Source organism: Schistocerca piceifrons, chromosome 3 (genome assembly GCF_021461385.2).
Source record: "Schistocerca piceifrons isolate TAMUIC-IGC-003096 chromosome 3, iqSchPice1.1, whole genome shotgun sequence".
NCBI lineage: Eukaryota > Metazoa > Arthropoda > Insecta > Orthoptera > Acrididae > Schistocerca > Schistocerca piceifrons.
Genome location: NC_060140.1, coordinates 698,996,264 through 699,254,833, shown reverse-complemented (window position 1 = coordinate 699,254,833; position 258,570 = coordinate 698,996,264). Strand labels below are relative to the sequence as shown.

The following is a 258,570-nucleotide window of genomic DNA, read 5'->3' as shown; positions in this document are numbered from 1 at the left end:
TAAGCAAGGCATCTATCAAGCTTGTCTCTGGCATCTCAGTAATCTTCCTAGAATACCTGTTGTACTCTAGGATTTCTGTAGATTTGTGCAGTAAGTTGGCAGGTAAAGCAGATAAATGAAATTAAAAATTGACTTGTTACATCCTTTTGATATGGACTCCAGATAACTATCTTTGTGGCTCTGGTTATCATTCAAAAACTTTTTTAATTCCTCATAATTCACTAAGCATATTTGGAAGATTATTTAGATATCAGTGTAGTATCATCAAAGACTCTGAAAACAAAAAAAACTCATCATAATCTGTCTGACAGTGCTGGACATCAAGAACCACTTTCCTTCAGACTGTGACACATCCATATTTGAATGATGGTGGAGAGGAGGTGGTGCAGCACTTTCCAACATTAAACATACGTCAGTCAAAACGAATGACACATTCTGTAAATTTCCAATTCAAGCATACAGAGAGCTTAGTTTTGAATACCTATTGAGTTTACTGAAAGCACTCCAGGACATTTAAGTCTTCTGTTTCTTTTCTTGCCCCTCTACAATAATGTAGCAACTTTCTATTTTCAAATTTGCCATTTGGTTTGGGAAATGGATAGCTGATTAAAGTTCAGTATAGCACAACCTAAACAGACTAGTTTCCTTACTGCAGTTCTACTAACTGCTCAATCTCCACTACCTAAGTTTAAGAGTCAGATTTATTATCCACCTAAACAACAAGGGCCTGCATATCATTTGAATAAAAACTGTAGAAAGAGTCAAAAATCATTACTTGTAATCATCAGCTCACTTGCTGACACCTCAGTTCTGTTTGCTGGAAAACACTGCCTGCATGCAGTAATCCATAGAACAGTAAGCTTTTTGAGGAATACGGTAAAGCCTGAACTGGTAAAATTAACTACAATAAATCTTTTTACATTCACACTCTAAGCAATACAAACAGCAACAAGTGGCACATTTATGATTGGAAAATATGAGACTTTTACAATTTTTGATTCTATTAATTGAAATGATTGTTGGCTGGTTAGCCCAAAAGTAAATCTGCTCATCCTAAAAGAGGAAAGTTCTACAGGATTGCTGCAAGTTTCCCTGATTTCCACACAAGTTTTAACATTTTTCCTTGGCAAGTTTTGAGATCTCAAGGGTAAGTCAGGAAATAAGTTGACAATCTGTCTTTGCAGCTATGATACGAGAAGCAATAGTGCAAATAAGGAGATATCTGAAAAAAAACTTGCAAGCAGATGGTGTTTCACTATGTCAGCAAAAATCTTAAGTACTAACGTCAACATCTTTTGTAATGAACTGTTTTTAGATGGAGAAAGCAAGTCAAATGATATATTTGTTTCATTAAGACCATGGATGCTATTTTATTTCAGTAAAACGAAACACATTTGGAGTTGCAAAACGGATTTGAAATACCTTCACTGATTTAAGAAAAAACCTCAGAAAAAAGTAGGCCTCTTGAAAGAAGCGTATAAGGTGATGAAGAATTGTGTAAACCAACACTGTAGGTGACCTCCAATAAAATTTTGGTTCTGCTATGTCCATTATTGTAAGTTATATCTATTATTTTACAGGTATTGTGAGATTTTTCTTTCAAGGAATATATGAGTACATGGCATAAAACCTGTCAGCGACTAACAATATTCTTCTTCTTATCGTCCATACTTTCTAACATATAAACTACTTTTGAAGTACCAAAATGTACTAGAACAAATAAAATGTCCACACTGTACAACATTCCTGTGGTGAGACAGTCACAGTTCCTGAAATCCTTCACCCATGGTATCTGGCTTGCAGAGGAGCACTATAGTCCTGGCTCCACAGATAATCCATGAAAATCCACTGCATTATGCCATACACAAACAGACCCAGCCTGCAGGCAGATCAGTGAGACTAGATCCAATAGGCAGGGCCTGCACATTAGTGGGAACCAAATGGCTTCGTATCAGCAGGCCTGATCCGTTACAGGTACCCACAGAAACGGCCTCCGGTTTTGGCCCATCGTGGAAATACACTCATGTGGCCAGCTATTCACAAGCCACAGACAGCATGTTGATGAAATGAGACAACGGTGATCAATCCATGCAACAGATAACTAGCTCAAATACTCTCAGAATCAGTAACAATGAGGATAGGTAGCAACTCATTGAAAAGATTATCGCTGAGCCACAGACAGGCATGTAGAAAAGACAATCACACTCTCACAACTAAATTTTCAGCCATAGCCTTTGTCAGAAAACAAGAGCACACACATTCACACAATCACTCAGACACAACTCATGCACATGTGACCACCGTCACCGGCCGCTGTGTCTACAGTCTATGAGTATCATATCCAAACAAATCACTCCTCATGCCTCCCTGCATCTTGTCGGCAGCTGCTAGGCTAGAAGCAAGAAGTGGTGGCAGCACTGATTGCAAGCTGAGGGGAGTGGTAGAAAAGGGAGCAGCTGTAGGAATGAGGGAGTAGGGAGGTGGTGCACTTACTCAGCTGCACCCAACCAGCAACGATGCATAATATTGCAGCAAACAAAACATTTCATCTACTGAGACAAATTTCCCTGATATTTCCCTGACATGTTTGAAATTCCCTGACATTCCTTGATTTCCAGAACTTGTGGCAACCTTGTTCTAATACTCCATTTGCCATGAAGTTTCTCATACAGGCAGTGCACAAAAACTTCAAAAACTTAAAAGAAATCTGAGCTACATAAATCTGCAAGTCACTTCTTCTAGTTATAAAAACACCACTTGAAATAATCAATTTCACATAGTCCCTTCCACAATATGACATTTACCAAAGAACAGTCATTCAAGGCATGAAATTGAAAGTTCTACAATAACAACTTTGTGCGCACTAGCACGGATGGATTTCAGGTGTCTGGCATAGTTCGGCCAACTGCTTCAGAATGATTTCAGTGTTGCCCATGGGTGCAGACATGGGACAGAACACTCAATTTTCTTAAAGTAAGCTCTCTACTAGAGGCTAAGAAAGACACTTGCATCGTACAAAAATCTAAGTAGATCTCCCAGTTGCAAATATAAGTTCATGCCAAATTTTTTCAGTCGTGTGAGGTTTTCTTGATACCATGAAGGTTTTTATTAGCCTTTATTCCTATAATCTTGGAAGTTAAACTTCTCAATGGAACTGTTGCATTCTTTTACTTCCAAAAGAGCCATTTCAAAAGTCTCACACTATGAAGTTGTGCTGAAAAGTAACGTCTTGAAATTTTTAATGTGAAAACTCTTAAAGCTTTTTAAATAAAACAAATGCTATTAGTGTTTCACAGCTTTAGTCTTCATGTCTTTGTATTTATTTTTCAACAACATTATGAAAAGGATAGAGTGATACTCACCATAAAGATGACACGTTGAGTTGCCACTCGGCATGTCATCTTTACGATGAAGAACAGTCTATCCTTTTCATAATTTTGTTGATATTCGGAACTGGACTTAAATTGTTTTATTTGTTTCTCAATATAGTCACCCTGGCAATAAAGCATTTTCCCAATGAGAGACCAGTTTGTTGATACCCTCACCATAGAATGTTTGACTTCGTTGACAGAACCACATCACTTCTGCTTGCACCATTCATCAACATCAAACTGAAGTCCTCGAAGGTGTTCTTTAAGTTGGAAACTGATGAAAATCAGATGGGGCCAAGTCAGAACTTATGGAAGATGACTGTTGACAGTGAACCCACAGCATCAAATTGCTGCAAATGTCGCAGTACTCATGTGTGGTCTGGCATTGTCATGCTGAAGGAGTGGGTGCTCCATGTGTGGACAAACTCTTTAAATTCAAAACTCGATTACAGCATGCTATTTCTCATACCCCAACATAGCTATGTTACACACCGCCCTGTTATACGCTACAGTTTGGAGCTCTCTAGTGGCACAGGGTTGCAAATATGTCGACATGAAGAATAAAGATGTAGAATGAAAGTAACATTTGGTTCAATTAAAAAGCTTTAAGAGTTTTCACATAAAAAATTCACAGGAATCACATCACATGTTATAATTATGATTATGAAAATTAGTAAAGATTTCTTGTATTACTTAATAACAATAGTACTGAAATTTCTAATCTATATGGTAAGCCAAAATGGCTCACAATCTGTAACCTGCTTTTTCAATTTTCATATTGCACATAGATATTTTGCTACAGTAACTTGGAAAATACTAACTGAAAATAATTAATTTTGGTTTCAAAGCTGGTGTTTCCTTGCCAAAAAACACTTTCCATTAAGATTTTCTGTTTGCAGCATCTGTATTTTGTCAAAATTTAAAATTATGAAAGAAATATTTTTTCTTAAATCATTAGTTATTGTACTAGCTTCAAACTCGGAATATTTTACATTTGTACACACCTGAACATATTACATTGCCTTTTTTATATATGTTAATCAACTATAATTTGAAGGGTGTGGTATTGTGGAATAATTAAATGCCAAACCTGAGCAACATTCATATGGAGATTCCAGCAAATTGGAGGGGAAGGCAGAACCCCACTCTGTCAGCAATAAGGTGAATCATCATACTGATGATGCACTTAAGCACACTTGCTTCCCTACAAACTCCTCTTAAATTCTTCACTTAGTTCTATAACTTCATTGTTAATTCATTCAGTTTAATTAATGTTAAGGCCTAGTTTAAAACTTGCTCTGTTAAGTTTTTCTATTACTCATTGAAGTATATCTGTATTACAGGAACAAAGTAACTTAGAAGTAGTTATCCATGGTGTAGTGAAGCAGTTTAAAACTTTGATAAAGACAAGTCTTCTGGTCCAGATAGCATACCAATTAGGTTACTTTTGGAGTATGCTGATGCAATAGCCCCAAGCTTAGCAATCATAGACAACCCGCCACTCTACGAAAGATCCACATCAAAAGTCTGGAAAGTGGCACAGATCACACCAATAAGCAAAAAATGAAATAGGATTAATCTGCTGAATTACAGATCCATATCATTGACACTGATTTGCAGTAGGATTTTGGAACATACCTTGTGTTCGAACATTATGAATTACCTTACAGGTAATGGTCTATAGTTCTTGTGAAACACAACTAGCTCTTTATTCTCATGAAATAATGAATTCCATCAACAGGGGATCTCAAACTGATTCCATACTTCTAGATTCCCAGAAGGCTTTTGACACTGTTTCTCACAAGAGACTTCTAATCAAATTGCATGCTGATGGAGTATCGCTTCAGTTGTGCAATTGGATTCATAAGAGTAATTTCCTGTTGGAAATGTCATATTACATAGTGATAGATGCAAAATCATCACATAAAAGAGAAACAACATCCAGAATTCTCCCAGGGGTTGTGTTATAGGCCCTCTGCTGCTCTAATCTATACTTTTCTAAGCACCACTGTTTAGGATAGGGAAAATTAGCTTTGTGCAATATTCTGAGCACAAGTTACAGCCAGGTGTGGGCCAGATTGCAGTGAGTTACGCATACCAACAGTTGTGAAGTAGAATAGAGGCCATAGGTCAAATTGCTCAAAGAGTATACATAGTGGTTTTGCACGTCGCAAATCACAGACAGAAGGGGCCCACTGACCTACCTAGTGTGTTATGAGTACATGAAGTGAAGCAGCGCCTATGGCAAAAGACAGGTGCACAGCCACGTGTAAATAGGTGTGGGTTTCTAATGAGATTCATTCAAGTGTGGTAGTTCTCCTGGACAGTGGGGGGGGGGGGGGGGGGGGGCGGGGAGGGGGGGGGGGGGAGGTCACACCACCAGCCACATGCAGCAGCAGATGGGGCACCAGTGTTCCAGACCACAGCGGGTCACTGGTCCGACCCTCTGAGGCTGACGAGGGGTTCGTAGCCAGTCAGCGGCGGGCCACTCCACAGCTCACTACCGCGGGCAGTTGTCCTGGCTTCCAACACACACCGGAGGCATCCCAAGGCAAGGTCCACAGATTTGGACACTGGTTGTTGGTGCTTGTTGTCCCCACTATCTCAGCCACGCCGGTGAGAAGGACGCAGCTGGCTACCTGTGGCTCACACCGAGCGACTCTGAGTAGGCAGGGATGCCGAACTCAGAGTCGACTGCCAGCATCCTGATGACAAAGCAACTCCACTGGCATACAAGGCCAACACACAGGGTGTGCACGGATCACTGAGACAGCCATTCCATGCCAAGCTGTTTTCAAGACAGCGAAGTGGTGCCCTCAGCATTGCGGGATCCGGCGATGCAAACCAAGGGGAACATGGCACTGTAGTTGGAAACAATAAATCACTTGGAAAACTCAGACGAGTCTTAGTACGGTGCCTTCTACCTCTTCCCACTATATTTGGTGTTGCTGTTACATTCGGTGGCAGAAGATGCCACTACAATACTAATGCTTTTAAAGACAATCCGAGCAGCTCTCTCAGATTGCTTGCAGATGATGCTGTCACCTAACGTCTAGTAAAGTCATCCGACGACCAAAACCAATTGCAAAATGTCTTTAAAACAATGCCTCTATGGAGCAAAAAGACGACAGTTTTCTCTGAATAAGGGAAAGTGTGAGGTTATCTACATGAGTAAAAAAAAAACATTAAATTTCAGATAGACGATAACACACTCAATCTTAAAGGCTGTCAATTCAACTGAATACCTAGGGTCTACTATTCAAACAACTTAAATTGGAATGATCACACAGACAATGTTGTGGGGAAGGCAAACCAAAGACTGTGTTTTATTGGCAGAACACACAGTGGAAAGTCAAAGTTGGAACATCGACAATTATGGAAAGGATAGATTCTTACTCGCCGTGAAGATGACACATTGAGTTGCTGACAGGCACAATAAAAATACTGTTACACTTTAAGCTTTTGACCAAAGCCTTCATCACAAAAGAAACACATACACACACTCACACAAGCAAGCACATCTCTCACACAACTGTGTGAATGCGTATGTTTTTCTTTTCTGACGATGGCTTTGATCAAAAGCTTAATGTGAAACAGTCTTCTTGTTGTGACAGTCTGCAGCTCAATGTGTCATCTTCACTGTGAGTAGCAATATATCCTTTAAATAATTATTGGCAGAACACTCAGAAGATGCAACAAGCCTACTAAAGCGACTGCGTACACTATGCCTGTTTGTCCTCAACTAGAATGTTGCTGTGGGGTATTGTATTCTTCCCAGATAGGATTAATGGAGGACATCAAAAAATCCCAAAGAAGGGCAGCTCATTTTGTATTATCATGAAACAAGGGAGATAGTGTCACAGATATAATAAACAAGTTGGGGTGGCAATAATTAAAACAAAGACATTTTTGTTGCAGTGAGATCTTTTTATGAAAAATCGATCACCAACTTTCAAATCTGAATATGAAAAGACACTGGAGTCCAAAATTAAAGCAGCAAACGGAAATTTTGCAAGGCTGTGTTTATTTAGCTACAAAACACTACAAACAGATGATAGTAAAGTAGAAACAATGTAATGAATAAAGAACATAAACAACTGCAACATGCATAATGGTAGACAAAATTGTGCTTTGTTTTTTCCAACTTAACAGGCAATAACACACTTTCTTCCTGGAAAGCTGCTCGCGGTTTTGGAGAGTGGTTGGTGGAGGCCGACGTGATGCAAGCTGTTTCCCTAGTGCATCCTAGACATGCTCAATGGGGTTCAAATCAGGAGAGTGAGCAGGCTGCGCCATGCATGCAATAGCTTCCATTCCCAGAAAAACATCAGATACCTGTGCTCTATGACGTTGAGATGTATTGTCTATCAATACAAAGTCTGGGCCCACAGCACCTCACAACACCTGCAAATGAGGTCCCAAGATCTCATCACGATACCTTGCAACAGTTAACATTTGCCAAACCACCCATACAATTTCTTGAAGAGCAGTTTGAGTGGTAAACATAATCTCTGCCCACATCATTAGGGATCCTCCTCGATATTGGTCTCTTTCCACAATGTCTGGGTCCCAAAATCGAGTTCCACATTCCCCCCAGATGATGCAAATCCATTAAGAATCACTCTCCAGACTAAACTGGGACTCATCTGTGAAAAAAACATTGGCCCACTCTTTGACCGTCCAGATGGCATATTAATGAACCCACTCTTGATGTTCCCTTCTGTGAAAGCACATCAGAAGTAGACATAGAGCAGTCTCCGACTATAGAGGCCACTCTGCCAAAGCCTTCTGATCACCGTTTGCTTCAATACGACATGTCCAGTGGATGCTGCAAAGTCACATTCCAGTTGCCTTGCAGTACTAAGGTGGTACTGTCATGCCCTTACAGCCTAATAATGGTTCTTTTTTCTGAAGTCACACATGGTTGGCCCTACCCTGGTCTTCGGGATACATTTCAGTTTCTATACACTGTCACCACATCCGAGAAAAGACAGAATGATTCACACTAAACCATCAGGCCACGTCAGTTCATGACTGTCCTGGATTTCTTTCTTACTTTCTTTTCTGGCCCTCCATCTCAGAGTCTGGCAGGCATCTTCTCTGTCTCATACTGCACTGTCTGTGATTGTGTGCATTGCAATTGTGGATTTGGGGCTACCCGGCAAACACTATCTTGTTTCTTAGGTGCCCTGATGTCATCGGTGGCATGGTTGTCCGTTGACCGGAATGCCATCTTCCATGCAGAAAATGACCGTATGGACATCTGGTTGACAGTCTGTATGATTACATCATGAATTAGACACAAGATGGGGAAACAGTGGTTTTTTGCTTTAATTTTGGACACCAGTGTATTTTACAGTTTCCAATGTACATAGGGAGAAACGATCACCATAATAAAATAAGAGAAATCAGAGCTCATTCAGAAAGATTTAAGCAATAATTTTTCCCACATACTGTTTGCACAAAGCATAAATTAATCATAGCTAACACTTGGCTCAAGGATCATGAAAGAAGGTTGTATGCATGGAAGAACCCTGGAGATACTAATAGGTATCAGATAGATTATAAAATGGTAAGACAGAGATTTAGGAACCAGGTTTTAAATTGTAAGACGTTTCCAGGGGCAGATGTGGACTCTGACCACAATCTATTGGTTATGAACCGTAGATTAAAACTGAAGAAACTGCAAAAAGGTGGGAATTTAAGGAGATGGGACCTTGATAAACTGATTAAACCAGAGGTTGTAGATAGTTTCAGGGAGAGCATAAGGAAACAATTGACAGGAATGGGGGAAAGAAATACAGTAGAAGAAGAATGGGTAGCTCTGAGGGATGAAGTAGTGAAGGTAGCAGACGATCAAGTACGTAAAAAGACAAGAGCTGGTAGAATTCCTTGGGTAACAGAAGAAATATTGAATTTAATTGATGAAAGGAGAAAATATAAAAATGCAGTAAATGAAGCAGGCAAAAATGAGATCAACAGGAAGTGCAAAACTGCTAAGCAGGGGTGGCTACAGGACAAATGTAAGGATGTAGAGGCTTGTCTCACTAGGGGTAAGATACATACTGCCTACAGGAAAATTAAAGAGACCTTTGGAGAAAAGAGAACCACTTCTATGAATATCAAGAGCTCAGATGGAAACCCAGTTCTAAGCAAAGAAGGGAAAGCAGAAAGGTGAAAGGAGTATATAGAGGGTCTACACAAGGGCGATGTACTTAAGGACAATATTATGGAAATGGAAGAGGATGTAGATGAAGATGAAATGGGAGATACGATACTGCGTGAAGAGTTTGACAGCGTGCTGAAAGACCTGAGTCAAAACAAGGCCCCGGGAGTAGACAACATTCCATTAGAACTACTGACGGCCTTGGGAGAGCCAGTCCTGACAAAACTCTACCATCTGGTGAGCAAGATGTACGAGATAGGTGAAATATCCTCAGACTTCAAGAAGAATATAATAATTCCAATCCCAAAGAAAGCAGGTGTTGACAGATGTGAAAATTACCAAACTATCAGTTTAATAAGTCACAGCTGCAAGACACTAACGCGAATTCTTTATAGACGAATGGAAAAACTGGTAGAAGTCGACCTCGGGGAAGATCAGTTTGGTTTCTGTAGAAATGTTGGAACACGTGAGGCAGTACTGACCTTATGCCTTATCTTAGAAGAAAGATTAACGAAAGGCAAACCTACATTTCTAATATTTGTAGACATAGAAAAAGCTTTTGATGATGTTGGCTGGAATACTCTCTTTCAAATTCTGAATGTGGCAGAGGTAAAATACAGGGTGCAAAAGGCTATTTACAATTTGTACAGAAACCAGATGGCAGTTATAAGAGTCAAGGGACATGAAATGGAAGCAGCGGTTGGGAAGGAAGTGAGACAGGGTTGTAGCCTCTCCCCAATGTTATTCAATCTGTATATTGAGCAAGCAGTAAAGGAAACAAAAGAAAAATTTGGAGTAGGTATTAAAACCCATGGAGAAGAAATAAAAACTTTGAGGTTCACCGATGACATTGTAATTCTGTCAGAGACAGCAAAGGACTTGGAAGAGCAGTTGAACGGAATGGGCAGTGTCTTGAAAGGAGGATATAAGATGAACATCAACAAAAGCAAAACGAGGATCATGGAATGTAGTCAAATTAAGTTGGGTGATGCTGAAGGAATTAAATTAGGAAATGAGATGCTTAAAGTAGTAAATGAGTTTTGCTATTTGGGGAGCAAAATAACTGATGATGGTCAAAGTAGAGAGGATATAAAATGTAGACTGGCAATGGCAAGGAAAGCGTTTCTGAGGAAGAGGAATTTGTTAACATCGAGTACAGATTTAAGTGTCAGGAAGTCTTTCCTGAAAGTATTTGTATGGAGTGTAGCCATGTATGGAAGTGAAACGGACAATAAATAGTTTGGACGGGAAGAGAACAGAAGCTTTCAAAATGTGGTGCTACAGAAGAATGCTGAAGATTAGATGGGTAGATCACATAACAAATGAGGAGGTATTGAATAGAATAGGGGAGAAGAGTAATTTGTGGCACAACTTGATAAGAAGAAGGCACTGGTTGGTAGGGCATGTTCTGATGCATCAAGGGATCACAAATTTAGCATTGGAGGGCAGCGTGGAGGATAAAAATTGTATAGGGAGACCAAGAGATGAATACATTAAGCAGATTCAGAAGGATGTAGGTTGCAGTAAATACTGGGAGATGAAGAAGCTTGCACAGGATAGAGTAGCATGGAGAGCTGCATCAAACCAGTCTCAGGACTGAAGACCACAACAACAACAACATGGAAAGAATTTAAGAGAGATAAATTAAATCTTTAATATACATAAAGATTATACCAGACAAAAAGAAACAATCCATGACTAGCCAATAAAGATATCAGCCTTTAAAACCTCCACTACAAATATTGCTATACAAAGGTACAATGGTCTGCCACATAAAATAATAGTTATTTCTTGTTTCACTGTTTTATAATTCCTTAAGGGCATTTGTTTTAGATCATTGCTTCTATTCAATGGCAGAAACTTTAGACCATGTGAACCATAGCAGACTTGGAGCAAGAATATGCAAGAACTGCTACTGTTCCTAAAGTACCATTTAATAGAATTAATTTATTGCGTTATTACAATAAATTTTGATTTTAATTATAAAATTTGTGTGCAAAGGTGGAGAGAGGGATGTGTGTGGGAAGGAGGGGGATGGCCTTCTTCTGGATATAAAATGTGGATGCGTAGTATTGGTTTTATTGGCTGGTTGGTTGGTTTGTGGGATTGAAGGGACCAGATTACAAGGGCCATCAGTCCCTTTTTCCATGAACTTTAAACAGCCACAAAGGATAAAAACAAATTATGGAGATGACAAGAGATGACATAGGACAAAAAAAAGACACAGACAGAGACCAGCACAAACGTCTGCCTGAGCGGAGTTAGAAGCAGGCAGTCCAAGAAGATGTGGACCACCGTCAAAGCTAACCCGCAACAACATAAAGGAGGGTCCTCACGGCACAATAAATAGCTGTGCGTCATCCAGGTGTGGCCAATGCGCAGCTGGCAGAGGACAACAGAGTCCTTGCGGGAGGCTCACAAGGAGGAGCGCCACACACCAGTAGCCTCCTTGATGGCCCGAAGTTTGTTGGGTGAAGGCAGGGTGCGCCATTCTTCACCCCAGGTGCCTAGTACCTTCTGCCGCAAAACTGACCTGAGGTCACTCTCCAAACGGCCAATCTCCAAGGCTGGTGCACCAATAGCCTGTTTGGCCAGCGTGTCAACACGTTCATTTCCTGGGATGCCGACATGACCCGGGGTCCACACAAAGACCACGGAGCGGCCGCAACGGGCAAGAGTATGGAGGGAGTCCTGGATAGCCATCACCAGATGAGAGCAAGGGAAACACTGGTCAATAGCTCATAAACTGCTCAGGGAGTCACTACAGATAATGAAGGACTCACCTGAGCAGGAGCATATATGCTCTAGAGCGTGAGAGATGGCGACCAGCTCAGCAGTGAAAACACTGCAGCCAGCCAGCAACGAGCATTGTTCATAATGATCTCCCAAAGTAAGAGCATAACCGATGCAATGAACAACCATTGAAACATTGGTATAGTCCATGTCACATCCTCAAAATGCGGCAAGTATTGAAAGAAAGTGGTGGCAGGGGGCCTCAGGAGGGACTGACTCCTTCGGGTCCTGTGCCAGTTCGAGCCAAAGGCATGGGCGGGGCACACAAAAAAAATGGTTCAAATGGCTCTGAGCACTATGGGACTCAACTGCTAAGGTCATTAGTCCCCTAGAACTTAGAACTAGTTAAACCTAACTAACCTAAGGACATCACACACATCCATGCCCGAGGCAGGATTCGAACCTGCGACCGTAGCGGTCTTGCGGTTCCAGACTGCAGCACCTTTAACCGCACGGCCACTTCGGCCAGCCGGGGCACACACCACAGGGGTAGATGTAGAGGGGCCTGGAAAAGAGGTGGAAGAGGGAAAACCTTAAGCTCAGAGAGAAGAGCACTGACACGAACCGTGATTGTACACCCCGACCGAGGCCGCTGTTCCGGAAGAAGGACGATCGAGGTGGGGAACAGCAGACGGTAATTGGGATGCCCGGGCGAGCTACACACGTGGGCAGTGGAAGTGGCGAGTAATCGTTGGCGCCGGATCTGCAATGGAGGGGCATCAGCCTCCATGAGCATGCTGTTGATAGGGTTTGTCCAGAAAGCTCCAGTGGCGAGTCAAATTCTGCTGTGAAGGATGGGTCAAGCAACCACTATGCAGAAGGTGATGCCGAACCATAAGCCAGGCTCCCATAATCTAGGTGGGACTGAATTAACGCCTGATAAAGACGTGGAAGGGTAGACCGATCAGCACCCCAGCTGGCATGACTCAAGCAACAAAGAGCGTTAAGATGCCACCAGCACATATGTTTAATGATGCGTCTCCACCATAGCAAGGGGTTCACTGTCAAGATAACAGGTGAACAGCACATGCTGGCAGAAATGCATAACGCAGGTCTTGGCAGTCGAAAACTGGAAGCCATGCACTACAGCCCAAGACTGTGCCTTGCAGATGGCACCCTGCAGCTGCTGTTCAGCAGCTGCAATGCCAGTGGAGCTATAGTATAGGCAGAAGTCGTCAGCATACAAGGAAGCTGAGACAGACGTTCCCACTACTGCCGCGAGCCCATTAGTGGCAGTTAAAGAAAGACACTTAAGACAGATCCTTGTGGTATCCAATTCTCCTGAACTCAGGAGGAACTAAGGGAGGCCACAACTTGCATGCGGAAGGAACGAAGCAACAGAAAATTGTGTATGAGAATCGGGAGCAGACCCCGAAGACCCCAACCATGAAGCGTAGAGAGGATGTGATGTCGCCATGTCATATCGTACGCCTTCCACATGTCAAAAAAGACGGTGACCACATGTTGACGGCAGGCAAAGGCCGTATGGATGGCAGACTCCAGGTACACCAGATTTTCGGCGGCAGAGCGGCCCTTATGGGACCCACTCTGAGATGGAGCCAGAAGGCCGTGAGACTCAAGTAGCCAACTCAACCTCTAGCTCACGATGCGTTCGAGCAACTTGCAAAGAAGGTTGGTGAGGCTAATAGGGTGGTAGCTGTCGACCTCCAGTGGGTTCTTGCCAGGTTTCAACACAGGGATTATGATGCTTTCCCGCCATTGCAACAGGAACTCATCCTCAACCCAGATATGGTTGAAAAGGTCTAGGAGTTGTTGCTGGCAGTCCACAGAGAGGTGTTTGAGCATCTAACAGTGGATGTGATCTGGCCCGGGAGCTGTATCAGGGCAAGCAGCTAGGGCACTTTGGAATTCCCACTCACTGAACAGAGCATTGTACGATTCAGGGTGGCGCAAGTGAAATGAAAGGCTTCAACGTTCCAACTGCTCTTTCAGGGAGCAGAAGGCCAGCGGGTAATTCGCAGAAGTGGAACTCTGAGCAAAATGCTCCAATAAGTGGTTCGCAATTGTGTCGGAGTCAGTACAGACCACTCCATTCGGCGAAAGTGCAGGTGCGCTGATGGGGGTCTGATAGCCATAGAGTCGCCTAATCTTGCCCCAAACCTGCGATGGAGAGGTACGGAGACCAATGGTAGAGACATACCTTTCCCAGCACTCCTGCTTGTGTCGACGAATGAGGCAGTGGGCTTGCGCACAGAGCCATTTAAAGGTAATGAGGTGTTCCAATGAGGGATGCCGCTTGTGACACTGGAGAGCCCGCCTGAGATCTTTAATCACCTTTGACCTTAGCGATCACGGGCGACCACCAAGGCACAGTCCGCCGCTGAGGGGACCCAGAAGAATAGGGAATGTCAGATTCTGTGTCAGTAACGATACCAGTGGTGACTGAGTGAACCACTACATCAGTGGCGTCATTGGAAAGAGACTCAATAGTGGCAATGGAGGTGAACAAGTCCCAGTCAGCCTTATTCATTGCCCATCTACAGGGGTGCCCAGAAGAGTGATGCTGTGGCAGTGACAGAAAGATTGGAAAGTGGTCACTACCGCACAAGTCATCAGGCACACTCCATTGGACAGATGGTAATAGGCTAAGGCTGCATATCAAAAGGTTGATAGCTGAGTACATGTCATGCGCCACATTGAAATGTGTGCAGGCACCATTATTTCAAAGAGAAAGGTCCAGCTCTGCCAACACTTGCTAAATGACGCTGCCTCGGCCTGTTGCCACTGATCCACCCCAAAGAGGGTTATGGGCGTTGAAGTCGCCCAGTAACAGAAAAGGTGTCGGCAATTGGGCTATCAGCGCAGCCAGGACATGCTGCGGGACACCACCATCTAGCGGAAGATATAGACTGCACACAGTAACAGCCTGAGGCATCCACACCCAAACAGCGACAGTCTCTAAAGGTGTTTGTAGAGGAACACACTTGCTGTAAAGAGAGTGAAGGACATAGATGCAGATACCACCAGATACCCCCTCATAAACTGCCCAGTTCTTATAATAACCCCGGTAGCCACGGAGGGTGGGGGTTCGCATAGCCAGAAACAAAGTTTCCTGAAGAGCAATGCAGATGAAAGGGTGAAGGCTGAGAAGTTGGCGGAGCTCAGCAAGATGGTGGAAAAACCGCTGCAGTTCCACAGGAGGATGACATTGTCCATGGCCGAGGAAGGCGTGAAGGGACCGAGGAGCAGATTACACCACTGGGTCACCTGCTGCCACCGATTGAGGGTCTGAGGGACTAGCTAGATCTAGGTACTCAGCAGACGCCAGAATCTCCACCCCATCCTCAGACGCAGAGCTTGTAGGTAGCAGTGGGGTGGATGCCGCCACAATTTCCTTGTTTTTAGGGATCTTTGACTGCAATTTCTCATGTCGTTCCTTTGGTTGCCCTAGCTGGGAGGGCTTTTTTGATTCAATCTCCGAGACCGAAGAGGGCTGTGCAGCCCTATGACCAGCAACCTGTGGCTTCTTCTGCCACTGGTGGGTGTCTGTCACACTGTCACATGTGAAGGGAGTGACCCAAGGAATCCCTTCCTAGTGAGAGAAGCTGAAGAAGACTTACGCTTCTCTGGCTTAGAAGTGGGGACTGGTGTCCCCGATAGTGGTGGTGGTGGTGTTGTGTGTATGTGTGTGTGTGTGTGTGTGTGTGTGTGTGTGTGTGTGTGTGTGTGTGTGTGTGGTGGGGGGGAGGGGAGCTGCTCCCCCCCACCCCCACCCCCCCACGATCAAGGGGGCAGGTGTAGATTTCCAGTTCTGAGAGGTGATTGTTGGAGGTGGAGCTGATGGAGCTAGAACAGTGGTAGCAGCGGCGTAAGTGATAGTCATGCGAACATGATGGAGGCGTTCAAATTTCTGCTTAGCCTCAGTGTAGGTAAGTCAGTCCAGGGTCTTATATTCCGTGATTTTCCACTCTTTCTGGAGGATCCTGCAGTCTGGTGAGCAAGGTGAATGATGCTCTCCGCAGTAGACACAGATAGGAGGCGGGGCACATGGAGTATTGGGAAGTGATGGGCGTCGGCAATCTCTACATATGAGGCTGGAAGTACAGTGGGAAGACATATGGCCGAACTTCCAACACTTAAAGCTCCGCATCAGGGGAGGGGTATAGGGCTTGACGTCACATCAGCAGACCATCACCTTGACCTTCTCAGGTAATTTATCACCCTCAAAGGCCAAGATGAAGGCATCAGTGGTAACCTGATTATCCTGTGGACCCCAATGAACGTTCCAGACGAAATGTACGCCTCGCTGCTCTAAATTGGTACGCAGCTCATCATCAGATTGCAAAAGAAGGTCCCTGTCCAGTGTATACTGGACCATATTTAAACTCTTATGGGGCATGATGGTAACTGAAACATCCCCCAACTTATCACATTCGAGTAACCTTCATGACTGGGCAGAGGAAGCTGTTTTTATCGGAACTGAACCAGAGCGCATTTTGGACTAGCTCTCCACCTCCCCAAACTTGTCCTCTAAATGCTCTACAAAGAATTGAGGCTTCATGGAAGCAAAGGATTCCTCATCAGCTCTCATACATACTAGATAGTGGGGCGAATAAGCTACACTGTCATCCTTAGACTTGCGCTCCTCCCATGGTAAGGCCAGGGAGGGAAACGATTTGAGGTCATACATGTTCGCATTAAAGTGAGCCCTGGAACGCTTAGAGACTGCTGGCGGCTGGCCACCAGCAAGAGATGATGTACCACACTTCATTGCGTGTCAACCTAATGCCACCCACTCCAACCAAGGGCCCTCCCCACGGATGCTACCCAGCCACAGCAAGGGCCACCTGGCAGGATGGCCATTGCCGGACGTCCCGATGCCCCAGGAAGGTAGGCATCTACACCTTAGCATACATGGGGAGTTAACAGTGCAGGCATCAGTAGAGCGATCCCCGTGTTGTCAAGGAGCTACAACCAACAGGGTACATGGTGGCCCCACCACAACAGACTGGCTACCGTGCTTGATATTAAGTGCAACGAAGTCCATGGTCGTCGTCTCTGCAGAAAGCAACACTGCACAGTGCATGGTGGAAATCGCACCCAGGAATGTTTCCTCACCCAAGAGATGGAGAACGAGCGGGACTGCAATGCGATGATGAGAAAGCAGGCTAAAGGTCTCAATACACTATGGACACAATGCACCATTGAAGGCGCACTTCCCCAATTGGCTTGCTCTTCAGAAGAATTTGGAAATATGGAGGTCAAACTCGAGAGGGGTCCATCACATATAGGCCGAAATGTTTGAGACACCTTTTAGTCGTCCCTTACGACAGGCCTATTCTAATCCCTGAACCCACAGGGGGGGTGGGGGGTTATTGGCATGTCAACTTGTTGATTCTTGGCTAAAAGGAACATGTTCCACTATACATCCAGGCTCTTTGTGCTAGTCATGCACAAAATGGTAATGCAGATCACTCTTCAACTTTCTCCAGGAAAAAAAAAATCTTAGGCTTTTCATAATTTTCAGTGTTTAGGTTGCCAATACTCAACGTTGTATTAACCTTACTGGATAAAACCAGATCATCTCATTTTTCTTTTGGTTGTAAGCCACATTATTAATACCTCCAGATTCAATGCAGGAATGTCTTTCCTATCACCAGTACTGTTGGGATGTGGTATGAAAATACAGACACAAAACGTAATCACAAACAACTTTATTCACAACTCACTCTACAGAGAATCACACAGAACTCAGAATCACAGAACAACATATTTGAAAACGTGCATAGTGACATCAATAGACACCAAAGAAATTATGTAATGGTAAAATTTGAATCACAGCACACCCCTTCAGTTTTTACAGACAGGTATAAATTAATAATTGAGTCGTAAGTTCACGGCTCTGGGACTGAAGGCCAAGTCACATTTCTCATTCTTCAGGGCAGGAAGAGCCTTCATCAGTACATCTGCTATCATATATTCTGTTGGCCGATATACCAGTTTGAGTGAATGCTCTTGTAAAGTTTCATGTATGAAGTGGCATTTTATATGAATGTGCTTTGTGTCTGAGTGAAAAACTAGGCTGTGTGCTAACTACCGAGCTGACTGGTTGTCACTGAACAAGGTTATGTTTGAAAGTTTCCCTAAATCCAGCTCCTTCATGAATATTGACAGGTGAAATGCTTCCTCTGTTGCTTCAATGAGGCTCATGTATTTAGCTTCAATCAATGAAAGAGCAGCATTTCTGTGCTTGCATGAACACCATGAGATTGCTGTTATACATAATGTGAAGTTATATTGTGTATACGACTTCCTATCAGTATCAGAACTCTCCCAATCAGTATCTGTGAAACCGAAGATTCCTCCATTATCCTTGAAGTAGATCAGTTTCTTGTCTATGGTTCCTTTGTGGTACCTAAGGATTTGCTTAGCCACTTGCCAATGAACAAAATTATGGCTGTTTTTGTACTGGTTTAGCTTACTGACTGCATAGCATATATTGGGTAGAGTACCACTGACAATATACATCAGTCCTCCAACCAGTTCTCTGAATGGATAATGAATGCCATCTTTTGCATTCATAGCTGTGCATCCAGTTTGCTCCCAGTTGCCACGGAAGTGCTTAACTTCTTCCAGTCATCCCTACTGAATTGGTGTAAAACTTATGACATAGCCATTTTGACATAATGCAGTCTTGTCAACAGAGTTATTTACTTCAATATCCATATAGCATCTTGCAGTATTCTTGACAGCAAATATGGCAGACAACTCCTCCTTTATTTGTTTTGTCCTGCTGAAATGATTATAATGTCATCTACATAAATGAGTACAAAGACTAGTCATTTTCCTAAACTGTCTACAAATAAACCGGATCTGCATTTGTGGGTTGCAATCCAATTCACGTTAGCTTTACATTCAACTTGACGTGCAGTGTCAACCAGCTTGGCATAGCTCCTAAATGGCTTTTCAAAGTGTATGCACTTTATCATGGATTTCAATGTTAAGAGCATATCACTTGCCTTCTTGCCTACATGATTATCTTTCTCCATATCTTTCATATCTATTCTTGTTAGCCAGTCGACAGTGTCCAAGGTATCATTTTTCACAAGTAACTGATTTCATCACGTATTGCCTCGAACCACTCTGTATGAACTCAGCCACGTAATGCATACTGACATTGATCTCCACTGCATTTACAATGAAGTTTGTATCATAAATTTAAACATATGATGATTCTACATTCAACACAAGCTGTTGAGCAGGTGGGTGAATGTTTTAAGAATTATTTTGTCTTCATCACATGGTAAGTTATCACACGGAATGAATTATAGGCCTTTAGTGGTTCGAAGCCCATGTTCTTCAAAGCTGCATGAAATTATTCATCACCTGACGATGGCTCTGATTCAGTGTCTGTATCACCACTGAAATCTCCTTCCACAGAATTTTTGTTGGTGCGTCCACTTTGGTGATCATTTGGTTCATGTTCAAAGAAGCCTGCATAACTTTGTTTGGGCCCAAAACTGTTGTGGTCATGGAACCTTACTTCTCTTAAAATGTACTGCCTGTGATTTCTTGGTACCCACACATAATAGAGTTCCAAACAGGGACTAGTCTCCAAAACCCTTCTTTATCTTGTGGATTGAACTTCCCTTTGACTGTTTACCCAGTACAAGAACCTTTTCGTCAAATACACGATGATTGTTACAGGTCAGGTTCTCTCTTCAGCCACTTCTCATATGGGATTCTATCAGATAGTCCTCTAGTTAACCATAAATTTCAGATCTAGTTAGCTGTGTTGATGACTTCAATCTAAAATGACTGTGGTATTCTGACCCTAGCAGCATGCAATAAGCCACTTCGATGGATGGCTGATTCTTCCATTTGGCAACACCTTTCTGCTGCAGTGCATATGAGACTGTTAGACGCTACTGTATTCTTGTCTGTCTGAGGATGGACCCCATTCTTTCATTGTAATACTCCTTACCATTGCAACAAAGAATTTAATGTTTAATGAGCAGTCTGATTTTAACTAGGTTTTTAAATGCAACAAATTTGTCGACAACTTTTCTTTTATGTTGAATAAAACACACTTGACACCATCTGATGTGGTCATCTACAACATTGCAAAACAAATCTTGCATTACTTTGCAGCAGGTCCTTTAGATGAATAAATTTGTTCTAGTTTAAATTGTTTCTGATGTGATGTAAAGCTATCTTTTACTTTCTTCAGATCAGTGGGATCTTTCGATAAAAACAAGTCTTTTGCTTTTCTGCCTGTTTCTAGCCGTGCTTTGCACGCAGCTTCTGCAACAGCTAGCACTACACCTTCACTAGTCACTGAACATTGAATTAGGTCTCCAGATATGTGTACCCAAGTGTTTTTCCATGGCAAGTTGCAACTCATGCCCCATTTTGAGAGGGACCTCAACTACCCAGTGGGATCCAAAAGACCTGCTACTTTGTCTCCCTGTGATCATTTATTTGCTCATCTAGAAATTGCGAATGAGGTGCAAGATCTTCAGTAGCAGCAATACGCCACATAATGTATTTAAATTTTTCTTGAAATAACTTTTGCAAGTATTTTGCAGAAATGGCTTATTGATGCGATAGTTTAGTAATATTCACCTCATCGGCACATGCTTTCTTTGAAATTGGGATTATTTCATTCTTCTTGAACCAAAAGAGTATTTCACTTGTCCCAAACTGGAAGGGTTCTGTCATGATTGGTTTTTCAAAGATCTTACTTTTGAGGGCTTGTTGTCTACCTTAGATGTCTTCTTGTGAGATAGGTCTTTCAGTACTCAACTTCTCCTCACAGTATATCACCAACACAACTTCAATTACTTCATGTTCCCTCTCCACAATATCTGTTTCCTTTGTATAGCTCTTTTATGCTGAAGAGCCACGGAAATTGATACACCTGCCTAATATTGTGTAGGGCCCCCATAAGCATGTAGAACTGCCACAACACGATGTGGTATAGACTCAACTAATGTCTCAAGTATGAAATTACAATGAAATCCAGACCATTAACTGCTTAGAGGCATTGATAAATATCGATGAGGGCTGTTGAAAATTTGTGCCCCAACGAGAACTCGAACTCGAGATCATCTGCTTACAAGGCAGATGCTCTATCTGACTGAGCCATTGAGGACACAGAGGATAGTGCGACTGCAGGGACTTATCTCTGGCAAGCTCCCCATGAGACCCACATTACAAATGTAGTGTGTGGACAGTAAGTCTGAAGTGCCCCTGCCCACTTTACTCATAACTCATAGCAGTCAATCTACTGATTCCCATAAGAGCTTGAGCAATGTGAATGCATCCGCACTGAAGAAGATCATTGGCTGGTATGCGTTATCTATATGAAGATGATAACTGTTCTTTTGGACATGTCCAAAAGAACAGATACCATCTTCATATAATGTCTGAAGTAGTGCTGGAGGGAATTCACACCATGAATGCTGCAGGGCTGTCCACAAATCTGTAGGAGTACGATTAGGTGGAGATCTCTTCTGAATGGCACACTGCAAGGCATCCCAGATATGCTCAATAATGTTCATTTCTGGGGAGTTTGATGGACAGCGGAAGTGTTTAAACTCAGAAGCGAGTTCCTGGAGCCAGTCTGTAGCAATTCAGGATGTGTGGTGTGTCACATTGTCCTGCTGGAATTGCCAAGTCCATTGGAATGCACAATGGACATGAATCGACGCAGGTGATCCGACAGGATGCTTACATATGTGTCACCTGTCAGAGTCTTATCTAAACTTATCAAGGGCCCCATATCACTCCAACTGTGCACGCCCCACACCATTACAGAGCCTGCACCAGCTTGAACAGGCCCCTGTCGACATGCAGGGTCTATTGATTCATCATTTTGTCTCCATACCCGTACACATCCATCCACTTGATACAATTTGAAACGAGACTCATCTGACCAAGCAACATGTTTCCAGTCATCAACAGTGTCGGTATTGACCGGCCCAGGCAAGGCGTAAAGCTTTGTGTTGTGCCATCATCAAGGGTACATGAGTGGGCCTTCGGCTCCAAAAGCCCATATCGATGATGTCTCTTTGAATGGTTCCCATGCTGACACTTGTTGATGGCCCAGAATTGAAATATGCAGCAATTTGTAGAGGTTTGAACTTCTGTCATGTTGAATGATTCTCTCGAGTAATCTGCGATCTCATTCTTACAAGATTTTTTTCCAGCCGCGGCGATGGCTGCGATTGGACGTTTTACCGGATTTCTGATATTCACACGACACTTGTGAAATAGCCGTGCAGGAAAATCCCCACTTCACTGCTACCTCAGAGAAACTGTGTCCCATCACTCATATGTCAACTGTAACACCATGTTCAACTTCCCTTACATCTTGATAGCCTGCCATTGTAGCAGCAGTAACCGAACTAACTACTGCGCCAGACACTTGTTTTCCTATATAGGCATTGTCAACCGCAGCGCCATATTCTGCCTGTTTACGTATCTCTGTATTTGAATACACATGCCTATACCAATTTCTTTGGCGCTTCGTTGTACATATTAATTCCACCTTCCAGCCTCTCCTTTTTTACTCAGCAATGGCTTTTCAATGAAACTCTTAATATTCATACAACTGCTTCTCTTTTCTTTAAAAGGTTTCTGTAATTTTCCTGTAAGCGGCATCTGTCTTTCCCCTTGGCAGGAATGCTTTTACAGCTTCCATTGGTTGTTCTTACTTAACGATTTTGCACTTTCGGTCTATCTCATTTTTTAGACATGCGTATTCCATTCACTTGCCTCATCCTTGTACCAATTAAATTCAATATCCCTTGAATTATCCAAGAATTTGTACTGGTCCTTGTCATTTTACCTGTCTGGTCCTCTGGTACCCGCACTATTTCATCTGTCAAATTGATCTATTTGTCTTCTCTTGTATTCCTTTCCCATGTTTCGGTCAACTGTTGCCTCTGAAACTGCCAACTGCTGATTCTTTAGATCTATTCAGGTCCCCTACCTCCTTAATTCCATTTCTTTCTACAGTTATTTTGCAGTTGATAATCAATCAATTATTGACTGATTCCACATCTGCTACTGGAAATGCTTAGCATTTTATAATCTAATTTCCAAATTTGTCTTACCATTACACAGAGCTGGCAAAAAAAAAGTAGCGCAGAAAATATTTATACAACTTGGCATTGACCCTTGTTAATTAACAGGGGAACTGTCCATAACAGAAAATGCTAGACATCATGATTTCAATGCGCTAATTGGTTACTGCCAAGACTGCAAATGCACATGTCTCACATGATTTGTCTCAAAGTGCTTCACTGTGCCATTAAAATTTAAGTGAGAGAGAAAAGCAAATTGTCAGAGATCAGTTGACTGCAACACAATATGGTACTCAAGAATTTGTGTGTTCATTGTCAAGCGTTATGCAAAGCACCATTCATGGTAAATGTGTGGAGAACTTTTTGTGCAAGAGTTTGAGACTGAAAGTGCTTTGCCACAACCTCCACAAAAGTCTGCAATGCGTAACTTAGTGGCAAAATGGTGTGAAATAGGCTCTGTAGCTTAACTATCTGAAAAAGAGGTCAAACATCAAGAAACATCAGTCAAATGAAGGACAGCCTATAACAAAGTCTGAGATCTCTCCACTATATCTGTGTAAGTGAGAATTAAGAGGTCATCATGTCTAAACATTATCAAAAAGGAATCACATTCGTATCTTTACAAATTTATTATTGTGCATGAGGAAAACATCCAGACACACTTTTGCATGACAAGTTGAACTGGTGGTGTCCATGTGAAGTGGAATCAGGACCTTGTTTTCATTAAGAGAGAGACCTCATTAAGCCTGTCAGGGTACAAATGGTTCAAATGGCTCTGAGCACTATGGGACTCAACTGCTGAGGTCATTAGTCCCCTAGAACTTAGAACTAGTTAAACCTAACTAACCTAAGGACATCACAAGCATCCATGCCCGAGGCAGGATTCGAACCTGCGACCGTAGCGGTCTTGCGGTTCCAGACTGCAGCGCCTTTAACCGCACGGCCACTTCGGCCGGCGTCAGGGTACATGAAATAGCATAACATGCACCATTATTCATCAGAAAATAAAACTTTTAATGGTAACTGATATGTCCAGAAACTGCTTGTTCGTATATTGAATAACTCACATAAGGTAAATGACTGTATGGATATTTTAAGCAAGATGAAACAACATCTAAGACTACCTTGACAACCTTGTCAGCAGTGCACACGGTTTTCAGTGAGGAGAGGACAACTGGTGGAGGCAGTGAAATCTCCCTGTGGGGTGAACTAAAGTATCAAGTGTACTCATATACTCCCCCACATTGGAAGAGCTACAGCAGAACACTGAAAACACTATTGCTGCTAAATGTGTGTCACAGATAAATTGAGCACAGCACCGCATCAACATCAATGGTGGCCATTTCCAGAATCTCCTGTGATTAACAAGGGTCAATCCTTTATCAGTCTTACTGTAAATATTTTCTGGCCATTTTTATTCTCAGCCCTATACACTCTACCTGATTTCCGGTACCTCTATCTGCCAATATTTTTATGAAATTTCAAATGATAATTGTAACCATATGGCAATATGGTCATAACAATACATTTAGTCTTCAAGTAGCTCTTTTCTTCTAGTCTGCCAAGCTCTTTTGGCAATATTCTTCACCACCATTTCAGAACTAGAAACAGACATTATCAATCTCCTTCAATAGGTTTTCAGTGAAGCAACCTGCATCATATCTTAGTCGCATAAGAACCCGATTCTTCCAGTGCATCACTGAACATTAAGGCATTTGGTTATGGCATGAATGCTAATAGAATCTTCTTTTCACATTTCCCGCAACTTTCATTTCTCAGTATAAAAGGTACATTATTTAGTGAACCTTTGCAGATAGAAAGGTGAAATTTGCTACAGACAGTACATATTGTAAAATATTAACCTAGGGAACAAAATTTTTCAAAGAGCATTACTGCCAAATTTATTTAAATTTTTGTGAAGTAAAAATTCCTATGTATCCTACACACAAATTTAAAAAAGCATTTTGAGAATTGTAAGACTGATAATAAGAAACTGGTACACAGATGTATGTATCTAATTACTAAAAATAACCTATCATACAGGGAAAGTGATAAAGTATCATTTGAGAAAATGTTACTCATGTGTGTGACTCTAAATGCATTCAGCAATGTCCTTAAAAACCACATTATAGCCAACAACTTAATGAAAACCTGAGCAGATGCTTCTCTGATGGCAGGAAGTAACACAACATTGTAAACAAGAACCAAGCTGTGCAGGAAAGAGGGTTTGGCGCTACTACTTGTTATTATGGAGACAGACTTTATGTCATTTGTAGCATGAGTTGTTGTTCTTATTCCTCTTCCTCCTCCTCCCTGTGCCTTTGTCCAGCATCCACATATGGATAGCAGGGATATTAACAGATTTGGCATGGTTAGTTTAAGGTTTGGTAGGATACCCTTCTTGTCCTATCCCTGGGACAGAATGCGTTCCCCAATGTCTCCATGTAGTGTCACTCATGTGGAAGCTAGTGAAAGTTTCTCAAACGTATGTGAATAGTGGAACAGAGGCAGGACTTTGGTACCAGCCTGTTACTCACCTAGTGGGTTGTAGGAAACTGCCTAAAAGTTACATTCAGATTGGCCAGCATGCCAACCCCCATTCCAACATCTTTTATCAATTCTACTTACACCCACCCTCAACAACATATTGGCAAAAAGGGGTTCATATAAAATGAGACATGACTGTCAGGAGTTTATGGTAGCAGTTTGTGTATTGCCACAGTCTTGGGTTCACGTCCTCACCTCTGTGTTTTCTGAAAAATTCCAGGACTGTCTAACTAATTTAATAGAAGTATGTTCTGTGATAATATGTGTTATGTATGTGTAAGAGCTCTCTTGAGAAAGAGTGAGTTTGTACCATTGTGTAAAAATGCTAGAGAACATAGGCCATATCGCTGATTCGATTGCGTTTCAGTACTTACTTATTCATCTAAAAATCACAATCACAGCAAAAGATCCTTGACACCATGGAAACATCACAGCAACAGCATACAAATGCAAATACTGTGCACTGAATACACACAAAATTTAAATGTTTACAAAAATTTAGAATTGGAAACATGAAAAACATTAAGCATGCAGCGAAGCTTACATGCAGCATTAAAACTCTCTCTGAAATGCATTTTAGGACAATTTCTAGTCATAAATTGTCCAAAATATGCTAACTATAGATTTCTTTTTCTAGTTAGCTGTTGATGTTATTTTGTAGACTATGAAACAGAAAGAAGATACAATATGTAAACTTTTGGCTAAATGATACATGGCACTGGAATGAAAGTCACCATTAAGGGGCTCCAGAACGCCCTATACTTGCAATGTTAAAATAACGCTTATAAATTACATCTTTCCTCACAAAGTATTTGAGGTAGGAAGTTGAACTTTTTACAGATTATTTATTGGAATATGGGCTACAACTTAACACAGGGATTTTACAAAATTTTAGTTCAGTTATTAAAGATGATTTTTTTTCAATTGTAATGAAAATTCACAACATTTTTTTGCAATTTTTTATTTATATATTCAAAAATATACAGTTTTTTGGAAAAAGGCTGTGTTAAATTATGCAGAAGGTACTGTGTAACATTTACTGAAAGTTTGAAACAAATATGTTTGGAAGATCCTTAGAAAACATGTAATTAGTATGAGAAAATAAAAGTTTTGGGAATCGAGCGACAAAGATTGGATTAACTTTTTAGTGCATTCCAGGTCCATAGGATGGATTATCTTCATCCTCTGCAAACTCCTTCTCCAGCTTCCTCTTGTTCCTCCTCCTGTTTACTCTTGCTTGTATTTCTAGACTCTTTACAGCCCTGTCTGCAGCCCGAAGGCGTTCCTTGTCTAAAGCAAGCATCGCTCGTTGTTGTGTTCGTAGATTTTGCTACCATTTTCTTCAGTTGCAGTTACTGCAACACCGTTCCAAAAGGTGGTCATGTATGAACACTTATCACGTTTCAGTTGTATTTCACTAGCAAGTCCTACGTGCTTTATTATGGAGAGTTCCAGACCAACTTCACTACAATGAATACATCTTACACAGTTTGAAAAAATTCCTTTGAGAACCGACATATCAAATATTTCATTCACATCCGATTCGCCCATAAAACATTCATAGTTTTCACTCATTGAACCAAGCATCTTCTGTGAAGTATTTTCTTTCCCACTTTGACTGCTATGGGCAGGTGTACTTGAGAGGTTAGGTTCACTCACTTGGTTATCATCTTTATTGTTTACAGTAATAACACATACCTTTGGCTTTCCAACATTTCTCCTTTTCTTAAAAAGCCTTCAGAGGATTTCTAATAACTTTACTTTTACTCATTATTATACTTCAACAAAACAGAGACTCAAGAAACAGAATTAATTACAAATATTTTCGAGATAACGACAGAGTAAATAAACATGAAACAATCGACAATCACACCAGCGATATATATTGAACCATCACAGGTTAGCCACAACACATACTTTATCTCACATCACTAAAATGTACCTGATGAACACGGACGTTAATAATAACACCATTTGACAGCAGCTTAACAGCGCCACAGTGGGTCACGCCCATGTAGAACACATTTCAAAAAAAATTTAAAAATAGTTGTAGTATTCGGAATTGAATAAATTATATATCTATTAAAAGGTAATAGTCTGCAGATTCAGAAAACGCAAAAAAGTAAAAATTGAACTTTTCATGATTTTGAGCATTTCCAGAGCCCCTTAACTTTCTACTTCACATAATCTGCAAGGATTGGAAAGCAGAATGAGATGCCTACAGCTGATGACCCAGCAGCCATGCTAAAATGCATGCGACTGCCAGCCAACTAAGCCACTGTAATGTTAGCAATGCTCCTAGTGACTCAATCCCCTAAGTAGGAAAAGCACCCCCAAATCAGGCAGTTATATTAAGAGATGTATGAGAGCCTAGCTTATAGGGGAACCTCATCAACCTTGACATAATCCTTCAAATTATCTGTAACATCAGAATATGGCAGAGCAATTTGGATGGTGTCCAAGTTCTTGTGAACTGCCACTCCTCAAAAAGGGGACAGAGAAGAGAATTTATAAAGGAATTTCCTTCTTCAGTTGTTGCATCTCATGATGCTAATCAGTCAATAGATTGTCATGAGCCACTCTAGTTTATAATCCACAGAACATTGTAAACGAGTAAAAAAAGATGTACAGAAATAAGTTATGATTAGTACATGTAGGTACTTCACTGTGAAACTTCTCTAGTAGTATTCCCTCTGTTAGTGCATGCTGCTACTTTTCACACATGGGTTGACAGTATTCAACAAACTGATTAGCTGTTCAAGTTTTATATGAGGATTCTGGTGTACTTTCCAGCAAGTGTGAACAATTTGTTTACAATCTAATGATAAACATAACAGCTGTAAAGAAGTAAACAACCACATGAAAATTTGATAGTGCAAGCACATAACTGGATATAACTCTGAGATAATTTCTGTTTGGTTCTTTAAGAATGTGTGTATCCTTATTGTTGTGACTCGCCGATCATTCAAAGCACCGCCGCGTAATTAAACGCGTCCTCTACGTGCGGCGCTGTCTTCCAGCCATGCAGCAGCTGCGCCACCTAAGCGGCCAGCCGAGCAGCGGCCGCTAGACTGGAACTCAGTGCTCATTCGAATGCTAACATGTACACATGTCTTGCTTGTCAACTTACTCTGTGACTTATATGTGTTGTGTCGTTCTGAAACATATGGGTTAAACTTGAGATTGAACAATTGGCGACGAGGATGGGATTTTTCCTTTTCACCGTTGACCCACAGGGTTCCATGGCTACTGTCGAGCAACTATTGCAAAATCTCCTTGAAGAGCAAGCGCTTCTAATAGCGGCGATTCGCGATTTCGTCGCGGTGTCAAATGCGGGGTGTTTCTCGTCATTGGCTATACCTCCGTTTCCTCCTTACGACGAGATGGCGGAAGACTGGTCTGATTATGAAAACCGTCTTCGACAGCACTTCTTGGCATTTCATGTCACGGCTGAACAACCATGTAAGTCTCTGTTCCTTTCCTGGATTTCATCTCAAATGTATCGGTTGTCATCGCAATTGGCTCCTTTGAAGGATCCTGCGTCTTTGTCCTTTGCTGAAATGTGCTCACTTCTGTCTGTCTATTTTCAAAAGCAAACACATGTGGTAGCCTCTTGTGTTGCCTTTTATCGTTGTCAAAAACAGACACATCAATCCTATCGCGCTTGGGCTGCTGAATTTCACGGCCTCAGTCGAAAGTGTCAATTTGTTACTGACGTTCACAAAGAATCCTATGCCAATTCCATGGTACGCGATGCTATTATCCGGTCGGCGCCCGACAAAGAAGTTCGGCAACGTGCCCTTCAGTTGGTGAATCCGACTCTAGATGAAGTTCTCTCCATTGCGCAGCCTTTTGAAATTTCTCGCGCCGCTGGGGCGCAAATAGAGGCGTGGGGTGATGTCGGGGAAATACAACCTTTGTGCGCTGTTGATGACATGTGTAGCACGTCCCCGCCGGCTGACGTGGCCGCAGTGCGCTCCCACGCGCAACCTCGGCCTAGCCGTAAACAACCCGCTAAGAAACTGCAGCAAAATCCCCAGCAACATCCTTCATGTCTGCAGTGTTTTACGAAACATTCACGCAAGGTTTGTCCCCAACGTTGGGCTGAGTGTCACAATTGCAAAAAGAAAGGTCATGTGTCTTCCGTTTGCTAATCCGACCGCATACATGATGTTCATGAACATGACGCTGATTCTGTGTTGTCTGTCAATTGCACTTCTTCCCTTTCAGGGAAGTTATTCCTCACTGTCCAAATCCTTGGTCGAGATGTTCGCATGCAAGTGGATACCGGTTCTTATGCCATTATAATTAACTCTCAGACGTATCTTCAGTTGGGTTCTCCACTACTGTCACCTGTCACTCGGCAATTACAGACGTACAATAAACAGAAGATTTCTCTCTTGGGACAGTTTAATGCTGAGGTATCTTACAAATCCGTCGTTCGCACTGTACCCATATTTGTGGTCGACCAGAGCAACGCAGAAAATCTTTTTGGTTTCGATGCCTTTTGCGTTTTTCAGTTCTCCATAGATGACTCTGTCATTATTGTCTCTGATGCTATTCCTTATGCTCAACTGGATTCCTTGTCGACGACATTTTCGTCCCTTTTTTCTCCTGGGTTAGGCCGTGCAAACGACTTTGAAGCTCATATCACGCTCAAACCCACTGCTCGGCCTAAGCTTTTTCGGGCTTGGCCCATTCCTGTGGCCCTTCGTGATTGGGTAAAACGAACGCTGGATCGTCTCACTACTTCAGGGGTCTTGCTTCCTGTCACTTCCAGTGAGTGGTCCTCCCTGTCGTTGTCGTTGCTAAGCCAAATGGTGATACTCGTCTCTGTGGTGATTTCAAAGTCACTGTAAATGCTCAATGCCTCATCGACACTTACCCTATGTCCCGTCCTGAAGAACTGTTCACTAAAACTGACCTATCAGAAGCTTATCATCAACTTCCTCTCGACGCTGCTTCCCGGCAGTTTCTAGTCCTTAACACACCTTTAGGCTTCTATCAATACCAACGCTTGCCATTCGGGGTTGCTAGTGACCCTGCTCTCCTTCAGCGATTCTTGGAGCAATTATTGCTCCCTGTCCCTGGGTGTATCAATTACATGGACGACATTGTTGTTACTGGCTCCACCGCTGAAGAACATCTTCAAAATCTCCACACACTTTTTCATGTCTTACAGACTGCCGGTCTTGAATCACAATTTTTTCAGGCATCTATCACGTACTTGGGGTTTCAACTCTCTCGGGATGGTATTCGTCCACTTCAGCAAACTGTCGCTGCAATCGATGCCCTTCCTCGCCCTACATCTGTTAAGGAACTGCAGGCCTTCTTGGGGAAAATAGCATACTATCACAAGTTTTTACCATCTGCGGCTTCGGTGGCTCAGCCGTTGCATCGCCTGTTGCATAAAAACGTGCCTTTTCACTGGTCCACGTCATGCGAAGTGGCTTTCCAGAAATTGAAGACTATGCTGAAACAGGCCCCGTGCCTGGCTACTTGTCGACCTGGCCAACATCTTGTTCTTGCCACAGACGCCTCTCAATATGGGGTCGGTGCAGTCCTTGTGCACCGTTTTTCTGACGGTTCGGAACAACCCATTGCTTATGCTTCCAAAATGCTCACGGATGCCCAACAAAAGTATTCTCAAATTGAGAAAGAAGCTTTGGCCATTATTTATGCTCTTCATAAGTTTGGTGTTTTTCTCTATGGCTCAAAATTTCATCTTGTTACGGATCATAAACTACTTGTTTCCTTGTTTCATCCATCGTCACTTCCCGACAAGGCTGCACACCGCCTCCAGTGTTGGGCTCTTTACTTGTCTCGTTTCAATTATGAGATTCATTTCCGGCCAACGGCTCAACATGCAAATGCTGATGCTCTGTCTCGCCTTCCCATGGGTCCTGATCAGGCATTCGATAGGGACGAACTTTTGTGTTTCCACCTGGATGTCGCTGAGCAGCAGGTTGTGGACGGGTTCCCCATCACTGGGGACAGACTGGCGGCTGCTACGGGATCTGACCCTACCCTCTCCCGGGTTTTACATTGTATTCAGAAGGGTTGGCCAGATTGCCCGTCCACTAAGACTTCTGATCCGTTGCGGAACTACTACGCTTTGCGCTAGCGCCTCACGGCTAGGGATGGTGTTATCCTCCTCTCCACTGACAATGCTTCGCCGTGTGTTGTGGTACCTGCGTCTTTGCGTGCTTCAGTCTTGCGCCTCCTTCACCAAGGGCACTGGGGTGTGTCTCGCACAAAATCTCTGGGGTGCCGTCATGTGTACTGGCCTGGCATCGACTTTGAAATAGCACACATGGTCGCTGCCTGCGGCCCTTGTGTGTCACAGGCCGCTCCCCTGAAGTCATCTTTGTCACTGTGGCCTTCGCCTAAGAAGCCCTGGGAGCACATTCATGCTGACTTTGCGGGACCCTTTTTAGGTACTTATTGGCTCCTCGTAATTGACTCCTACTCGAACTTTCCTTTCATTGTCCGTTGCACGTTGCCTACCACCGCGGCAACCACCAGTGGTCTCGCCCGCATTTTTTCTTTGGAAGGCCTCCCCTCTACTCTTGTTACTGATAATGGTCCACAATTTGCCTCTTCCGAATTTGCGGATTTTTGTGCATGTCATGGCGTTATGCATGTCACGACCACGCCGTTCCATCCACAATCCAACGGTGAGGCTGAACGACTGGTCCGCACATTTAAGGCTCAGATGCGGAAACTTCTGACTTCTTCTGCTGCTGATGATGCGCTTCTCCAGTTTCTGGCGTCTTACCGTTTCACCCCCATGGGCGACCACAGCCCGGCTGAGCTCTTACATGGCCAACAGCCCCGTACGTTACTTCATCTTCTGCGGCCTTCCACCTCACGGCCGCGGGTGCCTTCACTTGGCCGGTTCACCGCCGACGACCTCATCTGGGTACGGGGATATGGCAGGCAGCCAAAATGGAGCCCGGGCCGCATCTTAAGACACCCTGGCAGACGCCTGTATGAAATCCAGACGGATACGGGTGTTGCAGTGCGTCATTCGGACCAGCTTCGGCCTCGTGTGCCAGCAATGCCTCTTCCGAATGCCGCTACACCACCTTTGGCTCTACCTGACGGTCGGGATCTTGGCATCTCTCAATACTCACAACGCAGCCCTCTCACCATCATCATCGCGATGCCAGCACAAGAATGGACGCCACCAGGAGACGTGCCCATGCAGGAACCGGATGACCATCCTTTGTCAGAGCAAATCTACTTGCCTCCTCCTCCAACGGACGCCGACACATCGCCCATGTCTCCTGTCATATCAACTGGACTTGCCGCAACGGGCAGATTGGTGCATGGGGCCCCAGCAGATTTGACCCCTACGTCTCCTGTCATCTCGACCCGTTATCATCGGGGACACTTCCGTCTGTACGGGAAACCTCCTCCTCGAGACTTTACGGCAAGTCAGACAACGCCTATGGACGTTAGCCATCTTCAGGACACCTCCATCAAGACCAGTGCAACAATTTCAAACAGGGCAAAAGTGTTGTGACTCGCCGATCATTCAAAGCACCGCCTAGCAATTACACGCGTCCTCTACATGCGGCGCTGTCTGCCAGCCATGCAGCAGCTGCGCCACCTAAGCAGCCAGCCGAGCAACGGCTGCTAGACTGGGACTCAGAGCTCATTCGAATGCTAACGTGTACACGTGTCTCGCTTGTCAACTTAGTCTGTGACTTATATGTGTGTCGTTCTGAAATATGTGTGTTAGACTTGACGTTATAACACTTATAGGCCTCAGTTTAAGCATGTGAGGAAAAGACCTTACCAGTAATCTTTTACAGCCTAAGGTGAAATGGTCATGGGAAAGGAAATTCATGAGAATATGTAAGTGACATTTCTATTTTCAATAGAATTTTTTCTTCCCAGAGTGGCACTTTCACCTTTCTTGAGTACTGTTGCAAAACATTTTGGGGACAGTACAAACTTATTTCATACTGACTGTATGGACTGACAAAATATACACAGACAATTTTCTTGGTTATACCTACATTTCCAACTTACCACACGAAATTCTCAATACTCCTTTGCCACAAAGCAAACATACAAATGAAGGTTGTACTTGAATTTCAAGTGCACGTCTAAGCCACTTTCCATAAATCCTAAATGTAAGTCCACTTTGTATCTACCTAAAAATGAAGTTATTTATTTAAAAAAAAAAAAAAAAAAAACTATCTCCCTCTGCAGCAGAGTTTACACAGTTACTACAAAGATTCCTAATGAATTAAAATTTAATGCTTCATTGGAACACAAACTGAGATCCCAATCTTTGAGGGCCATGCTCTTACCAAGCTACCCAAATACACTTTACATTGTTGACTTAACACTGTTTCTCATAGTTTTTGAACTCCGTTTTAACTCCGCTGAGGTTTTGGAGTGAAATCTTGAGCTGTGTTTTGAAAGCCATCAGCAAAAGCATTATCTGCAAAACACTAAGGTTTGGGTTTGAGTCCCAAACCAGTACATAGCTTTTATCTTACATGAAGTGCCACAATGAAGTTTGGAAATTGCTTTGGATCAGAATGATACGCTTTGCACACTGGATACCTTTGCATAAAGGAATACAAAGTTTGATCAGATGTAGTCATTAATGTTACTGCTTCTGATGTTACAGATTTATACTTCAAGGATATGTTGCATACAGTTTCTAATATATACATCTAACAATGACTGTGAGAGCTATGCCTGTTCGCTAATAATGCTGATCATAATGCTTTACATGTCTTTGTCTGGAGAAATTCTAAATAATTAAGCTGTGATAATATAACACCAAAAACAATCAATTATTGAGAAAATTATTTAATTGGACAGATAAAAACATCTACTCACCAAGTGGCAGCAGAACATACACACAACAAGACTGCTGTGATTGGCAAGCTTTCAGAGTCAAGTGGTTCCTCCTTCAGGCAGAAGGGTTGAAGGGAAAAGAAGAAGGGTGAAGGAAAGGACTGGAGAGGTCAAGGGAAAGGGATAGATTTTGGGAAAGTCACCCAAAACTGGAGGAAATGCTTTCCTTCTCATCCCATATGGTAAGTCTCTCTTGACCCATGGTTCTGGGTGACTTTCCCAAAGTTTATCCCTTTTCCTAGACCTCTCCAGTCCATTTCCTTGACCCTTCTTCCTTCCCCTTCAACCCTTCTGCCTGGAGGAGGATCCACTGGTTCTGAAAGCTTGCCAATCACAACAGTCTTCTATGTGTGTGTTCTGCCACTGCTTGGTAAGTAGATTTCTTTTATCTATCCAATTAAATAATTAAGTTATGAGTTATTTAAAAACAATATGGCATATCACTCATGAGGACAAGTAATTACAAAATAAAATGAGAAAATATTATCTTAGCTTTTCTGCTAGAGGAGTTGATACTTGTCATGGTTTCTTGCTGTGGTATCCCCTTGTGTACGAAGTAAGCATTGATAATACTGCTTCGAAAGAAGGATAAATATATGGATTTCCCAAGCCCTCCCACCTACCTGTTAGTTGTTTTATCACTTTGCCCCTGTGTACTTAAAGTGTTAGCTTTAACAATCTCTGGATTTTGATGAGGTACCTGAACAATTCCTCCAAAATCTTCATTACTACATGACCCAAAGACCAGTCACGAGATCACTGTATCTAAAACAACATGGTCTAAAAGCATTTATAAAGTCACTAGAAAATAACTCTTGTGTAAATGGTAGGATAGCATCAAAGATGGAAACCTGGAAGTAACTACTGTAATTGAAATAAAGCCAAAACATTGTTGCTGAGGGTGTCACATGAGACTTAAATCCTATTCAATAGTCAGACCTTAGAACAGGACAGGAAACTGAAAATTTGTGGCATTATGTACCATTGTGCTGACAAACAAGTGGGCAAAATGTATAATACTCTTGTGAAACTTACCACTCTACGTACTAAGCAAGAAAAAGTATATACAGAACAGCACAGAATAGATATCCCATGTGGGGTTGCTAGTCCCCCATCGGGCGCCTCCCCAGGTGGCGGATAGGGGAAAGCCTCCCAGATATGGGTGGCACCGGGGAAATGAAATACCCGGGGTGGACCAAAACTAGCAGTGTGGTGGCGTCTGTACTCTAGTGGAGCGGCCTACCAAAGGTGTCTGTACCCCATGTCAGGGGCGGCTTGGAAATTATATCGCCAATCCGTTCTGAAGCAAGCGTGGCGATTATGCTTCTCACCTTCGAGTTATGTTGTGTGACATTAATGTTAAATTTTCCGGAGTAATAGCCCCACAGTCGGATCTCCGGGTGGGAGCAACTTTGATGTCCCAAACACCAAGTGGTGCTGAGAAGAAGATACAGACTCTTCACGTCTGTACATATAACTGTCGCTCTCTAATAGGCAATGACAGACTAGAAGAGATCGAGAAAGAGCTTACAAAAATCAACTGGAGTATTGTTGGTTTAAGCGAAGTTCGCCGAAAAGGGGAAGACTGTCTCCGTTTGCGCTCTGGCAACTTGTTTTACTTTTGTGGCGACCCAGAAGGAAAACTCAATGGAGTTGGGTTCTTAATCAACAAGAATATTGCTGATAGAGTATCTGTCTTAGAAGGAAATTCCAGCAGGACAGCTCGAATGGTCCTGAAGGTGTTGAATAGGTATAAAATACAGATTGTTCAGGTGTACGCTCCCCACCTCAAGTGACCCTGACGAAGAAATTGAATCCTTTTATGAAAGTCTGGATAACACCTGTAAAAAAGGTAGCGATTGTCACTTCCAGATGGTCATTGGAGATTTCAATGCAAAAGTTGGCACCAAGAAACAAGGCGACACAGTGGTGGGCAACTATGGGATTGACGACCGAAACGATAGAGGTGAGAGATTAGTCCAGTTCGCTGAGTACACCAGTATGTCCATCATGAATACGTTCTTTAAGAAGCACCCTGACCGAAAATGGACTTGGAGGAGCCCAAATTTCAGTGTCAAAAATGAGATAGACTTTATTCTGTCAAATATTCCGCAGATTGTAAAAGACGTATCAGTGCTAAATCAGTTCAAAACTGGCAGTGATCACCGTCTTGTGAGAGCAAGGGTCGAACTCAATGTAAGAAATGAAAGGAGTAAACTTATGAAAGGGAAGAGAAGGGTAATCAACCTCAAAAACCTGGAAGAACATTCCTCGAAATTCCAAGAAGTCCTCCAAAGCAAGTTCCACGTAACTAAAGATTGTGATTTAGCGGAAATGATTGTTTCAAGTGCACAAGAAGTCAGTGGCCTATGCAAAAAAAATAAAAAACCAAAGAAATTCAGTGCCAAAACTGAAACCCTTTTACAACAGAGGAGGGAAATGAAAATCCAAACCGATCGTGACATGGTGGCGTATTCTGAACTATGTAAGGCAGTGCGAAGAGAGATGAAAACTGACATACAGAAATTCACTGAAGACACCTTACGAGCAAGCTTGGAGAACAAGACAAGTTTAAAGTCAGCCAAACGCAAACTCACAATAGGTAAAAAGCAGATTATCGCACTCGATGGAAATGACAGTCGAATCACTGAAAAGGAGGCGGTTTTGAAGTTCATCAGAGACTTTTACAGCAATTTGTATAGCAATCCAGGGGAAATTTTGAGTGTATCTAATTTAAATGATATATCTAGTGTTCCAGATATACTCCCATCGGAAGTCAAGTGTGCTCTAGATAGCATGAAGAAGGAACAGTGCCGGGTGATGATGAGCTCAGCATTGACATCCTCAAACTGGCAGGAGAGGTAACAATAAATCACTTGGCAAAAGTATTTACTTCCTGCCTGCACTATGCTTCAATCCCACTATCGTGGAACAAGGCTAAGATTATTTTGATACACAAGAAAGGAAGTATTCACAATATTAAAAACTACCGTCCTATCAGCTTGCTCTCAATTTTGTACAAAATTTTTACAAAGATCTTGTTAAACCGAATTAGTTCCACCCTAGACTCAGCCCAACCTATCGAACAAGCTGGATTCCGAAGCAATTTTAGCACTATTGACCACATTCTGACCGTTAGTGAAGTGATAAGCAGAGCGAATGAATACCAACTACCTCTCTGCATTGCCTTTGTTGACTTTGAAAAGGCATTTGACTCCGTTAGCCATGTAGCTGTCCTCCAAGCTTTGAGTGAGCAAGGAGTGGGAGCAGCATACATTGAAGTGCTCAGGAAAATCTACGAGAATTCTTCAGCTTATGTTAACATCGGCGAATCAACTCAAGAATTCCGCATCATGAGGGGTGTCAAGCAAGGCGATCCCATCTCCCCAAAACTGTTCTCTGCTGTATTGGAAATGGCTATGTCAAAGCTGAGCTGGGAAGGTAAGGGAATTAGAATTAATGGAAGAAGGCTTACCAACTTGAGATTTGCTGATGATATTGCCTTACTGGCCAAAGACTTCACAGAGCTCCAAAACTTAGTTACAGATCTTGCATCGGAATGTCAGCTGGTTGGCTTAAACATGAACCTTTCCAAAACAAAAGTAATATCCAACAAATGGGTCCCAGCTGGAGATGTGAAAGTGAAGGACAGTCTACTAGAAGAGGTCAGTGAATATGTCTACCTTGGCCAGATTATAAATATGAAGGGAGACATAAGACCAGAAATCTATCGACGCATCAAGCTTGGCTGGCAAGCATTTGGGAAGAATTCAAAAGTATTCAGATCAAAAATGCCAGTAAATCTGAAGAAAGCAGTATTTGATCAATGCATTCTTCCTGTGATGACGTACGGATGCGAGACATGGACACTGAACTCATTCACAAAAGGGAAACTTAGGACAGCACAGAGAGCCATGGAGAGATCAATGCTGGGCTATACAAGAAAGGACAGGAAAAGGGCAGATGACATCCGGTCTGTGACGAAGGTTAATGACATCTTAGAGAGAGTAGGTTCCTTGAAATGGCAGTGGGCTGGCCACGTCGCAAGAAGAAAAGACAACAGATGGACGAAGCTAGTACTGGAGTGGAGTCCGAGAGAGCACCGGAGGCCTAGAGGAAGACCACCAGACAGATGGGACAAAGACATCAAGAAGATCGCTGGTAACACCTGGCAGAGAACTGCCCAAGACCGTCCCACTTGGAGAAGACTTCTGAAAGCCTACCTGAATCCACGACTCGAAGAGGCCACATCATCTAATGATTGAATTGGCTGATGATGATGATGATGATGACAGAATAGATATACAGCACTAATTACACAGATGAAGTATGAATGAAAAAAATATGATACATTTCCTAATCAATCAGATTATATTAATGCAAACATGTGTAATCTTTGCTACTATCAAGTTTTACATGCATGATACAATCTTCTGTACTTTTGTAGATGAATAGTGTGACCTAGAAGATGTATTTCCTAAATTTGTCCTTCAAATTCATAAACAAATATTAACTGAGAGATGGTGAAGAAGCTGAGCTAGATTCTAATACAAGTTTACTTATTAAATGTTATTTGTATACAGGGTGTGTCACCTAACATTACCGCTGGATCTATTTCGTAAGCCACATCAAATACTGATGAATCGATTCCACAGACTGAACGCGAGGAGAGGGGCTAGTGTAATTGGTTAATACAAACCATAAAAAAATCCACAGAAGTATGTTTTTTAACACAAACCTACATTTCTTTAAAATGGAACCCCGTTAGTTTTGTTAGCACATCTGAACATATAAACAAATACGTAATCAGTGCCGTTTGTTGCATTGTAAAATGTTAATTACCTCCGGAGATATTGTAACCTAAAGTTGACGCTTGAGTACCACTCGTCCGCTGTTCGATCGTGTATCGGAGAGCACCGAATTACGTAGGGATCCAAAGAGAACGGTGATGGACCTTAGGTACAGAAGAAACTGGAACAGCACATTACGTCCACATGCTAACACCTTTTTATTGGTCTTTTTTACTGACGCACATGTACATTACCATGAGGGGTGAGGTACACGTACACATGTGGTTTCCGTTTTCAATTACGGAGTGGAATAGAGTGAGTCCCGACATGTCAGGCTAATAGATGTTCAATGTGGTGGCCATCATTTGCTGCGCACAATTGCAATCTCTGGCATGATGAATGTCGTACACGCCGCAGTACATCTGGTGTAATGTCGCCGCAGGCTGCCACAATATGTTGTTTCATATCCTCTGGGGTTGTAGGCACATCACGGTACACATTCTCCTTTAACGTACCCCACAGAAAGAAGTCCAGAGGTGGAAGATCAGGAGAACGGGCTGGTCAATTGCGGAATGCGCAGGTGCACCATCATGCTGATACCACATACGTCGACGCGTTTCCAGTGGGACATTTTCGAGCAACGTTGCAGATCATTCTGTAGAAACGCGATGTATGTTGCAGTTGTTTGGGCCCGTGCAATGAAGTGAGGACCAATGAGGTGGTCACCAATGATTCCGCACCATACATTTGCAGCCCACGGTCGCTGTCGCTCTACCTGTCTGAGCCAGCGAGGATTGTCCACGGACCAGTAATGCATGTTCCGTAGATTCACTGCCCCGTGGTTTGTGAAACCCGCTTCATCGGTAAACAGGTAGAACTGCAACGCATTCTCTGTTAATGCCCATTGACAGAATTGCACTCGATGATTGAAGTCATCACCATGTAATTGCTGATGTAGCGACACATGAAACAGGTGAAAGCGGTGGCGATGCAGTATGCGCATGACACTACTTTGACTCAGTCCACCGGCTCTCGCAGTGTCCCGTGTACACATGTGTGGGTTCATGGCAACAGCAGCTAACACACCAACTGCACCCGCTTCTCCTGTGACGGGCCTGTTACGGATCCGTTTGCGTGCTACGACCATACCTGTTGCATACAGTTGGCGGTAGATGTTTTGCAATGTGCGGCACGTTGGATGCTCTCTGTCTGGGTACCGTTCTGCATACACCCTGCAGGCTTCAGCTGCATTTCGTCAGCACTCGCCATAGATGAGTATCATCTCCGCCTTTTTAGAGTTCGAATACACCATGGTCACAGTTCCTACAACACTACACTATCAGAGACGTCTGGTGACACGGTGTGCTACACTTGGTCTGCGTGCGGAGATGAATGCAGAATAACAATAGCTGCAAGCGCTACATGCGGACACTGCGACAGCTAGACCAAACCACAACAGTGCACTACAGCCACACTCATAAACACGGTCGTCATCGTAAACATGTCCCTGCAGATGCTGCTCGCCGACCGTGGCCCGTGTTTGTTACAAAACGCAATTGAACGTCGGAGGTTTCAAGCGTCAACTTTAGGTTACAATATCTCCGGATGTAATTAACATTTTACAATGCAACAAACGGCACTGATTATGTATTTGTTTAAATGTTCAGATGTGCTCACAAAACTAGCGTGGTTCCATTTAAAAACACGTAGGTTTGTGTTAAAAAACATACTTCCGTGCATTTTTGTATGGTTTGTATTAAACAATAACACTAGCCCCTCTCCTCACGTTCGGTCTGTGGAACCAGTTTGTCAGTATTTGATGTGGTTTACGAAATATATCCAACGGTAACATTAGGTGACTCACCCTGTATAAATAAATGTAAATTAACATTTTCACTACCATTTCAAATTGTTTTGAGTATATTTCGTCCATTGTTTGTCCCAAACATTATTTATTTAGTCGGCACACTTCTCTTGGCCCACCACTAAAACACTATGTATAATAAATACACTAAAACAAAAAAAAAAAAAAAAAAAAAAAAAAAAAAAGTTAGAATCGTGTATCTTTTTAAGGAACATTGCGATCACCCCTATCAATAGATAGTAGGGAGGGGAAGTTACTGTATGCTTTCAATCACTTGCACATTCAATCTTAGACCGTAAACTAAAGCCCAGATCAATCTAAATTGTTGCATTTCTATCATATAATAATAATAAAATGTTTTTTAGTAACTGCTAACATATACAGGGTGAAGTGAAATTCGCGCACTCGAGTTTCACAGCATGACTCCTTACATGCCAGCGATAAAAATGCCTCACTCAAAATTTCGTCTGATGCCTACATCTGGAATGAAAAGGACGTTAAAGACTGGCAATCTGGCAACACTGTAACCACATGTATGGTAACTATCTGTCAACATGTATTAGTCATGCTCTACAGTTGGTCCAGAGGATACAGTTTTGGGTTAGCATGCAAGAGGTTGATGGTTCGATCCTGGGCTGAGGCATATGTTTTTTATTTGGTAAATGTAGTCCAGGTGGTACAGTATCTGGCATCTTAATCATCAACAGCGATTGCAGCGAGTCCTCTAGAAAACATTTGCACTTACATACAACAATCATAGAAATGGACGATTCGTCAGCTTTGACAGAAGCCCTTTCCCCGTCATGGGTGTAAATTTATTTGGACCACTTCATCTATGAGATGCAAAACCTGTTTTCTTTGTACCCTCCTTCAACGGTCCCAAAGATTAGTACAAACTATTATACTTGCCTCATTCAGGTCCATCACATTTCATTGGTGCCTTACATAACCACTGGGACTTGCAATGTGCTTTGCAAATAATGTCCAAACTTGGTTACTATTTGTATGTGTTATCACCATGGTCCCACTAGTTATCCCTTTCAACACTAAGTCTGGTAACTGCATACTATTTAGTATGTAATCTCAATGTTCAATGCATCATCATCATCATCATCATCATCATCATCATTACTATCATTATTATTATTATTATTATTGTTATTATTATGTCTTTCCTTTCTCAGACGTTATGTCTGGTTAAAAATGGAAAGTGACGCAGCTGTTGATCAAGCGTGACTTCCTTTTAACTGTATGGTATATGTTACAATGCACTTAGGAACTTTCGGGTAATTGAACATGTATCAATAATTACGGATTTCTGTAGTTGTATGTATAAGTTTGGATGTAGCTGTATTGTATTGATGTACTGGTGGATATTGTGTGGTATGACTCCTGTAATTGATAGTGTAATTGGTATAACGTCAACTTTATCCTGATGCCACATGTCCTTGACTTCCTCAGCCAGTTGGATGTATTTTTCAATTTTTTCTCCTGTTTTCTTCTGTATATTTGTTGTATTGGGTATGGATACTTCGATTAGTTGTGTTAATTTCTTCTTTTTATTGGTGAGTATGATGTCAGGTTTGTTATGTGGTGGTGTTTTATCTGTTATAATGGTTGTGTTCCAGTATAATTTGTATTCATCATTCTCCAGTACATTTTGTGGTGCATACTTGTATGTGGGAACGTGTTGTTTTAATAGTTTATGTTTTATGGCAAGTTGTTGATGTATTATTTTTACTACATTGTCATGTCTTCTGGGGTATTCTGTATTTGCTAGTATTGTACATGCGGTTGTGATGTGATCTACTGTTTCTATTTGTTGTTTGCAAAGTCTGCATTTATCTTTTGTGGTATTGGGATCTTTAATAATATGCTTGCTGTAATACCTGGTGTTTATTGTTTGATCCCGTATTGCAATCATGAATCCTTCCGTGTCACTGTATATATTGCCTTTTCTTAGCCATGTGTTGGACGCGTCTTGATCGATGTGTGGCTGTGTTAGATGATATGGGTGCTTGTCATGTAGTGTTTTCTTTTTCCAATTTAATTTCTTCGTATCTGTTGATGTTATGTGATCTAAAGGGTTGTAGAAGTGGTTATGAAATTGCAGTGGTGTAGCCGATGTAGTTATATGAGTGATTGCTTTGTGTATTTTGCTAGTTTCTGCTCGTTCTATAAAGAATTTTCTTAAATTGTCTACCTGTCCATAATGTAGGTTTTTTATGTCGATAAATCCCCTTCCTCCTTCCTTTCTGCTTAATGTGAATCTTTCAGTTGCTGAATGTATGTGATGTATTCTATATTTGTGGCACTGTGATCGTGTAAGTGTATTGAGTGCTTCTAGGTCTGTGTTACTCCATTCCACTACTCCAAATGAGTAGGTCGATATTGGTATAGCATAAGTATTTATGGCTTTTGTCTTGTTTCTTGCTGTCAATTCTGTTTTCAGTATTTTTGTTAGTCTTTGTCTATATTTTTCTTTTAGTTCTTCTTTAATATTTGTATTATCTATTCCTATTTTTTGTCTGTATCCTAGATATTTATAGGCATCTGTTTTTTCCATTGCTTCTATGCAGTCGCTGTGGTTATCCATTATGTAATAATCTTGTTTAGTGTGTTTTCCCTCGACTATGCTATTTTTCTTACATTTGTCTGTTCCAAAAGCCATATTTATATCATTGCTGAATACTTCTGTTATCTTCAGTAATTGGTTGAGTTGTTGATTTGTTGCTGCCAGTAGTTTTAGATCATCCATGTACAGCAAATGTGTGATTTTGTGTGGGTATGTTCCAGTAATATTGTATCCATAATTTGTATTATTTAGCATGTTGGATAGTGGGTTCAGAGCAAGGCAGAACCAGAAAGGACTTAATGAGTCTCCTTGGTATATTACATGCTTAATCTCTATTGGCTGTGATGTGATGATATTTGAATTTATTTGGATATTAAGTGTGGTTTTCCAATTTTTCATTACCACGTTTAGGAACTGTATCAATTTAGGATCTACTTAGTATATTTCCAATATCTGTAGTAACCATGAGTGGGGTACACTATTAAAAGCTTTTTGGTAATCAATGTATGCATAGTGTAGCAACCTTTGTTTAGTTTTAGCTTGATATGTCACCTCTGCATCTATTATCAGTTGCTCTTTACATCCTCGTGCTCCTTTGCAACAGCCTTTTATAATTTTGTTCTGTGTTGTATGTGTCAATAATTTCTGTGTAATGACTGAAGTTAATATTTTGTATATTGCTGGTAGGCACGTTATGGGGCAATATTTTGCTGGGTTTGCTGTGTCTGCTTGATCTTTAGGTTTCAGATAAGTTATTCCATGTGTAAGTGTATCAGGGAATGTGTATGGGTCTGCAATGTAACTGTTAAATAATTTATATCTAAAAACAAAGATGTAATGACTTACCAAATGAAAGTGCTGGCAGGTCGACAGACACACAAACAAACACAAACATACACACAAAATTCAAGCTTTCGCAACAAACTGTTGCCTCATCAGGAAAGAGGAAAGGAGAGGGAAAGACGAAAGGATGTGGGTTTTAAGGGAGAGGGTAAGGAGTCATTCCAATCCCGGGAGCGGAAAGACTTACCTTAGGGGGACAAAAGGACGGGTATACACTCGCACACACACATATCCATCCACACATACACAGACACAAGCAGACATATTTAAAGACCATATCGTTAAATAATTTAGTTAGATGTGAATGTGTTAAGGTGAACTTCTTTAGCCAGAAATTTGCTATTTTATCTTTTCCAGGGGCTTTCCAATTGTGAGTACAATTAATTGCTTGGGGGACTTCATGTTGCAAAATTATCACTTCAGGCATTTGTGGAATCATCTTGTATGCGTCTGTTGCTGCTTGTATCCACTGTGCATGCCTGTTATGGTGTATCATCATTATTATTATTATTGTTATTATTATTATTCTATTGATGGGGCCGTGGAAACATCACGTCTATTACCATTGGGGAAACTGTGTAATTTGAAATGCAACACTTCACAATTAGCGGTGTCAAGATCAATCATGCAGAACAATATCTGTCAAAGGAGTAATATGCCTTAGGTGGAACAGCACGTAGGACTGCGTATACTGCATGCGAAGTCCACCAGACGGACTAGTTGCAAGTGGAGTAACACAACTACGATGGACTCCAATGCACATGTGTACACACACAAAATTTACTCACTGTACACCTCTAAACCAGTGTGGCACACATATGGCATACACTAACGATGAATATGTGGATATGTTTCTGGTCCTTGGTGTGTCTGACAACCGGGCTGATGTTGCTGCTCATGAATATGCTGCTAGACATCTTTGTCAAAGTCATCCAGATAAAAATGTGTTTCATCGTCTAGAGCCACGCCTTCAGGCTTAGGTTATCTTCTTCCACCATCGCATGACAAGTCATCCAAGGACTCGTCGTACTCCAGCTACAGAGGAAGCTATTCTGGAGGTCATACACCAAGAACCTCAGCGAAGTACACAGTGTAGCAAGGCAGCTGTGTGTCTCGCAATGCACAGTCATTAACATGCTGCACGAGCATGGGGTGCACCACTATCATTATGCTTTCATGCAACACCTGCATCCTGCAGATTGCCATCAGGGGATGCAATTCTGTGAATGGTTACAACAACAACAACAACAACAACAACAGGAACTCAATGATGACTTCATGATCACTGTATTATGGTCGCATGAAGCAGCATTCACTTGTAAGGGTGTTTTCAATATGCACAATGCCGACCATTGGTGTGAAATTAACCTGAACATCACCCGCAACCATGGATATCAAGTTTGCTTTGGTATCAACGCCTGGGCCGGAATATTGGGCGACAGATGTTTGGGCACCTAATTGTTGCTGGACTGCATGAAGGTACCATGCATTCCTCCATAACTATCTGGCTGATGCACTGGAAGATGTTCCACTACATGTTCAGCAGAGGATATGGTTCCAACATGACAGTGCACCTCCACACTCTGGAATTAATGTGCGACAGTATTTGGACAGAACATTTCCAGACAAATGGCTCAGACATGGAGGTCCAGTTGTATGGCCATTGCATTCATTCACCTGACCTAAATCCCTTGCATTTCTTCCTGTGGGGACACCTAAAGGAGCACATGTACTCTACTCCGCTGACAAATGTGGAAGAATTTGTAGCGCATGTTCATGCTGCTCTTGTTACGTTGGACGCAGCTATGCTGCGAAGGGTCCAGAGCTGTATGATTTGGCGGGTTGTGCAATGTTTGGACATGCAGGGAGATTGCTTTGAGCATCTGTTATTCTGATGGCAACGTATACTGTTGTGAATGTCATGTGATCATTAATATCGACATTATTATTGTCGTCACTGGTTGCTAATGTGTGGCATCCGAGCACTTGTATTACATTTAGTATAAATGACAAATAGTGTTGTGTTATTGTACTGTGCTATAATCTTTACTATCTCAAAATTGATATTGTTTTTGTAGTCATTCTGTCCTATGACAGGTCATTTGTTTGAAATGTCTTTCTTATTCGTCTGACCATGTATTTGTTATGTTCAGCATTACAAAATGTTGTAAAGTTAGAAGACATGTGATTTAAGAAACTGTGTATATCACAGTATGAAATGTCAGAATGAAAAAAAAAAAAAAAAATCTAACCCTCGACCCTCTGCATGCCAACCAAAACTATCTACTGCACCAACTTTACAGCACAACTAACATGAGCTGACAGAGGTAGTTACCATACGTGGTTACAGTAGGTTCATATGAGCAGTTGCCAGCGGACTCGTGCGCATGTGCAGAGCTGATTTCGCGTATGAGCAGTGCCTTCCTCCCGCTTCTGGCTACTTGAAGCGTGGCTGTTTGGTGTATTAGCAGTAGCAGCAAGTAGCCAGAAGCTACCCGGAAAAATTTTCCTGGCTGCCAGATTCGCGCATGCGCGCAGAGCAAGATGAGTTATAGTGGGGGCGGGGGGGGGGGGGGGGTCGTTCCCCACGTGACCCGTGGCCGTGTATGTGTATGTGTATGTGTTTCGTGTCTTCGTTTACAGCTCCCATGTCAAATGAAAACAAAACAGATGTCTGTGGCCGGGAGCCATCAAGTGAATTAATACACATTCTCGTAACCACGAAAGACCAAAATAAGTTAGTAGTTTCAATTTTCTGATTTTATATTACTTCCACGTTATTAGCAATCAACCATTAATATCTTAATAAAGCTATTTCTGTCTGTTTTATAGAGAAATTTGCTTCAGTTAATTCTTTTTTTCCGCTGAGGCAGTTAGTTTATTTGAAACGAAGTGTTTCATTCCGCGCTATTGCCTACTTTCAACCTCGTTCAATTTAAAGTGCAAATTTTCACTTTCTGGGACGAATGACGTTATACCATAATAAAGAACCAAACATGAGAATACAGTACTGGACCTCCAAGAAAATTGGTATCATGAGAACCACATGAAAAGCTGAATATCAGGTACTTCAGATTCCATCTGGACATAGAAATGAGCAATTAGAGCGGAATGAAGCATTTTAGTATGGTTTATGAAATTCCGATGCTGCTGGAGTAGTCTCTGATTTCGTGTTCCTTTCATGACACTGAAAGATCTCTTAATGCTATATACGTACGAACATACGTAAACATTGACTTGAAGCTACGTAGGCAAATTTTGTCAGTAGTCTTGAACTAAATATTTTGTTTCAAATATAATGACAGCTGTAGCAGAATTTTATAGATCCGCCTTCTGTGAAAGTGTTTTTCGATCACAAGGCACTTGTCTAGTACTTCCTCTGCACCTGAAGGTATTTCTTAATTTGTGTTTACATCTTAAATTTATAGAATGCCATTCTATGCTAAATTTTAGACTGGCAGCATACCATGTTTTATTGTTTTAACTCCACACTTGGCTTCATATTTATTCCTAGAGTAGAATATAAACTGTCAGTTGTACAGTTTCTTTGCCTCACAGACAACCATGATAATTTTTTCACATTTTGAAATAGTAATGAAATTTATTGTCCTTTATTCCGGTGTAAGCTACACAAGAAACCGTCTTTTTTTGTTGCAAGTAATTTGTATTCCATCCTAGTAGCTTTTTGCAGTGCCGTGTAGATGTAAACCTTCCTTTATCTGTGTGGGATATGATAAAACAATTGCTGTAAGTACAACTCAGGATGTCCTATCAACAACATGCCGCAAGACTACACATGGTCACGTGATGCCTCACCAGAAATACGACGAAAAGCGTATGAGCAGAGCAAGCACCAAGCACGGGCTGCCTACGTCATCGTAGCTGCGCATGCACACTACAGCCTGTTGTCTGGCGCTTTCCGGTAACTGCTCAAACGAACCTAGTGTTGCCAGACTGCCACTTTTTCCTTTTTCTGCCAGATTTACTCGCCAGTCGAAATTTTGTGACCTCCCCCTTTCTTTTTTTTTTTTTTTTTTTTTTTTTATCGCTGGCGTGTGAGGAGTCTCACTGTGAAGCCCGAGTGCACAAATTTCACTTCACCCTGTAGATCGCTTCAATCAAAGTCTTCTATACACATTAGCCATTAATAGAAGATTTTGATTGATGTGGCCCAAATGTACAACAATTATCTGCTTATACTACAGGAAGCAGTAAACGCTTCTGTTCTCGATTTTTATTTGTCCAGTGAAAAACACTTAAGCCACATACTAGAAATAATGTAATAGCAAGCAGACCTCTCATTTGGTTATGAAGTGCTCAGATGCGACAGACTGGAGGCTCACAAACCCCATTCACTGTCTGTGATGTACTCCTGAAGAATAAGAAAACGAAGAAGAAGAAGCATTTATCAGAAGGTTAACGTTTTGCTAAAAAAAAACAGCAGTAGTTTTAACGAAGTACATTTATATTCACATTAAATAAGATTAAACCACATCTTTCAAATAAGCAATAAGCTAAATGGAATGCAAGTGTACTTGTGAGAGTTACGCCTGAGAATTATGGAATCTCCTCATCTTTCGTCTTTGACGTCTGCTGCAGAATATGCAAAAGTATAATTACATTTACAACTTTTATGTATCTTAAACGTGAAGGGGAAAAGCTAGAAAAAGGTTTTTTAGTAGCATATTTTATAGAACCTTCTCTTACTGATGTTCAGCTATTGCAGGCATATTATAAATATTAAATTAATCACTTCCAATAATAAACAGAACACATTTATTCAAATGGATGAATAGTTAGCTATGTAATGAACAACATCTTTGATAGACCAGCTAGTAGATGTCAATGTCTTAAAAACAAAATACTGAATTTAGTTTGATACTGGAATAAACAAAATTATAAACACCGAGTCTTCCCACAGAGTCCTCATCCAAAGATGCAATAATAAGACTAATTGGGAAAGATTGTGTGTGTGAGCTCTTCTTAAGCATGACTTGTCCGAAAGGTTAGCAGTGTCCAATTTGTTTGTGAGCTTGTCCAACAGTTCAGTGCCTCAACTTCACTCACCTAAGTGGTTATCTTGACTATTTCCATTATTTTCCATTGGCTCTAGTGATAAATGGGAGTACTCAAGTAAGTGTGGTTACAGAACACATTGTTGTGGCAATTCCACCTTTTATAAACTGCTGTCATATAAATCTAGTGAAATGATGTAATTCTTTTGCAGCCTCTGACATACTGCTACAATTAAAATGAAATGTGTTGCGAACAGCAGCATTCGTACAGACATTATGTCCCTTCTTCTTTTTCCTTCTTTATTGAAAGCCAAGAAACATTAGCACACATTATGAGAATGGACTGTTATCACAAACCAAATGACCATCACTGTAATGTGACTTAACAAAGGTTTGATTCTCACTCCCAGACCACACACAGAAACAAGATATATCAAATAAAAAATACAAAGACACAAAAAATTGTATACACTGATGTCACAGCCAATACAGCTGTGCATTCAACAAATTTATTACAATATAAAAATAAAAACTTATCACCCTATGCTGGAACTTTTTCTTTGAATGGGCAGCCTCCAGTAAATGTTACATTTGAACGTCCATGATCACATAAATGTACAACTATCAACACATACAAATTTACTAAAAACCAACATTGTAGGTTTGTCTGATGCTAAAATCTTAACGCCCATTTACAAGCTTCAAATGACAGCATCAATCTCAGTAAAAATATGTGCCACTATGATTTAGTAAAGACAGCACAATGCAGTCAAGTATTTACACAGAATTCTTACACACTAATTTGGCATATAACAAAACCAGTTATTACACTGGAATGTAAGGTAAATAACACAGTAAATTTATGGAAGCAAGTTGTCAGTCTTTTTTCCTTTAAACAAACAAACACACACACACACACACACACACACACAAACACACACACACACACACACAGTCAGATAATTCTAATATTAAAATTACACCACACTTTAAATATTTTGCAATTGGTGAATTGTACACACACACACACACACACACACACACACACACACACAGAGATAATTCTAATATTAAAATTACACCACACTTTAAATATTTTGCAATTGGTGAATTGTGGTAGTTACTCCATTTTTTTATTTTGTTATTGAGTATTTGTTATCTTCAAAGCAAATTATTCTATTGCTAAGCCAGGACACCTCACTTCTTTTGAAGAATTGAGTCATAAATTTTTGGCAACCAGAGATGTTACAAGAACTGTCACCTGAAAAGTACATAGACAGCTAATTGCTGAATGAAATTGTTAACGTCTGCCTTCTTTTACAAAAAGAAAATCATCCATTAAATTAAATGAAATTTTTAGCACTAAGCCACCACAATTCAACCTCAGCAACTGAATAAAAATTAAAATAAATAACATTTGCGGGCAAAAAAATTTACACATCAAGTGCATGATACAAAATTGATAAGCTCAGATTACTTTTAGGCATTATTTCCTCTGTCTACGAATGCTTTCGGTGTAGACGTTGCAACAGGTGACATGTTTGATGAACCATTTTCTTTACTTCTTACGAAGTTAGTATGAATGGGGCTGTTCTCTTTTCCCACAGGTACATGCCGTGCAGGACTTACATCACCACCATCTTTTCCCTTTGGAGGTTTCTTCCCGGGACTGTTATCCCTATTCTTAAGAATTTGCCTGGCTGCAGTAGTAGTACCCACTTTTTTACGGGCTGAGGCTGTCAATTCAGACTTCAATTTGTCCACTGTAGCCTTCTGAGCACGAGCCTGTGATCTCAGTTTTTCCACTTCCTGTAATTAAAATGATTTGCATATGATACAGTACACAAAAGGAAATGATCTGCTTATGACACTGTTTTATACCTTGAGACAATAAAATATAGCTTAAGCAGCAAGTGAACTTATCTATCTGCACACACCTTCACATTTTCATTGACCTAAATTTGTCGACGCCATTCACTGGAATTTATCACACACTGTGAGCCTGATATTCAGAGCTTCCTTATTCTTTAATTCCCCCATTGTTGGAACTTGCATTCCTCTCTCAACTCCATCTCACATGCATCCTCTCATCAGTCCTATTACACACTACGTATCACTTATTCCCTTTATCTTTAAGTGTTTGAAATTACAGACTAAAAGTTCATAATACAGAGGTTTCATTTTCTGACAGTGTCGGATTTCTAATTTTATCTGGTGATGCTGTAGATTGCTGATTATATCCTTCAATGTTTCTACGTGTGTATCTCTACTTACTTAATACAGCTTTGGGATACAACTTCATCTACTAAATTACTGAGAAGTCCTCACAAGAACAGCCACAACTTGCAAAGACATATCAAGTGGCATGCGTTTGCTGTAGACAGAGTCCAGAATGTATGTTCAAACACTGCCCAACAGATTCATAGTCAGTGTGATTCTTAAAAGAGCTCAACAGCAATGAAGGGTAGGGGGTCTGCATTGCTGGGAACCTAGTTTCCTGAAGGATCATACAAAAAGTGTGGGAAACACTTAGAGAGATATCATAGCCCAGCCAGGTGGAAAAAACTGCTACATTTCCACTGGAGGATCACGCTATCAGTATACAGTGAGGGCATGGAGGGACCAAGAAGGCAGGTCATGCCTCAGGGCCACCTGCTGCCACCACCTACAAAGATACAGTGTCAATGCACATTGGTTCTAAACCAAGGCTCTGTGTGTGTGTGTGTGTGTGTGTGTGTGTGTGTGTGTGTGTGTGTGTGTGTGTGTGTGTGTGGGTGGGGAGGGGGGAGGGGGGGGGGGGGGGGGAACGGGCACCAGTGATGCCATCTCTGGGATGGCATAGAGGCCACCGGGACCACCTCTTTCTTTGAGGACTACTACTTGTCCTTCTCATTAGACGATTTCGCTGTTTGCAAGAGCTTGTCTGCCACAGAGGAGGAACATGAAGTTCTATGACCTCCAAACTGTGGCTCCTCCTGCCACTGGCTGGCATGCTGTTGCAGATCAGTAGATTACTGGGAAGGGGGCATCCTGAGGGAACCCTTCCTCGTAAGAGATGTTGGAGGAGCCTGTTGCTTCTCTGGCTGGGAATGACATTCCCAGCAGGTGGGGAGTCAACATCCCCTTATTCTTTTCAGGAAACAAGTCACCTTCAAAGGCGAAGAAAGCTCCAGTATGAACTATTGTACATTGGCCCCCACTGCACACAATGGACAAAATCCATGCATTACCACTTCAAACTGCCATGTAACTCATCATTGGCCTGTAAAAGGAGATCATGGTTGAAGGTGATAACCTGTATCATACTGGGAATCTTATGGGGAGTTATAGTTACAGGAATGGCATCCAGCTTGTCACAGGCAAGCAGCACCATTCACTCAGCACTCAGCAAGGGAGACTGTTTTAATCAGAATGGAGCCACTTCTCATTTTTGAAATTGCTGCTATGTCCCCAAACCTGTCCTCGAGGCGTTTCTTGAAGAAAAGTGGCTCTGTAGTCAAAAAGGAATCCCCGTTGGTCCTAGAACAAACTAAATATTGGGGAGAGCGTCTCACCTTGTTCCTCAGCCATACGTTCCTTCCATGGAGTAGTCAGAGAAGGAAACATTTTGGGGTCATATACTCCGTGCTACAGTAAGTCTCACCTTCAGAAAAGACTGCTGGTGCCGTGTGGCCACCAAAAAGGAAAGAAGATTTTATTTGGTTCATGTAAGAGTCTTCCTCTATGGTGACACCCATTCCAAATGAGGGCTCTCCCCACAGGCGCCACCCAGCTACAGCAACAATTACATTGCCCAGGTTCCCCGCACCCCACACACAATGGGCACATACTCCTTGGCATGTGTGGAAAGTTTCCACCTCCGACACCAAAAGGGAGCGGGCACCAGACCTGTATGGTCAGGGGGCTACCACCATGCAGGTACTTTATCACAGCCCCAAACCCCCTTCCCACAATGGAATGGCTACCATGCTGGACACAGTATCTCAACAAGAAAGAAAGGGTGCAAAGAGAGAACAGAACTGAAGGTGAATGAGCCCCTCTGTTAAATATATCTAGTTTAGATCCCTCAAACAAAAAAAATTGTGCCTAGTAGTTAGAAGAAAGCACACATCATAACATCTACAAAAAGGGTAGCAGAAGTGATCCACAAAATTACAATCCAGTATCACTGGCATCCATGTGCTGTAGAGCCTAAGAATATATTATGAGCTTAAACACAGTGAGGTCTCTCTAATATAATGACCTCCCCCATGCCAACCAGGATGGATTCAAACAACATTTATCACGTGAAACCCAACTTGCACTTTTCTTGCCTTGCATACTGAAAGCCATGGATCAAGGCAGTCAAGTAGATGCAGTATTTCTCTGTTTCTGGAAAGCACTCGACTCAGTACCATACATTCACTTATTATCTAAAGTATGATTGTATGGCGTATCAAGGGAAGTTTGGCTGTATTTATGTTTTTCGCTAGGGAGGAGGCAGCAAGTAATCTTGGGAGGGTCGTCAACATACGTAGAAGCAACTTCAGTTGTGCACCAGAAACGTGTGTTGGGACACTGGTTATTAATGTTTTATATTAATGACCTTGAGTAACCTCAGTCTTTTCTCAAGCAAGTACAGTCTGAGAGAAGGAGCACAAATTTTCTGTTGGATCTTGATAAAATTTCAGAGTGGTCCAAAGACTGGCAACTTGTTCTGAATGTGTAGGAATATAAATCATGCACTTCACGAACTGGAAAAAGTAGTGTCCCAAGACCACAATCTCAAGCAGTCACTACTGGAATTTGTCAACTCGTACAAATACCAGAGTGTACCACTAGATAGGAACATGAAATTGACCAATCACATAGGCTCAGTCATGGGTAAGGTAGGTGACAGACTTTGGTTTATTGATAGAATATCATGGAAATTCAATCAATCTATAAAGGAGACTGCTTACAAGTCACTCATGTGACCCATTCCACAATATTGCTTAAGTGTGTGGGTCCCATACCAAAAGTACCAACAGGGGATATTGAACAGGTACAGAGAAAGGCAACACAAGTGGTCACAGGTTTTGTATGACCCACAGGAGAGTCACAGAGATGATTAAAGAATTGAACTGGTGGACTCTGAGACAAATGTAAAGTATCCTGAGAAAGCCTTCTTACAAAATTTCAAGAACGAGCTTTAAATGACAACTAGGAATATACTGCAACCGCCTTAAATATCGTTTGCAAAGGGATCATGAAGAGAGACAAGGTGATTGTGTTTCACTACTATTGTTCAACAAATTATTTAACAACGTTGTCAGGAAACGAGAAAAAGAATTTAGTGCAAGGACTTTATAAACCAATCAGGCTAGGAAGAAATAGCAAAGGACTAGATATTGACTGAATGGCATTCGATTTAACACCTCGCCGAACAGATAACATAAAAACTGAGGTAAAGTAAATGCAGATACTGAAAGAGAAGGCTGAAAAGGTGAGACTACAAGCAAATAGAATATCTGTGTCAAAACCAAAAAGATGCATGAAAAAACATTATGACGAAATATAGCAAGATCAAAAAGTTCACAAATTCAGGCACCTTGGGGAGATGATACAGGCAAATGGGATAGAGAAAGAAGCTCATGAACAAAGACATAAAGTGATGACTAAAGCATTCTGAAAGAGCGAAAGCATCTGCAACAAATCATACCAACCGTGTAAAATAAAAGCGAGATTTTACAACACTCATAAAACCAGAAAACTTATGTTAATCAGAAACATCAGTCATGGATTGGAAAGGTGCACTACAAAATATCAGAAAATTAATGGGAAGAATCATCAGAAAAATCCCAGGGCTACTGAGACAGGAGGAGAGACTGAACAGATACCTAACATAGTATATAATTTGAAGAAATGTCAGCTGAAATTTTATGGGCATGTCATGAGAATGTCCGACATGCAAGACACTAACCAGATATTTGACGACACAGAAAGCATTAAAAATGTGAGGTAGATCAACAAAGCCAGAAAATACTTTAAGGGTGCTGGCGTGACAGATTCATATACATAAGATGCACATGTACTTAAGTGGAAGGTGAGCGAAGAGGTTAAGAAATTCAAGACAGGAATAACATGCGGCACTATTATTATTATTTCTTCCTTGTCTCAGACGTTATGTCTGGTTAAAAATGGAAGGTGACGCGGACCTTGATCAAGCGTGACTTCCTTTTAACTGTACGATATATGTTACATTGCACTTAGGAACTTTCGGGTAATTGAACAAGTGTCAATAATTACAGATTTCTGTATTTGTATATATAAGTTTGGATGTAGCTGTATTGCATTGATGTACTGGTGGATATTGTGTGGTATGACTCCTGTAGTTGATAGTATAATTGGTATAATGTCAACTTTATCCTGATGCCACATGTCCTTGACTTCCTCAGCCAGTTGGATGTATTTTTCAATTTTTTCTCCTGTTTTCTTCTGTATATTTGTTGTATTGGGTATGGATACTTCGATTAGTTGTGTTAATTTCTTCTTTTTATTGGTGAGTATGATGTCAGGTTTGTTATGTGGTGGTGTTTTATCTGTTATAATGGTTGTGTTCCAGTATAATTTGTATTCATCGTTCTCCAGTATATTTTGTGGTGCATACTTGTATGTGGGAACATGTTGTTTTATAAGTTTATGTTATAAGGCAAGCTGTTGATGTATTATTTTTGCTACATTGTCATGTCTTATGGTGTATTCTGTATTTGCTAGTATTGTACATGGGGTTGTGATGTGATCTACTGTTTCTATTTGTTGTTTGCAAAGTCTGCATTTATCTGTTGTGGTATTGGGATCTTTAATAATATGCTTGCTGTAATATCTGGTGTTTATTGTTTGATCCTGTATTGCAATCATGAATCCTTCTGTCTCACTTTATATATTGCCTTTTCTTAGCCATGTGTTGGATGCGTCTTGATCGATGTGTGGCTGTGTTAGATGATATGGGTGCTTGCCATGTAGTGTTTTCTTTTTCCAATTTAATTTCTTCGTATCTGTTGATGTTATGTGATCTAAAGGGTTGTAGAAGTGGTTATGAAATTGCAGTGGTGTAGCCGATGTAGTTATATGAGTGATTGCTTTGTGTATTTTGCTAGTTTCTACTCGTTCTATAAAGAATTTTCTTAAATTGTCTACCTGTCCATAATGTAGGTTTTTTATGTCGATAAATCCCCTTCCTCCTTCCTTTCTGCTTAATGTGAATCTTTCAGTTGCTGAATGTATGTGATGTATTCTATATTTGTGGCACTGTGATCGTGTAAGTGTATTGAGTGCTTCTAGGTCTGTGTTACTCCATTCCACTACTCCAAATGAGTAGGTCAATATTGGTATAGCATAAGTATTTATAGCTTTTGTCTTGTTTCTTGCTGTCAATTCTGTTTTCAGTATTTTTGTTAGTCTTTGTCTATATTTTTCTTTTAGTTCTTCTTTAATATTTGTATTATCTATTCCTATTTTTTGTCTGTATCCTAGATATTTATAGGCATCTGTTTTTTCCATTGCTTCTATGCAGTCGCTGTGGTTATCCATTATGTAATCTTCCTGTTTAGTGTGTTTTCCCTTGACTATGCTATTTTTCTTACATTTGTCTGTTCCAAAAGCCATATTTATATCATTGCTGAATACTTCTGTGATCTTCAGTAATTGGTTGAGTTGTTGATTTGTTGCTGCCAGTAGTTTTAGATCATCCATGTATAGCAAATGTGTGATTTTGTGTGGGTATGTTCCAGTAATATTGTATCCATAATTTGTATTATTTAGCATGTTGGATAGTGGGTTCAGAGCAAGGCAGAACCAGAAAGGACTTAATGAGTTTCCTTGGTATATTCCACGCTTAATCTGTATTGGCTGTGATGTGATATTATTTGAATTTGTTTGGATTTTAAGTGTGGTTTTCCAATTTTTCATTAGTATGTTTAGGAACTGTATCAATTTAGCATCTACTTTGTATATTTCCAATATTTGTAGTAACCATGAGTGGGGTACACCATCAAAAGCTTTATTATTATTATTATTATTATTATTCTGTTATTCACTATGGGACTTTCCTTTAAGCTGCTGCGGGCGCTCTGCAGTACATTCTTTTACACAGTCATTTGGACATAATCTACTGATTATTCTTTCCATTAAATCTTTCAGTGTAATTGACAGTAACTGATGTTGTCTACATATTTGTATCTTTGTATTCCATATAATCCAGAATTGAAAGCAAAAAGAAATATTTTGCTAGCTACACATTTGCTTAAATATATCTACATACACTAGTATGGAGCTTTTATGGATAGTCATTCATTTGTTAAAATAATTGTATTTGAGATTACTATGAATCTTACTTCCTTTTTATTATGGGCACCAGATAAAGAGGGAGGAAACATTAGCCCTTCTCATTCAAGCATTCGAACAATCAGAATGAACGATTTCTTTTTCTCTTCCCTGCACTTGTCCCAGAAGGAATGATCAACATTCAGATATGGATGGAATGATTAGTCACAGGAAACATGTGTGGTAAATGGACTCAAATGCATACCTTAAAAGAGCTACGAGCACTTGTTCAACAGAAAAGATGTGTTTCACAGCAGCAACAACAAACGAGTGCTCACAGCTCTTGAACGAGTGCTCACAGCTCTTGAACGAGTGCTCACAGCTCTTGAACGAGTGCTCACAGCTCTTGAACGAGTGCTCACAGCTCTTGAACGAGTGCTCACAGCTCTTGAACGAGTGCTCACAGCTCTTGAACGAGTGCTCACAGCTCTTGACATATGCATTGCAGAGCGCATGTTTACGCCACTTTTTTGCTTTGAATGACACAGCCCTGAAAGCTGATCATTCTTGTTGGGACGCTTTGTATATTAAGAAGCTGTATATTCATGGATATTTAATATTGAACATTAAAATATTCATGAACATAATGTAGCAACTTTATGAACTCAAGATTAATGATCATCTTACCTCACGAAGTTCCATATTCTTCTCTTGTAACTGAACAACATATTTTACTTTCTGTTTGTGATTCTGATGACCAAGTAGATGAGCGTATTTCAGAGCTAGATTTCGCAGTTCATCCTCTGTTTCATCTTTTCCTCGTAGAATTTCCCCTCGTTCTGCCAGAAAACTCTCCAACTGCTTTCTGAATGGTCCCACTAGAGCTTCTAGCTGACAACACTGTCTCTCTGCACGTAGAGCTCTTTCTTCATATTCTTGCAACTGCCTGAAAAGTTAACACTTATTTTTGGAAGGGAATGAAAACATACAACCAAGAATTTACAATTCTCTGTTGGGAAGTGCATTATTTACAAATATTCTCATGATTCATGGTGACAATATGATACTGGAAAGTCTTGAATAGAATACAAATAATGCAATGAGTAAAGCTATCCACTCTAAAAAACTTTGAGGAACTGAGCAAATAGCCACGGATGTATACAAAATGGAAAACATTGCAGATCCTCAAGACAAAGTGACCCTTCAAAATTAAATGATGCAACAAAGGCATGCAAACATACACACGCTCACGGTATGTTTTCCTGCTGACCTGTTTTTTCAACAGTTAGCTCAGGAGGAAGATATTATCAAAGCTCAGCAACAATTTTCAGCCTTGCTTGTGCACCGTCAACTGCTCAAAGACTCAATAGTATGGTGACTGGGTATCTTTAATACTTGCCTTATCTATGAATAACACACGTAGGTATCATAAAAAAAAAAAAAAAAAAAAAAAAAAAAAAAAAAAAAAAAAAAAAAAATCATACAAACATCAAGTCTTTAATTTTAAGTGTCCAAAGCAAACAAAAAAGCATAAAAGTGTCAAAACAAACTTGTTCATCTGACATTTCAAAATTCTAATTAATTTATAATTACACAGAATAAAGTTCAGATACAGGTATGTTGAGTAACACTGATACATTATTGTGCAGTTATTTATTTATATCCTCGCTGACTCCCTTTCAGGTTTCTTCAGGGAGCAATTGCATCACCAACGTTACAAGAAAACGTCAAATATCTCAACACAAAAAGAGCATGAGAAACTTTTGAAGACAACATAAAGAAAGGTAGCCTATTGGAGACATTGAAAAGCATCAGTGGAGTAACCACGTATCTTTACAATTGCTTCAAGGGCTTATTGCAAGAAGGAAACCAACAGGTGTCAATTGTGAAAACTGTGAAAACAACAGATTATGTTTCTGGAATTCCATACGGCAATAATGTCTAAGGGCAGTTATTTGCCAGTTCCATGGATTGTAATTGTGACCTCTCATTAAGATGCCTAAGAAGTCAGATCTACAGTTAGTACGATCAGAAGACACTTTCTAGCCGAAGAAAATATGGCAACATGCTGACTATTTACATGATTGCCTTCAGCTACTCTTTTCTTTTTCTGAGGGGGAAAAAATAGGAAAGAAGTCATAGTGAATAAACATGATAAAATCAACACCTTTCACTTGGACGGTATTAATTAATTTCTGTACTTTAAATACAAGGCAGAATGAAAATGCCAACCTACTAATTGCAAACTGCAACACTGAACTTGGGTAGACTCATAAAGAGACAGAAAAGGCAGAAGTTTAATTATTGTGTAAATTAAAGGAGGAAGGGGGAGAGAGGAATGGAAAGGGAAAGGAAAGGAACTATTGATGCCAACCGGATTGGGACGTCATCCAGAATCAGCGACGACAAGTGAAAACGTGTCGTGGACCAGGATTTGAACCAGCAATCTCCTGCTTACTAGGTCATTGCATTAACCACTGCACCATCCATACAAAATGTTTATCGCAATTGCGTAGACTAGCTCAGCACACCTCTTGGCTGACCCACATTCCCACCTAGCACCACCAATCTGTAGTCCCCATCCATGACCTCCAGACTCGCTACTTTGAGTTTTCCGCAGAAGGTCAAATGAAATTGTGCATCTGCACTGACGGTGGTGGATTCATTGCCCATTGAAGCAAATCAATTTTATGAATGCGTGGCGTCTGTTCTTTTGGACTGCAGATAGGTGGTGCTAGGTGGGAATGTGGGTCGACCAAGAGGTGTGCCGAGATAGTCCACACAATTGCAATGAACACTGTCTCCAGATGGCGCAGTGATTAATGCAACTGGATAGTAAGCAGGAGATCCTGGGTTTGAATCCCAGTCCAGCACACATTATCACTTGTCATCACCGACTCCACATAAAGTCCTGATGCAGCTGACATCAATAGTTCCCTCCCTTCCCTTTCCTTCCTGCCACTCCTCCTATGTACATAATATGTATAACAGCTCCAGATTCCATATGGTTTCCATTCTTTCAGACATGTCCAAAAGAACAAACACCACACATACATATAAGAAGTTTGAATTCCTTATCTTAGAACCAGCACTTCTTTTTGAGAGTTGAAAAAGAAGACATGAGATGTAGAGCGTATCTATGTTGTAAAGGTGTAGCTGAAAGCAACAAATCATGAAAAAATCTTTGATCAAGAGACAAGGTACACATACGATACAGAAGTGACAGTTGGATTTAACAGGGGGGGGGGGGGGGGGGGGGGGGGGAAGAGAGAGAGAGAGAGAGAGAGAGAGAGAGAGAGAGAGAGAGAGAGAGAGAGAGAGAGAGAGAGAAATTTTTAGAATGAGCTCCAGGCAATCTATAGGGCAGCATATAGCTAACTCATAATTTAAAGAAGAGAAAAGGAATATCTAGAAAAAGGTAACAATTAGGAGGCAATAGACAGGGAAACAAGTATCAAATGCATGGAAAAGGTGGAAGTAAGATGTAATACAGCTGAAACATGAACATTTAATTTCAAGAAGTTGGCTAAAGTGACATTAATTGCTGTGTGTCCATAACAAAAGTGTATTTCATTTTATCTTTCTCGCTGTTTTAACACAATGACTACCTTCTTGATGTGCCACATATATTACAGAGGGCAACATGACCTAACAATCTTGCCCACCCTCATGTGTAAATCCTGACGTGGAAGCTGCAAAAAGCATATATAACTGACAAGTTACTCTGGCACTAAAATAGGTATTATACCCACTTTTATATTTATCACAGGTGTTTTCGGATTAGTTACGTAAAATTTAACTAAGCATGTTTTATTTATTTTGACAGAGTGAAAGGCATTTGAAATTTGAATGAAACCACGATGAAGTTTTCTCAGGTTATCAGCAGAGTCAAGGCATCACCCTGCAGCAATGTTTCAACAAGTTTCCTACTCGTCACCTTCAGGGCTGAAGCTGACAAGTAGCAAACTTGTCGAAATGTTTCATCAGAATGATGCCTTGACTTTGCTGATAACCCAAAAAAATCTCAGATTCGTTGAGAAAGCCTGCATTCTCATTGAATGAAACCAGTAACCACTACACAGACAAATACAACAATAGACCGCAATAAAAAACATTAAAATAAAGGTTTACTGGAAAATTGTAGTAGGGGTACCTGGAAGAATGGCTCTGTACAGGAAAAAATGTAAGTTACTGTTACGTACCAAGAATCTCAAACTGATATTCCTGTTTACAACAGGTTTCATGTTTTTATGCTACTGCCTATGATTTGCAGTGACACTCACTATCTTTCTTTACGAGCACCAGATTTCCAGTTTTGCTTCTGTTTTTCTTGTTTGCTATTGATGATGCATCTGACTGGTTGCCTACAATCCCTTACTTCTGTTGACACTCAAAGCATTCCATGTATTTTAATCATTGAAAATTAAATGGTTTCTTAAAATGAGAGGTTTTTTTCCATTTTTATAATCAGAATGGATCTCCTTTTACCAAAACAAGTGCAACAAAGAAATACAACGAACAATCCAACTTGGTCGAACCCCAATGTTTAAACTCACTAAGATCTGGCAGAACCAGGTAATATCCAAAACAATGAAGCTGCACCTGCTGGAATCGGTGTTTCCTGTGTTCTTGTACAGTTGCAGGACTTGGATCATGAAAGCTAGTGACAAGCCAAAATGACCATTAGCAAAGAAGAACAACAGGAGTAAAAATGGAAATGTGGCGCTCATAAAGAAAGGTGGGGAGTGCCTGTGAGAGTAATAGGCAGTACCATAAAAACATGAAAGGTATTGTTAATATTAATATAGGTTTGTGTTGGCAGAAAATTTTACACGTATCACGGACAGAAAGAACCAATGCTTCCATTACAGCAGAACTTAGCATCACAAGAAGTTTATGTTTCTGTATCACACTGCCAGTTCCTGTGGCACATTTTGAGAAGACATGGGAATAATTCAGAAGAAACTACCTTGCAACACAAACTCAAAGGCAGAAGACCACAGTGAAGAATGGTATGTAGATGGTTGGATAACGTGAAGAAGATTACCAGGCTATTACTTCACGTCACATTAAAGAGCTGGAGATCACTGGATGGAGATGTCTAGTTGAAGATTCACTTACTTAAGAAATGATTACAGAAATGAGATCATGACACTCACAAATGAGTTAACCTACAAATGATGATGACGACGACGACTAAAACATTCGACACAAGTAGATGAGTTTTAGCATTAAAAATACTTTAAAAAAAAGCTCACTCACTGAAGAAACAGATCACAAATCCTGGAAGGGAATACACACATCTGATATCCCAAATAAATACACTGATTATGATGACAGAAAAACTAAGACAAAAACAAGGATCCACCACAAGGGAATTATCCAAATGGGATGGAATTCAATAGATGTGATGTAGATGTGCAGGCAAACAAATGATTATAATTTCAGAAAAAATGGATGATTATTCAGGAGAAAGAACTTCACAAATTGAGCAAGTCAATAAAGCACTGGTCCCCCTCTGGCCCTTATCCAAGCAATTACCCGACTTGGCATTGATTGATAGAGAGTTGTTGGATGTCCTACTGAGGGATATTGTACCAAATTATGTCCAACTGGCATGTTAGATCATCAAATTCCTGTGTTGGTTGCAGGGCTCTGCCCATAATACTCCAAATGTTCATAATTAGGGAGAGGACTGGCATACTTGATGGCCTAGATACCGTTTGGCAGGCACGAAGACAAGCAGTAGAAACTCTTGCCCTGTGTGAGAGCATTACCTTCCTGAAATGTAAGCCCAGGATGGCTTGCCACGAATGGCCACAAAATGAGGCATAGAATATTGTCAACATACCACTGTGCTGTAAGGGTGCTACATACGACAATCAAAGGGTTCTGCTATAAAAAGAAATGGCATCCCAGACCATCACTTCTGATTTTTGGTCCATAGGGCAGACGACAGTCAGATTGGCATCCCACCACTATGCAGAGCGTCTCCAGAAACGTCTTTGACCTGGAATCTCTGACTGGAGTAGAACTGTCTTTAGTGATGAGTCCCACTTCGAACTGAGCCACAGTGACCACCAAAGACCTGTGTGGAGAAGTCCCAGACAGTGGTTGGATACCAATATGACTGTTGCTAGCCGTACAGCCCAACAATCTGGAGTGATGGCCTGGGATGCCATTTCTTTTAACAGCAGGACCCTTTGGTAGTCATCCGCAGCACCCTAACAGTACTGCGGTATGTCAACAATATTCTACACCCCGTTTTGTTGCCCTCCATGGCAGTCCAAGCACGGCTGACATTTCAGCATGATAAAGCCCAAAACGAAATACACACACACACACACACACACACACACACACACACACACACACACACACACACGCGCGCGCGCGCGCGCGCGCACGCACGCAAAGTGAGAGTTTCTGCGGCTTGTATTCATGACTTCATAATTATTTACAAACCTTACCTTGGCCAGCAAGGTTGCTGGATATCCCCCCCTCCAAATGAGAGCATTTGGTGCATTATGGGAAGGGCCCTCCAACCATCTCGTGATTCTGATGCTCTAATGTGTCAAATTGGACAGAATTTTGCACAGTAGCCCTTGGGAGGACATCCAACAACTGTCAGTCAATGGCCAGGCCAGTAAGTGTTTGGATAAGGGCCAGAGGTCGACCAGTGCATTATTGACTTGATCAATCTGTAAAGTTCTTTCTCTTGTATAATCATCCAATTTTTCTAAAACTGAGATCATTTATTTTCTGTACATGCACATCACATTCACTGATTTCCAAAGCATTTGGATAATTCTTTCTCGGTCAGTCTTTTCTTCACTTTTTTTCTTCTTCTTCTCTCTAACAGCATACTCCAACATTAAATATCAGAGTATGCAGTAAACTTCAGTTTCACTGCAGAAATAAGTTCAAAACAAAAATACTTGTGCAGATCACAACTGAGGTTAACCAGTACAATTTTATTTTGATAAAATATTTAAAATACTGTTCCTGCACCAAGTCCAATTCAACAACTTATAAATAAAACTTTGTCAAATCAGTTTTCTCTTATTTTTTATGGTGGTTGGCATTCTCATTTTGTTACCCATTTTTTCCTGGGAAATCACTTCTGTTTCAGTTGTTTCTGAATGCAGGAGAGAATATCATTGTCCTGCGAAGTTCTATCTGAACCTCACAGAGAGACTTCTTCACCTTCAGCTCACCACTTGCCACATAATCAGTGCGAACAACGAAACAGAAACTGTAACACAAGAAAGTGCCTATTGTTGCATGAATGTTCGTAAGGACAAACTCCAACTAGAACTAGGTTTACGTGCCATTAAATTCCTGCTCAAAGAGATTACACAGGGACGTAAAATTGATTGTAAGATACAACACACAAGTGGTAGGACCTGCAAGTGACAATTTGTGTGTGTGCGGTTTCACAGTTCGTGCGTGACATTTGTGCTTGATTTGGCCACTAGAGACCCCCTGGCCTGCTAGTAGACAGCAGTTATGTGCACAGTTTGTCAGCTGTGCCCCCTGTTGCAACTAGTTACTATACAGGCTGGACTGCAAGGTTCTGCTGGCCACTTTTGTGTTGTCTGTTGTATATACTTTGTCTCTCACATGTTTTATGATTTTTCGTGTAATAAAGTTAGTGTTTTTGGGTTAGGACACTTTGGCGATGAGGACAGGATTCAATTCTGCATGTTCCACTTCCACCATTGGTCCTTTGAGTTTAATTTGGAGGCAGTGCTTAAATCTCTTCTTGAGAAACAGCAAGCACTGACAGTTGCTATTTCCAGTTTAACAACTACACCAGTACAACATGTAGTGCCACCAACAACACACCTGTCACCATTCCCTGCATATGACTACCATAATAAAACTGACGATGAGCTAAATGTACTTACCGATCTTGGATCATATGCAGTGACCGATACCATATTGAAGACAGAAAAACCAAAAAACCACTACCATACAGCTATGTGAAAATGTTGAAATGTCAACTTTTATATACATTTAATGTAATTACAATGATGATTATGTACTTTTAAAAAAAGATAAACAATTTTTCAGTATTTTGTGTATGAAACTTATGTTCGAAAGATCATTTTGCAAAAATAGATCAATATATGATGATAATTTCTTTGCTACTTGTTGTTAGAGGTAAATCTTTGTTTTTTAATTCAGTTGGTTATATAAGTTTGAAGTGCGAGGATGGAGTACAGGTTGTGCGTGTTTTGCTGATTCGTATTGTGAAGTGAAATGCCTGAAAATATGTGTAATCCTCCAGAAAGTCCACCAGTGTACACACAACTTTCATAGAAGCAACCCAATCATCCTTTTTAAAAAAGAAAAAAAGCTAAACCAAAGAAAGGAAATAGATATCGAGCCATCACTCCACAACAAAGAAGAGCAACGAAAAAGATGAGTATTATTAATAAAACTTGTTATTTAAATTTGACCGTCACTATCTCTCACTGCAGTGTCTCACTGTGGCACTTGCTGTGAAAATGAGACCAGCTGCCCAAATTACTAACTTAATTAAAAAATTAATAAATCCATTTTGGGTAACAAGAGGGTGGTGATGATCAGACCATGCAGCAGAAGACTGGGATGCTTATGAACAGTGCACGTGACAATGTTTCCAGACATTTAAGGTAACGAATGTAAACTTGTGCAAGGCTGTTTTTTGTCACGCATCTCACCTCGTGTGTATCAGCTGTTGTGTCAGCTCACCCCCTTATAAGAACCTTCAAGTCTCTCTTGATCAGATGTGCAAGTTACCTTCTATCTATCACAAAGTACTCATGCTACTGATGGTCGTGTGGGGTTTTACCATTGCCAAAACAGTCATGCAGGGCACAGACAGTAGAACTACATGGACTTAGTCATCAACAACGTAATCGTAATTTTGTGACAAATGTTCATAAGGAATCCTACAGAGATCAAATGATTCGAGATGCAATCTTACATCTTTCTCTTGACAGGGAGGTTCTAGAACAACCTCTCACGTGAAAATCCTATGCTCACGGAGTAGTAAATACAGCTCAGTCATGTGAAGTTTCACGCACTGCAGGTAGTCAGACAGGAGCCTGGTCCACAGTTTCAGAAAACAGTTCATCTGTCCCCTTCCAGCAATGAGTCGGTTCACAAAGGAACAGACACACCATTGCAGCAGTCCCTGAGACATCTCAGCATCATACAGGTAATCGTCGTCCGCAACAACAACAGTCCGCATCATAACAGCCACAGCCTCGTGCTCCGCTGCCTTCGTACCCATACAGTTTCATTCAACACGAATAGATCACATGAACCAAGCACCTGGAAACTTATAATAGGTGCCATAAAAAAGGGACACATTGCTTCTGTGTGTAACTCTTCCAAACCTGAGTGAGGATGAAACGAACATGGGTGTGAACTGCATGTCAGCAGTGATTGTGTCTCCAAGCAAGTGCAAACTGAAGGGTGTGTGTTTAACAAACCACTAAGAATGCAGGTGGACATTGGTGCGGTAGTAATTTTCATGAATTCTCAAACTTATCTGGTTTCTCCCCCTCTGGCTCCAGTGTCACAGGGCTGGTGAGTTATAACGAACAATAGATTCCCATTCTTGGACAGTTTTCTGCACCTGTGACTTACAAGACTGCGATTCGTTTATTAACATTCCTAGTTGTGGACTATGCTTACACTGAATATCTATTTGGTTTGGACACATTTAAACTTTTTGGGTTCTCCATCAATGACGAAGTGCATCTGGTTTCTGGTCAAGTTTTATATTGACATTTAGATGCTCTCTGTGCAGAATCTCCCTCCCTATTTTCTCTAGCACTGGGTTGTGCAACAGAATTTCAGGCTCGTATTACAATTAAATAGTTTGTCCGCCTCACTTTTTTCAGGCATACCCAATACTAGTAGCTTTATAGGATCAAGTAAAAGCAGAATTAGATCATCAATCCCATGATGATGATGATGATGTCCCATACTCTGAGGAGCGTAAGGGACGATGCGGTAGACCCGCAACGCTGTACTAGGCAAGGTCCTAGTGGAGGTGGTTTGCCATTGCCTTCCTCTAACCGTAATAGGGATGAATGATGATGATGATGATGATGATGATGATGAAGACGACACAACAACACCCAGTCATAACGAGACAGGAGCGGAAAAAAAAAAAAAAAAAAAAAAAAAAAAAAAAAAAAAAAAAAAAAAAAAAAAAAATCGCTGACCACACTGGGAATCCAACCCGGGACCTCGTGCACGGGAAGCGAGAACGCTACCGCAAGACTACGTCTTTCAAATCCCATTGATGTTATTAGACCTATTTCTTCCAGTGGATGGTACAAAAACCTACGGGTAAATTACACCTCTGTGGAGATTTTTAAAAATCAATTAATGCAGTGTCAATCATTGATACATATCCTTTACAGCGCCCTGACGAGCTGCTAGCAATATTATCGGGGTCATTATTTTTCAAAGATTGACCTGGCAGTTGTATATTTACAGCTGCTGCCAGATGAGCAATCTAAACGCCTTCTACTGATCAATACATCATCTGGGCTTTATCAATACTAGTGTTTACCTTTTGGCATGGCAAGCACACCAGCTTATTGCTTCCATTCCTGGCTGCGTCAACTATTTAGATAACATTGTAGTGTCTGGTGCCCCTACAGCAGAACATTTGCAGCATCTTGTGTTAGCCAGGCATATCTCAGTTCAGCCTTGGCGCCATCCTTGCTAATAAGTATGTGGAATGATCAGAACGCCCTATTGGATACACCTCCAAACCTTAAATTCAATGCAACAAGGTAGATAAAGAAGCTTTAGCAATCTAAAAGAATTTCATGTTTGCTATTTGGGTTGAACTTTCACCTGATCACAAACCACAAACCACTGGTGTCTCTTTTTAACCCTTCTATATCCTTGACAGACAAAGCTGCACATAACCTACAGTGATGGTCTCTTTTATTGTCAGGATACAATATGATGTACATTTTCAACCTATGGTGCAACATGCAAATGATGATGCTTTGTCACATTTGCCAATTGGTCAGGATTGAGAATTTGATAAAGAGGAACTGGGAAGCTCAAAAATGATGGTGAAGGTTTTCCTTTTACTTGCACTAGAATTGTAGCCGTGGATCCAGTTTTAAACGAACTTGTTTCCTTTGTGCAACATAGATGGCTGGTCAAACCTCCAGCCATTGCTTTTGATCTTTTACGAAATGATTTTGTATTACAATATCGTTTTTCTGTTTGGGACGTAGTTCTGCTGCCACCTACAGTGGACACCACTCTCTGGGTTGTATTCCTGTCCGCCCTTTGGCATGAGGTCGTGTGTTTAATACTTTTGGACCTCTGGGGTCACACAGGCATGTTTTTTGGCCAGGAATTAATGATGAAATTGCATGGGATGTTACAGCCTGCCCACAGTGTACCATACGTCAGGTGGCCCCCATGCATCTTTGTCACCATGACCAGCTCCACAGCAGCTTTGGATGCAAATTTATGCAGATTTTATGGATTTTTTGGAATTTCTGCTAGCTTGTTATAACTGAAGCATATTCTAAATTTATGTATGTGGTGCATTGTCTGTCTATTTATGTATGTGGTGCATTGTCTGTCTATTTATGTATGTGGTGCATTGTCTGTCTATTTATGTATGTGGTGCATTGTCTGTCTATTTATGTATGTGGTGCATTGTCTGTCTATTTATGTATGTGGTGCATTGTCTGTCTATTTCTGCGGCAACAACAATTTCAGCTCTATTGAAAAATTTTTGCAATTGAATGTCTTCTGTATACATACGTTACAGACAACGACTCCCATTTCGTATCTCAGGAATTTCAAAATTTATGCAAAGAGAGTGAGAGAGAGAGAGAGAGAGAGAGAGAGAGAGAGAGAGAGAGAGAGTTCATCTTGTCATGGCTCTTGCTTTCCATCATGAATCAAAGAGAGAAGCACAACAATTAGTACACACATTTAAGACTCAGATAAAGAAATACATTTTGAATGTGTCACCAGAAGTGGCTCTTTACCACTTCCTCCGTTCTTATAGGTTTACTGCTGCTTGAAATAAAGAGTCCGGCAGAGTTTTGCACAGCTGTCAGCATCGAACTCTGCTACATCTGCTTAACAGGACACAGGGACATCTACCAACATCAGAGCCACAATGCTTCTGGCCTGGCATAACCATTTGGTTCGCAGTTTTGGCTACCAACCGGACCGGGTACTGGCGATGATCAAGAGTCGCTGTAGCCTAGAGCCCTGCATCATCCACACTGCTGAGGAGAGGGCATTGTGAAACTTCAACCAGTTATGACCTGGGCAGCTGCATGCCAGGAGCACCCTGCCACCCTCACATCCTCCATCTGCCTGGCCGTCTCCTACATCGTGATTTGGTGCCTTCGCCTTCTCTGCTGCAGGTGCCTTTGCAACTCTCTCCTCTGCCATGTGTGCTCCCTTCAGCTGTTGGGGGCCAAGGCAGGATCCAGCTCCTGTTCCGTCGCAGTGGACGCCTCTTCCGCTGCCACCTCCATTGCAGCCTTCTTTGACAGAGTTGGACTAGGACTTGGAAATGGAAGCCGCAACATTATTACCTGTCCTACCATATGGTCTCTCACAGTGGAGCATGTGCCGCACCTGTCCACGCTCATGTCATTTCCAGTCCTACGTATCGATGGCAGCACGTTGGAGAACTCAACAACCAACTTCGACAACAGAAGAATGGCCATGAGCACAGTGCACATTTCTTCACAAAAGAAGAGGACTGCTGTAACTACTAAATTTGGGAGTGTGCCACTTCATAGTTCGTGCATGAAGGTTGTGCTCAATGCAGCCACTAGACACCCCCAGCATGCTAGTAGCACAGCAGCTGTCTGCATAGCTTGCCAGCTGCACTCCTTGTTAGAGCTAATGACCACATTTGCTGCAGCAAAGCAAGTCTCTGCTGAACACTTGTGTGTTGCTGTCATATGTACTTTGTTCCTCATGTGTTTTCTGCCGTTTCATGTTATAAAGTTAATGTTCCTGGGTTAGAACAACAATGTCATGTAACTTTCAGAATCTCACTTACAAAGTGTTTCTTCTGACACATATTCATAGCAACCTATTCTTCCCATTATAAATTTGTGTCATATTTTTCCATCAAGTAGTAAAGGATATAGTAATCATAAACAACAGATTGCTGTACCTTTTACTACTTGAAATAAATACATTCCCTGGGCACAACTGTTTCATTATGGAATCAAACCTAATATTTTTCTATTTCTCCCAAGTTTCCAACTTCATAAAAAAAAGGGTTTTAAAAAAAGAAGGGGGGGGGGAGGTGGTCTGGAAGTTCAGGATTAACATGAGGTTGCTGCCAGCCTCGTATAAATATCTTTTATAAACCCATGTTTTGTGGCCCTTGTTTGGCATTTTGCATTTTGGTAATTTGTATGTGTTAATCTACCAACTCACATGAACATAGTATCTGACATTACTGTTTCAAACTGCAAAGTTGCTTCCCACAAGCTATGCTCTTACTGACTGAGCTGTCGAGAGCTGACTTGTTTGCCTCTAACTCGCATAAAATCTCTCTACTACATTACAAATTTTACAGATTTCTCCTGCAGATCTTTAAGCCCAGGCTGTGTCTCCTCAAACAAGATTTTGTATTCACTCACAATGTTGATTTCACTAACACTGATTTATATAGATTTTTGTATTTTGTGAGTTGTGTGTTGCTAACATCTGAATAGACTGTTCCCACATAAATGCTATCACATTCACAAACAACAAATAAAAATAAAAAAAATTAAAAAAACAGTCAGCAGCTGTGACTGTCCTCATACACAACTATCTCATCTGCTTAGGAAGCAAAGATGTATAAACGTATAACAGACAATGTAGCAGCTGCATGGGACTTTTTACTTTAACTGCACCATTGTTCTGCTAGTGGATCATCAAATACAGAAATCTAAATAATGCAGCAGTGGTCAAACATAGCATCGTACGTAAGTACAAGATCTCATTTGGAGAGAGATGTTACATCCAACACTTCAAATTACAGGTACAAGGTGTCATCAAAAGAGGCCATGAAAATTAGATCGAGCAACTGCAACTAACAGATGTGGGGCTACAGAGACAGCAGCACATGGAGGCAGGCGCTTGATACTGGGAGGTTCAAATGGCTCTGAGCACTATGGGACTTAGCCACGCGGGATTAGCTGAGTGGTCTAAGGCGCTGCAGTCGTGGACTGTGCGGCTGGTCCCGGCGGAGGTTCGAGTCCTCCCTCAGCGCACGTGTGTGTGTGTGTGTGTGTGTGTGTGTGTGTGTGTGTGTGTGTGTGTGTGTGTGTGTGTGTGTGTGTGTGTGTGTGTGCGCGCGCGCGCGCGCGCGCGCGCTTGTCCTTAGGATAATTTAGGTTAAGCAGTGTGTAAGCTTAGGGACTGATGACCTTGGCAGTTAAGTCCCATAAGATTTCACACACAGTTGAGCAAACAACACTATGGGACTGAACATCTGAGGTCATCAGTCCACTAGAACTTAGAACTACTTAAACCTAACTGACCTAAGGACATCACACACATCCATGCCCGAGGCAGGATTCGAATCTGTGACCGTAGCAGTCGCGCAGTTCCAGACTGAAGTGCCTAGAACCGCTCGGCCACTCTGGCCAGTGATCCTGAGAGGCTACACAGGAGTATATACTTTATTTTCTACTTTGATGAGAGCAATGACACTGTTGACAATGTATCATGATTGGTTTGACATTAGCAGGTCAGTCTGGGGCCATATTCAGCTGTCTGATCATATGCACTACCCTCTTGGAAATATTATGGAGAAACCGACCAATACTTCCACCTTTCCTTTTCAGGTTTCTCACAACAGCAAAATCTTATGCAAACAATATCAAACACTTCTTGCAGCTGTAGCTACTGATTCACCGCACACAAATCATGCGTGTTCCAACTAAGACAGTACTTCCAGTTGGTCTGAAAGACTTAGCAGGAGTCGCACATTTACAGTACAAAGCTGAAATGGTGAAACTCAGTAGCTTTCATCCGTGTGACCTGCTTGCTATCTGCAACTAAAACATCACTGATTCTTCGCTGCTAAAAAAGCAGTCCTTATAAACAAACAATGGAAAATACACGAAGGAATGTAACAATATTATGAAAAGTATAGTTGCTACTCACCATATAGCGTAGATGCTGGGTTGCAGATAGACACAACAAAAAGACTGTCACAACATAAGCTCTCAGTCGACAAGGCCTTTGTCAAAAAAAGACAAAGGTGCACGCAAGGGGGGGGGTGGGGGGGGGGGGGGGTGGGAGCATCACACACCACACACGGGGGAGGGGGGGAGGGGCACGGCACGTTGGCACGGAGTACTGTCCACAAAAATTTAAGTCTCACAAGTGATGTGCCCACTGTGCCAAATTCACTGACAGAGTATCAGATGATCAAGTGATTGGACAAGTGGTAAAGACAGCTAGAAAAATTCAGTAAAGTGCACAAAGAGCCCGCACAACAGTTTTTGGCAATGAGACAAGGTCATACACTATGAACCTAAAACAACATAAGAATACGTTGTCACACTTTCCTAAGAAAGGCCTGCCCACCAATATTAAACACAATTGCAGCTGTGGGTTCAAAATGGTAAACACCTACTTCCAGAAAACTAGTGACATCTGACCATCATTCCTGAATGAAATTCTGCAAGAAGCTTGGACTGACTGATTCCAAGAGTGATTCCAAAGAATGGAAAAGAGCCTCAGTGTTCTTGGGAATCCTTTTCTCAAGACAGTGTCCAATTTATTTTAACTGGTTCACAAAACAAGCTCCTGTCATGACCTTCATATCACAGCACATACTGCAAGAACACATGGAACAAATGAAATGACTTAAGAAAACATGAATAAACCATTTTCTTAGAAAAACAGTCGAATGTCAGAAGTACCATTCTGTTCATCTTTACATGAAAGAGCAAATGTCACATAGAGAATGCAAAATGCAGTCACAGAGACCTGTTGTTTCACCTCTGTTAAAGTGTAATCTTGCAGCTATTAAGTTTCTAGTTTTGTTGCACATTAAATTGATTTTTCTTGCTAGTGTTCAGCATGTCATATTGCCTGAAGATATGTTTTGGACCATCCACCATGAGCAATGGAGGATAATTCTTTCATACTTTGAAATTTCACCCAGTGTCTGGTATTCTCAATCTAAAACCCAACAGTCTAAGGACACTAAACTAACATCAGCAGTACATCAAGAACTGGCTGTGAAAGTCTCAGTCATTACGTAACTTTCAGCTTGAGTCAACTATCGATCATTTGAAGTAAGAGTAAGTTCAGAAGAGACTGAGAGCTTGATTTAATGAAAGTTTAACTGATCAAGAAGGAATCGTGAGGAAGTTGAAATAAGGCTATCCCCTCAAAAAAATGGAGTTAATAATATTACTGTAGTTTCAACAACATTCATCCTACTTCACTAAAAAACAAGTAAAATGCACAAGGAAGTTATTTTTTGTGTGTTTTATTCAGTTTTGTTTATTTTAACCTTTCAAACGAAAGGCGTGTAGAAATGTCAAAATATATTAAAAAAAACTTCAATTACATTTTGCACAGAATGCTGATCTTTTCCTGCCTTAGTGACTTCCAGTATATTTTGTCAAGCACATTTTCAGTTGCTACCAAACCCAGAAGACTGCAGACTCGCACATGATTGTCAAAATATATTAAATCATCACGTCACGTTTTCTCCTGAGTCAGGAAGAAGGTCTCGGGTATTGAAACTAGTCCATTTCTCCACCCTCCTTTTCTTGCAGTTGATTGTATGGCTCCATGATGAAGCCGCATTTCGTGAAACAGTTTGAAATCGTCACCTGAGTAACATTCTTACTTGCTTTATCAGGCATGGATATCACTGCTGAAACTGTTCTGTTAGGCCTCTTAAATGCCATCTATCACGATCACCACAATTTCTTGGCAGTACAAAGTTTTTGAAATTCTATATTACCTCTTGGTCAAGCAGTTATAATTTTGAAGTGATGTTCCCCAGGGTAAAAAAAAAAAAGTATATATTTTATAAGGTTCCACATAAACCAGGCAGTGGGGTATAGCGAATATATTACTGTCCAGAAAAAGTACCCTCTTTACCTTGTTTTTCATGTCTTTTTACAAGTTCAACAGACAGATATGAAACAGTTCTGTTGCCAAACACTTTTTAGTTGCATCATTAAGACCCAGAAAATGATCTGGTACCCTTGAAACATGAGCATTATTCTTTCCTTGCTATGTTTTCCACCAAGACATTTATCATCTTTAGAGGTTGATATACAATCAGGAAGTCACTTGAAAACAGTTCCATTTCTTCAATATTTAAATCATTGTGTGTATTGTAATTTGCCAGTAGGCTTCTTAGTTTCCAAGCCGGATAACTTGGGTCATCAACGCTCTCACTTTCTCCACAAATATTCTTAAAAAGTATGTTATGTCTTTTTTTTTTCTTTTTTAAAGAAAAAAGAAAGAATAAGTGTTAATGGCAACAAGTCCAGTAACTGAAGAGTCTGTCGCAGGGGAGCCAAAGGAGGACAGCTCACCGAGATACGTGTACAGTGGGGGCCTGATACTGAATGAATTTAATAGTATAAAATTTGATTTTTATTTTTCGCTTGATGCCTATCAGTGCCTTCTGCCTGGTGGCCAGTTGCCGCAGATCAGTCATGTTCCAAAACTGGACAGAACAACTTTGAAGCTATGTGTTGAACCATCAGCAGCTAAACTCACGTGTTGCTGATGAGGTAATGCTACCGAACGCGCACCTACAATTTGGCCGACCAATAAGGAGGTTTGGAGGTGGTCGCATGGGGGTGGAATCACGACCAGCCACCGGGAGCGGACACGCTGTCTGCTCTCTTCTGCTGGCAGTTTCTGACCCGACCAGATGCTCTCCTCTTCTGCAACAGCCCACTCAGTTTCGGCACCTTCTCTAGGACTCATTTTCCTTTTTACAGAATTAAACATCCATGCATTTAAAATATGTTTGATTTTTCACCTCAAAGGGTGCCCACTGCTTTCCCTTCCTCGCCAATCCTGACACGTTAACACCTGGTGTCAGGGAGGGGAATAGCTCACCGTTAGGCCCGTCTAACTGCCATACCCAATGGAGGTGCCAGTAGTGCTTCATGCCTGATGCGACAGATGCAATGTGCAATAAGACACGCATACGTGTTTGCCACGCAGTCTTTAGCCGTCTCTGCGTTCTTTCAAACAGCTGCCGCAGCAAACCTCAGGTCGCTTGCGTGGCCAAGCACTTCGCTGCACCACACAGCCAGCCGCAGCGCTTCCAGGCAGTCCGGTGGTACGCACGGCGCGGGTAGTCGGCGTTCGAGCCGCTCCCATGTAGTGTGGGGGCATGTTCTGGCCACGTGCCGCCATCCAGGAAACTTGCATGTTCCGGCTGACTACCCGAGGCACATTACACAGCTGTCAACACTGCCAACATCACCTTCACCGCTGTTTCCTGCCATTGTCATCCAACGATGTGCAGCCATAGATGACCTACCACTGCCGCAACTATGGCTCCTGTAAGTTCGTCACTCAGTTTTTCTTCGTCGCTGCCTCCTTACTGTCGAGTATAGGCCCTTTTTTTTGTGCTCTCATTGTAAAGTTTTTGGCGAGCACCACATGTCCTAAAATTGTAACCATGCCTCAAACCCATAGTACCGCCACTAGCAGAGGGAACTCCCCACCTACAGAAAAACCAGACACAGTAGCTACCCTCCAAGCAGAAACAGAGAGATTAATGTTAAGGAAGATAGAATTAACAGAAGAATTTCAAAAATTGGCTCAAACCAAGTTTGCCAATATAAGTCAGAAACACACCCTGCTGCGCCACAAATGATGGCTACAAGCACCTCCAGTAGCATAGTACCCCAGGCATACATTGCAACTTTGGCTAACAGTTTCCCTGCAGTCAACTTTATCCCGACGTTTTCCGAGAAACCCAATGAACAAATGGATTCCTTTCTATAAACTGTCCTAGATGGTGGGTGCGCTTGCACTTGGCTAAACGATTTCCTATTAACTGTACTCCGCCTTAAATTGTCAGGTGACAACTGTACCCATATCGAATCAGTTCACACCCTTAGGGACACCAACTCTTGCCACGTTAGAAGCTGGGTTGAAAGAGAGATATTTGGACAGACGTGACACCCGCTATTACAGGGACAAGTTGTTCATCCTCTGCCAGAAACAAGGGGAGGATGTAGAGGCATTTGCTGACCAAATCCGCACTGTGGCTTGCCGCACTTACACTCTGGATTCGGATCCCGTCCATAATGAGGTGTTAATTGAGCAGGCGGAAGCCCACTTGATTGACTTATTTATACATGGAATAGACCCATATGTTGGAGGAGAGGTAAAGATACCATCACCTGCCTCGTTGCATGATGCCACACAACTCGCGAAGTTGCAAGAGGAGGTGGTGCATTTTATTGCCAGTTCGGTGCATCCAAACGAACAAACGCATCCAATTTTTTAATATGAGCAGGCATGCCAAGTTGAAAATTGGACCCTTTTGACATGAATGTAATTCGAAAACAAAGGCGAGATTTTGACGTCATCCTGGGGAGTGATTTCTTCCACCACTATCAGAGTGTAGCAGATTACAGAATGCAAACCATCCGTCTCGATGTGGAAACCCACCATTATCAGGGTGTATACGTGGACAAGGAAAAAAAATTCCCGGATTTCCCGGTTAAAAACACACTTTCTCCCGGGTGAAAATACACTTTTTTCCGTGTTAAGTGACAGTATACTCTTCCCGAAAGGTTTACCAGAAGATAGAATCCTATGAATGTTTATGGTTTTATATACCGACGTAGAATTTCTCGGCACTTTAGAAAACGAAACTCAGGGCGAAAAACACGCTTATACCTTTGATGTGCAGCAACATGTACCCTGCATATTTTTGTATTACAATGGTATAAATTTGAATTCCAACAAACAACGCATGTCACTTTCCGAAGCATTGAAATCGAGACTGCGATGCGCTTTAGTAAGCGTCATAGCTCATTTACGTGATCTCACCAGCTGATGACAGCAATAGACACATGATGTAGTCAGCCAATAGCAAGATCACTCTTAAGTAGTGGGAATACACAAATAACTTAATGGCTTAAATTAATATACATAGCATTCACATATAATATTGATCTCAAAGATTAATAAGTTGGAAGAGAAGCTAAGCTTCCACATATAATGTTGATCTTTTTTGCACATGTTACACTTTAAGATACATCACACAAATGTGCCAGTAAAATTTTTAATAACGACGCAAATGTCTCATCTTCTGGGCTATAAATTCTTCTAAATGGTCGTCCTCAAATAGTTGACTTTTAAATGAGAGTCAAGCGCTTTGTGATTTAAGAAATTCATCGTACATTCTCGCACATAGTTCATCTTGCGTAAAAGAAATCTGCATTTAATGTAACGCTTTTCAAACCACCATTCGCAATATCTTCCCGCGACCTGTTAGAAATAGGTTCATTTCAGCAGTTGCAAGAAAGCGCCAGATAACTGGCATCACCACGCTTGCGCAGCTACAATGACGCAGGAAGCCCATATGTTCTTATGTGCAGAACATTAGAAGATCTTACATTATGTCATAAAAGAAACAAGACATCAAAGGATACTTCAAGAGCGTCGGGATTTCGCAAACCATACTAAAATGCATAATTCGGCTTAAAATGTACACCCGTATGTAAATTTTCTTGGAGTACCAGTACTCATGTTTGGTTCTTTATTATAGCATAATGCCATACGTGCACTTGAAATGCAGGGAACAGTTGAAACTAGCCAATAATGTGAAATTAAACACTTCGTTTCAAATAAATTGACTGCCTCAGTAGAAAGGATTAATAAAAGCCAAATCTCTTTAGCAAATAACTTCATTGTTCTGTAAGGCGATTAATGCCTGTCTGTCAAAGGTGGAAATAAAATCTGAAACTATTAACAATTTTAGCCTGCCATAATTATATGAATGTATTTTAATTCATTTGATAGCTCCCAGCCACAAAAATCCGTTTTGTTATAATTTAACGTGAGAGCAATAAACGAAGAGGAAACAACAAAATCACTCAACATAAATACAGGTCATGTGGAGACGACCCACCTCCCCACCACAACTCTGACTGTTCTGTGCATTAGCCCCGGATCTACGACATTTCCGAACAGGGGCAATATTAAGTAGTGGCGCCCAGTCACACTATCGCAACCAGAAGCAGGAGAAGGTACTACTCATACGCGAATCAACTGCGCATGTGCAAGAGCCCGCCCGCATCTGCTCAAACGAATCTAATTTAAACAGTTGTCACGTCACGCTCATCGAAGGCAATTTGATCTTATAAAGCATTGTATAGTGTTCCTAAAGCCTTTGACACATTTTACTGTTGGCAGATGATTGTATGAGCACTGTGTTGTATACGGCGCATTTCCTTTGGAACTTAAATTTTATTTTTGTTGCCCTCCCCCCTCCCGTTCATGTTTTGTTGTTGCAGTATTATTCTGCAGTTGCGGGATACAATAATATCCTCTGTAAGTGTATTGGTTCTTACCATTCAAAATCACAAAAATTTAACTGAAAACTAAAACATTGAAAAATTCCCGGAATTCTAAACAATTCCCAGATTTTTCCCAGTTTTCTCGCGGATGAGAAAATTCCCGGGTTTTTCCCGGATCTCTCTGGTCGTATACATCATGCATTATTGACAGAGAGGAAATACCAATTGGTTATGCATCCTGTCAGCTGAACGAGGAAGAAATAATTACAGTTCTGCGGAGAAAGAATTGCTGTTTGGAGTCAACTATTTTAGATGCTATCTTTATGGGAGAAAGTTTACAATAGTAACAGATCATGCAGCACTTCAGTGGCTATTAAGTTTAAAAGATCCTAGCAGCCCTCTCACCCGCTGGGCTCTGAAACTGAGGGAGTATGATTACCAAGTGCTACACAAAGCTGGAAGATTGCACCAGAATACTGACACCCTTAGTACGAAAGTGAGAGTAGCTCAAATAGGTGATGTGTTAATTGATGAATTAAAAGACTCACTGGAGAATGACTCAAAATATCACCAGTATCACTCCCACTTGTATTTTGTTACAGAGGATGAAATTCTATACTGCAAGACACCCCAAGGGTAAACGTATATTAATACCTAAAGACTTACAATCCAGAATTATTGCCCAATGCCGTAACAGCATCCAAGCTTGCCCTAGTGGAAAAAGAGCCACAAACATCCGCATTGCCACAAAGTATTGGTGGGATGGCGATATGTTGCCAAGTATATAAAAAAATTGCCTACCATGCGTCCCGAGAGCACCACCCCCACGAATCAAAATTCCCTTACAATCTCTTCCTGAGGCATCAAAACCCTTTCAGTTTGTAGCTTTGAACATAGTCAGGCCACTTTCCGTAAGTACTCAAGGAAGTAAATATATCCTATCCATTATTGATCACTTTTCCCGATACCTTATTTTGGTACCCATCGCTGACATTTCTGCTGAAACAGTAGCACGAGCTTTTGTAGACCATTTTGTCCTTCTTAGAAGCCCTGAAGCCATCATAACCAATCAAGGAACCAATTTTATGTCTGCCTTATTTGTTCAAGTTTGCAAATTGCTGAGAACTAAAAAATGAAGAACCACCCCTTTTCACCCCCACGCAAATGGCTGCATTGAACGTGTCCATCGCAATGTGAAACAAAATGCTTTCCTATTACATCAACTCAGTCCAAAGTGACTAGCAAAGATACATTAGGTATGTGGCAAGTGCGTTTCCATTAAGCCACTGAATGTACCCCTTATGAAATTGTTGAGGCTTTCATGGCCACTTGTTGACAAACTGCCTGTTGGCTTCTGTCTCGGGTTCTTCGGCCGACGTTCATCTAATGATTTTTCTGACGTTTCGCCAGCACGAGTGGCTGGCATTGTCAAAGCTTCACCCTCCATTGCCGGTGGTGAACTGGAGCCGAGCTCGCGGCCGCAGACTATATGTACCTGGCGCGCCAACGTCTGAGGGCTTCTCCGCGGTCATTTCCGGTGCGGTTCTCCTCTTGCTACCTGCGACGGTCGTTCGCTGCAGTACGGGCAGCCAGCATCCGTTTACCTTAAGGCTTTCCTCTTTCTTGTTGAAACTGTTCGCGTGTTTTTGGATTTCTACAGCTTCTCTGAACAAGCGCGTGTGATAGTGCTTCTCTACAGCCAGAACTTCCGTGTCAGTGAATTTTATTACGTGGTCGGCCTCACTCAGTGCGTGCTCTGCCACGGCCGATTTCTCCACCTGCCCCAACCTGCAAAGTCGCTTATGCTCTTTGATCCTGGTGTAAATTGATCGTCCAGTCATTCCGACAAACTTTTCCGCATGTGCATGGTATACGGTATATTCCCGACCTTGCAAGTGGGTCTCTTTTCTCCTTCGGCCATCTAAGACACTCTTTGATCTTCCTTGTCGGTTTGAAAATAGTCTTTACGCCGTGTTTGCGCAATATACGGCCGATTCTGTCCGTCACTCTGGGAATGTATGGCAGAAAGGCCGTACCCGACATTTCTTTTTCTGGTTCCTTACTTCGCCGAGTGTTTGGCTCTGTTACACTTCTAATGTAATTTGTGGAGTACCCATTGCTCCACAGAACAGTTTCCAGGTGTTGCATGTCTCGTTTGAGGTGTTGAGGCTCACATATTCGTCCTGCTCTCGTTACGAGCATACTAATCATGCCTCTTTTCTGGCTCTGGTGGTGGTTTGACAGATTGTGCAGGTATCGGTCCGTGTGTGTCGGTTTCCGATACACGCTGTGTCCCAGGTTTTCGCCGTCCCTTGTGACTAGCACATCTAGAAATGGCAGTTTCTTGTCCTTTTCTACTTCCATGGTAAATGTTATGTTGGCATGGAGGCTGTTCAAATGTCTCAGGAATTCACCGAGCTGTTCTTCACCATGGCTCCACACCACGAAAGTATCATCGACGTACCTGTACCACACCTTAGGTTTGCAAGTCGCCGAGTCCAGTGCCTGTGCTTCGAATTGTTCCATGAAGAAGTTGGCCACCACTGGACTGAGAGGACTACCCATGGCGACACCTTCCAGCTGTTCGTAGAAATCGCCATTCCACGTGAAATAGCTCGTGGTGAGACATGCATGGAAGAGCTTTTTGATGTCTTGCGGGAACATGGAACCGATGTGCTCCAGAGCGTCACTGAGGGGCACTTTCGTAAATAACGAAACAACATCAAAGCTGACCAGGATGTCGTTTGGTGCAAGTTTCAGTTTCTTCAGCTTCTCAGTGAAATGTCCTGAGTCCTTAATGTATGTGTCGGTCTTCCCCACGTGTGGCTGGAGCAGAGAGGTAATATATAGCAATATTTCTCAAAGATTAGCTACATTTTATATGCAGCAACATATGACTTAACACACACCAAACGCAAATTCATAGCAACCTCTATTTTTCACTGCAAACTTTCCGAAATTCTTGCAGTATTTTACTTAATTCTAAAATATCACAATAAATATGCCCACTAACAAAAATGACAGACAGTTCATCATGAAGCAATGATATGTGGAAGAATCAAATTTTTTACCACAGTTTTTTTATTTTTTATTTTTTACAGTAGTTTGAGAAAGACTGCGGTTTGGCCAGCTTGGCACCTTACCATTCATGGAGTCACACCAACCAGCAAGCTTCTGCCCCATATCATACACCATGATAGAGATTCAGCATGTGAGATGGCCGTCACCCCCATCTGCAAGCCGACAGTCGCACCATCTAGCAAACTTGCAGTGAACCTTACCCTGTGTGAGAGGGTCTTAACTCACCCTCCTACAGATTCATAGCTCATGGTGTTACCTATACCTGGCAATGCTGAAGGAATACTTTTGAACAGATGGACTCACACTCCAGTAAGGCAAGAATAGCAACAGCCAGCCCCAGCCCACCAAACATCGCACAGACAACTATTATTATTATTATTCTTTCTTTTCTCAGGCGTTATGTCTGGTCAAAAATGGAAAGTGACACGGACCTTGATCAAGCGTGACTTCCTTTTAACTGTACGGTATATGTTATATTGCATTTAGGAACTTTCGGGTAATTGAACATGTATCAATAATTACGGATTTCTGTAGTTGTATGTATAAGTTTGGATATAGCTGTATTGCATTGATGTACTGGTGGATATTGTGTGGTATGACTCCTGTAGTTGATAGAATAATTGGTATAATGTCAAATTATTATTATTATTATTATTGTTATTTACACCAATAAATGCAAGGAACCTTCACTTGCGACCATACACAAAGGGAGGTGAGCGCACTTCAAACAGTTCTGTGATGTTCAATGAAATCTGACACACAGGATTGGCAGACTGTCCCTACCACATGTGAAGCTGAAGAGATTCCTTGCCTATAAAACCCTACATTTTTTGAACGGAGTGTAGACTCGGGACAAGTCATGCGAATGTCAAACCAGTGACTATCTCCAATGCAGAACTTTGGATTTCTGCAGCTTTCCTCCCTGCAATTAGGCCTGGTAGCACTACGCCTCTCATAGGACTTTAATCTTTTTGTGGAGTCCCTCTGCACCACCTATACTCTCTTAACAGTTGCTGCACATCTACTTAACTTCAGTGTTTGTTCCTTGGTATTTCCTTTCTCTGAAGGTTCCTTTGATAGCGTAGTTCAACATGTGTCCCCCCACCATAGAACACTTGGCCATCTCAGTTTTCAGCACTAACTTCACAGTAGTTAATAGGTGATTACCACTTGCACTATCTAAAGGTGACATGCAAACTGATTGGTTACAACAGACTGCATCTATTACAACTTCAATGTTAGCAACTGGCCTTCCACATCCATACAAAAATTTCCTTCTAAACAAGCAACAAAACTGAAATACTGTGAAATTTACAGAACATGTCAGCAATAACTCAAAATAAAGTCAGTGCCGAATGGCAGAGAACACTGTCATGCTAAAAACATAGCTCTTCTGTCTATTTTCCTGAAACTACTGAAGCCCTTGAAACAAATTTATTAGACAAACATTTACTGTTATTTTGTGGTAAATTTATTTTGTTCCAAGACAACTCTGGCTATTTTGCATGTCATAGTTGCTTATTAGTATAACTGGTGAAAAATAAAATTCATAACCCCTAAAACAATGTTTGTACATATGGTTTGAAATTCCAACTTACCAGTATTATTTGACAAACAAGAAGTTTCCACATTCTCTCCTTTCAAAATATGTAAACAGGTTCACAAACAGAAATACAATCTTACATGACACTCAAAGAAGATTTTAACCTAATTAAAATTAAGTGTAAACAATTACATGACAAACTTGTTTGCCCTTTTTGTGAATTACATTGGAGTGTTGCAAAATGCTCCAAACCCAAATCACTGTCAATTGTCTAACGAGTGACGATTTAACTAACGAGATCAGGAACCAGAAGCCAACTTCCATTAGTAAGGTAAGTGGTTAACTTGTTTCAATCATAACTGTGATGAAAACTAGGCATAACTCATCAATAGCTACATTGTCTTTCAGAGACAATGTGAGTATATGAATTAAGCTGTCAGTTGAGACAGTGTCCAGTTTGCTTTCCAAGTAATTCAATCACTGACATATCTTCAAGTTCAATATATTAACTGTGCCCATATCTTAAAACAACAGTAAAAGCTTTAAATCCATGTTCTTTGAACATTTTGTCCTGGGCACTTGCATTAGTCATTAGTAACATTTATATTTTCTGTGATGTATTTGGGTTGTGTTGTGTTAGTCCGACATTCTCTGCAATGTCGGTTCACTTTTCGGTGTTGGTCGAAATTCAAGTACAAATACTCTGTGATGGGCACTTCACTATAGAGGCAAGGCAACTGTGGGAGAAGCTATATGCCTATTGTTACTGGACTTAAGCGAACACTAAATTTAGCTGTTATGAACATAGCAAATACTTCGTAATCTGTTTAGAGGAGAAAAGAAGGGGGAAAAAGATGTATTTTGCATCCTTGTCAGTGGCTAGTCAAGTGGTCTTGAGAACAAGGGCTCCCCAGGAAGCAGTCAGAGCTGTGCACAAAACAGGTAAGCAAGTGGTTTGTTACTCTAATATAAGAAAGAATGTACCATTTGGCTTTTACTGAATGACAACTGCTCAATTTCTGCTTGTACTGGATGGTTACAATTAAAATGTAGCAACTCACAGAGGCCCAGTGTGGGCTGTAATTATTGTATGGCAGCAAAACTTGGTATATATGCTAAAGCATTAATGTGCAACTGATTTATGCTGGGAAAAAAGTTAGTCCCAATTTTGGTCACCAGGTGCAAGTCTGGCACTGTACAAAGTTTGTATGACAGTACGAAGTCCATGCCGTCATTTTACACACCATAAATGAGTGAACAATATAGCTACAGAGAAGAGAGACTGTGCACTGTTAGTGATACTGTTGAGTGAATGGCAGCAATTACAGTAATGCACTGATAGAGTATTGCCGACTAATGTTAATAAACAGTTTAAACAAACAATCCTGTTGGAAGAACATACGCAACTGAGCATTATATCAGAGGTTGAAAATACTGCTTCAGTTGTAAATTTCTTTTATAAAAGAAATTTATAACAGAAATTTACAGCTGAAGCGGTATTTTCAACTTCTGAAATAGTTTAAAGAACATGGTAATGAAATTTGAATACCCAGGTGAGCTTCATGAGGCACCTAGAAGAGGAAGGCACCCTATCCTGGTGGAAGTTATTGATGAGGTTGTGTTTCTGTAACTGACTGCGAAGCATGTGACCTGAGGAGTACTAGTGATTGCACTGTGTCACTAGAATTGTCCATCCAATGGTCAATAGTACAGACAGGTTTATGAGCTATTTTACACTGGTACCTGTACAAGATCCAGACAGTGCAACAACTGAAATCCCATGAGCCGCAGCAACATTCTGAACTTCCTGTTTGCTTTCTGGTACAGGCTGACGTTAATTACATGCGGCTAAGCAACATTTTATCGACTGACGAAGCACATTTTACACAACAGGCTGCAATAAGTACACAGAAGTGCCAAATTTGTGGTACTGTTAAAGTACTTGTTGTGCACAAAGAGCCACTGCACTTGCAGTATGTGACTGTAGTGTGGATTCATAAGCACCTTTATTCTTGGTCCATTCTTCCTTGAGATAATACACCCAGAGCACCTGTCAGGTGTACTGTGACATCTGCACATTATCAAGACCTTACTGTACAGCATATGATTACTGCTTTGGAAAAGTGCAACTGTGTGGAAGCCACCATTTTCATGAAAGATAGGGCAACACCTCTTGTCAATTGAACAGTGAAAGATCTGCTTAATATAACCTTCCACAAATGTGAGGTTATCCGGTTGCATGGTTGCAAGGTCACCTGATCTGCATTTTCGTGACCTTTCACCCCAGGTAAGTAACAAAGAATGCATTTACCAGGGAACATTCAATCTCTACCTGATCTGAAGGAAAGTATACAGGAACACATTGCTCAGATTCTACCAGAACTGTTGCGAGCAACTGTTGATTACAAACAATGGAAACTCCATGTAGGAATATTAACAATGCAGGAAATGACAGATTGCTACTTACTGCAAAGAAGACATGTTAAGTTGCAGACAGACACAATTAAAAGTAACTTATACAAAACTTCCAGCCACAGCCTTCATCAGCAAAAGAGAAACACACACCATGCATTCTGGCCCGACATGCTGGAGTTGGCAGTTGTGGCATGAGACGTGCTTGCTTATATGTATGAATGGTGTGTGTTTCTCTTTTGCTGATGAAGGCTGTGGCCAAAATTTTTATGTAATTGTCTTAATTGTGACTGTCTGCAACTTAAAAAGTCTTCTGTCTTGCTACATTGTTGGACCGTTGATTATGTTGTTTTAAGAATAGAGCATCTCATTGACCTCTCTGGTGATCATACTGAACAAACTAGATAAGTGGCAGTTAATAATAAAAAAAAAATCAACATTATGCCTTTGTCATTTGTTTGACCTATCCTGCCCACATCCTGTTCCTAATCCATTACATATGGAAACATTGCCATACATCTTTCTTGCATTAACACCACCAGATTTGCACCTGGTGGATAAAATTGGAGCCAATTTTTTTCCAGCCTAAATCAGTTCAGCATTAACACATTAGAATATCTACCATGTTCCACTGGCATATAATAATTACAGCCCTTAATGGAGCTATGTGGATAGCTGCACTTTAATTATAACCACCCATTAGCTGGCAACACGGCTGAGTTAGAGTTGCATTGGTAATGAGGGCACATGGGAAGAACCAACGATGAAGGGTGTGACTGTTAGTGCAACACTGTCAGTAATTGCAACCAAATATGAAGAAACCACAAAGTGTTGCTGGCTTTTTTAAAAACATAACAGTAAACCTAAGATGTAAAAATTTTGACTGTCTAACATAGCAACAGTAACCCTACATTAGTGCAGTAAAAAAATCCAGTCAAGTGTCGAAATATGTACACAGCTGTGCCTGCATTGAGTAGAAATGAAATTTCCGTATCTCAAAGGAGGCTTTGAACACAACAGTGCTTTACTAGGCCTGGTTCTATGGGAGACTATACCTCACCCTGTCCCCCTGAAAGAGAAATGACTGGCCAAGTGAGTTGTAGGAGTAGGTGTCGATGGGGAGGCAACAGGTCTGTTTAATGCGGTATCGATTTTCATGGTGCTTGGTTTTGCCATTATATTTTGCTATAAGTGAAATCATAACCGCCACAAATATATGTAATCAAACACTTCCTTAAGTAGCAGTCGAGACTCCTTATCTGAAATGATTTATACTGCAAAAATAACTGCCAACCTAGATCCTGTCAGCAACCTTATTTGGCAAGAGTACCAAATTTTGCTTACACACTCCCCTTTCTTTCCTCTGCAATTCAGTAGTCCACGTATGAGGAGTAAGAATTTTTTTGCACAGAGAACAACAACTTTAATGTCTGCAGTGAAGGAAAAACAAGAACAAGTCTCAAAAATACCTGTTAAATTGGTCCTCTGCAGTCGTCAACTTCAATCTCAATTCCACCACAGTGTTTTCAAGCTCAGCAAGTTTACATTTATCAATATTATTTTTTGTTTCTGTTTCAAGTTTCTTAACTGACAATTTCAGAAACTTTATTTCTTGTTCTGCTTTTGCCAACTCTTTGTCAGCCAAAATCTTACACTGCTGGAGGTCATTCTTCTCTTGGCTAAGGCAATCAATTTCATGCTGCTTGTCATTCAAAATATTTTGCATATCTTGAATTGTCAGTTGCAGTTTCTCAAGCTCTTGAGATTTTTCTTCGAGTAGTAACTTGTTTGTTGAAAGCTCTGACAGTGAACCTGAAATTTCATCTTTAAGCTGCTGAATTTGAGACATCAGCTGTGACTTAGTATTTTCTGCTTCAAGAAACTTTTTTTCTGCAGCTTCAAACTTTTCTGGACTGTATCTTTCTTTAAATTCATCCAACTCTGATTTCAGCTCTCTAATTGCCTCATCTTTTGAAGCAACTTCACACTGAAGTCTGACTATATTACTCTCAGCTGCTTCTATTTCCTTTTCTTTGATAATCTTTATATTTTCAAGATTAGATATTTGCTTCAAACGTTCTTCACTGCATTTTTTCAGTGTTGATAAATTTACTGTGATTTCGTCTCTCTCCAGTTTTAATTTATTAAGTTCAGTCTCACACTGGCTTTGTTTTAGTAAGGCACAGTTCAATTGAAGAGTTATGTCCATTATTTCATTACCACTAACTTCCACATTTCTTTTAAGATCCATGTTTTGCACTGACAAATTATCTACACAAGCTTGAATATCTGCATTTAATGCTGTTAAATCAACTATATGCTGTGCTGATTTCTGAGAAAAGTCTCTGTTTACTTCAAGTTCCTGCATAAGCTGACCAATCTGTTTCTGAGCACATTCTTTGTGGTGATCCAATTTTTCAGCAATAACATCAATCTCTGCTTCTGACCGCTTCAGTGCATCCTCTAGCTCGGATATGCGTTCTTCGTAGGACTTTGCCTGCAGCTCCAAAGAACTTTGGGTTTGTAAGAGTTCTTTTTCACTTGCCTGCAACCGCATCTGGAGTTCTTGAATGTTTGCATCTTGCTCTTGTGATGCAGTTTCTAATTGTACAACATATTCATTTACTTGATGCAATTTTTCTGTAAACATAGAAAGTTGACCAGCAAATGAATCTACGTCATGTCTCATACTCTGCATATTCTGAGTTTTCAGTACTGATTTACATTTTAAAGTATCTATTTTCTCAAGCAGCTCATTTCGGATTTGTTCTATCTGCCTCAGATTTTCTTTTTCGATCTTTTGTAATTCTTCCTCTTGTGTGATCAGTTTCTCCTTGTAGCCTGCCACTTCTGCAATTAATTCTTCTTTTTCTGCTTCAAGCTGGTCCCTTGTCGCAGTCAGTTGCTCCACATCTTTCTCACTTTCTAAAAGACGAACACCTAGAGCCTGCAAGCTGTCTCTAAGATTTCTATTGCCAACTTCAAATTTACGATTCTGATCCTCGGATGCTTCTAAGGAGCATTTCAGAGTTGCCATCGATTCTTTACACAAGTTGTGCTCCACACTTACAGAATCCAATTTGTCTTTCAGTTCTGCTATTGTTACCTGCTGCTCAACATTTGAAACTCGAAGTTCATCTCGTGTGGCTGTAATCTGACCTATTTCATCCTGTAACACAGCTAAAGCAGCAGATATTCTATGGAGTTCTTCAGTTTTCAAGGCTAACTTGTCCTCAGTATCGACTTTTTCTTTCTTTAACAGCAAAACTGATTCCTCTAAATCAGAAATTGTTTTTTCTGAGTCTCTCTTCATACCTTCTATCTTCAAGTCCATATAATTCTCCAGCTCCTTGACTTTATTGCTATGCAGTTGCAAAATGTGCTTTATCAATGTTTCATACTTTAAACTTATTTCTTTTAGTTTCAGTGCACATTCCTCAGAAAATCTATTTATATACGAAAATGTATCGTTTAAGTTCTGAAACTGCTCTAATAAGATCTTAAAATCTTTATCATGTTTCAGTTTCATGTCAGCATACTCTGCTTTCTGGATTTCACACTCTGCAATCAACTCTGAGACCTCCATTTCCTTGGCACTCAGCACAGCTTCCAAACTAGTTTTTGCCATCTTATATTCTGTGCAATCTGTCTCCAAGTTCCTAAGCTGTTCCTCAAGAGCAAGCTTTTCTACAGAATGCCTGCTTTCTATCTGTTCTATCTGTTTTTCAAGCTTTTCAATATTTTTGCTATATTCACACAGCAATGCAGCCTTTTCTATGTTATGCTCACTGACCATTTTATCACGTTCTGCTTTGCAGTCCTCAAACTCAACTTCCAATGATGAAAGTTCACCCTGTAACATAAGTATCATCTGCTGTTTTTGTGCAACCTTCGATGATAAGTCAGAATTTATAGCTTTCTCTTCCAACACTTGAGATTCCCAGTCACGTTGCAATTTTTCTGAACCCTGTTTAAGATCATTGAAAGTTTCATTAAGTCTCCTGTGGGATTCTTCCAGCATCCTGTACTCTTCATCATGTGAATTCTTGAGTTCCTGATATTTTATCTTTTCGGCTTGCAATGTTTCTTTCATCAGTTCAAGCTCATTATTCAAAACACAACATTTATCTTGACTTATCTGTAGGGACAATTTATTTTTGGATAACTCTTCAGTCATTTCATTTTGAATACTGCTTAAATTCTTTTTGTCAATTTCCAATTGAGAAATTGCAACCTCTAATGACAGACACCTACTTCTACATTCTTTCAATTCTCTTGACAATTCCTCAATTTTTTCACTGGTAAATGATCTGTCCATGCTATCAAATCGCAGTCTCCTTTTGCCATCACAGTTGAAGCAGCCATCATCTGACTGTGTGTCAATGTCTTCTGTATCTGTCGCACTGTCCTTTTTACCAGCATGCTGCAATCCAGTGGTTTGGGACCTGGATCTCTGGGAATTCTCTCTTAGTTTCCTTGGTGGTTGTGGCTGAAAATAAAGAATTCAGTTTAGAATAAATGCCTGCACTAAAATACCAGCTGTGATTTATTTCATGTCCAAACACAAATCTTTCAATATTGGTCTGAACAATACGAATAAAATATAGTAACAGTGAAAGCTTGAAGCAGAAATAATAATGTGTGATATGTACATAGATGATCAGCTGAGTCTGTCCATAGAGTCTTAATGTATTAGTATTGTATGGGGTGATCCAAGTGAGTCAGATGATTTCCATCATATTTCTCACTATAATATTTCTGACATTGTCTTGTTGATAAATTACAAACAATATTCCCACAAGATGTTAATAAACTGTACCATCAGTAATTCTACTCACAGACCATTGCTTTAAATTGACTGCATTGCAAAGGTTGGGTGTTGAAATATGTGACACTTCTTGCATCATGGATGACTTCAAATTTGGAAGATTAGGCAAGAATTCTGTGAACAGACACATTTCTTAATGTTTGGTGAAGCGAACCCTCATCAAGGCATTACAATACTCTGAGTGCCCCATTGCTTCTTGGGGAAGAGAGAAAACAGACAGTAGCTCAAACTTATAGCAGGGAACACTATTGTTTGTTCTGACGTGCAATCCGAAATCTGCTCAATGAATAAAATCCATTCTTATAAAGTATATTTCAGAGTATGAAGATATTGGCAAAAAATGAAGAAAGAAAAAGCATCCAACCCAGACATTGGCAAAAAATGAAGAAGAAAAAGCATCCAATCACAGTATTGATGCAGACCAGAGGAACATATATTACTCTGGAGCATGAATCTCCAGCACTAAAAAGTTTAAGGATTTACTGACCTAACAAAACATAAATGATAAATTTATTAAAACTCTCAATTTAAAACTCTTGTTTCGTGTACAAATGCAAGGCTCCATGAAATCTTATAATGCTCAAATCATCCACAAATTAAGTAGCAAGCACAAAGACTGCAATAGTCAACAGAAACTACATAGTTCAACAGAAGGGGTAGTTCCATGAACACATGGTAAAAAAAAAAATATTAATTTGCAATTAATAATTATGTTATAAATTGTATTACATTGTTTGTTTTGTATGCGACAACAAACCAAAGTCTGTACAAAAACTTGAGTTCACTGAGACAAGCTGTTGAGAAAATATCTTAACTGAGACAAGTGTTCATTTTGATTAATAAGGTAGGTGTAATTTCGAAATCTTTAAAATTTCCCGATTGGTTGTGCGATTAGCTGATGGTATTTATAAAGAAACTAGTCTCTAGAATCACCACAAGACCAGCACAGCCAAGATGTTTTAAAATGTCATTGAGATTATCTAAATGATAACGCTTCCATCATATAAAGGAAATAAAATTCAAATGGTGAAAGCATTATCATTTAGATTCCATTTTACTGTGACTCCATATAATATGAAAATCCTCTTCATGGATTTGCCACTGGATCACATTGTGCAAATACCACAATATTTCCTTGGAGCAACTCCCCAACATCTTCAGGTGGTTCAAGCTTGCTGGTGGCTAGGTACGACTGATGGTATTTGCACGTTGATGCCTCGTTTCTAGAACATGCGCACGAAGAATTCACAGGTGCAGAAATCGTGCATGTGCAATGATTTGCAAATAGATGGTGCCATACTTAAATGCCCTCTGCCGAAAATCGCAAAGCGGCTCTCCTATACGTGCACTGTACGCTGGGGTTACTAACAGTGTGGCCAGACGTTACTAGTCTTGATTTAATAGCAGCCACTGCAGGGTTCCAGGCTGTGATCAGTTGAGATCCTGCATCCCTGTTGACGAGATTATTGGCTGTATGCATATGTATTGCTTCCTTAATAACGCAATCCCAGAAAGCTGATGCCGGGGATAAAACTTCTGCTTTTTCATAAATCATGTGATGTCCTGTACTCAGACGGTGTTCTGAAATTGTTGACTTTCCCAGTTGACAAAGGCGTGTATGACGCTGATGTCATTGCTGTGTTCTTTTACTGTGCGACATGTCTGGCCTATATATGCTGCCCCGCACTGACAAGGAATCTTTTACACACCTCATTTCCTCAGGCCAAGATCATCCTTGACCAAACCCAACAGGTTTCTCAGTTTTGCAGATGGTCGAAAAATCCACTTAATACCATATCTTCCGAGGACTCTTCCGGATCTTGATGACATGGCACCAAAATATGGCAAAAAGACCAACGTGGTGGGTACAAGATTCCTTGTCAATGTGGGGAAGCATATACAGGCCAGACATTCTGCACAGTACAAGAACACTGCAATGACATCAGCCTGGAACCCTGCATTGGCTGCTATTAAATCACGACGTGAAAAATCAAGATTTTTCAATGACAGACCCATCATTGGTCTAGTACGATTTCTTACTGAGAAACGTCTGGCTGCACTGTCAATATACACAGTGTCAAGTGCACGCACAGGAGAGACGAGAGACGCTCTGCGATTTTCAGCAGAGGGCATTTGAGTACGGCACCATCGATCTGCAAATCATTGCACACGCGTGATTTTTGCACCTGTGCATTCTTCACACACGTGTTCTAGGAACAGGGCATCAACGTGCAGATACCGTCATTCATACCTAGCCACCAGCAAGGTTGAACCACCTGAAGATGTCTGACAGTTTCAGGAAATATTTGCACAAAGTGATCCGGCAGCAAACCCGAGAAGACTATTTACAACATATCCGCCGGGAAAGCTTGAAAAGCCACAATATGAAAATTGTTGAGATTAGTTTTCAATTCAATTTAAACCAGATTGTGAAACATTTTGTCAATTATTTTGGGTGGTTTGACACCTCCAGGAAAGGGCTAAAATATAAGAAACACTTGTTTCAGATTGCTCCTCACTAACAACTGAAGCTCACCTGCAATTTTTGACCTAATTGTTACCAATATGTTAGTGCTGGTAGTGCACTGGTGTTTTGATCCTGGCCAATGTTTTAATAACCAACTGTTTGCTTTGAATTTCCTTTCATCAAAGCAAGTAACATAAAAGTGTGAAACTAGAGATTCAGCTGTTTCTATATTTGTAGACTTGCTCACCCTGCTACAATGGTTCTTGTGTCCATCTTGTTTACCTTTGCTTAACGTGGTAAAAGATAGCTAACAGGATGAAAGATTAGAGTTATCATCTCATCGACAATTTTATCATTAGGAAAGTAGCAAAACCACATACTGGAAAATGACGTGAGAAGGAAATTGGTTGTGTCCTTTTCAAAGTAACCATTTAAAGATTCTGAAGTAATTTCAGGAAACCATATAAATAAGTTGCTGAAATTTCTTGATATTATTTCATTTATAGTGACTTAAAACATTGTGAGATGAGGGTTTTGCAAAAGTAATATGTCACAAAAATGCAGTGTGTAGTTACAGAAAGAAATAAACTTTTTATATTTCGATACAATTTAACAACACAGTATAAGAAATTTATTAACAAATGATTCAGAGTCAATAACCAATGCAAGATTGTTCAATATTTTAAGTCAAATACCTTTCAACAAACAGTTACACACAATTGAAGTATGAAGTTTTAGTGAACGAGAATATAACAACATTTGTTTTCTAAGCATTATACATTGTAGCATGTTCTACTACTCTCAGAACACACTGAAAATCTGCAGATTCATAATGAGTATAAGTAGAGCACAACTATTTAGAAAATTATTACTCCATCTTTCTCAACATTAAAAACCCGTATCTAAACAATAAATAATCCAAATAAAAATAAAAATTTGTCACAGAATTGTTATAAAATTCAAATTGTGTCTGGTTACAGCTGTCACATAACAGCCTCCGTTTTCCTTGAGTATCATTATTTGACGAAGTACCAAAGAGTGGAATATTCCACTCTGTAACTGCCTTCAAGTTTCATTTGATCACCAGTGAAGCAGATTACACCAATTACATCATACTGCTCACAGGCACCAAATCTTCACCATGTCAATTTTTATGACAGTTTACTGCTGTTCTTCTGCAATATAAAACTGCTGCAATAACTATTAACAGCACTCTAGAAGGGCACCAAATTTCCTATCTTCACAGGGCATACTAACCTCTACAATTTCCAGACTTCCATATACTACTACAATACATATGCCACTTCTTTCTCCTGCAATATCGTCACATATATTGGCCCTGCCCTCACAACTGTCGCAATATTTACTGAACATCTAAAATATGTGTAGTCCTAGGTCACAACACTGTGTGTACGCAACCATTCACAAAAGAAAACCAAGACAAAAAAATCCTGACTTTTCATATCTGTGTACAAGAAATCCATGCAAGACAAAATTCTATTCCGCAAGCAATGGTGAAAGAAAAATTCAAAAAAATGGTTCTAATGGCTCTGAGCACTATGGGACTTAACTTCTCAGGTCATCAGTCCCCTAGAACTTAGAACTACTCAAATCTAACCAACCTAACGACATCACACACATACATGCACGAGGCAGGATTCGAACCTGCGACCGCAGCAGTCACGCAGGTCCAGACTGTAGCGCCTAGAACTGCTCGGCCACTCCGGCCAGCAAGCAAAATTCCTTTGGGCTTTTGGGTGCCAGGGCAACTCAACATTTCTAGGGCAACTCAACATTTCTAAGTCTTCACATCAATTGCATCCATAGGGTGCGGCCTCATGCCATTGCTATCTCTCTCTCACAGATACACTGATGACCCAAAACATGATTACTGCCCACAATGAGACTGAATGCTGCCTGATGACACTGCAGGTACATGGCATGGTAAGGAAAGCATGTAAGAGGAGAACATACAGAGAATCATTCTAGTAGTGACATGGTCTGCAAAGAGGGAAATCCACTGGCATAAGCAATTCACATATGGCAAAATCAAAAATCATAAAGTCTAGGATGGAAGGACAATATTGCGAAATGATAATAAATAAGAATTTTTGCAGCCAAAATTGCATGTCGAAATATTTTTATTTCCTCAATGACCACTTCTGACAGAGCCTAGCCAATAGCTTCAGATCATCTGGAAATAATATTACTGTTGTTTCCAGAAGATCTGAACATGACAGACTGTTTTTGACAGTCATTGAGGAAGCAAAGACGTTTCAACATGCAATTCTGGCTTCAAAAATGATATGACTGTTATTTCCAGAAGACCCAAAGACGACAACTAGACTGTCAAAACCAGTCATTGAGGAAACAAAAATATTTTAACATGTGATCCTTACTGCAAAAATTCTTATTTATCATCAAATATCACATTGCACCCAACAACATATGCAACTTATTACGAAAAGGATATATTGCTGAAACAGGCACAACAGAAAAACTGCTATACATTTAAATTTAAACTTTCAGCCAAAAGAACTTGTTCCAAAGTAGAAATACACACACACACACACACACACACACACACAACCACAACCCCACACACACACACACACACACACACACACACACACACACACACACACACACACACAACCACTGTTCAAAGTGGCTGGACTACCAGCCCACACGCACACGCGCACAAAAGCACTGTCTCTGGCTGGACTGGAAGTCTGGCCACTTACGTGAATGTGTGTGTTTTCCACTTTGAAATAAGGCCTTTTGGTTGAGAGCTTAAATGTTTACCAATCTTTCCGTTGTGCCTGTCTGCAACCCAACATCTCTTCTGTAAGGTGAGTAGCAATCTGTCCTTTGCATAATATTGTTATTTCAGAGGCCAGACTGTTATGGCCTGACTTCTGGGAACAAGCTTCTCTGAAAATGCAAAGATCATCAGCTGTTCATGTCCTACTGTCCTGAGCATCTGTGGAAGGTGGTTTAAGAACAGTGAATTCGTGGTAGATGACAAGGTGTTGGATTTCCGCATTTCATCACACAATATGTGCAGTTGGAGGCTTGTCAGCTCTGTAAAGCAAGCCAAGCAGCAAACTGTGGTAGATCTGGTGACAGAACTTGTGCAGACACGCGCATTTGGAGTTCACATTGATCAGAACACATTGTTGAACATGAGGCTCCACAGCCTCTACTTGTTCCCTTGTCAATTCAACAACATCTTCAATTATGACTGCAGTGCACTTGGGATCATCAAGGTTGGATGTTAGATCAATGGCAGCATGTCCCCTAGTCAGATAAATCACATTTCTTATTACATTAGATCAATTGTATTGTCCAGATATTCAGTCATCCAACACAACGGCTGCTCAAAACATGCACTGTACTATGGCTGTAGGTCAGTGGAGGAAGTATTACAGTGTGATCAGCATGATATGAAGGACATTTGTCTGACTGTCGATGGGAGCTGTAGCAGAAATCTAAAGCAACCCATCGGCGGTTAACTATGTGAACATTACTATAGACCATCTGCATCCCTTCATGCTTTATGTCTTCCTCAGTGGTGATGGCACCTTCCAGCAATAGAACTGTCCAGAAATTCTTGTGTACCTGATAGCTGTTTAGCTTTCCTTACAGCTGATGAGTCATGTGACAAAACATTTATTAATCTCCACAGAATCTGAAAATAACAAACAAACATTGCGACTTTCAACCAAGTACCCCATCTAGTAATGGTGGGGTAGGTGGGGAAAAAAATTCTGAAATCTGAATGTACTTTTGTATACTGACAGTAATTTTCATAATTTTCTAAATGGAAGATACAAATTTCTTCACATCGGAATATTTCTCTTTTAATGTTTCAAAATTATGAGTAGGGTGCAAATTGCACGTCATGAAATTTCAGTTATAGAACATGCACTTTAAATTGGAAAAAAAACAAGAAACATGCAAGAAACTAGATCTATATGCTCTGGCTGAACCGATCATATTTTACTCCATCAGGTCACATAGCAAAATATGCACAACCTAAACATGGGCCCATTGCATGTTTTCAGAAGAAAGTAAGTTATCAAGTCCATAAACATGAGTTTTTCTCCATTCAGAGGTCTCACTAAAATATTCAGTAGATACCTGTTCTACCCGTCAGCGCTTTCTTCCAGAGGAAAATACTCTAGGTCATCAGCTACTATTCATCTGATGCAGTACGTTTTCTTTCCACAGTGGCTGAAGTTAGTAAGTTTCTCCAAGTATCCTCACTGCGAACATACTTCTGAGTATGTTTCTCCAAGTATCCTCACTGCGAACATACTTCTGAGTATATTTCTCAAGATACTATTTCCCAATGGGATTGCTGCATTTGGAAACAGGAATACCAACTGTTTGAAATACCATCACAGTGTCAAAAATTTCATTTGCCCCTTTTTAACAAAAACTCCAGAGCTGCACCAATAAACTGCTGTCTCACTTACAATTGCAAGCTGCCTGTGAGATGGACATCATCTACACCTACATCTACATCTTGCAAACCACTGAGAAGTGCCTGTCAGAGTGTACATCACATCGTACCGGTTATTAGGATTTCATTCACTGATATAACACAGGAAGAATGATTGATTGAATGCCTGTGTGTGTGTGTGTGTGTGTGTGTGTGTGTGTGTGTACAGTACTTATTCTAATCTTATCCTCACGCTCATTATATGAGCGATACACAGGAGATTATGTATATTCATAGAGCCATAATTTAATGTCGGTTCTTGAAACTTTGTTAAGAGACTTCCCCACGATAGTTTACGTCTATCTTCAAGAATCTGCCAGTTCAGTTCCTTCAGTGTCTCAGAAACTTTCCCACCAATCAAACAAACCAGTGAAAATTCATGCTGCTCTTCTCTGTATACATTCAATATTCCCTGTTAGTCCTATCTCGTATGGCCCCCAGACACTTCAGCAATATTCTAGAACTGGTCGCATGAGTGGTTTGTAAGCAATCTCCTTTGAAGACTATCACCTGCTTTACGCATTACTGAGCCTATTTGATTATTCCATTTCATATCCCTACAAAGTGTTAACCCAGATATTTGCATGAGCTGGTCGATTTCTACAGTGACTCATTGATATTATAGGAGACTATGCATTGTTTCCTTTTGTAAAGTGCTCAATTTTACATTTCTGAACTTTTAAAGCAAGTTGGCAATCTTTGCACCACTTTGAAATCTTATCAAGACCTTACTAAATATTTATGCAGCTTCTTTCAGTCAGCATTTCATTATAGATAACTGCATCACCTGTAAAACCCTGAAGTGGCTATTATTATTGGCTGCAAGGTCATTAATAAAAATTTACTGGCAGATTAAAATTGTGTGCTGGACCGAGACTCTAAGTCTAGAACTTTGCCTTTTGTGGGCAAGTGCTCTACCATATAAACAAGGTCTGCAGAACAACTTCTGTTAAGTTTGGAATGTAGGAGATGAGGTACTGGCAGAAGTAAAGCTGTGAGGACAGGTCGTGAGTCGTGCTTGTGTAGCTCAGGTGGTAGAGCACTTGATTGCAAGAGCCAAAGGTCCTGAGTTCAAGTCTTTGTCCGGCACACAGTTTTAATCTTCCAGGAAGTTTCATATCAGCGCACACACTGTTGTACAGTGAAAATTTCATTTGGGTCATTAATATACAGCATGAACAGCAAGTGTACCAACACATTTCCCTGGGACACAACTGAAGTTACTTCTACATCTGACGATGACTCTGCATGCAAGATAATGTGCTGTGTCCTTCTTACCAAAAATTCTCAGTCCAGCCACAAATTACACTCGATACATCATCTGATCGTACTTTTGACAATAAGCATAGGTGTCGTACTGAGTCAAATGCTTTTCAGAAACCAAGAAGTGGTACATCTACCTGACTGCCTTGATCCAATCAAAACTTTCAGGATGTCACAAGAGAAAAATGCAAGTTGAGTTTCACATGATCAACATTTTCTGAATCAATGCTGGTTGGTACGGAAGAAGTCATTCTGTTTAAGATACCTCCTTATGTTTGAACAGACAGTATGTTCTAAGTTCTACAACAAATCAATGTCAAAGATACTGGATCCTAGTTCTGAGGACCACTTCTATCACCCATCTTGTAGATGCGTGTTACCAAGCTTTTTTCCAATTACTGGGCATGGTTTTTTGTTCAAGAGACCTGCAATGGAATATACAGGGCTATTACAAATGATTGAAGCGATTTCATAAATTCACTGTAGCTCCAATCATTGACATATGGTCACGACACACTACAGATACGTAGAAAAACTCAAAGTTTTGCTCGGCTGAAGACGCACTTCAGGTTTCTGCCGCCAGAGCGCTCGAGAGCGCAGTGAGACAAAATGGCAACAGGAGACGAGAAAGCGTATGTCGTGCTTGAAATGCACTCACATCAGTCAGTCGTAACAGTGCAACGACACTTCAGGATGAAGTTCAACGAAGATCCACAAACTGCTAACTCCATTCGGCGATGGTATGCGCAGTTTAAAGCTCCTGGATCCTCTGTAAGGGGAAATCAACGGGTCGGCCTGCAGTGACAGAAGAAATGTTTGAACACGTGCGGGCAAGTTTCACGCGTAGCCCGCGGAAGTCGACGAAGCAGGGAGCTAAACGTACCACAGCCGACGGTTTGGAAAATCTTACGGAAAAGGCTAAAGCAGAAGCCTTACCGTTTACAACTGCTACAAGCCCTGACACCCGATGACAAAGTCAAACACTTTGAATTTTCGGCGCGGTTGCAACAGCTCATGGAAGAGGATGTGTTCAGTGTGAAACTTGTTTTCAGTGATGAAGCAACATTTCTTCTTAATGGTGAACAGACACCATGTGCGAATCTGGGCGGTAGAGAATCCTCACGCATTCGTGCAGCAAATTCGCAATTCGCCAAAAGTTAACATGTTTTGTGCAATCTCATGGTTTGAAGTTTACGCCCCCTTTTTCTTCTGCGAAAAAAACGTTACAGGACACGTGTATCTGGACATGCTGGAAAATTGGCTCATGCCACAACTGGAGACCGACAGCGCCGACTTCATCTTTCAACAGGATGGTGCTCCACCGCACTTCCATCATGATGTTCGGCATTTCTTAAACAGGAGATTGGAAAACCGATGGATCGGTCGTGGTGGAGATCATGATCAGCAATTCATGTCATGGCCTCCACGCTCTCCCGACTTAACCTCATGCGATTTCTTTCTGTGGGGTTATGTGAAAGATTCTGTGTTTAAACCTCCTCTACCAAGAAACGTGCCAGAACTGCGAGCTCGCATCAACGATGCTTTCGAACTCATTGATGGGGACATGCTGCGCCGGCCAAGTGTGGGAGGAACTTGATTATCAGCTTGATGTCTGCCGAATCACTAAAGGGGCACATATCGAACATTTGTTAATGCCTAAAAAAACTTTTTGAGTTTTTGTATGTCTGTCCAAAGCATTGTGAAAATATCTCAAATAATAAAGTTATTGTAGAGCTGTGAAACCGCTTCAATCATTTGTAATAATCCTGTAGTTACAAGAGGAGCTAACTCAGCCACACATTCTATACAGAATTTGAGAGGAATTGCACGGGCCCTGGAGCTTTATTCAGTTTTAATGATCCAGCTGTTTCTCAACACTACTGGCACTAATATATATTTCATTCATCATTTCAGTGGTACAAGGTCTAAATTGGGGCAATTCTCCTGTGTCGTCCTTTTTATAAGAACATTTGAATGGAGTTAAGCATTTCAGATTTAGCTTTTCTCCTCGCAATTTCAGTTCCCATTTCATTAGCTAGGGACCGGACACTAACTTTAGTGCCACTAACAACCTTTATGTACAACCAAAATTACTTTGGCTTTTGCGAAAGATCATATGACAACATTCTGCAACAGTAGTTATTGAAGGCATCAGGCATTACTATCTTGATAGCCAAACAAGTTTCATCCAGCATTCCTATCTATAGCACTACACTTTGTTTTATGGCTGTTATTGGGTAGTTTCTGCTTCTTTAGTATTTTTTTCCAGTGTGAAAAAAAAACTAGGGTTATATGAGCCCATGTCAGAACTGTAAAACACGAAAACGAAAAAGGAGTTAAAGCGACTACACATGAAGCCCAATTGACGGAAGGAAAGACAGCTAAAACCAAGGGCTTTCTCTTGCAAAAACGTCCATAAAATAAGCTGCAGAAAAAACAAAAGTCTGAACTAAAGATTAAATGTCCTTCGCCATATTGCTATGATGGATAAAAAGTAAAATGTGGTCGACAGCCCAAGTGTTGGTCGCTAAAATGGCTCATAACTCAGACAGCAAACATAAATTAGAACATAAGTGGTTAGAAAAATTGCATTCTGTTACGAAATGGTGAACCATCAATGGTTGATGACAATGATCACAAGTAGTGGGGGATCAGCACTTAAATTGTGATGGCTAAAAAGAAAGCACCCAATATGCAATCTAGCTAAAATGACCTCCCATGAAGGGAAGACCAGTGGTGATGCCACGGTGACATCTGCTGACAGACAGCAACATAGATAATATCGGAGGGAATGGAAGAAGTAGCAGGCTGAGGTACTAGGACTGCAGCAGCATCAGCAGCCTCGTTTCCAGTCAGACCACTGTGACCAGGGACCCACAGTAACATCATAGTTGCTCCATCAAGAGTGAGCAATTGAAAGCTTTCCTGGACTCATTGCACTAAGGGATGGCTGGTGTACAGCTCACAGAGGCTGTAAAGGGCATTGAGAGAGTCGGATGACGATAACAATTGAAAAGCCTGTGTTGCCGGATGTTCTGCATGGCCTGATACAGGGCAAAGAGGGGTGCTGTAAATACTGAGCAGTGTTCTGGAAGCAGATACCAAAAACTGTCGGTGCCAATGGTGAAGGCACACCCAACAACAGTCAGTCCGAGAGACATCAGTTTACACAAACGTACTATCGCGAAGTTCTGAGAAGCTTAGGGCGATACGGTGAGTCTGGAGTAGTGTCCTTAGGAAGCAAATGAAGTTCAAGGTGAACAAGGGCCACCGCACAAAGAGAATGTGGTCAACGGTTCACGCCCATTGGAAAAGTGGCAAATAGTGTACAGTTCTGCTGCCAAAATCAATAGCCAAAAGCAAATTCCAGGAGGTAACAGAGAAGAGGGGCACGCCCCCTCCTGGGAGTTAAAGGACTCATAGGATGGGTGGCCAGGCATGGCAGACAAATGGCATGCGTAATTGCTGACGAGAAAGTCGAGTCAGTATGACAGTGGTATTTGACAGCTTCTGCATACAGACTCTCAACTGTACTAGTGTACAAGGCGCCAGTGGCCAAACGGATGCCACAATGGTGGATTGTATTTAGATTGTGCAAGATGGAGAGACGTGCAGATGCACAAACAAAACACCCATAGACTTGTAAGGTAAAGGTGAAGTGTGAGGAATGGAACTTTCTATGGTGCTATGGGACCTAGATCATGCTCTCCCTTCCTCATGATCTTCAGCCACAGGGACAAACAATGTTCATATTCAGATTTTATAGAACCTTTCTCTTGTGGGCAAGCATTTTCTCCTTCATACCAGTAAAAAAATGGAGCACGGTGGTCCAAACCACTCCCCAGGAAATACTGCTCAGGATACACAGGACATTCACGGACCATGTACAGAGGACCAAGAAAGTTTCCTATCAAGCATGGGCATAGAAACAGTTTTGTCAGTGGAAAAGAGAAAGCCACTGTTGATTCTCCACAAATAAAGACTATCGAGACATTGCTGAAGATGCCACTCAAGCAGACAATTGAGTGGAAAACTGCAATAAATCACAAAATTGTGAACAAAAAGGGAACCGGATGCGGGTGACAGGTCTTGTTAGGGTTAATGGCGATAGCAAATTGGATGATGCTCATGACGGAAACCTGAGGCACAACATTTTCCTGGATAAAGGTGTGCGACGAGGAGAACCTACATGTACCTTAAACTCTCTTAAAAATCCCTGAAGAAAATGGGGCAGGCCGCCTCTGAAGCCCTGTGTGTAGAGTGTACAGAGGATACCAGTCCTCCAGCAGTCGTCACAGGCTTTCTCTAAATCAAAAAGCATGGCCACAGTATGGTATTTCTACAGAAAACCATTCGTGACATGGATTGAGAAAGTTATGAAAAGCTCAACTGCAGAACAGTACACTCTGAATCCATGTTGGGCAGTGGTTAGTAGATCATGTGACTCGAGTCACAACACCAGCTGGGTGTCTAATGTTCCATCACCTTGCAAACACAGCTGGTGAGAGAAATGGGGCAGTAGCTAGAAGGAAGGTGTTTGTCCTCACCAGGCTTAGGTATGGGTATGACAGTGGCTTCACACCAGGAGAAAGTGCTTGCCCACAAGAGAAAGATTCTACAACATCTGAATGTGAACGTTGTGGCACTCTCTATTCTGACAAGAAAGGGTATTGCCCGAGCCTCCTATATTCATTTCCAAAGGAGGAAACCAGGGTGATAGTTTGTGGAGCTCGAAATCTCTGCATAACAGCAACCCAAGGTGTTGGACATAGCAATAGGGCCCACTATGACAACATCTGCTATGGTCAGGCCAGAAATTGGGGAACAGACCTTGGTCACAGAGAGCTGTCCGAGGTTTGCCCATACAATGGGAGACAGATTGGAAGTATTAAAAGAACTAATAAATGAAATCCAATTAGCTTTTTTGCTATCCTAAAGAATGCAACAACACTGCACAGACAACTGTTTATGATGAATGCAGTTCACAATCGTAGGATGACTGATAAAAGCATGGAGAGCACTTCTCCGCACACGAACTGCTTTGCAGTATGCCTCAGTCCACTAAGGGACCAGAACAAGGCACAATAGAGATGAAGTACAAGGAAGGGAATACTCTGCAGCAGTAACCATAACATTGGTAAGGTATTCTACTTGGTCTTCAAAACTGGGGAAAAGCTGTTCCCTGAATGTCGCCCGCGAGGAGTAAAGCCTCCAGTCACCCTTAGAAAGCTGCCATTTGGGTTTGCATGTAGGTGGGGTAGGAGTCAGCAAACTGATAGCACAAGGGAAATGGTCACTCAAGTACATGTCAGAGAGAATAGATCACTAGAGAGAATAGGCAAGCTGGGCAGTGCAGAAAAAAAAGAGGTCCAAATGGGACTAGGTGTGCGTGGAGTCAGATAAGAATGTGGGTGTTCCAGTGTTAAGGCAGATGAGGTTGAACTGACTGAGGTCAGCCAAGAGGGCATCTGCCCGACAGGTTCTCTGAGAACCCCAAAGGGGATGTTGTGCATTAAAGTCACCAAGCACCAAAAATGGGTCTGGGAGTTGCCCAATAAGCTGGAGAAAGCCTGCCCTGGTGACAACGAATGACAGAGTGATGTAGATGGTACAAAGGGAAAAGGTGAAGTGAGGAAAGAAAATGCGGACTGCAACAGCTTGCAGCCGGATGTTCAGCAAGATGGTATGACTATGAACGTCATCCCAGATGAGCAGCATGACTTCCCCAGGACAGGAAATGCCGTCCTCGGGAGGGAAGGTCAAAATGGACCAGAGAGAAACGCAAAAAGTCAAAGTGGTAGTGAGGATGCAATTCTGTTTCCTGGATGCAGAGAACAAATGGATACTGTGATTCCAAGACCAGCCGTAATTCCTCCTGGTTGGATGTAAGGGCACGCATGTACCATGGGAGGAGAGCCATGACGAGGAAAGAGGAGAAGGGAAAAAACGAAGGGGGTCACCTCGGTGGCTGCTGAGTGCCGGCCTTCAAAAACACTCTGCTGCAGGGTGCACGGGCCAGAGGATCCTGCTGCACGAGACCTACAGAGGGACCAGCTTTCTTCCTTGGTCAGTCTGCGGATTCCAGGTCGGAAAAATGATTGGCGGTGCACACCGTCGACAAGGATGTTGGCCAGGTGCTATAATGCAGCGACACTGTTTAATAGGATCTCCAAATCAGTAAAATAGACGACCATTTGGCTGTGTTTGATTTCTTGGAGCCTTTGCGGATGGCAGATGAAGACTCAGATATTTGTTGGCTGGAGATACGTAAAAAGTGTTCGCGGAAGTATTCTTTCCCCTTCCCCTTCCCCTTCCCCTGCCTTTCCTTTCCTTTCCTTTCCTTTCCTTTCCTTTCCTTTCCAGCCTGCTGGTTGTGTAGTAGGAGATTTTGCTGTCCGTGGCAAAAATTTAGTGGCACGTTGCGCAGCTGGAGGAGGAGAAGCAGGCCGAAATGCTACTGTGACACTGGGACATTTTACAACCGTGGTGCTGAATTTGAAGTCGCATGTCGGCATGGCCATGTCCTTCATGGAGTGAGATGTAGGAAGAACAGTACTGTGTCAAATGGTAAAATGCAGTGTTTCCAACTAGCCAAAAATTTGTGAGCCACTGGGTAGGGCATTTTTTTTTTTTTCCATCCAGATCTCCTGGATGGCGCGCTCATTGAGATACGAGAGACAATCTCGGGAGGAAGTTGTATGGTTGCCATTGCAATTAATGCAGCAGGGAGAAGGACGTCTACAATCACCCTTGTGACCATCCCTACCACAAGTTACATATTTGGCCGAGTGTCAACATGACATTCGAGTGTGGTTGTAACAATGACACTGGTAGCAGCGCATCGGGTTTGGAATGTATAGTCAGACCATGATAACTTCATAACTTGCTTTTGTCTTTGATGGAAGCACTACTATATCAAATGTGAGGAAAAGAGTATGTGTGAGCACTAAGGATGCATCTACCTTTTTCATCACCCGATGGACGGCAGCAATGCCATGATCTGAGTAGTAAGTTTGGATTTCTGCCTTGGTCAGACCATCAAGCACCTAAGTGTAAATAACACAAGAATTCACTGTTCAATGGACCTTGACACGAACAGGATAGCTGTGGTGGAGTGAAGCTGCCAGCAGCTGTGCTCGAGAATCACAAGTAGTCTCCAAATGCAAACTGAACTTGCATAAAAGAGAGCAGGATTTTGCAGGGTCTGCAAATGCGTCAACACCTTTCTGAATAATAAACAGACAAACCGTAGCAAAAGACTGACCTCCTTCAATACGTGAAACCACAAGGAACCAAGGTGCAGCTGGGAGATTCTTGGAATCTTTAGCCTCATTCCATTTACATTTAGTAGATGTAGATTGAGATTGTGATTCATTGTGAGAAAATCCCACATGATTGACAGCATCTCCAGTGGCATGCTCCTTCCAACTGCTCAGAGAGGTGAGCATTTGCCTTAGATGATTGTTCACACATCAAGTCACACCTCCCGAATACCTGAAAGCATGACCAATTGGCAATTTGGGAACGTAAAAGCTCAGGCAATCATCCTTTCCTGGGCCAGGCCTATACTGGGGGTTATGTGCGAACCCTACCTGTCGACCCGAGGCTGGGAATTACAAATTATACAGTCACCTGTTACACGGCAGATGAGTGGGGCGACCTTCAAGAGCGCATAGAGAGAATGAAGAAAAAGACGTACCTCAAATGCCGGTGCGGAGGAAGGATACAAGAAGGGCAAGAAGAAAGAATAAAGAACAAAAAACAGTGGAGTGACTTTCTAATGTCATGATAGTGTACATGCAAAAACACATTCCCAGAAACATCCCAGTCATTTTCCCCAAGGGTGGGGAAAAAGAATGGCAAGAGGGGAGACATGCAGCATGGAAAGGAAAAGATGCTGCAAAGGCTGTGGTCCCATGGTAGCCAAGCACAAACTCGCCGAAGAGTGGTGAGCATCTGGTGAGAGGGCGGGGTCCTTTATGGTGCTGTATACCACAGAGGTGCTCTCCCATTATGAACTGTTCTAGTGGATCCATCTATCCAGTCCACTGTCAACTATTCTTTTAAATTTGAGCCATAGTTCCACCGACATGTTCCTGCCCTGTGCTGAGATATTTTTTTCTCTCTCTTACTGAACATATTTATCTTTTAGCTGGTTGTAGTTGTCCTTTGTGCTCATTATTGCCAGAACTGTGTAATGATCACTGATACCAGTTTCAATGTCGATCCTCAAAGACATGTTTGAGGGATAGACTAATGTTATTTTGATTCAATGTATACGGAGGGGTCAAAAAGCACTTTAGAATGATATAGAAATTTATTGGGGTAATTTACAGAATCGTTGGAGGTGTCCTTTTGTAGCAAAGAACCTTATGTTGCACATAAGTGTCTATGTCAGTTTTGTTCAATGTGAACACCATTTGTGACATGGCAAACATCCCACTGGTAATCAATTTCTTCCCATAATCGTTGCACCAATTTGGAATAAGACAACAGTCTTAAATGAAACCCCGGAGAAGGAAATCCAGTGTAGTTAAGTCTTTGAAGCAAGGCGGCCATGCGACTGGTCCTTCATGGCCTATCCACTGACCTGGGAAGCGATTATCAAGGTAACCTGGAACTTCCATGAGGAAATGAGCTGGTGCACCATCAATTTCTACCATCTTCATCAACCTGTGGAAATAAAAAGTTTTTGAGCATATCCAGATAGAAAATACAAAATACCAATGCCAGTTTTCTCATGAAGAAGAAAGGGCCATACACACTTTCAATTTACGAAGGATAGAAAACACACTAACTTTGGGGCTCTCACGAACGTTTTCCAGGGTTGCATGTGGATTTTCGCTGCACCAAATTCTGCAGTTGTGGGTGTTCACCATGCCACTGATTTTTGTGGACTGCAGGCAAAGCTCTCCTTAGCCTGTTTGACTCAATAATCAACTCATGGATGACCTGGTGATTTCTCATATTGCATTGAACAACCTGTCTCAACAAAGTGCTTGTCAGTGCCAATAGTAAATTGTAAACCTACTTTCTTCAAGTTCTTTAGCAAATTTGGTGCAAAATTTACTCCAAACAGTTGTTGCAGAATTAATTACATGAAACAAAAACACATTACCAGCACACTCCGCACCGGTGAAAGTAGCCATTTTAACAATACACTACACTGGCGCTCCTGGTGGAGAAATGGGGTACTGATACACTACACGACTCGAACTTGAGGTTGTCTGTTACAAAATGATGCATCTACCGATTCTGTAAGTTATCTCAATAAATTTCAGTATGATTCAAAATTTGTGAAGTCCTTTCTGACTCAACCTATATACAGTGAGTAGTTATTTTGAAAAGTTTGTTAAAACGTGCAAATTCAATACAAAGATATTTGCAGCATTTTATTCATAGTAATACGTATAACCAAACATGACACTGGATTTTTTCCTTAAAGCAGGAAATGTGCCACAAGATATGCTGTGCCAACGAGAAACATTGACATATCCACAAAGAAGAAGAAGAAGAAAAAGAAAAAGAAAAGCTACGTAGAAAAGAACTATTACAAGTGTTGAGTGTTTTTACCAAGAAACATCTAATTTATCCACTTTTGTGTTCTCAAAACACTGATGATTTCTTTAATGAAGCACACATTGTTCCATTGAGGTTTGTGAATCATCACTGTTACCATCAAATTTTACTAGTTTTATGCTAATACAGAAGAGAACATTACAACCTCTAACTGCCCTGGTTATGAAGTGATCACGAGACAGGCACCCTACAAATAGTCAGCATGGCAACCATTGTTAGAAATAACATACTTTAGTAGTATGCCTTACCAGGTTTTTAGTAATTTTCAAACTTTATTCAAGTAGATAGTATGTGTGGGCATATTGTGCTGTTCCATTTGGTTTTATTGTGATTGATTTACTTACAATTTTATTGGTGTTCCATTAATTTTCTCTTGCCCATTCTATTTCAGTTTTTATTCACAGTAATGTGACAATACTATCTTACATTTCCAAATTAGATTTGTTTCTGCATTATGCATCAAGTGTCAGAACATTTCTGCTTGGAAGCTTAAGGTTTATTTTCTGCTCCTGCTGGATCAATAGCTGAAGTGTACACAATAGGTTTTTCAGTGGAAGTAAATCACTAGAAAGATAAGAATATCCTTAATATCTCTCCTCTTTTTCTGGGAATGAAATGACTTAACAAGAGGGCGATGAAGAGACAGCAAATGAGTTTTTACGCTTTGGAGTGACGAACAGCGAGCCCAATGAGGCTGAAAATCCTCAGCGGAGATGTACAGACATTTCAAATGAAGAATTTCAAAAGCAGGGATAAAGAGTTAGTCAAAGTGCCTCGAGATATGGTGTCACTTTGAGAATATAATCAAAAAAGAATGTACTTAACCGCTTAACATAAAATCCTGAGTATACTCTTTTTTTTTAATTCTGACGAAATAATAAAACACCGAGTATACTCAGGCTTATCATTTCCGACTGGCACAAGTTTTAAAAGGCCGAATTTACTCATTCCATCTCGTGTTTTGGCAGTTCCTTGATATTTTCGGTAGATGTCACTGTGGTGTGTTACTCTGAAGTGTATATTTCTGGCAAGAGATGTCTCTGAATCAGGCAGTTGTACTAGCGGTCACTCTACAATCTGTTCTTGCAGTTTGCCTGTTATTTCCTCACGTTTTATGAAAATGGAGAGTGAAGATGAGTTTCATATTGAATTCAGTGAGTCTGAGAGTTCTGAAGATAGCTATGAAGAGAGTTCAGAAGAAAGAAGTGATGAGTCAGTTTCTTCTGAGTGTAGTACGAGATAGATCCATCTAAGCCACTCCAACCTGCTCCACCACGTTTTCCTTTTACAGGTGAACCTCATATTAATTGTGAACCCTGTATTGAAGATGTCTTGCATTATTTTAGAAAGTTCATTGATGATGGATACATGCAAATTTTGGTTACTGAGACCAACAAATATGCAACACAAACAAACATGCCAGCATGGAAGCCAACAACAATTGATGAGCTGCACATATTTGTTGCTGTAATATTGTTACAAAGCATTGTGAAAAAACCCACATATCGGATGTACTGGACAAAAAGAGCTACATTAGCCACACCAATTTTTAGAAAGGTTCTACCATTCAAGAGGTTTGTCAATTTGAAGAAGAATTTGCATTTTTCGGACACTGCAACCTATAATGCAGAAAGCCATCCACAACCCAAACTGAATGAAGTATGGCCTATTGTGAGCTACCTGTCGGCTAAATTTAGAAACAGCTGTGTTCCAGAAAAAGATGTCACGTAGATGAAAGCCTGTTGTTATATAAAGGGCGACTGGGATGGATCCAATATTTGCCGCTCAAGAGAGCTAGGTTTGGCATAAAAACATTAGTGTTGTGTGAGTCACAGACTGGATATGTTTTGTCCCTAATTATTTACATTGGCAAGGGCACTACATTTGAAGAAGAATACAAGGATCTGCCAATGTCGTCACAAATTGTAACGACACTAATGCAACCCTTGCTAAATATGGGATACTGCTTGACTCTAGATAATTATTACAGTTCTCCCCAGCTTGCTGACCTTCTACTAACAAAAAGAACAGATATGTATGGCACTGTGCTTCCTACAAGAAAAGAAATACCACCTTCTTTCCGGACCAAGAAACTGAAGAAAGGGGAGGTTGCAGCATTCCAGCGAGGTAAACTGACTGCACTGAAATGGAAAGATAAGAGAGTATTTTTGCATTGTGGATAGTGGACAGCATGCAGACGTCGAACACAGAAAGTAAGAAACAAATATATTGCCAAACCAGTGGCTGTATTTGCTTATAATGACACAGTGGGGGGTGTGGCTTCAGATGGAATACGAGCACCACAGATGCAATAGGGCTCCTATGAATCTTGGGAGAAAGGTTTATTGAAAAAGGAAGAGGCCTACATATGTGCTTCATCGACCTAGAAAAGGCATTTGAAAATGTGGTTTGGGACAAGCTGGCAATTGTAATGAGGGAAAAAGAGAGTGGACTGGAAAACCAAAAGACTTGTAAACTCATTTTATCTTAATCAACAAGCCTCAGTTAAAGTGAGAGGAGAAAGTACAAAATAGATCGGACTAGGAAAAGGAGTAAGACAAGGATGCTGTCTATCACCTACTCTTTTCAATCTCTACTTGTAAAATATGATTGACCAATGCTCATTAGATGACAAAGGAGTAAAAATTGGTGGAGGAGGAAGAGTAGGGTGTTTGAGGTTTGCTGATGACATGGTCCTTCTAGCAACAAGGGAAAAAGAATTACTGGTTTTGGTGGACACCATTGAAGCTAATGGAAAAATTATGGAATGAAAATTAACACAAAGAAAACAAAAGTATTGGCACTAGGAGGAAATAAAGAAATAAAAATTATGCTGAATAGAGAAATACTAGAACAGGTGCAAAATTTTAAGTATCTTGGAAGCAGGATAGACACCGACTTGTAGTGCACCACAGAAATTAAAACGAGGATAGCAATGGCAAAAGAGGCGTTTTAGACGAAAAGGAGAATTTTCTGCAGCAGTCTGGACAGAGGACTCAAGAAGAGACTCATAAAACGTCTTGCACAGAGTGTTCTTCTATATGGTGCTGAAACATAGACTTTGAGGAAGAAAGACAGAGAAAGGCTGGAGGCTTTGGAGATGTGGACATGGCGGAGGGTGGAAAGAATATGTTGGATGGACAGTGTAAAAAATGAAGAGGTATTGAGCAGAGTGGGAGAGAAAAGACAGGTACTAGATGCAATAAAAAGAAAAAAAAGAAATTGGATTGGGCATATATTAAGAAAGAATGACGGACTGATAAAAAAAGTTTTAGAAGGTTATTTAGAAGGGAAAAGGAAGCAAGGCAGGAAGAGATTCCAGATACTGGATGACATGATGGACATTACAACATACAGCAGCCTTAAGAAGGAAGCAATGGATCACAGAAAATGAAGAGGCAAAGGACCTGCTATTATAGCAGATAACTGATGATGATGAGGTACGTAGATCACACACTGCAGCTAATAGGGGTTAACGATGATGTCATCAACAGTGCAGTAGCCAAACTTAATAACTTGCATCAAACGATTAAATTTTCATGTGAGACTGAAACAAATAAATCTATCACTTTTCTAGAGCTATCAATTCAGAATGAAAATGGCAGGCACACATTTGATATCTTTCACAAAAAGACTTGCACTGATGGCATTGTGGATTTCACTTCAAACCATCTGGTTATGTTGGCCAAACAGGAAGGAGGCTGGAAATTAGGTTTGGGGAACACATCGCGTTGGGCAGAAAAGATACCACGGAGAAATAGAGTATGGCTGCTCATTTACTTACAATGAAACATAAGGTGCCAACTTTGACATCTAATATGAGGTTGCTGCATAAATGTGAGAAGAGCAGGTTCCTCGACCTCCTAGAAAAGCTGGAGATCTTCTGCCATCACAAGATTGCTGACAATAAGCTGATTAATGATCAGGTTGTTATGAAAAAGGCACTGTTCTGGGAACTGTTTGAAAACTTGTTGCTAGGAAACAGCATAAGGTTTGACCCAGGGGGAACGAAGTAGCTCCTGCCATCATGCCAATAAGTAGCAGCCATTAACATAAGACTGTACGAGTATGATGGTTATAACACTGAAACTACAGAACTTACTCCATGGTATGTTATGCATGTACATCTTTAATAACAGCAATTCAGTATATTGGTTTTATTGTACTTGAGTATTGCTCATCAGTGTGGGATCCGCACCGGGTCGGGTTGACGGAGTAGATAGAGAAGATCCAAGGAAGAGCGGCATGTTTTGTAACAGGGTTATTTGGTAAGCGTGATAGCGTTACAAAGATGTTTAGCAAACTCAAGTGACAAACTCTGCAAGAGAGGCACTCTGCATCGCGGTGTAGCTTGCTGTCCAGGTTTCGAGAGGGTGCATTTCTGGATGAGGTATTGAATATATTGCTTCCCCCTACTTATACCTCCCGAGGAGATCACGAATGTAAAATTAGAGAGATTCGAGCGCGCACGGAGGCTTTCCGGCAGTCGTTCTTCCCGCGAACCATACGCGACCGGAACAGGAAAGGGAGGTACTGACAGTGGCACGTAAAGTGCCCTCCGCCACACACCGTTGGGTGGCTTGCGGAGTATAGATGTAGATGTAGAAAAGCATCCACAGATCCACAGTGTTTTGGGCTTTGACATCTAAATGGAAACAACAGTTTCTCTTGACCAAATGCTAGATCAGGGCCTATCAGCAATTGAGGAAGAGCAGCTGTATCAGCTTCTAGTGCTGTGGGTCGGAAATGAATCCAACAGTTATAGCGTGACAAAAACAGAATCCAGTATTGCACGTGATGGGCTGCTTTGTCCAGTAAAGATGCTGAAGGATTGGAAAGAGCAACCAGAGGTTTAAGATCAGTAGTCACATGGAACTTAGAACCATATAGGGAAAAGTGAAATTTTTTGAGCGCGCACACACACAACAGCAAGGGCTTCTTTTTCTATCTGCAAGTGGCGATGTTACGCCTGATTCAGAGTTTTGGAAGCAAGCGCAATAAGGTGTTCGGAACTGTCCGCATATTTGTGTGCAAGAATGGCCTCAAGGCCATACTGGGAGAAGTGTGAGGCCAAACGAAGATGTTGGCCTGGTTGGAAGATAATCAAGCAAAGCGCCGAGGGTAATTTTCATCTTGATGATGTTTGGTTTGCGGGGCACTCAACTGCACGGTTATCAGCACCTGTGATCTTAATAGGGCAAGGGTACACTCACAGGTGGGCTACTAGTGAAAAGGAACATCTTTATGTAAGAGAGCATTAAGTGGGTAGGCCAATGAGGATATACCAGGAGGAAATTTATGGTAGTATGCAATCTTTCCAAGAAAGGCTTGTAATTCTTGACACTGGTAGGACATGACAAAGCCTCAACATGCTGGCTTAAATGCTTGATGTCAACGTATGAGACTCCAAAACCGAGCTACACAGACAGCTAAAAAAAAATAAAAATGTGATTTGTGTAAGTTACATTTCAAACCAGCAGCCTACAGCACCATGAACAAGGCACTACGGTTCTACAAATGTTCATCTACTGAGGAACCTGAAATCACAGTATCCACCCAGGTAGTTAATGCATTCCCACACATGTGAGTTGCTCCAAAAGTTGCTTAATACATTGCATAGGTGCTAACCACACTAAAAAGCAGGTGCTGGTATTAATATAACCCAATGGGAGTGCTCACAATGAGGTCACATTTGGAATTATCACCCAAACACAGTCTTAAGCAGACTTCTGACAAGTTATTTTGGAAAAATGTTGACCCCAGAAAGCCGTGGAAAGAGTCCATCTGGACGGGGTAAGAGATATCGACAACAGACTGTGAATTTACAAGCACTTTAAAATCACCAAAGAGCCGAAGGTTGCCGTCAGATTTTTTGACAACTATCAGTGGAGTAGAACATTCACTCAACAGGACAGGCATGATAGGACCCTAAGACGCAAGTCGATCTAGTTCCAACATGACTTACTCCCATAAAGCCACTGGGCCTGGGCAAGCATGAAAAAAATGGGGCTGTGCCGTCGGTTGCATGGTGATGTGAGCCTCGAAATCAGTAGCACCCCCAAAAGCTTCCAAAATTAGGGAGGAATATTCTGAGCTGACCATGTTCAGTTGTTGGTATAAAATTAAGCAAATACCAGATGCATTTTGTCATTAGTGGAGAAACCAAAAATTATGAAGGTTAGGCACCTTCATAATTTTTGTTCTCAAATAAATTTTCAGTGTCGGAATCATGCACTGCGAGAAAGGTCAAAAGTTGAACCACTGTTTTGTACATTATGTAAGTAGGAAACTGTCACAATATTAGTAGTTAATGTTTGTTGTAACTCATCAACTAATGAGCAACAGGTACAAAATCAGTAAGCCCAGATTCACATAGGTTTGAGACTTTAACAAAGTAACAGCTGCCCTCTTGTCCACTAGCATTTTTGACGTCTTGTCCATAACATGTACTTCAATGTAGGGTTAGTTTGGGGTTACCATCACTTGGGAAACATTGATCACATCCACGTTCACGTCTGGTGAAGGATGACCGAGCTTTGCACACAGTCGCAGCATTGTCCCTTTTTTTTAAAAAAAAAATAATGGTTATTCACTGCCCAGAACTGGGCATGCGGTCCACTCATATTGAACAAAACAAAAGGCCGCATTAACATAGCCGCAATATCGTGTTACCCACCATGAGCTTACTGATAATGGTCAAGAAGGAGGAGAAGCAACAGTGGTTACTTTACACCACACTTCTACTTGATTTCCTGTTGTCCTAGATACTTCAAAAGGCTTATCAATGTTCAGAACATCTGTGGGAGAGAGATTTTCACATTGTGAATGGTGGGCTCCATGTGGTTCCCAAGTCGTGCAGCGACCATAAACCATAAAATTACCAAATATGCAGCAACCAGTCACAAAATCATGTTTTATTTATTCACTTTTGCAAATCGATTTCAACTGATTAACAGTCATCATTGGTGCTTTCAACCAATATGTGCCCTGATTTGCAAAAATGAATAAATAAAACATGATTTTGCGACTGGTTGCTGAATATTTGGTGATTTTCATATTGAAAAGCATGTTCACAAATTTCCCTATGTGGGGCTAGGTGTATTATATCATCATGAATCCTAGAATCAGCATGTGTCCCAGTGGATCTCATAACAAACTAGGAACAACAGCTAAGTTCATGAAGTTTCGCTGCCAAAGCTCTGTACGACTGTTGCAGCCATTTTTAACAACGGTACAACTCACCACAAGCAGCAATTACTTTTGTACATTTGCAATGAAAATTGGAGAACAACCGACACATTTCATCAAAAGAGAGACTGGCAGGTTCCTGAAGAGGAGCTAGCTGACACAGAAGATGATAAACACGAGGAGAAACCCTTGACAAAAAAAAAAAAAAAAATCTTACCCAAGTTGGTGTCAGTGATTGAGAAAGCTTGAAAATGTTGCCGATGGTGTTTTTCATATGAATCCCAACCTTCCGCAGAATAACCATATAGAGGAAATGTTGGGGGTTGTGTCAATGATGGTGGAACCTGGAACATTGATGAGGCTGACAAAGTGTATAGTGCCATAGAGCCAGCTTACTGCTGGTCGGAGAGAGCTCATTGTTGTTAAACAAGAGATTGAAGAATTTTTTCCACTGACCTGCTGACTGTATATTGAACCAAGAAATGAAACATGAGGAGAATAACACACTTGTCACCAAGTATTTTGTATCATTTTACAGATACAATATCAGAAGTACACATACAAGTTTTATTCTGCTTCCACATGAAGAGATTCACAATAACACTGAACGAAGTGTGAAACAGTACAAAGTCTCAAATGTAGAACACGTCAATATACAGTCTTGTAGGTGAACATACAATAAGTAAGTAAACGTAACACCAGGCTCATACTGGGCTTTTGTGCACACGACACATCGCTTATTATGCCGTCTGTCCAGGTTGTAAGGAAATGTCTATAGGCCAGCCATTGAGGCACATTTATCACCTTTGATTAAGTCTACTCACACTATAGGGTTAGAACAATTTACCTGTTAAATTGTCATTTATGCCTGTCATTGAATACAGGCCAAACATGCTGGTGAATATTATAACCACCTGAGGTTTTAAAAATACTATGGAAAGGAAAGTTGCTATTCACCATACAGCAGAGATGCTGAGTCGCAGATAGGCACAACAAAAAGACACTCACAATTGTGATAGTCTTTTTGTTGTGCCTATCTGCATCTCAGCATCTCCACTATATGGCGAGTAATGACTTTCCTTTTCATAATATTGTTACATTCCATTCTGGATTTTCCATTGTTTGAGCTTTTAAAAAGTAATATGTACACACAACACTTTTGCAAATCATCTCATAAAAATCACCATACAAATATTAAGACTTATTGAAGAGCCTCAGATAACAATAGTTCTCATCAAAATCTCACAACAGAACAGAACTTCCACTTTACAAAAGGAGTGATAACAAAAAATGTAGGATGACTAAACAAAAGTGTGTAACCAAACATTACTTGTCACACTTTATAAATAATAGACATCTGCAATTCAAATTATCTTCAACATTCTTCACTCTTTTGCCCTCTCCCTCTGCTTATTTGTTCATTTCATGTTATGTGGTTATTTGCATGATTAATCATAATGATGTGGAATGAGACAATTTACATTCACGTTACACGTTCATTTGTAAATATAGGCACATGGTTACCACTGAAATTATTTCCCTCTCTCTTTAACAGAACAAAGACATATTAAAAATGACTTAGTATGTCAGATCAAATGTTGTCAAACTGACTATGTAGTCCAATTAAGAGTAGGCCAACGTAAATGTTGAATATATCACATTCATGAACAGTTTTCTTACCTGACACCACTGTAGAACCTTATGTACCGAATCGCAACCTATTTATTTATGAAATACATGAACTAGACATTAGTGCCTGTAGACATTTTAACTTCTAGATCACAGAATGTCAAAAACATTATGAGAGAGAGCTGTTATTCTTAAGAAGTACATATGATGTACTTATTCCATCACCTCCACACTATGATAAGGAAATCGATTTTTGCTTTAAATGAGTATTATGGTATGAGCAACAATAATGTCAAAAAATTCTGCACACAAAAAGCTCTTAACCAGTATTCTCACTTCCATGACATTACTTACAGTACGAAACACAGGCAGTGAGGATGAACTGCAGTTTTTTATTGAAGTGTTGGGATTTTCAGCTCCTGCAACTTGTGGTTTGAGATCAGTAAATCTTTCACTTTTCTCTATGACCAACCCCTTGACTTTAGAATCAAATTTTGGATCATAACTTCCTGGTGGTGGTGCACAACCTGCAAATATATTACAAAGTTATACATAATTCTCCCATAGCTATGCTAATGTGATAATAAATAAGCATTTAAGGAAAAGCAATACCACTCAGAAATAAGACATTAAACAAAATAAAATTAATGGAAGTGAAAAAAAAAAACCTGTCAGGAGATCTTTATGGAGATAAAGCAATATGACACATGACAAATAGAAAAATAGCAGGAAATGCCAGATAATAGATACAGTTAAAAAGAAAAAGATCTAGTGAACATGAAATAAACAATTATTCACATAACATCTATTAAAGCAAGTAATGCTCAACATTTAGAGCAATATAATTATTTTAATTCACAAGAATTGGTAAGGTGTAAAGAAGCAATAAAATCAATATCTCACATGAGTAGTCTTCAATATTTTTCACAAGCTGGCCAATTGAAAAGAGAATAAGAAAAATGCACAAAGCATTAATTTCAACAACAAACATTAAGTTGGTTTAAAAAGTTAGGTATAGTAAGAGAGTATCTAGTTTGAACTAACCGAAGGGGACTAAGAGCAGCAGCAAGTGAGTAGTCTACCAAACAATCCCTTATTACAGGTTTTGTTTTGTTTTGTTTTGTTTTAGGGGGCAAAAACAATTAAGCTCATACGTGCCCCTGTCAGAAACTTGGAACCAAAGATGAAAAAGGAGCTAAAAACAACTAAATGTTAATCCCAATCAACGGGAGGAAAGACAGCTAAAACCAGGGGCATTCTCTCGAAAAAAGTCCATAAAATACGCTGCAGAAAAAACAAAAGTCCTGAACTAAAGATTAAATGTTCTTCGCCATATTGCTACGATGGATAAAAAGTAAAATGTGGTCAACAGCCCACGTGTTGTTCGCTAAAATGGATCGTAACGCAGACAGCAAATATAAATTAGAACATAAGTGGTCAGAAAAATTGCATTCTGTTACGAAATGGTGAACCATCAATGGTTGATGACAATGATCACAAAGTGGTGGGGGATCACCACTTAACAAATGGCGATGACTACAAAGACAGCAATCTAACTAAAATGACCACCTCATGGTGAATGGCCCAAGATGAAGTCAGCCAAGCCACTGAGAGAGGTTTAATTCCTTGGAGCTTGTTCCCATGAAGGGAAGACCAGTGGTGATGCCACGGTGACATCTGCTGACAGACAGCAACATAGATAATATCGGAGGGAATGGAAGAAGTAGCAGGCTGAGGTACTAGGACTGCAGCAGCATCAGCAGCCTCGTTTCCAGTCAGATCACTGTGACCAGGGACCCACACTAATATCACAGTCGCTCCATCAAGAGTGGGCAAGTGAAAGCTTTCCTGGACCCATTGCACTAAGGGATGGCTGGTGTACAGCTCACAGAGGCTGTAAAGGGCATTGAGAGAGTCGGATGACGATAACAAATGAAAAGCCTGTGTTGCCGGATGTTCTGCATGGCCTGATACAGGGCAAAGAGGGGTGCTGTAAATACTGAGCAGTGTTCTGGAAGCAGATACCAAAAATTGTCGGTGCCAATGGTGAAGGCACACCCAACAACAGTCAGTCCGAGAGACATCAGTTTACACAAATGTACTATCGCGAAGTTCTGAGAAGCTTAGGGCGATACGGTGAGTCTGGAGTAGTGTCCTTAGGAAGCAAATGAAGTTCAAGGTGAACAAGGGCCGCCGCACAAAGAGAATGTGGTCAACGGTTCACGCCCATTGGGAAAGTGGCAAATAGTGTACAGTTCTGCTGCCAAAATCAATAGCCAAAAGCAAATTCCAGGAGGTAACAGAGAAGAGGGGCACGCCCCCTCCTGGGAGTTAAAGGACTCATAGGATGGGTGGCCAGGCATGGCAGACAAATGGCATGCGTAATTGCTGACGAGAAAGTCGAGTCAGTATGACAGTGGTATTTGACAGCTTCTGCATACAGACTCTCAACTGTACTAGTGTACAAGGCGCCAGTGGCCAAACGGATGCCACAATGGTGGATTGTATTTAGATTGTGCAAGATGGAGAGACGCGCAGATGCACAAACAAAACACCCATAGCCTTGTAAGGTAAAGGTGAAGTGCAAGGAATGGAACTTTCTATGGCGCTATGGGACCTAGATCATGCTCTCGCTTCCCCATGATCTTCATCCACAGGGGTAAACAATGTTCATATTCAGATTTTATAGAACCTTTCTCTTGTGGGCAAGCACTTTCTCCTTCATACCAGTAAAATTGGAGCACGGTGGTCCAATTCACTCCCCAGGAAGTACTGCTCAGGATACATAGGACATTGACGGACCATGTATAGAGGACCAAGAAAGTTTCCTATCAAGCATTATCATAGAAACAGTTTTGTTAGTGGAAAAAGGGAAAGCCACTGTTGATGCTCCACGAATAAAGACGATCGAGACATTGTTGAAGATGCCACTCAAGGAGACAAGTCAGCAAGAACTGCAATATATCGAAAAATCGTGAATGAAAAGGGAGCCGGAGGCGGGTGACAGGTCGTAATAGGGTCCATGGGGATAGCAAAGTGGACGACGCTCAGGACGGAAACCTTAGGCACATCGTTTTCTTGCACAAAGGTGTGTGACGCGGAGAACCCACAAGTACCTTGAAAACTGTCTTAAAAATTCCTGAAGGTAATAGGCCAGGCAGCCTCGGGAGACCTGTGTGTAGAGAGTATGGAGGATACCAGTCCTCCAGCAGGTTTTCTTGGCCTTCTACAAATCAAAATACATGGCCAGTCTGGTATTTCCTCAGAAAACCATTCATGACACTGGTTGAGGAAGTGATGAGATGGTCTGCTGCAGAATGGTGCACTCTAAATCCACATTATGCAGTGGTTAGTAGATCGCGCGACTCAAGCCACCACACAAGCCGGGCAAACACAGCCGGTAAGACAAATGGGCAAGTAGCTAGAAGGAAGGTGTTTGTTCTTACCGGGCTTAGGAATGGGTACGACAGTGGCTCCACACCACCGCCAGGGAAATGAGCCATCTGCCCAGATGTGATTGTACATATGGAGGAGGAAGTGCTTGTGCACAAGAGAAAAATTCTACAACATCTGAATATGAACATAATTCGTCCCTGTGGCTGAAGATCATGAGTAAGTGAGAGCTGCTCTAGCTCCTGCACTGTAAAGGTGGCATTGCAGCATTCACGATTCGCAGACAAGAAGGGTATCATCCGAGATACTTCCACTCATTTCCAGTGGGGGAAAGCAGGGCGATAGCGAGTGGAGCTCGAAATCTTTGCAAAATAGCAGCCAAAGGTGTTGGAGATAGGAATAAGATCCATAATGACATAATCTGCTACAGTCAGGCCCGAAACTGGGGATTGGACTTTGGTCCCAGTGAGCCGCTGGAGGTTGGCCCACGCTACTGAAGAGTGAATGGAACTGTTAAAAGAACTAGTCAATGAAATAAAGCTAGCTTTTTTGCTATCCTGAAGAATGCGACAACACTGTGCATGCAACTGTTTATAACTGATACAATTTGCCGTCTTAGGATGATGTTTAAAAATGAGGAGAGCATGTCTCCACATGCAAACTGCGTCGTGGCATGACACAGTCCACCAAGAGACTGGGACACAGTGCGGTGAAGTTGAAGTGCAAGGAATGCAACATTATATGGTGCCAATGGTAACATTTGTAACATATTCTACCTGGGATCACAACTAGCGAAATGATGTTTGTCAAAGATTGCCAGGGAGGAGTAAAGCCTCCCGCCAGTCTTACGATACTTTCAGTTGAGTTTACGAGTAGGTGGTATAGGAGTCAGCAAATGGATAGTACAAGGGGCATGTCACTCGAGTACACTTCAGAGAGAATGGATCACTTGAGACAACGTGCAATCCTGCACATGATGTCCAATTGGACTACGTGTGCATGGAGTCTGGAAAGAACATGGGTGCTCCAGTGTTAAGGCAAATGAGGTTGAGTTGATTGAGATTGTCAGTCAAGAGGGCACCTCTCTGACAGGTTCTGGAATAGCCCCAAAGGGGATGGCGTGCATAAGTCACCAAGCACCAAGAAGGGTTGTGGGAGTTGCCCAATTAGCTCAAGAAAGACTGCCCTGGTGACAATGAATGACAGAGGGATGTAGACGGTACAAAGAGAAAAGGAAGTGAAGATGGAAAAGGGCAACTGTAACAGCTTGCAGCCAAGTATTCAGTAAGATGGTTTGACTCAATGTCAACCCAGATGAGCAGCCTGACTCCCCTCTGAGATGGAATGCTGCCCTCAGAGGGAAGGTCAAAAAAGACCAGAAAGAAATGCGAGAGGTCAAAGAGGTTGTGAAGACAATTGCATTTCCTAGAGGCAGAGAACAAGTGGACCCCGCGATTCCAGGAGCAGCCATAATTCTTCCTTGTTGGATCTAACGCACTGACCATTCAACTGGAAGAGAGTTATGATGGGGAAAGGGGAGGAAGGATATAACGAAGGGGCATCATGTTGGCAGCTGCCGAGTGCTAGCCTTCAAAGACACACTGCTACAGGATGCAGAGGCTAGAGGATCCTGCTGCATGAGACTTACTGAGGCATCGGCTTTCTTCCTTGGTCAGTCTGCCGATTCCAGGGCAGAAAAATGGCTGGTGCTGCTCACTGGGAAAATGGCAGTCAACCGGGGAGGCTATCACACGGTGACACCGTTGCACAGGATCTCCAAGTCGTTGATGGAGAAGACCGTTTGCCTTTGTATGATTTCTTGGAGCCTTTGCAGTTGGCAGATGAAATTCAGATGTTTATTGGCTGGAAAGTGTAAAAAGTATTTACACCAGTATTGTGCCTGTCCTCTCCAGCCTGCTGGTTGTGTAGCAAGGGATTTCACAGCACAAGGCAAAAATTTAGTGGCATGTTGCACAGCTGGAGGAGGAGGAGGAGACTGGAATGCTATCGTGACACTGGGAGACTTTCAACCACGGTCAGTTGCAGAAGCCAATCTCCATAAGCGGTTTCCGCATAGCCTGTTTGGCCAGCTTGTCAGCAGGTTCGACGCCTGGGATTCCAATATGACCTGGGCTCCAGACAAACACCACTGAACGACTGGACCGTTCCAAGGCATCGATGGACTCCTGGATGCTCACTACCAAAGGATGATGAGGGTACACTTGTCAATAGCTTGTAGGCTGCTCAAGGAGTCAACAAAGAATAAAATGACTCCCCAGGGCATGAACGGATGTGCTCAAGAGCACGAAATATAGCCACTGGCTCAGCAGTGAAAACACTGCAGCCATCGGGCAACGAATGCTGTTCAATATGTCCTCCATGGGCATAAGCGAAGCAGACGTAATCATCAGCCATCGGTGTAGACCCCTTCATGGCCTTAGTACTTGTCAACAATCTAGAGGAAGTGGCAGCGGAGAGCCACGGGGTTAACTGAGTCCTCAAGCCATGTGAAAGGTCCAGGTGAAGCCACGGCCTAGGTGTACACCATGGAGCCTCAAGTATAGGTGGTAAAGGCAAAGACTCCAGTTCGGAAAGAAGGGATCAGACATGAACTGCAACTGGAACCCCTGACCTGGGCCGCCAATGCAGGATATGAACCGGCTGTGGGTGGGAAAAGGAGACCATAATTTGGATGGGCAGGAGAACTATTAACGTGTGCAATGTAACTGGCCAGCAGCTGTGCACGCCTAACCTGCAACGGAGGAACTCCAGCCTCTACCAGGACGCTGGTCACCGGACTCGTCCCAAAAGCTCTTGACATAGGCGAACACCACAGTGGTGCTCTGGGTAGAGTAAACGCAATGCGGAGGGCACCACTGAACCATAAACCAGACTCCCATAGTCAAGGCAGGAGTGAACAAGGACTCTGTAGAACTGCAGCAGCATTGAGGTATCTGCACCCCAGTTGGTGCTGCTCAAGCAGCGGAGGGCATTGAGGTGCTGCCAGCACTTCCACTTAAGCTGACAAAGGTGAGGAAACCAAGTCAATCGGGCGTCGAAAACTAGTTTTGTAAATCAATAAGTCTCCACTACAGACAGTGGATCATCATTAAGGTATAGTTCTGGTTCCGGATGAACGGTAGAATTCTGAAAGAAGTGCACAACACATGACTGTGGCCGAAAACTGGAAAACATGGACTACAGCCCATAACTGCGCCTTGTGGATGGCTTCCTGCAGGCGTCGCTCAGCAACAGCAGTACTGGTGGAGCAGTACGAAATGCAGAAGTTGTCTGTATACAGAAAAGGTGACACGGACTGCCCTATAGCTGCTGCTAGATCATTAATGGCCACTAAAAACAGTGATACCCTCAATACAGATCCCTGCAGGATCCCATACTCCTGGATATGGGGGGGGGGGGGGGGGGGAGGGGGGGAACTATGGGAGGCACCAACTTGGGGATAGAAAGTACTAAGCGACAGGAAATTTTGGATAAAAATCGGGAGTGGGCCTCAAAGACCCCACTTGTATAATGTGGCAAGGATAGGATGGCGTCTGGAAAAGGATGTTCGGATGGCAGACTCAAAGGACACAAGATTATCAGTGGTAGAACGACCCTGGCAGAAGCCACTCTGACATGGAGCCAGTAGGCCATGTGACTCCAGGACCCAACCCAACTGCTGACAACATACATTCCAGCAGCTTAGAAAGAACGTTGGTGAGGCTGATGGGCAGATAGCTATCCACATCAAGCGGGTTTTTATCAGGTTTGAGCACCAGACTGATGGTGCTCTCCTGCCACTGCGATGGAAAGACGCCATCACACCAGATCTGATTGAAGACCACGAGGAGCTGTCGCTTGTAGTCAGATGAGAGATGTTTAATCATGTGACTGTGGATCCGATCTGACCCAGGAGCAGTGTCGGTGCAATTTGCAAGGGCACTGAGTAGCTCCCACTCTGTAAATGGGGCATTATAGGATTCACTGTGGCATGTAGTGAACGAGAGGACTTTCCCTTTCAGCCGCTGTTTGAGAATGCGAAAGGCTGGGGGGGGGGGGGGGGAGGGGGGGTTAATTCCCTGATGGAGAGGCTTGAGCATAATGCTCAGCAAAGTTCTCGGCAATCACGTTTGCATCGGTAGATAACACGCCATTTATGTTAACACCAGGAACCTGGTACCTGAAAACACGTCTGACTTTTGCCCAGACTTGGGAATGTGACGTATGGCACCCAATTGTCAAGACATATCTCTCCCAACATTCCTGCTTCCGTCGTTTGACAAGTTGACGAATGCGGGCACGGAACCGTTTTAAGGCTATGAGGTGCTCCAGGGAAAGGTGCAGCTTATGCCACTGTAGAGCTTGCCGACACTCCTTAATTGCTTCAGTGACTTCCGGTGACCACCAAGGGACTGCCTTTCACCAGGGGCACCCTGAAGAGCGAGGGATCGCGTTTTCTACCACAGAAAGGATTTTTGTAGTCAACTGCTCAACCATCACATCAATGTTACCGTGTGGGAGAGATACAACGGTGACAGCAGATGTGTAAGTTTCCAAGTCTGCTTTGTTTGAAGCCCATCTGGGCAGCCGCCATGTGCCTGATGATGGGGCAGTGACAGGAAGATGGTAAGTGGTCACTACCACACAGGTCGTCATGTGCTCTCCAGTGGATAGAAGTCCTGGGCTGCAAATTGATAAATCAATGGCCGAGTAACTACCATGAGCCACCTGAGATGTGTGGCGGCTCCAGTTTTTAAGAGGCGAAGGTCGAACTGAGACAGTAATGTTCTGACATCTCTGCCTCGGCCACTAGGCATGGTGCCACCCCTCAAGGGGTTATGGGCATTAAAATCTTCCAAAAGTGGGAAAGGTTTAGGAAGTTGATCAATCAGTGCAGCTAATACATTCAGGGGTACTGCACCATCTGGAGGGAAATATACATTGCAGACTGTTACTTCCTGCGTCGTCCTTATTCTGATAGCCACAGCTTCCAGAGGGGTTTGAAGGAGCACAGTTTCACTACAGACTGAGTTTAGGACATAAACGCAAGCTCCACCTGACACTTTATTATAGTCGCTACTGTTCCTGAAATATCCCTTATAGCTGTGGAGGGCAGGGGTCCGCATTGCCAGGAACCAGGTTTCATGTAGGGCAATGGAGGAAACAGGTAAAGCTGAACAGCTGCCGTAGCTCAGCCCAACGGTGGTAAAAACCACCGCAATTCCACTGGAGAATGACATTGTCATGAGACTGGGAAGGCATGGAACATTCAATGAGGCAGTTTACACCTCAGGGTCACCTGCTGCCACCAAATTATTGCCTGAGCAGTCTATATCCATTGTGTCTTAGGGTCTGGCGAGATTCAGGTCCTCAGCGGACGCCAGAATCTCCACCTCATCTGCAGATGCAGAGCTTGTAGGCAGCGGTAGTGTGGACACCACCACACATTCCTTGGTCTTGGGAATTCTCGTTTTGGATTTCTCTCACTACTCCTTCGGTTTCCCTGACTGGGAGGACTTCACTGATTCAATCTCCGGGACTGAGGATGAGCATGAAGCCCTATGACCAGCTGCTTTTGAGCTCTTCAGCCACTGGCGGGTGTCATCTTTCCCACTAGCAGAAACCTGGGAAGGGAGTGACCCAAAGGATCCCTTCCTACTGAGAGGAGCCGGAAGACTACTTATGCCTCTACGGCACAGAAATGGCGACGACTGTTGTTTCCAAAGTAGGTGGTGCAGGAGGTGACTGGGGTCGGTGGAGCCAATGGGGCTAGAATTATTGTAGCAGCGGAGTTAAGACGATGTCTTACGTACAGGATGTGGGCTTTCAACTTTCCTCTTAGCCTCAGTGTAGGTCAGTCAGTCCAGGGTCTCGTACTCCATTATTTTCCTTTCTGGAGAATCCTGCAAACAAGCGAGTGAGGCAAATGGTGCTCTCCGCAGTTGACACAGATGGGAGGCGGGGCACATGGAGTATTGGGATGTGATGAGCATTCGCAATCTCGACATGTGACGCTGGAAGTACAGCGGCAAGACGTATGGCCAAACTTCAGGCACTTAAAGCACCGCATTGGGAGAGAGACATAGGGCTTGACGTCATAGCGGTAGATCACCACCTTGACCTTCTCGGGCAATGTGTCACCCTCGAAGGCCAAGATAAAGGCACCAGTGGCAACCTGATTATCCCTCGCTCTCCGGTGGACATGGTGAACGAAATGTACACCTCGCCGCTCTAATTTTACGTGCAACTCATCGTCAGACTGCAAAAGAAGGTCTCTGTGAAATATGGTACCCTGGACCATATTTAAGCTCTTACGGGGTGCAATGGTAACATAAACATCCGCCAGCTTGTCACAAGCGACTAATGCCTGTGACTGGGCAGAAGATGCTGTTTTGATCAAGATAAACCCAGATCTCATTTTGGACAAGCTCTACACCTCCCCAAACTTGTCCTCTAAATGCTCAACAAAAAACTGAGGTTTCATCATCGTGAAAGATTTCCCATCAGCTCTCAAACGTAGAAGTTACTGGAGCAAATAAGAGCCGCCATCCTTAGCGTGACCTTCCTCCCATGGTGTGGCCAGGGAGGGGAACAATTTGGGGTCGTACTTCTGTGCATTGACCACCAGCAAGAGATGATGTACTACGGTTCATCGCGTGTCATCCGCCCTGATGCTACCCACTCCGACGAGGGGACCTCCCCAAGGGCACCACCCAGCCGCAGCAAGGGCCACCTAGCAGGATGGGCATTGCCGGGAGTCCTGATGCCCCAGGGTGACTGGCATCTACTACTTGGCATACGCAGGGAGTTAACAGCGCAGGCATCAGCAGAGCGATCCCTGTGTGGTCAGAGGGCTACAACCAACAGGGTACATGGCAGCCCAACCACAACGGACTGGCTACCATTCTGGATATCAACTGCAATCAAGCAAACAAGTCCTTTATCATCATCAGCGTAGAAAATGATATTGTGCAATTGATGGAAAAACACACACCCAGGAGATTGACCTCACCCAACAGTCGGAGAATGAGCAGAAGTGCAGATACACGTCGATGAAGGATGAGATAGGTCTCAGCGCATGATGGACACGATGCACCATGTAAGGCACCCTTCCGCAATTGGCTGACTCTTATGGAAAATTTTGAAAAATGGAGGTCAAACCCTACAAGGGACCATCACAAAGGCCGAAATGTGAGAGACTCCTTTCAGTTGCCTCTTACAACAGGCAGGAATACCTTTGGCCTATTCTAAGCCCCGGACCCACAGGGGGAGGTGGTAGAAGTGGTCCACAAAACTAATGTCCAATATCTTTGACACTGATTTGTTGTAAAATCTTATAGCATATTGTCTGTTCAAACATAATGAGGTGTCTTCAAAAGAGCAACCTCCTCCATATAAACCTGCATCGATTCAGAAAACAGCCATCATGTGAAACCGAACACTTACTTTTCTCACATGACATCCTGATGTTTTGAATGGATCAAGGCAGTCAGGTAGATGCAGTATCTCTTTATTTCCAAAAAGCATTTGACTCAGTATCACACCTACACTTACTGTTGAAAGTATGATCATATGGGGTATAAAGGTAATTTGTTACTGGACTGAGGACTTTTTGGTGGGGAGGACACAGCATGTTATCCTGGATGGAGAGTCATCATAAGATGTAGAAGTAACTTCAGGTTTGCCCCAAGAGAAGTGTGCTGGGACCCTCGCTGTTCATGTTGTATATTAATGACCTCACAGACAATATCAGTGGTGCAAATAGTGCTATCCCTAAAATCTAAGATATCAAGCAAGAGAAAAGGGAAAACCACGTCTACAGGTAATTAAAATGAAGTAAAAGAGGGATGACCAAGGCAGCTCGCAGAGGAGGTAGAGTCAATAGTCTGCCCAGACCCAGCACACGGCAGGAGGCACCCCAACCTTAATCGCCCTGCCCCCAACCTGAAAATATTAAAGAACCTTGTATCTGAGAATAAAAACCACTTTCTTAAAAAAATAAAAAACCATCAGTATGTTTCCTGCCAGTATTAGAAGTGAAGGCCACACTTAACATGCAGAATTATACAGAGGTCCTGGTAGAGAGACTCAAGGCACATTCCAACTGGTAATTCCACCAATGGGCAGGTATCAGGCTTGATACCCCTTGTATGGAAAAAGAAAAAAAGAAAAGCTCAATGAATAGGAAATTATTGTATGGTGATTGAGTGAGTGGAGTTGATACTAACTCGACAGAAGAGGTACGATCCCCACTTCAGCAAGGAGACTACAGGACCAGTCTGGAAATTACCAGTGGCCAGTCTTACTCCACAATATGGACTACATCCAGTAACTTCAAAGGCAAAGGTACCACTGAGCCATAAATGTGGCGACCATAGTCCTGTCATGAGGAGATCAGAATTCAGTAAATATGAAGTACAGTAGCACAATCCAAACACAAGAGGTGTGAACAAGGAAGCAGACTGGGTTCAGGCTTCACACTCAGTTAATTTTGACGAGTGTCATTTCAAAGTTTTGCACATTGTAAGATAGGATTGAAGAAAACTATCTTACAATATGCATTTACAGGCATTCTGTATAATATCCACTCTTGTTTATGACAGCTGCCCAGTATTTTTGCAACTTCTGTATTCCAAAAGGGGCACCTTCATTGCTGGGTTGTCTGATTACTCAGCTCACTTCACTGGAAGCTTCATTAATTTTATCAAAATGTGTTCCATGGAGTAGTTCTTTCAAATTGGGAAAAGTCTGTTGGGCTCACATCAGAACTGTATAGTGAGGGAGGTAAGGGGGGGGATCTTTCCCATTCATATTTGTTGAGTCTAGTGCAATATGCAGTCTTGTATTATGATGCAAAATGAGGACACTAGCTGCAAGTATGTCAAGTCTTCTATGATAAATTTTCAGCTCCAAAACATTCGGCAGAAAGAGATTGTAGCATATGCCTGTTACATATGTCCCCTGGGGGCACTATTTGTAGCTATAGCTATGACTCCATTCATGTCATACGCAATGATGATTATTTTCACCTTTCATTGTTCGCAGAATTTATTCTGGCATGAAGAGTCAGAACTTTTCCACTGTGACGACAGATTCCAGTTCTCGCTCAAAATTTTATGTCCAGGTTTCTATCAAGTGCAACAATCCTTTTCAGAAACTGTCCTCCTCCTGTTCGAGAACACTGAAGCAATTCTCGTTTGTTTCTTTTGTGAGCTGCTTTCTGGTCTTCAGTCAGCTCATATGGAACCCATCTGGCAATAGCTTTTCTCATCTTTAATTTTTCAGTTATGATTCTGTCAACCGAAGTGATAGACATTGTGGCCTCATATGCAATTTCCTCATACATTTCTCATAGATCCTCTCTCAAACCATCAGTAACAATGGCCTGGGAGACATAGCCTGTTGCAGTTGATGGCCTTCCAATTCATAGAAACAGGGAGCAAACCACCATGATACTGTGTTACGAGCCACTACACTATTCTCACACACCTCTCCAGCACTGAAAATTTCTGTTGGGTTCTTTTCATGTAGGGATTCAATTTTGATGTAGAAAAGCTGGTCACTACATATACTCAAACTTGACGGCTTCAGCTTCCATTTTAAAACTGAATTATTCATGACACAGACATGCAAACCAGCATCCACATATGAGATTGTCACATGTAAGGTCTCACTCACAACTGACATGAATTTCAACTTGATCACGCCACCGTAACAGTTGTGCAAGCGCACTGTGCAGAACTTTTGAAACGACCCTCGTAGTTGACTAATGTGGGGTAGCCGTGTCAGCTTTTCATCAGAGAGTAGTTCCAAAAGTGGAAATTGCACAACAATGTCCAAGAACTGGGTACCCAAGTAGATTTTTTTTGACCAAAATATGATGACAGAAATGAAAGCCATGGGAGAGAGCTAAGGCAGAGGCCCTTTGGACGGCATTTTGGAACTGGGGCTGCAGATTGGGAGCTGTACCAAATGCAGTGAAATGATCGACATAAAAAACAGTACAGGCATGATCACTGGTCCGACCAAAGAAACTAGCCCACTGATGGCGATGAGGAAAAGTAACATCAGAATGGAGCAATGAAGCATGCTGTTCACTTGGACCCATGGGATGGGGACTGAGTGATGTACCAACCCTAACCTCTAACAGCAAGTGTGATGAATGCTAACAAAAATTAGTACCGTATTTACTCGAATCTAAGCCGCACCTGAAAAATGAGAATCGAAATCAAGGGGAAAAAAATTTCCCGAATCTAAGCCGCACCTGAAATTTGAGACTCGAAATTCAAGGGGAGATAAAAGTTTTAGGCCGCACCTCCAAATCGAAACAAAGTTGGTCCATTGTAATATGAGACACAATTTAGGTCAAATGAATGACGATACAGCTACAGTAGTTTGGTTTGAGTAGTAAGCTTAGCAGTTAAGCTTTACCAGGTGGCCATTGCTATGCGTCAGGCACTCCGTCCGTATTTATACGGGTACCCTTCCTTTTTCACATGCTGCATCTGGTTTGAATTGATTGCTTATTTTTCTTCGATAAGTGCCGTTCTCTTTATTATAGGTGTTTACGTCACTCTAAGCTGAAAATGCATCATTGTACTGTGTCATGCATTGTTTGTCGCATTCTGATAATGAGTGTTTACGAACTGTCGCCGCTCGCGGCATGACTTGCTTATGTGCGCGCTACTGCCGCTTCCAATTTAAAAAAAAGCGAGGAATCGTCTCATTAGCGAAACAATGGCAAGAGACTGCTATTTGTTGTTACTTACACTGCTGCTTTCTTTGATAATGACCAACAAGAACCAAATAATAGACTGCGTGTGATAGAAGATGTTGTGAGGGAGAGTTTAGCGAAAATTTTTCCCCATTTGAAAATCTTGCAGACGCCTCTTTGGTACATTACATTCTGCACAGAAATTAGTCATCTTAGATTTAAAAATCTAGTCAGTTGCCGTGCTTCATTTCTGACTGTATCACTATTCAGCATAAGAATAATATGAATATAAACTTGACATGATACGTATATTCTTCTGCATTTGCTGTCGTCTCACTCTAGTTTCTTAGTTCATTAGGCAGACAGGATTTAATGAGATAGCAGCAAACACGAAAGTATACGTGGCAAAATGTTTATATTCGTATTATTCTTATGGCGAAGATAATACTGCATGTGATTCACAATTCATAAAAGTTACTTTTAGCAACCATCTCTTGTCACAGGTAGGAAAAAATTCAGAACGTAAAGTTGGCCATATTGACCAACATCCCAAATAGTCTTGCCAGTCGGATTTTCGTAGTACATTGAAAGGCTGCTACATTCGATGATGAATAATACGGAATTTGTATTTACTTTGTTGGATAATGTATGAAAATGCAGTGGTCGAAACTCGGGGCGGAGAAAAAAAAGCTTGTCTTCCACCTTTTTTTACATTTATTTACTGACTCAGAGGTTTTGGCGCCATTATTTATCTTTGTGCCTGCAAAGCATGCCTGTGTAGCGCTACATATATTCGACAGCAGAAGTTAGTTGTGGCGGCACCTACCAACATTTTACAGAGCTTCCGCTTACTTTGCACTCGATTCTAAGCCGCAGGCGGTTTTTTGGATTACAAAAACCGGAAAAAAGTGCGGCTTTGATTTGAGTAAATACAGTAAGCAGCCTCTAAAGCACCAGTTGTAGAAGGTAAGCAGTGCCATATGCCTCATGTGGGGAAAAAATGACTGCAATGAGATGTCAGCATTTAGAAAAAGCCTGTCAGATTGCTGTTTGCTGTTTCCAGCGTATCCAGATGATTAGTTTTAGACTATCCCTATCACAAAGTGAATTGATAAGGGGACAGAAGGCCCCATGATTTGAGAACCCGGCATAATCGATAGGCCACCCCCCTTTCAAGCAGTTTTCAGTGTTTGTTGTTGAGGCTCATTGGTTCCGAACACTGAGTTTTCATCTGGTTTCAAGACTGAGATGATGATACTGTCTTGCCACTGTAAAGGAAAACAGGTACCCAAATACAGTTGAAGATCCTGAGCACATGCAGTTTTTGAGTAACATTCAGATGTTGGATCATCTGATTATGCGTCCAATTAGGGCCTGGGACCATATCATGTGACGAATTGCAGCGGCGCGTTTCTTTCCCTCCCTTTACTACGAACCTGCACCTACCTGTGAACATTCCCTCAGCATATCATCAGTAGGTAAGCCGAGCAAAACCTACTGTACTTCGACATGAACCAGGCTGCAATTAAAGTCACTAATCTACGTTTCGGGAGAGTTTTCACACGAAATGAAAGGTTGGAAATTTTGTCCTCAGTTAATATATTCTGAAACTTAGGTGAACAAGTATCACTGCCAGACCCGTGCTAGTCTTAACACAGTCACCCACAATCCCTCTCTCTCACGTAAGCAAGTTTATGGTGTTTCATTTCCCGAAAACGTAATAGCTACAAAAATACGGATTGTTTTTGATTGATAATGCTCGCCAAATATTAAGTCTGTCTGAACCAAATGCAGTCACAGTTTTCAGCCACCGGCCTGCTAAATATGCCATGCGGAATTTATGTCTTTTCTCGTCACAAAATTCACTTAGAAATACTAAAATTTCTGCACGCCCATCGGAATAATTATGTCATCACTTTACCACACTTCTGATGTATGAAACACTGCTAGATCGGGCAACTTATTGTTTTCATCAGAACTACTACTACACACGTCCGAACTGTTTCATGGCTAGGCTCCCACTCTTCTCTAGAATACTCTAAATTTTCTCTACCACCAGAGAAAGACGCGCGAAGAATATTGCTTTACCATTGGTCAGTTTACTCAACAGCCAATAGCAAAACAACATTCTCCCGCGTCAGTCCGCACTTTTCATCAATAACCAATCGCAAAATAGTAAACCTAAAGACTGCACTTTTTACCGACATAATGATCTAATATGCTGAAGTTTTGTTTACGCATAAAGTTATTTACTATTGTTATTTATACCTGAATTAACTTTCCCTTTACCATAAACTTACTTTACAAATCTATTCTACAAAAATTCCCTTTGTCCACATCCATACTTCTTCGAAATGTTCCCACATAAAATCCCACTACATAACTCATTAAACAAGTATCTTCATATTAACCTTAAACCACACACACACACATCATTCATACTGCTGAAACACATTTATAGCATTTTACATACACAAAAAGACATAACGACACTTTATGAAAATACTAGAACAGTTTATTAAAAATATTCTATTACTTTAGTGCACTCTAGTGGGCACAATCGAAACTAAAATAACAGTCCCCCTATCCAATATTTTCCTCTATCGGCTGATACATAAACTACGTGCGCGTCCAGTCTCGCGTCACCATCTGTCACTATCCAGCTCTGAGACACATCTCCCACTTAACCGCCCCCAAGGCAGGATCGGTATACGGCGCTATGCCTCAGAATCAAGGGCCTGAATGAGTTTCCAATCAGAGAAAGGTTCATTATATGATTTGGTGTGATGGGGGTAAAGGATAGGGAGACATCAAACTTGTTGTATGTGTTAAAAAAAATAGCCAGGTAAGAAGCGCACACAGACACTGTCACAAAATTGGTCACAATGTATTCACCAGAACCGACCCAAGGAGGATACCCAGAAGAGTTTTTTGTGCTGTCGTAAGCTGGATCAAGCGCGCCTATCAGGCCAAAGACAGACTCGCAAGTACTACACCGCAAATGCCTTCTGAACCACAAGTATTTAGATCAACACCACGGATCAGTGGGCTCAGTCACTGGCGCACTAACTCTAATTCTAGTTTGGCGTTCTTATTTATCGCATAGCAAGGACTTTTACTTCACCAGCAGTGAGGCTAACGTGGACTATCAGTGAAAAGCTTGTACCACAACACATGGACTCAAAGTTAAGTATCTTCCTGTTTCCATAAATAAAGAACCCTGTGTGCAGTTGTGTAGCAGAAAGAGGATACCGGCCACCAAACAACATTCTCTCCCTCAGTTCCTATGGTACAAGACTCTACAGTGTCAACAAGGACACAACACTGGCAACGAGGATAATTCAGTGCAGATTGAAGATTATCAACTTGGCCTAAGATTTTGCTTGCTTCTGTTGTGTTTTAACTTGCAGGGGTGATCATTTTGCTAATTTTTTGTTGTATTCTTGCACGTATTCCACAAGGGGAGCTGCAGAACTAATCAAATTTCTCTTTTAGAGGCTTTGCTTACCTTTTTGCTGTAACATATTTGTGTAATCCATGATTACCCCACCCCCTCCACCCCCTGCCCACCACCTCAGCTGCAGCTGGCCACTGTGATGGATCTAACAAAAGCTTTTCAGTTTCAGAACCAACAACTTGCTGCTTTACTGATGACAGTACAACAACTACTGGCTGCACAATCTGTGTCGACCGCACAACCAACCAACCGACTAACCAGCTGAACTAGTGCCGGCGACCAGCATATCGCCATTCCGGCAATTAGCAGCACAGAAGGAGAATGGCTCAAATATATGACTCAGTCCCATGCACGTTGTCAAGTTCATCATGTTCAAGGTAATGTAGAGTTACAACACTTCCTTTCAGTTGCCGGGTCCACAGTGTTCAGGTTAATCCGAAAACCATTTCCAACGGCATCTCCCAACTAACTGAGCTATGGCGAAGCAATTGTTGCATTAACTCAGTACTATGACCAGCAAGTTCAAGTAGCTGCAGCCAGGTATCAGTTCTTTCGTTTGCAGAAAAAGCCGGAACAGACATACCGACAATGGTACACCGAATTAACGGCCACGACTAGGAAGTGTAAATTTAAATATAGTTGTGGCAATTTTTACAGTGATTTAATGATAAGGGATGCAGTAATATTCAATGTCCCACACCGTTGAATATGGGAATAAATCTTAAAGTACTCCGATTCATGACTTCCTCAAGTACTGCAAATCTTAGAGAGAAATATGAATCGGGTGCCATAGCAGCCGAGAAGTTGGACAAGGCCCCGATTTGTCAGGTCGAGTTGCTCCTTGCTCGTGACCGCCCCAAGCAGCCACAACGAGTGCACACACAGCCGCACAGATCGCCACATAGACAGGTAAACAGACCTGTGAACTTAGTGAAGTCTTGCCCATCACGTAATGCAACATGTTACACGTATGGGGAAAAAGGCCACGTCCAAGCAGTTAGTTTGCAGCAGCACAAAAACATCAAGTTTCCCCGCTCCCAGAATAAACAGGGTTGCGCACATGCAATGAACACTGTGTTTTCAAAACCTATGGCAGGTTTTGACAAAAGTTAGATTAAGGTTGTGCCACCTCCTTGACCTAGTGCTGTGCAAAACCATTCTAACAAACTATTTGTCTCATTAAGAATTCCTGGCTGTAATGTGAACTTTCAGTTACACACAGGTGCCTCAGTAACTTTGCTTAATCATGCCACATACAAACATTTAGTCTCACCATGCCTTTCTAAATCTAGTAAGCAGCTCACTGCTTACAATGGACAGGAAATTCCAGTGCTTGGACAGTGTAGTTGGCTGCCACTTACAAATCTCACACTAGGAAAGTGAATTTTACTGTGATGAAATCAAGAGACAGTGAGAACATATTCGGTTTAGATGCCTTTGATTGGTCTTAACATCCAAGACAATGTACTTTCAGTATCGGCCTGTTCAAATGGTTCAAATGGCTCTGAGCACTATGGGACTTAACTGCTGAGGTCATCAGTACCCTAGAACTTAGGACTAATTAAACCTAACTAACCTAAGGACATCACACACGTCCATGCCCGAGGCAGGATTCGAACCTGCGACCGTAGCGGTCGCGCGGTTCTGGACTGAAGTATCGGCCTGTGTACCAAAAGACACTGTCACTAGCTAGCTTACAAAATTTCCTGAGCTATTTCCGGAAGGCATGGGAAAAGCTAAGAACACTGTAGTGCATCTTACATTAAAAGACAATGCACAACGTAAGTTTTTCCGGGCCTGCCCCGTTCCGACTGCTTTAAGAGACAAAGTAGCCTGTGAACGGAAAGAATAGCAAGATAATGGTGTAGTTGCTCCCATTCACACTAGTCAATGGGTAAATCCTCTCATTTTGTTGCCTAAGCCTTCTGGTCGCATTAGCATTTGTGTTGACTTCAAGTCAACAGTCAGTCCACAGACTGTAGTTGACACTTATCCGTTAACTCGCCATGAAGAACTCATGAACAGGTTTGGTGCAGGCCGTTACTTTTCTAAGATATATTTACGTGATGGCTACTTGCAAAATCCATTGGATGAAAATGACGGAAAGTGTTGGTGTAACTACATACTTAGGACTGTTCAAGTATTTGCATTTGACCTTCGACAGTGCTTCCGCAACAGCCATTTTTCAATGTTACTTGGAACAGCTGACTGCAAAAGTGCCATTTTGTTCAAACTACCTTGACAATATTGTCGTCTCAGGCCATACACCAGAGGAACACATTGCGAATTTGCCTGTTCTTTTTCAGGTGTTCTCAGAAGCAAGATTCAAGTGTTGTCTTGAAAAGTGTGGCTTTTTTCAAAATGAACTACAGTACTTAGATCATGTGATAGACAGGGTGTGCACTCCCTCCAATCTCATTTGTTTTCAATCTGTGAGCTGCCTGTTCCTCGCAATGTGTCTCAACTGCAGTCAGTACAAGGCAAGATGACACACTACATTGGGCTCATACCGAATGTCGCTCAGATCGTGGCTCCATTGCATCACTTGCATCACAAAAATGTACCTTTTGTGATGACTAAAGACTGGCAAAATGAATGTCAGAAACTCAGGAATGCTTTGCTCAGTGACCGATGTTTAGTGCATTTTGCCCCTGCCAAGCAGGTAGTTTTGTAAGTTGACACTTCTTCCTACAGAACCAGTACTGTGCTTTCGCACAGAATTTATGCACAAGACAGACCTATTGCTTTTGCCTCAAAGTTGCTCACTCAAACTCAGTGCAATTATTCTCAAATAGAAAATGTGGCTCACACTATTGTGTATGGTGTGACAAAATTCTATCACTATATGCATGGTCACAAGTTCTTTTTAGTGACAGATCACAAACCGTTGCAGTCCTTGTTTCACCCGTCAAAGCCATTTCCTACACGAACTGCTCAAAAATTGCAATGGTGTGCTTTGTTGCTTTCGCTGTATCAGTATGAAATGCTGCGCAGACCTATGGCAAAGTATGTCAATGCAGATGCCCTAGCTCACCTTCCAATTGGGCCAGACTGATTTTTATGCATCTTGTTGCCAAATTGATGGGCAGAACTCTGAATTGCTGGAATCTTTTCCCTTGTACTACAGAAAAATTGTACAGGCCACAGAAGTAGTCCCAGATCTCGTGATTTTGCTGCATTACATTGTATATGTAATGGCCTAGTTCATTGAACAGTATCCAGAACTCAGCTGTGCACCGATATTTTGCACGTCAACATAACATTTCCGTTCAACAGGGTATGATTCTAGTTTAAAATGAAAGCGGACAGTCATGTGTGCTTATTACCAAAGTACTGCAAAAGGATGCATTGCGATTGCTCCACCAAGGACACTGGGGAACCGTTCGCACTAAATAGCTAGCGTGACGGCACAGTACTTGGCAGGGCATGGATAACCATAATGAACACATGACGTCACTGTGTCGCACACGTGCGGAAAACCAATCTGCTCCGCCGCAGACATTTGCAGCTTGGCCTACAATTCAATTGCCATGGCGACAAGTGCACACTGACTTTGCAGGACCATTTTGGAACACTCGTTGGCTCATAGTGGTAGACTCTTTTCGCATATTCCTATTTGCAGTGCCTATGACTTCTACCACATCACGTAGCACCATTCAAGCACTGTCCTCCATGTTTTGCATAGAAGGTTTGCCAGAAATACTTGTGTCGAACAATGGACCACAGTTCACTTCATGTAATTTTGAACAGTTTTGTGAACAAAATGGCATTTGTCATCTAACAAGTGCTCTGTTTCACCCCCAGTCCAACAGAGAAGGAGAACGCTTTGTACGCACTTTCAAACAACAGATGGCCAAGCTTCACACCACCCACACACAAGAACAGGCGCTGCAACTTTTTGTCACCTCCTATCGCCCCCACCCACGAGACAGACCATCACCAATGGAAATTCTGCATGGCCACCACTATCTTGTTCGTTTCAGGTTTTATGGCTACTGCGGTTGTTGGGGAAGAGGTGTGATCCAGGAACGCATTGGCACTTACATACTTTTGCATGTCCTGATGATTTGCAGTGCTGCCACCAGAACCAAATTCATGCACGTCATTTGCCCCATGATTCTGCTGCTTTTCTTCCCCCAGATTCACCACCTAACCGGACTGCGTGGCCCTTACAGCTGCTCAGTGGTGCCACCAGGGCATCCCAGGTAGAGGGGATTAACGCTGCAGCCTCGCCCCCGCCGTCCTCACTCACCGACCCATTGAACTTGGACCCCACCATCACCGTCATTGCCCTTTGACACGCCCTCAGGTCTGGACATGTGCCCTGGCAGCAGTTTTCTGGAGGATGTTCCTGTTGTCTCGCAAGCCAGATAGTGGGGTACGGTAGGGAGCAGGCCGTCCTCCACAGTCATGGCTCCCAATTCATCTCTACAACCAGCGTCCTCCCTCCCTGTTGTCGTTCGAATCCTCCCTACAACACATCGGCGCAGCATTTCGGGGAGGGGGGAATGTGCTGGGGTAAGCTGTTGTCGGTACACTGGTCCACAAAGATGTAGCATGAAGATTGATAGTAGGCACTGATCAAGGAGAGAGGCCAAAGACAGACTCAAGTAATACACCGCAAATGCCCTCTCGCCCACACGTATTAAGATTAATGCCATGGACTAATGGGCTCAGTCTCAGTTCAAAAATGGCTCTAAGCACTATGGGACTTAACATCTGAGGTCATCAGTCCCGTAGACTTAGAACTACTTAAACCTAAGTAACCTATGGACACCACACACACCCTGCCTGAGGCAGGATTCGAACCTGCGACTGTAGCAGCAGTGCGGTTCCGGACTGAAGCGCCTAGAACCGCTCGGCCACAGCAGCCGGCCTCAGTCTCAGTCACTGGCGCATTAACTCGCATTCTAGTTTGGCGTATGTCATTCATCGCATAGCAGGACTTGTACCTCACCAGGTGTGAGGCTAATGTGGATTATTAGTGAACAGCTTGTAGCACAACACATGGACTTGAAGTTAAGTAGCTTCCCGTTCATGTAAATAAAGAACAGTGTGCAGTTTTGTAGGAGGAGGATACAGGCCACCAAAAAACATCATATCCCTTTGTTCCTATGGTACAAGACTATCGTGTCAACAAGGACACAACATTTTTTATCTCTAGCAGAATAGTAGACTAAGGAGCTTGGCCTACACCTGTTATGAAGAGGTATTCATTCCCAAGGAGGAGACTTTGCACTCCCAGCATTCACTACTACTGTGTTTAGTTAGATAATGGACCTCAGCATGAAAATGCTTAAAAGTGACAAGGGAAGTCTGCGAAGGATGTCACTTCAGATGTTGCATGGCCCTTCGAAGATCCTGAATAGCTGTCGCAATTTCTTGAGTCCACTATGGCACCAGCTGAGAATGGAGAGGGCCTGTAAGAAGAGTGATAGAAGTTCTAACAGCAGAGGTGATCAGGTGGTTGCACTGGAGAAGTCTCTCACAAACTTGTCAATTCAGTTGACAGTCATACAGGTGACAGCAGACGTATACAACTCCCAGTTGGCTCTTTGAAGAGCCCAATGTTGTTTGAGAAGGAAGTGACTGGATCGCCAGAAAGTGATCACTGTCACAAATATATTAGTTCAGTGAGCATTTTAATGAAGCCATGAAATTGGGTGGTGAGACCGTATGGTCACTAACCAGAAAGGTGTCATGGACAGCACTGAAGTGGGTAGGAGTATTGTCACTGAGGAGACAAATCAAAATCAGAAGGAAACTTGTCAATCAAAAGACCCTTACCATATGATGCGTACACTGAAATCCTGAAGGATGAAGAGGAACGGGGAGAAGGGGGGGGGGGGGGGGGGGGAGATTAGTTGGATTAAGGGTGGTAATCTCATGGTACTTAATTGCCCTGTCTGAAGTTAAACAAATATGTCAAATGGTGATCACTGTGACTGTTCACAGTTGCATTGTATTGCTTCCAGTGTGGTGTGAAGGTGACCTCACTCACTATATGAACCAATGTACAGACCCCATCACACACAATTAGGACCAATAACATCCTGACGAAGTGCTAGGTAACCTCAAAGACATGGAGAATTGTTGTTAGTGAAATGTGTGTGCTGGAGAGCAAAACAGATCTAGCAGAAGAGGAGGATAGGTCATGCGTAGGGATCACTGTCACCAGAAACATCATGGCAACATCAATGAACATTGGTTTGGAGACCAATAGCATAGGGGTATCTGGCACCTCCAGGGTCGCCAGAGTAGACTTCTCCCAACATTTCTTCTTTTACTCTTTCACTGCTTTTGGTGGTTGAGAATCTTTTAAGGGCTTATCCACTGTGGGTGCAGGAACGGAAGCAAAGTGGGCAGCCTTGAGACCTACAGTCAGTGGCTCCTCCAGCCACTGGTTGGTGTTGGCATCATGTCATTTGTCTATAGGTTTCCGCATAGAGGTTTCAAAATTAAGCTGCCACTGGTAGACACTGGAGGAGCAAACTGCTTCTCCAGCCAGATTGAAGATGCCAGGTACTGCAGACAACCTGATCACAGTAGAGGCAAAAGGTGCTATCATGGAGACAGGATATTAACAATAGTATTTTTTCTGAGCTTCAAATTTTGAGAGGCGATCAGAGACTTCTGATCCTGACCTTGTGTTTCTTATTCAGGGTAGCACACTTCGGGTACCAGAGAGGGCAGTCATTCCTGTAATTGACAGATGTTACCACACATGATGAATTTTCATGTAGTGACCAGCCAGTCTTCACAAACTGGTTCATAAGTACACTGGGAAGAGACATGACCAAAGCATTGGCATTTAAAGCACCACATCAGGGGTGGGAAACGCAATTTCGGAACTCAGCAGTTAAACAAGATTTTTACCACTTCTGGACGCCAATCATCCTCAAAAGTCAGGTGAATGCTCTGGTGTCAACATTGTTGCCTGGTGAGTGTCTCTCAATAATTTACCAATATAAAATCTAATTTTAATTTTATAATCCTGTGACCAAATGATTGATATACAACACAGTAACATTGATTTTTGTTTTGACAGTTCTGACATGGTCCATCAACAGATTAAAACCACAATTTGCATACAAACAGCAAAATTGGTAAGTTGTGAAGGACTCCTAACATCATTTAGATGTCTGAATTGTCTATCTAATATACTATCAACATGACTTAAAATTTTCTAAAACTTAATTTGACTCTTAAGACACACCTTATATTGGACTTAGGGCTTGTTGGATTCCATGAGAATGATGTCACAAGGCATCACAATAAAAGAAGCAGTCTCAACTCAAGGTGAGCAGCAGCAGCTGTTAAGAGTCCACGCATGCTGTTGACAGGTAGAACAACTACAGATGTGTGTATTCTTTAAAATTGCACTGTATTGTGTGTTCCTAGCATGAAGGTGGCAACACTGATGCATTGAGATACTTCAGTGCATGACTCTCTTTCGTACTGAACAGTAACAAACATTATTCAAAGTTTTTTTTGTTTGTTATTGATGAAGTGAAGATCATATCAAAAAAGGACATGGGGATCTGCAACCCTGGACAATCAACAACCATATGGCCAGTATTTGTGGATTAAGGATACTGATTACTAGTGGGGACTTATATTAGTGTCATTTCAAATATACATAAATAAATCTTAGTATGCATTCCTACGAAGAAGACATAGATCTTCAAATATCCTTTCTTTTGACTGACTCCATGACACTATGGTCCTTTGAGGACCTTGACCTCCTCAATCACAGATTCCCAATCATCTCTGTCTTCAGCATGCCTGTGCCACCTCCTCACTCCACTGCTCTCAGGTCGGCTTCCACATCTTCCAGCCATTTCAACTGCGGTCGTCCTCTCTTTCTTCTATCACCACCACCACCACCACCACCACCACCACCACCACCACCACCACCACCACCACCACCACCACCATCTTCTGGAGCTCTAGACATGTCCCCGGAGCCAAGATAAATAAAGCTATCTACTGTTTCATAGACATACCCTTCTAACTTAGATAATCTGTTTCTTCTATCTCTCTCAGTTACCATATACTTAGATTTTGTCTCACTAATTTCAAAACCAAGGTTCTTGGCAGCAGCTTCAAACTCTTTGAAGGTTGATGTGAGCACCTCCGTACTTCTAGCACTTATTACTACATCATCTGCATAGAAGTCTATTGTAAATGTTGCCTCCTGGGTTTGTGGTTATTGATCTTGCATTCTCTAATACCAGGTTGAATAGTACTGGAGATAATGGGTCTCCCTGTCTTAATCCTTCTTCCATTGGGAAGCATCTCAACAGACATCCCTGAACTTTAACCTGGCTTTTGCTGTTTTCCAGAGTCACCTTAGTTAATTTTATTAGCTTCCTATGAAACTTGAATGTCTGCATTGTTTTCCACAGTGCTGATCTTTTAACTCTGTCATAGGCTTGTTTAAAGTCTATAAACAGATGTTCTAATCTTACAATATATTCGTAAGTCTCCTCCAGCATCATATGTGCTGTAAAGATACGGTCAGCTGTAGACCTCCCAGCTCTAAAACCTGCCTTGTACTTGCCTAGAATTTTTTCTGCTCTTCTACTTTGTTATAGCCGTAGAAAGGATTTTGTAGACAATACTAACCAGAGATATTTCTTGGTAGTTCTTACACTGCATGTGTGATCCTTTCTTATGTATAGGGCAGATGGTTGCTAACTTCCAGACCTCTGGCATTTTCTGTTTCCCAGGCCTTTGTAATTATTTTATGTATCCTCCGTACTTATATTTCACTTCCGTGTTTTATCATCTCCGCCGTTACCAGGTCGTGTCCAGGAACTTTGTTATTCCCAAGTTGCTTTATAATTACTCTTAGCTCTTCTATCGATGGTGGTTCTGTGTCCATTGCATCATCATCTCTCTCCACCTCTTGTTCTTCAGTTTCTTCTCCAGCCCCTCCATTTCTCTCTTCACTTACAATGTGTCTGTTTGACAGTAACATTTCAAAATGTTGTGCCCATGCTTCTATTATTGTTTCCTTTCCAACTATCAAACTGCCTGTCTCATCTTTCAGCTTATCCATCCTTGGCTGATATCCTCTCTCTATTTGTCCCACCCCATAAAAGAATTTCCTCCCCTCCTTATTTTCGAAGTTCTTCTGTATTTCATCTATCCTTTCCCTTTCCTGTACTCTTTTTAATCTGCGCTAAATTCTTAGCTACCCTTCTCTTCTCTTTAAACATAGCCACATTATTTCGTGTAGGTCTCTGTAACATTCTTTGTCGAGCTTGATTTCTATCATCTAATGCCTTTGACATCTCCTCACCAAACCATCCATTTCTTTTCTGTTTTTCTCTTTCTCCAAGGACATCTTGAGCTGTTGTATTTAAAGCAATCTTAGTTTCATCCCATAGTACATTGATATCCTTTCCCTCCATCCCACTTACCTTTTGCAACTTCTCTTGCACTTTGTTCCTATACACTTCCTTTTTCGTCTGATCTTTGGTCATCTCCACATTGTAGACCTTACTTTTCTCCAACCCAGCCCTTCTGGTTTTAAAAGCAATCCTTTCTAAGGTTTTGATTCTTACCAAAATATGATCCGAGTCAATACCCACTCCTCAGTGGCTAATCAAGCTAATTCCGCTTTGTCTCCGGCCTTATTTTCATATATTTGTGTAGGCAATATTCCACATTCTTTTACTCTCCATAGTAGTTTAAACAAAAAACAGCACATTATCTTTTGCTGGGATTTGATATTGCATTCACATGAACTACGAGGCAATCTGTGCCAATGACAGGGGCAATTCAGATGCCAAATCCAGAAGGAGCCAAAACATTATAGTTGATACTGCATTATTTATTTTAACTTAAAAAGGGACTACACTCCCAGGACATGCAAAGCCAGCTGGAGACAAAGCGGAATTTTCCTTCCTGATCTGGATGGAGATGCTCAATGTCTTCTGCAATGTTGCCACCACTCAACTTACCTCCATTGTGTTTCACGAAGAATTGAGATTTGGATGTTATTGAGGTCTCGCCAACCATTCTAGTGTAGACTAAATACTGTAGTGACTAGAGATCCCTGTATCAACATTGCTGTCCTCTTGCATGGCATTGTGAAGAGGCTATACTGGCAAGTACACTCCTGGAAATGGAAAAAAGAACACATTGACACCGGTGTGTCAGACCCACCATACTTGCTCCGGGCACTGCGAGAGGGCTGTACAAGCAATGATCACACGCACGGCACAGCGGACACACCAGGAACCACGGTGTTGGCCGTCGAATGGCGCTAGCTGCGCCGCATTTGTGCACCGCCGCCGTCAGTGTCAGCCAGTTTGCCGTGGCATACGGAGCTCCATCGCAGTCTTTAACACTGGTAGCATGCCGCGACAGCGTGGACGTGAACCGTATGTGCAGTTGACGGACTTTGAGCGAGGGCGTATAGTGGGCATGCGGGAGGCCGGGTGGACGTACCGCCGAATTGCTCAACACGTGGGGCGTGAGGTCTCCACAGTACATCGATGTTGTCGCCAGTGGTCGGCGGAAGGTGCACGTGCCCGTCGACCTGGGACCGGACCGCAGCGACGCACGGATGCACGCCAAGACCGTAGGATCCTACGCAGTCCCGTAGGGGACCGCACCGCCACATCCCAGCAAGTTAGGGACACTGTTGCTCCTGGGGTATCGGCGAGGACCATTCGCAACCGTCTCCATGAAGCTGGGCTACGGTCCCGCACACCGTTAGGCCGTCTTCCGCTCACGCCCCAACATCGTGCAGCCCGCCTCCAGTGGTGTTGCGACAGGCGTGAATGGAGGGACGAATGGAGACGTGCCGTCTTCAGCGATGAGAGTCTCTTCTGCCTTGGTGCCAATGATGGTCGTATGCGTGTTTGGCGCCGTGCAGGTGAGCGCCACAATCAGGACTGCATACGACCGAGGCACACAGGGCCAACACCCGGCATCATGGTGTGGGGAGCGATCTCCTACACTGGCCGTACACCACTGGTGATCATCGAGGGGACACTGAATAGTGCACGGTACATCCAAACCGTCATCGAACCCATCGTTCTACCATTCCTAGACCGGCAAGGGAACTTGCTGTTCCAACAGGACAATGCACGTCCGCATGTATCCCGTGCCACCCAACGTGCTCTAGAAGGTGTAAGTCAACTACCCTGGCCAGCAAGATCTCCGGATCTGTCCCCCATTGAGCATGTTTGGGACTGGATGAAGCGTCGTCTCACGCGGTCTGCACGTCCAGCACGAACGCTGGTCCAACTGAGGCGCCAGGTGGAAATGGCATGGCAAGCCGTTCCACAGGACTACATCCAGCATCTCTACGATCGTCTCCGTGGGAGAATAGCAGCCTGCATTGCTGCGAAAGGTGGATATACACTGTACTAGTGCCGACATTGTGCATGCTCTGTTGCCTGTGTCTATGTGCCTGTGGTTCTGTCAGTGTGATCATGTGATGTATCTGACCCCAGGAATGTGTCAATGAAGTTTCCCCTTCCTGGGACAATGAATTCACGGTGTTCTTATTTCAATTTCCAGGAGTGTATAATACTGAGAGCTCCAACCTGAAGAGACTGCTACGCCTAGAACTGTGTAAGTACATGGCAATTCACCCGACTCTATATGGACTGTCTACCATGATATGTTTTAGCCTTGGCACGTAATTTGCCAAGAACTGAGTGTCAGAGTGGTCACATCTAGGCAGGTAAGACATGTACTGCATTGGCTGCACCTTTTACAAAATTTGCACTTCGGAGAAATTTGAAAAAGAATCACGGTCAAACCTGGGTGGTGACCAAAAGAAAGCTAATGAAGATAGTAAGTAATGCAAGGAGTCCAAGAACATGCCAAGAAAAGATCCACGTGACCACTAGGTTGTCACCAGGAGGGTGTCCACCTCGATAGCTCAGTGGTCAGCGCAGCGGAATGCTGTGTGAAGGGACCTGGGTTCGATTCCCGGCTGGGTCGGAGAGTTTCTCCGCTCAGGAACTGGATGTTGTGTTGTCTTCATTATCATACTAAAAAGACTTGCACCAGGCCACCGGTCATCAGGAGTGTGGAAGAAGACAGAGTGAGCCACGGAGTAGACTAAAAGGGTGTGGAAATTACAGTACAGAAAGGAGCACTGTAATGGCTTGGGGCACCAGGCTTTCCACACACACATATCCATCAAAGTCATGAACCTGAGGGCCTAGAAACAAGCAGAAGACTGAATCAATTAAGTTCTGGGAAAATGGATTCTGTATTGGAAAGTTAATTCTTAGTTTACAGCAAGAACTGACTTAAGGTATAAATCATAGAAAGGTTTGACGCACAGTGGATGATGGGAACAATTTTTGTCAGAGTAAAGAGAAAAACAGAAGACAATCAAGTAAAAATGACGACAGAATTTGAGTATTGCAAAGCGAATAATGGCATAAGGTGTGGACAGAGAGATGATGTACTGATAATGGACCAAGGAAATTCTCTGTTAGATTCCTCACCTTATGTGAAGTTCTACCTAATGACCTAACATAAAATCTTGCTGAAGTTTAAAGTTTACTGAACCATTGGATGTAGGGTCATTAGAGACTATGCATATGTTCAGTTGTAAAAAGACTGTGAATGAAATAAGATCTAGTCTATTCAAAGAAACCATCTCAGCATTTGCTGGGAAGTGGTTTAGAGAAATATTAATATGGACACCCAAATAAGGAACAGAATTCTGTCCAATAATGAGTTTACTGTCAACCACTGCATCATCCCACTTCGTAGATTTAGTTTTGCAGACTTGGCGTGCATGTGTATTATTGTACCTACATGAATTTCCAGGTTTTGTAGCTATTCATCCCAATTTATAATACAACATAATCTATATATTACATCCAGAAGCTCAACAGCAAAACTGTCTTTTCTTGCAGAATTAGTTGATATCAACACATGCTACCACTTTTTACCACACATATCAGTACTGCAACAGGAACTCCAGTAGAGTTGGGCTCAAAAAATGTGATCATCCACTAATCGAACAACGGAAACTCCAGGTAGCAATATCAACACTGTAGGAAAAGATAGATTACTACTTACTTTAACGCATCAAGCTGCAGACAGGCACAATTAAGACACTTACATAAAGCTTTTGGCCACAGCCTTCATCAGTAAAACACACACACACACACACACACACACACACACACACACACACACACACACAAGTAGGCACATGAATCCCAACTCCAGCAGCTTGGGTCTGAATGTAGCTATCAGGTGGGACACAAGCAGCGATCTAGAGGGGGCAGGGAAGGGATAGCAGTGTTTGGGTGGGCGGCCAAGACAAATTCTGTGTGGCAGAATGTGCAGGGATTGGAATGCTAACAAGTGCATTTCAGTATGTTATGGGGCATGGAGACGGTGAAAAAAAAAGGAGTGAAAAAGAAGAGGAGAGGGGAGTGTGTGGGCACATTGCCAGAGGGTGACACACAAAGAGCATGGGAGATGAGAATGAGGTGGAGATGAGGACAGAGGGGGTGGAAACTGTTGGATGGAAGGTGTGGGTAGAGTATGTTACCACAGGCTGAGGCTCGGATAATTACTGGAGAGGAGATGTGTTGTATGGAAAACTCCCATCCACATAATTCAGAAAATCTGGTGGTGCACGGAAGGATCCAGATGGCTCAGATATTGAAGAAGCCACTGAAAGCAAGTGTTTTATGCTCAGCTGCAAGTTGTGCCACTGACTGGTGTACTTTGTTCTCGGCCACAGTTTGACGGTCGCTGTTCATCCTGGTGGATGGCTGGTTGGTAGTCATACCAATATAAAAAACTGTGCAATGATTGAAGCAGATCTGGTAAATGTCATGGCTGCTTTCACAGGTAGCCTGGCCCCTGATTTAGGATAAACCTGTGACAGGTCTGGAATAGGAGGTGCTGGGTAGGTGAACTGGGCAAGCTTTGCACCTGGGTCTTCCACAGCAATATGATCCTTGTAGCATTGCTGACTAGGTCTTGGGGATAGTGCCTGTCTCAAGGCCTTTGTTAGACACTCAGTATACTGAGTAAGGGAGTTTCTGTCACTGCAGATACGCCATCCCTGAATGATGGCCAGGCTGTATGGGGGGGGGGGGGGGGGGGGGGAATTTTTTTTAGTGTGAAAAGGCTCACAGCTGTCAAAATGCAAGTACTGTTGGTGACTGGTGGGTTTAATGTGGACAGAGGTGCAGATGGAGCCAAGCCATCAGAGAGGAGGTCAACATCCAGAAAGGTGACACGTTTTGTCAAGGAGGACCATGTCAAGTGGCTGGGAGAGAAGGTGTTGATGTTGTGAAGCACTGACGATAGGGTGTCTTGGCTCAGAGTCTAGATCGTCAAGATATCATCAGTGAACCTGTACCAGACAAGGGGCTTTGTATTTTGGGAGACTATGAAGGTCTCCTCTAGAGGACCCATAAAAACGTTGGCATAGGAGGGTGCCATGCGGGTGCCCACTGCCGTGCCACAGATATGTTAATACACCTTCCCTTCAAATGAGAAGTAGCTGTGGGTTAGAATAAAGCTAGTAAGGTGAATGAGGTAGAGGGCTTTTAGTCTGAAGACACTGGAAAAGGCAGTGTGCAATGGCGGTAAGACCATGGGCATGAGGGATGTTGGTGTACAGGGAGGTGGCATCAACCATGGTGAGTAGGGATCCAGGAGGTAAAGCGGTGGGGATGGTGGAGAGTTGGTGAAAGAAGTGGTTGGTGTCTTTGACATGGGAGGTTTGATTAGGGGCAATTAGTTGGAGGTGTTTGCCAGTAGGAGCCAAAATTCTTTCAGTGGCGGCACAATAACTAGCCACAATGAAATGGGACATCCAGAATTGTTGAGTTTGCGGATTTTGGGAAGCGTGTAGAAGGTGGGTGTGTGGACTGTCATAGGGATGAGGATAGAAATGGATTCGCAGGAGAGGTTCTGGGAAGGGCCTAAGCCTTGAAGCAGGGATTGGAGTTTACATTGATCTTCTGGGATAGGATCAGCATGGCAGGGTTTGTAGGTGGAGGAGCCAGATAAATAGCAGAGGCCTTTTTTTTGTTTTTTTTTTTTTTTTTTTTTTTTTGTTTTGGTTTTTAGGGCGCAAAACTGCTATGGTCATTAGCGCCCGGTCCGTGACTTAGGAAATAGTAAAAAACCGAAAATGGAAACCAGCAGCAATGGGAACGAAAGTCATAAAATTGGAGAAACTAAAAGCAGAAGGAAGGCTTAAAATTCCACTACAGAAAGGGGTTGGTTGTCATGGGGACGCAGCTTTGTTTCCTGAAGACAGAAGATGGGGGAGAACAAAGCGGTCATGGGGACGCAGCTTTGTTTCCTGAAGACAGAAGATGACCGGCGAGTAGGATGGTAAGAGGATCGACAATTCATCCCGACTGGCTCGAATGCCGTGGATATTCCAGTGGATAATGGACATAGGGTGAACAGAAAATGGAGGAATGTGACCAACGTTGCTGTCAACTCAACGACTGCTCAGAGCTTGCGACCAACAGCATGGAATGGCATTCAGCCGAAGGCAGAAGATCCTGATCCATAGGTTGTTCAGGAGCAGCTCCTGCCACCAGCGATCGGCCGGTTGATCGGCCGCCAGCAGTGCGCCTCGGCGACACAGAAGACGGCCGAGGGCGATTTCCGCCAGGTGGTGCTGTAGATGGGACACGCCTTGGCGGAGAAGGAGATGAACTGGGTTTCTTTGTAGCCTTCTTGGAAATATGATGTTTAGAAGAAGGAGGAACCGATGGTTGTGAAGTTGGGGTACGTAAAAAATCTTCACGAGTATGCTCTTTTTTCGAAGTCTTGGTGTCTGACTTTTGGGCTCGAGATTTAGCAGAACCCGATGAAGGGTGAGCCATAGAGTGGGCAGGCGAAAGTGGTGAGGTTGAACGGGCGATCTTTGCACTGGCCGATCTGACGACCGTGGCACTAAAGGTGAGGTCGCAAGTCTGCGTGGCCGCCTCCTTTGTTGGCCGAGGAAAAGCAAGGACAGTGCTGTATTTTCCTGTCTGAGGCACGGTGGGCTGTCGACTGGCGAATAATTTTCGAGCAGCAAAGGTCGACACCTTTTCCTTCACTCTGATTTCCTGGATGACCTTTTCGTCCTTAAAAACAGGGCAATCTCGAGAGGAAGCAGCGTGGTCACCCATACAGTTGATGCAGCGAGGGGATGGAGGTGGACAAGCACCCTCATGGGCATCCTTGCCGCACGTAACACATTTGGCCGATTGGAACAGGACTGGCTGGTGTGACTGAACCGCTGACACCGATAGCAACGCGTAGGGTTTGGGACGTAAGGGCGAACGGAAATTATCTCATAGCCTGCTTTGATTTTCGATGGGAGTCGAACTTTGTCAAATGTCAAGAAGACAGTGCGGGTTGGAATGATGTTCGTGTCAACCCTTTTCATAACTCTATGAACAGCCGTTATGCCCTGGTCAGACAGGTAGTGCTGAATTTCTTCGTCAGACAATCCATCGAGGGAGCGTGTATAAACGACTCCACGCGAGGAATTTAAAGTGCGGTGCGCTTCAACCCAGACAGGGAAGGTGTGGAGCAGTGAAGTATGCAGCAATTTTTGTGCCTGGAGGGCACTGACTGTTTCTAACAACAAGGTGCCATTCCGTAATCTGGAACAAGACTTTACAGGACCTGCAATTGCGTCAACACCTTTCTGAATAATGAAAGGGTTGACCGTGTAGAAGTCGTGACCTTCGTCAGACCGAGAAACAACAAGGAACTGTGGCAACGATGGAAGAACTGTCTGTGGCTGAGACTCAGTGAACTTACGCTTGTGAGCAGACACAGTGGAAGCAGTGGAAGGTGAGGGAACCATTGCGGAAGAATCCCCCATGATTACCGGCGTCTCCAATAGTGCGCTCCTCCCTTGTGGGGGCCCTCTCTGAGGGCACTCCCGCCTTAGGTGATTGTTCACACCTCAGGTCACACCTCCCGACAAACGGACGGAGGGACCAATCGGCACTTTTGGAAGATATCAGCTCGGGTAATCACCCCTCCCTCGGCCTGGCTGTTACCAGGGGGTACGTACGTGTCCTACCTGTCAACCCGGGGCGGGGAATTACGCGTTACCCTGTCACCGGCTACGCACAAAAATGCGTGGGTCGGCCTTCAGACACGCACAGGGAGGAAGAAAGAGAAAGGGAAAAACAAAGAAAGAGAAAGGAAAGAGGAGAGGTCTCAAACGCCGCAGTGGAGAAAAGGGTAAAGAGAAGAGGTAAGGAAAAGAGAAGGACAAAGGAAAGATGAAGACATACAAGCAGAGAAGGCGAAGAATGCGGTACATTTACGAGTGTCCGTCTCCGGACGTAGGCACAAACCATACTCCCAGAGGGGGAGAAAGGGAAGGAAAGAGCCAGGGAGGAGGGGCGAAGATGGGGGAGAGGGAAGGATGCGAAAAAGGCAGGTATGCAGCCCGGAAAGGAAGGAGGGCCACATTAGCTCGGGGTCCCGTGCTCGCTACGCACCTATCCACAAAAGAGTTGTGGACCCCCTGGGGGGTCAGAGGCCTTCTGCCAGGTACTCACTGCAGTTCATAACAAGTAGGATGATTAAGTCAGGACTTGAGGTTATGTATGGCTGTTCTTTCTTCTACAGAAAGGTTGGTGATTTGAGGAAGGGACCTGGGGAAGGATGGTGAGGCTAAGCTGGATGTAAGGAATTCCTGGAAGGTGACCAGTGGGTGGTTATGGGGGAAGTGGTGGTGGTGGGAGGGGGGGGGGGGGGGAGATCATGGTTGGATAGTGATACAAACTGGAAGACAGGGTTCAGCCCTGAAATTAGTCTGGTTTTGGTTGGAGGGATTGGCAGCAAATAAGTGCTTCCATTGCAGGGATCAGGAGAAGGAGAGTAGGGCTTTGACAAGTCCAGTGAGGTTAAATTTGGGTGCAGAGCTAAAGGTGAAGCATTTGGATAGGAGTCTCGTGGAGCTGAGGGTTTTGGTGAAGAGGTTAACAACAGTGTTTCAGGAATGTTTTGGCTATGGATTTGGTAGAGAGTTTTGGAGGATTTGGCAACTTGAAAAGGTCAGTTAGGTAGGGTTTTGCTGCCATGAGGGGTGGACAAAGAGGAACAGTGTGGGTACGATAGGTGATGGACATAGGTGCCCTGAGATGGCAGTAGGATGTCAGCAGGTTGGATAACTTATGGAGTTGGTGTCTAGAATGCTCCTCCGAGTGCTGGAGAGCAAGGGATTCAGTTTCAGAGATGTGATGTATGGAATACACATTGCAGAGTAGTAGTATCTTGAGGAGAGAGCAGAGGTGGTTCTGGGATGCCTGTGCCATGAACATGTGTTTTTGCAGTACCAGGTTTCTGAGGACCAGCCAACCTCCACTACATCCTAATCCAACCTTATGCCACTTCCAATCCCAACTCCTTGCCACAAGAATCAAACTCTGTGGAAGTCCAAGGTGCAAGACATGCCCAGTCCAACCACCCAGCACTTCTGTTCCCGTCCTCTCACAGGTTTATCCTACCCCATCATGGACCATGCCACCTGTGAAAGCAGCCATGTCCTTTATCATCTCTGCTGCAATCATTGCACATCTTTTTATACTGGTACGACGACCTAACAGCTGTCCACCCGGATAAACAGCTACTGCCAAACTGTAGCCAAGAGCAAAGTAGACCACCCTGTGGCACAACAGGCAGCTGAACATAACATTTTTGATTTCGAAGGCTGCGTCACTACGCAAGCCATCTGAATCCTCTGCTCCAACCACCATATTTTCTGAATTGCGTAGATGGGAGTTTTCCTTACAACACATTCTCCACTCCTCTAATTACCCCAGCCCCAACCTATGGTAACATTGTCCCCACACCCTCCACCCAACAGTTTCCACCCACTCGATCCTATCACCTCCTTCCCATTCTCACCTCCCATGCTCTTTGTTTGCAACCCTCTCCAATGGAACTGCCCATCTTTCCCTGCTCCTCTCCCTCTTCGCACCCTCCTCCCCCCACCCCAACTCCCTGCCCACAATCTCCCTAATGCTGCACCTGTGTGCATTCCAGTCTCTGCATATTCTGCAACACAAGAGTTCACCTCGTCCCCCACCCATACACTACTATCCTTTCCACTTCCTCTTCCTCGCCCTCTCCTGATTGCTGCCTGCTTCCCACATGATAGTTGCATTCCGGCTCGAGCTGCTGGAGTTGGCGGTCATATGTGCTCAAGATGTGCTTGCCTGTGTGTGTGAAAAATGTGTTTTTCCCTTTTACTGACGAAGGCTGTGGCTGAAAGCTTTATGTAAGTGTCCTAATTGTGCCTGTCTGCAGCTTGACACATCTTCTTTACAGTAAGTAACAATCTCTGTTTTTCTACATTGTTGATCATAAACTAAATTCAGTTTATCACAGTCCTCCGGAATTCTGAGCCTCCATAAACACAAACTGACATTTTTCGACTAAGATTTCTGCCATGAGCTAAAACATGGACCAACACACAAGCTCAGTATATTCTCCAATCGACAATCCCACTTTATGGCACCATAATGGAGAAAGGATGTCACTAATCTCTGCAGTGATAGACAAAAAACATCTAGAAATGGACATATCAAGATCACCTGTTCCTTCCGCAAGGACATTCAAATTGAAACTCATTTCTTAAAAAATTGCACTGGTCTGTAAAAAGATTTGAAAAGTTTAACAGTGGAACTTCCTGAGTGATTAAAAATATGGACTGGACCATAATTCAAAACCAGGACCTTTGCCTTTCACGGGCAAGTGCTCTACCAACTGAGCAACCCAAGCACAACTCATCACAGACCCTAGAGCTTGGGTTGGTTGAGAGTCAAGCTTGGATGTATCAGTTGTTAGAACATTTGCCCGTGAAAGGCGAAGGACCCAGGTTCTACTCCCATTCTGACACACAGTTTCAGTTTGCCAGGAAGATTCAAATCAGTGAACACTCCACTGCAGAGTGAAAATTTGTTCAGTCTTTCACAACATAAATAAAAACAGTCACAAAATTGTGATAATCCTGTAATCATTAATAGACAAATCTTGTGTGTTGCTTCGAAGCCATAAGTTTCTCAGGTCAATTACATTCCATTTTAGGATTTATTATCTAGTCTCCACAGCACCTCAGTTTGAACTGGAGGTAATGAAACCAGTAATGAAAACAATCCACCAATGGAGAAAGTGCTGAAAGCAACAATTATTTGTCAGTACAAGCACTCTTACTTTTCTCACTGGTATGATAAGTTAACCCTTCTGGAGATTGGAGGTCCATAAACCATATTCACAAACCACTGCACCTGTCAGCAGAATGCTGCTGAGCTATCTGAACATGCAATCAGTCTTATATACAGGATGTATAGAAATGTAAAATAGTTTGGATTCAGACAAATCCCTAGTTATACATGGGTTTAGCAGCGGTGTCACTGAAGGCCATTTTTCTGCTAAGCAACCTTTTACATACATGAAGTTTCTCTGCATTCAGTATCACACAGGTTACAGCACACTGTGTCAAACATTTGAGCAGGTTATCCAAGATATGACAGGTTCATGATAGCACCAAGCTGTCACACAAATGGTGACCTGTCTCCAATTACTTCAAGGGAAATGCTGGGTTGGTACTGATCAATATCTCTTGAGAACCCATTTCTAGTTTGCTGCAACTCAACTTACCTGGGCACTTTGATTTAGTTAACCCCTCAACACTTCGTACTAGGTACATCATTAATAACTTAACTAACCACTCTCAATAATAATCTACACAACATACACACTCTGCAACACAGAATAAATCTCTGCTTAAGCAGCACATTTGTTAGATATTTTAATTCCTGACATGGTAGCAGATGTGCACAGTTCTGCTAAGCACATTAGTTTCATTGATAATAGAGATGTTTAATTAAATAAGGTGTCCTACCAGATGAGGAATTCACGCAGGCAGCTTGCGATGTTACATTGTTGTGGACAGTTTACAGTCAATCATCATCATCATCATCATCTCTCTCTCTCTCTCTCTCTCTCTCTCTCTCTCTCTCTCTCTCTCTCTCTCTCTCTCTCTGTGTGTGTGTGTGTGTGTGTGTGTGTGTGTGTGTGTGTGTGTGTGTAATATAAAGACAGGAAGGAAAAAAGGACTTCAAGTGATGTAGGCGAAAATTAATTGGTGAAGAAAACTGCATAACCTAGTGTATTCTCATGTAGGTTACTTTGGAACATGATGCAGTTTGTGACATGGTAAGTGGTATTTTAAGCCAACCAGAAGCAAACGTTGAAAATCACATTGCAAAATTAGCTACATGAATGCAAGCAAATGCCAAAGTGAAAAACTGTCTCTTTTGCCACTAGATACAAAACCATCACTTTGATTTGCCACACACAAAACTGCGAAATATGTACAGGATAATTTGTACCAGATCAATGATAGTCAATCTGTGTGTTCCATAATACTGAATGGTGTGCAAAGTGATTCAGCAAAATTTGATAAAAGTCTAAACAAAGATGTCTATGCTAAATAAACCAACAGATGAAGCTGATTTGTGTGCACATTTACTTCAGACATTGTCAAAAGGATTTGATCACATTTACGCGATTTAGCTTGGTATTTCACTAGATCTGCTAAATACATAAGCTTTTGACCAAAAGCCCTTCTGAACTAGAAAACATACATACAACGTTTACACAACTGCAACTCTCACAGACAATGTGTGTGTGAGTTGTGTTAGCATGAATGACTATATATGTATGTCAGCTGATTCAGAAGAAGGCCTTTTGGCAGAAAGCTTACTTGTTGACAGGTCTTTTTGTTGGGCCTATGCCTGCGACTCAACATCTCCACTACATGGTGATTAGCACACTATCCTTTATGAAAGTTGTCATTATTCCATCCTGGATTTTCCATTGTTTGTAGAAAATATGTCTGAATTACAAGTTGCGAATACAAGGGAGAGAATTAAACAAATGTAGCATCTGCAGTGTTTCTAAAATCCAAGGGAAGTATACCATCAAAGCATTGGGGCAAAAATAAAATAGTGTTTTGTGTCTTTTAAACGCAAATGTAATGGTCGATTTATCCACAAACAGTCCTAGTCATGGTGGTTCTGCAATGTTATTGAGGATGAAAATATTAGAATTCAGTCCAAGAAAGATGTTGTCCATAATGTCTGATTTAGCTACAAGTGTAGGTATATCAGTGTATGACAAACGGTATATTAACAGACATGCTACACATCATGCAACTAACTGTTGCGATTGGTATGTTTTGTAGAATCCGTTTGATGCACTAAATAAAATAGTCAGCACTAAGAATAATGTGCACATCAAAGAATTTGGAAGTGGTCATACTTATACTGAAACTTTTGTTGGGGGTATTGGACTAGGCAATATTTCAAAGATCTGTGGTGTTGTCCAGATGATGCTTGTAATTTACTCTCTGTTAGAAAGGCTGCAAAAAAAGTATTGATGAAAGTATCAAAACAATAGTAAGATATGTGGTTATACAGGGTCAACATACCAATTGCTGTAGCTCTATCTGAAAGCAAGAATGAACTTTACTGTTTAGCAGTGACAGTTATTTGGTCAAAATGCACATTGGCAGTTTTTGCACAATGTGTAGATGAATTCCAAGAAATAAAGATGGCCAATCATGAGTGAACTGTTGACACCCAATGAGAATGTTGATTAATGCATAACTTGTGGGACATCCTTCAATGATTTCTTTTAAAGGATAATGTTTTTCAGGAACATAATAGCACAGCTTGAATCATATTTATGTTGAAGTGCACTTACAGTGTCTGGTATTACAATCTTGCTGAAAGAATAGCTAGAATGTGCATTTATTTACACAGCAAAACAAATGAAGCAGAATCTTATTTGGCTATCTGCATCTGACTCCTGATTGGCTGTCTTCACTTCCTGATTAATTATCACACCATTAACATCTACATGTCATGCAAAAACAAACCACCAACAATGTAAAAACATTTACCAGCGATTCAGCATGAAAAGTCTTGTTGTAAAAGGAGCTACTGATATTCTTCAAATGTAGCATGAGAGATTTGGGCATCAGAATAAATGTCATGTACAATCACTAGTGTCAGCATATAGTAGTGATGAAAAAGTCAATGGTGAATTTTGTGAGGATTGTGTGCTACGTAAACAATGTCTACTAGTTTTCAGTAACAGACCGTAAATCAACTAGCCCAGGAGATTTAGTCTTTGCCGAAGTCTGTGGTCCAATGGAAGAAAAGGATTTCACAAGCTATGATATTTTCTTGTTTTTAAGGATGAAGTTCCTGGTTTAAGGGTGACATCTTTTGTGGCAAAAAGATGACATTACACATAAGTTACCAATATTCATTCAGACAATAAAAACAGAAGCTCAAGTGAATATTAAAGAACTGCAAACTGATGGTGGCAATGAGGCTGATAACTATGATGTAAAAAGACATACCGAGTCAATCAAGTTGAAACATTCTCTGCCTGTGCTGTATACACCACAGCAAAATTTAGTAGCTGAAAACAAGAACAGGATTCTGTGTGAGATGGTACATTCGTGACTTCAGTCAGCAAGGTATACTCCAAAAGCCTTGTGGGGTGAAGCTGTACTTGTTGCATCTCATACTCTTAACCTAACGGGTCATCAAGTGTTTAAGGGAAAGTTTAGTTTTGAGAAAGAAGAGACAGCCTGATCATCTGAAAGTATTTGGGACAGAATGTTTTGTCTGGATTGCAGCATAGGATTGGAAGAAATTAGATGCCAAATCTTTGGCTATAACAACCGTGGCTGTCTTATATACCTTCCTGACAGACATTCAGACATTGTCAGTCAAGACGTAAGATTTACAACCACCACTGAAGAATGATATTGCTAAGTTAATTGACATCTCAACTGTGGATGATTTTACAAGTGTGACACCATCTAATATCATCATGATCATAATGAAGTGACTGAAGATGTAAATGACCTCCAAGTGGAGCTGAAAATACAGATGGATGTCAAATTTTGCAAAACAGTCACATGATTAGAAGGCCAATACATTGCCAAGATGAATCTGAGCAACCAAAGGTGCTGATATTGAGGAAAGATACAAATGATTATGACAAAGCAGTGAACCCTTCAGATGCAGAAAATAGGAAAGCTGCAATGGATGAAGAAATGCACTCACATTAAAAGTTTTGCATCTGGAAACTAGTCAGCTGGGTTGATGAGTGTTTGCAACAAAACTGGATAACAACAATAGCTTCATCTGCCACAAGGCAAGATCAGTTGCAAAAGGGTTTAGTCAGGAGTCTATTTTTCTGAAACATTTAGCCTTGAGGTTAGGTATGAAAAAATGACAGCCCTTTGATGTGTTGCTGTTCACCAAAATTGGAACATTATGATAAAGTGTCAAGTATTCCAGATATTATAAATATCATCTCTTTCACTGCGTCAAAATGGCATTCCAGAATGGTTCTTTGGAGAAAGAAATTTACATGTAACAGATACAGGGTATGATGATGGTACAGGTCGTCTGTGAAGATTGCTTTAACACTTGTACAGATTGAAAATCAGTAAAATATTGGTATAAGTGTGTGATAGAATATCTTACGAAATCAAATTTACAGGAGAGCAGTGCTGATCCATGTATGTGTTTCAATGAAAATCTTATCTTTTTATTTCATGTGGATGATGGGATCTGACGAAATGATTCATAATTGCACCAAACAATTACAAGAGTAGTTTGATAATGTGGTAAACAAAATGGACTGCTATCTAGTTTTTCAAAGCCAAAGATTTGGAAATTGTGCGGCGATTAATCAAACTGCATATCCAAAAGACAATGATGCAGAGATTATTGGTAGTCTCTTGTATTTTACACTGGAAACATTCAGATTTAACTTACGCTATCAATGTTGCTTCACAAGCACAAGATTCACATACTGAACACCACCTTTTCTCTTTTTTCCCCCTTTCTTCTTTCTTTCTTTCGAGCCAATAGTCTTCCAACTGGTTTGATGTGGCCTGCCACAAATTCCTCTCTCGTACCAACCTCTTCATCTCAGAGTAGCACTAGCAAACTGTGACCTCAATTATATACTGGATGTATTCCAGTCTCTGTCTTTCTCTACAGTTTTCACCCTCTACAGCTCTCTGTAGTACAACAGAAGTTATTCCCTGATATCTTAACGAATGTTCTACTATCCTGTTCCTGGATATTTTCAGTGTTTTCCATATACTCTTTTCTCGTAAATTCCTCCTCACCCCTTATCGGTCCACATAATTTGCAACATTCTTCTGTAGCACCACATCTCAAATGATTTGATTCTCTTCTTTTCCAGTTTTCCCACAGACAATGTTGCACTATCATGCAATGCTGTGCTCCAAAAGTACATTCTCAGAAATTTCTTCCTCAAATTAAGGCCTATGTTTAAACTAGTAGACTTCTCTTGGCCAGGGATGCCCTATTTGGGAGTGCTAGTCTGCTTTTGACATCTTCATTGCTCCGTCCATCATTGGTTTTTTTGCTGCCTCGGTAGCAGAATTCCTTAACTACTTCTACTTCATGACCATCAGTCCTGATGTTAAGACCCTCTCCATTTCATTTTTGCTGCTTGTCATTACTTTTGTCTTTCTTTGACTTACTCTCAATCCGTATTCTGTGCTCATTAGACTCTTCATTCAATTCAGAAAATCCCGTAATTCTTCTTCACTTTCACTGAGGATAGCAATGTCATCACCGAATCTTATCATTGATATCCTCTCATCTTTAATTTTAATTCCACTCTTGAACCTTTCTTTTATTTCTGTTGCTGCTTCTTCAGTGTATAGATCAAACAGTACAGGTGAAAGACTACATCCTTGTCTTATACCCATTTTAATCCAAATAGTTCGTTTCTGGTCTTGCGCTCTTTTTCTTCCCTCTTAGCTCGTGTACATATTGTAGAATTTTTGAACATGTATTATGTTCGAGTATAATGACTTTTCTGGAGACTAGAAATCTACTCTGTAGGAATCAGCATGGGTTTTGAAAAAGACAATCGTGTGAAACCCAGCTTGCGCTCTGCGTCCATGTGACTCAGAGGACCAAAGACACGGGTTCCCAGGTAGATGTTGTGTTTCTTGACTTCCACAAGGTGTTCAATACTGTTCCCCCACAATCGTTTAATGAACAAAGTAAGAGCATATGGACTATCAGACCAATTGTGTGATTGAATTAAAGAGTTCCAAGATAACAGAATGCAGCATGTCATTCTCAATTGAGAGAAGTCTTCCGAAGTAAGAGTGATTTCAGGTGTGCCGAGGGGAGTGTTGTAGGACTGTTGCTGTTCACAATATACATAAACAACCTTGTGGATAACATAGGGAGTTCACTGAAGCTTTTTGCGGATGATGCTGTGGTACATCAAGAGGTTGTAACAATGGAAAATTGTACTGAAATGCAGGAGGATCTGCAACGAATTGACGCATGGTGCAGGGAATGGCAATTGAATCTCAATGTAAACAAGTGTAATGTGCTGCGAATACATAGAAAGAAAGATCCTTTATCACTTAGCTACAATATAGCAACTGGAAGCAGTTAATTCCATAAATTATCTGGGAGTAGGCATTAAGAGTGATTTAAAATGGAATGATCATATAAAGTTGACCGTCGGTAAAGCAGATGCCAGACAGATTCATTGGAAGAATCCTAAGGAAATGCAATCCGAAAACAAAGGAAGTAGGTTACAGTACACTTGTTCGCCCACTGCTTGAATATTGCTCAGCAGTGTGGGATCTGAACCAGAAAGGGTTGGTAGAAGTGATAGACAAGATCCAACGGAGAGCAGCGCACTTCGTTACCGGATCATTTAGTAATCGCGAAAGCGTTACGGAGATGATAGATAAACTCCAGTGGAAGATTCTGCAGGAGAGACGCTCAGTAGCTCAGTACGAGCTTTTGTTCAAGTTTCGAGAACATACTTTCACCGAGGAGTCAAGCAGTATATTGCGCCCTCCTACGTATATCTCATGATGAGTCCATGAGGATAAAATCAGAGAGATTAGAGCCCACACAGAGGCATACCGACAATCTTTCTCTCCACGAACAATACGAGACTGGAATAGAAGGGAGAACCGATAGAGGTACTCAAAGTACCCTCCGCAGAGTATGGATGTAGATCACTCGCCTTTCCTTACAACTTATCCCTATTTTTCTCAGAATTTCAACCATCTTGTACCATCCGACACTGCTAAATGCTCTTCTGGTCATTTGGTGTGTGCACGGGTGTATGTTGTGAAGAACAACACATTGTTGATTTTTATAACACCCAACAAATCTTTGCTCAAGTAATGTGTGTTAGGTGTTTTAATTCCTGATGGTTTCATTACACAGAAGTTGCATTATATTAGAATTTACGTTCCAAGGTTCTCTAAGACATCTCTGGAATCTACTGTAGGCTCATGAGACTCTTAAGATAAGTCACAAGTGATCACCTGGAATGATTTACTTTAATAGCTAAGAATACCAGTAGCTACTTCTAGTAATTCTTCTAGAATGAGATGACATTAAATTACTAGTCTTTAAAGCATTTAAGTATTATCTTACGTGCACACTGACAAAAAATATGGTCAGCCTGAAAGTCAGGCTACATGTCAGGGAGGTGAGAAGTTCTTTTATAGTCATTATCCATCCTTTGCTGAGCAGCGAAGACCATTTTACTCTGCACAGTGTGACTACTACTAAGTACCAGTATTCTAGAACAAGTAAAACATAGTTCACATCTTCCTTCTTAACTGTGTCTTAGTAGTTTTTCAGGATGAGTGGGTGAAGTGCAACAAACGACAGTTTATCACTATGCACTTGGGAAGTGTCAGAAGTAAATGAAAGTTTGCCCATTATTCAAGTTGTAGCTCTTAAGAAAACCATTCCTGAGTGCACAAGAATAATATTTCATTTTGTTTGCCTGTTCACCACATGTTCAAAATAGGCGATTCTTTATTGATTTTTTTTTTTTTTTAAATATGAATCTCCTAAACTTTTTAGGTGCGACTACAGAAATAAGTGGACTTCCTGAAAACCAAATGTGACGCTTCAATCTGGTCACAACCAAGTCGCCAGTCTTATTTCTTTGTGAAGTGTTTTAAGTAGACATATTTCCAAGTCGTGAATATTTAGCAAATAAAACCTATTAGACTTGCAAAGAGTTGCACTAGTGGTTAATATAAAATTCTGGTAACAGTTTCGACCAAGAGTTCCTTGGATGCGTGTAATATGTTCAACCAATATGATTCATTTAAACAAATCATCATCTGTACAGTTATTTGTATACCAAATTTTCTGTTGATAAATACTACTAGGTTACCCTACTCTACTTTCGTTCGGTATCCGTAGGTCTGTCAACTTATGAGTATCACAAGTTGTTTATTTCTTGCGCTTATTCATATGTCAGGCGAAAATCCATATGTTGAAATTGTTTTTCATAATACAAGAATTCATTTGCGACAAGAAACGCGGTTGCGATGTACCGCAGTACAGTAACATGAATTGTAAATAACACGCTGTGGAGTGATAAACGTATACGTAGCAAACATAGAAATAGGCAATTCACAACATATTATTTGTCTGGGGAAATAACCGCAGCTGATACTCAAAAAATAAAAAGAATAAAAATGGATGGCTTAGTAGACGACTGAGAAGGTGAATACATAGTGCCTCGTCAAAGCGTTCTTTAAAGAAATCGACAACATTGCTGACAGCTGTCAAGAACAGGCTTTTCCAATAAAACACACTTTGAACTGTCTTACAAAAAACAATTTGTCTGATACACACTTTCGGTAAAGTTCATGAGATGTAATAAAACAGATGATATATCATTATTTGTGAATTCAATTGCTGCATGTTTTGAGATAGGTGGCAATACACAATTGAATTAAAAACTTACTTGGTTTTTCCGTAAATCGTTTCGCTCGCGGAAAAGACATTTCCTGCTCTCAACTCTCCGTCAACGCACAATTAAACACGATTATTCACTAGCTCGCTCCCCGTCTTCAACGGCCTGCTTTCAAACTTAAATGCTTTACCCATTCCATCCATCCAGTACTTTGGCGGCACGCATCTGCGCGTACTTGTGGCCAATCGAAACGATGGTAGCTTTGCATTGGCTCGCAAAAGATAAATATGGCGACCATCAGCTGTTAGTTTCACGCCGGACGGCGGACACGTAAACAAAGTATGGGAAACATGAAGTGTTCAAAAATAATAGTAATAGTATGTGTTATAGGAACAATATGTGTTGTTCATTCGGTAGAGGCTCAAGCACGGAAAAAAGAGGTATGTATAACAGAACACAAAAGCTATGCTTCACCCATGCTGACATTGTCACCTTCGGTCCATGTCCTCGTTTCCTCCGGAGATATTTTTGTGTGTTATTTGAACTTCATCGAAGATTAGATTAAGTGGTTGGGAACGTGACCAGAATCACAGAGTGTGCCCTTTAATACACATACTACATGGATTCACGTAGACACAGTCGAATCCTGAGAACAAAATATGTCGATATCCTTTCAGGCTTTGCTATCTCGGTTGCTAAATTACCAAATTCAGTGGTTTTGTAGTGTTAATGCAGTTAATGCGCATGGTCATTCGATGCTGTGACGTAGATATACCTGACGCTCCGTTGCTCTGTGTGGTTATAATCGTAGGTACGTAAATTGTAATGACCCGGGTGGGCATCCAAGTTATCTCATTTAGATGACAGATTATGCAGAACGACCAACTATACAGAAAACGCAAGACTCTAATCTCCAATACCAACATCAAACATGCAGCCAGTATATGCCAATCACAAAAGAATTTAAAGATTATGATAAAGTATCAAGTATTCCAGATATTATAAATATCATCTCTTTCACTGCGCCATCATTAATGTAATAGGAAAAACATCCTATAGGTTTGATGCGTACTAGGCAAAGATGTACCCTGTTGGGGCCATGGGAGAGCTATTACCATTTCCCCCCCCCCCTCCTCCTCACTAATCTTTGTTAAGTCCAGTGTGCCCGCATTAGTATGTTCAATAACAAATAAACGTCAGTTTTCAGTAGGTCTTGTTTTATTTTATAAGATAATGTGCTTTGTCTCCACACCCTCCTCCTTTCCACAAGTGTGATAAGAGTTCCTCCTTCACCAGCTCTGTTATTGGTACCCTCTTGCTACTAGATGGTACAGCAAGCCAGTATTGATTGATTTCGGAGAGGGACTAAACAGAGAGGTCATCAGTCCCTTTGGGTTAGGGAAGGATGCGGAAGAAAGTTAGCCGTGCCCTTTCAAAGGAACCATCACAGCATTTGCCTGAAGTGCCTTAGGGAAATCACTGAAAACCTAAATCAGGTTGGTTGAACGTGGATTTGAACCGTTGTCCTCTCGAATCCGAGTCCAGTGTTTTAACCACTGCACCACCTCGCTCTGTCGGTCAATGTGTAATACGATTGTATACTAGGTGTATATATAAAGAAGCAGGCCTACTATCACCTTCTGATAAGTTCTGTGGAATAGGTGATAGCCTCAACTTTTTTGTAGTAGGAATCCTATAGGCCTACTTCGAGTTGTGTGTCTTCCATATATGGAGGTAGCTAGAACATTACACCTAACTCTGTACTGGAGTGTACACCGTAATTAAACATTCAACCAAGCTCAAAATCTGTGCGGAAGTGGGTCTCAAACCTAGATCTTAACATTTTGTCGGTAATGTTTGTTACAACTGAGCCATCTGTACATGAACCTAACTCAAAGCCTCAATCCATCTGTAACTCGACACATTCAATTCCCACATAAGTTCTTCAACTTATTTTGTTGGACTTGCATTCTTGGAAGGAAAAAATATAGCAGGAAACAACTTAGCAGCAGCCGAGGAGTTGTTTCCAAAATGAACCTTCTACTATACTGTGGGTTGTACACTGTCATGAAATTTCGTGATAGATTAATACAGTGTTAGGGACAGGGTGGCAAGTCTTCTGGAAAACTGGGAATTATGTTTTACCTGCAAAAATCAGGGAAATCTCAGGGAATTTTGTAAAACCTCATGGAATTCTGTGTTTTCAACCTAGTATTGAAATTTAATGTCGTTGAGTTTTATATAAATTACAAAATTTAAAACACTTAGTATTTCAAAGTAGCCCGATATTAATTATATGAATATTATTCCACATAAATTATCGATGCTCACCCGTCCTCCCTGTCCCTCCCACTTACCATAAATATCAGGAACGTCTTATGATGCCGTCTTTCTCCCCATACCTGGAACTCTCAAGGATTTATTTTTTTTTTTCCCCGAAGTTGGACGAGTCACCCTGCAAGACTACAGTTAACACCAGAACTGTCGTTACCAAAGTTTTGTGATGCATAATGTTAGGAAGTACTCCTAACATCATGCGTTTCAACAGCTGCGGTTGCCCAGAATATAGTTTCGTTTTGTGATATGTTTGTGTGTTTCATTGTGCATGTTACATGCGAAAGGCAAAGGTCAGATTAGAATCCCAGCTCAACTCGTAGTTTTAACCTTTTACAAATTTCAGTGGGAAGTAATCTATTACTCAGAGTTGTGAGAGATACTATAGACAATGGGTACAGGGTGTCGCAAAGTTCTGAAAGAGGAGTGATATATCATCCAGTCAATATGCTTCTACTTGTACATACACACAAAACAGTAAGAGATTTTCAAAAAAGGTTGGTATTATTTCTAAGTATGTGTGAGTACCTACATATTAAATTGTTTGTGGCAGCTTCAGTGTTCAACTCCTTTCATTTTACAGGCTCTCAGTCTGGGAGAGAGGGTTCAACAACTGACTGATATGAATCTCAAGAGATCTGTCATACGATTCAATGGAAACAGATTTCGAGATTTTGTTAAAGCAACGCCTCGAAATTATTCTGTAATTGTCATGTTTACAGCAATGGCACCACAAAGACAATGTGCAATTTGCAGGTAGTTAAATTTTTTTCTGCAGTTACTTCCTTTGACATCATTATATTTAATGTAATATAGTACTCAACATAATCATAAAATTTTGTTGCATGTTCTTGTGTGTTTCAGGCATGCCAATGATGAATTCCAAATTGTTGCAAACTCTTTCCGTTATTCACAGATCTATTCGAATAAGCTGTTCTTTGCCTTAGTAGATTTTGATGAAGGTCCAGATGTGTTTCAAATGGTAAATTTTGTAGCTATATGCCTGTCTTATTGTTTTAAACTATCTGACAGATTCCTAACTGAGTTACTCTCATTTTTCAGCTTCGTCTGAATACAGCTCCTGTATTTATGCATTTTCCACCCAAAGGCAAACCTAAGCAGAGTGATACAATGGATATTCAACGAGTTGGTTTTGCTGCAGAAGCAATAGCTAAGTGGATTGGTGAAAGGACAGATATTCAGGTTGTCTTCATTTTCTTTCATTAAAATTACCTGTTTTAATGACAATAACACTACAGTACTCACATTGCTGTTCAAATAGACATCAATATGAAAATCAAAATTTATAACAAAAAGTAAAGCATCCAGAAGACATGGTCAGATATTGACGTAATTGTGTACACATAGATACCATCACCTTGTATGTAAATGATTGGAGTTCCAGTTCTACGTGCAGCGTAGAACAGCCACCAGAGTGCATTAGTGTTGTTCAAGTTTAGTAGTGTTAGCAGGTCTGGTATGTTACATATGGGGTTGAACAGTGACAGATGTTGAGTGATCACTGTGGGGGACACAGAGATGCTGCATTGTGATGTGAGATACATTTATTAGCACCTGACAGTATTTGAAAGAGGCCTAATTGTAGGATTCCACTTGGTCTGCTGATTGGATGCTGCAGTGCCTAGATTTGTGAGGCACTAAGCTGTGACAGTGGTTGACTATTGGACTGCACGAGTCCAAGAGTGAAGGGTCAAGGTTCTTGTTGACCACGTCTAACCACCGCAAGGGAGGTCACCACATCATGCACAAAACACACCATAACCCCTTCACACCTGCATCTTACATCTGAGAACAAGTAATGGACTCTGTTCACCATTCTGTATCTTCCTGTGCTATTGTTCAGAGATTAGCAGATGTTCAGAGTTGGGAATTTCCCTCCCATAATGCAAAGATCTGCATCTGGAGTGGAGCCTTGACGAGAAAGCAGGGACTGCTTACATGTGTCCTGGTGTTGTATTTAGCCATGAATCCCCGTTCTGCATTACCTTGAATGGCCTTCGTCAGCCAGTTGACTGCAACCTGGGAAAATGTCCCATTCCTCCAATGTTTTGGAGAGGCACTGTGATGTTACTCCTGTTCTCACAGTGTGGGGAGTCATCAAGTTGATTTCAGATTATGGCTGGTAGTGGTTGAGGGTACTCTGAGAGCGAGGGAAAAACAACTGCCTATATCCCTCTGTACAAGCCCTAATCTCTCTTATCATGTCATTATGGTCCTAATCTTTCTTATCTTACCTTCGTGGTCCTTAGCAAAATGTACACTGGTGCCAATAGAATCATTCTGAGGTCAGTTTCAAGTGTCAGTTCTGTTAATTTTCTCAGCAGTGTTCCTCGAGAAGAATGTCACCTTCCTTCCAAGGATTACCATTTGAGTTCCCAAAGCTTCTACATAATACGTGCATGTTGTTCATACCTACCAGCAACGAATCTAGCAGCCTGCCTCTGAATTGCTTCGATGTCTTCATTTAATCTGACCTGTTGTGGATAAGTCATCTTGCATCCTTCTGCAGTCACTCAGTGACAAAACCTTCCTGTACACCACAGCATCATCAGCAAACAGCTGCAGATAGCTGTTCACACTGGCCACCAGATCATTTATGTATACAGAAAATAACAGCAGTTCTATCTCACCTCCCGGGGCACTCCTGTCAATACTCCTGTCTCTGATAAACACTCACCATCGAGGACAATGTACTAGCTTCTTTACTTAAGAAGTCTTAAAGCCACTTGGATACCTGAGAACCTATTCTGTACACTCGTACCTTTGTTAACAGTCTGCAGTGGGGTACCGTGTCAAATGACTTTTTTTTAATAGGAATATGGAATCCGCGTGTTGCCATTCATGCATAGTTCACGGGATATCACATGACAAAAGAACAAGCTGAGTTTCGCATGAGCAGTGCTTTCCAAGACCCTGCTGATTTGACAGAAGCTTTTTCGTCTCAAAGAAATTTAGTATGTTCAGCCTGAAAACACGTTGAATAATTCTAGTGCAAACTGGTATTAAGGATATTGATCTGTAATTTTGCGGGTCTGTTCTTTTATCCTTCTTATATACAGGAGTCACCCGCATTTCTTTCCAGTTACTTGGGTCTTTGCACCGCTTTGTGTTAAAAGCAAGCTTGCAACCAAAATAAGGAGCCAATGCCATAGAGTACTCTCTAAGACCGAACTGGGATTCGATCTGGACATGACGACTTATTTGCTTTCAACTCTTTCAGTTGTTTCTCTATGCCAGGGATGCTTATACTAAGTCATCCATACGGGAGTCTGTGTAATGTTCAAATGATGGTATGTTTGTTTGACTTTTGTTCACGAACAATTTATTAAATGCGAAATTTAAAACTTTGTCTTTCCTTTTACTATGTTCTGCTGCCACGCGAGACTGGTCAACAGTGACTGGATAGAAGTCTTAGACCCACTTAGCGATTTTACGTAAGACCACAATTTTTTTTATGTTCTCAGCAAGATATTTTGCTAAGGTGTCACAGTGGTAGTTGCTATATGCTTTACACATCGATATTTTTTACGGATGCATGAATTTCTATTAACTTTTGCCTATCATCATTTGCGTGTTCTCTTTTGAATCGAGAGTGGAACAGCCTTTGCTCCTCCAGCATTTTCTAAATTTCGTTGTTAAACCATGGTTAGTCTTTTCTGTCCTTAATCCATTTACTTGGCACATACTTCACCAGAGCACAATTTACAATCCCTTTACACACCACAGAGTTCTTGCCTCTCTTGCAACAGTATTGTTGTGCCATTTTTCAATAGAACTTTGCTCATTGGCATGTGTCACTTGTCTCTATTAACTGTCTGTGTCATGTTGAGGTACTCTTGTGACCAACAAGCTCCCCAGATCTGTCCCCGAGAGAACGTGTGTGGGAACAACTCAGGTGTCAACTCCAACCCTTTGCTAGTATCTGGTATGCTGAGGATCAGTTACAACAGTTGTGCACCAGCTTGACTCAGGAGAGGATACAACAGATTTATGACACCCTTCGCAACTGAATCAGTGTATATATTCAGGTTACAGGAAGTGTAATATTTTACTGGTAAGTGCAGTCATACTTCAAAATTTTTATAAAGAAGTCTCCTCCTTCCCTTCTGGGTGCTTCACATTTTTGTCAGGGAATGCATTAAGTTAATCTTGATAACAGGACATAATGACCCTCACCAGATTGAATTCGTCTGCTGGATTAACGGTGATGGGTCGGTGTGCCAGTCAGCTTGGATATTGCTTTTGGGCAGTTCCCACATTCCACTAGGTGAACAGGCTGGTTCCCATGTTCTGCCTCAGATACGTGCTACTCAAATATATAGGAACACGTTTTCACACTTGCACATGGAATTTTCTGTGTACACGGGTAGACTGGGTACACTGCTACTGCTGTGGGAGGGGGGCAGGGGTAGGGGTAAGGAGGTTGACTAGGAGACTGCAACCTTCACTCTTTGGTCTCCTTAAACAGTCAACTAGCATTAGCCTGTGGCACGTCTTACAAGTTATGTAACTTTGTATTTTGATATACTCATACATCTGTCCTCAGATGTCTGTTACTTGAATGCTCGATTAATCATTTACTGCTGAGGCTTCTCATGCTGTTACTCAGTGGTGAGGAAGAAAAGGGAATGCATGGTCCATCACCAGACGCATCATCAAGTCTTCATTCACTCATTCATATGTTTATTCAAACATTGTCTGTAGACACCATGATGAAGAACAATCAAATCACAATGGTCTGTGCCTCTCTTTCTCTTCATAGGATAACACAGAACTGGAACTCCCTTGTATTCTCACTTGTGTGAATATCTAAGGAGCATCCCAAGCAGTTTGGAAAAGAGACTCCTAAGCATATCTTACAAGTTATTTCTGAAAGTACCATCTCCGTCACAAGTGCATTATTTGAAGCATTGAGTCTTATATTAAAATTCTTAGTGAATTAATGTGTGTGACACATTGAAATGGATGAATAGTTAGCTGTGTAATGAATAGTCTCCATTACATCAGCTGGTTGGATGGAATGCAAATAATGAAAGGAGTGAAGGTAACCACCAGTTGTATGTATGGGACATGAAGCCATCAACAAGCACATAAAATAAAAAATAATAAAAAATAAAAAAAAACAGAAGACATTATTGAGTTTTCACACAAGTGTCTTCATCCAAACCTGCAGCTTTAAGACTGTATAATTGTCGGGGTTTATGTGTGTGAGCTGTGAAAGATAACATTGCCTGAAAGGTCAACAGTGACAATTTGTTTACGTGCTTGTCAACTAAAGTGCCTCAACTGAACTTACTGCTTCCATTATTTTTATTGAAACCAGCTGTAAAAGGGTATATCCTTTATCAGAGTGGTTATGGAATACAGAGAATTGCTACTAACAGCAGCATTCATATAGCGAAGACATCATGTCTGTTGGTGGCTTGTGAGTATACAGTCTGGATGTTCACAAATTTTTAGATTCGGATAAATATGAAGAGTGTGAGATTAATATAGCATTTGCTGTATAACAGTTACGCTTGTCAACATATTTATACAACTACAGCCACTGCCAAAAATAATAATAATAATAATAATAAACATTACGTGTCTCAAAAAAGAAAGAATTGTTTTGGGGGAATTTTGTTGTTTTGTACATAACTAAGTGCAGTTTAGGACAAGAACAAAATAACGTTTGGGCTTTCATTGCTTTCCATTTTACATTTTCGTGTAAGTGGTACTTTTTGTGCTTTTATATTTTTTTGGACAAATGTACAAGACCCATAACACATGTATTAGTTAATAAATTAACTTGTAGGCTGAAAGTCAGGTATTCTTACATTTCACTCACACAACTACTTAGGTTTATTATATACTTCTTTATTTACTTGTAGTCATGCTTATTTGATTTTAGCACTTTCTCTGTCAGTGGATCAGATCTGGGAGGCCCTAGTTCCTTTGCAGATAACTTTTCCTGATAATTTTCTTTTCTGTTAGCACTTAAAACAGAATCAACAGATGTCGTGTTGACACTACACATGAAAGCAGATTCCTGCACGGTAAACAACCAACTCCAAATACAAACTGCCATTTGATTGAATGATTAAATTCAAGTCTGGACTAGAATAAAAATAAGGTACTGAGAACCAAAGGGGCCAAACGCACACCGTTGTCGTTCCCACATTTAAGTCAACATCAAAGAAACAAGCGGGACAGCTTTTTGTAAATGTTCATATATATACAGTGTGGGCCTCAGCACAAATAAACCTGACCCACCATAAGATCAACAGATATCAGAAACATGAATAAATGCTGCAGTCTCACAATCGTCAATGATGTACTTTGATTCTTAGTGCCTCAAATGGATTACTATATGATAAAATCTAACACTTAATATACTATCCCATTCAGAGCCCAACAAAATAGGTTTTTCTTTCAGTATAACTATAACATATGTTGATGTTCAATCTAATTTTACTATATAATGAGTGAACTGACGTAACGGAGGAGTGTGCTACTGTCTAGCAGGATTTATGCCAAGCAAATGGGATAAAAGTCTGCTGCAGTGTGCTTCCACCTGGTGGCATTGATATATCTTGTAGTTGGGTGGTAAGGGCTAGCTGTGCATATTTGGCTCTTAAGACAATAATGTCATGCCAGTTGCGTATGCACAAGAGCTCCTAAAAATGTGCACAACTGAAGATGTGCCCATGACCCTGATGCCAAGTTTCACAGAATCTAAAGGAGTAACAATGTAGCATAGCACAGTAGATTTAGTGCCATGGATTTCAGATTACCTGATCTGTGTTACATTTAACGGCGCTGAAAGAAAAATAGGCAATAAATCTGCAGTGTGTCAAAAGTTAGGGTATTTATGTGCTGTAGTGCTCTTACACCACAGCCGCGTCTGATCATGTCCCTTCTCCTTTCTCTTCTCTGTTTTGAAAGCCAAGGAATATTAACACAAATTATAAGAACAGATTGGTATCGCAAAAGAAACCATAACTGCAATGTCACCAAGCAACAAAACTTCAAATCTCACAAAGACACAAAAACTGTGTTCGGAGATGTTACAGTCAATAGTGTTGCACATTCAACATAACCGTTATAATATAAAAATAACAATTTATCACATTATGCTGGAACTTTTTCTGTAAATGGGCAGCCCCCAATAAAAGCTGCGTATAATATCCATGATCCTGTAAAGGTGCAACTGTCAATCCATACAAATTGAATAAAAACATTGGTGTAGGTTCATCTCATCATAAATTTTGAATGTCCATGTACAATCTTCAAATTTCAGCATCAGTCTCAGTAAAAATACAAGCCATTCTAATTTGACAAAAGCAGCACAATGCAACCAAATATTTACAGACTTCTTACAAACAGATGTGGCATACGACAAAGCAAGTTGTTATACTGCATCGGAAGAGGGGAGCTTACCTGTTTTTCACATGTCTGCTTCATTCTTTCATAAGTTTTCCTTATATGTGATGTCGCCTCCTGATTGTGATGCAGTCCTATACTGTAAGAACTTGAAGCAGAAGTTCTTTCAAGAGAGCAATCTATACTGTGCGAACTGAAATATGCTGACTGTGTCACACTATTGGGCAGTCAATAAAAAGGATAAACTTTTCATATTTATACAGGAAAATAATAGGACAGATGAAATTGCAGCAGAATAGAAGTTAATATCATACTTCTGTAGAAACAAATTGAAAAAAGCTGCAGCATCTATAAATGCAAGAAATGGTCCCACAGTCATAGACAATTTGTTTTTCACCCCAGCAGTATGCAATGATTTAGCTGTAAAATCAATAAAATATATCACTCAGTTAGCTGCACATTGTAGAACAAAAGTACTATACCTTAGGATCATAAACAATCTCTCAGTAACAGTGTTTAGGGAGAAATTATAGGGGGAATGGTGTGGAGAAATTTGTAAAGCAGACAGTGTAGATGGAAAATTTAACTCTTTCTTAAACACATACAATTTGAAATATTTATAAACAAGAAACAAATCAAAATAGTGGCCCAAATGAATTTGAGACCCCTAGAAAATAGCTCCAACAGCGACACTTTCAAATCTGCTGACCAGCAAATCCAACAGTTACTTCCTCACAGTGCCAGCAAACTTTTATATATCATAGTGAGCCAAAATTTACCTCAGGAGGAGATCAAGCAGTTACGACACACATAAAATATGAGTAACTTGAGTAAAACACTTCAATCCCTAATACATAACTTGAATGAAGTCCTTGTCCACTAGAATGACATTTCATATTTATTACTTTCACTGGGTAGAAGAATACCAGTTATACTTGACTAGCACTGAAGGACAGTCACCTATTAATTTAACTTTGAACTTTGATACTCGCTTATGGCTAATAATGCTAGCTGTGCTGGATTTGAGATATGTTGATGCTGTTACCTTCATTGACGATCACAGACTGAACGAGTGGTGCTGTGCTCTGACGTAGGTAGTCTTCCAGCAGCAGCGTATGGACCTTGTGAGAGCCTGTCAGAACTATCATTTGTGGCTGCATCTGCCAGCAACTGTCTGCAGCTTGTGGTGCCATTGTGAGGTACCAACTATGGATGGCTGTTATCCCTGAAACAACCATTTTTCAGTTCTGTCGGCCCCCCCCCCCCCCCCCCCCCCCACACACACACACACACACACACACACACACACACACACACACACACACACACACACACACGTTTACCTTAGCTGTTAAAACCACTCAAAATAACCAGTTTCTTAAATAGCCATTTTCTAGTTTTTTATTCCCTTTATTTCCTGTAATAAATGTACAAAATGAACAAAGACTGAAAGACTTCGACTGTCTTAGTTTCAAGATTTAAAGATCCAAAATATTAAGTTATATCTAAAAACAAAGGTGATGTGACTTACCAAACGAAAGTGCTGGCACGTCGATAGACACACAAACATACACACAAAATTCAAGCTTTCGCAACAAACTGTTGCCTCATCAGGAAAGAGGGAAGGAGAGGGAAAGACGAAAGGAAGTGGGTTTTAAGGGAGAGGGTAAGGAGTCATTCCAATCCCGGGAGCGGGGGGAAAAAAGGACGGGTATACACTCGCGCACACACACATATCCATCCACACATATACAGGCACAAGCAGACATGTGTGGATGGATATGTGTGTGTGTGCGAGTGTATACCCGTCCTTTTTTCCCCCTAAGGTAAGTCTTTCCGCTCCCAGGATTGGAATGACTCCTTACCCTCTCCCTTAAAACCCACTTCCTTTCGTCTTTCCCTCTCCTTCCCTCTTTCCTGATGAGGCAACAGTTTGTTGCGAAAGCTTGAATTTTGTGTGTATGTTTGTGTTTGTTTGTGTGTCTATCGACGTGCCAGCGCTTTCGTTTGGTAAGTCACGTCATCTTTGTTTTTAGATATATTTTTCCCATGTGGAATGTTTCCCTCTATTAATTCATAAAATATTAAGTTGTATAGGCAAATAAATTAAAACTTAGTCTGTCCACTGTTCACTGCTTTTCTCGAAAAATGATGAGCAGATGAAAAATACAAAAAAAAAAATCACCAATATTTTCCGGCTGGTTCTAGTTTTTTGAAACTCTGTTCAGAAATCATATTATAATTGGGGTCATAGCACTGTGAGGGCATTACGAATAGTCAGTGCTAAAAGGTGAGAACTGAGGTTGAAAAATTCTATTTCTCCTGTTAATTTGTCTGTTTTTAAGGACTACAAGCAGATAGTGTCATATTATGTAGACATAAGCAGTAAAACAGCTAGTTTCTGTTTCTGTTGTAGACTATGAATGACTTGTTAAATTTTTAATTTATTACTATTACCGTAGCATCCTCGCGCTTTTGTTATTACGTGGGAATGGCAGACAAATTTTCAATCTTTTACAGCAGATGAAGCATTGAACTTCATTGCTGCGTAACTTTGTAAAAATATTTCCAGACTAGGTTTTGCTGCCATTGTTCATACACTAGAAGTCCAATGAGGACAGTAAGAAACTGCCGTATAGACCAGGTGGGGGCAAGTCTTGCACACTGCGCATACACGCACACCTTAAACCATGACACACAGCAACAGAGACACTGTCTTAACAGTGCTGCACCAATACCTACATCATGTGTTTGGCATTGTTATAAAAATAGCCCCTATCGATTTTTCCATTTCCTATAAGAATGCAGTATTTCAAACCAGTGCAAATTTTACAAATAAAAATTACTCGTCTTCTAAGAAATGTTTATTTAAAAATGAAAAATTTTAGTACAGCTGCCATGGCTAATTGATATTTTGTTATTTTACTTGGTTATTAGTAAAAAATAAAAAAACATCTGTTATAACAAAGAGTAAACAATACCAAAAAATACCAATTATTCAGAATTAAAATATTGGTATCAGTTTTAAACGGTCATTTTTGAACACCACACAAACTTTGCACCCTCTAATAAGCAAATGAATCGAGATGCATTATATTTAGTTGTGCAGAAACTACATGTACCACCAAGAGACATTAGTCTTAAAAATACAGATCTTAAAGAAGTTAAAAATATCATCAGAACACTAAAAAGCGGTAAATGTGCTGGCGATGATGGAGCTCATAGTACACTATTAAAATCTTATAACGACTTGATTGGATTACCTTAAGCTGTCTTTGTAATCCTTTAACTGTGAACACATTTCATGACCGACTTAAATAATTGTAATAACTCCAGATTGTCAAACATTTTAGACCTATTTCACTGTAACCAGTCTCTTCAAAAGTCTTTCAGAAAGTGGTCTATTGATTCATTTAACTTGGTAGGTGTTATCTTATTAGTTTGAGCACTGTATTCTCCACAGGGAAAAAACCATACAGGTCTGCACAAATAAAGTGTTGGTAAAGCTAAATAAGAAACAAATCTCCTTTTGATATATTTTGTAGCCGTGTTCATTTTATATATTTTATAGTATAATTAGTTATTCAAAAGCGATGGATAGGCATATACTACATCGGTAGAAAATGTACACAATACAAAGAAGAGGTATTTGTGGAGTAAAGAGCATCCAGTCATCTCTAACATAATTATAACTTATATTCAGTAGTGGAAGCAAGAACTATTGGCCAATGTTTCCAGTCCCATACAAATGGCTGCTGTATATACAAATGTCAGCCTTGCCACAGTAGAGCGCCTCAGAAAGAAATGTGAAAATAAACGTATGGTTTACTCGAATTGCCAAGAAAGAGTGCGAAGCATTTTGGGAGGAAACCCATTATTATAGACAGCTATAAAAATTGGAAATTCAGCAAATGATAGAGAACTTTTGTATCATTTAAAAAAAAGGTAATGCCGACATAAAGCAAAAAAAAAAAAAATTGTTTTCCTTGGCAGAAAGTTGTTTTGCGCAAGACTTGGTATGAAATGGGATTTCTTTGGAGGAGATGTGTAAGTAAAAGAAAGATTCTGCTAGAAAGAACTGATGAAATTGACTGGCTTTTTATAAGTAAGGACATTAAGAGAGTAAAGTGGAAAGTCCTTTTATACTGACAAAATTGGGTGGAAAACAACATTATTTTTAGAAAATGTTATCTGGGTCCTTGCACTGTTGCTGACAATGTTAGTGGAAGCAACATGATTGTTGCGGTGAATATTAGATATAATGCTGGGTTCATTTAGGGGTCTACATCAATAGTATTCTCTTCTAAATATTCCCTGTTACATATTACACACTTATGTCAGCTTTTTCTTTCCGGAACTTGAAACACTTCTGTAACTCTTATCTTTGGGACAGCTTTTAATCCCCTCAGTGATGCATTTTTAATCTTATGTATGCTTGTAATAAATTGTGCTTTAAGGTTTCCTTTATTTTTGGGAATAAAAACAGTAATCACATGGAGCAAATATGGTGGTTTGGGCATTATTACAGTATTATTTTTGGGTAAAAATTCACAAACAAGCAACAAAATGCTGTATATCGTGGCGCAAAAACTGTGGGTTCCTCCACCACACACACAAGCTTTTTTCAGATTACTTCATGCAGACAATGTTTAGCTTGTAAACGGTACTCCTTATTGTTCGTGTCACCTTGTGACAAGAACTCGTTTACACTATATTGTTAAAATCAAAGAACACCGTGAGCATAACCACATACCTTCACAGTTGACCACACTCATCGAGCATTTTTTGGTTCTGTCAATCTGGCTTCTGTTGGGATGATCCAGCTTTAATTTCAACATCATAGCCATCAACTCAAGTTTTATTATCTATTGTGCCTCATTTCAATTGGTCGGTATTGCTGTTGACTTAATCTAGTGACTCCTGAGCAACTTGCAATTGCCACTGTATTTGTTCATTATTAAACAATTTCAGAAGTTTTTTACCCAAAACATCCAAAACAATTTCATGGCATAAGCTACTTGATATGTCAGCATCATCACTGACTCTTTAGATAGTGATTTGATGATGTTTCATAATCATTTCTCTCACTTTTTCCGTTATTCTATCAGTTGATGTGCTTGGAGTCCAGGGTACTCTTCATCTTCAATGTCCTCACTGCTTTCTTTGAAACACTTATACCACTTGTGAACTCTTATTTTACTCATAGAAGACTCACAGAAAGCAGTATTTAACATTTCTAAAACTTTGGTACACTTTATTCTGTTCTTATAACAAAATTTAGTACAAATTCTCTGACACATTTTTATACAAAATAAATAATTGCTGATACAACCAAAACACTTGCAACCTGTTTGACAGCCGAGAACAGATTAAATATTCAACATGCCTAACATTGTGCAGGTACTTTTAAGGCATTTTAAAATTTTGTACATTGCTGGAGAAGCAACTGTACTATGAAATTTTCTTGAAGAAATAATAAACAGTCAATTGGTCGGCTGCAAGAAGGAAGGGTTTAAATAAACCTTCCATTTTGCAAGCATCTTCACTGGCACAGTGACAAAAAATTGGTGCAAATTGATGTAATAGAATATTCAGATTCCTTGTTACTTTTTAGACACTTCTCATGGTTATATTTGACAAAGGCCTTGTTGGCCGAAAGGTAACTTTCTGACAATCTTTTTGTTGTGCCTTTCTGCGACTCAGCATCTCTACTTTATGATGAGTAGCAACTATCCTTTTCATTATATTGTTACAATCCATTGTGCATTTTCCATTGTTTGAAATCAAAAATGCAAATGTTCATTTGTTCAAAATGAATCTCTGAAAGTTCTTCACCAATTGTTCTAAAATTTTGACACAATGTTGCATTAGAATATGTGCGTTTTTATACATCTACTGGAGTACCATCTATTGAATGTAAATATAAATATATAATAGGGAAACGTTGGTAGCAAAGATCTTGAAAAGCTCATGACCAATTTACTTCAAAATTTTACATGCTACTCTAATAAACATTCAGGTGAACATAGGCTACATATTTTTTTTAAATATATATGATATATAAAGGGAAAACATTGTTAGAAAAACCTTGAGTAGTTCTTGACAGATTTACACAAATTTTTACATGATATTCTAATATATAATCAGACAGATATAGGGAAAAAAAAACTAAATTCCGTCCCAACAATCTGTGAAAGCCCAACAGTATCAACCTGCCACCATGTCATCCTCAGCCCACAGGTGTCAATGGATGCAGATATGGAGGGACATGTAGTTAGCACACTGCTTTCCTGGCCATAGGTCAGTTTTGGAGAATGGAGCCACTACATCCCAATCGAGTAGCTCCTCAGTTTATCTCATATGGGCTGAGTGCACCCCACTTGCCAACCAGCTGCAAGAAAAAAAAAATGCTGTGGTGTGAAGAAGTGCAGGTTTTTTTTCTGTAGTCAGTTTTAACTGTGATCACAACTCATTTAAACCATAGACAAATCGTTTCTCCTTTATGTATTTCTTTTACTTATACATAATTTAAAGACAAAACTTTTGGACACAACAATATGCTGTTTTGTTTTTTTCCTTGCAGTTGGTATTAACAGAATACTGAAAAGTGCTGTTTATTGCATATTGGCATTGGATTAGAATACTACCACGGCATCTGAAATGTCCAAAAGTTTATAATCCCAAATGTTTGGAGAATGAACTATACTGTCATTTGAGCTGCTGTCATCACAGAACTAGCAGTAGGAGAGGTCTCTCTCAAACCCCATATATCAGTGATCCCAACCCATTTGCCAATTCACTCTAATTGACATCAGTTCTCAATCAAAGTTTTGTTTCCAGTAACAGTAAAAAGGGATCAAGTTCAGAGAGAGGGAGAATAGGAGATTGACGGAGAATGAGGGCAGGGGAAATAGACATTGAGAGGGGAAAGAAGGAGAGAGTGGGAGGAGTGGTAATGGGGGGGGGGGGGGGGAGGATGGAGGATTAGGATGTCATATATCCAGTTCCCATACATATTTGGCAATTGCAAAGCATTGCCAGTTTGCTAGTAGACACATATCAAAGTAAAAGTGACACATTATCCTAGCTTTCAGAACTAGAAAGTCTGTCCCATGGGAGGAGAGGGGGATAAGTAGAGGAAGATTAAAAGGGAAGTGCAGGTCACAGAGACCTCAGGATGAGTGTGACCTACCTGCAGTGTGGGGTCTGAGTGAGCTGTTTACCATAATTCCGAAAGCTAGGATAGCTTGTCATATTTCCTTTTATGTGTGTCTGTTGGTAGTACCACACTTTTGTCTCCTGAAGGTAGTACTTGCCAGCAATTCTGTCTCCTAATTTAAATGATGCATATCTCTGATTTCTAACAAGCAGGAATGTTCTTTTAGCACCAGAAGTAGACAGCTATGGGCATACACACTAAATGAAACACAGATCCCTTGGAGTGCAATTGGGATATGAAATTAAAATGGAGTCACTGTGTAGACAAATGAAGCAAGTGTTATTTGTCCATAGAAGTATCTCTCTTATGTGTTGTCCTACAGGCAGGAGTTAGCTTATTTTATATATTTTCAGTCCCTGTTTTATGAAATTATCTTGTGAGGTACTGCACCCAAAGTAACATTAGTCAGCCCTGGTCACATTTTCAGTTAACTTTTCGGCACTCTAGGTGTGATATCATTTAGTTCCTGGCCAGTATTAGCATTATGTAATGAATTGTTTACTGAATGCAGCTGGATGGGTCGAATAAAATCACAATTTAAAACATATGTTACTTTATTCCAGTGAGATTCACGTCCAAACTCCAGCACTGCCCCAACAGGAAAGACCCCGAGCAATATATGTCTGGATCCCTCACCACTTGTGCTACTTCCACCATAGTACTGTCAGACAAAGTAGTCTCTTCAAAACTAGAACAATATCCACAACTTTCACACATTCTGACCTTCTAAGAGTATTCTTGAATGTGAAATTTTGCTGTTCTTAAGAAAATATCGTTACTTTGTTTTACTTACACAGAAAAATTCATCAAGATGTTGATGTGGGGATACAACATCGAAGAGTACAGATTTCTGGTAAAAACAATCGATATGTAGGAAAAATGTCTTTTGAGTTATTTTCAAAGAGTCTCTAGGCTGTCGTCTGCCACATACAACAATGTTATTGTAATGTTATAATTACCCCCCAGAGATTTTGGTCAGATCACAAACAAAGGCTGAAGTCTGTTAATGGTTACTCTGAAGGACATGAAATTAAAAAATATATATTTACTTACAGTTTACTTAAAACAACCATCGTTGTATACATGTGTTCCGAGTGAACATTCCACTAACAAATAGATGAATAGTAAATAATACATAAGACATAAAGTAACAAGTAAATAGAACTAAAATATGTACAAAATATGCAATAATCTTAATCTATATTCCATATATATGGGAGATAGTTAAAGTTACTTTCTATACTATGTTAAATTACCATATGCCAAAAAAGCAAATCTGCCTTTTAAAATGTGTAAGATTTTTAAAAAAATACAATGGATGGGTTTAAAATGAAGTTACTCATGTGCTGTTGACAATTTCTCAAAATGATGAATAAGTGACATGTTTGTGTCAATTTTATAAATAGTTTTTTTCTTTGTCCCTATAAAACATACATATTTGAACTTTACACCAATAAATCACATTTATGCCCTTTTGTGTACTCTGCTTTCACTTTCACTATTCACAGCATGAACTTGCAACACTCACTGATTCTTCAGGTTTCATCAGTCTTGATTCTTCCAATAAGTGTGTCAGTATGTCCATCCCAGTGTCCACTTCACTGATGTTCCAAGTATCTGCCTCTGCATCCATGAACAAAATGTGACTGCATATCAAAAAATTAACACAGTATCAGTTTCAGTCTGTGGCCAGTTCATCCATCCTTCATACACACTTATTTAGACCCCCAAATGTGAAACAAGTTAAGATATTCAAGTAAAACTCAATCACTGAAGTTGTGCTGTGATACTTCATCATGGAAAATGAAAGCTTACCGAATGCACAAATGAGACCTTTGGTTTTGGATTCAATTCTTGAAGTAACATGACGAATGCATAATAATTTCAGCTGTGATATTTTAGCTCTCACTTCATCTTCCTCCACAATCCTCATTTCTTGTATGACTTTATCTCGTTTATATTTTCCAGCTCAAGTATTTTGTTTGACTGTTGGCGAACCAAACGGTATGCATTTGGGTCCAGAATTGCTATTGCTTCGAAAGGCCCATATATAATTCAAAAAAACTGTCTCCTTGTTGTGCTCACTTGCCTTCGTGTTCTCACCAACACACGATCCCCAAATCTTATTTTTGATACCTTCACCTGTCTATCATGTCTTTGCTTTCTTTGTTTTGCTCTTTTATTGATATTCTCCCCTACAAATGTTTACAACTCCTCTCTCATCATCTCTTTATGTGACGGGAAATCAACATGTTCTGTGATCAGCTTTGGTGGTTTTGAGTCAAACTCTATCTCCAATGGTGAAAACCTCTTTGGGCTATGCCTCACACAGTTTATTACAGTTTCAAAATCTTTTAGGTGTTGCACCCAAGACTATGTTTATTGCTACAGTATGTGCTGCAGAGCCTTCCCAATTCTCTCCTGTATCACTCTGCCAAATTGCTTGAGGTAAGATATCCCTAGATTTATATATGTTTTATCCCCGCAGTGTCTATATAAGTTAAATCCAATCATTACTAGTGAATTGGGATCCACTTTAAACAGATTTTGGTACACAAATCAAAGGAAAATAATGTTGTGTGAACTTGGAGATCAGACTCTTCCTGGTTGCTCATTTAATTGCATACCACTTGCTATATCTACTAAATACGTCCACTATTACAAAAATTTGTTTATATCCATGTCATCCAGTTACCAATGACCCAAAAAGGTCAATTGCTATTGCTACCAGATCTGTGACCTTCTCTGGTATTATATATTGAACATATCAATGACTGTGCTGCTCTGACAGGTGTCACAGCTTTCAAGTTGTTTCCATACTGATCTAACCATATTATCAAACACAGCACTTCCCCTTAGTGTTTCAGTGCATTTTTGAGGTCCATAGTGTCCATAGCTCAAGTGCACATGTTGAATTAAATCACTGACATAGTCCTCTGGAAAACCAAACTTCCACTCATCACCGATTTTGTTTGCACTTGTGAACGAATTTCCCTTATGTATTTTGTAATAATTATCGAAATTTTCCTCTCCTATAGTTCCCAGGGCTATTTTGTAATGCTAAGCGGCCCTGGTCACTGCAAAAATCACGTTGATGTTTTCAGTTAACTTTTTAGCTCACTAGGGGATGATATCGCTTAGTTCCTTACCACTGTCAGCATTAGGTAATGATTTGTTTACTTAAAGTAGCTAGATGGGCCAAATAAAATAAGTTAAACACATATATTACTTTATCAACAATGTAGGTAAAGACAGATTGGTACTTACTGTAAAGAAGACACATTAAGTTGCAGACAGGCGCAAATAAAAGACACTTACATAAAGCTTTCAGCCACAGCCTTCATCAGCAAAAGAGAAACACACACTGTTCATATGCACAAGCAAGCACATCTCATTCACACATGACCGCCACTCCAGAAGCTTGGGCTGGAATGCAACTATCACATGGAACGCAAGCAGCAATCTGGAGGGGACGGGGAAGGGGAAAGGGAAGGGATAGTAGTGTACGGGTGGTGGATGAGACAAATGCTGTATGGCAGAGTGAGGATGCCAACAGGTGCAACATCAAGAGGGCAGGGAGGTGGGGATTATAGGCAATCAAAGGCCTATTGAATGATATGATTCATTCCCTGAAATGAGGGAAGATCATTCCACCCCTCGTAAAGTGGTGTTCTGTTGCCCACCCAGCCTCCAAGCATCTCAGTCCATCCCTTTGCAACTTCCAAGTCCAACCCCTTGCCACAAGGATCAAACCCTGAGGAAGTCCAAGGTGCAAGACATGCCCAGTCCAACCACCCAGCACTTCTGTTCCATTTCTGTCACAGGTTTATCCTACCCCATCAGGGGCCATGCCACTTGTGAAAGCAGCTAAGTCCTTTATCATCTCTGCTGCAATCATTGCACATCTTTTTGTACTGGTATGACAACCTAACAGCTTTCCACCAGGATGAACAGCCACTGCCAAACTGTGGCCAAGAGCAAAGTAGAACACCCTGTGGCACAACAGGCAGCTGAACATAACATCTTTGATTTCAAAGGCTGCATCACTATGCAAGCCATTTGAATCCTCTCCCCCAACCACCATATTTTTTGAACTGCACAGATGAGAGGTATCCTTACAATGCATTCTCTGCTCCTCTAATTATCCCAGCCCCAACCTATGGTAACATACTGTCACTACACCCTCCACCCATCAGTTTCCACCCTCTCTGTCCTACCATCTCCTCCCCATTCTCATCTCCCATGCTCTTTGTGTGCCACCCTCTGGCAAAGCACCGGCCCATTCCCCACTCCTCTCCTTTTTCACTCCTTTTTCCACCGTCTCCCTGCCCTACAACATCATGATACTGCATCTGTTGGCAGTCTAGTCCCTGCACATTCTGCCACACAGTGTTCATCTCACCCCCTGCATGTACACTACTAACCCTGCCCTTCCCCTTCCCCGCTGCCTCCAGCCTGCTGCTTGAGTCCCACATTCTAATTGCATTCCAGCCCGAGCTGTTGGAGTTGGCGGTCATGTGTGTATGAGATATGCTTGCTTGTGTGTATTAATGATATGTGTTTCCCTTTTGCTGATAAGACTGCGATCAAATGATCAAATGCTTTATGTAAGTGTCTTTTAATTGTGCCCTTCTGCAACTTAACATGTCTACCTTATGGTAAGTAGCAATCTTATCTTTTCCTACTTTGTTGGTATTCCTACCAGGAGTTTTCATTGTTTGATATATTACTTTATTCCAGTTAGACTTCACATCCACAGATCAGCACTGCCCCAACAGCAAAGACTCTGAGCAATGTGTGTCTTAGCCCTTCAACACTCGCATTGCTTCCACCACTTTGCCATCAGTCAAAGTAGTCTCTCCAAAATAACTATAATTTCCCCAACTTTTGCACATTCTGGCATTCTAAGATTAGTGTTTAATGTGAAATTTTGCTTTTGGTACGGAAATATTGTTGCTTTGTTTTACTTAAATGCAAAAATTCTTCAAGACATATTATGCAGGGATACAATATCTAAGAGTGGAGATTTATGGTGAAAACAATTTATATATATGTGTGAATAATATTTTTTATTTATTTCCAAAGAGTCTTAGAATGTTGTCTGCCACATAAATCAATGTTATTGTAATGCCACACATGTAGAGAACCGTATATCTTGCAAAAGCCTTTCTAAGGATCCCAGAATTCTGGCAGTCACTCCCCAAGACATTTACTCCTTAATGATTTTTGTTGCTCACAGTGAAAATCAGTTTCAGTTTACATGTGAGTTTTCACAATCACAACACAAGACACAAAAATCGTTTACATGTAGACTTGGCCTCCTTGTCAAGGGTTCAGAACAGAGATTTCTACTCCAATGGCAAGATTCTCAACAAGCTCCCAAATAATATATCCCAAGGAATTGGGAATCCCTACTCTTTCAATGAATCACCTGAGTATCTCGATACAGGAATTGAAAAGTTCCGTTTGCTACATGACAAGTAGCAGTGTTTGTTGTAAAGCTGCATGGCAAGTAGTATTGTACTGCGCATAGGACATCATTATTTACAGATGTAGATAAATATATTCTTTGATAAATACCATTATAATCAAGTAAATATTAAGCTTCCAATAGCAGATGGCAGATGAAAAACAGCTATCCAAGCAACTGATGGTGCAAAGCTCCCTCCCCCCTCCCCTCTGCCCCCCGCCCAAATAAAATAAATAAATAAATAAAAAATAAAATAAAAAATCTTTCTTTCTAAGTAACTTGATTAAATGGGGCTGTCATAGACGCAGGTACAGTTTCAGGTTTCTTTTAAATGTTACAGGAGTACTTAGTATCTGCTCTTCATTTTCCAGTGTCGTAAACTTGTTGTGTTGCAAGTCATTGGCCAGAATGCTCTGTTGTGTGCAATCTTGGATCTGATTTTCTATGTTGATTGTGTCAGGCCTTGCTTCCCATCATACCACATATCAATTTTTTTTTCTTTATTTTTTTTTTCTTAGGTAAGATAAAATTGGTTTTTTATTATGAATGCCCCCAACTCTGCCCTGTAAGCTTACAAGTTTTGTTGCCAACAATCATCCTTTAGCATGTGATTTGTCTAGAACATCTATTACAGATTTGATGACTATAAACATATAAATTCAACTTGATAGCTACTTTTTCTGTGTTCTCTTGTGTGATTAGTTTGAGTGGTTGTGAACATAATAATGCTCAGATAGTGCTTTCAAAACAAGTGTAACTGTTCCTTGTTTTATTTTTGGTAAGTATGTTACTGCATTTCTGTGAAACTGTATAGACATTACACAGTACATGTTTGAAAAGGTAAATCACTTTTAAGTGAACTACTTTTGCTTTTATTCTTGCATTAATGTAAGTATCATTTTTATTAATTGCTTTGTTTTGATGAATTTTGTTTTTCCTTTTCCAGATTCGGGTGTTTAGGCCACCAAATTACTCTGGTACCGTTGCACTGGTATTACTGTCTGCTCTAGTTGCAGGATTTATCTATTTGCGACGTAACAACCTAGACTTCCTTTACAATAAAAACTGTTGGGCAGTTATTGCTGTGGTAAGGGACATACGAAAACAATTAACATTGATAGACTTACAAAATTTTTTTCAGTTAGATATCTGTATGACTAATTTTAAATGTTTATTCTAGTCATCTGAAATACAGTGTCTTTAGCAGTTATGGATTGTTTCACAGTTGTATCTTAAGTAATTCTAGTTGTTATTTTTGTTTTGTTGTGTGTAATAATACCATTGTTTATTAATATTTTTGTTCTAGTCATTTTGTTTCGCAATGGTTTCCGGTCAAATGTGGAACCATATACGGGGCCCTCCATTTGTTCATAAAACGTCATCTGGAGGTGTGGCATATATTCATGGCTCTTCCCAGGGACAGTTTGTGCTTGAGACCTACATCGTTATGCTTTTGAGTATCCTTTATAATAAGTATAGTTCTTATTGTGTTGTGTTACATTTTTGTTTTTGCCAAATACCTAATAATGGTAAAGTTAGTGAAGTAACTGGTAAAACAAATGTGTGGTTCCAACACCAAACATTCCCTCAGAGCTCCTGTAGGACCTTCACAGCTACTGTAATGGTCTCAGGGCACACAGTCCCCACTTTACTTTGCCCTTACAGGCAATCTCCTACTTGATGTCATTGCCCATCTCCCAAGATGTGGACGAGCGGATGGACTAGTGGGAGATGATATGAAAATCATAGCATATGCTGGTTTTGGGAACGAGCAGAAATTGGAAGAACAACTAAATACCTAGCAGAGAGGAACTGAAGAAGCTGGCTTGGAAATCAGCTTAACAGAAAACAAGGTAATGAAAATCAGCAGGAAAAATGAAAAAAAATGAAGGACGCTAGTTATAATTTTTAAAAAAAGTAGATGCTTCCCAATATATAGGAAGTGAGTTAACCAAGAAAGGAAACATCAAGGATCAAGTCTCGGAGAGGATAAAAATTGTTCACAATTTTATTATTATGTATTGGATGTAATTAGAAATGGGAACATACATGCCAAGCAAAGATCATGATATTTAAGTCATATTATCTGTCAATTTTGAACTGTGGATCAGATGTTGGATCTGGACAAAGAAAGATGTAAACAGAATACAATTGATAGAGATGCACTTTCTACAAAGAATGCTGGATAAGGTTGAGAAAGGACAGAATAAGGAACGAAACAGTAAGAGAAACCTTTCAGATCCATCCCCGAAAAGGAACTATGGAGAGAAAGAGGCTTTAATGGTTTGGCTCCATTAAAAGAATAGGACAAGAAGAACTCTAGAATTAACAGAATCTGGAAGGAGACCAGACGGGAGACCGCAAACAGGATGGAGAAACCAGGTGAAAGAGGACGACGGTTCAATCCCGTATCTGGCCATCCTGATTTAGGTTTTCCGTGATTTCCCTAAATCACTCCAGGCAAATGCCGGGATGGCTCCTTTGAAAGGGCATGGCCGACTTCCTTTCCCTTCTTTGCCTAATCCAATGAGACCAATGACCTCGCTGTCTGGTTTCCTTCCCCAAACAATCCAACCCAGGTGAAAGATGGTGCGAACTGAAGAGGACTGCAATGAGAATAAATGCTGAATGATACAGTGTGGTAGAAATGAGAAGCTTGGAAGAGGCTCTGTGAGTGATCTGCATAAGCAGAAACATTTCGGAAAGAAGAAGAAGGCTCACCAGCTTGTACACCGTGGGTGAAGACTATTTTTGATATACTAATGTTTACTTAAGGTGAACAATATCAATATTTACCTGCTGTGCTGCTGAACTAGTATTTCACATTATACCCATTGTCACTGGTATGATTAAAGGTATTCATACAGATACCATGCATTACCCGTGCATGTTTTATCACGTTCTGTTGTGAATGTATTCAGTTTGTGGTCAGACACAAACATTGCCATGTTCCAGTAAGAAACTCTTCAACTAAAAAAAAAAATATTGAACACATTACTAAGTGCAAAACATGTAGGAAAACCAACCTGAGATGTAATATCAGTGTTAACCTAGTGTACATTCTATGCTGTGAATGCTTGTATGCTGTCATTACGTCATTAGAAACACATTTGATTCCAGTTGCAAAGTCTTCACACGTAACAGCTTCCACATACCAGAGGCAGTATGCAAGCAGACCTTGCAAGCAATTGAGTAACACTACACACAGCTGTGTATGATGTGTACATGTAAGCAAGTGTCACGCAAAACAATCTTTGAAAAGGCACAAACAACAGTGACATCTTACGAACCAGAAGTGTATACAGAGCTATGTAAGTATACCTGCTGATCTCTGTACTATAGCCATCTCATTTGCAGGAGGTAACTAAAGGATTTAAGCAACACTCCTCACCAATAGTTAACAGTCTTCTTTGGGTTAACAGATATCCTGAGTTAACACTGACATTAAGTCTCATGTTCATTTCTTCATGTTGTGCACTTCAGTATTTTTCAATTTGAGAGTTTTCTTACTAGGTCATGCCTGAGTCTGAACACACTACAAACATATTTTTGATGGAACATGGTAAAGCACACATCAGTAATGCATTCTAGGCAGTTATCACAACACTAAAGATCGACATTTTTAATTCTGACACCAGTTTGATAATACTGTACAGGGCTATTACAAATTATTGAAGCGATTTCATAAATTCACTGTAGCTCCATTCATTGATATATGGTCACGACACACTACAGATACGTAGAAAAACTCATAAAGTTTTGTTCGGCTGAAGCCGCACTTCAGGTTTCTGCCGCCAGAGCGCTCGAGAGCGCAGTGAGACAAAATGGCGACAGGAGCCGAGAAAGCGTATGTCGTGCTTGAAATGCACTCACATCAGTCAGTCATAATAGTGCAACGACACTTCAGGGCGAAGTTCAACGAAGATCCACCAACTGCTAACTCCATTCGGCGATGGTATGCGCAGTTTAAAGCTTCTGGATGCCTCTGTAAGGGGAAATCAACGGGTCGGCCTGCAGTGAGAGAAGAAACGGTTGAACACGTGCGGGCAAGTTTCACGCGTAGCCCGTGGAAGTCGACGAAGCAGGGAGCTAAACGTACCACAGCCGACGGTTTGGAAAATCTTACGGAAAAGGCTAAAGCAGAAGCCTTACCGTTTACAATTGCTACAAGCCCTGACACCCGATGACAAAGTCAAACACTTTGAATTTTCGGCGCGGTTGCAACAGCTCATGGAAGAGGATGCGTTCAGTGCAAAACTTGTTTTCAGTGATGAAGCAACATTTTTTCTTAATGGTGAAGTGAACAGACACAATGTGCGAATCTGGGTGGTAGAGAATCCTCACGCATTCGTGCAGCAAATTCGCAATTCACCAAAAGTTAACGTGTTTTGTGCAATCTCGCGGTTTAAAGTTTACGGCCCCTTTTTCTTCTGCGAAAAAAACATTACAGGACACGTGTATCTGGTCATGCTGGAAAATTGGCTCATGCCACAACTGGAGACCGACAGCGCCGACTTCATCTTTCAACAGGATGGTGCTCCACCGCACTTCCATCATGATGTTCGGCATTTCTTAAACAGGAGGTTGGAAAACCGATGGATCGGTCGTGGTGGAGATCATGATCAGTAATTCATGTCATGGCCTCCACGCTCTACTGACTTAACCCCATGCAATTTCTTTCTGTGGGGTTATGTGAAAGATTCAGTGTTTAAACCTCCTCTACCAAGAAACGTGCCAGAACTGCAAGCTCGCATCAACGATGCTTTCGAACTCATTGATGGGGACATGCTGTGCCGAGTGTGGGAGGAACTTGATTATCGGCTTGATGTCTGCCGAATCACTAAAGGGGCACATATCGAACATTTGTGAATGCCTAAAAAAACTTTTTGAGTTTTTGTATGTGTGTGCAAAGCATTGTGAAAATATCTCATATAATAAAGTTATTGTAGAGCTGTGAAATCGCTTCAATCATTTGTAATAACCCTGTAAATATTCACATTAAGCAGTTTCAGTCAGTATCATTATATCAAAAATTACTCCCATCCACAAGACATTTAACTCGACTGAAAACTTGAGACAAAAGAACACTAAAAAAATTTGATGTGATACCAACCTCAAGAAATGGAATAAAATGTTAGGGAGGAGAAGGCAGGAAGGTAGTGAAATGGGGAAAAAAATATAGATTAACTAAACAATGGAATAAATGAGAAATAGTCAAGTGACACCAATGTAAAATATTAATATAGTTTGAATGTATATGGATGGGAGAATAAGTTGATAAATAAGTTATCTTCTGTAGGGTCATAAGAGTGAGGTATCTGGAGAGAACGTACATTGTATTGAAAAAACGTGTATTTGTAATAGTTAATGTTTAGTGTTAGTTTCATACAAATCTAATTTGTGTTACCCACGAAAATTATTTTAGACAGAACAATATGTAATGGAACAGATTTTGGATATGTTCTATGAAATATGTTGTTTGCTGTTTGACAATATCAGACTTACTCTCTCCTATTGTCAGTTGGCTCTCCTTCGTGTTTCTCATTTTCTTCACTTCATATTTTTATTTGGTTTGCTTCCTCCTTCTCTCCTTAGTTACAGACTTCGCTTCGTCCATCTCTTCTGTATCCTATATTATATCCTTACCTAAAACTACTATATTTATGTGACGATAAGCAACCCTAAATATGAGACAACCTTCTAATTCAAAGAGGTCTAATGATTTTTGGCCAATTCTGACTACTTTGAATTATAGACTGATATGGGATATCTTAAGATCAGCCAGAAAAGATTAACACTCGCTTTTGTGAGCATATATTATTTTTTAACTGTTCCTGTTTTGGTAATAGAAATTGAAGTATAATTTTTTGAAAAAAGGTCACAAGCATTCTCGCTTTAACAACACATTTTTGCTTACTATCTAAGAGAATAAACTTTCATTTGTAAGCCTGCTGCCATTTCATCTTCTTTCTTAGCAGTCCTCCCACATTATACCATCTTCTGTACTGTTCATGACTTCTGAAATGTAACACTTTTAAAAAAAGCCTTCCTTTATGGATTCACTTGAGATTCTTTTCCGGGTGATAATGATCAATTGCCTGATCCATTTTGAAGTGAAGATATGGTCTTAGAGTAGTCACCCTCTGTAAACCTGTAGCGGGTGAGCCTTGGAAAGTCTAGTCATAACAGCATCCAAAAAGTTATGGCGTCATGCCCTAGAATGATTTCTAGATCTGTGTTATTCTTTGATATCAGATCCTTAACATCATGGTCGAGGTGTCCTCTGTCAGAATTCTCCTTCTGTTAAGAAAATAGCCCAGTATTTTCTTCCAAACAACCTTCATCCATTTTAGTGTCATGTAATTAATCAGCCTGCAAGAAATTTCTGTTTTGGTATAGTTATCCTGCCAAGGACCATATTGTTGTGACTCGCCGATCTTTCGAAGTGCCACCACGCAGTTACGTGCATCCTCTACATGCGGCGCTGTCTGCCAGCCAGGCAGCAGCCGCGCCACCTAAGCGGCCAGCCAGGGGCCGCTAGACTTGGACTCAGTGCTGATTTGACTGTTACAGTGTACACTTGTCTTACTTTGTTTACTTGCTCTTACATGTATTGTGTCGTCCTAGAAATATATTTGTTCAACTTGACGTTACAACAATTGGCAACGAGGTAGTGGATGTTTCTTTACCATCATTGACCCACTGGTTTTCATCGCTACTTTAGAGCAACTATTGCAAGGTCTCATTGAACAGCAAACGCTTCTCACATCTGCGATTCGTGATTTCGTCACGGCATCAAATGCGATGTCTCATCGTTGTCTATACCTCCTTTTCCTCCTTACGACGAGGCAGCGGAAGAATGGTCTGATTACGAAAAACATCTTCGACAGCACTTCTTGGCATTTCATGTCGCGGACGAACAAACATGTAAGTCTCTGTTCCTGTCATGGATTTCACCTCAAATGTATCGGTTGTTGTCGCAATTTGCTCCTTTGAAAGATCCTGCGTCTTTGTCCTTTGCTGAAATGTGCTCATTCTGTCCGTCTATTTTCAAAAGCTAACGCATGTGGTAGCCTCTCGTGTTGCCTTTTATCGTTGTCAAAACAACCGAATCAATCCTATTGCGCTTGGGCTGCTGAACTTCACGGCCTCAGTAGAAAGTGTCAATTTGTTACTGAAGTTCACAAAGAATCCTACGCCGATTCCATGGTATGGGATGCTATTATCCAATTGGCGCCCGACAAAGAATTTAGGCAACGTGCCTTCAGTTGGCAAATCCGACTCTAGATGAAGTCCTATCCATCGCTCAGTCTTTTGAAATTTCACGCGCCGCTGGGGCGCAAATAGAGGCGTGGGGTGACGTCGGGGAAGTAAAACCTCTGTGCACTGTTGACGAAGCGTGCAGCGTGTCCCCGCCGGCCGACGTGGCCGCAGTACGCTCCCAAGTGCAGCCTCGGCCTAACCGTAAACAAACCTCTAAGAAACTGCAGCAAAACCCACGGCAACTCCTTCATGTCCACAGTGTTTTACGTAACATTCACGAGAAGATCGTCCACAATGTTGGGCCGGGTGTTACAAATGCAAAAGGAAGGGTCATGTGTCATCCGTTTGCAAATCTGACCGCATACCTGATGTTCATGAACGTGACACTGATTCTGCTTCTGTGTTGTCTGTCAATGGTACTTCTTCCCTTTCAGGGAAGTTATTCCTCACTATCATCAATTCTCAGACATATCTTCAGTTGGGTTCTCCAATCCTGTCACCTGTCACTCAGCAATTAGACGTACAATAAACAGAAGATTTCTCGCTTGGGACAATTTAATGCTGAGGTATCTTACAAATCCATCGTTCGCACTGTTCCCATATTTGTGGTCGACCAGAGTAACGCAGAGAATCGTTTTGGTTTCAGTGCCTTTCACGTTTTTGGCTTCTCCATAGATGACTCTGTCAATATCTCTGATGCTATTCCTTATGTTCAATTGGATTCCTTGTCGATGACATCTTCGTCCCTTTTTTCTCCTGGGTTAGGCCGGGCAAACGACTTTGAAGCTCATATCACGCTCAAACCCACTGCTCGGCCAAAGTTTTTTTGGGCTCAGCCCTTTCCTGTGGCCCTTCGTGATTGGGTCAAACGAGAGCTGGATCGTGTCACTGCTTCAGGGGTCTTGCTTCCTGTCACTTCCAGTGAATGGTCCTCTCCTGTCGTCGTCGTTGCTAAGCCGAATGGTGATGTTTGTCTCTGTGGCAATCTCAAAGCCACTGTAAATGCTCAATGCCTCATCGACACTTACCCTATGCCCCGTCCTGAAGAATTGTTCACTAAACTTGCTGGAGGCCAGTATTTTTCTAAACTTGACCTGTCAGAAGCTTATCATCAACTTCCTCTCAACGCTGCTTCCTGGCAGTTTCTGGTCCTGCTTCAGCAAACTGTCGCTTCGATCGGTCCCTTCCTCGCCCTACATCTGTTAAGGAACTGCAGGACTTCTTGGGGAAAATAGCATACTATCACAGGTTTTTACCGTCTGCGGCTTCGGTGGCTCAGCCGTTGCATCGCCTGTTGCATAAAAACGTGCCCTTTCACTGGTCCGCGTCATGCGATGTGGCATTCCGGAACTTGAAGACTATGCTGAAACTGGCTACTTATTGACCTGGCCAACATCTTGTTCTTGCCACAGACGCCTCTCAATACGGGGTTGGTGCAGTCCTTGTGCACCGTTTTTCTGACGGTTCTGAACAACCCATAGCTTATGCCTCCAAAACGCTCACGGATGCCCAACGAAAATATTCTCAAATTTAAAAAGAAGCTTTGGCCATTATTTATGCTCTTCATAAGTTTGGTGTTTTTCTTTATGGAACCAAATTTCATCTTTTTACGGATCACAAACCACTTGTTTCCTTGTTTCATGCATCAACTTTGCTTCCCGACAAGGCTGCACACCGCCTCCAGCGTTGGGCTCTTTACTTGTCTCATTTCAATTGTGAGATTCATTTCCGGCCGACAGCTCAACATGCGAATGCTGATGCACTGTCTCGTCTTCCCATGGGTACTGATCTGGCATTCGATAGGGACGAACTTTTGTGTTTCCACCTGGATATTTCTGAGCAGCGGGTTGTGGATGGGTTCCCCATCACCAGGGACCGACTGGCGGCTGCTACGGGTTCTGATCCTACCCTCTCCCGGGTTTTACGCTGTATTCAGAAGGGTTGGCCAGATTGTCCATCCGCTAAGACTTCTCATCCGTTGTGGAACTACTATGCTTTGCACTACCGCCTCACGGCTAGGGATGGTGTTATCCTCCTTTCCATCGACAATGCTTTGCCGCGTGTTGTGGTACCTGTGTCTTTGCGTGCTTCGGTCTCTCGCGTCCTTCACCAAGAGCACTGGGGTGTCTCTCGCACAAAATCTCTGGCGCGCCGTCATGTGTACTGGCCCAGCATCGACTCTGAAATCGCACATGTGGTCGCTACCTGCGGCCCTTGTGCGTCACAGGCCGCTGCCCTGAAGTCATCTTTGTCACCGTGGCCTTCGCCTGAGAAGCCCTGGGAGCGTATTCATGCTGACTTCGCAGGACCTTTTTTAGGTACTTATTGACTACTCGTAATTGACACCTACTCTAACTTTCCTTTCATTGTCCGTTGCAGTTGCCTACCACCATGGCAACCACCAATGCTCTAGCTCGCATATTCTCTTTGGAAGGTCTTCCCTCTACTCTTGTTACTGATAATGGTCCGCAATTTGCCTCTTCCGAATTTGCGGATTTTTGTGCCCGTTACGGCGTCATGCATGTCACGGCCCCTCCGTTCCATCCACAGTCAAACGGTGAGGCTGAATGACTGGTCCACACATTTAAGGCTCAGATGAGGAAACTCCTGACTTCTTCTGCTGCTGATGAAACATTTCTCCAATTTCTGGCTTCTTACCGTTTCAGCCCCATGGGCGACCACAGCCTGGCTGAGCTCTTACATGGCTGACAGCCCCGCATGCTACTTCATGTTCTGCGGCCTTCCACCCCACGGCTGCGGGTGCCTTCGCTTGGCTGGTTCACCGCCGGCGACCTTGTATGGGTACGGGGATATGACAGGTGGCCAAAATGGCCGCATCTTACGACACCGTGGCCAACGCCTGTATGAAATCCAGACAGACACGGGTGTTGCAGTGCGCCATTCGAGCCAGCTTCGGCCTTGTGTGCCGGCAACGCCCATTCCAAATGCCGCTACACCACCTTCGGCTCTACGTGACGCTCGGGATTTTGGCATCTCTCATTACTCACAACGCAGCCCTCTCACCATCATCTCGGTGCCAGCACAAGAACGGACACCACCAGGAGACGTGCCCATGTAGGAACCAGAAGACCATCATCTGTCGGAGCAACTCTACTCGCCTCCTTCTCCTACGGACGCCGACACATCACCCATGTCTCCTGTTATAACAACCGGACTTGCCGCAACGGGCAGATTGGTGCACGGAGCCCCAGCAGATTCACCCCTACGTCTCCTGTCATCTCGACCCATTATCATCGGGGACACTTCTGTCTGTATGGGAAGCCTCCTCCTTGAGACTTTACAGCCAGTCAAACAACACCTATGGACGTTAGTAATCTACAGGCCACCTCCATCAAGACCAGTGCAAAAAGAGGGGAAAAGTGTTGCGACTCGCCGATCTTTCAATTTGCCGCTGCGCAGTTACGCGCATCCTCTACATGCGGCGCTATCTGCCAGCCATGCGGCAGCCACGCCACCTAAGCGGCCAGCCAGCCAGCAGCCGCTAGACTTGGACTCAGCGCTGATTTGACTGTTACAGTGTACACTTGTCTTACGTTGTTTACATGCTCTGTGACTTACATGTATTGTGTAGTCCTAGAAATATATTTGTTCGACTTGATGTTACAACACATATATGGGGTCAGCTTCCTGCAACCTGTCTCAGCATTCAGAATGACTGTTATTCTGGCCTTTTTGTTTGCAGAACTTGTTAAAAACACTTTAGATGCCCTTTACATCAGTTGTAAGAGTTAATAGCATATTAAAATTAACCACCATAATTAGCATTGCTCATATGGCCTAGCAAATATTGGTGAGACTCATTACAGGATGCTGAAATGAAAACAACTGTTTATCCTGTGCTGCAAGAAGACACTGGGCTAGCATTGTTCTTTGGTGTAACTTATCCTCATGTCCCAGCCCGTGCTCGCTTTGGATTCTGTGGCTCATGATGGTAGAAAACTCTTCTTTCTTTATCTTCAGCACCATCATTTACATCTGCATGTACATCTACAACTGTTAACTTCTCAAGTAATTGCGAATTCTTTTCTCTCATGTACCATGCAACATACTGTTCCAATTCCTGGAACCTTCCCTGCTTTGCTCTCCTGGAAGTTATATGTGTAGATCAGGTGCTTGTGAATTTATTCTTCATCTGAAGTTACCTACAAATATTTGCACCTGGGAAACCGAAACTTCTTTGTAAATACAATTGTTCATGACCTGTGCTTCATGAATCACCATTAACTTAAAATTAACACCTGTATGAGTTAATTAGGAACCGTGAACTTGGAGATTCATGCATCAAAACAGAATTCTATCCATGATTTGCATTCATTGTCGATTGCTACAGTTTACTATCATTACACTGCTGACAATCGAAGCAAAGGGAATGGATTTGTTACTTTTAAGATAGCAAAATTCATGTGTTAACAAAAAGTTATGGAAATTGCAGTTAATTTAAAACTGGACCAACAGTGCATTGCTAGCACTGATTGGCGGAAATGAGAATACTGTGGGCCACCAGTGTGCTTGTTTTATTTGTATGAAGATGGTATTTTCATATATATAAGGCTTACTGGCCAATAATCTTACTAAGTGTGGATGCACTCACAGTGTTCAAACTCTTATGGGAATCGGTAGATTGACTGCTGCGAGTAATGAGTATAGTGGGCAGGGACACTACAAATGTAGTGTGTGGACAGTAAGTTAGAAGTGTGGGTTTCATGGGGAGCATGCCAGAGATAAGTCTCTGCAGTCCCACTATCCTGTGTCCCCTCGGTGGCTCAGTCAGGTAGAGCATCTGCCATGTAAGCAGGAGATCCTGGGTTCAAATGTGGTCGGGGCACACATTTTCAACTGTCCCCGTTGATATTTATCAACAGCTGTAAGCAGCTATGTTCTGGATTTCATTGTAATTTCATGTTTTATTTGTTGTTGAACATGAAAATCAACAGTGCTGTGGAGCAGTAGTAGCCTTGTTTTAATTTTGTTGTTTCAGTTGTTGTACCACATTTAAAATGTTACAGCAAAATGACTTTGGCTTCTATAGAAATTGGTACTGTTGTTGTATGTCTGGTGGTGATTGGTAATGCTGGTTCAGTTCCACTATACAGTGGATCAGGGAATGTATGTTAAATGTTTCTATAAGAATGGGATGAAATGCAGAAAATTTTAAGAATGTTAAATTTTGGTTTTATTGAGTCTGCTATGAGTAAAACAAAGTTTATGAGTGCTGCAAATCTTTTGATGAAGCTCATGAAGACATTGGAGATGACAAGCACCCTGCAATGTCCCAGCACATCAATCACTGAAATCGTGGAAAACTGAAAGGAATGATTATGGACGATTGTGAAATCACAATCAGAGAAGTTGCTGATGTTATTGGCATATCAGTTGGCTCATACCATGATTTTGTGTGTGTGTGTGTGTGTGTGTGTGTGTGTGTGTGTGTGTGTGTGTGTGTGTGTGTGTGTGTGTGTTTTGGATGTGAAACCTGTGACAGCAAAATTTATTCTAAAATTGGTGAACTTGGAACAAAAACAGCAGTGCATGGAAGTTGCTCAAGAGACACAAGATGAAGTCAACACTCTTGCAGAACTATTGAAACATGTCATAACAGGTGACAGAATATGAGGTTAGAAATAAGACATGAGAATTAAGTCTCAATTTTCCCTGTGGCAGAATTCAGGGTCCCGAGACCCAAAAAACAGCTCAACAAATGGGAGCAGATGTGAAGGTTATGCTTACTGTGTTCTTCAATTTTAATGGCTGTAGTGCTCCAGGAGCTCTTGCCATAAAATCAAATTATCACAGAGAAATCCTACATACAAGTTCAATGCTGTTTGCCTGAAGCAATCTGAAAACAATGCCCAGATTTGTGGTGAAATAATTCACCACGATAATACACCTGCTCTCAGTTTGTTGCTTGTTCATGAATTTTTGGCCAAAAAAATACTGTAATGATGGTACAGCCTCCATATTCACCAGATGTGGTCCTATATGATACTTTTCTGTTTGCAAAAATAAAGAATAGACTAAAAGGCTTAATTTTTCAAACCTAAATAAAACTAAAAACACATTGCTGAGGGAGCTAAAAGCTATCTCAAAGACCTAGTTCTACAACTGTTTGGGGGACTGGAAAAAGTGTTGGCATAAGTTTATGATAAGACCAACAAATACAGAATGAATCAAAAATAACTTTGGAACAATATAGACATTTATTGAGATAACTTACAGGATTGGTAGATTGTCATTTTGCAGCAAACAACGACAAGTTTCACATAAAAGTCTCAAGTATTACCTTGGTTTGATGTGACTACTACTTGCAAAGCGACAAACATCCCACCATTAATCAGTTTCTTCCCACACTAATTTCAGAAAATCTGGCATAACTTGTGCAACGGCTGCATAGATTCAATTTTGCAGATGAGCTAAATTGTAGGCCTGCTTGGAGTTTCTTTATTGTATTCAATGTGAAATTTATGCCAACCAGTTGTTGCAGAGTTTGTTTCATGAAACCAAAACACACAATGAGCAAGCTCTGCACCACTGAAAGTAACCGTTTTAAGTGTGCACTACACTGGCGATCTTGATGCTGGAATGGGGGTACTGATGCACTGCATGAGTGAGACATGAGGTTGTTTGTTGCAAAATGACACATCTGTCGATTCTCTAAGTTATCTCAATAAATATCTATGTTTCCAAAGTTCTAAAGTCCTTTTTGACTCACCCTGCATAATTATTTTCAAAAATCAAAAGTTCCCCTTCTTTTGTAATACATCTCGTATGCCAACCTGTTTATACGTTACAGAAATGGAATGTTCTAAGCCTTCAAGATCTTGAACTCCTTGTCTCATACAGGTTCATTGATGGTGTAGTAATGACCTGTAATTATAGCCAGTACATTCTATTCTCAGTTTTCAACAGACTCGACACCTTTTCTATTATCGGTCTCACCTGATACTCTTGTAACTGTATGCTACTTTACTGAGCCATGAACTTTACCTCTGTGATAGCTCTGTAAAAACCTCTGTACAGCTAACCATCCACAGAACCTAAAATTTGATAGCTGTAATTCATTCCACATCAAAACAAGTGGCCACCTGTGGATGTCACATCAGCTGTGGTGAGCAGTCCCTTGCACAGTATTCCTACACAAACTACCCTCCAATCCTAGTCCACAAATAGATCCCCTGTGGCATATCTGCGTATGCCCCAAATTCTCTAACAAACACTAAACCAGCTGCAAAGGACCACCCCCAGTACCCAATATCACCATGAACTGGAACAACTTAACCAAATGCTCAGCAAGAGCTTCAATTACCAAATACCCTAAGGCGAGGAACAACCTTCCCACTTCACCTGAAGTGGTATTCCAGTGCCCATCCAGTGAACAAAATATCTTGCTCCTACCTGCTGGCACATATAAGCCCCTCCCCTATCAGTTGTATCACTATGCAACACATCTCCTATGCATCCATCCAGCATACCTTCTCTGTCCCTGAACTAGCATATTCTTCCCTATCAGATTCTAGGCCACTAGTGAATCATTGATGAATACCAACTCTGCTGTAACTTCTACAAAGCCTTTTATGTGGGCACGACCACCATCTACATCTACGTGATTACTCTGCTATTCACAATAAAGTGCCTGGCAGAGGGTTCAGTGAACCACCTTCAAGCTGTCTCTCTATTGTTCCATTCTCGAACGGCACGCAGGAAAAATGAGCACTTAAATTTTTCTGCACGAGCCCTAATTTTGCTTATTTTATCGTGATGATCATTTCTCCCTATGTAGGTGGGTGCCAACAGAATGTTTTCGCATTCAGAGGAGAACTGAAATTTCATGAGATGATCCCGTCGCAACGAAAAACGCCTTTGTTTTAATGATTGCCACTCCAATTCACGTATCATGTCTGTGACACTATCTCTCCTATTTCGCCAGAATACAAAATGAGCTGCCCTTCCTTGTACTTTTTCGATGTCATCTGTCAGTCCCACCTGATGCAGATCCCACACCGCACAGAAATACTCCAGAATAGGGCGGACAAGCATGGTGTAAGCAGTCTCTTTAGTAAACCTGGTGCACCTTCTAAGTGTTCTGCTGATGAATCGCAGTCTTTGGTTTGCTCTGCCTACAATATTATCTATGTGATTGTTCCAATTTATGTTATTTGTAATTGTAATCCCTGAGTATTTAGTTGAATTTACAGCCTTCAGATTTGTGTGACTTATCACGTATTCAAATTTAGCTGATTTCTTTTAGTACTCATGTGAGTAACTTCACACTTTTCCTTATTCACAGTCAATTGCAACTTTTCGCACCATACAGATATCTTATCTAAATCATTTTGCAAGTTGTTTTGATCATCTAATGACCTTACAAGACGGTAAATGACAGCATCATCTGCAAACAATCTAAGATGGCTCCTCAGATTGTATCCTATGTCGTTAATACAGATCAGGAACAATAGAGGGCCAGTGACATTTCCTTGGGGAACGCGGGATATTACTTCTGTTTTACTCAATGACTTTCTGTCTATTACTACGAACTGTGACCTTTCTGACAGGAAATCACGAATCCAGTCGTACAACTGAGGCGATACTACATAGGCACGCAGTTTGGTTAGAAAACGCTTGTGAGGTACGGTGTCGAAAGCCTTCTGGAAATCTAAACATATGGAATCAATTTGACATCCCCTGTGGATAGCACTTATTACTTCATGAGTATAAAGAGCTAGTTGTGTTTCACAAGAACAATATTTTCTGTGAAACCATGCTGACTATGTGTCAATAAATCGTTTTCTTCGAGGTACTTCATAATATTCAAATGCAATATATGTTCCAAAACCCTAGTGCAAATCAACGTTTGTGATATAGGCCTGTAATTCAGCAGATTACTCCTACTTCCCTTTTTGGGTATTGGTGTGACTTTGAGCAATTTTCTAGTCTTTGGGTACAGATCTTTCTGTGAGTGAGTGGTTGTATATAATTGCTAAATATAGAGCTATTTAACAGCATATTCTGAGAGGAATCTGACTGGTACGCAATCTGGACCGAAGGCCTTGCTTTTATTAAGTGATTTAAGCTGCTTCATTACACTGAGGATATCTACTTCTATGTTTCTCATCTAGACATTTCTTGATTGGAATTCAGGAATATTTACTTCATCTTTGGTGAATGAGTTTCGGAAAACTGTGTTTAATAACTGTGCTTTAGTGGCACTGCCATCAGTGACTTCACCGTTGTTATCAGGCAGTGAAGGTATTGACTGCTTCTTGTCACTGATGCGCTTTATGTATGACCAGATTCTCTTTGGGTTCTCTGCCAGATTTCGAGACAGAATTTCGTTGTGGAAATTATTAAAGGCATCTCGCATTGAAGTACGCGCTATATTTCGAACTTCTCTAAAACTTTTCCAATCTTTGGGATTTTGCGTTCTTTTAAATTTGGCATGCTTTTTTCGTTGCTTCTGCAGCAACCATCTGACCCATTTTGTGTACTATGGGGGATCAGTATCATCACTTATTAATTTATGTAGTATGTATCTCTCAATTGCTGTCGATGCTATCTCTTTGAAAACATTCCACAGCTTTTCTGCACTTACATGATCAGACTGGAAGGAGTGAAGACTGTCTCTTAAAAAGGCGTTAAGAGCATTTTTATCAGCTTCTTTAAATAAATATACTTTGCGTTTCTTTTTTATGGTTGTAGGTGTTTCAGTATTCAGCCTAGCAGCAACTGCCTTGTGGTTGCTAATCCCTGTATTCCTCACAATACTCACTATTTGTCCAGGATTATTTGTTGCTAAAAGGTCAAGTATGCTTTCGCAGCCATTTACACTTTGAGTGGGCTCATGAACTAATTGTTCAAAATAATTTTCTGAGAAAGCATTCAGTACAATTTCGGATGACGTTTTACGCCTGCCACCAGCTTTAAATGTATAATTTTTCTAGCATATCAAGGGTAGATTGAAGTCACCACCAACTATAATTATATGAGTGGGGGTACCTATTTGAAATGAGGCTCAAGTTTTCTTTGACCTGTGCAGCAACTATATCTTCTGAGTCAGGGGGTCGTTATAATGATCCAATTAATAGTTTAATCTGATTGTCAGGTATAACCTCTACCCACACTATTTCACATGAGCTATCTACTTCAATTTCGCTACAAGGCAAACTACCTCTGACAGCAACAAATACTCCACCACCAACTGTATTTAATCTATCCTTTCTGAACACTGTTAGATTGTTTGAAAAAATTTTGGCTGAACTTATTTCTGGCTTTAGTCAGCTCACTGTACCTACAACTATTTGAGCTTCAGTTCTTTCTATTAGGGCTTGGAGCTTTGATTCTTTCCCAACACAGCTACAACAATTTACAACTACAATACCAATCGTTTCTACAACTACCTTACTGTGTTTTATCTGCCCACTTTTAGACGGACATCCCTTCTGTGGTCCCCTGAGATCCTCTAACCTAAAAAACCGCCCAGTCCCTCCCACACAGCCCCCACTACCCGTGTAGCTGCCTCCTGTGTGTAGTGGACTCCTGACCATGTAGTTGTCCACCAGAATACATGGGCACTGCCAACTGTAACCAGAAACAAAGTTGACTAGCCAGTGACAGGTCATTCTGTTGACCACAACATGCTTTCTTTAGTGTTTGCTTCACATCCCTTACTATCTGGAGCCCCAGTACCCAATCCCTGCCCCATACCAACCTCTCAAAATCACGTACATTGGAACATCATTCCAACATATCTTTTGGCCCTTCATTCTCTGCTAGCACCTGTCCCACACCTGCTTCTACCTTTTGTTTCCATACCTCCACTGAACTTCCTTGTCTCTTTCTTCCTCTGTTTTATATCCACCCCTATCCCCCCTCCCCAACAAAATTTAATGTTTGCCACACTGAACTTCATACGCTTGCACCTTGGTGGGCCATCTGCACTCCCCTCTCCTCCCAATCCTTCCAAGCTTCCTTGCTCTTCTAACCCATTCTACATTCCACCTAAAAATCTCTCTCAGAAGGTACACAGCAGGGAATGGACAGTGTGTGTGTGTGTGTGTGTGTGTGTGTGTGTGTGAGAGAGAGAGAGAGAGTGAGTGAGTGAGTGAGTGAGAGAGAGAGAGAGAAGAAGGTGGTGGTGGTGGTGGTTAGTGTTTAACGTCCCGTCGACAATGAGGTCATTAGAGACGGAGCGCAAGCTCGGGTTAGGGAAGGATTGGGAAGGAAATTGGCCGTGCCCTTTCAAAGGAACCATCTCAGCATTCACCTGAAACGATTTAGGGAAATCACGGAAAACCTAAATCAGGATGGCCGGAGACGGGATTGAACCGTCATCCTCCCGAATGCGAGTCCAGTGAGAGAGAGAAGAAGGATCTTGTCTGAAAGCAGAGCACAGAACAACATCAGTCTTCTTTATGCGCCTGTTGACCACCCAACACCTCATCTGTACAGTGAGTGGTTGCTTTTACTCCTTCCATTTTGCGATTTCTTATTAGGGAAAGAGGAAAATCTACTCTGTGTTGAATGTTTACTTAGATACTTTACATATTGTTATTTTGTAATTATTTAACATATTGGAAGCATGTTGCATCTTTTTTTGTGACAGTTGCGATAATTGACAGCAAGTCACTTCTGCATAAAGGTGTTTTGTGGCTGATTTCTATGCTTATATTGCAAAATAACAACTTGCAACATTTTACACTTTGCACTTTGCACTTGAATAATAGTGTACCTTATCACGTGATCAAGTTTAGTTGCTAAAGTGACTAGCTACTCTCTCTGAGCTGTTGAATAATATTTGTCATAATTGTAATGTATGTTCAAATTTTATTTGTCAGTTTTGCCTTGAATGTCATACACTTAATTCGTACTTCACCAGTAAGTTAGCTTATTTTGTTCTGGGACCAGTGTTTTTTCATATATAAGTGTCAAGGATAAAAAAAATTCACCCACTTGGACTTCACAGTGTGATTCCTCACATACTAACCGTACAAAAATATCTCTCACAAAATTCCATCCTGCACATATTTCCAGCAGTAAATGGATGTTAAAGTTAGGCAATCTGGCAACACGGTAATCACATGTGCAATATGTGCCTCTGTCAGCATATATGCAAAGTGCTCTGCAGTTTGTGCAGTGGATAGTATTTTGGGTTAGCATGCAGAAGGTTGGGGGTTCGATTCTGGGCCATGTCATGTTTGTTTTTATTTGCTAGTTCTGCCATATAATACTATGCACCATTTCTTAAGCCACCTGTGCCTGACATTTACATAATACAATATTGTGTAATGGTGAACATAACAGAAATGTGCTCAGACAAGTCAGAAATACACAGTTGAAACAAATGACCTGTCATAGTACAGAACAACTACAAAAACAATATCAATTTCAAGATGCTAAAAAGGATATCACAGTTAAATAACTCAACATCTACTAATCATTTATACTACATGCAGTACGTCATTTCAGATGTGACAACCAGTGACAATACTAATTTCCGTATTAATGATCGCAAGAAGTTTACAAAAGAATACATTGTCCTCAGAGCAAATGCTCAAAGTGACCCCCCTTCACTTCCAAACAATCAAACATTGTGTGACCTGTTGGATCATACAGCTCTGGACTCTTTGCATCAAGGCTGCACCCACACATACAAGAGCAGCATGAACACATGCTATTAGTTCTACCATATGTCAGTGGAGTAGAATATATGTGCTCCTTCAAGTGTCCCCATAGGAAGAAATCAAGGGGATTTAGGTCAGGTGAATGCAGAGGCAATACAACTGGATCTCCCTATCTGAGCCATTTCTCTGGAAATTTTCTGCCTAAACATTGTTGCTAACCTCTGCCGACCAAGATGTGGAACATCTTTCATTGTGTCAGGCGAATAGTTTGAGAGGAATGCATGATACCTTTGTGCAGTCAACTGGTCAAGCAACAACTAGGAACCCAAACTCCTGCATCCCAGTATTCCAACCCGGACATTGATGCCAAAGTGAACTTGATATCCATGGTCGCGGGTGACATGCAGGTTAACATCACACCAGTGATGGGCATTGTGCGTATTGAAGACATCTTCATTAGTGAATGCTGCTTCAGCTGATCATATTACAGTTTTTATGAAGTCATCATTGGCTTACTGTTGTTGTTAGAACCATTCATAGAATTGCATTGGCAGAAGGCGGTCTGTAGGATGTAGGTGCTGCATTAAAGAATAATGGTACAGGTGCAGACCACGCTCATGCAGACGTCAGTGACAGTGCTGCCTCACTACACTACGTGTACTTCACTAGGGTCTTGGTGTATGACCTCCAGAACAGCTTCCTCGGTAGCTGGAGCTGACCAGTCTGTAGGACTTCCCGAAGGCAAAGCTCCAGATGACGAAACACATTTTTATCTGGATGATGTCAACAAGGATCTAGCAGTGTATTCATGAGTGGCAACACCAGCCTTGTTACCCGATGTACCTTGAACCAGAAGCTTATCCACATATTCACTGCTTGTCTATGCCATATTTCTGCCACACTGTTTTAGTATACCACAAGAAGAAAATGCGATATGTGTACAAATGTACATTGAGTCTGTCACTGGCACATTACTCCACTAGCAGCTAGTTCCTGTCTGGTGAACAGCGCATGCAGTAAAACCACATCATTATCCGCAGCAGGCTGGTCCGCCTACCATGCACCACTTCTCTTACAGCTTTTGTTCTGTACAAATCATCCCAACACTGCTAATTTTGAAATGTTTGTTTAGAATTATACTTTTTCCCTAATGGTAATGGACGTGTTGTTTCCACATTTCAGTCAATGATACTAATAACAATAATAATAGTAATGCATAAAGATGATACTTACTAAACAGCATGCAATTATCTGACTCAGTGCCATAAGTCGTAATTGGTGGTTCCAAGGTGATAATACATACAGATGGTAACAGAGTTTGGAAATTATTTGCAAAGCACATTGCTAGCCCTACTGGTGACACAAGGCCCTAATGAAATGTAATGGACCTGAATGTATAAAGAATAATAGTTTGTACTAATCAATGGGACCATTGGGGGATGATACACGGAAAACAGGTTTGCAATCTAGTCGATGTAGTGGTGTGGAACAATTCATGTCCATGACATGTAAAAGGTGTCTTTAAAATCTGATTGGCAAAAACAATTGTATTTCTGTGTTCGTAGAATGTAAGTGCAAATGTTTTGTAGAGGACACACTGTAGTCGCTATATGACGATTAAGATGCCAGATACAGTACCATGCAGACTACATTTAAAAAATAAAAACAAATATGCTTCGACCCAGGATCGAACCCTCAACCTCCAGCATGCTATACACTGCACCAACTGCACAGCACCATTGCTGTCTGCAGACAGAGGTTGTTACTGTACATGCTATTACAGCGTTGCCAGATTGCCAGTTATTAACGTCCATTTTCTGCTGGAAATACGTGTTGGAAAGATTTTATGACAGACATTTTTGTATTGCAAGTATGTGACAAATCATGCTGTGAAGTTCGAGTGCATGAATTTTTCTTCACCCTGTATATGAAATAAAAATTCCAAAATAACTGGTTAAATATTTGTATAAGGCAGCTAGAATTTTTATTTGTTATGTCTTTCTTATTTTTTATCAGTGAAGATTTAACAAACTACAGATTAAACCTACCTATATTACAAAGAATATGATAGTGTCAAATAATGTGTAAGGAAAACAGCTTAAGCTCAGTTACAGTAATTTATACATAAATTCATCCAAATATACTCTAAGTTAAAATAAAATAATGATTTGAAATTTTGAAGTCACATTTCTCAAAAAAAAAGTTGTCAAAGAAGTACCTTGCCATTCGAAGCCCAAAAACTTTGGGTTCTCTATAGTGCCTCATACTTCAAGGTTAGCATAAGTTTAGAGATTAAGCATCTTGATTGGTCGGGTAGTTAAGTTGTATTAAGTACCATTGCGACAGACAGGAAATTAAATTTCTGTGAGAAGGAAAGCGGCACGGAAAAATGACGAGGAAGATAGGAAGACCCAAATAATTCATTTTAACTGAATGTATAGTAGAGTATTATCTTGTATGTTTACAAGAACAATGTTACAAGATTGTCTTCATCCTTAGCTGTGTTCAGATGCATTTGTGGTCTTAGGCATGGTGCTCATAACAGAAGCAGCAGTGCAGAAAGGAGATGTTCGAAAACGAAGAATTATTGCAATAGGTGGTCTCGTTATTGTTGCAGCTTTCTTCAGTTTAATTTTGTCTATGTTTAGATCAAAGGCTCATGGATACCCATACAGGTAAATATGTGAATTCCATCAATCTTTTTTATTTTAGCAAAATGTTATTAAAACTCGTATTTCATGTTTTACAATCACATAGTTTCAAGTTAAAGTAGCGAATTGTGAATCTCTTCAGGTACATAGTATAAACTTTAGTCATGATTTTTCTAGGTACTGTGGTCTATTGTATTCATGGATTATACCCATTGATAATTCAGGATTACTTACTAACGGAAATAATTGTCAGAAAAATACTGCTCTTATGCAGGAATTAATATATTTCCATTTCATTTTTATCTATGATATACTCCCCAATGTGCTATTGGAAGTACATGAAACAAATCAGTATGTTAGGAATACTTGTCTTTGGTTGTAATCTATCTTTCCTTATATTACATTGGCTACTTTATTACTTGTGGAATATAAAATTCGAAGCTTAAGGATGTGAAACTGATGAAGCTAAAAATTCTTTAAACATTTCCATACGACATGTCACAAACTTGGAACATCATTCTCATTTGTTTTTCCCCTACTAAAGCAACAGGTTGATATCTGTAATCTAGGTGTCCTATTACTGGATCAGTAGCACCATATTGTAATTAATGGTGACTCATTGTCGACTCCACTTGCAATCGGTGCAAACCATTTCTCCTTTGTTCCATAGCAATATTTTTATGAATTGCAGCAGTATCACTGAAGAACACAGCTACAAAGAAAGTATAGAAATTTTTCTCTTTACATCCAGTTGGTGCTCCCAAAGAAATATCCATAGATTACTTATTTTTGCCAACAGTGACAATCTTCAGATCTGTTGTACAATGACAGAAAAAACAAAACTGATAATGAGTTGTGTAGCTTAACACATACTGAACACAGTAATAGTGTATGGATATTAGTATAGAGATTTGAAATACCTGTAAAGGATCAATGCAGTAAAGCCTAAAAACAAACTGAGATACACCAGTAAAGTGATGTTAAAGAACAGCTCATTGAATGTGTCAAGATAGTAGCAAACATGATGTGTATTGTGGAACCTTTGAACATCAAACTGTGGTGCAGTTGTAGTGCAAAAAGAACATACATTACATCATCTACAAGGTATCAGAACTGCAACCACAGTTTACAGGAGGAGTCTGACTATCATAGCCAAGAGTATGGTTTTGGTAACAGAGGTATAATGAAAAGAAATAATACTGACTGATGTATAAATTACTTAAAAAAAACAGTATTTCAATTGCAGGGAAGAGTTACTTGTGTGGACCTAAGGTAGGTAGACAGCAGCGTTAAATCAGAAAGACATTTATTATAGGACGAGATAATTAGATAGCAACAGTAAATCAGAAAGAGATGAGAGTCTGATACCTGCCACAATTAGAATACATACTGTGTGCAACTTCTAAATTATATCTATTACACAGTGACATAGTATTATTTGTTTGGGAATTGCTAATAATAGTAGATTTCTTAAAACATTTTATCAATTTTGTACCATTTAATTTATTTCCTCACATACCAAGGCTTGATTGTATCATCAGTGCAATAACTGTTGCTACTGCTGTTTATTTCCTATGTATTTTACTAACACTTAATGACCCACGACTGGTTCTGAGATGTTCAGCCTCATTATCATAATGTTCTGTAGATCATTATGTTGCATGGCAATGACATTCGATTAGAAAATCAGGCCAATGTATACTGTATCGATAAAATGTTGTGTTGTTGTTGTTGTTGTTGTTGTCTTCAGTCCTGAGACTGGTTTGATGCAGCTCTCCATACCATACAGTAAAGTTTTTACATGAATAGTTCAGTATGGCTTTTGGAAGGAAAATTATTGACATTTCAGATTAAGTCACTAAGTTACTTATGAGCTGTTAATGTTTTTACTTGACTGCCTTATTTGCTGCAAATCAAGCCGTAGATCATTAGTCATTATGTAAGAATATGTAAGATACATCAGGAGAAAATGTTACAAAGAGAATAATTTATGCTTCAGGTTTGGGGAAGAAATTTTGCATGACAAGAAGGTAATGTAAATCGATGAAAATACACAGGTGTCCAAAATTAATGCAGCACATCACTATTTCCCCATCCTGTGTCTAATTCATGATATAATCGTACAAACTGTCAACAGATGTCCGCACGACATGTTTACACAGAAGATGGCATTCTGGGCAACAAACAACCGTGCCAGTGATGATGTCAGATCACCTGTCAAATGGGGTAGTGTTCACCGGGTAGTCACATATCCAAAATCGCTGTGTACACAGTCGTAGACGGTGCTGCATGGTACAGTGAAGACGCCTACCAGACTTTTGTAGAGGGACATACGAAGGATGGAAGCAAGACAGTCGCAAACTGATGTGACCCGATGGCTTAACGTGAATTGTTCTGCTCTTTTTTTTTTTGGATGTGATGACAGTTTATAGAGACCGAAACTGTATCCCGAAGAGCAGAGCAGGGCTGACCATGTGTAACATCAGAAAGAGAGGATCTTTATTTGGGTGCAAGGGGACAATGGTACTGCCTTAGTACTGCACGGCAGCTGGCTTCTGACCTTGCAGCTTCCACTGGACATGTTGTATGGTGTATAGAAGCCTTAGGCAGAGTGGCCTTTATTGTTGGAGACCTTCTGTACGTGTACCTCTGTCATGCCTCCACAGAAGGGAACATCTAGAGTGGAACCGTCAACATGTCACCTAGACGGTCGAACAGTGGGCCAATGTTCTTTTCACAGATGAGTCCCAATTTGGTTTAGAGAGCGATTCTAGATGAAATGTGGAACATGATTTTGGGACCCAAACATTGTGGAAAGAGACCGGTGTGAGCGGGTATTATGTAGACCAATCAGAAACCTGTTCATGAACTTGTGCGGTTGAATTGGCAAGATTCAACTGCTATCATGTATCGTGACGCGATCTTGGCACCTCAATTTGGGTTGCTTGTGAGATGCTATGGTACCAGACATCGTATTGATGGACGATAATGCTCGAACACATAGAGCACAGCTAGTTGATATTTTCTTGGAAACGGAAGAATTTGTATGAATGGCGTGGCCTGCCGATTTGAATCCCATGGAGCAAGTTTGGGATGCACTAGGGACACAGTTGCATCACATCAGCATCTACTAACCTCTTTCCAAGATCTGTGAGCAGCTCTTTAGGAAGAATGGGCACTATTGCCTCAACATGATATTGATGACATCATTTACAATATTCTCCATCATTGTCATGCCTGTACTGCTGCCAGAGGTGGTCCCATCCCATATTGGGCACATTAACCAGTTGTCTGAATGTGTTGCTGAATCTGTTAATTTGGAAAAAATGAACATTTTTTTCTACTGTTATGCATGTTGCAGTTGTTTATGTTCTGTATTTTTTACATTGTTTCTACTTTACTATTATCTGTTTATGCTGTTTTTTGACAAAGTAAACACAACTTTGCAAAATTTCTGTTTGTTGCTTTAATTTTGGAAACCAGTGTATCAATAAATATGTATGTCTATGTTATCATAAAGTAACAGCAAAAATGTATATACTTTCTGTGCTGTTCCAGCTTCCTCTTCAAGTGAAAGCTGCAAGTGGATTTTTTCAAAATAATTAACTGGGCACCTACACAACTTACCTGGCATGTGACAAATTAAGTGACAGTACATGATAACACTGGCCTAAATTAAGCTGAAATGTATAAATTCTGGATACGATGGAGTTTTCACCACACAACCATATTACTACTATTGTGACATACATGGTTATATGGGTTTTTTTGTTATGCATTTTTAAGTATTACTGAAGTCTTTCATTGTTAAGTTATTTAAAAAATCTTTGTTAGAAAGCCAATAAACTGTATACCTGTTGAGAGAGACCCAATTTTTAGTGTATATTCCAAACATTATGATATATTCTGTGTTACATATAGATTTTACAGCTGAAGTTAATCTTAAAAGTTTTTTATGCTCCATTGGTTTTGGCTACAATGGTTTTGGCTACAATAGCAGGCATTGAATTAAAAGAAAAGGTCATACGTGCACATTTAAGTAATTTCGTCTTAGCGAAATGGATTGTTTTCTGCTGTTCTCATTTCATTGCTTTAGACTGTACCATCCACCATGCCGAAACTTCATTTTTATTTGTGTATATCATAAAAAATTCCTCTAGCTTCTAATTTCTGATTCCCCAACCTTTAGTGTATTTTGTGTTTAGAATAGACAATAGGGCTACATCCATTAAATCAAAAACAGTCTTCCAAGTGATTTATACTGTTCTGTGACTGCAGAATATCTGACAACAGTTGTACATGTAAAACTTGGGTATGTAACTTCCAACCTGAAACAAAGACATTTCTAGTTTTGATGAGTAGTGGAAGGCTACTTGAGAAGTGTTTCAAACAAGGCGCTGCTTGAAGCAGCTATGGTCATCACCTCAAAGAGATTTATTTGTTTCCAGCCCAGGACAGCGTTCATTGTTGAGGCAACTGCTGTTTTAATGTGTAAATGAAACATCAAATGAGGTATGATTGGTTGTAAAATCATTATGGAAAGAAATAAAATTATATAATCCATTAAGATGGATAATCTTAGGAATTAATATGTGGGCTTATTAATATTTAGCGCAGAAGACTCAAAATAATACGTGTGCCAACTGCTAACAAAGGCCATGGGCTCGAACATTCAACAGACTATACTTTTTACCTGCCAACCAGGCTAATTTGTCTTCTGCTGCATGCATTTTTAATAATTTAAGAAAGTGTTTCTATGTACAAGGTGTATAACTTTGGTTCCGCCGTTTTTTCCCCAACATTTGAGGCTTTAAAGAAAGAAATTGGTTACACACGTATCATTCAAAGTATTTTCCATCACTGGCCACTACTTTCTCCCGCATCGAAAAAATTGTTCATCTTTTGAAACAATCCACGAATCGATCCAATTTGTGACTTCTTCATGAGATTGGAAGTGTTGATCGACCAGGCCATGCGCCATTGATCTAAACAGGTGATAGAGGGAGCAATCTCTGGAGAATATGGCGGGTGGGGTAGGACTTGCCATTTTAACGTTTCCAAGTGTGATTTGACCTCTTTTTGCAACGTGGGGTCGAGCGTTGTCATGCTGCAAAACCACTTTATTGTGGCTGTTTGTCTTTTAATGCTCTGTTCAAACACATTAATTGCATTCGATAACGAGCACCTGTGATTGTTTCACTTGGTTTTAACACCTCATAGTACACGGTGCTGAGTTGGTCCCACCAAATCCAGAGCATGATCTTGGAGCCGTGAATATTCGGTTTGGCCCTCGATGTGGAATCATGGCCACATTATCGCCATGATTTTTTGCATTTAGGGTTATCGTAATGAACCCATTTTCTGTGCCCGGTCACAGTGCGATGCACAAATCCCTTCCGTTTTTGCCTTTGAAGCAACTGTTGACAAACACACAAACACTGTTCAGTGTCTCTTGGTTTCAGTTCACACGGGACCCAAGTTCCTTCTTTCTGAATCATGCTCGTAGCCTTGAGACATTTTGAAATGGCTTGCTGTGTCACTCGCACTAATCATGCCAATTTTTCTTGAGTTTGATGTGAGTGTTCACTCAGTAATGTCTCCAATTCTGCATCTTTGAAAACATTCTCACTTCCACCACTATGCCGGCCTATGACAATAAAATCGCCATTTTTGAAGCGTTGAAACCACTCACGAAACATTCTTTCACTGACAACATCCTTAACATATGTACTTGAGAGCGGTTTACGAGACTCAGCTGCTATTTTCTTCATATTGAAACAAAACAGTAACACCTCCCACAAATGATGAGAATTAGGCTCGTAAACTGACATTTTCAATCAAGACCACCTTTATGATGCAGACACAAATCGACTAATGTTTGAATGAGGTTATATTGACCGAGGTCCAAGCTAACTGCCTGACGTCTGCGATCTGTTTCTTTCGACCGCTACGTACCATTGTCGCCACCTAAAGGCAAACGACGGAAGCAAAGTTGTACACCTTATAATTTCTGATCAACAGTTTAGCCTATATTGTTCTTGGATTTTTCTACAAATATAAAGAATTTGCTGGACTACAGTATGTGTTTCATAATTAATGGAGATAGCTCATTTATAAAGAAATGCATACGTCAGGATAGCAATGTTGCCAAGTGCAGTTTACCACTCTTGACTCTGTCATGTGTACATAGCCTCTTGTAGTTAAGTTGCTCTCTCTCTCTCTCTCTCTTTTTATATATGAAACAAAGATGATGTGACTTACCAAACAAAAGTGCTGGCAGGTCGATAGACAAACAAACAAATGCAGACCTACACACAAAAAATTTTGTGTGTATGTCTGTGTTTGTTTGTCTATCGACCTGCCAGCACTTTCGTTTGGTAAGTCACATCATCTTTGTTTTTAGATATATTTTTCCCACGTATATATAAACAAAGAAGATGTGACTTACCAAACGAAAGTGCTGGCAGGTTGATAGACACACAAACAAACATAAACATACACACAAAATTCTAGCTTTCGCAACCATCGGCTGCTTCGTCAGGAAAGAGGGAAGGAGAGGGAAAGACGAAAGGATGTGGGTTTTGAGATAACTTACCAAACGAAATCGTTGGTATGTTGATAGACACACAAACACACAGTCCCGGGATTGGAATGACTCCTTACCCTCTCCCTTAAAACCCACATCCTTTTGTCTTTCCCTCTCCTTCCTTCTTTCCTGATGAAGCAACCGTTGGTTGTGAAAGCTTGAATTTTGTGTGTGTGTTTGTGTTTGTTTGTGTGTCTATCAACATACCAACGCTTTCGTTTGGTAAGTTACATCATCTTTGTTTTTAGATATATTTTTCCCACGTGGAATGTTTCCCTATATATACAGACACAAGCAGGTGTGGATGGATATGTGTGTGTGCGAGTGTATACCCGTTCTTTTTTCCCCCTAAGGTAAGTCTTTCCGCTCCCGGGATTGGAATGACTCCTTACCCTCTCCCTTAAAACCCACATCCTTTCGTCTTTCCCTCTCCTTCCCTCTTTCCTGATGAGGCAACAGTTTGTTGCGAAAGCTTGAAATTTGTGTGTATGTTTGTGTTTGTTTGTGTGTCTATCGATGTGCCAGCGCTTTCGTTTGGTAAGTCACATCATCTTTGTTTTTAGATATCTTTTTCCCACGAGGAATGTTCTTCCTTCAGGTGGATATTTGATGTATTTTATTGCTAAGCACTGAGAAGTTTTCTGTCATAAGTTGAATAATTCTTCTGGGCAAGGGAAACATTCTTCAAAAAGGATGTGAGAGGCTTCCAGATTCCATCTTGCTGCTGTTATAGGGCTGCTTCTGTGGCGAAATTTGATGCAGCCGTAAACAATACAAGGTCATGTTTCACAGTTGGGAAAGTCAGTTCAAATCTGATTTTCCATGCATTTTTCAAATTGTTCTGTTGCTTGTGGAATCCAGTCAATACTCTTTTTGCCATTTTTCTTACTTCATTTCAGACATTCAAAAGAGTTTGGTTTTATGCAGAATGTTCTAGAAGATGATTGCAATAGAAGTTGTGCATGTTAACAAATGCTCACAGTTGTTTCATTGTTCATGGGCGAGATGTATTTTCACTCATTTTTACTCTCTCCAGATGTGGTTTGGTGTGTTCTGGCATAATGATGTGCGCCAAAAAGCTTATTTTCTGAGTGCCAAACATTGACTTTCCAGGATTAATCCTCAGACTTATCAAGGCATTTGGAAAGTGTGGTTAGGCATTGTAGGTGTTGTTCTTCTGTACTAGATCATGTATGTACAGGGCCAGTTTAAGGACTAAATGAGACTAGTACTCACTTGGGGCACCAAACTGAGAGGGGTGCCAGAGGTGCACAAATGGAAATTTGTCTGCAGAGTGCACCAAGTATTCACTTCAAATACATTTATACTAACAAGGACAATATTTCTGACTGAATTCATTGGGGGCTTGTAACCATGCATTCACAATTAGATAGAAAATGGCTCATTTGTGAATCTATATCCACTGGAACGTATTTGCTTATATTACACTCTACCTTCATATGTGCCAGATTTTTATATTAATTGTGATTTGTCCCCTGTATGTATAACAAAAAAGTCTTTATTATAATTTTTATAGATAAATAATAAGTGTTGATCGCAGTGTCAGATTCAGTCCTGTCCATGTCGTCCTAGTGGCAGACTATCGCGACCTTTTTTGTTTTTAAAGAGAATATTCTGATAATTGAATGAAATTTTTTGTTAGAAATTCTGTTTTATGTTTGTTAAAAGCAACGTCTAAATTTTCTCAGGGCACTATCGCCAGGAATATCATACATATTCCAACGTGAAGACATACGTCTTACGATGGATTAAAAAAGAAATCTTTCTTTAATATTACGCAATAAGCCAATTAAACACAATGGTTAATTATTTTTTCTGTGAGGCTTGATGTTCCAGGATAGCTGCCTATGTGCAATGGCAGCATACACATTTATAGAAATTAGTCGTAATAAAACTGTACCTCTGGCCAAAACTGAACTGGAAAACGTCACAAGATGCTGTTTTGTATTTATTGAGATTATTCTTTGTAATGCCTTTAGCATTAAATGGCTATTAAAATAGATTATATCATTTTTATCATTAATGGTGTCACTACAACAATGAGCCTATACAAAATGGCCAGGGCAACATTTAATTATTACGTAACTAAATCATGGAAAGGAAAGGTACTTGCTACTGACAAAAACACAGTTTTTATAAGCAGTAGTATATATTCAAAATATTACTAGTATTACTACAGATAATTGTATTAGTTACAGACCATGAACAATAAGTGTCTGTCAGCTAGAACATCAGAACGAAGAAGACAATGAAACAAAAAACGTTCATCCCTTTTGTACCAAATGACAAATATACTACAAATTACTATTCCAAGAGTGCATATAGCACTTCCTTTGTTGAGTATTGATAATTTAATTTATACCCTTTTTTCTGGAGGCTGTGCTATAAGTAAAGGCGGTGCAACGGTACTGCTATGATCTGTTGACTTCTGGCAGAAGATTGAGATCCTTTTACAAGATCCAGCTTACAGACCACTGAAAAAGGATCCTACATCAGCTGTGATGAGGAAGACCATCTCAGCTAAACAACTGAAGAATGGACAAGGATACGGTTAGACGGCTGTACCCCAGAGCATGGATACCATCACGCCTGTACTGACTTCCAGAGGTACAGAAGAAGGGAGTTCCGTTATGTCCAATAGCGTAAACAATAAATTCACCAACTTATGAAATAGTCAAACACCTGATGCAGCTATTGAAGCTCTCATGGGTCATTGTCCTCACCATGTCAAAAACACGATGGAGTTTGAGGAACACGTCTGGACAAAGGTGACATACTGGTCAGCTTCGATGTCACATCCCTCTTCAACACGGGTGCCTCTTAAGGACTCCTTGAAATTATTAAGGGGCCACTTTGACGAAGGCAAAGTGGAACTGTTCTGCAATGCACTCACTACCACATACTTCCAGTGTGGTCGTAAATACTACAGACACACACATGGAGTGGCCATGGGTGTCCCCACCCCCACCCCCCCACCCCCCCCTGGTGCCATGTATCACAAACCTATACATGGAATACTTCAGAGGTGTTGTACCACTCTGTGGATGACACATTCATGGTTTGGTGAAGGAAATCTACAAGAATTTCTTAACCACCTGAAAAGCATACATGACAGTATTAAATTCACCGTGGAGATAGAAAAAAACAAATGTCTGCCTTTCCTCGACATCATGATAAAGCAGACAGGAAGAAGACACGCACCGACCTGTACCTTAACGCCAATAGCTGCTGCTATCCAACACAATGCAAATCCGTGCTCATCACATTGGTGCACAGAGTGCAATACATATGCGACCTTTTGAACTGCAGCACTTGAGAAAAACCTTTTGTGAAAACAGCTATTCTAAGCTGCAGATACAATGAACTTTCCATCTGAGCAAGAAGAAGAGAGATGATGTATTTGAAGAAGATACTAAGCATGTGGCATTCCTTCTGCATGCTGGGCCACCCATGGAAAAGATTGCCACAATATTAGAAAACAGCAACATTAAAACCATCTTTCACCCTTCATCCAAAATCAAGAATATGCTCGGTTCAGTGAAGGATAAACTAGAAATAGACACACCTGGAGTCTGCAACATTGGCTGCAAGTATGGCAAACAATACATCAGCCAAATGCAGCAATGTGTATCACAGTGCTGCTCACAATACATAAGAAGCATTCGTCTAGGCCAAGTGGAGAAATCTGCAGAGGCAGGACACAATTTCAACAAAAATCGTATGTTTTATTTTGAACAAACAAAGCTGCTGTTGAGGGTGAATGGGTTCTGAGACTCGATCTTTAAAGAGGCTGTGGAGATATGAGTCCACAATAATCTCGTTAACCGAGGCAGCAGTTTCCAACTTAGCACTCCATGGAATACAGCAGTGACAAAAATAAAACATGAATGCTCCAATGCAAAACCAGCTAAGGCAGCATATGGTTTGGACATGCCTGCCAGCATGCAGGGTGCCCCCACCACACTGGCCACAACCACCCCCATCATGAAAAATTACACCCCTTCCAGAGCTGCGAGATTGGTGCTGCCGATGCACATGAGGCACAGGAGCCTGCAGTCCAGCAGCTATAAAGACCCGGACAGGACACGAACTCGACACTTCACCTTAAGATGACAAATATGAAACTTGTAGAAACGTTGCTGCAGACCAACACCTTGACTCGATCGATAACCCAAGATGATTTCATCAAACTCAACTTCCTTTGCTATACAAGCCAACTGATGATAGTGACTTTTATACATGATTTTTGCAAACTTTGCCGAAAGAACATCTTGTTATGCACTGGTCAACAGCATATACAAATTTTACGAAGTGCGCAACACTGTGCTATGTGTGACAACGTTACTTATTCTGCTACCAGTTTCGGTCTTAAACCATCTTCAATGGCAGCTGTACAACATACAAGAGTGAACAATGTGATAATGCAAAATGAAATAAGACCAAAACAGAAAAAAAACATTGAATCAATGGAAATACTAAACAAATTTATCACATGTCATACATGCTTTGACATAAGTTACTACTGAAAACCATCACTGTCAATAATGAAAAATTGTAGCAAGATTACAATACGATGGCTTGACAACAAAAGGACAACAAGTGATGTATAGCAATACAAGTCAAAGATGACAGTCTTGAGCAAATCGAAAGATGTTGCCATTAAAAACTTCTGTGATAATCAGATTACAAAATTGAAATATTAACAATTCTACTCTTTTTTGATATTACATAAAAACATTAACAAAATAAAGTAAAAGAATAACAGGTTTGATGAGTGTAAGAATATACAGGGTGCAGCAGTGTCCATAGTAAGATATTAAAAACACACCATCAGGCAGTAACTGTAATTTATTTATTACCTCTTATGTCAAATAATAGTTACAGGTATGCCATTTACTAATGTGTAAGTCATTGTCCATTGCGTTGATTACTTTTTGAATATGACTCCTGTCAAATGATGCCCCCTCTGCACAAAACATTCATCTAGGCACAAAACATTCATCTGGCAGTATTGGAAGCTTTCCATAACTCAGTGTAACGTATTCCCTGCAACATTTCTGACAGCAGTTCTGATGGGATTCTTCAACTCGGGAATGGTGGCACGTGTTCGGAACACTTCATGCTTCAGGTAGCCCCATAGGAAAAAGCCTGCACATGAAAGGTCAGGTGAGCGAGACGGCTAGGAATTGTCACCAAAACAGGAAATTACTCTACAGGAAAATGTCTGTCACAAGAAATCCATGCAAATTCTGGCTGTATGGGAGGTCGCTCCATCTTGTTGAAACCGTAATTGTTCCACATCTACATCGACCGTACCTAACTGGGGAAGAATGAAGTCTTGCAGCATCTTTAGGTAGCATCCACTGGTGACAGTTGCAGCCACACCGCTGTCATCCTCAAAGAAGTAAGGGCCAACAATCCCAAAGGAAGCAACTCCACACCACACTGTGACACAAGAACCGTGAAAGGGCTCGATGTGAAGTTCATGTGGGTTTACATCGCTCCAATAATGCATATTCTTTTTATTCACTGAACCACATAATTCGAAATGAGCTTCATCTGACATCAGGATGGTGCGCAACATTTGTGGATTTTGGCAAAGGAGATCACAAATGGTTAAGCAGAATGTTTCACGTGAAACTCAATCGCGAGGCCTAATTTCCTGAATAATCTGCAGCTTATATGGGTGAAAATGGAGATCTTCGTGCAATAGTCTCCTGAATGAGCGATCGGACATATGCACAGTTTGTGTATGGCGATGAGCGGATCTTTTTGGGCTATGCAATTGTGCAGCACGAAAATTTTCCACAGCTTCTGGTGTCCGCACAATGCTTTCATTTCTTCCTGGTTTGCCACTGCAAACAGAACCTGTTGTTGGAAATGACATACCCACCTCACAATGGTCCATCCATCTTTAACTTCCCCATGATGTCCCAAGTTGAAATGTTGCCGAAATAGATGCTGGGTAGCAATAACAGAGTCATTATTCTTGAAATAACTTTCAACAGCAAAGGCACGATGCTGTGCACTCCACTGCTCCATATCACTGTCGCATTCGAAATGGCAGCTCATTAGTACATGAATGCAGCATGAGCTGGCGCTCATTCCTGCAGTGCGTCATTGTACTACGCAAGTCAAATTACGCTATGAATGCTGTCGCACCCTGTATAATGTTTTACAATCCAGCCAAAAAAGTTAGCATGTAAAACTTAGGCTAAATAGCAGTCCAAGAAATTACAATCAGTCAAGCTCAGTCTGACGAAAATACACATTCAGGTAAATTAATATCAAAGAAATACAATTTTTAAGAGTGAAGGAAAACTAAGGGAATGTAGAATATGATGCATATGCCACAGTCTCACATTTTTTTTATGAAACATGGTATACATCTAAACTGTTACAAATTAGTTACAAGAGTATGTCATCCAGTGTCTACACAATCACAAAATGTAATTGATAACCCACTTTCTTGTCTCTTAATGTACATGACTTATTTACATATGTTTTACTTGACTTTTCATCATACCATATCTCTGTATTGATTTTTATCCATATGATAAATGGAATTTCAATCACGTTTTATGACTGTGTATACATTGTATGACATATTCTTCTAACTAATAACAGTTTAGATGTATACCATGTTTCATAAATAATTATAATAATTGTTGTTGTTGTGGTCTTCAGTCCTGAGACTGGTTTGATGCAGCTCTCCATGCTACTCTATCCTGTGCAAGCTTCTTCATCTCCCAGTACCTACTGCAACCTACATCCTTCTGAATCTGCTTAGTGTATTCATCTCTTGGTCTCCCCCTACGATTTTTACCCTCCACACTGCCCTCCAATACTAAATTGATGATCCCTTGATGCCTCAGAACATGTCCTACCAACCGATCCCTTCTTATGGTCAAGTTGTGCCATAAACTCCTCTTCTCCCCAATCCTATTCAGTACCTCCTCATTAGTTATGTGATCTACCCATCTAATCTTCAGCATTCTTCTGTAGCACCACATTTCAAAAGCTTCTACTCTCTTCTTGTCCAAACTATTTACCGTCCATGTTTCACTTCCATACATGGCTACACTCCATACAAATACTTTCAGAAACGACTTCCTTACACTTAAATCTATATTCGATGTTAACTAATTTCTCTTCTTCAGAAACGCTTTCCTTGCCATTGCCAGTCTACATTTTATATCCTCTCTACTTTGACCATCAGTTGTTTTGCTCCCCAAATAGCAAAACTCCTTTACTACTTTAAGTGCCTCATTTCCTAATCTAATACCCTCAACATCACCCGACTTAATTCGACTACATTCCATTATCCTCGTTTTGCTTTTGTTGATGTTCATCTTATATCCTCCCTTCAAGACACCATCCATTCCGTTCAACTGCTCTTCCAAGTCCTTTGCTGTCTCTGACAGAATTACAATGTCATCAGCGAACCTCAAAGTTTTTATTTCTTCTCCATGGATTTTAATACCTACTCCAAATTTTTCTTTTGTTTCCTTTACTGCTTGCTTAATATACAGATTGAATAACATCGGGGAGAGGCTACAACCCTGTCTTACTCCCTTCCCAACCACTGCTTCCCTTTCATGTCCCTCGACTCTTATAACTGCCATCTGGTTTCTGTACAAATTGTAAATAGCCTTTCGCTCCCTGTATTTTACCCCTGCCACCTTTAGAATTTGAAAGAGAGTATTCCAGTCAACATTGTCAAAAGCTTTCTCTAAGTCTACAAATGCTAGAAACGTAGGTTTGCCTTTCCTTAATCTTTCTTCTAAGATAAGTCGTAGTGTCAGTATTGCCTCACATGTTCCAGTATTTCTACGGAATCCAAACTGATCTTCCCCGAGGTCGGCTTCTACTAGTTTTTCCATTCGTCTGTAAAGAATTCGTGTTAGTATTTTGCAGCTGTGGCTTATTAAACTGATAGTTCGGTAATTTTCACATCTGTCAACTCCTGCTTTCTTTGGGATTGGAATTATTATATTCTTCTTGAAGTCTGAGGTTATTTCTCCTGTTTCATACACCTTGCTCACCAGATGGTAGAGTTTTGTCAGGACTGGCTCTCCCAATGCCGTCAGTAGTTCCAATGGAATGTTGTCTACTCCGGGGGCCTTGTTTCGACTCAGGTTTTTCAGTGCTCTGTCAAATTCTTCACGCAGTATCGTATCTCCCATTTCATCTTCATCTACATCCTCTTCCATTTCCATAATATTGTCCTCAAGTCATCGCCCTTGTATAGACCCTCTATATACTCTTTCCACCTTTCTGCTTTCCCTTCTTTGCTTAGAACTGGGTTTCCATCTGAGCTCTTGATATTCATACAAGTGGTTCTCTTTTCTCCAAAGGTCTCTTTAATTTTCCTGTAGGCAGTATCTATCTTACCCCTAGTGAGATAAGCCTCTACATCCTTACATTTGTCCTCTAGCCATCCCTGCTTAGCCATTTTGCGCTTCCTGTCGATTTCATTTTTGAGACGTTTGTATTCCTTTTTGCCTGCTTCATTTACTGCATTTTTATATTTTCTCCTTTCATCAATTAAATTCAATATTTCTTCTGTTACCCAAGGATTTCTACTAGCCCTCGTCTTTTTACCTACTTGATCCTCTGCTGCCTTCACTACTACATCCCTCAAAGCTACCCATTCTTCTTCTACTGTATTTCTTTCCCCCATTCCTGTCAATTGTTCCCTTATGCTCTCCCTGAAACTCTGTACAACCTCTGGTTCTTTCAGTTTATCCAGGTCCCATCTCCTTAAATTCCCACCTTTTTGCAGTTTCTTCAGTTTTAATCTACAGGTCATAACCAATAGATTGTGGTCAGAGTCCACATCTGCCCCTGGAAATGTCTTACAATTTAAAACCTGGTTCCTAAATCTCTGTCTTACCATTATATAATCTATCTGATACCTTTTAGTATCTCCAGGGTTCTTCCATGTATACAACCTTCTTTCATGATTCTTAAACCAAGTGTTAGCTATGATTATGTTGTGCTCTGTGCAAAATTCTACCAGGCGGCTTCCTCTTTCATTTCTTAGCCCCAATCCATATTCACCTACTATGTTTCCTTCTCTCCCTTTTCCTACACTCGAATTTCAGTCACCCATGACTATTAAATTTTCGTCTCCCTTCACAATCTGAATAATTTCTTTTATTTCATCATACATTTCTTCAATTTCTTCGTCATCTGCAGAGCTAGTTGGCATATAAACTTGTACTACTGTAGTAGGTGTGGGCTTCGTATCTATCTTGGCCACAATAATGCGTTCACTAAGCTGTTTGTAGTAGCTTACCCGCGTTCCTATTTTCCTATTCATTATTAAACCTACTCCTGCATTACCCCTATTTGACTTTGTGTTTATAACCCTGTAGTCACCTGACCAGAAGTCTTGTTCCTCCTGCCACCGAACTTCACTAATTCCCACTATATCTAACTTTAACCTATCCATTTCCCTTTTCAAATTTTCTAACCTACCTGCCCGATTGAGGGACCTTACATACCACGCTCCGATCCGTAAAACGCCAGTTTTCTTTCTCCTGATAACGACATCCTCTTGAGTAGTCCCCGCCCGGAGATCCGAATGGGGGACTATTTTACCTCCGGAATATTTTACCCAAGAGGACGCCATCATCATTTAATCATACAGTAAAGCTGCATGCCCTCGGGAAAAATTACGGCCCTAGTTTCCCCTTGCTTTGAGCCGTTCGCAGTACCAGCACAGCAAGGCCGTTTTGGTTATTGTTACAAGGCCAGATCAGTCAGTCATCCAGACTGTTGCCCTTGCAACTACTGAAAAGGCTGCTGCCCCTCTTCAGGAACCACACGTTTGTCTGGTCTCTCAACACATACCCCTCCGTTGTGGTTGTACCTACGGTACGGCTATCTGTATCGCTGAGGCACGCAAGCCTCCCCACCAACATCAAGGTCCATGGTTCATGGGGGGGATTATAATAATAATAATTATTGTTTAATTGTGGCATATGCATAAAACTTTTTTGTTTTCCTTCACTCCTGAAAATTGTATATCCTTAATATTAATTTACTTTAATGTGTTTTCGTCCGATACGGCTTGGCTGATGGTAGTTTCTAGGATTGCTCTGTAGCTTGTATTTTACATGGTTACATTTGTAACTGGATTGTAAAATATTGTATATTCTTACATTCATTAATCCTGTTATTCTTTTACTTTACTTTATTAATGTTTGTTTGTAATATCATTCAAGTGTAGAATTGTTAATATTTAAATTTTGTAATCTGATTACCACAGAAGCGTTTAATGACAACTCTTTGGATTTAGTCAAGACTGTCGTCTTTGACTTTGAAGTTCTTTGACTTATATTGCTATGCATTGCATATTGTCCTTTTGTCAAGGGGCTATCATACTGTAATCTTGCTATAATTTTTCATTTTTATTGGCAATAGTAACCTGTGTCAAAGGATGTAAGACATGTGATAAATCTGTGATAATTTTTATGAGTATTTCCAATGATTCAATGGCTTTTTTCTGTTCTGATTTTATTTTATTTTTATTGGAATTTGCGCAGCTGAATAAGTATTAAGGAGAAAAAAAAGGACATTTTACTAATAACTATATTTGCACATTCAAGAACAAATAGAAATTTACAGCGAACACAACAGAATAATTAGCGCACACAAAGAGTGTTAGACAATGCCAAAGAGGTCTATTTTACACAGTGCACTTTGCGCCGTCACACACGAAGTATATTGTTCACACAATTCCAACAATTTTGCATTGTCACATTGTTCACTCTTGTATGTTGTACAGGTTTCTCTGAAGCTGGTTTAAGACCGAAACTGGTAGCAGAATAAATAACATTATCACAGACAGTGCAGTGTTATAAATTTTGTAAAATTTGCCCATAGAGTTAAGTTATATTTGTGTTGCATGGCGTGCTTTATCTGCTGAAGTTACAAAAACATTGTTTAAACTCTGAATTGAGAATAACAGATCAAGTTGGTGTAAGTGTTGCTATAGCAATGATGAAAATGAGAGTTAACTAAGGCACTATCAAACTACATCTGAAGCATTATAAAAGGAATAAAGATAGAAAGTCTTTTTCATGCAGCAAAGAAGGTCATTCATCAGAAAAGCATATCACAGGGTTTGTTTGTTGACTTCTAGTAGAAGTAGAAAAAGTGCCATCAGTCAGATGAGTATCTTAGCATGGACAAAAGAAAATACTGTGCCGGACTATCAACTGGCATAACATGAATGGTAACTTCAAAAAATTGTAACCATGCAGATACTTTGAAGGTAGAGGAGAAAGTTTTATTGGTGAGGCAAAGCGGTTTTTCTGTGGAGACAAACAAACTCGACTTTGATAACTGTATATTGACAGTAGTGCAGTACATCATATTACAAATTGTGATTTGTGCTCTATGTGTAAGTCATTTGAAAGGCCAAGAAAGATGGATAGTGTACTAATTGGAGCATTTTGTGTGGGTTAAACTGGTGTGCATGTATTCATTAGACAGAGTGATATTTTGAAGTTGTTTGGTTTTGTCCAAATGGATGTTGAAACTTATTTTCAGGTAACAAATCTGCACAACAAAGAAGAGATTTAATAATAGAGATTTATTGCAAATCCATGGTAATTTGGACACTGTACAAAAATGGTATGAAAATCTGGGTCATGAAAAATGCTGTATCCACAAGTTTTTGAAGGATCATTGTACCGAGACAATGATTCACAGCAGCTTTATACTTGCCAAACTGAGTTGAAATATTGTAATGCACTACAATGTAACAAATAAATCCATGTTATTTTTAAATAGGCATTATTGTACCTTATAATATTATATCTCTATTTTAACGAAGTCCCCCAAAATTCTTATTGAGATTATTTACAATTTTACATGCTGTCTGTCTCTTCCGGATAAGCTGTGTCTACTCTTTACTTGTCACTCACACACACGCTCAGTATTCTGCTGGAATCTACCCGTGATGGTTCTTACTGACATGCATCAGATCCGTTCTAGTAAGACATTTTTTAATTGTTTTTCATCTCTTTACCATTCTTTTATTCATTCTACTTTTATTCCACAGCCCCTTTTTTGTGTTTTCCAGTACAACTTGTCTTTTTAATGTGACTTCTAATTAATATTTCTGTTCATCTTTAAAACCCTTTTCATGGTTTTACAACTTTATTTTTCTGTTTAGAGCTGACCTGCTATTATTGCCATTTTCTTCATTCCTCTTGTTTTAAATTTGAATGGCCATCACTATTTCGAAGAATTTATCTTAACATGGCTGGGAAGTATGGGATATCCATTGCATTCAAGTTTTGATGTAAATGATCTGAAAATAACTAAGTTGACTTCTTTACTTAGTTTTGTTTTTGTCAGTTGCGTATTTAAAGACAAATATGTCTGCTTGTGTCTGTATATGTGTGGATGGATATGTGTGTGTGTGCGAGTGTATACCCGTCCTCTTTTCCCCCTAAGGTAAGTCTTTCCGCTCCCGGGATTGGAATGACTCCTTACCCTCTCCCTTAAAATCCACATCCTTTCGTCTTTCCCTCTCCTTCCCTCTTTCCTGATGAGGCAGCAGTTTGTTGCGAAAGCTTGAATTTTGTGTGTATGTTTGTGTTTGTTTGTGTGTTTGTCGACCTGCCAGCACTTTCATTTGGTAAGTCACATCATCTTTGTTTTTAGATATATAATTAGACAAGTTGAAATCAGAGCTGAGACTGAGGTGCGCATCACTGACACCACTGTAACACAAAAGGCAATTATATCTGGAGACTGACATGATAATTGCAGTATTTGCATACCAGTTATAGAACCATTGCTAGACACTATTCTTACACTGTACAGTCATTGAACACCATTAGGAAAATCAATAATAGATCAACTGACAGCAATAAAATCAGAGTAATTTCTAGATACGATAACCTTTTCAACTGGTATCACAAATTTAGCAGGTTGGAAAGGACCCTACTCACATGGTCCCTGTAGACCGGAGTAAGTTCAAACACTAACAGTTAATTAAATTTTCATGGAAAGGAAACAAATCTGCGTGTCTCCTTGTGGGATAGAATTCAGCATGTATAGGTGGTGAATACTAGCAAAAGGACTGCTAGAGAACTTCCTCCAGGCTGTGCCAGAAAGCTTTCGTTACTGGGTGGTAGTAATTAATGGTTAATGAAAATTATAAGAAAGCCACGACACTTAAATTTTGCCGCACAGGGTAGCTTAACGGATTGAAGCGTCTTGTCATGGTCTGCGTGGCTTCCCCAGTCGGAGGTTCGAGTCTTCCCTCGGGCATGCGTATGTGTGTCGTCCTTAGCATAAGTTAGATTACATTAGAGTAAGTAGTGTGTAAGCTTAGGGACTGATGACCTCTGCAGTTTGGTCCCATAAGACCTTACCACAAATTTCCAAAAACTTAAATTTCAAGAAATGTGTCAGCCCTCAGCTGGAAAGCAGTCCAACACTTTAATAATAATAATAATAATAATATAAAACTTAAGTAGACATGAAAAGAATAAAATTTCTCCGCAATAACTTATTAAACTTTAAGGCAAATGCAGCATCAATGTGACCCACTGGAAAGTGGTTATAAATGGTTCGTGCAGTAACACAGACTGTTACAGTCAAGTTTGGAGACAGTACGCAGACAGCAACCACAAAATTCTGAATCGAGAGGCTGAGCTGAATCACGAACTAGGACACAACTTATCTTGCCACGTTAAGTCACAGACCAAAACAGAATGACTGGAGTAGGAACCTTCAACATATAGTGCAGCTGCACAAAGTATGGTGTCAACTTCCTCAATGCCTTTCCCGCGTGGTCCCAACTACCAAAGTCCTTCACAAAAACGATATCTCTGTCCTCAGTGTTGCCTGGATATTGACTGTTGTCATACCATGCCGCTTCCCTTTTGTGCAGGCACTCAATATTGACTGTAGCCATGTGCCAATTGTCCTTATGATCTCCGGACTAATTTCATTGGACAGGAGGTCCTGGATCAATCAAATGTTGGACAAGGGTGAATTGAGGGAATATGTGAACATAAGGGATGCCAGGGTCGCCTTATCAGCCTCATGTTTCTCAGTATTAAAGGCAAAGTTTGACCAGGGTAAGAAACTGTTCCATATAGCTTGGACCTCAGCTTGAAATAAAATGAGGTCGGAATTTAAATTCTGATTTTCCCACTTGGAAAAGAGGGTTCAAGGTAGTAAGGTGTCAAGGCGACATGTTTACCCCCAACTGCAAACAGGATTTTCAAAACTCCTTCAATACAAACACTGGGGCATTATCACTAATGATCACCCTTGAGGGCCCAAACAAGAAAAAAATTGTGGTCAGATGTTTAATACTTTGCTTGGTCATTGCTCCCCCCACCAGGTACCAAACAGCTAAACCTAGAAAACCAATCCACTAACATAAAAATATATTGTTTCCTACCCTGGATTGTGGCAGAGGCCTCACGTAGTCAATGAACAGACACTCCGTCAGCCTCTCCACCCAACTTGATTGAAGTAACATCAGAGTTAGACTTGGCCATCTTATACTACTGACACTGGTTTAACATTTTCCAAATGATGTGGCACAGTGATGGCTAGCTCAAGGATTCCTGGATCTTATGAATGGTCTGAAATACTCCTAGGTGCCCACGCATCACCAAACTGTGGAAGTATTAAAAACTGCCAGTACCAGCACCTTGGGCAGACGGATCTTAACTTTCTCATCTTGGCTCATACGGTGGCAGCGAATCCCCCTCCACAGTTCATACCTCGATACCTCTTCAACAGACTTCAATTGCTCCCTAATGGGGCCTAAATCTGGATCTCCCTCCTGTTGCTCATGAAGGTTTCCAAACGAGGCCTGCACCTCAGTGAGCTCAGCCTTCACCAACTCTCCTACCCTCTGGGGCCCTTCGGAACACAGCTCACCTCATCCTCCATGAACATCCTACTCAGTGTGTTGGCCATGACGTTATCTTGCCCCCATATGCCATCCATAGAGAACCTGTTCACCAAGATGCGCACAGCCTAATAGGTAATACTAAGTTTTGCCTGGGCATGTCAAGACCCAGCTGAGTGGTTGCTTATCTGTTCCAATGTAAATTCAACATGTTCTAGATGGTATTTGAACTTCTCAGTGGTGAATAGTAAGACCAGAGCTTCCATCTCAATATTTCCTTTCTGCTGGAAACAGAGGCCTAGACCCAAACGCTAAGGGCCTGCACCCACCAACCTGCTTCTGGAGTAACATGGTAGTCACATCTGAGTTGGAGGCATCCATCTGCACTACGAATGGTTGATTGAAATCGAGGTCTGCCAGCATGAGGCATACTCAAGGCAGTCATTAGGGTGTCAAAAGCTACCTGCTCTTCTTCAGTCCGTACAAATGGCACCCCTTTTTTTGCACAACTCATTTAAAGTTGTAGCCAGCTCAGCAAACCTGGGCACAAACTTAGGAAAAAAATTTCATCATGCTGGTAAATGGGGCTACCCCCTTCTTGGTCTTGGGTGGGCAAAAGTTCTAAATGGCCTGCATTCCAAATTGATCAGTCATGACTCCCTGAGCAGACACCAAATGACCCAAAAAGGAGTTCTTCCGATACACTGGAGGAACTTTAGATGGCATAATAATTAAACCTGCCTCCCTCAGAAGTTCCAAAACCTGCCACAAATCTTTCAATTTCTCAGCAAACAAAACACTGCATATTAAGATGTCATCTGGGCATTTATACATGAAATTAAATTTTATGCCTCTGAGCACCAAACTGAGCAACCTGCAGAGCACAGCCAGTCTAGCAAACAGACCAAAGGGCACGCCATTGAACTCATGTCACCTCAGAGGAAACCTCTCAGCCTGCAAGATCTGGACAATCACAGAGGGTAGGATTATTGATAGTTGGAAGTTCCAATGTCAGGCACGTTATGGGGCCCCTTAGGGACATGGCTACCAAGAATGGAAAGAAAACCAATGTGCACTCTGTGTGCATACCGGGTAGATTCATTCCAGATGTGGAATGGGTCCTCCTGGATGGCACGAAGAGCACAGGGTGCAGCCAACTGCAGGTGGTTGCTCACGTCAGTACCAATGATGTGTGTCACTTTGGATCAGAAGAGATTCCCTCTGGTTTCGAGTGGCTAACAGAAGTGGTAAAGGCTGCCAGTCTTGCTTGCAAGATGAAAGTAGAGCTGACCATTTGCAGCATAGTCAACAGGATCGATTGTGGACCTCTGGTACAGAGGCGAGTGGAGGTCTGAATCAGAGGCTCAGACAGTTCTGCGACTGCGTGGGCTGCAGATTCCTCGGCTTGCGCTAAAGGGTGGTTGGGTTTCAGGTTCCGCTGAATAGGTCAGGAGGCCACTAGACACAGGAGGCGGCTGCACGGGTAGCAGGGGTGTGTGGAATAGACTGGGCGGTTTTTCAGATTAGAGTATCTTGGGAAAACACAAGAAGTGTTTCAGTCACAAAGGGTGCAGGCCAAACACAGGAAGAACATAGATACAGGAATCATCGGTATAACAGTTGTAAATTGCCGTAGCTGTGTTGGGAAAGTACCAGAGCTCCAAGCGCTAATAGAAAGTACTGATTCTCTAATCGTTACAGGCACTGAAAGCTGGCTGAAGCCAGAGATAAGCTCAGCCGAAATTTTTGCGAAAAACCTAACGGTGTTCCGAAAGGATAGGCTAAACATGGCAGTGGTATGTTTGTTTCTTGCTGTTAGAAGTAGTTTATCTTGTCACGAAATTGAAGTAGATAGTTCCTGAGAGTTAGTGTAGGCAGTGGTCACTGTTGGCAACCGGAATAAAATAATAATTGTATCCTTTCACCAACCTCTAAATTCAGATGATACAGTTTGTGAAGGGTTCAAAGAAAACTTGAGTTTGATTTCAAACATGTACCTGACTCATACGATTATAGCTGGTGGTGACTTTAATTTACCCTCGATAAGTTGGCGAAAATACATATACAGTTCCGGAGGTACACACAAAACATCATCCGAAACTGTGCTAAACGCATTCTCTGAAAATTATTTCGAGCAGTTAGTTCAAGAGACCACGCGAATAGCAAACGGTTGTGAAAACACACTTGACCCCTTAGGAACAAATAATCCTGACTTATAACGAGCATCAAAACGGATAAAGGGATTAGTGAGCACAGGGTTGTCGTAGCAAGACCGAATTTTGTAACCCCCAAATCCTCCAAAAATAAACGAAAAATATACCTATTCAAACAAGCAGATAAAAATCCACTTGACGCCTTCCTGAGAGACAATCTCCACTCCTTCCAAATCAACAGTATACGTGTAGACAAGGTGTGGCTTGATTCAAAGAAAAAGTATCGGCAGCAACAGAGAGAGTTATACGAAATAAATTAACAAACTACGAAGTTGATTCTTCTTGTTACACAAAGCGGGTCAGAATACTGTTGCAGAAGCAACGAAAAAAACATGCCAAATTTAAATGGACACAAAAGGTCCGAGATTGGCGATATTTCACAAGAGCTCTAAATTTAGTGTGGACTTCATTGCGAGACGCTTATAACAGTTTCCACAACGAAACTTTGTCTCGAAACCTAGCATAAAATCCAAAGAGATTTTAGTCGTATGTGAAGTATGTTAGCGCCAAGACGCAATCAACGCCTTCTCTGCGCGATAACAATGGAAATACTATCGAAGACAGTGCTGCCAAAGGAGAGGTACTAAACACAACCTTCCGAAATTCCTTCCAAGAGCTGCTGCCAACATGAGTAACTTAGAAGTAGATATACTCGGAATAGCAAAGCAACTTAAATCACTTAACAAAAGCGTCTTCCGGTCCAGATTGTATACTAGTTAGGTTCCTTTCAGAGTATGCTGACACAGTAGCTCCATACTTAATAATCATATATTGTACAACCGCTCGCTCGACGAAAGATCAGCAGCCTAGACTAAAGTTGCACAGGTCACACCAATTTTCAAGAAAGGTAGTAGGTGTAATCCACTTAATTACAGGCCCATATCATTAACGTCAATTTTCAGCAAGATTCCGGAACATATATATAGTGTTCGAACATAATGAATTATCTCGAAGAAAACGGTATATTGACACACAGTCAACATGGGTTTAGAAAACATCGTTCTTGTCAAACACAACTAGCTCTTTATTCACATGAAGTGTTGAGTCCTATTGACAGGGGATTTCATGTTGATTCTGGATTTCCGGAAGGCTTTTGGCATTGTACCACACAAGCGGCTTGTAATGAAATTGCGTGCTTATGGAATATCGTCTCAGTTATGTGACTGGATTTGTGACTCCATGACAGACAGTTCACAGTTCGAAGTAATTGACGGAAAGTCATTGAGTAAAACAGAAGTGATTTCTGACGTTCCCCAACGTAGTGTTATAGGCCCTTTGCTGTTCCTTATCTATATGAACGATTTGGGAGACAATCTGAGCAGCTGTCTTAGGTTGTTTGCAGATGACGCTGTCGTTTATCGGCTAATGAAGTCATCAGAAGATCAAAACAAATTGTAAAACGATTTAGAAAAGATATCTGTAGGGTGCGAAAATTGGCAGTTAACCCTAAATATCGAAAAGTGTGTGGTCATCCACATGACTGCTAAAAGGAATTTGTTAAACTTAGGTTACACTGTAAATCAGTCTAATCTAAAGGCCGTGAATTCAACTAAATACCTAGGAATTACAATTACGAACAACTTAAATTGAAAGGAACCCAAAGAACATGTTGTGGGGAAGGCCAACGAAAGTCTACATTTTATTGGCAGGACACTTAGAAAATATAACAGGTCTACTTAAGAGACTGCCTTCACTACACTTGTCTGTCGTCTTTCAGAATACTGCTGAGTGGTATGGTCTCCTTACCAGATAGGATTGACAGAGTACATCGAAAAAGTTCAAAGAAGGGCAGCACGTTTTGTATTATCGCAAAATATGGGGATAGAGTGTCACTGAAATGATACAGGATTTGGGCTGGAAATCATTAAAAGAAAGGCGTTTTTCGTTTTGACGGAATCTTCTCAGAAATTTCTGATTACCAAGTTTCTCCTTCGGTTGCGAAAATATTTTGTTGCCACTGACCTACATAGGGAGAAACGATCACCATGATAAAAGAAGGGAAATCAGAGCTCGTACAGAAAGATATAGGTGTTCATTCTTTCCACATGCTACACGAGTTTGGAATAAGAGAGAATTGTGAAGGTGGTTCGATGATCGCTCTACCACGCACTTAAATGTTTTTTTAGAGAATCCATGTAGATGTAGATGTAAGTTCCAGAGGAACGTGGTAGGGCAGAGAATAGTTCACTCCAAAAAAGCAATGATGCAAGTCAGAAAGAGGAAGAGACCCCAGAACTACCTTATGGTTGAGTAGCCCGTAATCAACCATTGGTCTGATACGTCCCCCTCCCCCATTGCCCTAAAGACCAAAAATATCAGTGATGAATATGAGGATATCGATGATCTAATGATTCTTTCATCCAACATCTTGTTCACTAGCTTATGCAGATCCTTCATCTCAGAGGCAATAGATGGTACATAGACTGTCTGACAGGCACCAGATCAAAGAGTAGAATCCAATACTCTGTTCAATTGGATATTCGCAGCTTTTCAGTCAATACTTTGTGGAAGCTCTGTAAATCATCAAGGAGAGCTTGGGGTTCATCAGATGATAAATACCCCACTTCAAATGCTCTGCCCCCGAAATCAACATTACAAACTCTGGACCACATAGAATGTTGACACAGTATACACTTTAACTCAGGTTGAAACCCAAAAAGTCTTACCACCAGTGTAATCCAAAATCAGCCCTATGTCACATCCCAACAGAAGATCCACAATCAATCCCTCAGCCATCAACACCTCCACTGGCTCAGGAAAACTCCCCAGTGTGAAGAAAAACATTCACCAATCTCACCAAGGGAAGAGCCTGTCTGTTCACAGTCTTGCAAGTTCTATGCACAAGTTTTAAATCAGGGAATTTGCAAATTTTCCTGTATCTAGAATACCACCTACGGCTTAGTAATGAAACACTGCTGTCAGAATCCAATAAAGCACACATCGGCTCTTGATTAATGCTGGTGCAGGTAGTGAGAGGATTGCTGGTTACTTCCGTCACTCTGATATGCCCACTTGGCAGCACTAAACTTAGATGCTGCTGCTGGCTTCTCTGGCGTCAGCTGTTTGAGCATGTCTTTCTGTCAGACCAGTACTGATGAACAAAATGACCCTGCCGTCCACAGCAGTAGCAACCACATTTAGCAAAACTAGTAATTCCACCTGACCTCGCACCTTGAGTGGGACCTGCACCTGATTACAGAAGCATCTCTCTGTGCCCTCTCCTCTGGCTGGCTTGCTTAACCTCCTCTATGTTTATGGCTAATCTGAGCAAATTGCTGGTTGGCTTTTCAACAAATAGCACTCACAAACAGTCCTCTGGCTTTATCCCCTGTAAAATGGTGCCCAGAAGCTCACCCTCAGACAAGTCCAGAAAAAATGTGACAGCTACCATACGCACTTCACAAATGTGCTCGACCAAAGTCTCGTCACCCTGTTCGATCCGAAAGAAATATTGGTTTACCAAGTCACTCTTAACCCTGGCAGACAACCATTCTCTTAACACATGCATATGTAATTCCCATAACTGCCCTCTCTCCACTAAAACAACACCTATGATCTAGGCCAGACAGTCATGACACAACGGATATATCAACTGAAAAAACATTTCCCACAATGCCTTGAAGATGTTAACATGCCTTTCCAAATCTGTGGTAATCCACAAGAAACTGATCAATTGCTGTTGGGTATCAATGGCAACAAGTACTATTCTGTGCAACACATTCAACTTGCCTAATCTGGATGGCACATTCTTCTTATTCAACTCCTTGCCCCAGAGGAAGCTCTGACATTTTCAAAGATGCCCAAATTTCCTAACTCAGTAGCTCCCACTCCAAGGCACTCAGCCTAATCTGTAAATTCATGACCCTATTCTAGAGTTGATCAACACTAATATCAGTTGGGATAAGTCGTTACCAAATTTAAATCCTTGACACAGCAAAACCAGTGAGCAATTTGCACCTGCATGAGGTATGCCTGAGTGCACAATGGACCACTACCTTCCAGCTAACTGATATGCTGCTCTAAATTGGGCAGGGAAGCAACATAGTGCTCTGCACAGTGCTCATCTGACCAATATGCATCACTGTTATCTCCACCAGAGCCCTATGGCTGTGTTCAGCCACCCAGAAAGCTCCATGATATACCCTTCTGCTGATTGGCCGTAAATACAATTTTCGTATTGGGTCTGCCCTTTGCGTCGGTAGCCACCCCCATCACAGCTTGTCATTCCATAATGCAACCAGGTACACCTGAAAATTCAACTCGAACAGATTCTGCCAAGCCAATAATAACACAAATTAACACAAGTCCATTAAATTTTACAGAATAACAATTTCAATTTTAAAATTACTTAAGATTGTGTTACGGATTATTTTCACTGCGAATATCAATCCCCCAATTTCCAAAGAAAACAACGCTCTGCTACAAATTGTAATGCTAGGTTCCATATCCCGTCGGTTGCAACTGGAAAGACTGGAATGGGCGGGACTGAACATCACCCACAATGTTGACAAGTTCCAGAACAGTATTTATTAACATATCCAGATATATATATATATATATATATATATATATATATATATATATATATAATAAAACACAGATCAAGGTTTTTATTTATTTATTCATATGGCTAGGGCCCCCATCGGGCAGACCGTTCACCAGGTGCTGGTCTTTCAATTTGATACCACTTCGGCGTCCTGCAGTCGTTGAGGATGATAGGATGATGATGAGGACAGCACAACACCCAGTCCCTGGGCAAAGAAAATTCTCCGACCCAGCCGGGAATCGAACCTGGGCCCAGGGGATTGACAATCCGTCACGCTGACCGTTCAGCTACTGGGGGCGGACACAGATCAAGGTATGAAGTCGAGTAGAACCAAATCAGAAACATGAAAGTAGGTGAAGCAAACTGTTTAAGCCAGTTAATTTAAAAAGGAAACATTTCATTGCTTATTGAAACATTAAACTGGTCTGCCAAGATTAATAACATGCAATAATATCAACCTGAGAGCCAATAATTGCACTAGCGAGTCAAGATAGAAAAGAAGCAAACATTAAGAACTGGGAATTAACGCCATCAGTACTAAATCCTATTTAAAACACGGCATAAAGACAATTGATCCACAGTGCCCATGCCACTGGCCCAAACTAAGGACAGTTAACAAATCAAACAGCTCAGAATTCTGGCTCTCACCTTCGAAAGTGCATGTAAGAAACACGTGTGACTACATGTAGGTACATAATATAATTAACAACTAGACAAGTTGAAATCAGTGGATGGAAGTAGAAGAGGCTGTGTCAGGCAGCTCTGTAACACCGAAGGCAATTATATCAGGAGACTAACATGTACAGTCATTGAACACCACTGGGAATAATAATAATAATAATAATAATAATAATAATAATAATAATAATAATAATAATAATAAATAAATAAAATGACAGCAATGCACTCACAGTAATTTATAATAAGGAAACCTCTCAAACTCATGTCACAAATGTAGCTGGTTGGAAAGGACCATGCTCACTTGGTCCCTGTAGACCAGAATATATTCAAACACCTTTGGCACAGAACCGAAACAGATCCCTGTGTCAGCAAGCAGGAGAGAACTCAGCTCGTGTAGGTAAATACTAGAAAAAGGCTTGTTAGAGAATTTTCTCCTAGTTTTGCCAGAAAGCTTTTATTGCCTGGAGGTAGTAATTATGGTTCAAAAAAATTGATAAGAATTCTGTAAGACTTAAATTTCAAGAGACATGTCAGCCCCCGTCTGGGAATGAAGCTGACAGTTCAATAATAATACATAAAACATTAGGGGACATGAAAGCAATAAAATTTAACAAACTTCATGACAATAACTTATTAAACTTTAAGGTAAATGTGGCACCAGTGAGACACATTGGTAAGGGGTTAGAAACAGTGCTTACAGTGATGCAGACTTTTATATTCAAATTTGGAAACAGTAAGTTGGCGGCAACCACAAAATTCCAAATCAGGAGGCTGAGCTGAAGTTTGAACCAGGAGGCAATGCATCTTGCTAAGTGAAGTCACAGAGTAATGACCAAAACGGAGGCTACTACTGCAATAATAGATGACCCTTGCTCTATTAAAGTTGGCCTCGAGAAATATGAGACTTCCCAAACGTGCTCACAAGGAAGATCTTTTGAGGTATCAGCTGAAGAATAAATCCTGGTGTTGTCTGATGATCAGGCGGTGCACTGAATGGTGTTCTCCCACTTGTTCCCTCAGAGTGTGTCCATATAGATGCACTGGCTTCACCATTTCTTCCTCGGGAACATGCCTAGTGTGTTCAGGAGACAAATCAACAATGAAACATAGAATTCGCAACACAGGTCTCCATGACCACCATTCACACCATACTCGAGCCTAACACTTCCCACTCACCTCATTGTGACCTCTGTCCTCACCACTGCTCATGTCAACCTTCCAATACAAGGATCTCACCTCATCGGTTCTCAAGCCACGTGGCCATGCTCCAGAAATAAGCCTCCATGGGGCATGGCGCGATCTATCGATTTGTACAATGACTCAATATGTTCTTGCCATACGTAACAACTGTACTCCAGATCCCTAATTTCGAGTATGAATGTAAACTATCAAAAAAGACAAAAATGTCTTCCCCAAATTTACCCGAAAATGGGTCACCAAAGAGACAGTACCATCATTGAGAGTGAGTGGAGACACACTAAAAATTGACTGTTCACTTCTTTCACCCTTCAGACCGTCTATTCTGTTGTGCAAAGCCTCATCATCAGCAAGAACGTTAGAGGCGTCATCCGCCAAACACTGAAGCCGCATCTGGGTTGTTACTTTCCCACCAACAGACACTTTCGCTTACTATGGACCATCATGTACAATAAACCCAAGCAAAAAAGAAAGGAAAGGAAAAAAGCGCAACCTGACAGACCTAACCAAATCTAAAAGTCGGCACTTACTTGAAAACTTGAGTTGATTGCCACTGCTGCTGCATGCTCTTCGTTTCTGTCCTCCATTGATCTACCACGGCAGCCTCCAACAGTTGTTCTGATGCGAAGTGTAATAGGCCATATGTCATAGTAAGACACATCTGTGCCCACTTCTGACACCAAATTTAATAGGTTGTTGCCATGGGATGGTGTGGTTGGGGCATGCAGTTACCAGCTGTAGGTTGATGGAGATGCTGACAATGTAGACAGCCAATCTGTTGTCAAAATCCTTCATTAAGAATCGGACATGAGCACAGACTGGTGCATCTGCAGCAGGCAGACAGTAAATGACAGACGGCAGTGAGCCAGGTGGTAGCTATGGCTAGGCAGCCAAGCCTAGCAGGACTACCCAGTTGGTGAACTCGGAACTGCAGTCCAAAGAGCAGCAGTACATAGTGACTATTGCTGGAATGTCCACAAATCACAGCTCAAGCTGGATCATGTAGACAGCAGCAGTGTTCTGGTGGCTAGGACGCCAGCAGGCAGATGGCAATTGTTGGTTCACGGTCAGGTTATGACAGCCAAAGCTGTGCATAGGCACAATGATGACTGGCTTGGGCCATACGTCATAAGAGAACCTGGCTGTGCCAGCGAGGACAGGCTAGAGCTGGGGGTTTTAATACTGTGGCCCATTGCTGAGTTTGCAGAAAAGTCCACAAAGAAACTGCTGGAGTGGATGCCGATTAACAGTGTCAGGCTATTAATACTGCAGGCAGACAAACTGCCGAAGCTTCCTGAAAGCTATTATACTCCCAGGTCATTGTCACAGGAGCTCAGTTATACGGTAGTGTCAGCATCTGCTGAACTGCAGCAGGGGTCATGTCCAATGAGCATACCATTGCTGCAGCCTGGTTTTAGGTCTGGGCTGTCTTCGATGCTGCTAGAGTTCAAAGCTGCTACACTACTTATTTTAATCCTATATATCATGAATCCTATGCTTGCAGGTATATATTAGTCATAAAATACCTTCAGAAAATGTTTATAACGAGTACATCGTTCTACCAGGAGGGAAAATCGTTACCTGTATTTTATTTGTGTTGGCAAGTTTTATAGTTGAATTCCTAGATAAACAGGGCTACTTTTGTGAAGGAAGGTTTCTGTTGTGTGAATATAGTGATTCATTTTTTATCTTGTTCTTTGAGCATGGTCATTTAATTTTTTTGCTATTAGTTCAAGCAGACTCAAATTATCTCGATATGTAAACACTGCAAGATGTGAAACAGATGAATACTGAGATAAAGAGGTCTTCTACTTCGCCTCTTGTCTTTGTACTACTCACTGCTCTTTTCTGAGTGAGAGCAACGTCTGAGCTAGATGGAGAGAGCAACCGCAACATTTATTATGCTATTAAACCAGACAAAGAAAAGTGTCATCTGTGGTCTTGTGTTACATACTAAAGCACAGTTAATTTTTGTTCTGTGGTACTGAAGTTGAGGAAAGTGGTTCTACATACACAAATCAAAAAAGGTTTTGCATCACCCTGGTTCCCAGAACTCCTGAGGATAGACGTTGACTGTGGATATTGTATCGCAGACACAGTCCCTTTGTCTGTTCAGAGATGTCTCTAAACCCGCCCAAAGATGTAAACAACCATGCATGAGCAGCGCCTATTAGACGGAGGGGGTCCGACAACAGATCAGTTCCAATTCCACCAGGAAAGAGGTACACAGCTCGTGTTGTCAGTAGTTCAACCAAGCCTAGACGGTCAATACCGTGGTTCGATTGCGTCCGCATTGTTACTTTGTGCCAGGAAGCGCTCTTAACAAGGGAAGTGTCCAAGTGTCTCAGAATGAACCGAAACGATGTTGTTCAGGCAGGGAGGAAATACAGAGAGACAGGAACTGTCGAAAACACGCCTCGCTCTGGCCACCCAAGGGCTACTACTGCAGTGGATGACCGCTACCTATGGATTATGTCTCGGAGGAACCCTGACAGCAGTGACTCATTGTTGAATAATGCTTGTCGTGCAGCCACAGGACGTCGTGTTACAAATCAAACTGTGTGCAACAGGCTGCATGATGCACAACTTCACTCCCGACGTCCATGGCGATGTCTATCTTTGCAACCACGAAACCACGCAGCACGGTACAGATGGGACCAAAAACATACCGAATGGACCGCTCAGGACTGGCATCATGTTCTCTTCACTGATGAGTGTCGCATATGCCTTCAACCAGACAACTGTCAGAGACGTGTCAGGCTGAACGCCTTAGACACACTGTCCAGTGAGTGCAGCAAGGTACAGGTTCCCTGCTGTTTTGGAGTGGCATTATGTGGGGCCGACGTACGCCACTGGTGGTCATGGAAGGCGCCATCCTCCGACCAATAGTGCAACCATATCGGCAGCATATTGGCGAAGCATTCGTCTTCATGGACGACAATTCACATCTCCATCATGCACAACTTGTGAATGACTTCCTTCAGGATAACGACATCGGTCGACTAGAGTGGCCAGCATGTTCTCCAGACATGAACCCTATCGAACATGCCTGGGATGGATTGAAAAGGGTTGTTTATTGACGACGTGACCCACCAACCACTCTGAGGGATCTACGCCGAATCGCCGTTGAGGAGTGGGACAATCTGGACTAACAGTGTCTTGATGAACTTATGGATAGTATGCCATGATGAATACAGGCATGCATCAATGTAAGAGGACATGCTACTGGATATTAGAATTACTGGTGTGTACAGCAAAGTGGACCACCACCCCTGAAGGACTCACTGTATAGTGGTACAACATGCAATGTGTGGTTTTCATGAGCAATAAAAAGGACAGAAATGATGTTTATGTTGATTTCTATTCCAATTTTCTGTACAGGTCCCGGAACTCTCGGAACTGAGGTGATGCAAAACTCTTTTTGCTGTGTGTAATTTCAAGCTGAAATTAATATGCTGCATCATCAAATTTTCAGCGTTCCTATATAGGTTTAATGTTAATATATTAAGCAGAGTAACATAGTCACCTTCAAGTTTACATCTACGGATATCCATATGTATACCTACAACAGATATTACATTGTGCCATAAAAGAAACAAAACATCAGAGAATACACCACGAGCATCGGTCTTTCATAAACCACAACAGATACTACATTGTGCCATAAAAGAAACAAAACATCAGAGAATACACCACGAGCATCAGTCTTTCATAAACCACACTAAAAGTATAATTTGCCTTATAAGTGTACATTCGATTGTCCAGATTCACTCTGAAGTATCTGGTATTAAGCTTTTCAGCGTGGTTTCAGTATGCCAATTATGTTGGAGTATGCCCTTCTGTCGTTGATTTTTTTAAAAAAGCCAAATTTCTTTAGTTAGCCGACAAAAATATCTTCAACGTTTAGCAAGACAATAAATGTGTTATTAACGTGGAAATAAAATTAAATAATAAAAATGAACCTGAAAACATATTGTCTTAGTCTTTCACGGTTATGTGAATCTATTTTCATTCACTTGATAGATCCCAGTCACAGAAATCAGTTTTGCTTTCATTTGACGTGAGAGGTGTACATGAAATAATAGGCAGGAAACGTCAAAAGAATGAAACAAACACAGATCACGTGGAGACTAGCCCAACCACAACTCAGTGAGCTGTGCACAGTCTATTATGTTAGACTGTGGAGCTGTGCATGTTGGAATGTGGAAGCTTGAGAGCACCAGAAAAAATTTTACGAGTAGACTCCGGCTGCCTACTATTACTGCTTAAACAGCTTACAGCCGAACTCCAGGTAGCCAGAACTGACAGAGGGCGCTGCTCAAACACAACTTAAGCTCTGAGCTTCCAAGCAGGTTAATTGAGTTCAAGACTGTATTCTGTTTTTCGTATGAGTTCACAACATTACGACAATGCCTCACACCCATTCCTTTGTGCTTCAGCGCCAGTCATGTAGGAGCCAACCGGCTGGTACACACGACAAGAATTTCGAGTGCTCTCTCTCACCTGCATTTGATCAATGGGCTTCTGTACAATGACATCCTGGGGTCACATATCCGAATACTAAACAGACACGTTTCCCATGATGTCTCGGCACCACGACAGACTCATTCTAATTTACTTCCATTTCAGTCGGAACATTAACGGACATGGGTTGCTATTGTGGCTAGCCATGACATCGTAAATGATACAGTGAAGTTTTCTAGCTTATGTGGTGACTACACGTTTCAAATTAGTGACATGATTCAGTCACCTTCAGTCTTGAGCAGATTTGATGCAGGAACGACTTCTGTCCACATCACCTGAGAAACAGGTACAGTGGGTGATTTATTCTGAAAAGCTAGGCAGTAGAACGCCATTACAGTTCTGGAGGCATCTAGGCGACTTAATTGATCCAACACTAGTGAGGGATGACATACTATGGTCCATATGGTCAAATAAATTGCATCCACAAATACAAGTTTCCATGATTTCTCATGAAGCCATACGTGAGAGGACATGTTGCTCATGGCTAATCGGAATTTTGCACTCACACAACAGCGCCATTACAACAATGATGGTGGTGATGGCTTACAGTGACAGCAGCCATTAATCTCTTGGAAAAGAGCAGAACTTGGGAGATGACATTGCCATGGCAGGCAAAGAACAGGCAATTGAAGCCATTCTGACAATTTTTCGACCGTGACTGTCTCAAAAAATATGTTAAGGTTTTTTGAATTACCGCTACCAGCCAGAAATTTTGTTGTCAATGTATTACTTATTTATTTAGCGACATGTTTCGAGGGAATACCTCATCTTCAGGCTAAATGGCATTACAAAAACAATTTTACAATAAGGTCATACTGACGTTACATAGTCTTTTCGTAAATGCTGTGGTTATTCAGTGGAAGAAGGGAAAACTTAGTAAGAAGCGATGTCACTTTGGAAGCTGGACTGATGTTTGCATGAAAATGTTTTGTAAAGGTCACTCACTTTGTTCTTCTGGCGTGGCAGTCTCGTTGAGAAGCGCTGAGGTGTTTCCATTTCCGTGGTTCTCTTGGCTTTCTTTGTCACTGTTCACAAATTTTCATTAATTGTGAACAGTGACCAAGAAAGCCAAGGGAGCCACGGGAATGGAAACACCTCAGCACATACAACCACCTGGTGCAGAAAAAGTATGGTTTCTGCAGATCATGCAAAGATTATCAGCCCCTGAACGCTTTCCAGTGCCAGATACGATGGTAAGTCAATTATTATCCGCAATTTATTTATATTTTTGTTTATTTTGGTAGTACTGTCGTTTTACGTTGATGACACATGCTTTATTTATTTGTTGTTATATCTTTGCAATTTTCAAGCTGCTAGGTTAGTTTCGTTATCGGTGCCGGGCTGTTAATAATGGCTGCTCCGCTGTTTATTTGCACCAAAGAAGAGCAACGTTCAGTGATCCGTTTTTTGTGGTCGAAAGGCGTATCAGGAGCCGAAATTCATCGAAGACTTTCGGTACAGTAAGCAAACAGTGTTTTACCACAAGGAGTGTCTACGAATGGATTAAAAAGTTCGTAAATGGTCGCAAAAGTGTTACGCACAATGAAGTAATTGGACGACCGTTTACCGCCACAAATTCAAGAAACCATTGAGCGTTCACGTGGAATGATTCTCTTAGACAGGTGGTTAACTGTTGACGAAGTGGCACATCGTCTGCAAATTAGTCACGGTTCTGCCTACGAAATCATTTATAACAGACTTGGGGTTTCATAAAGTTTGTGCAAAATGGGTCACAAAACAACTCACACAGTTGCACAAACAAACGTGCTTGGACATCTGCAAAAACATTTGGATCGCTATGGTAACGAAGGGGACAGCTTCTAAGACAGGATCATTACTGTTTTGGTGGATCCATCATTACGAGCCGGAGAGTAAATGACAGAATATGGAATGGAAACATCCAAATTCGCCGTGCAAGAAAAAGTTCAAGACCCAACAGTCCACAGGAAAACTGATACCTGCAGTTTTTTGGGACACAAAAGATCCAGTACTGGAACATTATTAGGAAAGAGGTACAACAATAAACAGTAAACGCTACAATGAGATGCTTACTGCCGGGGTAAGGCCTGCAAATCGAAGCAAACGCCGAGGATTCCTGTCAAAAGGTACTGTGTTGTTGCACGACAATGCCCGTCCGCATAATGCTGCACACACCACTGAAACGCTCCAGAAAATCAAATTTGAAGTACTGGATCATCCTCCATATAGTCCTGATCTTGCCCCTTCTGACTATCACTTGCTCCACTCAAACAGGCATAAAGGGGCCGTCGATATCTCTCGGACGAAGCAGTGAGAGAAGCGGTGCATTCCTAGCTCACAGCTCAACCGAGAAGCTTCTTTTGAGAGGGCATCAGAAAGCTTGTACAACGATATAGTCGAAAAATGATGTTCTTGTAAGTTTCCTATTTGATTATAATAAAATTTTATAACTACTTTACGCATAATAATTGACTTATCTTCATAGATACCCCACACCCAACGCAGGTGCAGTCTGAAGTGAGAAAAGTGCTGTGAGTAGAATCAGATTGATTAGTAAGTGGAATGTATTTTAACATCAGGAACATGTAGACTTGTTAAAGAATTGGACTAAAACCTTCAGACACTGCAAGTTGTTTGTTTAAATATGTGTTTGTGGAACGCTTTCTGGATTGTATGTGCAACAGTTTTGCAAGCATTGGTGGTGAATATTTATGTGGTTACACTACCTAACCGCAGAACAAATAAGGTACTTGAACTATTAAAAGCCAAATATTGTTGTTGTTGTGGTCGTCAGTCATGAGACTGGATTGATCCAGCTCTCCATGCTACTCTATCCTGTGCAAGCTGCTTCATCTCTCAGTACCTACTGCAACTTACATCCCTCTGAGTCTGCTTAGTGTATCCATCTCTTGGTCTCCCTCTATAATTTTTACCCTCCACGCTGCCCCTCAATACTAAATTGGTGATCCCTTGATGCCTCAGAACATGTCCTACCAATCGATCCCTTCTTCTAGTCGAATTGTGCCACAAACTTCTCTTCTCCCAAATTCTGTTCAATACCTCCTCATTAGTTATATGATCTACCCATCTAATCTTCAGCATTCTTCTGTAGCACCACATTTCGAAAGCTTCTATTCTCTTCTTGTCCAAACTATCTATCGTCCATGTTTCACTTCCATACATGGCTACACTCCATACAAATACTTTCAGAAACGACTTCCTGACACTTAAATCTATACTCGAAGTTAACAAATTTCTCTTCATAGAAACGCTTTCCTTGCCATTGCCAGTCTACATTTTATATCCTCTCTACTTCGACCATCATCAGTTATTTTGCTCCCCAAATAGCAAAACTCCTTTACTACTTTAAGTGTCTCATTTCCTAATCTAATTCCCTCAGAATCACCCGACTTAATTCAACTACATTCCATTATCCTCATTTTGCTTTTGTTGATGTTCATCTTATACCCTCCTTTCAAGACACTGTCCATTCCGTTCAACATCTCTACCAGGTTCTTTGCTGTCTCTGACAGAATTACAATGTCATCGACGAACCTCAAAGTTTTGATTTCTTCTCCATGGATTTTAATTCCTACTCTGAATTTTTTTTTTGTTTCCTTTACTGCTTTCTCAATATACAGATAGAATAACATCGGGGAGAGGTTACAACCCTGTCTCACTCCCTTCCCAACCACTGCTTCCCTTTCATGTCCCTCGACTCTTATGACTGCCATCTGGTTTCTGTACAAATTGTAAATAGCCTTTCGCTCCCTGTATTTTACCCCTGCCACCTTCAGAATTTGAAAGTGAGTATTCCAGTCAACATTGTCAAAAGCTTTCTCTAAGTCTACAAATGCTAGAAACGTAGGTTTGCCTTCCCTTAATCTAGCTTCAAAGATAAGTCGTAGGGTTAGTATTGCCTCACGTGTTCCAATATTTCTACGGAATCCAAACTGATCTTCCCCGAGGTCGGCTTCTACTACTTTTTCCATTCGTCTGTAAAGAATTTGCGTTAGTATTTTGCAGAAAAAAAGCCAAATACAAGACGTAAAGAAAACCTATAAATATTGAAGGGAAAGGTAGTGAAGGAGATATGACTATTGCACAGAGATTTGCACTGGGGTAGCATCCAAACTTAACTTAGAACACACCATTTTTCATGGGATACTATGCTAGCTAATAACCTGTGTTTCTTTTGGTAATACGAGGCGCAACTTGACGCAACGAATGAGGTAACTGACGCTTCGACTTTCTAAAATATAAACTGCAGATTCATCTTCCTTGAGCCCCTTGCATGGTGCGTGAAATTTCGTGTTGTCTTACACTCTTGTCTTCCTTCTCAATTTACAAGCTATCCCTGCAAGCTGCAAACTATTTGAGTGCAATAAATATCATTTTCGTACAAATTTAGATTCCAGCATCCACGCATATAAGCTACCGCATTGTGTATGTGCACTTCCACCATAAAAACAGTTGAAAATCGCCTTGCGAAGATCGCAATATCCGCGTAAAAAACAGTTGAGGACAGCAATGCGAGTTAAGATTGTGTGACTTTAATTCAGTTGAAGTGCCGTGACATGACGGACAGTGTAAATACATCTTGATGTGATGGTGCCGTGATGTGATGGTGCTGTGGCGGACAGCGTGAATAGAGCTTAATGAATTATAATATAATTCGCCCATCTACATCCCAAAGAACTGGTCCGCTGCACATAGTAGAAAAGCTGGACGGTCATTGTCCTGTTTGCGGAAACTACCGACGTCAAAGACTGGACCCTTCCTGAGCACTGTCCATTTCCGCAAGTACATTATGTAAATTCCATCCTTGTGGGTAAGGAAATATTTTCTTAAGTCGATCTCCTCAAAGCATATTACCAAATGCCACTAAATGAATGTGATACGGAAAAGAGTGCTGTGATCTCATCAGGAACACACCCAGCACCTTTCAGAGATTGTTGATGACGGTCTGAGTGATTTAGATTTCTGTTTTGCATATTTAGATGATGTATTGATAGCTTATAGATCTCGAGAAAAACATACTCAATGTTTAACTATCCTGTTTGAACGATTGAACAAATTTGGTTTGAGGATTAGGCTAATGCTGGAAAATACGTGTTTGGAGTTCAAGAAAGAAATTTTTTAGCTCATGTGATTACTCTAGAAGGAACCAAACCAAATCCAATACGAGTTCAACTGGTAACTAATCTCAAAGTTCCAGGAATTGTGTCATAATCACGTCGTTTCCTTGGCATACTGGATTTTTACCGAAGGCATTTCGAACATGTCGCACATCAAGCTATTCTAAATGATTACTTGAAGAATACCAAGAAAAACGATGAAAGAAGTATACAGCGGACAGAAGACACAATAAAACAGTTTGAGAATTGCTAACGGACCTTGCCAGCGCAGCTCTTTTAACATTTCCGAATGAAAATAATGATGACGCTTTTCAGATTTTGCATCCGTGGAGTGTTGCAACAGAAAGAAGGAGTATGGAAATCAAATGGTTTCTACTCAAAAAGATCTCGCCATCCCAGAAGAAATATACAATATACGACAGGGAACTTCTCAGCATGTACATGGCAATAAGGTATTTTAAGCACCTCCTTGAAGGACGTTCATTTGCAATGCGTACTGACCATGCTGCTTTGACGCATGTTTTTCAACAACTAAAAGATAAAGCAACCCCTATGCAGTTGCATCACCTACAATTAACATCACAATTTACAACAGATATCAGACACATTTCTGGAAAAGAAAGTACTGTGGCTGACAACCTATCCAGACTGGAAGAAGCACTGCCAATTAATTACGGGAAGTCGGCAGATGCTCAAGTGAGAGAAACTTCGTTCTAGTCTACATCTACATCCACATGGTTACTCTGCAATTTACAATTAAGTGCCTGGCAGAGGGTTCATTGAACCATTTTCATACTACTTCCCTACCATTCCACTCTCGAATGGCGCGTGGGAAAAAGGAACCCCTAAATCTTTCCGTTCGAGCTCTAATTTCTCTAATTTTATTATGACGATCATTTCTCCCCACGTACAAAGTATTTTCGCATTCGAAAGAGAAAATTGGTAATTGAAATTTCGTAAATAGATCTCGCCACAAAGAAAACCGCCTTTGTTTCAGTGACTGCCACCCCAACTCGCGTATTAATCAGTGACGCTCTGATCCCCATTGAGCGATAACACGAAACTAGCTGCCATTCTTTGCACTTTTTCGGTGTCCTCCGTCAATCCTACCTGGTAAGGATCCCACACAGCGCACCAATATTCCAACAGAGGACGGACAAGTGTAATGTAGGCTGTCTCTTTAGTGGGTTTGTCGCATTTGTAAGTGTTCTACCAACAAAGCGCAGTCTTTGTTTCGCCTTCCCCACAATATTATCTATGTGGTCTTTCCAATTTAAGTTGCTCGTAAGTGTAAATCCTAGGTATTTAGTCAAATTGACAGCCCTTAGATTTGAGCGATTTATCGTATACACAAAATTTATCGGATTTCCTTTAGTACCCATGTGGATGGCCTCGCACTTTTCATTGTTTAGTGCCAATTGCCTCTTTTCGCACCATATCGAAATTCTCTCTAGATAATTTTGTAATGGGAATTGATCGTCTGACAATTTTACTAGTTGGTAAGTTACAGCGTCATCTACAAACAATGTAAGGGGACTGCGCAGATTATCACCTATATCATTCATATAAATCGGGAACAGCAGAGGGCCTATGACACTAACTTGCGGAACGCCAGATATCACTTCTGTTCAACTCGATGATTTACCGTCCATCCCTACGAACTGTGACCTCTCTGAGAGGAAATCACGAATCCAGTCACACAACTGAGACAATACTCCATATGCACGCAATTTGATTAACAGTCGCTTGTGAGGAACGGTATCAAAAGCCTTCTGGAAATCTGGGAATATGGAATCGATCTGAGATCCCTTGACGACAGCATTCATTACTTCATGGGAATAAAGAGCTAGCTGTGTTGCACAAGAACGATATTTTCTGAATCCGTGTTGGTTATGTATCAATAAGTCATTTTCTTCAAGGTGATTCATAACATTCGAGTACAGTATATACTCCAGAATCCTACTGCAAATTGAGGTCAGTGATATGGGTCTGTAATTCAATGGGTTACTCCTATTTCCTTTCTTGAATATTGGTGTGACCTGTGCTACTTTCCAGCCTTTAGGAACAGATCTTTCGTCAAGTGAGCGATTGTATATGATCGCTAAGAAAGGCGCTATTGTGTCTGCATACTCTGAAAGGAACGTGATTCGGGTACCATCTGGATCAGAAGACTTGCCTTTCTTAAATGATTCGTTTCGCAACACCTAATATATCTACTTTTATATCACTCATGCTAACAGCTGTCCTGGTTTAGAATTCTGGAATATTTACTTTCTCCTTCTTTCGTGAAGGAATTACGGAAAACTGTAATTAGTAACTCCGCTTTAGTGGCACCATCATCGGTTACATTTCCATTGTCGTCGCGCAGTGACGGTACTGACTGTTTCTTGCCAATGGTGTACTTTACATCCGACCAGAATCGCTTTGGGTATTCTACCACATTTTGAGACAATGTTTCACTGTGGAAACTATTAAAAGCATCTCGCATTGTCGCATTGACGTCCGCACTAAATTTATAGTTTCTGTGAAACTTAGGCAGTCTTGGGGATTTTGCGTTCTTCTGAATTTGGCATGCATTTTTCGTTGCCTCTGCAACAGTGTTCTGACGTGTTTTGTGTACCATGGTGGATCAGTCCCGTCTCTTAATAACTTATGTGGTATGAATCTATCTATTGCTGTCAATATTGTATCTCTCAATTTGAGCCATATCTGGTCTACATTTACATAATTAGCTTGGAAGGAATGGAGACTCTCTCTTAGGAAGGCATCAAGCGAATTTTTATTTCTGTTTTAAATAGATAAATTCTGCGTTTACTTTTAGTGGTTTTGGTTGATATGTTTTTGAGCCTCGCTACAACGACCTTGTGTTAACTAATCCCTGTATCCGTCATGACGCTCTCTATTAGATCAGGATTATTTGTGGCTAAAAGATCAAGTGTGTTTTCGCAACTATTTACAATTCGTGTGAGCTCATGAACTAGTTCTTCAAAGAAATTCTCAGAGAATGCATTTAGTACAGTTTCGGAAGATGTTTTCTGTCTACCACCTGTTTTGAACATGTATTGTCGCCAACAAATAGAGGGTAGATTGAAGTCTCCATCAAATACAACTGTATGAGTAGGGTACTTATTTGTAATGAGATTCAAATTTTCTTTGAAGCGTTCAGCTATTATATCATCTGAGTAGGGTGGGGGAGGGGGGGGGGGGTCGGTAGAAGGAGCCAATTATTATTTTGGTACGGCTGTTGAGTATAACCTCTACCCATAGTAATTCACAGGAACTATCTATTTCAACTTCACTACAAGATGAACTACTACCAACAGACACAAAGACACCACCACCTACTTTATTTAATCTATCCTTCGGTTTGCGCCTCTGTAAAAATTTCGGCAGAATGTATCTCCGGCTTTAGCCAGCTTTCTGTTCCTATAACGATTTCAGCTTCAGCGCTTCCTATCAGCGCTTCAAGCTCTGTACTTTTCTAACACAGCTACGACAATTTACAACTACAATACCGTGTAAGGTGACTACAATTTCGCACCTTACAAGCACTCATCCACATACTTTGCAATGATCTACAAACACAATTAGGTATCATGTGATAGGTTGTACATCTTAAATATGAATATATAAAGGAGACTGACATTGTCACGTACGTCTTGTAAATAATCGTTAACGCTTATTGCATGAAAGGTGATGGAATGTCTTCATTGTAAAAACGGCGTAATTAATGATTGCCTATACTAGTAGAGGTTGGAACGCCAGTGGAAATGAAACGGCTGGCGGAACTGAAACCCTGGGTGGAAGGTCCACACAGGTGTGTTGGTCCTGCTTAAACACAGGACATTATCAAGTCGGACGTCGTAGCATCTAAGCGCTCGAGCACAATAGAATCGCGACCGGCCAATTTTGTAGCCGAACCGGAAGGATTATACTTCGGAAACGCAGAAAATCTTGGACGCAGATGAGAGGAACGAAGGAGCAGTATCTCGGAAACCACGCAAGCTGGGTTATTGCTGAGTTATTTCCAAGGAGTTTTACTCAGAAGCGTACCATTGTACGAGTATAGGTTTTTCCTCGCAAACTTCCGCGCTGGACGACAAAAGACTAAAATGTAGTTGGTCGGCGTTCGGAAGAAACTGTAGAGAGGGAGAATATTCCGTGGTTTCGCGAATATGATTCGTTTTCGGAAATACGAGGGTGGGGAGCCAAGCCTTGATGGGAAGCCAGCACTGAAGAGACACGGTCTTACATTTTGAGCTCCCGTGTGTGACGGTCGCTCAGTATCAGCTTCTTGTTGGTACGGCCGGACTTGCTGTCTTTGCTCTCACGATATTTTATAGTTAGAACGGTTAGGCACTGCACTGTTGTGAAGTTATGCGATTCTGGACTACGCCTCCAGGTTGGAAGTCGTCGTTGAGTACGCAGCGTTTAGTGATTGAGGGCACTTCTTCTGCCTATACTTACGTTGAGTCGTTATCTGAACTCCGTCCTTGTGGCTGGGTGTCCGCCCGCGTTTCTCTGTGAAAAGAATCGTGCTAACTCGGATGTGTTTCTTAAAGATTTTCAGGATGTTATAAACGAGCTTCCCCACACTACTACACTGATGCCACCTGTGACGGTACTGAAGAATAGCGACCCTCCTGATAAAATTCGAGGACTGACCGATTTTCCGCAAAGGACGCGCCGACAGCGGAGGACAGTGGAGGAGGCTTTGCGCAATATTCGGGTCGCTGGTGAGAAGCGCAAGGTGCGCGCAGACCAAAAGGCGCATGTTAGGGAATTTGTAATTGGACAAAAGGTCTTAGTTAAGCCTTATAGGTTGTCCAACAAACAAATGAAGCTGTGTCAAAAGTTCTTTAAGAGATACAGCGGCCCTGTACGTATAAAAAGGCTAGCGCACGCGAATGCGGTTGAAATTGAGTCTGTGAAAACAGGAAAATCATCGGGACTCCATCGTGTGAGCCATTTCAAGCTATTTATGGAATAAGAAGGGAGAATTGAAGGGAGCTTGTATGGCAAAAGTGTAGTATTGTATACAGCGTGGTCCATTGATCGTGACCGGGCCCAATATCTCACGAAATAAGCGTCAAACGAAAAAATTACTAAGAGCGAAACTTGTCTAGCTTGAAGGGGGAAACCAGATGGCGCTATGGTTGGCCCGCTAGATGGCGCTGCATAGGTCAAACGGATATCAACTGCGTTTTTTAAAATAGGAACCCCCATTTTTTTATTACATATTCGTGTAGTACGTAAAGAAATATGAATGTTTTAGTTGGACCACTTTTTTCGCTTTGTGATAGATGGCGCTGTAATAGTCACAAACATATGGCTCAAAATTTAGATGAACAGTTGTAGGTTTTTTAAATACCACATTAATGCAATAAATGCTCAAAATGATGTCCGTCAACCTCAATGCATTTGGCAATACGTGTAACGACATTCCTCTCAACAGCGAGTAGTTCGCCTTCCGTAATGTTCGCACATGCATTGACAATGCGCTGACGCATGTTGTCAGGCGTTGTCGGTGGATCACGATAGCAAATATCCTTCAACTTTCCCCACAGAAAGAAATCCGGGGACGTCAGATCCGGTGATCGTGCGACGACCAATCCACCTGTCATGAAATATGCTATTCAGTACCGCTTCAACCGCACGCGAGCTATGTGCCGGACATACATCATGTTGGAAGTACATCGCCATTCTGTCATGCAGTGAAACGTCTTCTAGTAACACCGGTAGAACATTACGTAGGAAATCAGCATACATTGCACCATTTATATTGCCATCGATAAAATGGAGGCCAATTATCCTTCCTCCCATAATGCCGCACCTTACATTAACCCGCCAAGGTCGCTGATGTTCCACTTGTCGCAGCTATCGTGGATTTTCCGTTGCCCAATAGTGCATATTATGCCGGTTTACGTTACCCTCTTGGTGAATGACGCTGCGTCGCTAAATAGAATGCGTGCAAAAAATCTGTCACCGTCCCGTAATTTCTCTTGTGCCCATTGGCAGAACTGTACACGACGTTCAAAGTCGTCGCCATGCAATTCCTGGTGCATAGAAATATGGTACGGGTGCAATTGATGTTGATGTAGCATTCTCAACACCGACGTTTTTGAGATTCCCGATTCTCTCGCAATTTGTCTGCTATTGATGTGCGGATTAGCTGCAGCTAAAACACCTACTTGAGCATCATCATTTGTTGCAGCTCGTGGTTGACGTTTCACATGGGGCTGAACACTTCCTGTTTCCTTAAATAACGTAACTATGCGGCGAACGGTCCGGACACTTGGATGATGTCGTCCAGGATACCGAGCAGCATACATAGCACACGCCCGTTGGGCATTTTGATCGCAACAGCCATACATCAACAGGATATCGACCTTTTCCGCAATTGGTAAACGGTCCATTTTAACACGCTAATGTATCACGAAGCAAATACCGTCCGCACTGGCGGAATGTTATGTGATACCACGTACTTATACGTTTGTGACTATTACAGCGCCATCTATCACAAAGCGAAAAAAGTGGTCCAACTAAACATTCATATTTCTTTACGAATATGTAATAAAAAATGGGGGTTCCTATTTTAAAAAACGCGGTTGATATCCGTTTGACGTATGAAAGCACTAACTAGCGGGCCAACCATAGCGCCATCTGGTTTCCCCCTTCAAGCTAGACGAGTTTCGTTCTTTGTAGTTTTTTCGTTTGATGCTTATTTCATGAGATATTTGGCCCGGTCACTGTCAGTGGACCACCCTGTATAATTAGCAAATCAAGTATTACACTGAAGGCATCTGTAGAGGTATCAAATTTTCCGTAATATTATCATGTTAAAAGAGGTACTACAGTACATAAAAGGGCAGGATGTCGTGGGTAAGAAAATTAGGGTATATTTCTTGGTAGGTTATAACTATGTGCACAGCAAGCTGAGCGTACAATTTTAAAATTTGTTAAGATTTTAAGATGTGCTATCTGTCCGTGATGGAATAAAGTGAAATTGAGAGACGTGTGGTACTGAAAAAATGTTGTAAAGATGTGTGAATTGATAAAAAATTATTAACCATTTGATGTGGAACGTACCAGGAGAGAAAGTAAGTAAAAAAAATTAGAAATGAGTGTCTATTTTACATGTTTAGCAATAGGATCCTATATGAGTGACTTGCTAATAGGGTTTGCGGTGACTCGCAGGTGTGTCGTCCAAGTATGATTTGTCTCCATCATTCAGACAAACGGGCGTTCAATAGGTGGCCAGCTCCACGTGTCTATACGAGAACGCACCGTTATTTGTATTGGAAAGTTGTATTTATTGCTATCCAAAGAGACGGAGTAATTGTGTACATGGTGGCCTGTTCTGCGGAATTCCGTATGATTGCACCGAAATATTATTTGACTCTTACAGGGACATGAAATGGAAGTGTAATAAGGGGATATAGACACGTAAAATGTCATAAAGGAAAAGTACGAAGCTGTATGTTCATAGCACAGGACACAGAGGATAATACAAAGGGCATGGCAGTCGTGTTGATGAACAGTGATTTTATATAATGTACTAAAATGTACTAAAATCTTTATATTTCCAGGTACCACTAATAAAATAAAATGTAACTTTATTAAGATGAAAAGAAGAGACCACCAGAGAAAGGCAACAGCAGCAGATCCGAAAAGGGGGACAGAGAAGAGAAGGTATTACTGAGTAAAACCAGGAGAAAAGGTATGTGAAAGCGTGATTAAAATAAAAGATATTAGTAATTGCACTAAACTTGCTATGTAGTATGATTGTCCACAGGAAGCACGCCAGGAGCTTGAAATGAAGAAGTGGCCCACCTAATCATTCATTTGTGTATGTTTGTGTGTGCAGACGTGCACTTTATTGTTCACAGATATTCACGGCGACAGCCGTGACAGAACCAGGAGCCATGAGATTGGACGACCTTGTGATACCCACGACAGTGCAGTGGTTAGACTAGCATAAATATCCAACTCGCCAGTAGTTTAACAAGTAGTTAACAAGTAGCTTAGCAAATAGTTTAGCAGGTAGTATTTGCAACTATTAACATTGGGGTTTGGTGAGGATTAATTCAATTATTGTATGAACAACTAATGAACACGTATTTTTATAGGTATACAGGTGCCGACAGATATTAAATAATTCATTGACTTAGGTAGAGGTGTATTACTTTACAAGTAACATTAACTTGATAAATGAAACTGTTATCAAGATAAATACGTGTCTTGGCTAATAATACAAATAGAGCAATAATAAATGTAAAGGTAAACGACCTCACTAGTGAGTGCATCTTAAGATTTTATATTTCATAAATGTCAATAAATTGTGTTATGTATTGTATAGTATTTGTTGTAAATCGGAAACTAATTGTGGGTATTAGTGAGCACAGAATGCGCAAAAAACTTTGCGAGACTCACTGGAAGCAACAACATGATGTGCGGATGGAACGGGAGGCAAACGGGACGCCGTCTGTAAACCAAAACCGGGTCGCGGACGTGGGCAAACAGCTGGGCTATTCATCGGCGACCCGAAGATCTCGGGAGGCAGACAATGACGGCGCAGGTAACAGGCGGCAGCCACAACAGCCCTGCTCGTTCGGGGCAACATGCGTATTTAAACGGCCACTGATGACTTGTCTCCACTGTTGTACTGCACGATGGAGACGAGATAAACCAATTGTACACATAATACAGTCAAGTAAGCCTACAGCAACTGCTAATACCTGTACGGAACTCTCAACTGTATTTCCTTTCTTCTGCGGTCCTCCGCCGTCTTCTGCAGTCACCTGGCATTGACTTCTGAGGAATCTGAGTCACACACAACGACTCAAGTTCCATGTATAGTGTCACCAAACAGATAACCTACCTCTCCACAATTACCGATATTCTTATCTAAAATACAATAGTTATATCAAGAGAAAGACGTGACATGAAGAACAAAAGAGTAGAAACACAAACATAGTAAAAGAAGAAACGTGAAAAACTGAAGACTAGGCACAATTACACTTCTCTTAGCCGACGCAGAAGAATTCTAGATGACCTATAACGATCTTACCTGACTCTACCTCTCTCATACTGTGGGCAAATTCAACGAAAACTTGGCTGTTTCAAACCGTACACCCATTTACCTGGCTGTATAATCCGAGGATCCTTCCACATCATCAATTCTGTGAGAGACTGGAAATCTGATGAGATC

At 41.2% G+C, this 258,570-nt stretch overlaps 2 protein-coding genes across 3 annotated transcripts; one reads left to right on the top strand and one right to left on the bottom strand.

Annotated features, from left to right (window-relative positions):
• Positions 1 to 49,416: 49,416 nt before the first annotated feature.
• Positions 49,417 to 164,815, bottom strand: LOC124790161 (hyaluronan mediated motility receptor-like). Of its 2 annotated transcripts, XM_047257757.1 has the most exons (5): positions 164,669 to 164,815; positions 118,581 to 118,753; positions 88,235 to 91,254; positions 58,869 to 59,127; positions 49,417 to 51,707 (listed from the first exon to the last, which is right to left on the bottom strand). In XM_047257757.1, the coding sequence occupies exons 1-5, from the start codon at positions 164,706 to 164,708 to the stop codon at positions 51,378 to 51,380; spliced, it is 3,822 nt and encodes a 1,273-aa protein (XP_047113713.1). In that variant the 5' UTR covers positions 164,709 to 164,815; the 3' UTR covers positions 49,417 to 51,377. The 2 variants fall into 2 exon arrangements, with proteins under 2 accessions (XP_047113713.1, XP_047113714.1); XM_047257758.1 differs by lacking the exon at positions 118,581 to 118,753 and having other exon boundaries at positions 164,669 to 164,779.
• Positions 164,816 to 164,889: 74 nt separating this feature from the next.
• LOC124790163 (tumor suppressor candidate 3) lies at positions 164,890 to 213,442 on the top strand. The gene is made up of 8 exons (XM_047257759.1): positions 164,890 to 165,057; positions 167,535 to 167,707; positions 167,816 to 167,933; positions 168,014 to 168,154; positions 187,973 to 188,113; positions 188,333 to 188,483; positions 209,434 to 209,599; positions 213,134 to 213,442. The coding sequence occupies exons 1-8, from the start codon at positions 164,959 to 164,961 to the stop codon at positions 213,147 to 213,149; spliced, it is 1,005 nt and encodes a 334-aa protein (XP_047113715.1). The 5' UTR covers positions 164,890 to 164,958; the 3' UTR covers positions 213,150 to 213,442.
• The last annotated feature ends 45,128 nt before the right edge of the window (positions 213,443 to 258,570 follow it).

Excerpts from the sequence above, each read along its gene's own strand:
- LOC124790161 (XM_047257757.1), bottom strand. The coding sequence starts at position 164,708 with ATGTCTTTTCCGCGAGCGAAACGATTTACGGAAAAACCAA. Across the intron at positions 91,255-118,580 it reads CACTGCCTGTGTTTCGTACT|CCACAACCACCAAGGAAACT; the intron begins GTAAGTAATGTC and ends CTTTATTTTCAG. Across the intron at positions 51,708-58,868 it reads AGAATATGGAACTTCGTGAG|GAAGTGGAAAAACTGAGATC; the intron begins GTAAGATGATCA and ends TTTTAATTACAG.
- LOC124790163 (XM_047257759.1), top strand. The coding sequence starts at position 164,959 with ATGGGAAACATGAAGTGTTCAAAAATAATAGTAATAGTATGTGTTATA. Across the intron at positions 168,155-187,972 it reads GTGAAAGGACAGATATTCAG|ATTCGGGTGTTTAGGCCACC; the intron begins GTTGTCTTCATT and ends TTCCTTTTCCAG. Across the intron at positions 188,114-188,332 it reads GTTGGGCAGTTATTGCTGTG|TCATTTTGTTTCGCAATGGT; the intron begins GTAAGGGACATA and ends TTTTTGTTCTAG.